Source organism: Notamacropus eugenii, chromosome 1, assembly GCF_028372415.1.
Source record: "Notamacropus eugenii isolate mMacEug1 chromosome 1, mMacEug1.pri_v2, whole genome shotgun sequence".
Classification (NCBI taxonomy): Eukaryota; Metazoa; Chordata; class Mammalia; order Diprotodontia; family Macropodidae; genus Notamacropus; species Notamacropus eugenii.
Genome location: NC_092872.1, coordinates 698,971,353 through 699,250,659, shown reverse-complemented (window position 1 = coordinate 699,250,659; position 279,307 = coordinate 698,971,353). Strand labels below are relative to the sequence as shown.

General features: G+C 40.9%; 3 protein-coding genes and 1 pseudogene across 8 annotated transcripts; 1 reads left to right on the top strand and 3 right to left on the bottom strand.

Moving 5' to 3' along the window:
* Positions 1 to 7,434: 7,434 nt before the first annotated feature.
* KIAA0513 (KIAA0513 ortholog) lies at positions 7,435 to 75,371 on the bottom strand. 4 transcript variants are annotated; one of them, XM_072636224.1, is made up of 13 exons: positions 75,149 to 75,371; positions 67,421 to 67,568; positions 34,190 to 34,670; positions 33,791 to 33,890; positions 33,519 to 33,592; positions 31,380 to 31,450; positions 28,680 to 28,887; positions 27,300 to 27,340; positions 26,591 to 26,669; positions 23,392 to 23,469; positions 14,860 to 14,940; positions 13,507 to 13,601; positions 7,435 to 11,923 (listed from the first exon to the last, which is right to left on the bottom strand). In XM_072636224.1, exons 3-13 carry the CDS (start codon positions 34,516 to 34,518, stop codon positions 11,874 to 11,876), a joined length of 1,206 nt encoding a protein of 401 aa, XP_072492325.1. In that variant the 5' UTR covers positions 34,519 to 34,670; positions 67,421 to 67,568; positions 75,149 to 75,371; the 3' UTR covers positions 7,435 to 11,873. The 4 variants fall into 4 exon arrangements, with proteins under 4 accessions (XP_072492325.1, XP_072492326.1, XP_072492327.1 ...); XM_072636225.1 differs by lacking the exon at positions 75,149 to 75,371 and adding an exon at positions 75,009 to 75,142; XM_072636226.1 differs by lacking the exon at positions 75,149 to 75,371 and adding an exon at positions 75,013 to 75,142.
* A 28,658-nt stretch (positions 75,372 to 104,029) lies between these two features.
* On the bottom strand, positions 104,030 to 104,887 carry LOC140519955 (kallikrein-14 pseudogene; annotated as a pseudogene).
* Positions 104,888 to 108,132: 3,245 nt separating this feature from the next.
* On the top strand, positions 108,133 to 155,592 carry ZDHHC7 (zDHHC palmitoyltransferase 7). 3 transcript variants are annotated; one of them, XM_072636223.1, is made up of 9 exons: positions 108,133 to 108,436; positions 121,583 to 121,663; positions 133,118 to 133,207; positions 136,594 to 136,925; positions 142,711 to 142,835; positions 146,006 to 146,102; positions 146,524 to 146,605; positions 149,579 to 149,709; positions 153,392 to 155,592. In XM_072636223.1, the coding sequence occupies exons 4-9, from the start codon at positions 136,611 to 136,613 to the stop codon at positions 153,566 to 153,568; spliced, it is 927 nt and encodes a 308-aa protein (XP_072492324.1). In that variant the 5' UTR covers positions 108,133 to 108,436; positions 121,583 to 121,663; positions 133,118 to 133,207; positions 136,594 to 136,610; the 3' UTR covers positions 153,569 to 155,592. The 3 variants fall into 3 exon arrangements, with proteins under 3 accessions (XP_072492324.1, XP_072492323.1, XP_072492322.1); XM_072636222.1 differs by lacking the exon at positions 133,118 to 133,207 and having other exon boundaries at positions 136,562 to 136,925; XM_072636221.1 differs by lacking the exon at positions 133,118 to 133,207 and having other exon boundaries at positions 108,134 to 108,436.
* Positions 155,593 to 160,548: 4,956 nt separating this feature from the next.
* Positions 160,549 to 229,165, bottom strand: LOC140521306 (hepatocyte nuclear factor 4-beta-like). The gene is made up of 10 exons (XM_072636220.1): positions 228,902 to 229,165; positions 211,945 to 212,146; positions 203,203 to 203,297; positions 193,227 to 193,333; positions 181,078 to 181,233; positions 176,620 to 176,707; positions 169,230 to 169,382; positions 165,995 to 166,228; positions 164,772 to 164,921; positions 160,549 to 164,007 (listed from the first exon to the last, which is right to left on the bottom strand). Exons 1-10 carry the CDS (start codon positions 229,017 to 229,019, stop codon positions 163,874 to 163,876), a joined length of 1,437 nt encoding a protein of 478 aa, XP_072492321.1. The 5' UTR covers positions 229,020 to 229,165; the 3' UTR covers positions 160,549 to 163,873.
* Between the last annotated feature and the right edge of the window lie 50,142 nt (positions 229,166 to 279,307).

Genomic DNA, 279,307 nt, shown 5'->3' with positions numbered 1-279,307 from the left:
TTGCATGTTATCCCACTGGAAATAATAATGATGATGGTGATGATGATGATGATAAAAATAGCTAACATTTGTCTCAAATACACTATGTACCAGGCACTGTTCTAGGCACTCTACAATTACCAGCTCCTGATAATAATAGCAACAATAATAATAGTAGCTAGCATTTATAAGGCATTTTAGAAATATGATCTCATTTTATTTGGGAACAGATAATAATAATCACTGATATTTATGTAGCCCTTATTATGTTCCAGGCATTGTGCTAAGTGCTTTATTATTATCTGATTTGATCCTCACAACAGCCCTGGGAGGTAGATACTATTACTATCCCCATTTTACAGACAAGGAAACTGAGGCATAAAGAGGTGAAGTGACTTGCTCAGGGTCACACAACTAGTAAGTGTTTGAACTAAGATCTTCCTGACTCTAGACTCAGTGCTCTATCCACCGTAGCCCCTGGCTGCCCGATTTTAATAATATTCACTGCTAAGAGGTACCTTTCCACCATACTGGGCATGATCCACTCTCCATCAGCTTTGTTTTTGTTATCATCTGTTGCTGTCGTTTTGAGACTGGATATTTCCATCACCCCCACAATGGAAGCTAAGCTCAGCAGGCACTCACTGGCCTCATCCAACTATTGATCTCATCTTGATTTTTCAACCTGCTATGCTTCTGATCTGGATAGGTTCACCACCCATTCTTGGGCAGGTGGCACTTTCTTCATCCTCCCAGAAGTTCAGCATATTTGTTTGAGATTTGGTGAGTACACAAGATCAGCTTAGCCCCTTGAACTATCCACCTCAGCCTCCCTGGATCATGGCCAGGGAATGTCACCACAGCCAGCTGTTGCTTCCTTTCAGAAGTTCAGTGTTTATTGTGGAGTGAAATATTTCTCAAGGGGCCCCTGTTCCATCCACTATATGTTATGTGAATAAAAGGTTAGTGGATTATTTCACTCAATATAAAAAATTATCCACTAGAACATGAGCTCTTCACAAGTAGGGATCACTTCCTTATTTGTACTTGTACACATAGTGCCTGGCACATAGTGGGCACTCTATAAGTACTTGTTGATTGATTTTATGTCCACATGGGTAACAGAGCAGCGAAGATGAACAGGCAAGCTGCCTAAGGCACATTATGCTAAGGGGTGGAATGAAAGGCACTCTATAATATCCCTTTTAATAAATGCCCAAATCTAATAATACATCTTAAATTGAATTTAATCTTTAAATCTAGAAAAGTCCAATCTCCAAGAGACTATAGAAGTATTAAGTTAGAGACCTTGGATTCAAACTCATGTCTTCTAATTTCATATCCCACCATACTATATCCCTATGTAACCCTGGGCAAGTAATTTCCCCTCCACAGGCTTCAGTTTTCTCCTTTGCAAAATGAGGAATTCAGACTTAGTTGGTCCCTCTCCAGCTCTTAATCTTTCAGTCTCTCTCCTTGGTTCATTGTGGAGCCTGGCAGAATTGGAGTAATTTCCTTCTTTAATAAACTCCCTTCTCCCTACCAAACTTTCAAGTGAGTAATAATCCATACCCCTTGGATAGCAGCACTGAGGATGGTTTCTAAATCAAAGGATTAATTTCCCTGCCGAGTACCAGAGCGTGCACAGAAAATACAGTAATGACCTTGGCTTTTCTCATGTCACCAAGCATCCTTTTGGATAATGACTCTGGATTCAGTCTCATGTCACCCTCACCCTCATCTGGTCCCCTCCCACATCAGTGGGAGGTAGATTAAGAATCTCTCTCAGCTCTGCTTCAGCAGGGGATGGAGATGATGGATATAAAGGCTTCTAATCAACACTAGAAAATCTGAGCACCTCTTGTTGTTTAGGCAGAGTCAGAGGAGAGGAGCTGGAAGTCCCCAAGACTACTCCAATTTATATGGCCAGTCAAGGTCATCCTCCATATCCTCCTCCTTCCACTCTACACTCAGGCAGAAGCAGAAATACAAGAAATAAATAAGGGAGGGGAAGAGAAGGGAAGTCTAGTGGTATGGGTTGGGTTCAAGAATTCAAATGAGACAAGAACCCGACTTATTCCTAACATGATAGAGCCTAACTAGCATCAGGTTTGAAGGCAGAGATCCTTGAATCTAACTACTGATGAAGGACCAAGCACAAGAGAGATGAGGATAGAACCAGCCTCAAGATGGCAGACTTGGAGACAGGTCCCATCTTAGACAGACACTGCTTGACCCTGGGCAAATCCCTCAGCATCTCAGTGCCTGAGGAGACTACAAATTGCATCTCAAAATGTAAGTTCCAGAGAAGGTATCTTCCCAGGTCATCTCACATCCCCTTCTTGGTCAAGTGGTTTCTCTTCTCTTTCCTTATCTGTAAAATGAAGAAGGTAAACAGATAGTTAACCTGTGTAAGCTTGGTTGAATCACTTAATATTGCTTATCTGTAAAAGGAGGGGGACCTCTGAGTTCTGCTTCAGCTCTAGGTCTGTGAGCCTATGAACAGACGACCTTTCAAGCTTTAACATTCTTGATATTTCAATCTCTAGATCATGGTTTCTTAATCTGGAGTGGGGGTGTCTATGGATAGAGTCGGAGGAGCATTTAGGGTTAGGGTTAGGGTTATTTTCATTCACCTCCATTTGAAATAAAGCTGGAATATAAACCCAAGCTGACTGATATCAGATCCAGTGTTATTTTCAGGATACCATGTACTAGACAGGTCTAAACCATATTATCGGACTGGAGCTGTTCCCTAAGGTCTCTAACGTTTTTTTAAAAAAGCTTCTCTTTTAGGAAATTTGACGGACTTTTATGTAAGAGTGCCAGATGCTACATTCCTGCGTAAGAGCACTTGTCCCATTTCTTTATTGGAAAGGCAGTGAAATTTTCTATCCCCTAGAACAGGACTCCCTAAATGGATGATTCATTATCTACCCACACAACAGCCCTGTGTTATTTTGAGGGAACAATCTCCCTCAAGTCTTTTTTTCAGGCTAAATATCTGTAGCTCCCTTAGCTGTCCTTGGAGGTCTGGTCTCCAGACTTCTCTCCTCTTGATCACCCTTCTGTTTTCAGTCATGCTCAATTCTTCATGTTCCCATTTGGGGTTTTCTTGGAGAGGATAGAATGGTTGCCATTTCCTTCTTCTACTTATTTCACATTCTTCCCTGCATATGTTCTAATTTTAGGAAACTAAGTGACACAATGGAAAGAGGGCTGGGAGACCTGAGTTCAAACTCAGCCTTAGACACTTGCTAGCTGGATGACCTCTATCTACTTCAGTTTTCTCATCTATAAAATATTAATAGCACCTACTTTCCAGGATTACAATGAGAATAAAATATTTGTAAAGAGCTTTGCAAACCCTGAAGCCTGAAATAATTGCTAGCTATTATTATTTTTTAATCAATATTTCTCTTAGATACAGTACCCAAAATTGAATATAATATTCTAATCGTAGTCTAAGTAGTGTAAAGCATACTGTAGTTTTCTGATATTTGGACATAAAAGAATAATACACTTGTTAAAGAATTTGTGGAAGTATTTCTTTTGATTTTAATTTTTATTACTATTTTTGTTTATTTCTGAATATGTCCATTCTCTTCTCCCACCCAGTGAGCCATTCATTGTGGCAAAGAGAGAAAAATTAAACAATTGAGCAAAATTAACTATTTCATACCCCTGGACCCCAGCTCGTCAAAGAAGGAAGGGAGGTACATCACATTTCTTTTAGAAATCAGACTTGGAAATTATAATTAAACACAATTGAATGGTTTTTTTTTTTTATGTTGGTGGTAGTCTTTCCATTTTATATCACCGTGGGTATTATTTTCCTTGTTCAGTTTACCTCCATTCTACATTGGTTCATATAAATCTTCCAAGTCTCCTCTGAATTTTTTAATATTCATCATTTCTTATTGCACTTTCTTATTCCATTGATTTCTTTAGCCATATGATGATGATGATAGCTAGTATTTATATAGCACCTTCTATGAGTCAGGCGCTGTGCTAACTGTTTTACAAAGATTATCTGATCCTCACAACAACCCTGAGAATAGGCATTATTATCTCCATGTTACAGTTGAGGAAACTGAGGTAAACAGAGGCTTTTAAGTGACTTGCCCAGGGTCATACAACTATTACATGCCAGAGGCTGGATTTGAACTCAAATCTTCCTGACTTGAGGTGCCATTATACCTCTTTTCCCAAATGATTTTTTTCTGCCACTCCAAAAATTCTGCTATCAATATTTTTGGCTTATATGGGACCTTCTCTTTTTCTGATCTCCTTGAGGCATATACTTAGCAGTGAGATATGTGGGTTATAGGATACAGATAGTTTAGTCACTTCTTTTCGGTAGTATGTTTCCCACCATTGGTTCTTTCTTTTCACAGGAAGGTGGGCCTTTGAGTCAGTTGTGGGATTTATTTTCTACCCTCAACCCTTGGAAAAACCAGATGTGTACTTTTATAGCCATTCCCCACCACGATTTTCTCCTGCCAGAGGCTGCCAGGACACACACTCTCCCAGAGCGTCCAAGTCCACAGCAATGGAAAGCTCATAGAATTTAGAGCTGTAAGAGCCCTTAGTGATCATCTTTATTAAATAGAGAGGAAACCTCATGCCATTGGAGATGGAAGAGACCTCAGTTCAATCTCTCAGAGGGAAACAGGCTCAGAGAGGTGACTTAGCCAAGGTAGCAGGACTGAAGTATTCTTTTTGTCAGGCCTGACTAGGCCTACATAAAATGAGGGAGTATGACCAATTTATCTCTAAGGACTCTTTGGACTCTAAATCCTATAACAATAACATTTCCAGTAACATTTCTAAGGACCTAATACTGTTTTTGTAGAACCAAATAGCATGAGGCAGGTTAAGCCTGTAGAACTATCCTCAACACACACACACACACACAATCACACCATTAGACTAAGATAGCACAGGTGTCTGACCCAGTTGAGAGAGTTACTTCCACTGAAGCAAATATTCTGAAAAAGTCACCCCCATGAACTACTGGTGTGACTGAAAGGCATGCAAATTTTTAGCAAGTCTTCAAATATCTCTACATTATGACCAAAAAAAAAAAATACATAGGCAAGTTCACTTTTTTAAAAATAATTTATTTCTGTTCCCTCCCTTTGACAGTCCAAGGTGCAATACAATTTTTTTCTTCACAACAGCTTGGATTCCAACACCACTTTACAGCTGTCCTTGAAACTGTCTCAGCTCCAAGAAGCAGCTTGCCACTACCCCCCAAAGAAACCCCACCACTCATTAGGACATACAGACTGGTGCAATGACAATCCAGACTTGGAGAGGCAATGTTTGGATGTGGTAATGACAAGGTTTCAGTTGAGCAAAGATAAATGCAAGAATGACTCAAGCAAAGAGTAAGGGAGAAGTGCACACAGAAGCACAAATCACCAAACACCTCAAAGAGAAATCACAATTATAACACAGATAGTGGAGAAAGCATTACCTATCACACAGGAGTTTTTGGAGCTTTTAAAAAATGAGACCCATGAAAAAGAGTTCCCCTTCCTAGTATCCCAAAATTTGTCAATTACTCTCATTTCATAAGGGATCCGGTCAAATGAATGCCAGGCACCATTCTTTTTCATCTTTCATTCATTCCAGCCAGAGAAGGTGGAAGACCTTAGAAATCATCTAAGTGGGTCTTAGAACTCACTGTGGGTTCTTACCATGGAGTCTTTGAACTTAGATGGAAAAGTTACCTTTTTTCAACATAACTCTTCCCTTTGCAGCCTTGTATATTTCATTTTATGCATTTAAAGAACATTATTCTCAAATGAGGTCCATAAGCTTCACCAGATGCCTAAGGGTTCAGAAAACAAAGGTTAAGAAGCCCTAATCCAGTCTAACCCCTTCATTTTATGGAAGAAACAGATGCTGGGGGAGAAGAAGACAGTGGCTCAAGATCAGATGGGTAGTGAGCATCAGAGATGGAACTGGGGACTCCTAGGAAACAGTAGACTCTACATTCAAACTCAGGTCCTTCCAAGTCAGTGATTTGTTACTGGTCCCTCCCCAGTACCCAATCTGAATCTATAGATCTGTCTTGCCTTTAAGAGGAGACTAGTTCAGTTGTTAATTACCATTCCACATTCTTCTATCTGGGACAGCCAGAATATTTTCTTCTCATTGCTGTGTTAAGATATTCATACTGGGTTCCTGTTAACTTGGCTGAACAGCCTTTAGAAGTTGTCATAGAGATAATTCAAATTGCAATCAAAGGTCAGAGGAAGTGGGATATGCAAGAGAGTTAGTGATTTCTTCCTTCATTAGGCAGAGATGTGATTAGACATCTATTAAAGCTGAGCAGGAGATTGTTTCATAAAGGCATAAATAAAAGGGGAAACCAGAACTGCTCAACAATTGACCTATTTTGTGACATTTTATACTCTTTCATTGTGTGAATGTTTGTCCAGGAAATCACAAAGACTTTTTTAGACAGTGCTATCTCGATATTGTAGGTGATAAAACTGGGTGGCTTTGGGCAAGCGATCAACGCTCAACTGGAGAGAAGACAGGTCAAGCTGGCATTCTATTAACCCATATTACATTAAGTTATCACTTGTGTATAATGGGACTCAAAATAACAGTAGTGAATGACCCCAGATTTCTTGAGTCAAGGATCCAATAGCATTCAATGTGGTTTTTATGTTGAGTGATTTCTTATTCTCATGCTCTGAAAATCACTCATCCATGGGTAACTTTCTGTGAACCTGAGTATGTATTTAATTAACAAGCACACTCAATTCCCAGTCACTCCAGGTAACAGAGGGTAGGCTCTGATTTATTATTTGTATTGCTGGAAGTCAGAGTCAGCCTTGGGACTGTGGGAAATTTGAACCTGGAAACTGAGTTAGTATAGAATTGGAGACATCTGCAGCCCCCAAAATGCCTCTAGGCCACATGGAACTGAGCTGGGAAGGAGGGACTTCTTCAAGACAATCGCTTAGGTTGGAAGTAAGACAAATATGGGAGCAGGAGGGTGGCTGGTGGAAGGTGACTGAAACATGGGGAGAAGGAAATTAAAAGCAGACAATGAAAAATCTAGACTTGTGTACTCTTCTTCCATCATATCAATTCTCCCTCACGATAATCCTGTGAGACAGGGCAGGCATTATCCTTGTTTTCACAGATTTAAAACAATACTGTTTCTGGCCTTTTATGACTAGTCTTGTTCTGGAATGGCTGGAATATTGGACAACTCCGCACACCTAGTTGTTTCTCTGAATCCAGCATGGATCAATGGATTATCAAATCTGGTAACAGTACTTTAGAATACCCAAGTGACTCTGGCCTTGTAAAAATCCTGAAAACAGATTCCTTCAATCCAAGGGGCTAGAGCATGTGAGACTAAGTTCTTATTTGGAATTTCAATTTGAAGAGGTGCAGTGTAAGGTTTCTGTAGGCTGGGACCATGTCTTTGCTTTTTTTTTTTTTTTTTAATTCTCAGCACCTAACACATTTCCAGACACACTCTAAGCCTTAAGTAAATGTTTGTCGATTGACTAAAAACCAGGAAGGCAGTCAAATACCTAAAACACACCCACCTAAATGACTAAGCCAGTTCAAAGGCCAGCCTACTGTTTCCTTTAACACTAAGTCTGGTAACGTCAACACTAAATGCAGAAACATTCCTGCCTTCCCCCCATCCCCAACTGTCTTTTTCTTAACTCTAGCCTCCTCCTATTCTTTTTAAAAAGAAAAACCCTGCTGCCAGCCACTTTAGCATTATCAGCAATGGCTTCTATGGATTGAGCTTAAGATACCTGGGAAAGCAACTGGACCATACTGATCTGATCAATAAAACAAGTCTGAAGGAAATCTTTAGGGGTAAACTCCACTTCAACAACCAATCACACAACACACTTATCCTACAATTTAAGTACAATACAAGTATATCCTACAATATATTTTTAAAAACCTCTTCTGAATAAGTTTGCCATTTGTAGATCGTTTTACTTTTTGGAAGAGCTGAATGTATTGGTTGAACCAAAGAACCCAAGGTCAGACAAGGGAAACCTCATACTGCCAGTCTCTGTATTGAGGTTTCTAAGCAGAAAGGGGCGAAGCCCTGAACTCTGAAGGCTATTCTTTCTTGCCCACAGAAAGGACTTTTCAGGTACTGCCAGATGCTTCTCACCTTGAGCCAAATGTTCCTGAGTTTTGTAACAATGGGATATCACTTCTGCTCATTCCACAACATATGTAGTCTACTTCTCTGCAAAATAACGTATTTGAAATCTGTGCACTTTTGTTTAAGAGGAACATCCCAGGAGAGGGTGACACTTTGGATCATCAGACTGTGTTCTGCCTAGGGGTGAGAGGCAGAATCAGAAGTTCTGTGTGACATTACGGGGGATGGAGGGATGCTAGGTAGGACAACGCAGTTCAGCACGTTCTGAGTTACACTCAGACTATTGTTTAGAAAAGCAGCAGAGTAATAAACAGCCATGCTCAAAGAAAGCTTAGTTCCCAGCAGTCAGAACAGCCTAGCTCAAACAAGCAGTCAGCAGAGGATTAGAGATTTTGAGCTAGGAGGGTCTTTAGAGGGACTTTAGGAAGACTCAGTTCAAATCCTGTACAAATTCCACCTCCCTCCCTGGCCTTTGGTGCTATCCAGAAGCATGGGCTCAATCAGGTAATGGATCATTCCCATCTAATGCTTTGTTTTACCCCAGCTTCTCAGAGTATGATTTATACCTAATAAGGATCTGAAAGAAGTGGCAGCCTCTTGGCAAACCTTCTCTTTTTCCTCTATCTTAAATCAGTTTTGAAAGATGTGCCTGGAAACATGCTAAGGTAAAGGAACTGGGAAACTTTATTAAAAGACAATGCAAAGGGAAGCAGGAAGGTGTCCAAAATCCATTCCTTTACATTCCCTACCCCCCTCCCCCCAACCTCTCCATTTTACTTGAGTTTCTATAGTCCTTGAAGGAGGCCTCAGGAGGGAAGGACAATAGGAGAGTCCAAGACCTGCCTTCAAATGTGCTTATGGACACAAAGCGTTCTTTGGAGGAGCATTTCAGAGCAAAGACCTCAGAAAGCCAAGGTATCACTACAATTAGCAATTCTTCGAAGGAAAACAGATCAAGACTCAGAAAATCTTAAAGGAGGAAGGGACATTGGGAATTATTTTTCACATGTCCATTTTATAGATGGAGATATTGTGCATAGAGTACAGGTGAGTTAAAGTTTCCAAAAGGATGAGGGGGAGGGCAAAGAACTGGTCACTTGTTGGGGATTCCTTACCATTGGTTACAAGGAGATTTTGGCTGCCATGGACTTGGTACTCTATCTAGGTCAAATCATAGGCAGGAGTGCCCATCGTGGTGGCCCCATCAATGAGGTTAGCTCAACACTATCACACATGGCTTTTTATATGGTGGCATCATTGAAAAGAAAGTTCATATGTCTCAAACCCCCATCCTCTAGATCCTAGAGGTGACCAGTCATATAAATTGTACATTCAGATCAGTCATGTTTTGTTTAATTCCCTTTCTTAGGGTCACCCAATGTCCAAAAGATACATCCTATTTATTGTTCATTCATTCTGTGCCATTTGTTTTGGGCTCACAAAGCCAAGAACGATGATCATTTTTAGATAATATAAGTTGAAAAAGTGTCTATCAGTCATTTTATCTACTACATTCACACAGAGGTATCCAGGGGTTGAAGTGGCTGGGGGAGGGGGTGTATATCACTGAAAGCTGCAAAGGGGGGTGATAATTGGTCAGCAAGGCTAAGCTGGAAAAGGGGAAGAAAGGAGAAAAGAACCCAGATATATTAAATTTTTAAAAAATTTCTATAGAGAATCCTCGCTGAAGCAGGGAAACAAGATGCATGAGGATAACTAGCTGTGTAACCAGGAAAAGACGAAAGTTGGTTCTAATTAGAAGTATTTATACTAGGAAAAGCAGAACAAGCTTTGGGGGAGCTTAATACCTTACATAGGAACAGCTAAGTGACTTTAAAAATAATAATACATTGTGCACCTTAGTCTGATCTGGTGTTCCTGGTGGAAACCAATGAGAAGCTGGAAGCCGGAAGCTAGAGCTTCCAAGGAATAAATATGGGACTCACTGGCGTTTGCAGAGAATTGAAGGAAATGATAAGACCCAAGCTGCTTGAGGTGATAAGCAGGACAGATGAGAAGCCAGGAAAGCTGCAGGGACCATTAACACTCTCTTCCTCCCCTCTCCTAACTCTGGGGAGCCTGAGGCTCTGTGATATGGATAAACACACTTAGCTCTGGCTTCATTTATGTGCCAACGAGAGCACTTACTTCTAAAATCAGCTCTTGACTTTCCCCATAGGTTAAATTTTGTAAGCAATAACTGGAATACTGTAAGAAAAAAACATTAAACATCTACAGTAATCAGGGTCACAATTTGTGAATCTGTTTCATACACACACTGGCTCAGATACAAAACTTTGCTCCACGGGGTCCTCTTAGGCGGTCTTCCTCCCCAAATCTGGCCAAGTTCCACCATAAGCTGTTTGTCCCTTAACCATCTCACACTGAGATCAATGTAACACTGAACAGTTTGATATTATATAACATATATAAATATGTGATATTATATATTTTTGAGGGGGAGGGGGAAAGGTGGTTGTGCCCAAAGAGGAAAATTGTGTGGATGTTTGGTCTCAAGAGGGGCAGCAGGCTTCAGATAACAGAAGAACAGACCTCCTCTTTTGCATCTCCTTCGAAGCAGGCAGCCAAAAGCTGCCCTCAATATGTCATGTACAAAAGAAAAGGGAACAGCTGACCCCGAAAGCTTCCAAGGCAGTCTGGCACAGACACATCTGTGTTGATAGGATTCATCTCAAATAAGTCCACACAAATCCTACTGTGCCCCCAGAGCACCGCCTCATTCACACATCTAACTATAATTCTCTTCTAACGCTAGCCCCAGGTCCAATTCTTGCTGCAGTCAGAAAGGAAAATTTTCTGTCCTTGTTTCTGCAGAACAGGAGGCTGTCCTTTCTTCTTGTGACTTGCCCATCCTTATTCAAAGGGAAGCAAAGGGGAGGAACGCGTGATAGGGTGTCATCTGCCTGGTCATGAAAGAATCAACATCTCTGGCCCTGAGGGAATGTAGTCTTTCATGTTAGTAGGAATCAGAGCTGCAGTACCCCAAACCTGTAGACTATAGATTTATCTTTGCAAAAGAGACATTGAGATAGAATGAAAAGACCAAGAGATCAGGACTCAACTCCTTGGATTCCTAGTTATATAACAAGTCCATATCCTTTCTCTGGGACCAGTTTCCCTACCTGAAAAATGTGGGATTGGGTTAGATGATCTCAAAGGACCCTTTTAATCTACTAATCTACATTGGAAGGTCCTTTCTACAACATTCTACTATCCTACAGCTACATGGACATGCATGAATTATACTCCCACCAAGTCCATTTCCCACCCCACCCCCAGCTCCCAGCATTCAACTGTACTGGTCCAATGGCCCCTCCCCCAATGCCTCATATCCGACAAATAGCAAGAGGCCTTCCAGACCCTGGGGCAAACAATCCTCCTTTCCTCTTTTTTGCCTTCACCTCTTACAGGGGATGCTTGGGTCTGTACAAATAGCTCATCAATTCTGCTTTCACCATAGAAACTGAGGAGTGTTTCTGGTGTCTGGCTATGGAACACACCCAAGGGAGGATGAGATGAGGGGAGAGGACAGGAGTTTTCTTCACTGTCTACTGGCAGATCAGGGCTCTGAGGTTGGTGGGACAGTCATGCAGGTTAATCGCAATGGTGCTAGAAGCTGGTTGTTGGTCCTGGGTGTTTGGAGAGGAGACTTTAACCCATACTCCTCCCTTGGTGGATGGTGAAGATTTGGCCTTCATCCGAGCTACTCAACAGCCATCTGCTCGATGTGGTCACTCAGGAGCTTGTATTGCTCTGGAAAAAATGAAGTTATTTCACATAGGAAACATCAGCTTATAGAAGAGCCTCAGTGTGTGTGTGTGTGTGTGTGTGTGTGTGTGTGTGTGTGTGTGTGTGTGTGTGTGTGTGTGTGTGAGTGTGTGTGTGTGTGTGTGTGTGCACGCGTGTGTATCTGTGTTGGAGTGGTTTCTCCAGGAAACAACAATGGTGATGGTGATATTCTGGGATAGAGACAAGGTACTTCTTTGTCATTAAATATACAGCAGGTGCTTAATGCCTAGAGAGTTAAATGAACTAGCTACTATCTTTGTTAGAACCATAGAAGTTCTCCAACCTGCAAATGGTTTATTAGAAAATTGGTTTTCATTTTTTCCATATTGTGTTGACTCTGATCATCAAAAAGTCTTTTTCATGATGGTTCTCATAGCAATTTAGGAACGGGGAGGAAATTTTCATGCAGAAAGCCAGAGGGGAGAGTTTTTGTGACAGTACGTGGGATCAGGGAGGGGTGGAATGGGTATGGAGACACATGGTAAGTGGAGGCTACTATTTGTAAATTAAAAAAAACTTTGACTGGCAAGTACAGCATCAGCAGGTCAGAGACTGTTTGGTAATTTGGTAACTGTATACCACCTGAACCAGATTAAAATATAATTGGGAAATATTTAACAAAATAAATAATCTACAATAAAATATATTTAATATTATATTTTAAAACCAAGTCAGTATGGATCTTCGGGGTTCCTTCTTATGATTTAGTGGCCCAGGATTTTATCTGAGTTTGACAACACTGATCTAGAGGTCCAACATTTAGCTACTAAGCATTCAACCTACAGTATTAAGTGACTTCTATGGTGAAAGCTAGAGGGCAGAGACAATCTTAAGTAAACTTCACTTTCCTCAGCACTCAGCCCAGTGCTCTGTTCACAGTAGGTTAGCAGATTAGTGGCATTGTGCCAGATCGCCAGGGAGGTACAAAGTATAGATGTTTAAATTTGGTCTGACAACACTTATTAAAATGCCTACTATGTCCATGCACTGTGCAAGACACTGAGGATACAAGTACAAAAAATGAAACAATCTCCATTCCCGATGAACATGGAGACAAGAAAATATATAAAAATGCAGAAAACTTAAATCTAAAAAGAATAAATATGACAAAGCTGTTATATGCAAGGCAGTTTGGGAAAGAGGACGATTAAGGAATCAAAAACTTCATGTTGAAGATGGTAACTATTCCAAGAACATGTTTCCCCTTCAAAAGGTGACAAATCTCTCTCCATAGAAATAAGACTTCGCAAGCTATCTTGGGGAGGGAGTGGAGATGGAGTGGGTAAGGAGGGAGAGGAAGGGGAAAACGTCTAAGATACCGAAGTGATTATAGAACACTGAAAACAAATAAAATAATTATTTAAAAAAAAAAAGAAATGAGACTCCCCAAAAGATGAGATCTCCACAACTCAAAGGAAAACAAAACCCAACAAATCAAGTCTTCTGGAAAACCAAGGAATATTTGTCCATGAATTTCCCACCTAAGCCCTCTATATGCTTTCTCAGCAGCAGCAGAGCCAAACCATGAACTTTCCATGCCCCCTCACCTTCATCCAGATTGCCAATCACCGCCTGTTTCTTCAGAAAGTCATTGCATAGCTTCTTGTTCAGTCCAAAAGCCAACATGTTGTGAGTAAATGTGCTGGAGGAAGGAAACCATGCATTATACCCTCTGGGATTCCTACCCACATCATTATACTGTTCCCCAGTGAGAAGCAAGATGAGCTCCAGTGTACTTGGATAGGCAGAACCTTTCTCTAAAGACCACATGACTCCCTTTCTGAATTCCATCTAGAGAAGTCCCTTCATCAATTAATGAAGTATTCCCAGGTTACTCCATTTCTCCTTCTTCCATCAGTTTCCTATGTCCTCAAAGGCTGTGCAAAGGGAATGCTAGTTCTAGCAGTTTCTGTCAAGCTGGAAAGACCTTGAAACCTTGTTCTCTGCCTTCTTTTTAATCAATCAGTAAACATTTATTAATCATCTACTATGTGCAAGGCACTGTGCTAAATGCTGGTGATACCAAAAGGTAGTTCCTGTCCTCAGGGAGCTCACAATCTAATCTATCTAAAAGCTGGCTTAATTAGGGTTAGAAACTCTCATCCCCTCAGGCTAAGCTAGTGAATTATGATTTGATAGAGGGAGGGTAACACAACCCACTGAGGTAAAGAGGGGTTGTGATTAGCATCAGGAGAGTTAATTCTGTCACCCAGAGTAATAAAGTCACAGATTAATGAAGTATATTACTAGTTTAGAGGATCATCATTAGTCTGGATCTAAGTAAGAGGGACTTTAGAGACCATCAATTCTAAGCCACTCATATTACAGATGAGGGTACTGAAACCTAGACATAAGTGACTTCTCCAAGTTCATACAGCTAGTAAATGTCCACAACTGGATTTGAACCTCAGACTTCCTGATCTAATACCCCACATTCTATTTTACTTCCTTATGTAGCCTCTCAAGGTTATCCAAAAGTTAATAAGGAAATGGCCTTATTCATAAAATCCTAGGACAGGGGTGGGGAACTGGCTGTCTCAAGGCCATGTGACCTTCTAGGTTCTTGGGTGCAGTATTTTGACTGAGTCCAAGTCTTACCAAACAAATTCTTTCATTGAAGGGATTTGTTCTGTAAAGTAGGGATACAAAGAGCCACACTTGAGGACCTACAGGGCCACATGTGGCCTCAAGGCCAGAGGTTCCCCACACCTGTCCTAGGTATTAAAGTTTGAATGGATCTTCCTTTAGCACCAGGAAGCAAAGTGAATTTCCCCATTAGATTGTGACTTCATTGAGAGCAGGAACTGTCTTTTGCCCTTTTTTTGGTATCTTCAGTGCTTAACATGTAGTAGGTGCTTTATATTGGCTCCCTGACCAAGTGCATCCCCAGGCTTTCTTACCCAAGCTGCCCAAAGGTAATGTTCTCATTGAATCGGAGGCTGTCATCACGTTCCTCTTGGGTCATGTGGCACCATTTCTCCCTGTAAGCACACGAGGCAAGAAGAGACCAGGTTTTTGGAGAATTTAACCCACAGACCCAACCACAGCCCCAGTAGCGCTTGCCGAAATTACACCTACCCTAACCTCCCTGCACCATCAAAAAAAGGAGGCCAGTTCTTTCCATGGGAGATCTTTTCACTTTACATTGAGTAAATGTGCACAGGAGGTCACTGTTAAATTTACAAGATCAACAGCATCCAAATGTAAAAGGGGCATTTTTATTTTGGGGGGCAAGTTATTTTATTGATGTGGGAGACTCCCAGCATGGAAATACCTACCACCCTTGTCTGTCACTTACAGTCTTAGACTTCAGATTTATAGACGCAAAATCTCTGATGGATAAAGTGAGTTGCCTGAGGTCACAAAGCTAGTATGTGTCAGACGGCTTTCCAATTTCAAGGCTAATCCATTGTCCTCTTATATTAATCATCATTTATAACAATCACAAATCAGCAGAGATGCTATATCATCTCTTCTTTTCCATTTATCCATTATTTAAGGGAAAGACAAGCTGGTGATGGTTTCTCTAGTTCATAGATGGGGAAACAGAGAAAAACCAATTGGACCAAGGACACACAACACAAAATCAGTTGAGATGGACACTGTTACAGGTTCTTGGATCCTGGATTTATGAATATTTACTGGGCTCCTCATGCTTCCTGTGCTTATAATAAATGCTACCCTGACCAGTTAAAAAGTAGGATTCACAGAGAGGCACATAGCCTATTACGTGCTGTAGCTTTCAGAGAAAACATGTCAGCTTAGGCAACTCCTGTCAGAAAGCTACAGGTTCCCCTAACTACAGACAGGGCTATCATGACTGCCTGTAATCTTCCTTTGACCTAGCAAAAGCATATGTGTCAGATTTTCAGTTCATTTTTCCTAGACTTGACTTCTGGCTAAGTCTTCCTGTGACCATACCAAACATGGGTGAGCCCAGATCCACACCCAATCAACTCTTCAAATGTTTGCCCTCTGCTTTACCTTTACCCTTCCTTCTTCCCCTCAACCTCAAAGGAGTCAAATAAACATTCTTTATTCTAAAGCCATCATAATATGTAGTCCAGCATAGCCTGGAGATGTGTTTAAGATGCTTCCACTATGGCGAGTATAATGTACGGAAAACTCCAACCAGGAAACTGAAGAAGTCTATATGTGCTTTTATAAGATACAACTTGATCTGAGTTTTCAAATGACATTCTCCCTCATATCTTTTCAAATCTTCTTGATGCTTTCTAGAGAAGGGTATCCAAGGTTGGGGGAGGTGGAATGGGAAGGGGATAGAAGAGCAGGAACAAAACATTTCTCCCAAAAGTCTCCCTACTATAGAGGCAAAGGGAGCTATTATATGATGAAGATAATTGACACTTATGTGGTGCTGTAAGATTACAACAATCACCTAGAGGGTGGATGGTATGATATTTACAAATGGAGAAACTGAGGCTCAGAGAGGTTAAGCTAGTTAGGGAATTCATGGACAAATATCCCTTGGCTCTCCTACCTGCTAGCTCAGGATTGTAAAGGGTAGAGCTGGGGCACAGACTCTGAACCTCTGACTCAAAAAATTCAATGTTCTTTTCAGTTTCCATGCTTTCTCCCCATTAATTACTAATATTAATCCCAAGCACTTGACTGGGGGAGGGGAGGAGAAAGGCCTTTTTTTTTAGTATGATAATTAATATTAGTAATGGTGATAATAATGGCTAGGCAATATACAGCCCTTTAACTATATTGTCTCATTTGATTCCCATAACAGCCCTGCGAGGTAGGTGCTATTATCATCTCTGTTTAACAGATGTGGAAACTGAGGCAGACAGCAGTTAAGTGATTAGATCAGGGTCACACAGCTAGTAAGTACTGCATTTGAACTCCGGTCCTTCTGACACCAAGGCCAACCCTCACTGTACAGCCCCGCTGAGCCACGTGTTTTTTTGATGTCAAAAGCCAAAAATCTTCATTTCTTAGCTTTGTCTCCCTTTGTCTATTGGAACATCACAATGCCAGATGGAAATGTGGCTCCAGTCTTCCTGGGCTTTACTCATTTGTCTTAATGAATAGCAAACACTGAGTGTCAGGACCAGAGACTTAAGGGCTCCCAGGGAAGGCTGCTGCCACACCAATGAGAACCACAGGTGCAGGCTTGGAGGAAGAGTGTGTTTCAACCCATGGGCTCCCCTGGAAAAATTAAGTTCTCAATGAATGAGTCAGACTAAGGAAGAGCTAAGATCAATATGAAAGGAAAAGGAGAGAAAAGATGGGAGTAAGGACCATGGAGGAGGGATGCAGGCAGAAGATGGAGAAACCAAAGGAGGAACAGGAGAATGAATGTACAATGCAGATCATCCTTTCCCTGGCTGCTGCTGGGGAGAGGGCTGTAACAAGTGAAGGCTCTACTACACGGAACACACCTCCCCATGAAACTGAACAATGTTGGGATGGGGGGTTGACTGAGAAGGTAGAGGAGTAGAGATAGATCCAATATTGTGGGGAAGGACACTTGTGGGAGTTGCCCAAAGCTGGCTGAAAGTTAATTCATAAGTAAAGATAATGCCATCAATTTTAAATTTTTAGAGACAACCCTTGAAGCACTCCTCTACCTAATCTGGCAGTGAGGTTAGGACCAGTATTTTTATCCCCATTTTGCAGATTAGGAAACTAAGACTCCAAAAAGGAAAGTGATTTGCCCAAGGTCAAATAGCTGATGAGTATAGGTGCTGGGTATCTCCTCACTTCTTTTCAAGAGGCTAGAAACAGGCTGTTGGGGTACTGACATTAGATTATGAAGGGGTGCCTCGCTGAGCCCTGTCCCATCAGCTTGTCCCAGTCAACTTTTGCCCCTCCTTCCCATAATATGGTACAAGAGTCCTAACTCCTACCTTGCAGCAGAACTACTGTCAGTCTAGATAATGGCTAAAGCTGGAGGTTGAATTCCTGAGACTAAAAATGACAGTGGCAGTAGATCGCTCAGAAGAGACATGATTTAGCTTTGTTTGGAGTCTCCCAGCAGAGAGAGCTGAAGACACTAAATGCCACTCCCTCCTCTGACACCTCTAACTTCTTTTGTCCAATACAGGAAAACTCAAGCAATTTGCTTTCTCGAAAGTAATAGATAATATAAAGGTGTCTTTATTCAAGGTAACTTACATCAGGTGACAATTCACATGAAAAAGTTGAAATTAAAAAAAATATATTCATCCGAATGCTGACCGGTGTCTGGTCATCAGATTTATAAAAAAATTGAGCCAGATGGCTGATCTACCATACATGATCGTAATCCAACCACACGTTTCTAAAGGGCTTTATAATGGTCCTTCCTCATAGCAATGTCATGAGTTACCTAGCTTATCATTATCCCCATTTTTACAGATGGAGAAACTGAACCTCCAGGAACTGAAGCGGCTAGCCCATGGTCACACAACTCATCGTATCCTAGCCAGGAGCCCAATCCCAGTCTCAAACCCAGGTCTCCTGATTCCAGCATTCTATCGTCCTTGACTATGAATGGAAAACCTAAATCACACTTGGAAGATTGAACAATCCAAATCCATTTAGAAGGAATCTCTAAAAATTTGACATTTTTAAATGTAGCATTTATTTCAGGCTGAAGATAGAATTATACATTGAAGATAAAGTTACCAAGTAACTCCACAAAGGATACTTCTCCCTCCTGCAGTCTGAACCCTAAAACAATGAAATTTCTGAGATGGTATTTCAAGTTCCAATGCTTTGATCTTGGGAGTTATCAGTGGCAGAAGGGATCACTAAGATCACATAGCCAAACGCGTTTTATAGATTGGGAAACTGAGGTCACACAGGAAGTCAGTGCCCATGGCTAGGTCTTTCGACTCTCAGCTGCTCTTTCCACTATAACACAGCTGCCCAATCAGAAAATGATCATTGCCTTTCAGAAATACAATTTTAAAAATATTTCCTGTACTTAGTGCAAGTTCAGTTTTGCCCTAGAGGCAAAATCATTTTCTCTGAGAGAACACTGCTAATTGTATGGAAGAAGTCAAGGAGAAAATGATTTGATTTACAGAAATTCAATTTAAAAGCCAGCTTTTCAGCAACAGTGGTAATCTGTAAAATGAGACCCCACCCGAGTCTGTACCAGAACAAAACCTTGTTTCGGGGGAGGCAGAGACAATTGCATTTCATTCCCCATATGGTTGATTTCTTAGGGGAGACAAATTCCATGAGGAAGGAATGAGGAAAAATTTTTTTTTCCTCTCAAAGGGGAAGGGGATACTTCAGGTTAATGGGTGGTGGAAGAGATTGTTTTTCTACCTTTGAAAAAAAGCACACACAAACTGTGTGTGTGTGTGTGTGTGTGTGTGTGTGTGTGTGTGTGTGTATACAGACATGTTATGTATATATACACACATTGCCATGTAGAATACCCTTGGGATGCTCAAATGCTTTGACAAAGGTTTTCCTAGCAAAAACAACTTGGAGAAGGAAGGATCCACCCTTCTTTCCTGTGGCTTTCACATGAGGCATGAGAAGGGCAGAAAGTTCTGCCCTCAAGTTTCTAGATCACTAAAATGTCAGTAAAAAAAAAAATCAGTTAAAAAAAAATATAGGATAAACCTGGACTTTGTCCTTCCCTCCTTGCTAGCTAGCCTCTATGGGTCTCAAGAAGCATGCCATAGTCATAAAATGGAATAACTAGATCGATTTTGATTATAATTTTTATAATCATAGTTTCTATAATCATGTCATAAAAGATAGCTCTCTTGGAGAAGGGGAGGGATAAAAAAAACAAAAATAACAATAATTAAAAAAAAATCAAACCAGAAAGGGATCCTTGCAGATCTAATCTAATCCTTTCATTTTACAGATGAGGAAGAATGGGGAAATGACTTACCCAAGGTTAGAACGATAGAAATTTTAAAAGTTTAGTTATAGGGATCTTTTTTTTTAACTGGGAGGGTCAGGTGGAAGGTCTTTTTTCATCTTATTGTCAATTATCCTGAAATTATCTTGTATTGACACATCTACTTATGTGTTGTATCACTTCCCCAACCCCAATGCAGTAGAACATAAGCTCTGGGAAGGGAGGGTATGGTTTTTGTCTTTGTAGCCAAAGACAGAGCTTAATAAATTCAATCCACTTCTTACCAATTCCAATTCCCCAAGCTTGAAGAGCTCTCAAACCCTGGTGACTTGATTTACCTCCCCTCCCCTCCAACCACAATGCTCTCCTCCATCTTTAACAATCACTCCCACCTCTTCCCCAATATCATTTTCACACCATGGGGTTAGGCAATGCCTTTGAGTCCATTAGCTGCAAGTTTAACAAGATAAAGATCATGACCTCAAAGGTGTATCACCACCAGTCAAGTAAAAGGGTCAAGGAGTCAAAGTCAAGGGTTCAAGGATCATAGAACCTTAGTGTTAGAAGAAAGCTTTAAAGGTAGAATGATAGAACAGGATGCGAACTTCCAAACAAACTAGTTACATCCCCTTAGAGATGAGGAGACAAAAGACTTGCCCTAAACACATTCTTAGTAAATGGCAGATATAGAATAGGGCAGGAAATACGTGTGGTTTGCTTCATGAGGGAGCTGACCACTCAAACAAGGAGTCCTGATGAAAACTGAGTTATTCAAAATGAGAGCAGCAGCAGGTGACCTCTCCCACTCCCAAATATCCTCCTCCAACTCAAATAGTCTCTCAAGAGTCCCAAACTAGCTATTCCACAGGGAGAGCTGAGTGGCATGGATGGAGGTGTGTGGGGGGAGGGATATCACAATATGTGGGTGAGGGGGAAATACCACGATGAATAACATACATGCATCCATTATGTCTTTGTAAATATTTTCCATCTCCTCACTGCCCAGCACAGGGCTCTGAATACAGTAGACACTTAATAAATGTTTGTGGTACTATTCTATTATCATAGGGTTAGGGATTATGATGCCCCCCTCCCCTTGCCCCCACTTCTCAACTACCGTTCAGTCCAGAGGCCAGATCTCACAGAACATGAAAAGAACTCAGTTCCCTGAGTTAAATGTTGTGCCACAGGGTGGGAGTTTGGGGGCACAGAACCTGAGGGCCACCGTCTCCAACTCCTCCATCCCCAGGATCTCCCACAAAGTAAGCCTTGCTGAGTATGAGTGGCTAGAAATCACCATCTGTTAGCCACTGTCCCAGTCTCCCCCAGTGACCCCTCTGCTACAGGAAGCAACCTCCTGACCTCCACCTGGGTCACAGTAGCTGAAAATGCACGTTTCCTCCCCCGCCCCACAGCCCACCCCCTTTATTTTGCCCTGAAAAGGACCTTTAATGAATCAGAAGTTACTATCAAATGGAACAAAGTCCCGGGGCACACACACCTCTTTTCCTCTTCCTCTCCAGCATTCCCTCTGGAGTGGCAGCAGAAACAGAGTCAACAAAGGGCACATGTTAAGATCATGCAAGAAAAATGGATGGAAAAAAAGAGAACAAGTAAAAGAATGAGTTATTATAGACAGAAGGACGGGGGAAAGAGAGAGAGAGAAGGATGAGAGAAGGAGGGAGTAGGAGGACAGGGAGAGAAAGAGGGCATGGAAAGACAGAGGGGGAGAGAGGGGAAAAGGGAAAGGGGGAGATAGAGAGAAAAAGTAGGGGGAGGGGGAAGAGGAGGGAGAGAAGAGGAAAGAGAGAGGTAGGGAGGGAAAGAGAGAAAGGAAAGGAGAGATAGGAAGAGAGAATATTTAAAAAAAACTTCTTTCCTGATAGCTGAACAATAAAGAGAAAAGCCCCACTTCTCCTTTAATTATCAAAACTTGTCCTCAACATTATTTCTGACATAACATGATAGTCATTTTTCTCCCAAATAGACTGCAGTGAAGTTTCCGGGTGCTCCCCCACCTTTTCTTCTTCCCCCGAACTTACCCCATCATGTTAAAGAAATGAAAGAACAAGATCAGCCAAAGTTAAAGGGCTTTGGGGTTGCCTCTGCCTTAACCCACTCCCATGCCAACCCTCCCCCTGCCCCAATGGTCCAATATGCAAAAGCTATGCTAACCAATTGCCTCTCCCTTTCTATCCTTGCCAGGGTCCTAGGTAATAGGGTCACCGTCCTGGAAGGGTTCATACAGACTATATCAGCCCAACAACTTCTTCTGTCCACCGGCATGCCCTTGGTGATACAAGCTTGTAAGGGTTAGAGGTAGGACTCAAACCCAGGTCTTCCTCATTTGAGAAATGAGGAAACTGAGGTTTTTGAGGAGAAGTAACTCATCCTAAGATCACGCAGCTTCCAAGTGGTAGAGCTTGGATTCAACCCCAAATTTCCTAACTTGGTAGCCCTTTCCACTACACCATACTAACCACCCAAGTAATAGTTGGGAGACAGCAAAGAGCTCTGTCTGTCAGACAGTTCTGCTAGGAAGACTGGTCTTGTTAAAGCAGGAAACATCAGCCTGGTCATGCCATGTAAGCCAAGCACTAATATTCCCTTTTCAGACCTTGAAATTGGCCTGTCCTCCCTGCAGATACTCACTTGGGGGAGCTACTCCTTAAGCTCTGGTCACCAGGTCAGGCTGGGGTGTCTTTCCTTAGGACAATAGAAGTTACAAGGATCCTCTACCCCAATGCCCTCGTTTTACAGAAGGGGAAAATGAGGCTCAGAAAATGAATGTAAATTGCTGTAGGTTACACAGCAAGTTGGCTGCCAAGTCAGGAGTAGAGAACCCAAGTGTCCAGTCTCTCAAGTTAGGACTCCTTCCACTATATCCTGCCTATCATTTTGCCACAGGACATCTTTGTGAAGGTGATGGCCATAAATCAGCTTTTGGAGGTCCACTTGCCCTCTTCCCTCATGGTATCCCCAGGAAGACAGAAGCAGTAACACCATGAAAAGTTCTCATGCCAGCTTCTTCCTACTGTAGGACACTGTTAAAACCAACCTTCTGTATGTAGACAAACAGAAAGAGGGAACCTCCCAAATTGCAAACTACTACTGGAGTTTTGGAAAGGCCTGTTAATGTTGCAAACCAAGGAGGAGCCAAGTCACACAATGGCAGCTGGGTTCCAACAGAGGTTAAGCCTCATGGTGGCATCTCCTCACAAGACAACAACCTACATAAACTCTATTGCAATGACCTCTCCTTTGGGTTCTGGGGTCTTAGTGAGACTTGACTAAAGTGGGTCCAGAGGGAGATGGGGAAGGAAGTTGACATTGTCATCCAGTGGTATGTTGAGATGTCTGGGAGAGTCCAGCCAAGTCCTCTAAGACCACCCTAGGCGAGAAAGCATACATGCAGGCTCTGGACAACCAACCTCTGCCCCCACAGCCCACCCCTTCTCAACTGTGTGTCCTTACAACACTCAGGGCAGTCTTCAGGACAGCAGACATAGAAGGTGGTAAAGAAGGGGTGGTGGGAGGAGTGGTCTCCCCACTTCCACAGAAGGATGAGGGGCCCATGGCCATCTTTAGCTCCTACCTGGTAGTAGGTGATCTCTTCCTTCTCTCACAGTGGACGGCATCAAAAAAAGCTGCATTCCAGAATCTCAGGGTGTGCCTAGAAGACACGAGAAACTTGTAAATGATCATTATCTCCCTGTACCTGTGTGATCTTCTGCCACATCAGTTATAAGAAATCCAAACTACAAATAAAATCCAAATGCCAGGTTAGGGCTCCAGGATCCTCTTCCTTAGAGAAATGCTGCTCTGGGGCTCAGTCCCAAAGCACCATCATTGTTATCAATCAATCAAGTATTGATTAAATGCCTTCTATTTGCCAGGTGATGTACTAGGCACTAGAGATATAGATACAAGGAATGTAAAAAGTACTACTCACATTAAATTTACATTCATAGTAGGGAGATAACAAACATTTCATAGGTGGTGCAATAGATAGAGTGCTACTAGGTCTGATGTCAGGAAGACCTGCGTTCAAATTTGACCTTGGACACTTACTAGCTCTCTGAGGGATCCTGGGCAAGTCACTTAATCTCTGTTTGTCTCAGTTTCCTCATCTATAAAATGGGGATAATCACAGTCCTTACCTCCTAGTGTTGATGTAAGGATTAAATGAGATAATATTTGTAAAGGGCTGGGCATAGCACCTAGCACATAATAGGCACTATATAAATGTTAGCTGTTATTAATTGTTATTATATGCATACATATGTATGTACACATAACATAAATATAGAGTGAATAAATATAAATCTGTACAAAATAGCAAAGTCCAAGGGAGTTTGGGAGGAGTACACTAACAGTGGAGAGGGGGCATGGATCAGGAAAGGCTTCATGGAGGAGAAAGTGTATTCCAAGCATAGGGGACAGTCAGCAGAAAGGCATGGAGATTGGGAAATGGAATATCATGGAGGAGGAACAGAGAGAAGGTCATTTTTTGAAGAGAAGGCCTGGATATGAGACAGCAAAACAGGTCGCTGGCAGTCATGGTTCCTACTTGCGGTCTACAATCTTGTGGGCAACCAAGAAGTTAGAGTTGGGCCAATATCTCGAAGCTGGAGTTTTTCAGCTGATAACAAAACCTTCACTCAAGCTGGAGTTGGTCTTTCAACAAACATCCTGTCTTCAAGGCCTGGTTCAAGTTTCATGGCCTTTGCTTTCTAACCACAATACATCATATTTTAAAGCACTAAAGGAAAGTTACAGTCAACTAACATTTATTAAGCACCTTCTGTGTACCAGGAAGCACCTTCTGTGTACTAGGAACTATGTTAAGAAGACATAAACCCCTCCTCCATTTCCTCTTTGGAGCATCCAATGGGAATTCTAAGGGATCTGGATGCACAGAGCATCGCTAACAGTGTTCCTAATTGTCTCTAACACTGACTATGGGCAAAATAATCCCTTAACTCCCCTGAGGTTCCATTTCCTTCTCTGTAAAAGAGAGATACGATTTGCCTTACCTGCATCACAGCATTGAGGTATAAACGCTTTGCAAGCTCTAAAGAAAGGGAGCTATGAATTATGAGCATTCTCCAGTGCAGGGGGTCAAGTATTGATGATGACTGATTGATTGATTGATTGATTGAAGTCCATTTGCCAAGGTGGAGACATAGGTCAGATATGGAGGCAGCCAGCTCCCTGAGAGCTAGAGGCAGAGGCTTACACTCAGATTCAGAGCCAAAGGGATCTTGGAAGCCCCTGGACCAATCCTCATTTTACTAATGAGGAAATAAGACCCTGAGGGGTTAAGTAACTGACCTGAAGTCACACAGGTTCTAAGGGGTAGATCAAGAGCCTCTGACTTCTTAAAGTTTTCCCCTTGGAAACACTAGAAATGGCATCCTGGGAGGGACCTATGATGTGGGCAGTTAAATGAGACTCAATGTGGGGAAAGGGGTTATTCTTGAAGAAACCAGAACAGGACACATGAATTGAAAATAGCTTGAGATACTAAAGCCTGGAATATCCCCTCCTCCCCTGAAACTTTTTTTCTCTCTACTTATCCAAGGTCTACTAAATCACCAAAGCTTGGCTCAAGTCCCCATGCCAGGCCTTTGCTAACCAACCCAACTTTCTCCATTCTGAATTCTGAACTCTTTCAGTCCTTACCACCTATATCATGCATCTAGCCAACTAGACTATAAGCTACTAGAATGACCATATCTTTGTACTCTTAGATCCCAGCATAGTGACTTCCATGGAGTCAATAATAAATTCCTGGCAAAGATGAGTAAGTTTAGTTCAAGAAGAGGTTGGCCATCAAGTGATATTTTAATGTTGTTCCATCATTGACAGAGAGGAGTTTCAGGATTTAATGATAGAAAAGACCTTAAAGATCCCCTAGTTCAATCCCATCTTTTTACAAAGGAGGAAACTGAGGCCTAGAAGGAAGAAATTTAAGATAGAATAGGTAGTAAGTGATGGTTCTGGGATATGAGCCCAGGTCCACTGAATCTAGACCCACAATGCAATCTGCTATGATGAAACACCCATAGGATAAAGTCATGGATTTTTGAAATACTAATGTATTGGACTAGTGAGTTCAAATAAGGCAAATTTACCCCAGAAGGATGAACAGCATTTCCTCTAATAATTCATTTCCTTCATAAAGTTATAGGCTTTAGAACTACAAGGGACTTCATCTAATCCAAGTCTCTCATTTTACTGATGAGGAAACTGAGGCCCAGAGAAATTAAGTGATTTACACATGGTCATACAACTCTCCAATCCAGGTCATTTTACTCCATATTCCATGATTTTTCTACTGCACCACACTCCCTCTAGCCATCAATCTTTACCTCAAGTATTTCTGCAGTGCAGGCACTGTCCTAGGCACTGGTTATTGGTACATATCAAGACACAAATAAAAATAAAAAGTAACTTCTCTCTAGAATCTTCCCAGGGAATATAACATATTATGCAGATTACAATTATAATTTGAGAAAGGAGAGAGCATGAAGGCCAGAGAGGAGGTGTAGTGTGTGTGAACAGAAAGCTTCCTATAGGAAGCTGCACATTCTGAAGGAAAGAATTCTTAAAGGTGTGGGAGCATTTCAGGCATGATGAGCCTGTACAAAAGTGTGCTGGTGGGAGATGGAATGGGTTGTGTCAGGGAGCAACAAGTAGTCCAGGGAAAGAAAAGACAGAGATCCCAGAGGTCACCTCCTTTCAACAGTGACCAGGCAGTATGGAAAAGTAGTCAGCCAGTCACTGCTTACCAGATAGGCTGCTGCTTCAGGTGAGTGTACAGATAGATCTTCTCCCCTTTCTTCTCTTCATCTGGGCTGTACATTGTCACTGCAGAAGCAGATAAAATAGTCCTAAGTGTGGTCTCTTATCATTTATCTTATCCACGTTGGCAATGGAGGTCTACCATGACTTCTTCCCCATCATTACTAGAAGGAAGTCTTCAACCACAACCAGTCTCATCCATCTGTGACTTAAGTTGTCTATCAGAAGATGTTATCTTCTGATATAGATGGCAATGACACTGCTACCCACTGACATTGACATTACCATTATCAGCAAAGCAACCATATGAAGGAGTTTTTCCAAGAAAGGTGAGGCACTAGGTTGATCTAACCATACTCTTTCCATTATCTTCTCTGTATCTAGTGATACATGGAGTTGGCAAAGCTGATCTAAATTCAAAACTATGGCCACCAAGAAGCAAGGGCAAAGGGCTATATAGTCCTCCAACACTCTCTGGCTTTTCTACTGAAATGTCCCTCCAGTGAAGAGCCAAGAGGGGGCTTCAGTGTCAGAGTCCATCATCGAATAGTAGCTCAGATTTACATAATGCTTTAAATACTTTTCACATGTTATCGAGTTTAATAAATTCTGGCAGCAAAGGGAGCTACTTGCCTGCCTCTGCCCTGGACTCTGGGATACTAAGAAAGAGAACTTACAGACGCAGGGACTTCTTACCAGTCTTCTGCTGCTTTTCCTTTGGTTTATCTTCATCTTCCCTAAGACAAAAGAAATCATGGTGACCATTAACTTCAAAAAAAGCCAGCCTGCTCCAAAAGATTAAACTTCCAACTGGCACCATTTTCTCCAATTCTCGAAAATATCAATTGATCGGTCTGAGTCATTTGATCCCCAAGGGTTTGAACCATCAGTAGTGAGAATGAAGCCAAGGGCTAAGATGCTTTTGGCATTAATAATCTTTTCTCCTAATGCCCTGTCAGCCGTGTGAGGGAGGATTTAAATTAGTTACATCCTCCGACTTCTAATATGTACTCCCTAGGAATCAACAGGTACATCCCCTAAAAAAGTTCTCTTAGAGTGATTCATCATCACTGAAACATTCAGCCCAAACATCATCATTCACAGATTTAGAGGTGGAAGGGACATCTAATCTAAAGCATCAGAGATTATAGATTTAGAGGTGGAAGGGATATTACAAGCCATCTCATTTTACAAATGAGAAAACTGAGGCTCAAGGTAGTTAAGTGACTTGCCCAGGTTCACACAGTTGGTAAGAGTCTGAGGCAGAATTTGAATTCAGGTCTTCCTGACTCTAAATCTAATGCTCTAGCCATTGAGCCACCTTAGTGCCTTCTTTGGACTTGTCTCCAGAATGCCATTAAATAGAAGTATGGATCCCAGGTTTGGAAGGTTTCCAGGAGATAGATTAGACAATATAACCATTAGAACTATCCTCAAATTGATATGGGTTACTTTAATGAGTAGTGAGTTCCCTATCCCTGGAGCTTGACTTCTAACTGAATCTCAGTTCTGCCTTGTCTGTTCAGAAATGGCTGGAGCTAGGTTTCCTCTGAACTTACTTCCAATTCTGTGATTCTGAGAATATTGGAGCAGAGGATTTTACCAAGGTCACATCTAAAATAAGATTGGAGCCTTGATTTCCTGACTCAGTCCATTCTTTCCACTGATCAGCGATTCTTAACTTGGGGTCTTTGAACTCTTGTTTCTAAAAAATATTTCAATAACTTTATTTCAACATAATTGGTTTCTTTTGTCATCCTAAAAATATTCTCCTGAGAAGGGATCCATAGGGAGAAAAGGGTCCATGACCCACATCAAGGTTAAAACCCCTGAGTTAGAGGGACAACACATTTCTTATGTCTAGAAACAAGGCTTGCCATGAACAGGTACTGGAGAACACCAATATGTAATGAGGATTCATCCCATCAGGCTGTGGATCAAGAACAAAGCATCCCACTGCTCTCCTCCACACTGCACACAAGAAACGAACAGCATCTTCTCTGAGGTTTGACAAACCCATGTGAATGAGTGTCCTCTAAATAAAGCCCACACACAGAAAACTCGGGCAATCCGTACTCATTTTTCTTGGCCAGTGGTCCCTTCAGCTTGGTTTCCAAGCCTCCGAAGAAGCCTTTCACATTTTCTGTTTTCGCAGATGTGTTCTTCAGGAGACGCTCTGCAATGTCCTTCTTTTCTGCTAGCCAGCTGTTAGCGGACTTGAGGTAAGAATCAATGCTACCGGCAGGTTTCTCCTTGGACTCCAGGGGCAGCAGGTGAGGCTTACCTACCAAAAAAACACAAAAACCCAAAACCCCTCACAGGTCCTCATTCTACCTAAGAGATTCCACAAATGCAAGAGGAGGAACTGAAAAAACCACCCAACTTCCATTTCACAAATGTTTCCAGAAGATTATAGTTTTGGGTAGCAGAAAGTTTCCTTCCCAAATTTTGCTGGCAGGAACAGTGAGACCAGAAGGATTTAGAGCTGGACAGTGCCCTTGTCCTGCCTTCTCATTTTTCAGGGGCTCAGATGCCCAGAAAGGGGGAGTGATTTGCTCAGGATTGCCCAACTGGTAAGTCACAGAAATGGGACATGGACCTAGGCTCCAACTGATTCCAAAAAAAGAGAACTCAGTAGCATAGAAACACAGGTATAGAAGTAAATGATAGGCCTTAGAGAATCATAAGATTGGGGAGTGGAAGGAACTGTAGACCTCATTCAGATTCAAGCTGTTCTATCCTAGGACCACAGAACAGGAATCTCCCATTCCATGGGACATGCAAGGATAATTTTTGATGTCCGGAAATTGGCCTCCACTTATTAGAATATTCCAAGAAGAAATAGGCTTGGGAAAGGTCGCACATTTGTGGCAAAGGGGATATTTTTTTCACTCCCTAAGCACTTCCATACCCTATAGTGAGTGGGTCTCACCTTCTCCTTCACCTCCCTCCCACCAGATAATCTTAAGATTTATTTCACAGAAAAGGCATATAACTCACTCATTGTTTACCATTCTTTATCCTGAAATGTCTCAGTATATTAATTACTTTCCCTTTAAAAAAAAAAAAACCTCAAAGATATATTTCCCTTCTCTGGACCATTAACTTTTTCTGTATCCCCGCCCCCCACCCCAGGAAATCAGTGATAATTAGATTATAGGTACTATACAATATTCATAGTAATCTTCTTTATGGCACCAAAATAATTGGAAACAAAGCAGATGCCTCTCAGTTGGGGAGTGGCTGAACAAATCATAGTTTATAAATATAATGAAATATTATTGTGCCATTAAAAGGAATGAGGCATCTAGATAATAGGAAAAATTTAAGGTAATTCAGAGTAAAGAAAGGAAAATCAAGGGACCAATCTACACAAAAACTATAATAATGTAAAGGAAAACAATGGTAACATGGTGATGATTCAGAGTAATTGCAATGAGCAGTCTTGATTTTAGTAGAGAGGTTGAGGACTGAGGGTGACGCATATGCTGTCAGAAGCGATTACTTTGGTGGCTAGGTTTTGCTGAAATTAATTTTTTTTTAATTAGGGAAGATTCAATGGATTCCTCATTCCTCTCTCTAGGTTATATTCCCGACTTCCTCCACTATGTCCCAGTTCTTCATCCTGAAGCCTCACTCCAGCCATAGACTTTTTTTTACCATTGGAAGTACCCACCATGCTCCAGTCTCTGATTTTGTATTGTTTCTCCCAGAATCTCCACTGAAGAAAACTACCCAAAAGTCAACCATGTCTTCAGTCTTTTCCAGGATATACTCCTACTCCCAACCTTCTTTATCCCTGCCTGGAATCTTCATCTTGTCCCCCTCCCAAGTTTCCTCTTCCCCCCATTACAGTCTAAGTTCTCTAAGGGTGAGAACTGTCTTTCTTTCTGCTTCTACTTGTATTCCAAGTGTTTAGCACAGTGACTGACTTTGTTTACAGGGATTGAGTCTTATCTAAGGCTCCTGCACACAGGGGATATTTGGGAAGGGACAATGGACCCAGATTGAACAATCATCCACCATACTTCTACTATATCCAACAATTCAAGCTGTGACAAATGGTGGGACCCAATTTGGGGCTCAGAGATTATGAGATCTGGTAACACAAATTCGCAGCTAGCCAAATATCCATATTGGGGAATGACCTAGAGCTAAGTATTAAGGTTATTGTATCTCTACTACATGGTTATAATAAACTCCTTGCAGGCAAGGACCACATCTTATTTTTGCATTCACCTCAAAGGAAGCATTTAGCAAGAGTCCTTGTCCTTGGTGGATGTTCAATAAGTGTGTAATGAACAAATATATCACTTGATTAGAATTATCAAGTCTAAAGGGAACTTAATGATCATCTAATCCAAATTTCTATCTGATGGATGAGAAGTTCGAGGCCCAGAGACAGGAGGCAACTTGTCCAGCCTCATACTGAGTGTGTTACTTAGATATCCAGGACTAGAAACCAGATCTCCTGACTATCAAATATTCTACAGCTATGAAAACAGATCTTTCAGGCGGCACTGCATACAGTGAAAGAATAGACTGAGTCAGGAGGTCAAGGTCCCAATCTTATTTTAGATGTGTCTTTGGTAAAATCATTTAACATTCTAGTAGAATATAAGCTCCCTGTGGGCAGGGATTATGATATTAAATTAAGTTCCTTGCACATGATACATGCTTAATGTTGCTTAAATTGGATGCACTGAAGCCATCATCAGCCCTCAGGACTCTCAATAATTGCTTGAATTCCAAAGAAAAGAAAATATGATGACTTACCAATGTAGTAGTATGTGAAACACATGGTCATTAGATTCTTTGCTGGTCCAAAGTCATCCATCTGATGACATCTAAAAGGAGAAAAAAGGAGATTGGTCAGTGAATTACTACGTTACTTTACCTTAATCGGGGAAGCCCACAACCCTCTGAAACATGCTTCTGTTAGCCCCCAAAGAGATTCTCTTAGCAAGCAGGCTCAGAAAAAGCCTCTGACATAATTAGGTGACTATTTCAAGGTTACACATAGATACAGAGGACCATCTCCAGAATACTTCATAGTATCATAGGGATAGAAGGAGGCTCAGTCCTAGTCCACCTTCGTCACTTTAGGAATGCAAAAAACTCTATCTCAGAGAGAAAATAACTTGCCAAAGGTCACATGGGTGGTAAGCAGGAGAAGCAGGCTCTGAACTCAAGAGTTGGCATGAGATGGCAAACAGGACACTAAACTTGGAATCAGAAGGACCTAGGTTCAAATTCTACCCAAGATGCTTAGTAGTTATAAGATCTTAGGCAAATCATCTAACTTCTCTTTGCCTCATTTTCCCCATTTGTAAAATATAGAAGTTGGAGTAGATGCTCTCTAAGGTTCCTTGCAGGTCTAAGTCTATGATCTCATGTTCCTAAATTAAACAAAGCTGTAAGGGGTGTCAGAGGTTCAATACAATAGCTTCATTTCACTAGTGAGGAAAGTAAAGCCCAGAAAGGGTGAGTACTTGCCCAAAGGTCACACAGTTAGTTAATTACTGAGATGGAACCAGAACCTAAATCTCCTAATTTCTAGGCTTTCCTTTTTACATACTCCCACCCCTGATCCATTCGACAAAATCCTGTTGGGGCGAAAGCCTCCTGCAGAGACTAATTGATACTGGTGAAGAAAGATTTATGCCTGTCTGAGGTCACCAAATAACACTTCCAAAGCATCCATTTGCTTGAAGGCTAGGCGGGTATCTGGTATAAAGCCCTTCACAACAGGAAATTGAGACAAATTCTAGGTCTTTGCTCAGGAAGAATGCAGCACAACAGCATGTAATCACTACTTAGCGTGAGTGCTTCTCATAGAAGAATTTACTCACACCCCAGCTGTTTCTACCCTGTGATTTCCACTGTCAGGTATAGATTTCTCATTCTGCTGCAGAGAAATGCTGATCTTGGCCATTCTGCTCAGGTAAATCTAGATGGATCAGAATAGCTGATGTTCCGTTGTGATTCCATTTGGGGTTTTATTGGCAGAGATCCTGGAGCAGTTTGCCATTTCCTTCACTGGCTCATTTTATAGATGAGGAAACTGAGGCAAACAGGGCTAAATACCTTGCCCAGTGTCACACAGTTAGTGAATGTTGGGGGTCAGATTTGAACTCAGGAAGATGAATGTTCTTGAATCCAGGCCTTCAGAACAATTGAACTGTTATTGGGGCAAAGGAGAGTTTATGGTGGGCTGTTTCATGGGTCTTATACCCCACCTACTTCCAAAAAGGGAGTTAATTTGAAGCTATTAGGAGAATTAAGGTAGACTGGCTAGTAAACAAGAAAAAAATGCATAAAACACACACACACACACACACACACACACACACACATACACACACACACACACACACACACACACACACACACACACACACAAACCACAGCTGAAATTGTGAAAGCTTCCTAGCTTAGGACAGGATTTCAAATTGAGGACAATTTGTGAAATAGTGAGAAAGAGGAATGCCCCACCAGAGTTCCTGATTTTATTTTATATTTGCATTTTTCTCCCAGAGATTTATTTTGGGTTGTGAACAGAGGAAGAGCAGTATTTTCAGTATCATGCTGTTTAGCATTTGGTGTCCCAAAAGTCTTAATGCAATGTTATGCCTTAAGAGCATTTTTAAAAAGGCACCAAGACTTTTGGGACACCCTGTGTACTTTATCAGAATTCTCCTTTTCTCATCCCATATAAACTACCATTGCCATCTTTAAGAAGAGCCACTTTAAGCGAAAGAGCCAGGACTAAAATCTTGGTCCCCAGATTCCCTTTCTCAGGATCTTTCCCCTTGATTTCCAGCTGCGGAGCTGGAGCCTCCTGACTTTTCACATAACCAGAGAGAGTAGCTGAGGGAAGGGGCATTGGATGAGCTCACCAGCCTCCCAACTTACTCAAACAGCACCACCGCGAAGGACTGCACCAGACGGTAGAAAGTCGGTTCTGAGACACACTTGGAATTGCAGCGCTGTCCGGGAAAAAGGCCAGAGAGAGGCAGGCAGAAATCAGTGTCCTCATGATAACCAGAGGGCCAGGCTGCTGAGCAGCTTGCCTTAAAAGATCATTATGAGATGATCTCCAGCAACATCGGCCCACGGCTCCCTCCTGCGGGTATGGGGCAGTCACGCTGAGCCCAAGGATCCTCCCCACTACCTCTGATCCTTACCTGTGCGCTCACGTAGCGGGCAAACCACTCCCGACCTTTCCCATTTTCACTGCTGCAAAACTCTCCAAACTTGGCTTTCTCTTCTTGGTCCAAGTCTTCTCTGAAAGAAGAAAAAGCAGATAAGTCAAGGTTGGTCTTATAATCCTCCCTACAAGAAGGAGGAGACCACCATTCCTGGATGCCACATTGTCGTACTCCCTGGAAATTTCATTGTGCAACCTTAACCAAAAAACAAAAGGATACAAGAGTATTCTTCCCCAGTTTACTAAGGGATAGAGAAATGAAGTGACTTAAACATTACAGTGATGGGGTGAGTTAGGAGCAGCACCGAGACTCCACCCCAGAATTACGGCCATTAATCCAGAATTCTATGCTGTCCCATAATATTAATCTTCTTACCCTCCAGAGAAGATCTTTTCAACATAGTTCCGCATAAATTCCCGGAGCCCCATAGCTTCCTCATCCTTGGCTGACTCCGTACTCTGATTGGAAGAGAAGGACTCATTGGACGAGGAGCGGTGATAATGGTCCCAGGTCGGATGAGTTGGGGATTCCCCCATATCATTCTCACTATCTGCTGACTCTGTGGTGTCACTCTCTGATGCCCCGTCACCAATGGAGCTGCTTCCATCCCTGGGTTTTGAAGGAGGTGACTCAGAAGGGGCCAGGGTGGATGGCTCACTGTCAAAGTCAATCAGAGATGCCACAGCAGCATCGGGGGCTTCCATGGCTCAGGCAGGATGCTGAGAGGACAACAGATGGACTTGTCAGGGGGGAGGGGACAATGACCATCAAGGAGGCACTCGAAGTACCAGAATCACCAGGGATATGCTGGCTACAAAGTGCAGGACTCACAGGACATCATGTTGTCCGAAGACATCTGGAAGAAGAACACGTAAATATACAAATTAAATCTATCTGCATCACTACTAGTAATACCTGCTTGACAGGAATTTCAGAATTCCAAGTTTAAAATTCACTCTAAGGAAAAGCAATCCCAGACATAGAATCTGAGGGTATGACAACACCATTCTCAATTGTATACATGGTAAACTCCAGGATTCCAGAATTTTCCAAGGGCACCCTTTGGATGTGCTAATCTCCTCCAGTGGGGACTCCAGACATCAGTTACAGGAAAAAACCATTGAGACAGACATAGAGTGGTGTAGACGGTGTGTAGTACACTAAGAAAAGACATCTCCAAAGAACTGGGTTTGAACTCTGGCCATAGTATTTTCTAGTTGTGTGACCTTGAGAAATTCATTTGACCCCTCTAAAGGTCTATTTCATCATTTATAAAAAAAATAACAATCACTACCTTCTTATAAGGATGCTGCTTGAGGGAGGACTTAGCAACTGCCTTAGCAAGGCAGTTAAGTACAGTGTGTAGAGTGTTGGACTTAGGAATCAGGAAGAAATGAGATAGAACCTTGCCTTAAACTCTTACTAGTTTTGTCACCTTGGACCAGTCACTTAACCTTCGTATGCCTCAGTTTCCTCATCCTGAAGACAATAATAATACCTATCTCACAGGATCTTGTCACCAACAAATGGTTGCTACTTCTCCTTGAGAAGGACATCCCTCTCTTCTTGTGCCCTTTATCTCATTCCTTTCCTTTCTCCTCAAGGACCCTGCCCTTTGAATCAACTCTAATCTCTTCCTATCTATTGGCTCCTTTCCTGCAGTTTATAAAAATGACCAAGTCCTCCTCTTCTTTTAAAAGACAAAAAACAAACAAATAAAAAACTCACTCCCATTCACTTGACCCTTAAGCTATCATCCTGCTAGTCTTTGAATTCACAACCAAACTTCTTAAAAAGAAAAATCCATCTACATTTGTTGTCTCCATTTCCTCTCTCTCACTTATCAACTTATTATAATCTGGCACCCACCCTCTCCACTCAAACGGAGACTGTTCTCCCCAAGGTCACCATTGAGTGCATAATGCCAACTCCAATAGGCTTTTCTCAGCATTCTTCTGCCATAACCCCTCTGCAGCTTATAACACTGTTCACCAGCTCTCCTTCTGGACACTTTTCCTTGGATTTTCATAACTCTGCTCTCCTAGTTTTCCTGTCTAATTTCTCATTTTCTCCTTTGCTGGATCAGCATCAATGTCTTACCCACCAGTAGCAGCTAGGTGGACCAGTGGATAGAGCATTGGCCTGAGTTCAAATTCAGTCTCTGGCACTAACTTTGGGCAAGCCACTTAATCTCTGCTTGCCTCAGCTTTTTCAGCTATTTAATGGGAATGATAATTCCCATTCACAGAATTGTTGTGAAGGTCAAATGAGATAATATTTGCAAAGCATTTGGCACAGTGCCTGGCACATAGGAAATGCTATGTTATTATTAAATTTGGGTATCCCCTATGACTTTCCACGGGCTGTCTCTCTCTCTCTACCTTCTCAAATGATCAGTTTCTATTGGTTCAATCATCTCTATGCAGATGGCTACCAAATCTACGTATTCAGACTTAACGTCTCTTCCGAATTCTACTCCCACCTCATCTTCACCAATCAATCAACAAGTATTTATCTAGCTTGCTATGTTTCATCATAGTATCACCATACTAAGTGATAGGGATACAAAAAAGGCACCAAATATCCACTGGATGTATCCAACTAGAGTAGGGAACTAGGCATCTCAAACTCAAAACAAGACATTCAAAACAAAATTGATTGGTTTCCCCAAAAAACTCACCCCTTTTCCTAACTTCCTTATTTTTATGGAGGGTGCCACCCTTCCTGTTTGCAGCCTTAGAATGATCATTTGACCTTCCCCTCTCCTTCCCTACCCATATTCAATCCATTGCCAGGCCTTGCCCATTCTTGCTGCAGTAACTCTTCAGTCCATCACCCTCTGTCCATCACAAGGCCACCACCCTACTAGTTCAAGCCTCCTAACTGATCTTGCTTCACATCTCTTTCCTCCCCAGTCCATCCGCCTCCCCGTTGACAAAGTGATACTCCCACATAATACAGAAATCTTCCATGCCACTTTCTTGTTCGTGATGCTCCAGTAACTGCCTATTGTTGGTAAGATATAAATGCCTTTGTTTGCAAAGAAGCTTTCTATGCCACTCTGTCTCCAACCTATCTTTCTAGACTTGACATTTTTCCTTCTCCATTTTTGCTGTTCAGTCATTTCAGTCGAGTCCAACTCTTCATCCTGCCTATTAGGAATTTTAAAATTAGGAATTTATGCTGGGAAAACTGGATAACAGTGTGGCGGAAATTAGGCATAGACCCATACCTGACACCGTACACAAGAATAAAGTCCAAATGGGTACATGATTTAGGTATAAAGATTGATACCATGAATAAACTGGAGAAGCAAGGAATAGTGTATTTATCAGATCTATGGAGAAGGGAAGAATTCTTTACTAAAGGAGAGATAGAAAGCATTATGAAATGCAAAATGGATAACTTTGATTACATTAAACTGAGAAGTTTTTGCACAACCAAACCCAATGCAACCAAAATCCGGAGGGATGTAGTAAATTGGGAAAGAATTTTTACAGCTAAGCTCAGGGATAAAGGCCTCATTTCTAGAATATATAGAGAACTGACCCAAATGTATAATCATACAAGTCATTCCCCAATTGATAAATGGTCAAAGGATATGAACAGGCAATTTTCAGAGGAAGAAATTAAAGCTATCTATAATCATATGAAAAAATGCTCTAAATCACTATTGGTTAGAGAGATGTAAATCAAAACAACTCTGAGGTACCACATCACACCTATCAGACTGGCTAACATGACAGAACAAGAAAATGATAAATGCTGGAGAGGATGTGGGAGAGTTGGAACACTAATTCATTGTTGGTGGAGCTGCGAGCTGATCCAACCATTCTGGAGAGCAATTTGGAACTATGCCCAAAGGGCTACAAAAATGTGCATACCCTTTGACCCAGCAATATCGCTACTAGGACTATATCCCCAAGAGATCATAAAAATGGGAAAGGGTCCCACATGTACAAAAATATTTATAGCAGCACTCTATGTAGTTGCCAAAAACTGGAAGTCAAGGGGATGTCCATCAATTGGGGAATGGCTGAATAAATTATGGTATATGAATGTAATGGAGTACTATTGTGCCATAAGAAATGATGAACAAGAAGACTTCAGAGAGGCCTGGAAGGACTTATATGACCTGATGCTGAGTGAAAGGAGCAGAACCAGGAGAACTTTATGCACAGCAACGACCACAGTGTGTGAGAGTTTTTTCTGGTAGACTTAGATTTTTGTAATAACACAAGAACTTCTTACAAAAAAAAAAAAATCCCAATGGTGGATCTCAAGGCAAAATGCCTTCCACACTCAGAGAGAGAAATATGGAAGTCACTCACATAATGTAGCAGATCATGTTTGTGTATGTGTATGTGTTTGTGTATCATGTTCTGATTTGTTATACGATTTCTTTCATTTATCTTAGTCTGACTACATAGCATGACTATAGTGAAAATATACTCAATAGGAAAGTATATGTAGAATCTATACAGAATTGTATGCAGTCGTGGGGAGGGAGGGGGGTAGTGGGGGGTAGGTGGGGGGGGGATAAAATCACAATTGTATGGCAGTGATTGTTAAACATTAAAAAATAAAAATTAAAAAAAAAAAGAATTATACTCAGCTTTTCAGGGTAAGCTATTCTTGAATCTAAATTTATGTCTCTTGCCTTTGGGAAAACTGCATTTCAATACCTTCCCTTTTTAATAGTTAAAGCTACCAAGGCTTATATATTGCAAAAAATTGTTCCTTGGTACACGAATTTTGAGGATGACATCCCTAGACATTTTGACTTTAGGATTTTGTTTGAGAGATGACTGGTAGAAGCTGGGTTGTTTTCCTCATTCAAACCACCATTGTAGCTGAAACTTGAATATGACATTTCATCTCCCATCTTGTACATTCTTATGGGCTGAAATGCAGTCCATTTCTGTCTCAAGCTCTCAGAATCTTAGCTTCTTTCAATGTTTTGTTCAGGAGAGGCTTCCGAGGGGAAGTCTTGATCTCTCCTCCCATCTCTTGTTAACTCCTCTCATATTACATTGCATTTACTTTCTGTTTATGTGTAGTGTCCTGTATTGATAATCCTTTTTTGTTTATTGTTGGTATGATTTCGCTTCTTCATGGGAAGATCTTCCCCACCCATGAATGAGCCTGCCCATTAAGGGGAATCTGATCAGGGAAGATTTGTAGGAAGGCCCACACCTTTTGTTAATGGGGCACTGGTTCTCAAGGGCTGTGATGCCCTCTGGCTCCAAAAACTGTATAAAGACTCTGAGGTTGAGGTTTAGTTTTTGGAATAATGTTTGTGTGCCAGATGAGACTCTGGGAAGCCACTAAGCAGCCCCAGCTTTGGAAACCCAGATCTTAGTGCTTCCCTCTCTGGTAACTGTATGTATGTATGTATGTATGTAATGGTCAGACATTTGGAAACCTATCTGTTGGTCTTTATTTCTCTTTCGTATTTTTCTCTTTCGGTGAATGATATATATTTATTAAAGTGATTTTTGGCCCCTCCAAAATAAAATAAAATAAAATAAAATAAAATAAAATAAAATAAAATAAAATTAGGAATTTAAAAAATTCCTTCTCCTTTATGAGGCAGCACAGCACCATTGAATATAAAGTCAGGGAGATCTGGATTCAAATTCACCTCTGAAATATAACTCAGAAAAGGCCATAGAAGATGATCCCAGAACTCAGTCTTCTAGCTAAAGGGATATTTCTTGGGCAACTTCAGCCTTATGAATGTTGAGAATAATCAGCTCAAGAGTTTGGAGATCAGATCTTCCAAGATAGATGAAAATTTCCTTACCTGGGTTCTTAGAAAATGAAGAGGATTTCCCATATGGTCCCTAAAGCTGAAGGAACAGTTAAGAGTTAAAGGCATGTAATGGAGGGGAGAAAAGAGGACATGGGCTGCAAGAGATTGAGACCTTCCTCCTCTTCCCCCTGCCACCCCTCCTCTCTACTAGCACAGTGAGTTATTTGGACAACATAGCACTAAAGGGCATTTGCCTTATAAGGAAAGTCTAATCTACAATATGATATCATAAATCTTTCAGAGGACTGTGTAAGACCTTGTAGGACAACTAGTGATTCACAGGAACATCAGCATGTTGCCCAAACAGTCAACATGAGTTCAGATCCCTTCTAAGAGAAGTTTATCGGCTACTAGGAGTATCTTATTAAATTTTTTTTGTATCTGCTTATGGACTTCTGTGAATCCTTTACATTTTCTGCAATTTATATGGGCTGAAATGGAAGGCTGTCCTCTACCTGATAAGTATTTGTTACCTTGAGCACTTATATTAGAACTTGTGCTGCCTGCATTTATGGTAATTTGAACACATGCAATATCTAAGGATAGTTTGGAGACTTTCCCAGAGCAAACACATCAAAAAGAGAAAATGGCTTTCTTAAGTCAGCTACCTCATGTTGAACCTGGTCTTAAGCTTAGCTTTTTAGTACCTTTCTCCCTCAAAGTGCCTTGTATTTACTTAGTATTGTATTTTATATTGACTTATCTGTGCATGTGGTCTCCCCATACCCTCAGTAAAACTTAATGATCTCAGTAGCAGAACTTTACTTTTGTCTTTGCATACCCATCACCTAAAATACCTTGTTATTATTCAGTCATCTTTCAGTCATATCTGACTCTGCGACTCCATTTGGGGTTTTCCTGGCAGAGATACTGGAGTGGATTGCCATTTTCTTCTCCGGTTCATTTTGCAAATGAGGAAACTGAGGCAAATAGGATTAAGTGACTTGCTCAGGGTCACACAGCTGGTAAATTTCTGAGGTCAGATTTGAATTCAGGAAGATGAGTCTTCCCGATTCAGGCCTGGAGCTCTATCCACTTTGTTACCCAGCTGCTTCTACCTTGCCTATAGATGATTAGTGCTTACTAAATGAACACAAAGACTTAGAGCTCAATGTCTCTACTGTAGAATAAGACAGCCATGTTCTTTCGTGGAGTGGAGAGCTAGGAAACACCAGGTCCTACTTATCTCTGTACCTATCTCCCCCTCCTAGAAAACCCAATGGGTCTGACCTACAGCAGGTCCGCAAAAGCTGGTAATCCAGCCTCCACCTTCAGACCATAACTCCAACATCTCCTCCCATGTCTGCCCCTCATTTTCCTCTTAAAAAGCACAAAAATCCCAAGGCAGACAAACTTTTCTTGGTTGCATTTATTAAGGTCCCATCTTAGATCCAAACAGTTATGACCATGAGCAAGGGAACTCCTCTGTCTGAGCTTCAATTATCCCTTCTATAAAAACTCAGTGGTCTCAAAGGTCCATTTTAGCCTTGCCATCCTACATTCTAAGGATCCTTTCTAGATGGCCTTGTTATTTCACCATATAGTTTGAATCTACAAACTCTCCCCTTGCTTCATCCCTTCCCAATGGGCAGGAAGGATTGAATCACAGGTCTATGTAATAATTCTGTTGCCATAGGATTCCTGTAGCAATGCCCTCTCAGCCTCATTTCCTGGTATTCTCCTCTCTTTTTTCCTCACCATAAACTACTGCAGGGCTCTCTAAATTGTGGCATCCTGGGTGGGAAATATTGCGTACCAGATTGCTTGGTATGCAATAGCTCAGCCACATCCCAAAGGAGGTTTGTTCATCAGAAACCAATCTGCTGTAACTCTGATTTTCTTACCACTACAGAGCAGCCTGAGTCCCACCTCCCCCTGTCACGGATGGCTTGCCCCAGAGAATCAGACTAAGGCATGATGATTGCTAAGGGAAGGATCGCCAATACTGATCACAGCCACAAGAGCAATGCTGAGCGATGACCCCACTCTGTTCTTTCGTGTTCTCGAGGACACAAAAGTATGTCCCTCAAAGGAACAAAGCATTTGCCTATGCTAAGCTGTACACGTAAATAACGCATATTTATCCTGCGCCTTGCAAAGAGTTCTTGGATGTTCCCAGAGGATTGGGGTAAAAACATGCTATCCCCTCCTGATGGAGAAGTCGCGGGATCAGATTGAAGAAAGAGACATTTGGGGGCATAACCACGATGTGGATTCATTTTTCTGGGCTATGTTTATTTGCTATAATAATAACAGATTATATACACAGAATAGAATATATGTATTTACATACATGCATACATATACACATATTGTTTTAAGGTTTATAAAGAGCTTCACCTAATGCTAGCCTCACAATAATTTGGATAAGTAGGTGCTATTATTAGCCACTTTTTACAGATAAGGAAACTGAGGCAAACACAGATTAAGTAGGCAGCTAGATGGTACAGTGGACAGAGAGCCCATTCTTGAGTTAGAAAGACTTGAATTCAAATCCAGTCTCAGACACTTAGTAGCTGTGTGGCCTCAGGCAAGTCAATTAGCCCTGTTTGCCTCAGTTTCCTAATCTGTCAAATGAGCTAGAGAAGGAAATTGAAAACTGCTCCATTGTCTTTGCCAAGAAAACCCCAAATTGGGTCACAAAAGAGTCAGGTGCAACTGAAATGACTGAACAACAACAACCCGACGTCAATGAAAAATAAAATAAAATAAAGCCATGAAAAAAATAAAGCAGAGGTTAAGTGACCTCTCCAAGGTCACTCACAGCTAGAGAGTTCTGGAGTTGAATATGAACTCAGGTCTTCCTAACCCCTGGCCCAATACTCTACATACTGCTCTATTTGGCTGCATCTTGATTTTTCCATAGGGAGGAGGTAATTGAGAATGAGGATAGGGATGGATATCAATAACACCAATCATGTATGAAACACTAAGTAAAACAAACCAAAAAAGGAGGGCAGTTCATAGGAGGAAAAATCTAGAGGTTTTAGGCGGCCAAACTCAATAAAAAGCCAACAATTGTTCATTAATACACAGACACAATCTTCTACTGCAGTTAGAGGACTACGCACGTCTAGAAATCTAAACCTTTGAATGTACAGAAGAACATTGAGAAGGAAGCACAACCAAGCAGGATGGCTTTAAGAATAAAGTTTGTGATTTATTACACACTTATTAAAAGATTTCATACAGCTTATGGGATTCGGTGAATCCTTTGTACTTTCTGCAGTTTATATGGACTGAAATGGGCATCTGTCCTCTACCTGATAAGTGTTTGTTACCTTGAGTGCTTATATTGGAACTTGCGTTACCCACATTTATGGAATTTAGACACAAGCAATATCTAAGCTGTATTGAATATACAGAAAGTCTTAGTGCAGTTTTAAGAGGTAGGTGCTGTTAGTATCCACATTTTATAGTTGAAGAAACCAAGTCAAATGGAAGTCCCAGGGACACACAGCTTAGGATCAGATTTGCACTCAGGTCCTCCTGATTCCAGGCCCAGAACTTTATCACTCTTCTATCAGCTGTGTCTTAATATAGGTATTTAATCAATATTTACTGACAACATCTGGTGTCACACAAACCAGGCTTGTTTTGGTTTGTTTTGTTTCCTATCAGTAAATGAATGGATTACTTTGATGTAAATAGAATGGTCTTGTGAAAAAAATGAATAATAACTGGATAATAGTTAACAAGCTTTTATTAAGTACCCACTATGTGCTGAGCACTGTGCTTTAAGTTTTGCAAAGCATGCTACACACATCTCATCTGAACTTCACAACAACCCCTGAGAAGAAGGAAAAAATGGATGTAATTATTCCCCTTTTAAAGAGATGGAAATTGAAACTTGAGAAGCTAAATGATTGATCCACGGTCACACTGCTAGTTAAGTCTCAAAGATGGGATTTCAGCTCTGGCCTTCTGAATTCCAAGGCCAAGATGCATTGTCTTCCCCCATCAGAATGGCGAAGGCCAGAGACTAGAAGTGCCCTCACTGCTTTTGTATCTGCATTTATTGTCCGACTGAATGAACTAGACTGTCCCTCAAACAGCCCTGTATTTGGAGTTGGAAAACCTGGATTCTAGTCCTGACTCAGAGGCCCAGTAGGATAGAGTAATCTGCTCTCATATAACTAGAAAGGGACAATTAATTTCCTTAATGGTGAAGATGGGGAGCGGGAGGAGATTTGAAGTGGAGGATCTCTAAGATCTTTGACATTCTGTGATTCTGTCAAATAGCTGCTCATCAGGGGCAGCTCTTTGTTGTGAGGAAAAAATGAAATAGTAATTGTAAAGCACTTCACAACCTTAAAGTCCCATAGTAATGTTCACTATAGCTAGATGGTGCAGTGGATAGAGCAAAGGGAAGCAGTCAGGAAGTCCTGCATTCAAATCCTACCTCAGATACTTCCTAGCTGTGTGACTCTAAGCAAGTCACTTAACCTCTGTTTGCCTCTGTTTTCTCTGCTGCAAAATGGACATAATGATAGTACTTACCTCCCAGGGTTGTCATGGGATTAAATGAGATAATATTTGTCAATCACTTCGCTGCCTTTCACACAGTAAGCATTATATAAATGTTAGGCATTGCTATCATCATCATCATCAGTTTTTTAAGTTGGCAATAACTTTAATATCCCAGATCTTTTTCCTCATGAACTGTCAAGCAGGTCTTCCCATTCTGCTCTCATTATGCATTATCTGTTTTTTAATCATTTATTTTCTGTCTGAATTCTGTCTGTTTTACGAGTTAGAGAAAGGCGCTCACTCCTTGACCCAGTAATCCCACTTTTAGGTCTATACCCTAAGGATGTTAGTGACAGGAAGAAAGGACCCATCTGTAGAAAAATACAGGTAACAACACTATTTCAAACAATCCCCCAAACTGGAAACAAATTATGTGCCCAGTGATAGAAGAATGTCTAAAAAAAATGGTGCAACAGGGTATTAATTACTGTGCTATAAGGAGCAGCACATATGAAAAATACAAAGAAAGACGTGAAAGAAGCTGTGAAAAAAAGCAGAAACTAAAAAGTAATCTCCAAAATGACTCCATTTACCCAATTGAAGATAACATCAAATTTCAGCAAAAATGGTAAATACGGTGGACGATACTGATGTCAAATGTCAAAGCTGTCAGTGTCGATACATCCACGTCAATGTCAATGCTGATATCCATGTCAAAGTTGAAGCCTGCAGTCTCTGTTTCTTTCATCAATAAGTAAATGACATAAGGAGATGATGGCATGTTCAGTAATTAAAGCCATATTTATTATTGGATTTGGGTGTTCTGTTTGCTCATACAATGATTGTTTTTGTTTGGGGAAAAGAATGAAAACAAATCAGTTTCATGTGCATGTGAGAAGTCTTGTGAAAGACCGTGAGGACATGTGTGACCTGAAAAGATGAGCCAGTTGTACAACAAAAATGAAAAATAGAAGACAGACAACCCAAGTGCTATAAAATATTAAAAGATATAGAAAGAGGGGCAGCTAGATGGCACAGCAGACAGAGCCCTGGCCCTGGAATCAGGACGACCCAAGTTCAAATCTGGGTTCATACACTTTACACTTACTAGCTGTGTGACCCTAAGCAAGTCAGGTAATCTCTATGGGAAAAAAAAGACATTAAGGATTTCAGTTCTTTAGGTGGGACCTCTTTTGGAGGATTTGTGAAGGAATTGATAAGAAACTCAGGAGGGCAAGAATTGCCTGGCACAGGAGTGGAGAAGCTGTGGCCCTCTAGGTCCTCAAGTGGGGCCCTTTGACTGGATCACAGAATAAATTCCCTTAATAAAAGGATTTGTTCTGTAAAACTTGGACTCAGTCAAAAATCCGTACTCAAGTCAAAAAAGTTGCAATCCTAATTCTGTCCTTTCCAGCTCTGACAGTTTCTGTTCTAAGATCCCCTCCAATTCTGTCATCCTATGCTCTAAGGTCACTTTCCTGTTCTGACATCCTATAGCTAAATGGGATCTGTTAGGCATGAGGGTACTGTTGTAGACCAATATTGTCACCCTCAAATAGAAATGGGGTCCCTAAACTATACATAAGGATCCCTGCTGGCTGCACATTGACTTAGAAAGCTACATGTAAACATTATCTATATTCCATTGTATTTTTACTTATTTTGTTTTATTCTGTAGCACTTGGGTAGTCCATTTTATATTTCTTATTCTCATTATAGGACTCGTTCATCCCCTCTTCTGGTCACATGTGTCCTTACTGTCTCTCACATACTTCTCACATGCAGATGAAATCAATTTATTTTTCATTGTTTAATTATTTCCCTTCCTTCAACAAGAATGAGAGAGGGTAATGCAAAGAAAGAACACTGGATTTAGAGTTGGAAGCCATGTGGCTGCACTCTGGCTTTGTTGCATACTATCTGAGTGATGTCAGGCAAATAATTTTCCCTTCTCTCTGAACCCAAGCTTCCTCTTCTATAAAATGGGGTGGTTGGAATAGAGCATGGGAACCTCCAGCGGTTACCTGGGACTCCTGGGATCTGGGAAGTCAAAACCATTCATAATAATATGAAGACTTTTTCATTTCTAATATTAATAGGTATAGCTCCCATAAACAAAGCTCTTTAAGGTCTTCCATAGATTTTAAGAATGTGTAAAGGAATTCTGAGATCAAAAGGTATCACTAGGTCATCTCTAAGGTCCTTCACTATCCTAAATCCTATGGACCTAGAATGGGGGTGCTTCCTGAAAGAAGGGGGAAATCTACAACCTAGGAAGCTCAACTCACCCTGTAGGAAAATGTACCATCAGGGACTTGAGCCAGAAAGGCTAATAATGTAAATTAAGAGAGGTTATAGAAAAACCTCATCAGCCTCCCCATGCCCACTCTTCCCCACATCCACCAAATGGTTCTTGTTCCAGAACTGCCTCCCAATCATGAGGAAAAATTACTTCCACTTTTCTCCTCCTGCATGCCACAAATAATTAGCATCAGCAGTGAAGCTGGCTGTTCCCGCGGCGCCCATAGGCATCTGTTAACACACTGATGCTCCCCCTGTAATTCTTCTCTGTGCCCTTTCAAACCTCACCCCCTCCCACTTCCCCTTTCCAGTCACAAGTGAAACCACAACATTAGTAACCCTGCCTGTGGGGTCCAGCTTGGGTTGAACATTTGCATAATGATGCTGCCAGATCCTTGTCCTAACCAGGATACTGCAGCCACCTTTCAGTTAGAGGCCATTAAAAGATGTAATTGAAAATACACCCTATGTTTTTCCCAGCTCTTTTGTTTGGAAACCACAAGAAGAGCTTTCATTTCAGTTTCTATCAGATGATGACTAGCTCAGCTCAGTAGTTCCTAACAAAAGAAACCTGCTTATTACTTTCTGCCCGGGTGATAATTGCCTTCGCTTCAGAAGTGGGGTGCTATGTGGCCGTTCTGGTCTGGGGCTGTGAAATGATTGTCATCCAAATGGCCACACTAAATGCAGCCCCTGTTAAATTGAAAATCCAACAAATTGAAAGGAATTCCGAGAAAACCCAAGAGGGTCTAGTTTACTAATGTGTTTGGAAAGGCAGATGCCAATCTGGCCTGAACATCTGCAAAGGAAGCTTTAGTGGGAGATACTGGGTCAAGGGTTCCATGACCTTCAACTGCCAAGGACCCCCAAACACAGGTGAGGGAATCAAAAGTTATAGTCAAGGAAATGACTGTCATTGAACTTATGACCACAGTCATTCTCATCCAAACCCTTAAGCATTTTCCATGGTTTCAACCCAACTTATCTTTATTATAACTTCCATGGGTGGGTTAGTTGCTGTACTGAGTGACCCCTTTGTCAGCACTTGGCTTGAAATGGTTAACCCCTCTATGATGAATAACTTCTGAAGGATTCATAATGTAGTGGAGGGGTACTGGAACATCATTTGGAGGAGCAGCTGAACGAATTATGGAATGAAAACAACAAGCTCTTACTGAGTTTGTAAGAAATGACAAGGGGGATGGTTTCTTAGAAACCTGGGAAAATCTCTGAACGGATGTATGCAAAGTGATGTCAGCAAAGCCAGAACAATTTATACAACAACTACGCTGAAAAGAAAAACCAGTTTTGAAAGACTGAAGAACTCTGATCAATGCAAAGATCATTCGTGAATCTGGAGGACCAAAAATGAAGTATGCTTCCTACCTTCTGTCTGTGAGGTGATGGACACAGGGTGCAGATCGAGACACATTTTAGGGTCTGGCCAATGTGGAAATTTAGATTTGTTCTCCCTGAATCTGCCCATTTGTTACGAGAATTTTCTTTTCTTCCCTCTCGCCCAAAGTAGGAGATGAGGAAGAAGGGAGGTAGGGATAGAGTAGTTTTAAAAAATTAAGGAAAAGGAAAGAAAGGAGAATCATTGAAGCATTTTTAAAATCACAGAAAAAAGGCTAGAAAAAAGCAGGATGGCTCTGAATGTTACAGATTAAATTTATTATATATTGAAAAAGAAAAACAAGCTGTACATCATAGGCATCTGTGGTTTGGTCCTTTTTGAAAATGCTATTTTATTTGGTATGTGCTAAGTTCAGAATAACAAAAAAAAAAGTTAAGGTGATATTTGAACTGATTTTTGAAGGAAACCATGGGTCTCAAGGTATCAAGGTGAGTGCAAAGAATCCCTTGGTTTGGGGCCAGAGGAGTCAGACAGGAGGCCCAGCTGTTTCCCACTACTTGCATGATTTTGGAAAAGTCCCATCACATACCTGGATCTCAATTTTCTTATCTCTGAAATAAGGGAATTAGACTTCGTTGTTCAATCCTTTTCAGTTATTTTTAATGCTTTGTGACACCACTTGGGGTTTTCTTGGCAGAGATATTCGAGTGGTTTAACATTTTCCTTCTCTGGTTCATTTGACAAATGAGGAAACTGAGGCAGAGTTAAGTGACTTGCCATGCGTTGCACAGTTAATAAGTGTCTGAAGTTAGATTTAAACTCATGAAGATGAGTCTTCCCTGATTCCTGGCCCAGTGTTCTATCCACTGGGCCACCTAGCTACCCCTTGGGGATTAGGGATGGGGAAGCTGAAGCCTCGAGGCCACGTGGCCCTCTAGGTCTTCAAGTGTAGCCCTTTGACTGAATCTAAACTTCACAGAACAAATTCCCTTAAAAAAAGGATTTGTTCTGTAAAACTTGGTTTCAGTCAAAAGGGCCTTTCCAGATTTGAATCCTGCTGTTATGAGTCTATAAACCACAAATGGTAGGTCCCTATTTGACTACAGGCTACATTTCCATTATCTCCCTGGCCAGGGCTCACTAATTACCCTCCCCCTACTGCTCCCAGCCAAGAGTTTTCAAATACAATCGCCACCGGCCTCCCATGTTTTACTCCTGCCATGGAAGATGAACGACTTGACAAACGTAACCAGATCCTATACCCATCGTGTTCCTGTCTTATTCCCAGAGGGGGATAAGATAGTTCTGAACGAAATGAATTGTAATAATACTGTGATGTCATTTGCTTTTCAATCAATCAACAAAAACTTGTTGACATCTACTAATTGTCTAACATTGTTGGAAGTTACATTAATAAGATATGGTCCTTGCCATCATGGGGATTCAACTTCTGGCTAGAGAGACAGTATATACAGGGGAATCATCTAAATAATAAGATACAATTAAGTTCAGTAAAGGGTAAGATCAGCCAGGGCTGGAGAGATTAATGAGAGGTTCAGTTAAGGCTCTATACAATAGTGGAAGGAAGGAGACCTGGCCTGGCAATTGGGAAACTTGAGTTTGAATCCATATACTTACTAGCCATATGATCTTGGGCAAGACAACTCTGGGTCTCAGTTTCTTCATCTGTAAAATGGGGATAATATTTGCATTCCTTATGGGCAAGTGTACAGGGTTCCCCTCTAATCTCTACTAAAAATCATAACTTGGAACCTTGTCCTCTAACTCAAGCACAAAACATGGACCATCAAGCAGTACAGCATCAGGGGGGAAAATCCTAGTCTTAACTTCAGATTCTGACACCCAATACTGGCCTTGAACAAGCCATTCAAAATCCCTAGACCTCATGTTCCTCCTCTACATATGAGATTGGGGCAGATGGGTGGTATAGTGACCTGGGCCTAAAGTCAGGAAGACCTGAATTCAAATACAGCCTCAGACACTTACTAGCTGTGTGACTCTGGGTGCAAGTCACTTAACCCTATTTGCCTCAGTTTCCTTATCTGTAAAATGAGTTGGAAAAGAAAATGGCAAACTACTCCAGTATCTCCATCAAGAAAACCCCAAATAAAATCACAGTTAGAAACGACTGAACCAACCAAACAACAACAAAAATTCTAGAAGGTTCACAGGTTTTTTTCCGTCCTAAACAGATGATTCTGGGCTCCCGGGTTCACTTTCTCTTAAAACCAACAGCCATAAACTATCCAAAAATGGCCTTTTTCACCTAATCATTGTTGACTTCCCTAAATTGTAATTCTCCCCACTTTGCTTATAAACAAAAATTATTTTTACATTATATGTCAGATGCAGAACATAAAATTCCAGAGTTCAATGGGATCTTAGAAATTACCTGGCCCATTCTCATCTGAAAAATTTCGATTATATAGTGAAATGAGTTAAAGACAAAAAAACCCCCAAAACCTAGTCCCTGCTCCGCTTACAAATGGTTGGGATCTAATTCTTTGAAATCCAGCTTCTCAGAAGTTGCCCCAACTCAGGATTGAACCACTCAAAAGGGACTTCACACGTGATCATAAGCATCTGGTTATTCATTCCTCATCCCACAATTTTTCTGTTTAGCATAGGGCACTCCTGAGAAAACCATCATGCCCTTTAGTTTAATAGCAATGAGGTGGAATCTGGCGACTGCTGCTTTTCATTAACTTACCCGACCCTGCTGAAGAACAGGGGCTGCTGTTATTATCATTCATAAAGAGAAGCCTGAAAAATTACCCAACTGTGAGGGTTTGCTCCCAAGCACAGGACTCCCGTGAGAGAGGAGGGGGAGGGGGAACTGTGCTTATAAACACAAAATTGTAGATTTGGACCTAGGAGGAGCATCAGGGGGCATCTAGGTGAGGGGTTAACTTTTTTTGTGTGGTCAGTCCTTTGGCAGTCTGGTGAAACCTAGGAACTCTTCCTCAGAATCATGTTTTTCATTACATAAAATGATAAAGGAAATCAAAATAGATTGAAATAATTATTAAAAATATAGTAAAATAAAATAGATAAAATATTATAATAAAATATAATAAAAGTTCATGAGGGGCAGCTAGCAAGGTGGTACAGTGGACAGAGTATCCATTGGTCTTGGAGTCAGGAGAACATGAGTTTAAATCCAACCTCAGACAGTAGCTGTGTGACCTTGGGCAAGTCATTTAACTCCTATTGCTTCCCAACCCCAAAGTTCATGAACCCCAGGTGAAAGCCCTTGAGGTGGTCTAACCCTATCATTTTATGGATGGGTAAGGTGAAGACCACAGTGGTCAGGTGAATTGTCCAGGGTCACATAGGTACGATGGGCCCAAACTCGGGTCCTTTGACTTTGAATCTGGTGTTCTTTGCATAACATCACACGGTTTCTTAAATAAGGACATGACTAACAGGTGAGGAGCAGCTGGACCCAACTGAAGTCTCAAGTGACTTGCCCTTCCATCCCCCTCTGGGGAGCTTGGAGGAGTGTAGCATGTGTTTATCCTCCTGGTATAGCCTTAATAAGAAAAGAGTCACATTCTCCCCCCAAATCCTATTTTTTTTGCTCCACTGTGTTTAAGTAAATGCCCACTATATTTGGTACTGAAGTTCATTAAGTTTTGTTTTTTGTTTTTTTTTTTAAAGAAGGGGGCTCTTGATTGATAATGAATTAGGACTGGCTCACTTACTCAGGAGCCAAACCTTAGCCTCAGAAAGTCCAAATCATCCTAGAGAGGGTACAAGGGACTTGCCCACAGTTTCCAGGGAAAGCAGATGCTATGGGAGCAAGGCAAGGTGATGGGGGTTGGGGCAAAGCTTCATTCAGTCTCTGATTTTGGTGCATCTGGGGCTCCACAAATGTCTAGTTTGGAATCCTGTGTTCAGAAGATGTCTGTATCCCTGAAAATTCATGGAGTCACAGAATCAGAAGTGGAAGAGATCACTGGAAGAGGCCTCTCCATTCACAGATGAGGAAACTGGGACAGAGAGAAGTAGCTTGCTCAAGGTCACACAGAGGAGACTTTGGACCCTCGTTCAACTGTACCACGATGGAGCTCTAGAGGCAAATAGGTGGCATAGTGGGCTTGGAGTGAGGAAGACCTGAGTTCAAATCCCATGATACTGGGTAAGTGTCATTTAACCTCTATCTGCTTCAGTTTCCCCAACTGTACAATGGAAGTAACAGCACCTACCTTCCATAATTGTTCTAAAGATTGTAGGAGATATTTGCAAAGGGGCTTAGCACAGTACCTAGCACACTTTACGCATTTAATACATGCTTATTTCATTTCTCCTTTCTTTTCAAGTCAAAGGCTTAAGGATAGCATTACATTCTTCTGTTGGCTCGTCGCTGTCTAGATGTTTAAAGCCAAGTCTCTTAACGAGGTCAAGGCTTTCCCCAACATGAACCTGTCTGGCAGCCTGGTATGATGGCAAGAGCAGGAAATCTGAATTGGAGAACCAGTTTTAACAATTACGCAGGTCCCTTAACCTGTGGTTCAGTGTCATCAGCTATAAACGGATAATAAAAATACTTCTATTGTTCATTTCTGCTTGAATAAGAATTAGGATTTACAGGGATCCTCTTGCTTGACTCTTCTGAATATGCATCTCACAGGGTTACCAGTCCCTTAGCAACCTTCGGAAAGGACCTTGGTTCCATGATTCTCAGTAGCCAGCTTTGTCCAATCTTGAAGACCTGCTTAAACCCTCTTCCCAGTCTCCTCCCACTGTGGATTTTCCTGCACTTCCAGTGCCTTAGAATAATAATTCATTTCTGACACTCTTCCTGCTCAGCAGGTTCTTGAGGTCGAGTCCAGGGAGAGAATGGTGTAACCCAACTGATTACTTCAACCTCCGAAGCCATAGGAAAGACAGCATCTTTGTGTTTCTCCCTAGTTAGACCATACAAGGTAAGGAGTGATGAGTATAGATCGTGGTTCAGACTATAATGCTGAAGTTGCACTGGTTTTATCTCTCATTGTTCTTGGAGGTGGCTTTCTAGAAAATAATGTAATCCTGGTGGAGGAGGGGAGAAGGAAGAAGGAAGCATCCTTTCCTACTTGGGTATAATAGCAGGGCAGAGTCCTCTACAGGTCCCACTTCCCATATGGAGTATGGACTCAGTCGGTTGCACCACTGACTTTCCTCTCCTTTTATGTTTCCTTTCCTCTAGTATTAACCTTTTAATATCAAAAAGTCCAGGAAGGCCTTCAGTAAGAAAGGTAAAGTCTACTGGAGCATCAGTGGTTACAATAACAGTAGCATGACTGCTTGGAACATAGAAAATGTTGTCGTTGGGGAGAGAGGCCCCTACAGAAAAGAAGATCCAACTTGTCAGCTTGACTGGAGAATGCCAGCACAAAGATGAAATCTAAAAGTCCAGACACAGGGTTCAAAAAAGCCTTAAGTGTTAATCTCCCAACTGATTCTACTGGATTCTGTTCTTTGATTCTGTGAGAATAAACTACCTTTGGTGCAAAAACAAAACCAAACCAAACCAAAAAGTCACTCCCCATTCCTTTAGTTGTAAGAGAAAAAAACAACATTGTAAATAGATAAGGCTAAAAAAGCAACCAGACCCGTGGTCTCTCTGTAATATGTGACCAAGGAGTTAATTTCTTCTCCCTGGGTGTCAATTTCCTCCCCTGCAGAAGGAGAGGATTGGGTTAGATGGTTTCTGAGGTGCTTTACAGTTCTAAATCCTAGGGTCCTATGTTTATCAGAAATGAACATAGTGTTGTTAGAGTTCATTATTCTCCTAAACTTGTAACAGCAGACTGAGAGCAAGGCTTGTTTTGCTTACCTTGAATAAGGAAACACATTCAGGGCTTTCACACAACTGAAATAATCACCATCTGGAAGCATTTTGCTTTAGGTCAGTTAGTATAAATCTGACTTCCTCTGATTTGCTATCAGTCATTCCTTTGCCTTCCCTATGCTGGGCATGTGTTAGGAGACTAAAGAATTACTAAGAGATCTGGACAAAGGGAAGGGGCAGACAGCTATAGGTAGACTCTAGTAGGGGTTCAGAAGATATCTGCAGATTGGTAGTGGGCATGCTAATGGAGGGGATGGCAAATGTAGACCTTCACCACTCTTCAGTCAATTGGATTCAAGAAAAATACTCATTTCAACAAAGTTCATCCTGAGAAAGAAGTAGATATTCAAGGCTAGAGAAGAACACATGGTAAAATTACCCCAAAGTTTGACAACCTGCAGAAGATTTATGGTTGAAAAATCTCAGGCAGCATCTAGTCAATTCCCCTTATTTTAGTCATGAGGCCAAAGAGATTAAGTGATTCGCTTAATGTCACACAGGCAAGTAAGAGACAGGGCCAGGCTTCAAACCCATGTCCCTTGATTTATAATCTAATGGTCTTTTTATTGTGCAGCACAGTCTACGGTCATTCCTTTTGCCATCATGTTAACTCTGTACATGCTCCTCATATCTCACCATAGAGTCACGGATTGGTAGAACCTTAGAAATCACCTAATGTGAGTGTTTTTACTCTGTGATTATCTCCAATTTATCCTGTAGATGGCATGTTTGAACCTAGTTGTTTGCCCTTTCTCTCCCCCAATAAACTGCTGAGTTCCTTGACAGTCAGGACTACCTTTCCATGTAGCCCCAGCACTTAGCAGGGTGCCTAGTAGGCACTCAATACTTGTACACTTGACCTAATTAAATGCCCTCATTTTATGGAGACCTAGAGAGGAAGACTGGCCTCAAAAACACGGAGGGACAGCCTGTGACTTGAACTCAGGTTTTCTGACCGCCATCCCAGTGTTATCCCTCCCCTACTTGCAGCTTCCAGACCAAGCAGGATGCATCATCAGCTAAATACGGTAATTCTCTTCTGATCTCTATCTACTCATTCCTGATACAGAAGATAGCAAGAATTAATCTCAGTTACATGTAAGTAGTCACTCAAAAAAAAAAAAAAGGTGACATTTAATATTTGTTATGTACCAACCCCTGCTCTAAGCACAAATACAGGCAGAAATACAATCCCTGTTCAAGGAGTTCACAGTCTACTGGGGAGATGGCATGCAAAACAGTCTGTACTAGCAAGCTGTATCCAGGATAAACTGGCAGTAATCAGAAGATAGACTAGAATTAAACACAGATGTGCATGTATTTGCCATATTGACAAGGAAAGATAAAACTAACTTTTTCAAAAAAAATAAGTGGCTTTACTGCTATCCATTCTGCTTGTCTCTGCCTTGTTTCCCTTAACCCACCACATTTCTGTAAATAAGAAGAGCAGAGTGAAGCAAGAGGGAAGTTACAAAAGAAAGAGGTTATTTGGGTACGCAAGTGAAAAGAAAGCGTCTAGAATAATATTTTAAAAAATATTTTAAAATGCTTCAGGACTCTGAGCGATGCAGGGACCAATCATGACTTCTTCCTCTTGCCAGGGAGGTGGTGGATTACAAGTGAGAATGAGGTATCCATTTTTGGATAGGATGATATGTCCATTTGTTTTCCTTGACAATAGTTCTTTACAAGAGAGGGTTCGATGGGAGTGGGAGAAGTCATTGGAACATGAAAATGATGTAGTCTCTTTTTTAAACCATCAATACAATTGAAATGGGGTGGTTCATTCCACTCCAAAAATAAATAACTGGACTTTTCCATTGAATCAATCCACCTCACTCCCAAAGAGAGGTCAGATATCATTACCTTTATCAAGTTAGAACATTTCTTTGATTGTAATATATAATCATAGGTGTAAACAATTCCTAGACACCTTTTCTGAATTCCATCAAAGACATAAACTAGGTGAAGAAAAACATCTTCAATCAGTCTGGAAGGAGGGAAATATTTCAAGCCACTACACAAAATGAGATGAGGTTTAACAGGTACTGTATTGATAATGGCTGAAGAAAACCAATCATGCCTTGTGGGGCTAAAATAAAAGCAAGCAATCAGTTTGGAATCTAGGATTTCCAGTATCAAGCCAACCTAATGATAAAGCAGCTTCAGAGAAGCCCCTGAGGACTGTCCCACCCTTGCCTTTTGACCAGAGAAAAATCTTCCAAATTTCCCAAGATCAAGAATTTGAATGTCTGCTTGTCAGAACGGTGGCGTCTAATCTCAGTGCTCAGACCCTCTACAATGGCCCCAACCCTTGGACCACGGTAAAGAGTTATATCGTTGTTCATCTGTCCAGTTGTATCTGACTCTTTGTGACTCCATCATAGTGCACCAGGCCCTTCTATCTTGCACTATCTCCCAGTCGACCCAAGCTCATGTTCATTGCTTCCATGACATTATCTATCCATCTCACTCTCTGCCATCCCCTATACCTCAGGGGAAATTCATAAGGACTTTGGGAAGAGAAAAAAAGGATTTTTATCCAACCAACAGCTGTGAATCACTCCTTTGCCACATGCACTCTTTGCATACTCTTTGCCCGCTTTCTCCTATGTACTTGTAAAAGGATTATGTCCCAGGCTTTTGGAGAGAATGATTGGGGAGATGCTTCACTCTACCACCTTAGGAAATATCCCTTCCTAAAAATTAATTTATATTAATTAAATGATTTCGAGGAGGAAAGCAACTAGTTAAATGATACTGGGGAACGTTACTTGGAGGTCCATGAGTGACAGTATTGGAAATGCTCAGGGTTGTCCCCAAGAACCCTCAGAAAAGTACTCAGCCCCTCTGGGGCCTCAGGTCACCAAAGGATGTGGAAATTGGTAAGTTGTTACCCTAAAAGGGCTAGTAAACAGGGGATTTTTTTGTTTTAAAGATTGTGGTTTTGCTCTTGACTATAGAGGAAGCAAGCTTAACTGCTCAGAATTCAAGCATTTCTACGTCAGAACCTGAGCAAAGGCATATATTTTGATTTTAGACTCTTCAAGAAAAAGAAAGGAGTCGAGGATAATACAGGTGATAATATTCCTACCCATCATTTAAAAAAAATGCTTGAACAGGCCTGGCCTGCCTCTCTCCTGCCATTTATCTGTCTCTATCAGGTTTAATTCCAGAGTTCATCCTATTTGGTTTCTTTTTTTTTCTTTTTTTGGAGGCAGTCTGGGTTAAATGACTTGCCCAAGGCCACACAGCTAGTAAGTGTCTGAGGGTAGATTTGAATTCAGATGCTCCTGACTCCACCTAGCTGGCCACCTAGCTGCCCCTTTGTTTGTTTGGTTTTTTTACCAACTTGAAAGAAGAAACAAGTCACCAGGTATTTACAGTGACTTCCTAAGAAACAACTTATCCAATAAGAAGAAACATCTCCATTTTAGAACAAGGTCATCTCTCCTCAACAGGCTATTATACTTCTGAAACAAAAGTAGAAGGATGGTATGAATGTCAGTAAAAAAAAAAAATCACTGCAAATAGGTGAAGGTCACATTCACCCACCAAACAAGATAAATACTGATTCATGGATACAATGGTAAAGCACTCCAGCATCTTTGCCAGGAAAACTCTAAGAGGGATCAAAGAATCAGACACGACTGAACAACAACATGGGAAATGAAAGAAGTCATCCTCTGAAGCTTGGTTCTTTGGATCCTAGCTAGTGGCAAAATTATGCTTCTATACCTGTATGGCTTGGACTAGGGGAAAATCTTTTCTCAAGTAATTTGATTTTCCTGTTTGCAAATCAGCCAGGGTCTACCAGGAGAGACCCAAGTTGAAACAAAAAGCTTCAAACCAGATGGACCTGCATTTTTCCAATCGGCTATCTATAGACACATCTATATAGAGATATATCTATATAGATATATCTATCTATCTGTAGACACATCTATATAGATATGTAGATAGATATATCGATAGATATATCGATAGATAGATAGATAGATAGATAGATAGATAGATAGATAGATAGATAGATAGGTAGGTAGGTAGGTAGGTAGGTAGGTAGGTAGGTAGGTAGGTAGGTAGGTAGGTAGGTAGGTGGGGTAGGTAGGTAGATAGGTAGATAGGTAGATAGATAGATAGATAGATAGATAGATAGATAGATAGATAGATAGATAGACAGATGATAGATAGATATATCTATAGATAGATAGATAGGTAGGTAGGTAGATAGATAGATAGATAGATAGATAGATAGATAGATAGATAGATAGATAGATAGGGAGGTAGGGAGGTAGCCATAGATAGATCGATCCAGGTTCTTGAGAAGGAGCAAGAGCATAGCCCCGGAAGGCAGAAGCTCTGGGTTCCAATGTCAATCCTTCCACTAGCTAGCTTTGCGATGTTGAGCCAGTGATTTCTCTTTGGGTTTCAGGCTACTCATATAAAAAAAGGAGAGGACTGGACCTTGAGGGTCTGCTAAATACTGTTCTTTCTGAAATTACTTTCATTTTCTCTAGTATGCATTCAGTTATTTATATGTTGTCTTCCCCACTGGAATATCCTTTAATAATCCGTTGTTCAGTCATTTTTCAGTCATGCCCAACTCTTCATGACCCCACTTGGGGTCTTCTCCGCAAAGATACTAGAGTGGCTTGCCATTTTCTTCTCTATCTCCTTTTACACATGAGGCAAACAGGGTTAGGTGATTTAAATGCTCAGTGTCACACAGCTGCTAAGTATCTGAGATTAGATTTGAACTCAAGATAAGTCTTTCTGACTCTAGGTCCGATTCTCTATCCACTTCACCACCTACCTGCCCTTTTTCTTAATAATAGCTAGCACTTATCTCACTTAATCCTCACAACAACACTGGGTGATAGGAGCGATTATTAACCCCATTTTGTAGATGAGGAAACTGAGACAGAGGTTAAATAACTTGCCCAGGGTCACATAGTTAGTAAAGTCAGGTTTTCCTGCCACCCAGTCCAGGACTCAATCTCTTGTGCCCCCTAGCTACCTTCAGAGCAGGACACATTTGGAGGGGTTTTGTTTCTGTTTTTGAGGGGGGAGTTGCTTTTCCTTGAATCCCTAATGATTTGCACAGTCCATGACACATATTAAACACTTAATAAATATCCGTTTACTGACTTCCAGTTTCAAGTTTCCATGATTAGAGAGGATCTCTGTTGAGCAGATTGGCCACACTATGCAGCTGGTAAGGAGCATCTCCATAAAGCCTTCTCTGACTACCACAGGCCCCAGTGATCTCCCTTGCCTCTAAACTCCTACAACACTGATTATCTGTTCCATGTCCTGATTTTTCTTTCCTAGGAACAGGGTTCCTCTAAACCCTTCTCTTCTACAGAAATGGAAAGCTTAACTCCTGAGGCAAGTTGTTATTCTTAGAGGTTTAAAAAGCCCTGTAGGACCCATGTTTCCTCAAATACCTACTCCCTGTGGTTTAACTGAACTCAGACCCAGAGAGATTCCCTAAGGGTTTACAGGTGTGAAAAATACCAATAACAAAAGCTCATTATAACATATTGGGGCATCTAGGTCTCACAGTGGACCGGGAGTGGAGAAGACCTGAGTTCAAAACCTGCCCCAGGCCCTTATTAGCTCCGTGACCCGGGGCAAGTCACTTAATCTGTTTTCTCATTTATCAAAATGGATACAGAACAACACTCACCTCCCAGGGTTGTTGGTGAAGATCAGACGAGATCATATTTGTCAAGTGCCTTGCAAACTTTAAAGAGCTATACAAAGGCTAGTTAATAATAATATATTTCAAAGCCCATCACTGCATTTCAGAGGAAACATTTTGTAAAATGGTAACTAGATTTTTTCCCCAAAAAACTTCCCATTTTGGTATTATTTCCAGATTTCCCAAACCGTACTGCTTCACGTAATATTTTCATGGATTTGGGGTCTGGTAGGAGCTCCTTGGATCAAAAATTATAAAGCAATTCAGAACCACCTTCTCAGGGAAAGAGAGACAGAGAGAGAGAGAGACTGGGGGGAGGGGGCATAGTAAACTTGGGGGGATGGGAAAAAATACTGTGCTTAAAGTTGAAATCCTTAGCTTAGGTCTATTCTCTGCTATTTACTAGCTACGTGAAAGTGGCTCAGACTCAGATTCAGCTTCTTCATTTGTAAAACAGAGATAATGCTATCTGTATTGCCCACCTCCACATGTCTCGAAGGACATAATATGCCTAAAGTGTCTTGTGACCATGAAGGGTCAATACAATGTTAACAATAGCAGCCATGATAAATAACACCAATGGGAAGATGCACTAAGAGTATAAATAGATGCATTTTACCAGTGATGACTGGTCCCCAATCCCCTCCAAACGATTTCTGCATTCATTTCACATATGTTTTTATTTGCTATACATATGAGGAGACTAAGTTCCCTGAGGGCAGGACATTTTTTGTGTGAGACTTGCACAGTACCTAGCACACAGTAGGAGCTTAATAAATAATAATAATTTAATTGATAAATCATTTATTAATAATTTATTTAATATTAATTTTATTATTTTAATTAAATTAATATTATTTAATAAATCCTTTCTGAATTCATTGGCTGAACGCAAGGAGGCAACCCAGTCAGACAGCAAGAAGGAAGGACACAAGATGGCAAGGCCAAGGGCTAGGAAACATTAAAAGAATGTAAAGGCTTCAGTTCACACTGATTGCTGTGCAGGAAATTTTACTGCATACAGCATAAGAATGTATGGGGAAAACTTACATCAATGAGTACAATATAGGACAATGCCTGGCACACAGTAAGTGCTTCATGAATGTCCATGAAAATGGGTTGAAGAGAAAATAATTATGCAGAGAACCAGACTGTAAATATCCAGAGATCATCCAATCAGATCTAGAGCAGAAAGGGACCTCATCAGTTGTCTAGTACAACTCCTTTTTACGGATGGTAAAACCGAGGTCCAAAGAAATGAAATTATTTTTTCAAGTCACACAAGTCACGTCAGAGCCAGGATTTGCACTTGGGTCCTCTGACTCTACTCTGAGAATCTGCCTCCTGTCTAGTCATACTGATCATGGAGAGGAAAATGGCAAAGGCGGGCTGGGCTGTTGGGAGTTCTGTTGGTTCATTTCCATTGAGGATTTCTAAAGAAAGGACAGAACAGATCAAGTGCTTCTGTTTGTTTGTGCACCAGGGACCCAATTAACCCAGGCGGAGCAGAATAAACCCTTTCCAAAGTATCTGAAGGCAAACACTCATTCATGTGGGTGAGGCGCCCGGGAGGTAACAGGATGACATGTACAGAGCCTGGTGTCTCTCTTCTGATGTTTAACCCTCAGTCTGTGGGGAGGGGCAAGCCTCAGAGAGGGAAATAAACCCAGATGCTGTTTATTTCTACCCAGAACCACCAGGTTCTCAGAAAGGTCACTTAGCGCCTGGAGGAAAAAATGGCAAGATGATTAAACTGACAAATATTGTGAAACCTAAAAAAAGATATGTGCTGCAGAGAACAGTCTGTGCACGAGCTGATTGCGCTGTCCAGTGACCACCTCCTTTTTCTAGTCAAACCTTTTACTGGCCAGTGCTACACTACAAGTCTGAGAACCCTGGATGCTGGAGCTGAGAAGCAGGTAGAGAACCTCCAATATCAGAGCTGGAGGAGGGTGTGTTAGAACATACCAGCATGCCTGGGACCAGAGCATATAGACTGCACTCTAAGGGAACCAAGCTGACCTATGACCCTAATCCCCTTCTCCACCCTAGAGACTGAGGTGGTCCAAGAGGAGGAGGATCATGCCTTCAATCCATTGGGGAATTTTGGATACTTGTGATTATACCTTTTGAGGTAAATATTCCTTTGTAAAAGTTTTTTTAAAAATGCTAAAACATTTCTTCAAGGTTTTAAAAACGTTTTTGTCACAAGAGTCCGCTGAATAAAAACAAAAACGCCCTGCCCTGAGGGAGGTTACATTCTCCTCAGACAAACGTATAGCAAACAAAAATGTATATGAAATGAATACAACTCTATAATTTTAAAAGTGGGGAAACTGAGCCTCAGAGAGGCAGTACTGTCTTGCCTAAGGAAGCTTTTAGCAGAGCTAAGACCAGAATCTAAGATTTCTGCATCCTGGGCTAATGATCCATTCCACCAGCCTTGACATAATCACGCAAAATAGAAAAAGAGTCTCTTATCCCCTGCTATGCCACATCCTGAAAATTCTCTCCTCCTCCTTGGCTGCCCCCCCTCCCTAAAATGGGCCAGGAACACATAATTTCTTCAACATTGTTGCTCATCCTTGTCCCTAAGGGAGACATTAGCTCCCAAATAAGAAAAAGCAGCTTTCTTGGCCCTAATCTACACTGAGTCAGTCACACACACACTTTCTCCCAGTTAGTTTCTTCCCTCTCTCTTGCTCCCTTATATTTCATTAGACCAGGTCTTATTGATTCTCCCTTCCTAACTTCCCTCACATCAGATCTTCTCCACTTGCTGGGCTACCAGTCATGGTTCTGTTCTCTATCACATCTCACCATTACATTATTATACCATACAGAATTATTATATCATATATACTATATAGCTTCATTGATCTAGGCAACTTTCAGAGTGGAAAAATCTCTAGCAATGCAGGTCGGCATTTTCTCCCTTAGGGGCACAGGGGGGATTTGAACCAGGTCTTCCTGGTTCCGAAATCAGTAATGTCCCTATTATAACTGGCCTCTCTGCTTTCATTGTCTTTACCAGTGGAACCATCTGTCACACGGCTGCCAAAAGCATCTTCCTAAGGCACAGAGCTGGCATTGTTTTTCCCTGGCTCAAAATACTTTCAACAACTCCCTGGTCTAAGTCTCAGTGCCATTTAGAGCTATTAAACTTTTAAAGCTTTAAGCTGAAACCTTTAAGGTATTAAACCTTAAACCAGCACTGGCACTTTTGGGACACCCTGTATTGACCAAGACACAAACTCATTAGCCTAGAATTTAAGGCCCTCGACAGCCTTATTTTCTATTACTCCCCTTGCAATCTCTAACAATTCTGGTCAAAGTGGACAACGAACTGTTTCCTGAACTCTGCCCTCCATCTCCTACCTCTGAGACACCCAGTCCCAATGCCAGGAATGCACTCCCTTTGCATCTCTGCCTCCCAGAATGCTTATCTTCCTCCTTCCAGGCTAAGGTATTATGGCCTCTGCGAAGTCTTCTCTGGTCTCTCCAGTTGTCTGAGCTCCTTCTCCCTCTGCAATTTATCTCACACTTGGCCTATCTGTGGACACATGTTTAGGGCAAAACTCCTCCTTTCGTAGTAGCATGTAAGCTGTAACCCCAGTGCCTAGCCAATGGGAGATGCTTAGAAGTGTTTGTTGAGTATAGGACTGCCTGGATTCAAGTGAATTAAGTATTTATTAAGTATCTACTATGTGCTAAGCACCAGAGATAAAAATAAAAAATGAAACAGTCCCTGCTTACATTCTATTTGGGGGAACAATATACATCAATATGAAATCTATGTAAAATCATTTTTGGTGGGAGGGCACAGATCTGATAAAAAGCATGGTTTATTAAAAATAAACATTCCAGAAGGCACCATAGAAGGACTGGGAGAGACACTAGACATGTGGGGCTGAAGCGAATAGGTGGGCTGGTCAGGAAGGTCTTTGACTTAGCCAACCACTAACTGAAACACAAGGCTCCTGAGCACAGTCATAGGGCAAGAGATTGTCGTGAATTTCACAAAGCAAAGGTACGGTTGATTTGATTATCATTCCCTGGGAAAGCAATGGAAAAAGGTAAGGTAGGAGTAGGGATGTGTCAGCAGAGCAGAAGCCCAGTCTCTGGTTCTGCTTGACTGTTAAGTGGGGTCCTGGGTCTAGGCATTTGAGGTATTTATTACAATAATGTCCCATCTTCTAAAGGCTATCTATCCTCTATACCACTGCCAGAACAATCTTTTAAAAACAATGTTTTAAGAAGTCACTTTCTTGTTCATGAATCTATGATGGTTCTGTATTACCTACTGGGTCAAATCCACACCACTCAACCTGACATTCAAGGCCTCTAGCCAAATACACCATCTTACTCTCTATTCTCCGGAATGGACCTTCTACTCTACCTAGACTTCTCTTCTAAGTGTCATTCTGAGTATGTCATACTAATGTTTTCACCAAAAACATTGTTTCCCTTCCTCTCTAGCTTTATGTAAACAATATGCTTTCTTAAATGCCCAAATCAAGACTTGCTTCTTTCAAGACTTGTCCAAGGAGTTTATGTAGATAGATGGATGGATAGATGGATGGATGGATGGGTGGGTGGATGGATGGATGGATAGATGGATGGATGGATGGATGGATGGATGGATGGATGGATGGATGGATGGATAGATGGATGGATGGATAGATAGATGGATGGATGGATGGATGGATGGATGAATAGATGGATAGATAGATGATAGATGGATGGATAGATAGATAGACAGATAGGGATAGAGACATAGATTTATATTTTCATACATACTGCTGTAAGCTGGTAATCCATTAAGAGCAAATTTAACAGACTGACCACGTTGAGGATGCAATGATTCTCTGTGGATGTCAAAAGAGCCAGAGAAAGACCTCAAATAAATTGACTTGTATCTCTATAAAGGATTCATGGAAACATATGGACAAGAATCAGACAGAATCAGAAGGCAAGGACAGATGAGTGGAAAATCTTCACTGATGGAGGCAGTACCTACATTGACATCGATTCATGATTTCACTTAAGGACATAATAACCAAAAAAAAGCAAAAATTTTAAAATATGATCATTGTACTTATGGGCTCCAATAGCCATATTGAGTTTAAAAGTAAACATATCATCTCTTTAAACAAATACCTGGGAACAAGGAGTGAGCATAGGCTCATTTATACTTATGTAAAAAGCAGCCAAAACAAATATATATACTTAAATAGCTTTAGAAAGCTTGCTTTAAGTGTATTGATTGCTGTCTTTACATCTCTTCTTTCCCTATGGGATTCTAACTTATGGCTTGAAATTGAAGCCAATTTTCCGGCTTAACCTCAAATATTTTAACTGAAAACCTCTCCCTGTTGGTCTGTTCTTTATTTGAGAGAGAGGAACAGCTCTTTTTAAGAGTGGTCTGATTATGAATATTCGTTATAAAGAGTTCTTATTTTTCTTTTATAATGGAGGAAATGGGGAGAGAGATAAAATAGATTTTTTGCTAATTGAAAAAAATTAAGTGTTGTCTGAGAGGATTCAAGAGAGGATGAGTAAGATATTGGCAGCAGGAAACTCACAGGCCTAGAATACACATGTATGGAAGATATCCAGTTGGATGTTTCTAAACCATTCCTTCATTAATTTTTCTTCAGTCCTTCTAGGATTCATTGTTTCATCAGCCTTGGTGCCCTCTCCTTCTTCACAAACTGAAACCTCTTTCCATCTTGGCGGTGGTTTTTCGAGGTATTATGGCTGCAAAGTTCATTACCCTGTAGATAGATATTCTAAAGATGAGCTTCTTCACCCTTGGTTCTCAGGCAACAAGACTGACTTTTACTGGAAATCTTTTTGACTTGACCCACCAGGCCCTACCAGAACAGGCAGTCCATTAACTTGGTCTGAGTGGCCAAGGTCATTACCTCCAAGCCACAGTGAGGTATCACAGGGTTTCAGCAGAGGTTGCTCAAGCATTAAGTGCATAAACTTGAAACTCTATAAAATGACCATAGAAAGTGAGACTGACTTCTATTAATAACAGTAAAACCTAAAGACTCTCAATTACTCCAAGTATCCTCATCAAAAACCATTTTTTCTTCTCTTGGATATGACTTACTACTGAGAAAGTTATCAATCCACAGGAAGTCAGATAATAATGGTCTTAGGCTGCAAGGATGGGAACCTGCAGCCTTGAGACCACATGTAGCCCTCTAAATCCTCAAGTGTGGTAGTCATGGCTCCAAATAACATAAATTAGTAGAAAGAGCTGATTTCAGCCAGCAAAAGCCTGGCCTCTAACATAGTAACTATGTGACCCTGGGGCAAATTTGTTAACTTTGAAGTACCCCAGGGAACTCTAAGATCATGAATTGCAGAGCATGTGAGCACATACACTGAATCAGAAGGGAGTATCCCAGTGGGAATTCCCTCCATAGATGCCTTTCATCCCTGCTATGGAGTATCAACAAAGAAACAAAACAAAACAATGCAAGTTTATTATTGTGCTTCACGGTTACTGAGCTAATACTCCAGAAGTTATTGTCCAACTAAACTTTTCATGCTCAGAATGGTCTATGTTTTCATTCATTTGCAAACTAAAAGTCATACGGACTATCTGTGCCCAGTCTGTGGTAGAGCATTCCGAGCTCGTATTGGTCTGATCAGCCACAGTCGGACACACTGAAACTTCACTTTATCATGGTGATATCATTTTGGTCCTCTTAGAAAACGAAGTACAACAACCAATATGGTACCCTAGCCAATCACTCAGTTCTAACCATAAAACATTGCTTTACAGATAGAGAATAGAGAGTACATCTGTGATTTCATTGTGGTCAGAAGCTCCTGGTGAGGAAATTCCCTGTACCAACGCAGGGTCAGTGCCCTTTCTGACACATACTGTATAGTCTTGGAGTTGCCTGGGGCACTAAGAAATTAAATAATTTGCCTAAGGTCAGACAATCTGGTTGTTGCTCACTTTCAGGATAGCTGCCTACCACTTGACACCACCTCCTGAAACTGAGGTTAATCCATATTTTCTCATGGAGTATATAAACTATATTGTACATAACACATACCCCATTCCAACCACCCAAATATAGTTGGAGTGAGCTATATGGTAAAGACTTAGGCAAAAAATGCTCCTTCCTTTCTAGTGACTAGGCAAGTTTCCATGCATATAAGCATAGAAGGCCATGAAAGCATTCCCTAGCAGAAGCTAAATGAATTAAATTCAACAGAATTTCAGGACTTATGTTCTAGTCATACTGCAAAGACAAAAACATAAATATAACATTGTCTACATTCTCTTAGTGGAAAGGCCTGGATAACATTTAAAGCTAAAAGGGACCTTGGGGCTTATCTGGTCCAACACCCTTGTTTAAAGATGTCATAACTGAAGTCAAGACAGGTCCTAAAGTAAGTGACAGAGCCAGGATGCAAACACAGGCCCTCTAACACCAAACCCAGTGCTCTTTCTAAAACATAACGCTATTTGCTCATTTCTTTACATTTTCCCAAAGCAATCTACCCACAGCTCTCTCTTTCTCTTTTTCCCTTTCTCTCCTTCACTCCCCATTGTTTTCTATCTCAGATCAAATGTATTTATGTATATAAATTCTCAAATCAAGTGGATGTATATAAATTCTCAAATCAAATGTATTTATGTATATAAATTCCCAAATCAAATGCATTTATGGATATAAATTCTCAAATTAAATATATTTACGTATATAAATATCTCCACAGAACCTAAGTGTCTTGAGAGTGAGAATGCTGTGGGCTTTTTGGCTAAATGTATCCAGCACCTAGCACAGTACCTGGCACACAGTAGGTGCTTAAATGCTTACAGAATTAATCAATAGTCCCTACCCTCGGAAAGCTCAGAGTCTAGTTGGGGAAGTCAATAGATCAAAAGTCTTGCTTTGTTTTTCTCAGCTTTATGGTTCTTGTTCATCTCATCAGACAGAGTGGAAAAAGTACTACCAACACCACTGCCACAACTGAAATAAAAAAATCCAACCAACTGCCACCCATCTGAGTCTAAGTAATTATAATGATCAAATCTGATTCCCAAGAAGAAATGAGAATACACCTACCTCCTTTCTTTGAAGAAATGGGGGGCTTTGGATGGAGAAGATGTGTAGACTCTTAACTGTTGGACTTGACCAATGTATGTTGGTTGTTCAGTCAAACTATCTTCTTCCGCTTCTTTCCTTTTTCTGCTTTGTTATCGGAGATGGTATTCTGAGTAGGAAAACATAGATAGGGAAATGAAGATGATGTCAGAACAAAAAATAACAAAAGCTAAGAAAAAATGTTGAGTCATCAGTATAATTTTCATCCCTGAGTTTTCAAGATGGTGTCTTGCTCCTTAACATTCCACATGGTCTGGCCACCCTATCTCAGATGAATTGAAATTGTGTAGTAATTTCCAAGATTGACTATTGGGTATTCTCTGGCAACCAAATTAGTTTGTGGTTACCTTTATAGTGGCTTAAATTAGCTTTGTCGTTCAGACAACAAGCATTTATTAAGAATTTGCTGTATACCAGGCACAGGGGCAAAAAGCAGACCCTGTCCTCAAGGAGGTCACATTCAGATGAGGGAGACAATGTACAAAAAAGGAAAATGCACGTAGAAAATATATACAGTAAAAATGGAAGGTGTCTTTTTAAAACTTCATTTCCATTTGGCCAATAGGCCTGAGGGTAACAGGGATCTAAATTTTGACCTGCTTCCTCCAGAACATTCCTAGACTGCATGCCATCTTGGAGAGGGATGGGGTAGGGAGAGGGAGAAAATTTAAGACTTGCAGAAGTGATTGTTGAAAACTGAAAACAAATTAATTTAATTTTTTAAAAAAAGAAAAAGAACAAAGACCAAAAAAGTGTGTCTTCTGTGAATATAACTGTGCCCACAATGCCTCCTTTATAAATGTGCTTAGACTGGTTCACATTGGGTCCACTTTACTATCATTCTTGTCCAGAAATCCACTAACTGGCTCTTTGACCCTGCCTCTCCCTAGCCCCCAGTTGCCTTTCTCCTAAAAAGTTGGATTAGAGCAGGAGTAAATCTGAGATTCATGAACCTGTGTGGTTTTTTTTTATATTTTGATAACTACATTTCATAATTGGTTTCCTTTCTAATCTGACCAAAATCCTAATAAAAGCATCGTGCTGAGAAGGGCTCTTCACCAAACTATGAAAGGTGTCAATGGCACAAAAAATGACAAAGAACTCCTAATTCAGGTGCAGTTAGGTGGCACAGAGTGCTTCTGACCCTAAAGTCAAGGAGAACCTGAGTTCAAATTCAGTATCAGATACCTGCTAGCTGTGTGACCCTGGGCAAGTCATTTAACCCCAACTGCCAAAAACAATCAGTTGAACAAGCAAACAAAAAAACCCATTGATCTAAATGGTCCCTCTTGTGGCCCCTTTCTAGATCCTAAATTGAAAGCTGAACCCTAAATCTGTGATACTGTGTTTCCGTATGTTATAATTATTTAACCTTTTCCAAAAATCACCAACCCTACATTAAATCTGAAGAACATCTGTCCCCTCTGTAATTTACACCAAAAAAGCTACTTTCTTCTTCTAGCTAGATCCCATTCCCGCCTCCCCAAACTACCTGGTGGGTCTTCATATTTAAACATTTCCCTTGTATACCAACCAGGGCTGCTTGTCATGGGGACAAACAGCTTGCTATCCCTTAGTAGGGCATCACTAGATCATAATACACCTGGCCTGGGAGCCAGGAAGACTCGGATTCCAGATCTACTTCTGAAACATGTTGACTGGGTAACCATGGGCAAGTCACTTGTGCTGTCAATGCTCTTGGCATTTCTAAGATTATAAACTGTAGAGAAAGTGTGCACCTGAATCTTTAGAAGAGATAGTGAAAACTCATTTCCATAGAACTCTTCAATCTCTCATGGCGCTAGACTGATGAGGAGCTGATTCAGTTATCTAGATAGGGCTTCTGAATAGAATCTGCTGGCTGGAGGAAGGGAACAGTGAGAAGAGAAGTATAGGAAGGGCAAGGAGGCCGGTTCACTGTTTTATTTAGCTCATGGTGTAGCAAAATGTGCACTGAGAGTCATGAGCCTGGGGGTCCAGTCTCAATTATATCATTTACAAGCCACTTCCATTCTTAGGTTCTCAGTTTCTTCATCTGTAAAATGGAGATAATACATTTTCTCAAGTGCTTTCAAAATTGGGGTTATTATTTTGTTGCTATTATTACTTTCCCCCATTTCTCCTTTGTTCTGCCTTTAAATTTGGCTTCCTAGAACTCCCTGTTTTACCAGGGATGTGGCAGAAAAAAAAACGTTAAGTATTAAATGGAAATCTGGCCATTATTCTTAGTATTTGGACTGGAGGAATACCATCTCAGGTCTGGCACTGCTTTCATCTGTCTTACGTTCTTTACATCTTGGGGTCCCACCCCATCTCTGTTCTGCTGGCTTAACAATCAGTGGGGCTCATTTATTCTTGGCATTCTCCCTGCACCAGCATTAGCTTCTCAATGGGCTCATTTCATCTACCAAGTAATGATCCCTTGAAAGCCTTTCTATTCTCTTAAAAAATTTTTTTCCAGCTCATTGGCCATTTTAACCACTGTTGAGTCATTTCATGAGTCACTGCTGGCTGTGGTACAGGGCCCAACAGAGCTTCCTCAAACCGCACCTGCCTGGAGCAAGGCTATTGCCAAGGAATATGGACCTCTAGGCTCTATGCCCATCAATTCACCAATCAAGGATGTTCAAGTGGGTTTATTTATTGAAAAACAAAAGGGAATGGTCTTGTTTTTCTCTCCTCTACCCTATTTATCTTCCTCCTTCAAGTCATCTCTCTTCTCCAATGAGTCATAAAGTAACAGAAATCTAGAGCTAGACAGGACTTTAGCCTCGACCACTCATCCTGGTTTCTTTAGAAGTTGCAGAGTATTCTATGAATCAGTTCTCCAACCCCCTGGGGATTGAAACAGTTTGGCTTATATAAGGTCTTCCCATCCTGCTTTGTAAGTACCTGCCCTGACACTTCTATCTCTGAATCATTTCCTCCTTTGGAGGAATAAATTATTCCAAGGACCAGAAACATTAACCCCAAATGTGCTGCTTTTCACATATAAAGATGACACTACTTATCCACCTATAATTTATGGTAGTGGGTCTAGGTTGTTATGAACCACCTACATTCTCAAGGTGCCCACCTTGTAACCAGTGGGTGGCATTTGCAACAGGGCTGAGTGTCAGGGGACAGTAAACAAGCTCTGGGAACCTGGTACAGAGGGTGAACTCCAGGAGGAGCAAGAGCCTCAGAAAGGAAATATGGAAGAGAAGCAAAGACAAGCTCTGCCAACCTCTCTATTATGTCAAAGGTCTGGGGCACCTAGGTGGTGAAGTAGATAGAATGCTGGGCTTGAAATCAGAAAGACTCATCTTCATGAATGCAAATCCAGCCTCAGATGATTATCAACTGTGTGACCCTGAGCAAGACACTTGATTCTGTTTGCCTTAGTTTCCTCATCTGTAAAATGAGAATCAGCAAACCATTCCAGTATCTTTGCCAAGAAAATCCCAAGTGGGTCCCAAAAAGTTGGACTGAAATGATTGAACAGAAAGAGAATTAGCAAAACTTCCTGCCTGATGATATGGGAGGGGAAGTGACAAAAGCCAGAACTCAGATGCTATATCTTCAAAAGAGTTTCCCTGGGAAAGTTTAGCTTCTCAAAGTTGTTAAGCTCTTTCCTCCAATCAAAGCATGTAGCAATGTCACTTTTTATATAGAAGCGGTTAGTTATTTCCAAGGCATGAGAAAGATAGTGAGTCTTCTGCCATCCTCAGTGAAGTGCTCCCTTTGCAAGCATGGCCTAAGCTGAGGCCCAAAGAGAAGAACTGATTAACCTTAAATCATACCGCAGAACCCAGCTCAGGCACCCTACAATCTTAATCCTAAATCACTACATGGCCAAGGCTGAAGACCTTTCAGGATCTCCATTTCCAAAGGGGCCAGACTAGATAACCTCCAGGATTTGTAGACCACAGAGCTCTACTTCTTATGAACCAATGTGCAATTTATGCACATTATTAATGGTGGCATTTGGGCTTATCAAAACCTCCCATTGCGCCCCCACCAGATATTTGTAGGGGGCCATGCACCATGCTCCTCCCTCTCAGTCCTTTCCTATCACTTCTTCCACCACTAAGAGGATACCATTCATCACCCTATTCCTTCTACACCTCCCCCAAAAAGCCCACCTTCTTTCCTGATAGGGCAGAGCTGGGTTTGAGAGACCCCAGCATTTTTTTTTTTTTGCAATGGTTGCTGTCCCTTGCATTAGAACAATTACAGCCTTAAAAAAAATTCCCTTACTAGCCAGTTTCCCCACCCCATACTAGCTATTGCATAAATCTTCCTTTCTTTTATGCAACCTCAGCTAAGTCTCTTGACTTTCAAAATGCAGCATCTCCAAACACCTATGCACATTGCATTCTTCCAGTGAATAACCAGCAGCCCCTAATATTTTCCTCACAGACAACATGGGAAATAAGACATAGGAAGATCCTTGGAAATCTCATTCTCCTTCCTTCTACATGAAGGAACTGAAACCCAGAAAATTTAACTGAATTGCCCAAGGTCACTAAAGGTGACATACATCCTTTCCCTGTCTCAGCCCCAACCCCACATCTATGGTCTGTGACTTCTATGTAAAACTCAACTTGTTTTTATTCCCAAGATCATGAATTTGGAGTGAAAGGATCTTAGAAGCTTAACTAGTCCAGCCACCTTATTTTACAAATTAAGAACTGAGGTACAGAGTGGTATATAGTGTTATAGGCATATATATATATATATGTTTTATATGTATGTTATATATATATATGAGAGAGAGAGAGAGAGAGAGAGAGAGAGAGAGAGAGAGAGAGAGAGAGAGAGAGTGAGAGAGAGAATAGAGGTATAGGTATAGGGTGGTTAAGTGATGTGCCCAAGATCACATAGTTAATTCTCCCCAGGCAGCATTCAAACCCAGGTCATTTCAAGTCTAGTACAGCTTTCACTGTCTCTTGGTACTCCCCATGGAGAAAACTTCCTTAAGTGAAGGCAGCATGCTATAGTAGGAGCTGACTTTGATGTTCAAATAAATACACAGAGGTTTATGTCCCAACCCTGTCACTTACAACCTGTGGTAACCTGAGGAAGTCATTTCTTCTTTTTGGAGGTCGGTTTTCTCATTGAGAAAATGGAAGGGATAGCTAGCTGTCTTCTGGCTCCAATAATCTTTGATCTCAAATGAAAACTGGAAAAGGTAAGTAAGAAGGCAGCACCTTCAGTTTCACAACCATCCTATTTCTCTCTAGGGTGGAGGACAAGAAAAACTCAGATGAGTTGGGCCAGAATTAAAATGCTCTAGGTTGCGTCACTGCTTCAGAAAGTCACCTAGACTGACTATTTGGAAATCTGGTTCACTTAAGCAAAATGGACTTCTCCCAACTCCACTTCCTTCTGAGTTTCTGAAATACTCACAAACAAATCTAATCAGTAGCAGTGGAAAGCAGAAGGCTGCCTTGAAGTAAAAGGAAGACTGCTGTGCTCCGGGGTTAGTAAGTTGGCCAGTGACTCAGGGAGGAGGGGAGCTCTGCCAGCTGGGAACTTGTATTATTATTTTTTAAAGACCTAAGACTCATATAGTACAATCAGTCCCTAATTAGCCCTCCCACACACAGATTCTTCACAGAAGGCCTGCACCTCCCCCATCAAATTCTGTTCCACACCCTCTTAAGGGGATGCTCTTTAAAGACCTCCCCCCAAGGGTGCCCAGGATGTGTGAATCGAGCAGTTTGCCCCAACTCTAATCCCTACTACTCCCTTTACAAAGGCCCTAAAATGAATTTCCCTGGAGCCTGCCTTCCATGTAATCCATAAAAACCCTACCCATGAGGGAGGGTCTTCTAGGTGGCTGTCTTTAAGTATTTGGAGGGTTGTCAGAAGGACTCAGTGTTGCATTCAAGGATGGAAATCCATAGAGGTAGATTTAGGCTTTATGTCAGTATAAAATTCCTAACAAAGCTGTACAAATGTAAACTAGCCTGCCCAAGAAGGTGGTAAGTTCTCCCTCCTTTATCCAAGCAGAAGGTACAAGACTACTGGACAAGTATACTATAATACGGGTTGCTTTTATTTTATTTCATGCCTTTCTTCGTATTCCCTGCACTTAGCACACAATAAACGCTTAGTAAACCCTACAGATCAGAGCCACTTGGTTTTTCAATGAAAAATATCACAGGCAACATTTTTCCTGAGGCAAAGACTTAGCAACACAAAAAAGGACACTAGTTCTAATTTTCTCCAAAGGGGAGGCACATACTCAAAGGCTGTCAGCAGCCATCAAACTTTGAATGGATAGGAGGAAGGGAAGACAGGGAGATCAGAACAGGAACTGAATTTTAGCGTTAAAGAAAAATAAAATTTGATTTTTATTAAATGTTTCCCTTTATTGGGCTGAATTCGGATGTAGTGTGTATAGCTCCAGTCTCCTGAACCTTCAGCCCTGCTTGGTGGGAAGTTCAGCCGGCGTAGGTCCGCAGCATGATCTAGAACAGCTGTGGCCCTGCCAGCTGTTGGCCTGCGTAGGGAACACTGACTCACCACAGCGACAAGCTTCCACGTCAGTGACAACTCCTCCTTCACCTGGGCCAGGAAAGAGGCGGGATTCTGTACCTGGTCTTGGCGCCGAGCACCAAGCTAAAGGGGGCTCAAGGATGATGATTCCACAGCAAAATCTCGTCGGGCTCTTTCTTGGCCCCCCCCCCCCCCCCCCCAATTTTCCCCTCTAGAATCCTGCAAACTTCGAGAAGCAAACCCAAAGCAGGAGAGAAATAAACCGCTCTGCTCCCGCTCCCAAAGGCGTCTGTCTGCCTTGGAAGCTGCTAGAGCGCAACCGGTAACAGCTGTCCCGGGGCCCTGGAGGAAGGAGATGAAGTCCATCCCTCGCAAGCCCTCAACTCAACTGAGGCAGGGCGGGGATTTGGGAGTAAAGCAGCCCGGCCCGGAGGAAACTTGAAAAGGGAAAAAAAAGGAAAAGACCCCCAGTGGCACTGGATGGAGCTTTGTAGACGGATTTCTTGCTGTGGGGGAACATAGAGCACCACAGGGCACAAGCCCATGATACCCCATTGCCCAGGCATTCTGCCCTTTTTCCTTGGTAGACCTGATGTCCCTTACCTCCTAACTCTCCCCTCATCCTAGACAGTCTGTGGGGAGGGGAGGGATCCTTTGCCATTTCTAATTCCCGCGTGGACCCAGGTTTTGCAGACACCCCCCTTATTCCCACAAACCCCTACAACCTTCTCCCTCAAAAACCCCCAGATCCTCCGGCTTCCTACAGCTTCTTGTGACCCCACAGAGCTCCCTGATCGCGCAGAGTTCCTACGGGGCCACATCATTTCTGATCGTCGTTCCCCTCAGGAACTACTGTAGCCCCCTCCCGCCATCCCAGCAGGACACCTAATGCCCCTCCACAACCCTCCAGAGACCTGTAAACCCTCCTGCTGCCTACGAAGCCCTAGGGCACCCCCAACTCCAAATGATTTCTCCCTACTCTAAGCCCAAACCCTGAAACCTGCTCCCCCATCTTCATGCATCCCGCATGAGACACCCCCCCCCCCCCCCCCCCCCCACCAACCTACGGCTGTCCGCAGCTGGACAGGTCCCTATTCCCGTCCCCCTCTGCACTGCGCTGCGCTGGCTCCAAGCCGAGGGAGCCGGGCAAAGCAGGTCATCTCCCCGTCTCGGGCCGCGGCGTCGGCGGCGAGCCAGTCTTACCGCGGCGGGCTGGCCCGGCAGGCTGCCTCTACTTCCCACGGCCGCTACAGTAGCAGCAGCCAGCTTCTGCCAATGCGCACCGCCCGCAAGCCCAGCTGTCAGTCCGCGGAGCCTTTCCGTACTGCGCAAGCGCCAAGGCTGAACCCCTTTTCGCAGGAAGCCAGCCTATGCAGGAAAGAAGGGGTGGGGAGGGAAGAGGGATGGTGGAGTAGTAAATGGTCTGGCATCACGTGATTGGGGGAGGTGCCAAGATTCGGAGGCTGGGCCTCACCTGCTGATGTGAACTCCCTGGGTCAAAGCTCCTTCTCTGGGTTATCGTTACTAACATTTTATACAAATGGATGCTATTTCTGCAACTCCTTTCACATCTGCCCTCTCTTTTCTGCTACCACCATAGCATAGTTTCTAATAAACATCGCTTAGATCACTACAGTGATCTGTACCCAGGGAAGAGTACCCAAGGGCACTGGCCTTGAAGTCTGGGACACGTGGTTCAAATTCTGCTAAAGGCATTTTCTAGCTGTGTGACCCTGGTCAAATGACTTCATCTCTTTTCCATTCAGATTCCTCATCTGCAAAATGAGGGGACTGGGCTTCTAAGATAGTCCTAAGTCTTTCTGCCTTCAATCTCCCCTTCGCAGTTCTCAGATTAATTTTCCTTACCTTACCTATCTACGAATCATTCATCTACTCCAATATCTTCACTGGCTCCCTACTGCATACCAAGTAAATTCTAACTACTTTGTGTGAGTTCCAAGACTTCTCCCCTTTCTTGTGCCACTCTACCTTTCCAGCCTTATTCTAGAGAACGCAGGTCCAGATTGAACCACACTCACCCCAACCTTGAAACAGAAATTGTGGTAAAATAATAAAAACACAATGCCTTTCTTCAGGATGACTTTTGTTTCTGGAATGCTCCAAGAGCTGGATCTCCTCCCTATGTTTACCTTTTGAAATGAGTCCAACTCAATACCACTTTCTCCAGGAAAACCGTCTTATCCCGCTTTCCTCTGGCTTTACCTCTCTGATACCTCCTCTGGGGTCTCTAGAGGGCAGATGCCAGGCCTAGTTCCCACTAGGGGTGGCTTCTCCCAACACTATTCCTCAGGAACACCCTCCTGACCCTTTGTGACCCCATTTGGGGTTTTCTTGGCCAAAACACAGGAGCAGTTTGCCATTTCCTTCTCCAGCTCATTTTACAGATGAGGAACTGAGGAAAACAGGATAAAGTGATTTGCCAAGGGTCACACAGCTAGTGTCTGAGGCCGGATTTGAATTCAGGAAGATGACTCTTTCTGACTCCAGGCCAAGTACTCTTTGCCACCTAGCTGCCCACTTATCAAACATGTACTATATGCCAACCAATGTGCTAGGCATTACAAATAAGATAAAATTGAAAGGCCCTTCTCTCAGGAAATTTGTTCTCTATGTGGAGAAACAACATGTACACAAATAAGTAAATATAAAATTAAATATAATGTGTGTGTTGGGGGGGCAGTTAGAAAAATACAGCTTCAACTAGGAGGCTATATTTAAGCTAAATCTTTAAGGAATTTAAGGATTCTAAGAGACAGAGCAGAGAGGCAATGAGAGACAGCTAGGACAAAGGCATGTCAGCAGCAGATAGAATGTCATGGGTGAAGATCAACAAATATGCCAACTTGGGCTGTAACAGAGAGGGCATAAAAGGGAGAAATGTCTGAACAAATCAGCTGGAGCCAGATTTCAAAGGGCTATAAATAGCAAACATGGTAGTTCATATTTGATTCTAGGGGCAACTGGGAGCTACTTGAGCTTTCTGAGCAGAGGAGTGACAAGGTCAGATATTTAGGAATGTCTTTGGCAGCTTTGTTGAGGATGGATTGACAAGAGAAGATACCAGAGGCAGTGAGACCAATGAATGACCTATTACACTAGCCTAGATGGGAAGTAATAAGGGCCTGAACTAGGGTTATGTTTGAATGATTGGAGATAAGAAGTCGAATGGATATTCCTCTCTAATGTATTTATTAAGTAATGGGGTGTATTCAAATTATCTAAATTGGTGTTTGATATGGCGACCACTATGACAACAGAGATAGAAGTCTTATCATGACTATGTATCTCCTAAACCTAAATAGAAGAGATTATATCATAAAAAAACTTACAGAATAGAAATACATTTCACAGCTATGAATACAGGGAGAATTCTGAACTAAATAAAGGAAAGAGATATTCATAAATGATGAGGCAAACAACTTGGAGTACATAAAATTAAAAAGGTTTTGCACACAAAATAAAAGTAGAATGAATAATTGCCACATGGTTGAAATCTTTGAATTAAAAATATCAGATAAAAGTATGATATCCCAAATATATAGGGATCTGACACAAATATATGAGATCGAGTCATTCCTCAAAGGATAATTTTCAGAAAAAAATAGAAATTATTAAAAATCATATTAAAAAATACTTCAAATCTCTACTAACAGAAGAAATACAAGCTAAGCAATACCAAGGCTTTACTTCTATAATACCTTCTTTGGGGTCTAGAGGACAGTTGACACTCTTATTTCCAAGGGTATCCTATGGGTGGTTTCTCCCAGTATTATTGCTCAGGACCCCCCACTAGTAAGCTTCCTATCGGTGGTCAACAAGTAGACAAAATTAGCTATTAGCAAAGGCATTTGTTAAGATGGCACAGTAGCTAAAAAACATTCTCCCTAATAAACCTGGAGTAGATATCTCCACCAAATATATCCAGGGTCCATGAGAAGAAATGGTAGTGAGGCACACATCTGACTGAGATAGCTCACACTTCCAGAACCACAGAACCGCTATGTTCTTTCTTTCCTTGTAGAATCCTCACAAAATTTGTATGAATTGATACAGAGCAAACTGAACAGACTCAAAAGAATGATTTATACAAGGACCACAATAACATAAAGGAAAACAATGCAAAAAAACTTCAGGATTCTGATGAATATAATGAATAATCTTAATTTTGAAGAACTGATAAGGAAAATCTCTCAGTAGAGGAGTGAATACTACAGAAATGGGTCATCTTCAATGTTCAATGAGATTACTTGTTGATTGGCTTTGTATAAATGTTTTCCTTACTCCAAGGGTTTAATGTTGGAGGGCTGCAAGTTAAAGTAAAATGAGGGTAGTCTGAAACAAAAGGTAACAATGAAACTTTTAAAAATAAATTAATGGGGTAGGCTGAGCTAATATAATAAAAATGACAGTTCTACCTAAATTAATTTATTCAGTGCCATACCAATCAAACTACCAAATAATTATTTTCTAGAGCTCAAAAAAATAATATCAAAATTCATCTGGAAGAACAAAAGATCCAGAATATCAAGGGAACTAATGAAAAGAAATGCTAGGGAAGGTGGCCTAACCCTACCAGATCTCAGATTGTATTATAAAGCAGCAATCATCAAAACCACTTGGTACTGGCTAATAAATAGAAGGGTAGACCAGTGGAATAGGTTAGATACACAAGACACTGTAGTCAATGAATATAGCAATCTACTGTTTGATGAACCCAAGGACCCCAGGTTCTGGGATAAGAACTCACTATTTGATGAAAATTTCTGGGAAAACTGGATAACAGTGTGGTGGAAACTGGGTATAGACCAATGCCTGACACTGTACTCAAGAATAAAGTCCAAATGGATACATAATCTATGTATAAAGATTGATGCTATAAATAAATTAGGGGAGCAAGGAAGAGCGTATTTGTCAGATTTATGGAGAATGGAGAAATTTATGACCACAAGACTTATAAAACATTATGAAGTGCAAAATGGATAATTTTTATTACATTAAACTGAAAAGCTTTTGCACAAACAAACCCAATGCAACCAAGATTAGGAAGGAAGCAGAAAACTGGGAAAGAATTTTGCAACTAGTGTCTGTGATAAATGCCTCATTTCTAAACTATATAGAGAACGGAGTCAAATTTACAAGAATACAAGTCATTCCCCAATTGATAAATGGTCAAAGGATATGAACAGGCAGTTATCAGAGGAAGAAATTAAAGTTATCTATAGTCATATGAAAATTCGCTCTAAATCACTATTGATTAGGAGATGCAAATCAAAACAACTCTGAGGTACCACATCACACCTATCAGACTGGCTAACATGACAAAACAGGAAGATGATAAATGTTGGAGAAGATATGGGAGATTTGGAACACTAATTTATTGTTGGTGGAGCTGTGAGCTGATCCAACCATTCTGGAGAGCAATTTGGAACTATGCTCAAAGGGCTACAAAAATATGCACACCCTTTGACCCAGCAATATCACTTCTGGGACTCTATCCCAAAAAGTTCATAGAAATGGGAAAGGGTCCCACATGTACCAAAATATTTATAGCAGCTCTCTTTGTGGTGGCCAAGAACTGGAAATCAAGGGGATGCCCATCAATTGGGGAATGGCTGAACAAGTTGTAGTATATGAATGTAATGGAATACTCTTGTGCTATAAGAAATGATGAACAGGAAAACTTCAGAGAGGCCTGAAAGGACTTATATGAACTGATGCTAAGTGAAAGGAGCAGAACCAGGAGAACTTTGAATACAACAACAACCACAGTGTGCAAGGAATTTTTCTGGTAAACTTAGCCCTTCACAGCAATGCAAGGACCTAAAAAATTCCCAATGGACTCTTGAGGCAAAATGCCTTCCACATCCAGTGAAAGAACTGTGGAATTGGATCACAGAATGAAGCATACCTTTTCCTCTTATGGTTTGTTTTGTTTTGTTTTATGGTTTCTCCCATTTATTTTAATTCTTCTATGCAACATGGCCAAGATCAAAATGTATTTAATAGGAATGTCTGTGTAGAACCTATATAAGATGGCACGCCATCTCAGGGAGGGAGTGGAGAAGGAGGGGGGAAAGAGGGGGAGGGAGAGGGAAAAATCCAAGATATGTGGAAGTGATTGTAGAAAACTGAAAACAAACAAAATAATGTATGTATTGGAAAAAAATAAAATAAGAGAAAAAATAAAATAAAACAAATTAATGAACTTAATGCATCCCCTATCCCAATCTTAGCCCAGGATTTAGCAACCTGGGCCATCTCTAGCTGTCCTGATGAATATCAGGTCACTGGACCCAGATGGCTCAGGAGAAGAAAGTGAGGTTGGTGACCTTGCACAGCCCTCCCTCACTCAAATCAAAGTCAACTGCACATCATGGCATCATCTTGATGTCATGGTCCTCTTTGAGAATGAAGGACAAACATAAAAACAAGCACACCATTATGTACCTAGTAGCTACATAATAAATATTTATTGATTTGAGATATTAATTTAAAAAAAACAATTACTTATCTCTTGCTTTAAGGGTCTCAAAGAGTTTTCTGCAAAGCTGCCATGTAAAGTAGGTTAGTAAAAGTATTCATTCCTCCATTTTACAGATAACAGAAACTAAAATTTAGAGAGGATAGTAATCTTGTAGGTCTTTTCCACATCTAAATCCTACTCTTCTAAATAACTTGTCCTTTACTACTTCCTCCTTCTGTGGATGTCTCACAGGACTTTGTTTTCTATTCTTCACCTTTTCTCTCTAAACTCTTGCCCTCACTGAATTTCATCTCTTCCTGTGGCTTCTGTTATCAACTCCATGTATAGATAATTCCCAAAGTCCATATGTTCAGGTCAAATTTCTCCTGTTAGCTCCATTCCCCATATTTCTAATAGCCAACTGGACCTGAATGCCTTTTAGCATTTCAAACCCATCATGTCTAAAATTTAGCTTAGCATGTTCCTCATTAAAAATTGGTAAATCCCCTTAACTTTGTCCATTTCTGTTGATGGCATCACCATCCTCCCAGATACTCAGTTTGGAAATCTTAAGAGTCATCTTTGATTCTCTCTTTTCTTTGCTGTCACATCCAATCATTTGACATGCCCTACCCATTTTATTTCCCCAGAATGAAGTAGTAGGAAGAGGAGGGGAGGGGGATTTATAATCAGATTACATGGGTCCAAATCCCACCTTTGCCACTTACTACTTACATGACTTTAAACAAGTCACTCAACTTCTCTAGACTTTATTGGTCTCATCTGTAAAATGAGATGAAACTAAATGACTGCTGAAATCCCTTCAAGCTTGGAACCTACTGATTTTTCCTATGAATTTTTTGATGACCGTTTGACCAGTTCAACCAACCTATTACCCAATAAACAGTTGTAATTGTTGTTCTCCAAGAGGACTAATGACGTCAGGAGGGTGATGTCTTGACTTGCTAGTGAACTGGATTTAAGTGAGGCTGGACTATGCAAAATCATCAAACTCACCCTTTCCTCCAGGGTCATCTGTGTCCAGTGGCAAGACATAGGTCAGGGCAATTGGAGAAGACCCTAGATGCAATGGGAGATCATGGCCTTTTTAAGTTCTTTCCCAGGTCTCAGTGATTTAAGGCTAGGTAAGAAATGAGGCAAATGGTGGCTTAGTTTGCCTACTCAAAAAAAAAAAAAAAACTGCTAGGAGAAGACACTCAAGGTTTCTGGCCAGAAAAGAACGACAAAATAAAACCTACAAAGAGCTAACTGGCTAACAGTTCACACACCATTCCATACCTATAGCTCCCCACTTTTTCAACAAATCAAGGTCAATTGTAAGTCATGTCATCATCTCCCTGATGTCATGGTCCTCTTCGAGAACCAAGGACAAACTACAATGACAATCAAAAAGGCTCCTAAAAACTCACAGGGGCCTTTCAGGGGCCTGTGATATGCCTGGGACTAAGTGTTCACAATTGTTTGTTAAAGAAGAATTTCCTGTTAAATTCAGTAAGAAGGGTCTTAGGCATCCCATTTCCTGATTGTTCCATGAAAACAAAAATTCCTCACTTGTCTAGTATAGTTTAAGTAGGAATAAATATTTTCTGCATATTTTCAGAATCATATCTGTATTATTTGTTAGAATTTAAGTCCTTTGAGGGGGGCAGCTAGGTGATACAGTGGATAGAGCACCAGTGCAAAAGTCAGGAGGGCCTGAGTTCAAATCTCACCTCAGACACTTGACACTCACTAGCTGTGTGACCTTGGACAAGTCACTTAACCCCAATTGCCTCTTCCTGGGTCATCTCCAGTCATCCTGATGAATATGTGGTCACTGGATTCAGATGGCTCTGGAGAAGAAATGAGGCTGGTGACCTGCGCAGCCCTCCCTCACTCAAAACAAAGTCAAGTGCAAGTCATGTCATTATTTCTCTGATGGCATGGTCTTCTTCATCAACGAAGTATGAACACACACACACACCCTTTGAGGGCAGGGGCTGGCTTTCTTTCTGAATGCATTAGTATTCCCAATGCTTAGCATAGTGCCAGGCACATAAGCAGGCAAAGACATCGATGAGGTAGTTTGATGAAAAGAACCCTGCACTGAGGACTAGGAAACCTAATTTTTTTTCTTTAATTTTTATTTATTTTAAGCTTAAATGCAAAACAAGGGGGGGAAAAAGAACATTTCCTTTTTATGCAATAGAACATAAAGAGATGTTTCAATATAAAATCATGAATTTCCATTTCAGACTGTTTACATTTAAAAAAAAAAGATTATGTAATAAAAACTACACATTGTTTTCAGTGCTACCCAGCTTTTCTGTGCTTCCTTCTAAGTTTTTTGTTTTTTTTTTTGGTTTTCTGCTGTGCACTTTTTTTTCTCTCTTGCCCTACCCCACCCTAGAAAAGGCTAAAATTAAACATAAATATACATACACTTATACTCACACACACACACACACTAATATTTCTCCAATTATTTAAATCTAACTTGATTTGTGTAAAGACTATCTTATAATTATGTTCTTGTAGATTCTGGGTCTGTTTTGGCAGGTATACTCTCAGGTATTTTATACTTTCTATAGTTAGTTATTTTAAATGGGTTTTGTTGATGATATATAAAAATGCTGATGACTCATGTGGGTTTATTTCACATCCTACTAAATTTGCTAAAATTATGAATTGTTGCAACTAACTTTTTTAGTTGAATCTTTAGGATTTTCCAACTATATCATACTGTCTGCAAAAAGAAATAGTTTATTACCTCATTTCCCATTCTGATTCCTTCAAGTTCTTTTTCTTCTCTTATTGCTACTGATAACATTTATAAAATAGTATTCAATAATATTGGTGACACATAGTGTAGTTTCTGTTTATCTCTTTAATTAAATCTATTTTAGTTTTAACTTTGAGATCATGATTGCTACCCTTGCTTTTTTTTCACATCAGTTGAAGCATAGTAATCCTCCTACTCTTTATTTTAATTCTATGTGCATCTCCCATTTTTAATTGTATTTCTTGTAAACAAAATATTGTTGGATTCTGATTTTTAATCCATTTGGCCATCTGTTTCTCCTTTTATGAGTAAATCCACCCCATTCACATTCAAAGTTATAATTACTAGTTGTGTATGTCCCTCCATCCTGTTTTTCCTCACTCTCCTTCTCACTGTTTACCCTATCCATCCTTCTTCACCTAATTTACTTCTATTTTGCCTTCCTATTCTTTAATCTACTCAGCCCTTTAACAGTCCCTCCCTTATCCTCCTCCCAACCCTTCTAATTCTTTTTTTATAAATTATTTTTAGTTTTCAACATTCACTTCCATAAGTTTAAACTTTCTCTACCACCCTCTCCTTCCCCTTTCCACAGACAACATGTAATCCGATATAGGCTCTACCTATATATTCTTATTAAACATATTTTCACATTAGTCATGTTGTATAGAAGAGTTAGAATGAATTAAAATCATGAAAAAGAAAAAAACAACAAAAAAAGAGCAAATAGTATGCTTCAATCTGCATTCAGACTCCATATTTCTTTCTCTGGATGTGGATGGCATTTTCCATTGTGAGTGTTTTGGAATTGTTTAGGTTCTTGAATTGCTGAGAAGAGCTAAGTCTATCAAAGTCAGTCATCTCTCAATGTGGCTGTTACTGTACACAATGTTCTGGTTCTGCTCACTTCACTCAGCATCAGTTCATGTAAGTCTTTTCAGGTTTTTCTGAAGTCCACCTCATTTCTTATAGCACAATAGTACTCCATTACATTCATATACCACAACTTGTTCAGCAGTTCCCCAGTTGATGGGCAGCCCCTCAATTTTCAATTCTTGGCCACCACAAAAAGAGCTGCTATAAATATCTTTGTACATGTGGTACAATGTGGGTCTTTTTCCCATTTTTATGATCTCTTTGGGATACAGTCCTAGAAATGGTATTACTGGGTCAAAGGGTATGCATATTTTTGTAGCCTTTTGGGCATAGTTCCAAACTGCTTTCCAGAATGATTGGATCAGCTTATAGCTCTACCAATAATGATTTAGTGTTTCAATTTTCTCACATCTTCTCCAACATTTATCATTTTCCTGTTTTGTCATGTTAGCCAATCCGATGGATGTGATCTCAGAGTTTTGATTTGCCTCTCTCTAATCAATAGTGATTTAGAGCATTTTTTCATATGACTATAGATAGCTTTAATTTCTTCCTCTGAAAACTGCTTGTTCATATCCTTTCACTATATATCAATTCAATTTTCTTTCTAATTCTTAATCTGTATACACTTTTATAAATCCCTCCTTTTTCCTATCCCCTCTTCCTCTTATTTCCTTATAAATTTAGAAGACTTTTATACCCTTCTTAACCCAGTTCCTAAGACAGTAAGGTTCTAGTCCTTCCAGTCCTCTACTCCCACTTGCTTCTTCTATAGTAGTTCTTCCTTTCATGTCTTCTTTGTATGATATAATTGTTGCTTTTTACCTCTCCCTGCCTGGTTTTATTTTTTAGAATCAGCCCAACATACTCAGTTCATTCCAAGCCTTTCTTGCAAACTACCCAAACTAATGATGACACTCTTAAGAGTACTGATAACATTTTCACATATAAGAAACAGTTTGACCTTATTAAGTCTCTTATAATTGATCTTTAATGTTTACCTTATGTTTCTCCTGAATCTTATATGTTAAATTTTTCATTGAGTTCAAGTCTACTTATCACACACACCTGAAAGTCTCTCAGTTCATTGAATATACCCTTTTTTCATTCAGGGATAATCGACTTTGCTGGGCAAATTATTTTTGTTCACAACCTCAGCTTTTTTGCTCTTTGAAATATTATGTTCCAAGACTTACGGTCTTTCAACGTAGAAGCCATTAGGTTTTATGTGATCCTGATTGTAGCTCCATGACATTTAAATTGTTTTTTCTTGTTTCTTGTAGTATTTTCTCCCTAATCTGGGTACTTTGAAACAGAAAAATGAGTCTTCATCCTGGGATCTCTTTTAGGTTGTATTTGGTAGATTTTTTCTATTTCTACTTTATGGTCTTGTTCTAAAATTTCAAAGTAATTTTCCTTGCAATAATGAGTCTTGTATCAAGACTCAGTTTTTGGTTGTAACTTTCAGGTAGTCCAACAATTCTTACATTGTCTCTCCTTGTTCTGTTCTCCAGATCAGGTTTCTCCCCCCCTTCCCCCCCACATAGGATGTTTCACATTTTCTCCTTTTTTCTTCATTCTTTTCATTTTGCTTTATTATTTCTTGGTGTCATAACATCATTAACTTCCTCTTGCCCAGTTCTAGTTTTCTGCCTTAAGTTTTTGGATCTCTTTTTCCAATTAGTTGACTTTCTTTTCAAAATTTTCTTAATTTTCTTGGATTGCTCTGTTTTTCCTCTAATTTTTCCTCAGTCTCTCTTATTTTATTTTTGAAGTCCTTTTTAAGTTCCTTCAAGAATTCCTTTTGGGCTTGCTACCATTCGACATTTCTCTTTGAATTAGGAGTAGCTTTTGGAACCCAGACCTTCTCTGTGCCCATAATAGCTGTTTATGGTCAGGTTCTTTTTCCTTTGCTTACTCATTTTTATTTTTATTTCATTTTATTTTATTTTTAGCAGCTTAATATTGTAATCGTCTCTAGTTCTGGGATGTGGGGAATGGTACCCCAGGCTTCGGATCATTCTTACACTTATTTTCTAAGCTCTGTCCAGGGACCAACCTCAAGCACTCCTCTCCACACCTAAGCCATGGCTAGGGCCAGCCAACCTGTCCTACAAACCTGCCCTAGAACAAAATTAGAGACTTCACTCTTCTGCAAGTGCCCACATCCAGTAGGGTTCTCGCCTCTCTGTTATTGCACTCAACTCTCATTGAACAGAAAGGGTCTTTCCTGAGATCCTCTCAAGTTGTCTTAGGAGGACTACTGATTTACCCCAACTTTTATTTATTTCTGCCACTCTACTTTGACTCTAAAGAGATGATCTGTCTTTTTTGTGGGGAAAATTTGAAGAAATTGGAATTTTCTGACCTGTTATACCATCTTCCCAGAATCTTCTCCTAGGAGACCTAAATTCTAATCCTGACCCACTCATCTGATGTGTGGCCTTGGAAGGAAGGAAGCAAGGGTTTATATAGTACCTACTATGTGCCAGGCACTGTGCCACATGCTTAATAAATATCATATCATTTGATTTTCATACCAACCCTGGGAGAGAGGTGCTCTGTGGGCAAATCACTTCTTAGTGTGTTTCAGTTCCTGCATCTCTGTATATGACATCATTATGGGCTGCTATAATCAGTGCTCTTCAGTGATTCATTCAGGTCTACCTCTCCTATATCACCACCCAACACTGAAGGGTATACTTGGGTAACTACCAACCTTCTTAGTTCTGAAAATAGCTGAGTCAACTAGCCCCTTAGCTATGTATGCCCCTTTTGGTGACTATGTTGTTGTCTCTATAAGGTATGAGTTGGTGTTTCCACCAATCCTGCTAGTTCCTCACTCCATCCCATTACAGGAATTTCTTTAAAGACCTGGCAAGGATGTACTTACATATAGGTTTTAATGAACATAGTAAAAAACCATCCAATTACATTAGCATCAATGTCCTTAGCAAGCATAAATCCCCAGCCCCCCACCTTTCTTCTAATTCCTTATCAGTTTCCTGTTGACAGGCAAGCCAGAAACCCCAGGAGTTGATTACCCCACTCTGTTTGCTCTCCGAAGGTAGCTCAATCAACTCCTGTGACTTCCTGTTTCCTCTAAGATCAAATACAAACCCTCCCAATCCACTTCTCCAGACATAGTTTATATTACTCCCTTCCTCAAACTCTTGGCCATACTGACTTTGTTGAGATTCCTCACACATAGTGTTTCATCTCCTACGTCTAGGACTTTATACAGGATTGTGTCCCATGCCTGGGATGCTCTCTGCCTCTTTTAGTCCCTAACTTCCTTCCAAACTGATTTCTAGTGCTACCTTCTACATGAGACCTTTCCTGACCCACCCAGCTGCTAGCGCCTACCAGAAAAATTACATTTATTTTATATTTACTTGTGTAGGTATGTATTGTTTCCATCATTATCATCATAACTAGCACCTACTATGTGTCAGGCATTGTACTAAGTGCTTTATAATCATTATCTTATTTGATCTCACAACAGCCCTGGGAGATAAGTGCTAATATTCTCCCCAAGAGGTTAAGCAACTTACCCAAGGTCACATAGTTAGTAAGTTTCTGAGGCCAGATATGAACTCAGGTCTTCCTGACTGCAAGTCCAATGCTTAACTACTATACCTCCTAGCTGCTAATAAGGATGTAAGTTCTCAAATACAGGAACTCTTTTAGTTTTGAAATTAGCACAGTGCCTTGGATATAGGAGGCACTTATAAATACTGGTTTCTAGATTCCTTGTATCTCTATTGCTTTGATACCAGACAGAACTGTGGGATTCCCCATCCCCAAAGGATGCAGACTGACTGGGTAATCATAAATCCCCCCCACCAAAGGCAGCCCAAGAGTGACAAAGTAACAGCTGATGAACACAGGTCTCCATTTGAGTACTCTCACTAAGGGGAGGAAGAGACCCTACGGTAGCCTTGCTCCTCAGGGAAGAGAATGGAAGGAGTATGATATGGGGGAAAGAGCCTTGAATTGGGTGTCAGAAGATGAGTTTCTAAAGGAAGTGGGGCCACTCATTAGTAGGGTGACTTCAGTTATATTCCTTAACTGCTCTTCAAAGTGAAAAGTTAAAGTCTCATAGACTTATTGTGAGGCTTGAAAGTTACAATGCTAAGTGCTGATGTTACAAAGAATGGCAAATGCTGTCCTTGCACTCAGGGTGGTCACATTCTAAATGGAAATACTCAGGCAAAGAGTTTTACATCCTAGATTTATAGAGATATGAGAAGATACCTCCAATCTATCCCTTCACTGAGGTAGAAGATCTACAAGTGTTAAACTTCGCACATTTTCAGACTTTTTCAATGTATCAATCAGTTGAGCTGATTTTTCTTTCTGTCTTAAAAAATACTATTTGTCATATAGGATGACCATCTTGAAGAGGGAGGGGGAAGGACACTTGGGACAACTATGCTGATGAAAGAAACAGGAAAATATTAATTACAAACTTCTTTTAAAAAGATATACTAAATATTGTACAAAAGGAAGGTAATATCAAAGGGAAGACACTGGCTGGGGCTGTGGTGGAGGAGATCAGGTATTTCATAGTTAACAAATAGCAAATTTGGTATTTGAACTTGGGCCTTCTGCTTTCCAACTCAATACTCTTTCCATTAAATCACAAGAAGGTGAAGAGATATATTTGAAAATATAATGGTGAAGTATTAGAATGGGAAAATATGCTTTAAAAAACCCTAGCAAACTTTAAGTAATGAAATATATAGAATATTTCCTGTTTGTATATTTTAATATTTGTATTTGTCGATGATTAAATTTATAATAATTAAATGCTTCTCAAAATCTGCTACCCATATAGCACCTCATCAACCCCAAACCCAAAGATCAAGGCAAACTCAGATCATTCAAATAAATCCAAACACTTCACTCTTATATCATCTCAGCCCTTTGAAATTTCTATGATTTTGTGAAGTTTAAAATAATAGTCTAATCAGGGCATTTTTTTAATTCTAGAAAAACATTAGGATATGCAATGTAGGAACATAAAGAGGATGAAAATAAGAAAACATGGTGACATCTCTCCTCAAAGTCAAAACTGACTAGGCTATCAAGTTCTTTATGGTACTGCTTGGCCCGGGTCAATTTCTCAAGGTTTGTCCATCTGAAGAGTCGCAGGAGCGCCTCCTGGTGGTGACATACAGGGATTGTTTTTTCACAACTGCTCTCGTAACTAAACTGGTTTCTAAGATCCTTTTAAGGAGACAGGAATTTTTCTTCTTTTTTTCTGGAAAGCGTTGCAGTAAAGAAGGAAATACACTTCAATTCTCTATGCTCCAGGACTTTAAAACAACAGCAAACCTTTACTGAGTAAAAAAAAGTGTCTATTCATAAACATTTATTAATTGTCTCCTATGTGAAAGGAACTGAGCTAGACATTGGGAACATAGCTAGGGCCCCCTTAGTGTGAACAAAGAATCCTCTGAAGTGTCACATTATTGTGAGTCACATTTCATATTTCCATAGGCTGGGACCAATTACCATATTTTACATAACAATAACTTTAAATAGTGCAAATTTGAATGCAAGCAACCACTTCAAGGGATTCATTATTCACACTAATCAGGGTGCAGCTGAACAAAGAAAAAACAAAAAAATTGTCCCTTTTGTAATGAAGCATATATGTGAATGGGGGAAAGCTAATGCAGCATTTAAACAGATAAATATAATCCAACTGAGGAAAGAAAGAGCTTTAATAGTTCAAAGAATCAGAAAAGTCTTCCCTGAGTTAACCTTTGAAGAAAGTGTAGAACTTTTGAAGACAGAGTGTATTCTAGACTTGTAGGATAGCTTATGACAAGAAGGGAAAAAGGAAATGGAATACCGGGGATGTTGGTTCTGGGGAGTTTTGCCCCTTGGGCAAAAGGGAATTTTCCTTTCGTTATTCTGATCTAATGAAAAGTTTTGCCATTTCATCTATGGTTCCTTCCTTCCAAATTCATTTCTGGTGCTAACTTCTATGTGAGACCTTTCCTGACCCACCCCAGCTGTTAGTGCCTACCAGAAAAATTAGAGTGTACAGAATGTACTATATGTAGTCATATTTCTGTAACTGATGACTCCAAACACCTGACATTGGACATCAGAGATTCCAGAATCTTACAAGATCCATGCTGTCTATGTAGAGTTTATTCAGGACCATATAAAGAATACTTTTAAATGTTTGAAATCAAACCAAGGCTACCTGTCCTAGTTTACAAGAATCCATTGGAGATTTTCTTAAGAACTGTACACTATAATTTGGTAGCAATTTGTTTTTACTGATGCAAACCCTTTCATCAATCCAGGCATCTTTTATTCAAAGAACCAATCTATAATTGTGTTAAAGGGATATTGTATACCCTGTTAGAGAGCTGTTGTGGCTATGGCTACCTAATTATTGACTAACTGGTGCTCAGCAGAGAGTCTAGTCTCTCATCTGAGACTATTGAGTAGGGACCCATAATCTGTGTAATAATAATATTGGAGGGATCTTTATGCCATGCTGTGGATTCTTTGGGAGGGCACAGTGTATTGATCAAAACAGGCCAGAAGGAAGGTGGTTTGTTCAGTGTTCCTTGTGAATTTCCTGGAACAGTACTCCTCTGACTTCTCCTGCCAGGATATGCCCTTAGCTCCTACTGATTGGAAAATTACACTCTGCATCTTGAATCTGCCTAGGCTTTGATAGGACAGCTTTGAAGCTCATCTTGTCTGTTTCCAGACTTTCCCATCATTCCCTAGCATCTCTAGCCATTCCAGCATGAATGTATCTCCCTAATCCCTCTCCAGCCCCCATTTTTTATATTGTCTTTTCCCATTAGAGGGGCATTTAAGTGACCCAGTGGATAGAGAACAGTGCCTAGTATCAGGAAGACATCATTCTGAGTTCAAATCTAGTTGCAGACACTTACTAGCTCTGTGACTTTGGGAAAGTCACTTCACTCTGTTTGCTTCAGTTTTCTCACCTATATAAAATGAACTCTAGAAGGAAATGACAAACTACTTCAGGATCTTTGCCAAGAAAACCCCATAAGGGGTTCGACATGGCTGAACAAAATATTCCATTAGCATGTAAATTTCTTGAGGGCAGGGGCTTCCTTGCATGTTTTCATTTGTAGCTCTGACAGGGGTACAGGCTTTGGAAACCTCCTGGAATTCTCCTTGAATCTTCCCACTTGATCTGACATTCACCAGAGGCTAAAGACCCCTCAACTGGCCTTTCATTATCTATGTCCAATTCTCTCTTACCTTTAACCTACCTCAGGCCTTCATTATCTATTACTTCTGGATGGTCTCAGGCTAATTCCCACCCCTGATCCTATCAAAACCACATTCTCTTGGTTCTTGGCCTCTGACCCTCTGGTTGCCCAAGTCTACTGATCATTCCCATCAAGATCCTCACTACACTCCTCCTCCAATCACCTTAGACTACTTGGCCAACCCTAGATCCCTCCTAGTCTTTCTGTGTATAACATCCATAAAGGTACTCAGATTCACTCTGGAATTACTAATGCTAGATTCCTTAAGAGTCTAACCAATACTGAGATTCCTTAAGAGACTGACCAATATGGCAGATTCTGACTGAAAGAAGGCTTGGGTAGAATTCATTCAGACAGAAACTCCCTGTCATTATTTAGGGGCCATAGAACCCCTAAACCTCAACAACCCCAGTGTTTAGCATCTTACAAATACTAAGTGCTTAATGTAGTTCTATCTTTTTATCAGGAATTCCAAGATTCTGGAAGAGATAACTGGGAAGAGGGGAACTTTGAAATCTTACCAACCCCTTATATCCCACTACTACTGATCAGACATTGAAGAGTGAATTTCAAGTTATTGGTTTCAAATGACAGCTGAAGGTAGGGGAACCTTCGCTTTCTGCCCCAAAGCCCTTGTCCTGGAGCTGTGAGGTGCCATCAATGTAACATTTAGTAAGTGCTAGGCACTCTGCTAAGTGCTAGGGAATACCAAGAAAAACAAAGACAGAGATGAGGACCAAGAGTAAGGATAAGGTTTTGATTAAGTAACCAATCAAGTCATCTGCTCCACTTTAATTAAGTGATAACATGTGCTAGTACCTTAGCTAGGTGAACACAATCAAGCTCAATTAAAGACTTCAGTTTCAATCAGTCAGTCAGAGGCTTTAGATTAAGCGTGAGAAGACCTTGGAACCATAGTGATGTTGCATCTGAGTACAATTCTCAGATTAGCTGGAGTAAATCAGTCATACCCTAGAGGTCACTTACAAAACATCAAACTAGGATATAACTGGTATTATCCCAGAGATTGGAATAAGTATGGTGTTCTAGTACTCCTGAGGAAAAATCCCTTGGAATGGAAAGAAAGGCATCAGTCTAGGTCTCCTTCTTGCCTATCCCCCTTCTGCTAGAGGAGAAGTCTGTGAGCTTAGGGTCCAGAGGATACTGGATTTCCTATATTCCCATCAGTGCCCGCATGGCATCTCTGGATCAGCTGATGGTAGCATCTTCATTGGGGATAAAAGGTACACTAGACGTACATTAATGACTCTACAAGAAGGCCAGCAAAGAAGCTACATAATCCTTAGGAGTAGCTTCTTGAATACTCCAAGAATGGGAAAAAAGGAGATCTAGCAACTGGGAACGGAGAGGTATATTTTTGCCATATATATTCTCTAACTGTGGGTCCATTTCCCCCTGGACACTATATGTACTGGTGAGAATGTGTGTCATAGACTTTGGGGGGGAGGATATTTTATAACAACTGCTCTTACTGTATCACCCTTATGAATATTACTTTATAAAAGTGAATTGAGTCTGTCTGACTAAATGATAAATTGAGAATCATAGTGGAAAGCACAACAATAGAAGCTCATGAATTCGACAGCATTAGAAAGACACCCTTAACCTCTCAAGGGTTACCCTAGAGCCCTGGGAGAAATGTTGTCACCATACTCTGGGGACCAGACATCATCAGTACAAGGGAGAGAAGGGGTAGTACTTTTGGAGCATATATCACCCTATCTACAAATTAGAGGATTTTGCTTCAACTTGTACTCTTATTGACAAATTACAGGACTATGTACAGAGTTCATTCCCAAATGTAGATGGACAACAACTCAATGACACTAGCTGGATACTCTCAGTCAGAAATGGGTAGCACTAGCATGAGTTCAGCATATATTGCTGGCCAGTGAAGATCCTTGTGGAGTGCAGATGTCCTATCCTCTATGCCACATCTGTCTGAATCCACAATGATACCCATGGGGGAAATAAAGGCATTCCACAGAGGGACTGACACAAAGGCATTCAGAAAGTGCAAGAGAGAATCTGGAATGTCTTCTGGAAAGCAGGTATACATAACCAAGAACCAGATCAGATGACTTGCCCCAGTAGTCAAGGTATTGTAGGATAAATATTTTTCTGTCAAGACCCAAACCTTTCCTTGTTCAAGATCATTCACAGTCATAGTGTTTTCATCTATCTATCCATCCATCTATCTATCTATCTATCTATCTATCTATCTATCTATCTGTCTGTCTGTCTGTCTGTCTGTCTGTCTGTCTGTCTGTCTTTAGTTTTTAACATTCACTTTTATAAGATTTAGAATTCTAAGTTTTCCCTGCTCCTTCCCCTCATATCTTTCCAAGACTGTTTACAATCTGATATAGGCTACACATGTACAAAAATATTCAACATTTTCACATTAGTCATGTTGTGAAAGAAGAATCAGAACAAAAGGGGAGAAACATGAGAAAGAAAAAACAAAAAAGAGAAAACAATATGCTTCAATCCACATTCAACCTCCATAGTTCTTTCTCTGGATGTGGACAGCATTTTCCATCATAAGTCTTTTGAAATTGGTGTACATCACTGCATTGCTGAGAACTAAGTCTCTCAAGGCCAGTCCACTGCACAAGGTTGCTGTTAACTGTGTACAGTGTTCTCCTGGTTCTGCTCACTTCACTCATCAGTTCATGTAGGTCTTTCTTGGTCTTTCTGAAATCTGTCTGTTCATCATTTCTTATGGAACAATAGTATTCCATTATATATGAGCATTATATATGCTCGTATACCACATCTTGTTCAGCCATTCCCCAACTGATTGGGCATCCCCTCAATTTCCAATTCTTTGTCACCACAAAAAGAACTGCTATAAATATTTTTGTACATGTGGGTCCTTTACCTTTAGTCATAGTGTTTTAATCACACCTCAGTCTAGTGAACATATGGAAGATTCTGAGACCTGAGTAGAAGGTTCAGTGGAGTCAGCATATGATATTTCTAATGTATGAAACAATTCCCTCTCCCCTCCCATCATGTATTTGTGGGTGATGCTCAATTCCTGGTTTCTTGTGAGTGGTTTGGAGCAGCTGCTACATGGTATAAGCACCAACAGGTAGTGTTTGAAGTCTGAACAACACCAGCTTAAGCAAACTGAGTGCACAGGCTTTATATTTCCTAACACCTCTGAACCTCTGTAGCTACCTAACCTTCTCTGTCTGACATTCCATTCTAGGGGGATGGATTAATTCACAAAAAACAAAAATCATAATTCTCTTTGGTTCCTATTGCCTCCACCCATTTGGAGTTCCCAGTGTTTTTTTTACCTCCACTTATTAGCATTTTACTTTTTCCAATTATATGTGAAGATAGTCTTCAACATTCAATTTTATAAGATTTTGAATTTTGAAATTCCAAATTTTTTTCTCGTTCCCTCTTTTCCCCCTTCCCAAGAAGCATGCTGTCTGATGTAGGCTATGTGTGTACAATCCTATTAGGAATATTTGCACACTGGTCATGTTGCAAAGAAAGAATTAGAACAGAAGGGAGAAAGAAAAAAAAGAAAATAGCATGCTGCAATCAGCATTCAGATTCCATAGTTCTTTCTGTGGATGAGGATAGCATTTTCTATCGTGAGTCTCTGACTGTCGAAGTTGGTTATCTCACAATGTTGCAGTTACTGTGTACAGTGTTCTTTCAGTTCTACTCACCTCATTCAGCATTAGTTCATGTAGGTCTTCCCAGGTTTTTCTGAAATCTACCTGCTCATCATTTCTTATAGGACAATAATATTCCATTATATTCATATGCCCCAATTTGTTCAGATGGGTATCCCTTCAATTTCCAATTCTTTGCCACCACAAAAAGAACTGCTACAAGTATTTTTGTACCTGTGGGTCCTTTCCCCCTTTTTACGATTTCTTTGGAATATAGAAGTGGTATTGCTAGATTAAAGGGTATGCATAGTTTGATTGTCCTTTGGACATAGTTCCAAATTGCTCTCCAGAGTGGTTGGATCAGTTCACATGGAATTCTTTCCCTTCTCAGAGAAGCCCCAAAGAACTAACTCACTTGCATAAAATATAAATGCATTTATTAAAGCAAAATTTTAGAAGTAATATGTAATTGTGTTAAGATTGCTTCTGGTAGAATGTGAATTTCTAGTTCCTCACCATCTTCTCTTCTATCCCCTGCCCTTTTGTTCTTGTGGCGAGGAGAGAGGCACCCAAAGGCTGTTCTGGTACAGGAGTGTTATTAACATTGATCTCCAAAGTCAAAAGCAGCTCACCCACTCAGGCCACACCATTATCTTCTTTGCTGGTGGCAGTTATTGATCCCAACTTCTAGCCATCTGCCATGCAAATCTGATGACATAGTTTGATACAATATCAAGCTGTTTCATGCTCAAGCAGAATGCCTTTGGAAAGGCCCTTCCTTCCCCTGCCCAGTTTTTTCTACCTTACAACATCTGTATAGCAGGTGTGTACTGGAAACCAGAAAGTCCATCACAAAGTCCTATGTGGCTCTTTAAAATGCAGTCCTGAGTCTTTGGTCACCAAGAGAGACCACTGACCATCAATTTATTGATTATTTGCTAGCCTAATTAATAAATTGATTATTAACTACACAGAAAAATGTTACTCTGCCAGCTTCTCCTTATGGTAGTAAGGTTGTTCCAATTCTACACTTACATATCTCCATCTCTGTTTGGCTCCTAAGAGCTGGAAAATGTGTGTGTGTGTGTGTGTCTGTGTGTGTGTGAGTGTGTGTGAAACCAGATACAGATGTTGAGGAAGAATGCTCCTTCAGCAGCAGTTACACATTTAATGTCACCAAGAACAGGCTTTACCCTGTACCCGTTGATACTTGTATGGGAGATTTACATGGGAGATGTGGGCAGACTTGTAACCATTCCATCCTTCAACTGAGAGAGCAGTGGAAGGGGTCCTATCAGTTAACTAAAGGCTCAGCTCAGAAGAGTTTAATTCAATTTAATTTAACAGGCATTTATCAAGTACCAGGTACCATAGTTCTTCAAAAAAGAACAAGGAATGGCCTGATATTCAAGTGCATTGTCAAGAACTCCAGTCATTGGATAGAATTCTATCACTAATTCTTAGCGTCCAAGGAAAACACAAGATGGTAGACTGGTGAATAACTGCAATATAATACAACACAACAGCACAACACAACACAATACTGCAAACATTTATTAAGTGCCCATTATGTTTCAGGAACTCTGTTAAGGGCTGGGGATACAAATTTAAAGGACAGTCCCTGCCCTTTAGGAAACTATCATCCAGTAGAAGAAGATAACACACAAAAGGAAACTAAAAATGATGGGGGAGAAAAAAAGAGGGTGCCCAGCACGGGGTCATGATGATTATGGATTCAAATCCAAGGAGTACAGCTAGTAGGAAACTACTCCATACCGAATAGGTGAAATATAAGGTCATTTTTCAGTCTATGGAAAAGCCTAGAGAGTAGTTGGGGCCCTGCAAAGACGACGTATCTCAACTCTCTGGTGTCCATAAAGGAGTTGGTTGGACTTCTAGGTAAATAGAATTTACTTGGGATCAGTGGAGAGTAAGGGAAACAAGCTGTATGGAAGACTCACACTCCTGGTGTAATGAATCTAATGCACCTGGTGCCCTAGAGGAGGGCCCCATGGTGAGGATCTATCTCAGAACCTGGAAGAAAAAGAAAGTGAAGGTTGGTATCCTCTGGAGGGTTAGGGGAGGGAGGGAGGAAGAGAGACAGAGACAGAGACAGGGAAAGAGGAGACACACACACACACACACACACACACACACACACACACACACACACACACACACAGAAATGGTTAGAGAGCTAGAAAGGCAGATCACCCTCAGAGTGGAGGTATCTCTAAGGGTGGGAAATGAAGTCCAGAGGGTGTTAAACTGGGAATAAAGCCTCTTATGAAATGGTGCTCTGATTCACCAATCAGAAGAGCAGGATCCTTCCAGGACTTCCATGCGCTAGGCGGGGCTTCTTTTTAGACAATGGAGGATCCCTTAATCCTGATGCCATTCCTTTTCTGCTTAATTCTCTAGCCATGGAATTCCTGAGATGCTCTTTAGAGTCTGATTTATTAGATGCTAGAGACAGTGGGGCTCAGTCTGAGATATCTACAAGCTTGAGGTTTGAAATACCAAGAAAGCAAAATGAAAGTGCCAGGACTATCTGACCAGTGACTAACCTGGCATATGATGCCCCAGGGTAAGAGGGCATCATAAATAGAAACATGTCACAAACAACTCATGCATGTCACTAAGATGCTGTCTACTAGTAAAATATATAACGCTATCTATGTAAGTCCAATATGTGATATTATGCATTATAAATGACCTCCCTGCTTGGTCTAGTAATATAATTTTGTTATGTTAGGCTTGTAACTTATACATATGCCCTCTGTATATTACATAGCATGCATAAAATAAGTAAATTCTACAGAGAATTTCTATTCCCTTCTACAAGTAAATTAGTGGATATTTGTTGTGCACCAGGTATAATTTGCAGTAATTAAACATTTTTTATTGAGAGAAGAATATAATAGAGGCTGGTAGCTGGATGTAGCAGCAGGCGTTCAGGGCAAATATTGTCTTCTCTACCCTCTCAATTGTAGGCCAGTTTGAGAAGTTTTTGCACAACCAAACCCAATGCAACCAAAATCCGGAGGGATGTAGTAAATTGGGAAAGAATTTTTACAGCTAAGCTCGGGGATAAAGGCCTCATTTCTAGAATATATAGAGAACTGACCCAAATGTATAATCATACAAGTCATTCCCCAATTGATAAATGGTCAAAGGATATGAACAGGCAATTTTCAGAGGAAGAAATTAAAGCTATCTATAATCATATGAAAAAATGCTCTAAATCACTATTGGTTAGAGAGATGCAAATCAAAACAACTCTGAGGTACCACATCACACCTATAAGATTGGCAAACATGACAGAACAAGAAAATGATAAATGCTGGAGAGGATGTGGGAAAGTTGGAACACTAATTCATTGTTGGTGGAGCTGCGAGCGCATCCAACCATTCTGGAGAGCAATTTGGAACTATGCCCAAAGGGCTACAAAAATGTGCATACCCTTTGACCCAGCAATATCGCTACTAGGACTATATCCCCAAGAGATCATAAAAATGGGAAAGGGTCCCACATGTACAAAAATATTTATAGCAGCACTCTATGTAGTTGCCAAAAACTGGAAGTCAAGGGGATGTCCATCAATTGGGGAATGGCTGAATAAATTATGGTATATGAATGTAATGGAGTACTATTGTGCCATAAGAAATGATGAACAAGAAGACTTCAGAGAGGCCTGGAAGGACTTATATGACCTGATGCTGAGTGAAAGGAGCAGAACCAGGAGAACTTTATGCACAGCAACGACCACAGTGTGTGAGAGTTTTTTCTGGTAGACTTAGATTTTTGTAATAACACAAGAACTTCTTACCAAAAAAAAAAAAAAAAATCCCAATGGAGGATCTCAAGGCAAAATGCCTGCCACACTCAGAGAGAGAAATATGGAAGTCACTCACATATTGTAGCAGATCATGTTTGTGTATGTGTATGTGTTTGTGTATCATGTTCTGATTTGTTATACAATTTCTTTCATTTATCTTAGTCTGACTACATAGCATGACTATAGTGAAAATATACTCAATAGGAAAGTATATGTAGAATCTATACAGAATTGTATGCAATCGTGGGGAGGGAGGGGGGGAGTGGGGGGTAGGTGGGGGGGATAAAATCACAATTGTATGGCAGTGATTGTTAAACATTACAAAATAAAAAAAAAAATTGTAGGCCAGTTTTCTTCCGCATTTCTGCCAGTGGGTCCCTTTCCACCTTACAACCTTGTGTAAGTGTGCGTGTGTGCGTGTGTGTGACCACACCCACTTCACTTGCTTGGAATTTCCAGCCCTTCCCTTGGGATATAAAAGCCTTTTTGGTGATAGTGGCAGGTGGTGAACTAGAGCCTTATCCTCCACAATGTCAAACTCTTCTTAGTTGATTCAGACAACTGAGCCCCAGAACTGAGAACCTGGAAGCCTGTGGTAACTAAGCAGCGGAGGGAACTATCTCCTAATGCCATGTATTTTCACTCCAATCCTAAGCTAAAACTACAACCATGGTGCCTCTCACAATCAACTTCCTGGTCCTTTAGCCTAGATAGGAACCCTGAACTAGATGGCACAGACTTGGTATAATATGCACAGAGTACTTGTAGAAAATGAGATTTGGTTAAAGGGTAAACAGAAGAATACAGGATGCCTAATAACCCCCCTAACCTGGAGCAACTCCACCTTTCCAGCCTGATCCCATTCCTCTGTTTATTGTGTTTTACTCCCTGACCTTTTCCCAGTGAATAGTCAGTTGTTGGAAATAGCTACCCTACAGATCATAGACTTAAGGACATTGACATAGGAACTCTGGGGCCATTGAGTCATGTTACAGGTAAAGTGAGTCTCAGAGGGTCAAGTGACTTACCCAAGGTCATAGCTAGCAAGTGTCTGAGGCAGGATTAGAAGCCAGGTCTTCCTCCTGGAAGCTTTCCCTGATTCATCATCAGTAAGGGAGGGGTGAGAGAAGGGAATGAATATTTAATATAGCACCTATTATAGGTGCTATTCTATTCCAGCTGAGATTTACAAGGTAGGGGGACCATTGCTCATACAAAAGCTGACTGAAATTTCCCAGGTTATATGGCAAGAGGAGGTTATGCCCCAGGAGTTCAAGGATGCCTCCATTGTCCATGTCTATAAGGGTAAAGGGAATAGATTGTCCTGTGACAATCGCAGGGGGATCTCTCTCTTAGGCAAAATTCTTGCTACAGTCCTCCTTAATAGGCTGATCCTTCACCTGGATGTTGGGCATATACTTGAGAGCCAGTGTGGATTCAAAAAAGGCCAAAGAACAGTTGATATGGTATTTGCTGCCTGATAACTTCAGGAGAAATGCCAGAGCAGAACAGAGGTCTGTACACAATGTTTGTGGATCTGACCAAGGCCTTTGACACTGTTAGTCATGAGGGCTTATGGAAAGTTATGTCAAAATTTGGTTGCCTGGAGAAGTTCTTCAGTATTGTACATCAATTTCATGATGGCATGTTTGCCTGGGTCCTGGATAATGGGCAAAGCTCTCGTGCCTTCCCAGTCACCAATGGAGAGAAACAGGGCTGTGAGCTTGCTTTTTAGTATGATGTTTTCAGTCATGTTGACAAATGCTTTCAATGAGGATGAACATGGCATCAAGGTCAACTGCCATGCTGATGGTAAGTTCTTCAATTTGAAAAGGTTACAAGCCAAGACCAAAGTGGAGGGAGTGTTGGCGCATGATTTTCTGTTTGCACATGATTGTGCACTCAGTACAGCCTCTGAAGCTGAGATGCACAAAGTACAGATCAATTCTCTGCTGCCTGTGCTAATTTTGTCCTAATAACACCAAAAAAACACAGGTGTTCCATCAGCCACCACCACACCATCCATACATGGAACCATCAATTACAGCAAGTGGAGAAGTTTTGAATGCTGTGGATAAGTTCACTTATGTACTTTCTAAGGATGTACACATTGACAATGAGGTTGATGCATGCATTGCCAGAGCTAACTCAGTGTTTGGGAGGCTCTGAAGAAAGGTTTGGGAGAGAAGAGGTATTAGACTGACTATCAAACTGAAGATCTACAGAGCCGTTGTGCTGACCTCATTGTTATATGCTTGTGAAACACTGACAGCCTACCAGCACCATGCCTGAAAATGGAATCACTTCCATTTGAACTGTCTTAGGATTCTGAGAATCACCTAGCAGGATAAGTTACCAGACACTGAAAGTCCTTGCTTGAGCTGAACTGCCAAGTATTCAAACTATACTTCAGAGAGTGTAACTCCGATGGGCTGGCCATGTTGTTTGAATATAAAATATACGCTTGCCAAAAAGACTGTTTGGAGAATTTGCATGAGGCAGGCGATCACATGGTGGTCAGAAGAAGGGATACAAAAACATTCTCAAGAACTTTGGATTTGACTGTGCAACATGGGAGACATTGCCACAGGACCACTCAGCATGGTGTGCCCACATCAGAAAGGGTGCTGTGCTCTTTGAGCAAAGCAGAATTGAGACAGCACAAAGTAAACATAGGCTCCCCACCTTTTTTTTTTCCAATCGGTTTAAAGCGACTTTCCCAGGGTCACACAACTAGTGTCTGAGGCTAGATTTGAACTGAGGTCCTGCTGACTCCAGTGTTGGTGCTCTATCCACTGTGCCACCTAGCTGCCCCTATGCTAAGCACTTTTTACAAATATCTGATTTGATTCTGATAACAATACCTGGAATTAAGTGCTATTATTATGCCTGTTTTATCATTAAGGAAACAGGAAAACATAGAGGTGAAATGAGTTGCATAGGGTCACATAGCTTAATGAGTGTCTAAGTCCATATTTGAACTCAGTCTTCCTGACTCCAGGTCCAGCATTCTATCCACTGAACCAGCTAGCTGACCATAAGACCTTTCTCCCTTGAACCTCATACATGATGTCCCAAAAGTCTTAGAGCATGTTTAGGCTACTAAAGCTTACTAAAGAATTATGATAGTGTCCCAAAAGAATTAACATGGTAGAAGCCTTAGCAGAGTGTATAGAATTACAACAAAAGTCTTAAGGCATCCATCATATATTGTTTGTGCTTCACAGGAAGCACAAACTCCATGAAGGTAGGAAAGCATCTTCTCTAAACTCTTCTTCTCTCTCACTTCCTAGTATGATACTCTGAAGACCACAGATGTTGGTTGTACTTGGTTCTTGAAAGAATGAACTTTTGTTGCCTGACCCCTAGTACTAAGAGGAGACTCAGGAGGTTCCCACATCGCAGTCTCTGGTGGGTAATGTTACCCACTGGCATCTGATATTTGAGAGATAGGAGTTCTCCAGCAATTTATTTTGGGAGGGAAGGAGGATAGAAGGAAGAGAGAAGAATGGGAGGGAACAAGGAAGGGAGAGGGGGAGGAAGAGAGAAAAGAAAGGAGGAAGGGAGGGAGGGTGGAAGAAAAGAAGGAGGGAAAGAAAGGAGAAAAGTAATAAAGAAGTGAGGGAAGAAAGAAAAGAGGAAGAAAGAGAGGAAGGGAGGAGGAAGGAAGCAAAGAAATAAGCATTTATTTAGTGCCTGCTATGTGCCAGGCACTGTTCTAAGCCCTTTATAAATACTTTCTCATTTGATTCTCACAACAACTACCTTGGGAATAGGTTCTATTTTTAGCTCCCATTTTACAGTTGAGAAAACTGAGGCACAGAGAAGTTAAGTGACAGAATCCTAGAATCATGGATTCAGAGCTGGAAGGAACCCCCAGGGTCATCAAGCCCAAACTTCTTATTGTACAGATGAAGAAGCTGAGTCCCATAGAAATGAAATATCTTGTCCAAGATCACACAGCTAGGAACTATCTAAGGCAAGGTTTCAAATCAGGTCTTCCTGATGCCAAGCCCAGTGCATTATTTGCTATGTCATTATGACAATCATTAGGTGCAAACTATAGTGTGAAGACGGCTCTTTCTTACCTAGTTCTTCTGCTTTCCTCGCCCTCAATCAAATATTGATCATGGAAAGCAGAACAAACACAGAGGGAAAGGAGGGAGGCAGGAAGGCAGATGCCTAGTAAATATGCAGCTCTGCCCAGGCCAGGCCATTGTCGATGGTGCTAGAGCAGCTTTGCCCTTTGACTGGGGGCAGCTACAGCCCAGGCAGGCAGGGAAAGGGGAGGAGGCATCTGAAATCTGTTCCATTGTCTTTGTGGCAGCTGCCCCCAGAGCTGGATCCTCTCTTGGTACAGGACTTGCCTGAGGGCTCGTACTGTACCCAGGGGATGAGAAGTTCTCCAGTCACAGTCGCTGGGAGGTCCAGGTTTCCACTTATGGCTGTTCAGCTTTTATCTTTTTGCGTTTTAATAGGGCAGAGACCAGAGCTTGAGAACAGAAATCAGAATAAAGGGTCTGAACTAGGTTTATTGTTTCTGCAGAATCTCAGTGAAAGTTTGCTTTCTCTTAAAATTGGGCCTGTCTCAAAAAATTCTGGTGACCCTGTTTGAGAGGGTCCCCTATGAAAGGGAGGAAGGAAAAGGGGAATATATGGATATGGATATATATATATATTTTTTTTTTCCACAAAGGAAGTCCCCTAGGTTTTACTAATCTAAGACTGTTGGGGGAGGGGTGACCAAGAGGGACCTGCTAAAGTTACCTATTACTCTGGATACCTGAATAAGGCAGTGGGTTCATGAAAGGGGCTGGGGTACCTGGGAAGTTGGGGGTAGATCTATGCTAGACCCCAGATCAGGGAAAGAACACTAGTCTTGAATCCAGCCATTGCATCCTAGTTATGTGACATTGGGTCACTTTAATTCTTAGTTTCCCCATTTGTAAAAATTCAAATATTCAAATTCAAAAATTCAAATATTAGAAATTCTTTCTAAAAGGTGCTTTTCAGATCTGCTATTTCAGGGTCTAAAGTCTTTTCCATCTCTAAATTCTTTTGATTTCCTCTCCATGCATTCAACTCCAGACTAGAAATGAGTCTAGGAAACTTAAGTCCTCCAGAGGCCCATGATTGGGAAGTGCTGTTCTTAGGGGAGGGGGAGGTCAGCTTCGTGGATCAGAAGGATCACTGGCCTGGATTCCTTTGCAGGGTGTGGGGCTGTAGTTCCTGGCCACCTGTCCCGGAGGGCAAGACTGGGGACTGGTAGGACTGGGCAATGTTCCTGGGAGTGTGGGGGGAGCTTGTAAATTCTTCTGCATTTCATTTGGGATCCAGGTCTTGGTAACAGCACAGGTTGGTTTAACCATCAGGAAACCTGTGGAGAGTAAAATGTTCCCCAGGCTCTGCAGGGCCCCATTGCACACCAAGGGGTCTCTGGAGTCACCCAGGCACGAGTCATTTCTACCTTTCTTGACCCTAGCCCAGACCCTGTCCAGAGTGATAGTTCTTTGATAGGCATTTTTGTATTTTCTTCTGATATGATACCAATATTTATGCACTGGAGGGTGCTGGGATATTTGGCAAAAGGCCTGGACATGGGACCCCAGCTGGACACCAGGCAGATTTTGCTGAAAGTGGCATGGTCTTTTGCCTGCTGAATGGGGTGAACCTGGGGGGTGGGGGGAGGTGTCAGCTTCATTGGCTTCTCCAGGTAGAGCAGCATGAGGTTGCTGGTCCTGGAGTTGTACAAGGGTTAAGGGTACCCGGCGCTCCACCCTGAGTGATTGCTGCCAGGGCTCCAGGTGCTTGATATTGTGTTTTCCCAAGACCACTTGACGGTTCCAGTGGGCACAGTGAGCTGCCATGAGGACCCACCAATTGGACAGCAAGACACTCCCACAGTGGAAATTCTGACTGATGAACTGCATAGCCTGCCAGGGCTGGGAGTGGGGAATGCACATTTGACCACCAAAGATCTTTTCCTCATTCCTCTTGGTGCTGGCATTGAGCCACAGAAGGATTTAATAATCTTACTTTAATTAAACAACGAGAAAGATATATAAGTAGAGAGAAGTGAGTATCCAACAAAGAATCTGATAGACAGGGTTCCAACTATCTCAACACAATGATAGCTACATAATCAATAGACCAGGGAGCACCAATATCTGGGTTCCTAACTGGGGGGTCCCCTTAACAATGGCTACCCAGAGTCTCATCTGGCCAAATCACAAAGACCTCAGGTGAACATTCTTCCCATGAGTGAGCTCCAAAATAAAATACCAGCCTCCCAGTATACATGATTTTCAACCAATAGGCTCAGAGCCAGAAGGCATCACAACCCATGTGACTCAGTACCTAAAGGTGTGAAAGCCTATGTGACTTGGCATGGAATGTATCACATCTGTGAACTGGGCTGGAGTTAGACATCCATGATTGAAATACCTGTGTACCTTCAGACCTTGGAACACAGCCCCTGTTCCAAGGAAAAAAGGGAACACGTGAGGTCACATAGGGGTATAAATGGACAGGGAAGATCTTAACCCTTCACTGTTCAACACTGCTTTACTTAAATCTAATTAATGAGCAAATGAAGACATCACTCCTTGAAGTCACTGGTCCTTCTTGAAAACAAAGGATGAACAAACATAGTCATTAGGCATTTGTTTGACATCCCCTTATTAGACCTAAATTCCATGATAATAAAGACAATATTTTCTCAACCTGGAAACACTTATTTGAAATGATACAATGTGAAATGAGCAGAATCAAGAGAACATTGTACACAGTAACAGTAATCCTTTATAATGATTAATTGTGAATGACTTAGCTTTTCTCAGTAATACAATAATCCAAAACAATTCTGAAGGACTTATGATGAAAAATGGCATCCATCTCCAGCAAAAGAACTGATGGAGTATGAATTCAGATGGAAGCACAGGTTTTTTTTTTACTTTATTTTTCTTGTCCCGCCCTTTTTTTTTCAATATGGCTAATATGGAAATGTTGAATGTGATCTCACATACATAATTGATATCACATTTCTTGCCTTTTTAATGGGTGGGAGAGCATGGGAAGGAAGCAGAGAATTCAGAACCCCCCAAAATTTTAAAAAATGAATAAGAAAATAATAAATTTAAAATAAAACAAAATTTAAAAAGACTATTTTCTATCCCCCCATTTAATACTATTTTTTTCTCAATTACATGTAAAAATAGTTTTCAACATTCACTTTTATAAAATTTTGAGTTCCAAAATTTTTTCTCCCTCCCTCCTTTCCGCCCTCTCCAAGACAGCAAGCTGTATATAGGCTATATATGTACAATCATATTAAACATATTTCTACATTAGTCATGTTTGAAAAAAGAATCAGAACAAAAGGGAAAAACCATGAGAAAGAAAAAAAAAGAAAATAGTATTCAATCTGCATTCAGATCATGAGTCAAAAAAGACAGTATTTTCTCTAAACTATTTTGTATCTGCTCTTGTTATCTCTTTCCTCTCCATCTGTCCTCACAATGACAGTCTTTACTATGCTTCCTACATGATTCTCCATCTCCCATCTCTGGGAGATGCCTTACTACTGGCCATCCCCTACACCTGTGATACTCTCCTTCCTTATCTCTACCTCTGCGCCTTCCTAGTTCCCTTCCAGGCTGACCTCAAATCTCACATTCCACATGAGACCTTCCTCTCTTGGATTACCTTCTGTCTGCTCCATTTAGATCTTATATGAATATTCTTATTTTCTATGTTGACATGCCTGTTAGAACGTGAGCTCCTTAAGAAAGCCGATCATGTATCCACAAGACTTGGCACTTAGTGAGTGAAACATCCAACCTTAAAAGTGCTCCTTCAGGGACAATATACCTTAGACCCCCAAATAAATATTTGTTGAGTTGAACTGAGGAGTGTTAATACTGAAAGGACCCTTAGAATTTAGTCCTAACCCCAGCATTTTACAAAAGAGAAAAGGAAGACCGGTGATTTTTCAGAAAAAGAAATGGGAGGCTTGAATCATAAAATGAGATAACGGTCTGTTTTTATTTCTATTGCTACTCTGCAGTCTTAAATATTTTAATGGCTGATTTAATGATGATTTTCCTCCAGGGCTTTTCAGCAAAGGAAGCAATTAAAGATCCTAATTGATGATAATAAGCATGTATATGCTCATTAAACACATATAGGTACAAAAGATCTACATATTACCTAATTAGAGAGACTATACCACATAAACTATACTCCCATGTAATCCCAGGTAAGGAATGTAGTTCGGAAGTGGGTTTTCTTTTGCTTCCACCTGTCATCTTGGGGACAGGTCGATTTCAGGTGCAGGGTTGCAGGTTTATCTTGGCAGAAGATGTTTGTAAATTTCAGAGCCCCCAGTTAATTAAGCTGGACACTGGCTTCCTGCGAGGCTGCAGGTGGGGGGCTGGGGGTACCCTCCTCTGCCTTCAGGGGTACAGTCTCTTACTTAATTCAACAGGTCAAGCATTCGCAGTTTCATTAGCCTGGGTTTTCCCTCCACCAACAATGATTTAAAATCCCTTCCTGCACTGCTGGAATCTCCTTAATTGTTGCTGTGGTCAAAAAATAAAAATCAGGGTATCCTTCTCCCTGGACTTAGCTAAATCCTTGCTCCTTATTCCCTTTAAATAGAATTGTTCCTCCTTCCCCCCATCCTGAATTTGAAGGCAGAGGAGCTGAGTTCAAGTGTTCCTTTTGGGACCTGTGTGATCTCCCCTCTCGTGGCCTCAGTTTCCCTATATGTAAAATGAAGGATGATCTCTTGGCTTAAGTAGGCACGCTCTTCATTCATCCTTTGGAAGAATTCCAATCCCTCCTATTTTTGCGAGGCCCTTCCAACCAAGCCCTTCTTCTCTTTACAGGACAGGAGGGGAAGCTGCGTTTCGGAGAAGGGAAGGGATTCTCCCCAGGGGGCAGCCGCGGGAGGATTCCCCGCCCCCGCCCAAGAGCGCTCCGAAGTCACACTCGCCAAACGTCAGAGTTTGGATGGAGCGGCGACCCGTAGTTCCTTTTCGAGGAATGCAGCGAGGAATTTCTTCTCCAGGCGGAAACGTGCTATTGGCTAACGGATTGTCCCCACCCCCGGAAACGTTCCTCTTCACTAGCTGAAGTTAATTTGGCCCCGCCCGCCCTATGCCTCACGCTCTCCATCCCTTCTCCCCTCCCCAGCCTCTTCCGGAAGTCGAATAACGGCTTCCCCAGAATGCCGCACATGCGCCGTCCCTCCACGAGATCACTTCCGGGAGCTTCGCTCGGCCAGCCGAGCCCTGGGCGGCGGGGACGCCTGTGAGGCGCCGGCTGCCGCGTCGTCCTCGGTGCGGGAGAGAACCGCGAACGAGCCGGAGCGAGCCCGGGCACGAGGGAGCCTGCGCGCGCCGGCGGCCCCGCCTCCTCCTCCCGGCGCCCGCGGCCGGGTCATGAGCTCGGCCGCATGATGTGCGCCCGCCCGCCTCGGCTGCCGCCGCCGTCGCCGCCCGCAGGCCCGGAGGAGCCGCCGCGCCGGGCGGACCCCCGGGGCTCCCACCCAGCCCGGCCCGGGGACCCGGGTGAGTGGCCGGCCGCCCCCCCTCGCGCTGCCCTCCCTTCTCCGCCTCGTGCCCCTCCCCGTCCTTCCTCTCATCCCTGTTATCTTCCTCTCCCTTTTTCTGGTTTCCTTTGCATTTTCTTTCGTGCTTTTAAAAACCTGGTTCTGAGAAAAGGTCCCTAGAAGACGTTCGCTCCCTCTCCCTCCCTCCTTCTCTCTCCCTCCTTCTCTCTCCCTCCTTCTCTCTCCCTCCTTCTCTCTGTCTCTGTCTTCTCTCTCTCTCTCTCTCCTTCTCTCCCCCCTCTCTCCCTCCCTCCCTCTCTCCCTCTCTCCCCCTCTCTCTTCCTCTCCCTCTCTCTCCCTTCCTCTCTTTCTCCCTCCCTTCTTCTCTCTGTCTCTGTCTTCTCTCTCTCCCTCTCTCCCTCCCCCTTCTGTCTCTCTCTCCCTCCCTCTTTCTATCTCTCTCCCTCTCCCTCCTCTCTAACTGTCTCTGTCTTCTCTCTCTCCCTCCCTCTTTCTCTCTCTCTCCCCCTCTCCCTCCTCTCTGTCTTGTCTTCTCTCTCTCTCCCTCCCTCTTTCTCTCTCTCTCCCCCTCTCCCTCCTCTCTGTCTTGTCTTCTCTCTCTCTCCCTCCCTCCCTCCCCCCCTCTCTCTTTCTCTCTCCCTCCCTCTCTCTCTCTCCCCCCCTCCTCTCTCTCTTTCTCTCTGTCTCTCCCTCCCCTTTCTGTCTCTCTCCCCCGCTCCTGCCTTCTCAGTTTACTTTCTCTGTTGCTCTCCAAGGGTTGGCCTTCTGATGGAGGAGCTCTTTCCACTCTTAAGTTCTGCCGTCCTTCACTCTTAGCTGCCTCTCTTCCTGCAGCCCTTCTTAATTTCCTTTAATCTCTGCCACTTTCCCATGTGTAACTCGACTCTTTTCACTCCGGTCTTTGTATCTTTGAGACTCCACCTCCCTCCCTTGCTGCACCAGTTGCCAAATCCCCATTTTTTTTCTTTTATCTTCCACTTTTCCACTTTCCTTTCCCCACAAAGCCACGTTTTTGCTTATTGTTTCTGGTGTGAATTTTTTTTTCTGAATTTGATATCGTGCTGTGGGATTTAGAAGCAGGAAAGGACCAGCCAGTTCAGAGGTTCTTAACCCTCCTTTGTGTTTGCGGACCCTTTGGGCAGTCTGGTGAACCTTACTAACCCCTTCTCAGAGTAAAGTTTTTAAAAACAAAAAATAAAATTCAAAGGAAACCAATTGTATTAAAATACAGTTATATCTTTTAAAAAGTTTACAAGATCCCAGATTTGTTTTAGTCAGACCTTTTTTATTTGATGGATAAGGAAATTGGAGCTTTAGAGGGGCCCAAGATCAGCCAGGAGAAAGTAATAGAACTGAGATTGACTCTTAAGGCCACCTCTTTTTGCTGTTGGATTTAGTAAATAAAATATTTTACTTTTTTCTTTTCATGGAAAATATTGGCATTAGTTTAAAAAAAAAAAACCACGATAGGGAAGGACCGGTAGATTTTTGGATTGTAACTCAGATTGAACTTTTTCCAGGTAGCCTTGCCTTGTTCTCTCTTTCTGCAGATGATGAATGATTTTACCCCTCAGAACCTCCCATCATTTTTGTAATTTCTTTAATGCACTTAGCTATCCTACATCGTATTACATATCTGTGTTGTTGGTGTCTATTTGACTGTGAAGAGTGCAGTGAGTGCATAGTAATAGGGTCATAACCTCATAAATCTAATGCTAAAAGAGATCTCAGGGCCATGTGCTCCATGCTTTTACTGTGGAGGAAGCTGATGTTAAGGAAGGTTGAGACTTGCCTGAGGTCTAAGAAGTAGAAAGAATCAAGGTTGGACTTGATACCAGGATATTGTGTTATGAAAATCAGTTGAGGTAATGTATGTAAAGAGGGTGCAGTCATATCTTATCAAAACTTTATCTTTTCCAACAACCAACCAGTACCCTTTTTTGACCTTGGGCAAACCTTCCTGTATATAAACCTTAGTTTTCCTCATCTGTAAGATGAGGGGTTTGGATTAAATGATTTCTAAGGTATTTCCAGCTTTAACATTCTGTGCCTGGGAAATCCAGTCCACCTGGAGTTTTTACATTTTTACTGTCTGTAGTCAGTGCTCTTCTTATTACCTTGAAGGTGGTTTTGGTGTTCTCAAGTCCTTGAACACCACCCCTTTCTCTAGGAGGTACTCTACAAAATGGGTGTGGGTTCTTATTGCCATATGTGGAGCCATTGGAGAGACCTGGAATAAAACCAGTTTGTTTTTATGTTGTTAAATGGTGAGTAAGAAATTGTTGGTGTTTGTAATTTTCCATTTCAGGTTAGACTACCGTTTATTCAGAACTCATTTGTATTTTTGATTTGCAACAAGCTTTAGTAAAAACTTTCACTAAACCTTTCTGATTATAAATCTTTGCTTATAGTTGTAGACATTCTTCTAAAGTGCTTGCCCAGAATCTTAGATGCATAGTAATAATTCATAACATTTTAGAACTATGAAGTTTTAGCAGATGATCTGTTCCAATCCCTCTCATTTTACAGAGAAGTTCGTTAAAGTAATTTACTTTGTGGTAGTGATAGAGCTTGAACTAAAATAAAATGTAGTACACCTGACTCCAGATCCAGTGCTCTTGCTAATATACCACACTGTCCAATCAAGATGTAGTAATCCTTGTATGATAACTTAGTAATAGACCATACGGTTAATATGAAATCCCTTTGAACTGGATTTAGATCCAAAGAATAGTCATTAATGATTTTGAGACACCATGGTATAGTGAAGGGAGCACCACAATAGCCAATTTTGGATGGAAATGTCTGAATCTGCAGTTTTCTCCATAGGCTGGAATGTTGAGGATGAATATAAGTAAATTGAAATTTAATAGAGATAAATATAAAGTCTTAGGTTGAGGATTAAAAAAATCTAGTTCACTAAATATAAAACAGAGGAGAAAAGGCTAGGTAGCAGTCTACTTGGAAGATCTTGGAGCTTTAATTTACATCAGATTCAGGAAGAGTTAACAGTGTTTCTTGGCTGCCAATTACAAGATACATAGTGTCCAAAAACTAGAGCGGGCTAAGTCCCACTGTATTTTTCCCTGGTTAGATAACATCTCTGTTGTTGAATTTAGTTGCAAAATTTTGAGCAGGACATTGATAAGCTGAAGAGAATCAAGAGGAAGGTGAAGACAGTGGTGAGGAGTCCTGCCATCATTTGAAGGAGCTGGAAAAGTGTTCACTTTGGAAAAGAGGAAATTTAGTGGAGTCTGATAGTTATCAAGTATTTGAATACATCGTGTGGAGACCTGTCAGATCTGGAGCACCAGGTTCGGTTTTGTTTAGGCAAGCAGGGCAGAGAAGATTGGCAGAAAGGAAAAGTTTCTTAGTAGGGATGTCCCAGAGTAGAATAGCCACCCTGATAGCCACCGATGCTCCTTCTAACACTAAGATTATGTGAGAATTAATTCATAGTATCTCATCTATAAAATGGGGTTAATAATAGTAACATCAACCATACAGGGTTATTTTGAGAATCAAATGGGATAGCATGTAAAAAGTGCTTTGTAACCCTTAAAAGTGATATAAAAATGTTAGCTGTTATTATTTAGGGATAAGATTACATTGGTATAGGAAACTTCTGGATTGAGGAAACTCCCTCTACCAATGCAGGTCAGCATCTTCTTTGCAATTTAGAGTCTCAGAGAAAGAGAATAGAGAGCTCAAGCAACTGGCCCAGTGTCATACTATTATGTATCACAGGTGGGACATGAATCCAGGTCTTACAGGTTTTGAGGCTGGCCCTCTATTCATACTTACAAGGAAGTCAAACTCAAATAGAAAAGGGGGCCACTAATCTGTACTTGAGGATCCCTATGGAGCCCGTATTAATTTAATTTTAAAATGTAATGTGTCTTTTCTTGTATGTTTATTTTGTTAAATATTTCCCAGTTGTATTTTAATCTAGTTTAGGCTGTATTGTGTTATGTGCTGCACGTGGTTGGGGGCCACGTTTAACCTCTGCACCACACCACACTACTTTTCTTCTGTTATCATTATTGTTGTTATTAATAGTGTCCTTGAAACCAGTGAGATTTGTTTTTCATCTAAAATTTACAGAATTAGTTGGTCTCTAATAATCAGCTAAAGAGTGATCTTTAAAACTAATTTCAGAGCAGGACAAAATTGGAAGACTTTTGAAGTATAAACCAGTGTGGTAATTTAGAAGACCATTTCAGACCTGCATACCAGTCTTCCCTTCAAAATGAAAGATACCATGGAAGGCCTTTTAAAAACAGATTTAATTTTTCTGTAGCGCAGAATGTCAATAAAGGTAGAATTCATTTTCTTTATTTTTTTTTTTTAGTTTGCAGTTCAAATTGCAGTTATTTTTAAAAATAACAACTGGAATCATGTATATGGATGTCTGTAAACTCTTAATTGATGCCAGTAAGCCCACATGAGCGCTCTCCTACTATCTCATTTGATGAGGGAAGTGAAAAGAATGCTGTAATCAGAGGATGTGGGTTCAGATTTCAGCTCTACCACTTTTACTGCCTCTTGACTTTGGATAAGTCCTTTTGTGGTCCTTGTTTCCTCATTTGTTTTGGATTAGATGACCTCTAGATTCCCTTCTGGCTCCAAATATGTGATCCAGTAACCCTGTGAGGTTCACAGGACAAGTGAAAATGCCATTTAAAGGGGACCTATAATCCTTATTTTTAGAGATGAGGAAATGGAAAGTCAGAGACTTGCTCAGAGTTAGTGACAGAGGTAGAACTAGCACCTAGATTTTGAGATTACTAATTAATGTTCTTTACAGACAACCATGCAATTTTTTTCTAGTCTCATTTCCCTCTTCTCCAAAGTGAACCCAACATTCTAATCAGCTTGTAATACGCCTTGTCTTAAAACATATTTTCTCTATTTTTTTGCTCATGCAGTTCTCTCTGCCCAGAGGACTCAGTCTTGAGTTCAGTTCAGGATCCAGCTCCATTGTCACCTTCTCCCCAAGTGGTTTTCTTGATACCAATCTACCTTGGGAAAAACTGACCTCACCATTTTTGCCCTTCATATAAGCATTTAACTTTGTACTAGTCATATGGTACTTTGATATATTGTTATGTGTTGAATATCTCATGTACAATTTTGTGTCCTTCAGACAGCTTGGCATATGCCCTTTCACAGACACTATATACCTAAATTTGATGATTTGTAATATTATTATGGACATTCCTTTCCACTCCTTCAAATGAATATCCATCCGTGCTTCATTCAAATCATTAAACATCTGTTGAGCACCTTCGATGTGAAAAGCATTGTGCCTCCAGGTTTTGGGAATACGGAGACAAAAAAGACCACACATTCCTGACTTCAGTGAGCTTAACTTTTAATTGAATTCACAACACATGTAAGTAATTTCAAGATATTTTGAGGAGGGGTGATTAGGCAGTTAGGGTAATCCACTATTAGTTAGGATGATAGGGAAGACAGAAGCTCTATCCAATGTGCTGGAGTTCTTCCTGTAGGTATTTTAGTACTTTAGAGATACCAGGGCTCAGTTGTAACTCCATGCTCTCTCTCTCTGTGATCAACCTGCTTTGTTTTTTGGACTTCAGTTTCCTTGATACTTAGCATTTTAGTCTGTTTTATCTATGCAGAGTCATTCTTGATCCACTTTATAGTTGTTTTTTCAAGGACACTATTGAATATCCTTCAATATTTACTGAACAAATTTAGGAGGGTACAGCCTTGTTTTAGTCTCCTTTATGTCAATTTAAAGGTATATAAAGGGAGAAATGAACCACTTTCTCCCATCAGACTTTTATAGTATTATTTTTGTGGAAGTTCTTTGAGTTTTCACAGCTCTTAGAGGAGACTCTCCTGGATGAATCTAAATTAAAGTACCTTATGAAGCCAGATACTGTGAACATTTGTTCTCTGTGGCATTTGCTATCTCAGTCCCTCCATTAACATAGATATAATTGAGAGTGTAGTATATTTGGATTTGAAATCCTTGTGCTACTTATTTGAATATGGGTGGGTGTGTTTCTCTGTAAATTTACTTCAAGCAAAATAAAGAAACCTTCTCTGGAAGATCTGGAAAAGTCTAGCTTAATTGTCATGGGACCTGGTAGTTGGGGAGAGAGTCTGGCTCCTGGGTGCAAGTGGTGGTTGGGGGAGGGCTTTTTTCACTTGTAAATTTAAGATCTTTTTACTCTGCTGACTATTGCATCTGCTTTTCTTGTATGATTGTGTCTTCAGTTTTAAGAACTAAAGTAAAAATGTTGCCCTGTAGCCTGCTAATGTATATGAACATTATATGTGAAATTTTTCCTCTCATTCAAAATATAAGTATCTCCTCAGTCTCCCTAAACTCACTATCTCTTTGATTTACAACTTGCATAAGGGAATTCCAAGATAATGAAGTGTTTTGATTTAAAAGATCTTTCTTGAAGTTGAAAGCCGTATTTTGATATTGATAATAAACACTGTCGATAATATGTTGGTATAAAATTGAGAAGTTGACTGCAGTTGGCATGATAAATTAATATTGTGCCTTATTCTTAAACATTCTTTAGATCCTATAATTGGAGAGGAAAATAGTGGATTTTGTTTACAGTAGATAATTGCTATGCTTTTAAGAACAAACTAAATATTTCATGATTGCAAATAGATGGAAAGAATGTTTAAAGAACATAATTGCTGCAAATGCACTTTAGTAGATTATCTGAAAGTTAAATCCTTGTTAGCCCTGGTTTCCTTCAACTTGGCTCAAATGTCAACTTCTGAGGCCTTTCATGATTTCCCCAGCTATTTAGTATCTCTCTCAAACTATTGCCTCCTATTTGTTGTTGTTTGTGCATATACGCAGAAGTACCTTCTCCCATTAAGGGAAATGTCAACTCTTAAAAGGCAAGGAGACAGTTTCAAGGTGGTTTCATTTTTGCCTTACTGTCAGCCTGTGCCTAGCACAGTGTTGCACCTAGAAGATGTTTAGTAAACTTAATTGCTGGGGGCGGAGCCAAGATGGCGGAGTAGAAAGACGCACATACACATAGCTCTGAACCCACAACCCATAGAATGGCTACAGGGAAGTAACTCACGGCGAATTCCGCACCCAGAGGCCACGGAACATTGGAGCGAGGGAGATTTCTGTTCCAGAGAGACCTGCAAACCTCTCCAGGGGGGTCCTTCGCGCTGCGGACTGGGCGCCGGGACTGGGAGCTGAGTGCAGCCCTGCCGCGGCACCGAGAGGAAAAGATCCGAGCAGGCTTCACAGACCGGATCTCCAGCGGCCACGCGGGTCCCTCCACCCACAGAGGGATCTGCAAACCTCTCGCAAAAGGTCCGTCGCGCTGCAGACACAAAGCCCAGCCCAGACCTGCTGCGGCCACAGCTGCGGCACCGAGAGAAAGAGATCCGAGCAGGCTTCAGGGTCGGGATCTCCAGCGGCCGCACAAGTCCCTCCACCCACAGGTGACAGGGGTGGGTGAGAGAGTCTCTTTGGCGGGTCGAGAGGGGAGTGGGGTGCCCCCATAATTCAGGCCCCCCCGGGAGGTAGAAGCTGAGAAGCGGCTGCAGACAGGGGCTCCCCAAGCGGGGCGGGAGCCTGAATCCATTGTGGAAGGTCTGTGCATAAACTCCCTGAGGGAACTGAGCCTGAGAGGTGGCCCTGCCCCGACCTCAGCACCAGAACATAATCTCATACTGAATAGCAGCCCTGCCCCCGCCAAAAGCCCTGAGGCTGGAAGCAGCATTTGAATCTCAGACCCCAAACGCTGGCTGGGAAGATCAGGAGGCGAGGTGGGTGTGAGGAGAATATTCAGAGGTCAAGTCACTGGCTGGGAAAATGCCCAGAAAAGGGAAAAGAAATAAGACTATAGAAGGTTACTTTCTTGGCGAACAGGCATTTCCTCCCTTCCTTTCTGATGAGGAAGAACAATGCTTACCATCAGGCAAAGACACAGAAATCAAGGCTTCTGTGTCCCAGCCCACCCAATGGGCTCAGGCCATGGAAGAGCTCAAAAAGAATTTTGAAAATCAAGTTAGAGAGGTGGAGGAAAAGCTGGGAAGAGAAATGAGAGACATGAAGTCAAAGCATGAACAGCAGATCAGCTCCCTGCTAAGGGAGACCCAAAAAAATGTTGAAGAAATTAACACCTTGAAAACTAGCCTAACTCAATTGGCAAAAGAGGTTCAAAAAGCCAATGAGGAGAAGAATGCTTTCAAAAGCAGAATTAGCCAAATGGAAAAGGAGATTCAAAAGCTCACTGAAGAAAATAGTTCTTTCAAAATTAGAATGGCACAGATGGAGGCTAATGACTTTATGCAAAACCAAGAAATCACAGAACAAAGAGAGAAGAATGGAAAAATGGAAGATAATGTGAAATATCTCATTGGAAAAACAACAGACCTGGAAAATAGATCCAGGAGAGACAATTTAAAAATTATGGGACTACCTGAAAGCCATGATCAAAAGAAGAGCCTAGACATCATCTTTCATGAAATTATCAAGGAAAACTGCCCTGAGATTCTAGAACCAGAGGGCAAAATAAATACTCAAGGAATCCACAGAACACCGCATGAAAGAGATCCAAAAAGAGAAACTCCTAGGAACATTGTGGCCAAATTCCAGAGTTCCCAGGTCAAGGAGAAAATACTGCAGGCAGCTAGAAAGAAACAATTCAAGTATTGTGGAAATACAATCAGGATAACACAAGATCTAGCAGCCTCTACATTAAGGGATAGAAGGGCATGGAATAGGATAATCCAGAAGTCAAAGGAACTAGGACTAAAACCAAGAATCACCTACCCAGCAAAACTGACTATAATACTTCAGGGGAAAAAATGGTCTTTCAATGAAATAGAGGATTTTCAAGTATTCTTGATGAAAAGACCAGAGCTGAAAAGAAAATTTGACTTTCAAACACAAGAATGAAGAGAACCATGAAAAGGTGAACAGCAAAGTGAAGTCATAAGGGACTTACTAAAGCTGAACTGTTTACATTCCTACATGGAAAGACAATATTTGTAACTCTTGGAACATTTCAGTATCTGGGTACTGGGTGGGATTACACATGCACACACGCTCACATACATAGAGACAGAGTGCACAGAGTGAATTGAATAGGATGGGATCATATCTTAAAAAAAAAATGAAATCAAGCAGTGAGAGAGAAATATATTGGGAGGAGAAAGGGAGAAATGGAATGGGGCAAATTATCTCTCATAAAAGAGGCAATCAAAAGACTCATTAGTGGAGGGATAAAGAGGGGAGGTGAGAGAAAAACATGAAGTCTACTCTTATCACATTCCACTAAAGGAAGAATAAAATGCACACTCATTTTGGTAGGAAAACCTATCTCACAATACAGGAAAGTGGGGGATAAGGGGACAAGCAGGGTGGGGGGGATGATAGAAGGGAGGGCATGAGGAGGAGAGTGCAATTCGAGGTCGACACTCATGGGGAGGGATAGGATCAAAAGAGAATAGAAGTAAGGGGGGACAGGATAGGATGGAGGGAAATATAGTTAGTCCTATACAACACAACGATTATGGAAGTCATTTGCAAAACTACACAGATATGGCCTATATTGAATTGCTTGCCTTCCAAAGGGAAGGGGTGGGGAGGGAGGGAGGAAGAGAAGTTGGAACTCAAAGTGTTAGGATCAACTGTCGAGTAGTGTTCTTGCCACTAGGAAATAAGAAATACAGGTAAAGGGGTATAGAAAGCTATCTGCCCCTACAGGACAAAAGAGAAGATGGAGACAAGGGCAGAGAGGGATGATAGAAGAGAGAGCAGATTGGTCATAGGGGCAATTAGAATGCTTGGTGTTTGGGGGGGGAGGGGATAAAAGGGGAGAAAATTTGTAACCCAAAATTTTGTGAAAATGAATGTTAAAAGTTAAATAAATAAATTTAATAATAGAAAAAAAAAAAACTTAATTGCTTGATCAGTAGTCAGCTTCTCTTCCTTAGGCAGGCAAAAAGGCCCAAGAATTTTTTTTTTTTTAACAGGTAGTCAGTATTCATGTGAATGGTGAGGACCGTACTTTAACCCAAGCTTTCATTCAGTTCACATCCCCTGTCTCTAAAATATAGAGCCTATCATAACAAGTGTTTTAAAAATAATTGTCTAATGGAATTTATTACCTACTTTGTGCAACACATTGCAGGTGCTAAAATGCCAAAATCCAGGTCAGCCACTTTTGTACATGTAATAATAATAATAAGCTATTAATTATACCTTGGATTTTTATAGCACCTTTGCCCCAAAAGAGCCTGGAGCACTTTTACCTATTATCTAATTTGTTTTAGTATTATTCTTCAATGTTAATGTTCTTTTTTTCACTGCCAAAGAAAGCAAGAAATGGAGGGAGAGCCTCAGTAACTTAGTTGAAGTCCCAGCTAAAGTGGATATTCAGTTCTAGGTTGTTCCTGACTAAAAGCATCATTGTTCTGTCCAAAGTCCTATTTAAACAAGCCAAGCTAAGCATCAAAATTGCTACATTGTATTTATATCTTATTAGAATGGAAATTTATTGCTAGTGTCCTAAAGGGTTTCACATTATTTTGTTTTATAATTCTTTTTTATAATTTTGGGGAAATATTAGAGTAAAACATACTCTATCCTCAGATATGAGACAGAAGCTAAGTACTGGAAACAGAAAAAAATGAGTCAGTCCATCCTCTTGAGCAGCTCATATTCTAGTTGGGTAAGACAACACAAAAGGAGGGATGGTTCAGTATCATGATAGACGGGAAGACCAGGCAGTATTTAAGATTTATCAGCACAGTTAGCTCTAAGACCCTAAGGCTCTTGGGGAAGAGTGGCTATGAGGATAGTACCTGGCCAAGTGAGTAATCAGTCCAAGGGTCATAGTGGATAGGGCTCTGGGATATTCTTGGTAGAGGTGGGGGTTGTGGGATAGAGGTCATTATTCTGGTGAGAATGGGATACCAGTGCCATATGGGAACTGAGTAATATGGGTTAAGCTAGGGAAGAGGAAGGTCTATGGTTCCTCACCATGTGGCCTTAGAGCTCTGAATTTATGATCTAAGGAATAGTCCATATTTTTCTGTAAATATATTTTTGTGTTCACTTGTGTCCTTGAACATCATTAATCCAAAAAGATGGTTACCATAGGAATTACAACTGGTAGGTACCTTAAAACTCACCTAGTTTAATGCCCTGATTTTACAGATGAGAAATTTGAGACAGAGAAGGTAAATCAGTCAACCAAGAATTTATGAAGGACCTATTCTGTGCCAGTTGCTGTATTGGGTTCTGGGGAAGACAAAGACATAAACCCAACAGTTCCTGCTTTTAAGAAGCTTATATTTTGTGCAGTTAGACCACATGTACATGTATATTAAAGATAATATGTTTTATATATGCATATATATTAATATATGCAATATACATCTGTATTCCTATAGGAATGTATTTCATATATGTGAAGTATGTATTTCCATATGAATATACATACATATCTTTAATATACACATACATGTCTAGTCCAACAAAATGTAGGCTTTTTGAGGGCAGGGACTGTTGGATTTATGTCTTTGTCAATACATATTTTGTTTTACCCCAAATGGATTTTTATACTTAAATATCATTATTGATTATCCAACCCCTTTTTTCATGATCCAGTGGCCCATGAGTTTAGTGAACTTGGGAATGCAGTGCTTGAAGATTTGGTTTGGTAAATCCTTGTGGATGATGTGATTTTTTTTCCTTTTTGAGAGGAAATTTATGTAGCAGATTTTCATTCTGTACAAGAACTAGAGATGATAGTGGATATATTTAAGAAAAACTGATTTACCTATGATCTTCCATTAAAATGTGATAGAAATTATGCACAATCCTAACAGGATAGGGTTATTCTAATTATGAGTAGCACCTTTTCCTCATTTAAAATTTTTCTGAATGTTAAAAGAAAGGACTAAATATTTACAGAATCGCAAATAACTGTCTCCTCGTTTAGGACATTTTCACTGACTGTCTCCTAAACCTGCAGTGTTCTCACCCCTCATCTCTGCCTCCTCACTTCCCTGATTTCAAGTCCCAGCTAAAATTCTATCAAATTCAAGAAGTCTTCCCATATGCCCTTTAATGTTAGTGCCTTCTTTGTGTGTTTATCTCCAGTTTATCCTGCAAACAGCTTGTTTTTTTGTAGTTGTCATGTATTGCTTATCAGAGCTTCATGAGGACAGGGTTTGGCTTTTGTTTTGCTCTGTATCCCCAGCTCCTAGCATAATGCCTGGCACATAATTGATGCTTAATGAATGTTTATTGACTGACTAACATTAATGCCATCTAGCATAGAGCACTTTTAGGCTTGCAGAGCATTTGACTTATATTAACTCCTTTGGTCCTCACAGCAACCCTCAGTTAGGTGTATTAGCCCCACTTTGGAGATGAAGAACTGAGGCACAGAGAGGTTAAGGGACTGGCCCAGGGTGTCACTCCTAGTGACTCTCTGAGGGGCAGTGTCTGACACTGACCTGCCTCTAGTCAAGTTGGAAGAGAATGTAGAGAGAACTTTTAATCCCATTCCCACCAGAATGAGAAACCTTTCTACCACATAGTCAATAATTGGTTATCTAGTCTTTTTTTCAAAGACCGGTAGTGGAGGGGAACTCTTCCTGCTGTGCCCCATTTCACTGTGGGATAGCTCGTCTTTTTCCTATTCTATCAGGCCTGAGACTGTCTGTCTGTAACTTCCACCCGCTGCTTCTAGTGATCCTTTCTGAGACGGAGCAAAGAAGGCTCATTCTTATTCCACTTGATAGCTCTTAACTGTATAGTTCTGCAATATGTGCTTCAAATGCTGAGTAGGCTAATTATAGTCACCACCAGGGGGGAAAAACCATTGTGAAAGCAGCAAGTATGCTACCATAGAAAGTGTGTTAGATTTCAGTCAGAGAACTGACTTTGAAATGCTGGGTCTGTTACAACCTATGTGTTCTTAGGCACTCAAAACTTTAGTTTTCTCATCTGTAAAATGAGGAATTTGGATTAAATTGCTTTTAAGGTCCTTTAAGTTCTACATATATTATCCTGAAAAATAATTTATATTTTTTCTGTCAGTAGATTTTTGTGTTTGTATCCTTGACCATCACTTTACTAATTGGATTTTTCCTTTTTCAGATCCTATCATATGTGACAATATGCACCTTAGCCTGAAGAAAAGGCACAATGTCCAAGTAACATTAAAAAGAAGTCTGTGAGGTAAATTTTTAAGTCACTTTGTGGATGTAATCTGTCATTTTTCTTTTTTTTTTGGAAAAGTAGAAATTTATTTAAGTAGGTCCAGTTGTTACTTTAAAGTTAAGACGACTTGCCAGGTGTGGTGGTACATGACTGCAGAGGCTGAGCATGTCAGTTGAGTTAGAGAGTTCAGAGTTATAAAAGAGCTGAAGCTGATGGTGTCAGCATAAGGACTGACCTCATTGGAGTGAGCCCTGGGACTAAGAGGACCATCAGGCTGCCCAGGGAGGGGAGAACCAGCCCAGATTACAAAATGGAACAGGTTAAAGCTTCTGTCCTGACCAGTATTTGGATTAGGCCCTTGAGTGGTCGTTATATGTACAGGCTGGGCTAGACAGAGAAACACAGCTTCAAGTAAATAAATACAGTTAAGAAAACCAGATCATCTCATACAGTCAGTGTAATGGTAAAATCTTTTCTGAGGGAAAACCAGCTTGCCTTGATTTGTCTCGTCCCTTTGAGAAATAGTGTCTAAAAGCAGCCTACTGTCAAAGTAAACATCTGTGACAGGTTTTGATACAATGTACTGTCATTTACGTATCTTGATATAATGTGTTTTTGTGATTCTTGCCAAATTCTGGTTCACTTTCTTTTATTCTGTAGTCCTAGTCTTACAGCGACTGACTAGGAGCTGACAGTTGAACAGAGGAAGATTGTGGTTTCTCAATGATTCTTTTTTTCAAATGGGAGAAGCATTTTGAAGCATATTTCTTAAAAACATTATCCTTTACATTTTATATAGGAAAATCATAAATTTTGTTTGTTTGTTTGTTAGGAGAGGTTAAGGAGTGAAGAACAAACAGGGTCTAGATCTCTTAGATCCTACTCTAGTGGACCTTCTTTCTTGCTGTACCTTTTTGATTTTGTATTAGCCGGGAACTAAAATCCTTTTTTGTATGGAGAGTTGTGTTTGAATTCAGTTCCTATAGAGGGATTTTCAAAACTGAGCATAAATGAAAAGAGAATATTTGTTTCAGATATTCTTAGCTAGTTGTTGTCAGCATCCTTTTAGTTCTCCATTTTTCATCAGTGGCTCTGCTTGATTTTGACTCCATGAATCATCATGTCCTAGCAGGGCGGGGGGGTACCCCTGCTAGTGTTCCCTCCACTTTTCAGCTTTCCTTTGTGAATAGTCTTCCCCCATTAGACAGTGAACTTCTTGAGGGCAGAGACTGTCTTTTACCTCTTTTGTATCTTTGCTTGTCTCTGTACCTGGCACATAATAGAAGCTAAATAAATATTTATTCAGTTGGTCTGAATTAGCTTCTTGTTTTGTCTCCTTGGAACTGTAGCTTATCTTAAATAGTGTTACCCATTTTACAGACCTCGGAGGCCATCTAGTCCACCTTGTTCCTTTACAGCATCCCTAACTAGCTGACATAGAGCTTCTGTTTGATGACATCCATGAGAGGAGAATAAAGGTAGGACCTTGTGGAGCAGCCCACTCCACTTTTGAAAAGCCCTGATTGTGGACATTTTTCTTAGGTGAAGCTAAAAAAATCCATCTTCAGTGGCTGTCTTGCTGACATCTTTTGAATGCCACTTAAATCTTTGGTCACTAGATGTCCAAGCTTTTGTTTCATTATATTCCATAGGATAGAATTCCATTCCAAAGAATATATTCCATATTCAGTAAATGGAGCCCAAAGAATATAATGGTTCCATAGTCAGTAAATGGAACCCACTGGGACCCCTAAGCAGGCAGGGACTGTGCATTCCTGATCTTCAGTTCATCTATTTATAACCCATTATCTACAGTAAATAATCTTTTTGTGGATCACCCCCCTCCCCTCCCACCCAACCTCCCCTCTTGTCTGGTTCCTTTATATTTGAAAGTCATTACTCAGACTAAAACGCGTAGAGAGAGGAGAGCTAGCTTAAGGTGTCACTGAACTCTTTTCAGCATTAAAGCTGCATTTACTCTTGAGGTCCTGTCACCTCTATGTCTTAGATATTCCAACTACCTTCACAAGATAGCCTGCTTGCCAGAAACTCAACTTCTTGTACTGGTTTCCTTATCTGTAAAATGTGGAAATTGGATTAAGTGATTTCTAAGGTCTTTTTTAGCTGTAGGATTCAGTGAGTTGGATTAAAATAAAAATATTAGCCAGTATCACAGTATAAATATTATACACACAGATACACACGTGTATACACAGACACATAAAATGCAAATATAAAATCTTTTGCCTTTCAAGTTTGGTATGTTGTAAAGATCATTAGATTTGCCATCAGAAGATGGTTCAAATCCAGGCTCTGCTATTTTCTACCTGTGTGGTTTTGGGTAAGTCATTTAAAACTCTGGGTCTGAAGTAGTAAAATGAAAGTATTGGACTACATGACTTCTATGGGTCCTTCCAGCTCTAAATATATGTTCTAATATGATAATTGTAATTGAAAATATTTAGTCTCTAAAAAATGTTTCTTGAGTAATGGAAACTTGTTAGTGTTGATATTCTGAGAAGTGGGTGCTATAATGGCAACAGCTAGCATGAATTGGGAATGGAGTTGAAATTTTGCTAAACCTCAGTCTTAAGAAATCAGGCTGTTACTTTTAAAATAGAGAAATGGTGATTAGCCTTCTTGATTGCTATCATAATGCCTTCAAATTTTTCTCAGAAATGAACTCTAATTAGTATGAAATCAATAGCAATTTTGATATTAAGACTAATTCTAGGTTTTCATGTTAATTCTTCAATGGGCATAGTATTTTAGTAGCACATCTTTTATAAATTCTCATCAACTATCCTTAGGTTAGAGTCTGGGCAATGGAATTATTTCTTTACTTTTTCCCTCCTCCCTTTGTCCGGTTGCTTTTGCTGAAGTAGTACACTGACTCAGCAGATTGCTACGATAGCTTGTTATGTTTTTTCCATGTAGTGAAGAAACTTGTGTAACTTTGATCTTGTTTTACACATAAGTTGCTCTCTTGAAAATTCTGAATAATTTTGGATATTGAATCATTTTCTCATTGACTTTTGTTATAATTTCAGAAAGATGTTCTTATAAGAATATTGGCCCTAAGACATATAACCATACTGTGGTATTTCCATCAAGGAATGTTCTTTTTTATCTTTTGTCTTTTGAATTTTCCTCACATAAACTCTAAAATTTAATTCAGTATTTATTAGGCACCCAGTATGTATAAGGCAACTGTAGGATGTTAATTAAAATGAGTCAGTCCATATGATATTTGTACATGTGTTTAAAGACACATCTATTAAAGTATGCCAATTGGTAGTTTCTATTTTTGGGGGGAGCTTTCACAGTATTCGTTATACATAAATGATTGTATAGTCAGAGGACTTGGATTCAGATCCTGACTCTTGCATTTAACAAACCTTTGTGACCTTGGGTAAGTTATTATTTTCTTTGGGCATCAGTTTCCTTTTCTAAAAATGGAGTCTGCCCACATCTTCCCCTGTGCTGGTTAGAGTGAATGCCTGCTTCATAATGAAAAACACTATTTCCAGTACTGGATGCAAGTCATGTCATCATTTCTCTGATGTCATGGTCTTCTTTGATAATGAAAGATGAACACAGACTGTGAAGGATGAACACAGACTGTGAGTAGACCAAGCTGCCTGAATAGGGACCCAGCTAGCTGGGTAACCCAGTTCATCCTCTCCCTTCTGTCTCCTTCTCCCCTTCCTTTGGGGCTTTGAGGTTTACTGCCTGGATGCCCATCCTTCCTTCCCACCCTCCTTCCCTTTCCTTCCTCCCTTCCCTTCCCATTCCCAAAACCTTAAACCCAGTGCATTCTGAAGCTCATGGGCTGGACAACAATAACAATAGGTCCCTGGCCAAACTCCATTTAATGACTGGCTTACAGTGATTTATCACTAGTAACAGTTTCTGTTGCTTTAGTTATTTTTCTTTTGTTTATTAAAAGAGCCATTCCCTCACTACTGGGTATTACCTCCCCCTAAGTGAGTACCTGAAAAGGCTAGTCTAAAAAGGCCAAGGTCTCCCATTGCATCCTGGTCCACCTCCAGTCATCCTGATGAATATCTGGTCACTGGACCCAGATGGCTCAGAGGGAGAAAGTGAGGCTAGTGTCCTTGCACAGTCCTTCCTCACTCAAAACAAAATCAAGTGCAAGTCATGTTGTCATTTCTCTGATGTCATGGTCTTCGAAAACGAAGGACGACACAGACTTTTTCTCTCATATCCCTGGATCTACTGGTTGCTGTGGGGGAAGTCTTAATATTGCCTGCACCCTACTGCCGTTTCTAGCATTCTCTCTCATCTTCATTAAACAGCCTCTCCTCCTTTGAGGTTTAAGCTGTCCAAATATATCATGCAATCTGGATCCTGGTGGTTAATCCTCGACCTCCAGGACATTCTTCCTTCCTCAGTGAGTTTGATACTTTACTCACCATTTTTCTGTCCTCCTCATCTTAGGACATTTCAGCATGTGTATCACTGCTCCCTCAACTAACCCTGACTTCTCAGTTCTCAGTTCCTCATTCTGCTCACTTCCCATGACTTTCTTCTCTACTCTGACTCAGTTACACACAGGGATGGACATATTTTTAATCTTGTCACACCTTTGTGTTCTGCTTCCTTGTTAATGAACTCTGATGTTACTTTTTTCTGATATCTTTTAACATTTCATCTTTCCTAATGTCTGGTGATCCCTAGCTCTGGTTTTTGTTCTCGTGGTGACCTTCATTCCCTCCACCCCTCAGTTCTTTCCCAAGGTTTTCACCCCTATACTGTCGACACTCTCTTCTCTTTCCTACCTTGACCACTTGGTGAACCAGTTCAACTCTATAGTATCCTCTGCTGTCAAATCTTTTGTCTATTTGTTCCATCAGTGATTATAATCTTTCCAAATCCCAACCCTGGGTTACTCTTGTAATCTACTTTTGCTACAGTTACATGCTGTCAAACAGAACTAGAGAAAATTGTGAAACTGCTGATTGGGTTCACTACAAATTTATACTGCATTATATCAATTGGGCTCTTACTATAGCAAGGAAAGTTTTTTCTATCCCACTTACCCCAGTGATTTTTCCTCCCTCAGACTTCCCACCTTCCTTCCCACCTTTACACCTGAGGACCTCATCACATCCTTTACTGAAAAAAAAAAAATCAAACCTTTCACTGAGAACTTCCTTTTCCCTGTTTATCTCACATCCTTCAGACACCTTTCTCCTCGATCTCCTTTACTTCAGTCTTGGATGAAGAATTGGCAGATCTTCTGCATGTATTCTTGATCCTCTACCTTCTTGAGTTCTCCAATAAGTTGCCCCCACTGTCATCTTCATTCTCTTGTCTTCAGTCTCATGCTGTACTCCTTCCCCTGCCTACCAAATAACCATTTGGTCCTATCATTCCAGCCAGCCCTCCTCTCTTTGTTCTTCCCCTTCGTGACTAAACTCCTTAAGAAAGTTCTCCACACTCAGTGCCTTTACTTCGTTTTTTCTCATTCTCTTTTAAACCCTCTGCAGTATGTTTTCTAGTCCCATCATTCTACTGTTTTCTACAAAGCTACTAGTGCTTTCTTAATAACCAGAGCTGATGGCCTTTTCTCAGTCTTCATCCTTCTTCACCTTCTTCACCATCTGACATGGTCAGTCACCTTTTGGATACTCTATCTCATTAGGTTTTTATGACTGCTCTCCTGCTCTTATCTCAAGTCACTCCTTCTTAGAACCTTTCCCATAGTGATAGCTAACATTTACTGTCAGGCACTGAAGTGCGAAAAGTTTTGCCAAATCTTATGTCATTTTATCCTCACAACAACCCTGCAGTGAAGTTACTCTTAGCCCCATTTTGCAGATGAGTAAATTGAGGCAAATGGGTGAAGTGTCTTGCCCACCGAATAAGTGTCTGAGACTGAATTTGAGCTCACACTCTGTCCACTGGCCTGCCTTGTCTTCCTGAGTGACTTTAATCAATGCTTCCTGGTGATTTGACTGATGTCTCTGAGTTACTTGGCTGGTTCTTCATCTCTGTTCCATTCACTGACCACGAGGTCGTCTTCCTCTGCACTGTCTGACTTGGTGATTTCATCAGTTCCCACAGATGTAGTGATCTTTATGCAGTTAATTTCCAGGTTCATGTTATTGCTGTTCAGTTGTTGCAGTCATGTCTGACTCTTCCTGATCCCTAAGTGGTTTTCTTGGCAAAGGTACGTGAGTGGTTTGCCATTTCCTTCTCCAGCTCATTTTACAGTTGGAAACTGAGGCAAACAGGGTTAAATGACTTGTCCAGTCGTGTCTGAAACCAGATTTGAACTCAGTTCTTTCTGACTCCAGGCTTCATACACTATCCATTGCTCCACCTCGCTGCCCCTAAAGCTTAATCAGTACTTGTTTATAAAACCAGTAAGACTCAATAAAAAGAAAGAAATTCCATTTAAAATTACTATAGAACATATAAAATACTTGGGAATTAACCTTCTAAGACACAAAAACTGTATACTTATTACTAGAATGAACTTTACAGAAATAATTGGGAAAATATTAATTGCTCAAGGGTAGGATAGAAAAACGAGTATAGTAAAAATGATAGTTCTCCCTAAATTTATTTACTACTTACTCAATGCTATGCTCATTAAACTAACAAATAATTTATAAAACTAGCAAAAAAAATAATAAAATTCATGTGGAAGCAGGAGTGCTAAGTTTCAAATTCTGTTGCAGAACATTTAATTCTCAAAAGAATTTGGTATTAGTTAAAAAATAAATATCAGTCAATAGAATAAATTAAGGACATGACATAATAGAAGCAAATATGTTTAGTACCCCAAAATTTGATAAGCACAAAAACAGCTACTAGGATAAGGACTCACTATTTAACAAAAACTGCTTGGAAAATTGGACAGCAGTATGAAAGAAATTAGATGTAGACCAATACCTCATGCCTTGTACCAAGAGAGCTTCAAATGGGTGAGTGTTCTGGATAGAAAAGGTCGTATAAACAAATTAGAGAAACATGGAAAAAATTGCCTTTCAATCTCCGAATAGGAGAAAAACTCATGACCAAACAAAGGGTAGAGGGGGTCACAGAAGATGAAATCGATTAATTTTGATTACTTAAAATTGAGTTTTTTCGCAAACCCTGTCTAAGATTAAAAGCCAAAATGACTGACAAAAAAAAAACTTTTGCAGCAGGCTTCTCTGACAGAGGTCTGATTTCCAAGCTACGTAAAGAACTGATTCAAATTTATAAGAAAAAGAACCATTCCCCAGCTGATAAGTGGTCTGAGTATATGAACTGGTTGGTAATTCTCAAAGGTAGAAATCCAGAAATCTATATCTGCGAAAGAAATTTTAAAAAAGAAAAATTACTGCATGGAAAAAAGTTCTAAATGGCCACTAATTAGAGAAATGCAAATTAAAGTAATTTTTGGAGTAGATTTTGTGATTCTGAGATTTCATTTCTCACCAGAGTGACAAGATGACATGCAGAAAAAAGAAAATGATAACTGTTTGAAGGGGCTATGGAAAAACAGATATATTGATACACTTTTGATAGACTGTGGACAGGTACAGCCATTCTGGAAAGTAATTTGGAATTATGTTCAAAAGAGATCAGAAAAAAGAAGAAAACATCCCATATATGCAAAAATACACATATTGGCTCTTCTTGTGGTGACAGAATTTGAAAGTTAAGGGGATACCTATCAGTAGAGGAATGTCTGAATAAGTGTTGGCATATGAATGTGATGGAATACTATGAAAATAAGGAAAAAGAGGAAGGGGTTTCTTTTCATGTAGGAAGAGTTTTTTGGAAACCTTCGTTAGCTGCATTATTGCCATTAGGCAGTGTCATCATCCCCTGGCACTACTCTGTTCTACTCTGACTTTTTTTCTTTTTTACATTTGTAAACTTTCCCTTTGAATTTTCCTATTTCTTGCCATTCAGCAGTTTTACATATATAAATCACATCATAAAATTCTACAATTTAGAGCCAGAAGGGGCTTTTTCAATCATCTGGTTCACTCTCTTCATTTTACAGATAAGGTTGTGAGTAGCAGAACTGGAGTTTGCAACTAAGTTCTTTGATTCCAAATCTGATGTTCTTCCCATGACTCTATAGCATTAAGGACAGGTTTTATCTTTAAAGTTGAGTATTGAATGGTGCAGGGACAGGTTAAATACCTGTTTTAAAAGCTGCTGTGTTGTGTGGTTTTCTATATTTTTAGAGGATAAAAGGTATTAACTACTGAGTTGTACTACAATTGTTCAGCAGCATCATATTTAGATTTTAGGGAGCTGTTTGTGTGTAACCCTTTAATCTGTTTAGAATTTAATCTCCTTTTTCTGTCCCCATAACCCTGCTCTCTAAGTTTCATGTAAATTTATTTCCTATTGAGTTTTTAATTCTTATTTGCCTCAGTTCTTACCACTTTTTTTACTTCTAAATTCTTTTCTTTTTTCTTTGATTTGTTCTGTGACAAGGCTGGGTTTTTTTGTGCTTTTTTGTACATCCTGTAATCTGAGCTTAAAATTCTCTTTCCTGTTTTTGAGAATTCCCTTTCCATTTTCCCTTTGCTCTCAAGGTTTTTTTAATTTATATTAAATGCTTTTATCTTAAAATTTAAAAAAATTATTGATAACTTTAAAAATTGGGGGGGTTTACATTTAGTTCTGAATAATTTTTTATTCAACATCCATTTCTTGTAACAATTTTTTTTTAAAAAGGAAGAAAGCTAATTGAGCAAAACCAATCAAAATAGATCATAAAGGTCATCTAATCTAAAGCCCTTATTTTACAGATAGAATTGAGTCCAACAGAGGAGTTAGGTGACTTGCCCAGGGACCACTCAGGAAGTATTCCGAGACAGAATTGGAACCCGTGTTTGCCCACCTCCGAGTGCAGCACTCTCTCCATCCCACTGTGCTAACGTGTCCTGTATTTCACACTTTTGTTCCCCACTTCTTCAAAGAAAGGGGATGAATTTTCTTTGTTCTTTTCCAGGGCCAAGCTTGGTTTTTACAGTTATTTAGTTATTTTTTACAGTTATTTCCTTTTTGTTGTTATTCCTATTTACATGTTGGATTAATTGTGTATTTTGTTTTTCTACTTATGCTCACTTCACTCTGTATCAGCCCATAGAATTCTCATTTATGGTTTCTTATAGCACAGTAATGTTGTTTTAATTCCTGTATTGGCGTTTGTTTATTCCTCAGTCATTGCTCGCCTAATTTGTTTCCAGTTCTTTATTACCATAAAGTCTACAATGAATATTTTAGTGTATGTGGACCTTTCTTTTTCAGTCTTTAATCTATTGGGATATATGCCTAAGAGTAGGATTTCTGGGATCAGAGGGTATAGGCATTTCAAAATGATTTCCAGAATGGTAGAACTTCATAGCTTCACTAAGCGTATTTAGTGTGCCTGTCTTTTTGCATCCCCTCCAATATTTGCATACTTCTTAGTGATTTGGAGTATTCTTTTATTAACACAGATTTTATTGATATCTTTTGGTTTTTTACATCACCAGCATTTCTCCCAGTATCCTTTTCCCCTTCCCAGAGAGCCATCCCATATAACAAATAATATTTTTAAAGGAAAAGAAAAAGAGGAAGAAGAGAAGAAAAGCAGTCTGAAAATATATGTGGAGTACCACACCCATGGACTTCCCACCTTTGCAAGAAGTGGGGTGAAGGGTATCTTCTTGTTTCTCTTATTTGGAGCAATAATAATTGTTCTTTGTGATTTTGCAGTATTCACTTTTTTTTGCAGTGTTCACTCTTAATTTTTTATCATTTTTTTCCTTTACATTGCTGTAGTCATTGCGTTTTTTTCTTGACTGCTTCCTTCACTTTATGTCAATTCATGTAGGTCTGTATGTCTTTGTATTTCTCATATTTGTCATTTCTTACAGCACTGTAACATTCTGTTACATTCGTGTAGCACAATGTGTTTAGCAGTTCCTCAATTGATGGACATTTACTTTATTTCCAGTTTTTTTTGTTACCACAAAGTGCTGCTATAAATATTTTAGTGTTTATGGGGACGTTCTTCTTGTTTATGAACTCTGGGGAATAATAAATAAGCCAAGTAGTGGAATGTCCAGGTCAAAGAATATGGACATTTTAGACACTTTTTTTTTACTAATTTCAAATTGTTTTCTAGAGTGATTGTGCTGATTTATAGCTTTACCTGTTTATACTAGTGTACTTGTCTTCCCACAATCTTTTCAAAACATTGACCGTTTCAATCTTTGCTAATTTTCTGAGTCTCAGGTAAAATCTCAGGATTGTTTCGATTTGCGTTTCTCTTATTATTAATGTACTACAACAATCTTTCATATGGTGGTTAGTAGTTTCTAATGCAATTGAGAACTCTTTTTCCATATCCTTTGATTACTTTCCATTGGAGAATGGCCCTTAATCTGATCACTATAGAAATAGTTCATGCAAAGATTTTTTTCCCTCAGCTAACAGCTTCCCTTATCCTAGTGCATAAGTCTTTTTTATTTGTCTTAATCAGATTTCCTTTATAGAGCCTGATAAGCATCTTGGGAAAAGGAGATTAACAAAACCTAAATAAAATCTTCCTTTCTTACTGGGCGTGCATCTGGATAGTTCTCTGGATAGCTGCTGAAGCTGTAGTGAGGGAGACAAATCCCACCTCAGACACTTACTAGGTGTGTGACACTGGGCAAATTGCTTTACCTTTGTTTCAGTTTGCACACATGTAAAATGAGGATGATGTTAATAGCACTTACCTTCCAGGGTCGTGAGAATAAAATGAGACAATATATGTAAAAGTTCATTGCAAACCGTAAAGTGCTATTATGAATATTAGCTATTATTAATAGCAGTAGCAGCTTCATTTCTTGGCTTCTTGCTTACCTATATAACTTTTTGTTATTTATGTTTTATGGTAAATGATAAATAGGAGAAAAAATCTAGCACTAAATTGTTTTGTCTTTCATGGAAAGATTTTAGAGCATTTTCAAAACCTTTTATTAGAACTGAAATATACTCTTAGATGAAATAATTTATTTTCCTTTAGCAGAGTGAAAGGGAGTCAGGTTGTTTCTTCTCTAGTATGCGAAGTGACAAGTATATTACCAAAGCCTAATTCCTACAGTTAATTGCCTGGCTGGTACTCTAATCTCCTTCTCTGTGCTGCTACTAAAGAGAGTTAATTTTTCCTTGTCCATGAAGTGGCAGGAAATTTGGCAAGAAGGTAAATTATTTAGACCACTAGTTTTCTATAGAATCCTCTCCATACTCTTTGAATGTTGAGTTGTACAGGAGGTATATATTAATATTGATCAGTCACGTAAGATTGTTCTTACCCATGGACAGCTAAAATAAATAAATATCTTCAGAAAGTTGATATTAAAAACATTTTTAGATTTGCAGAAATAAAATGTACTGAAAATAATGCTCATACTTGATCACCTCCAAAGTTCATCTTGTGTAATGTTTTGTTGCCAACAGATGCCTCAAGAGACATAAACATCCTGCTTTTAGAAAATATGAAAAAATATTTCTGAGTGATGATGGTATAATTGATTTTTTAACATTGAGGTAAACTTTAAATGATTACTGTATATAAAGTAGTATACTAAGTGGCAAAGAATGTAAAATTAAAACAAGCAGTTTATAGTTTATTGGGGCAACAACATAGAGATCTAGACAACTGTAATACAAAATTATAAATATATAGATAGTGGCACAGAGTGACGAGGCAGAGATTGGTGGGGGGTGTGGGTGGGGTTGCCAGAAACCATGATCAAATAGCAGCAAAATGGGACATTGCAATGGAAGCAAGGACAGGGCAAGAAAACAAGGATGGCTCAGGAGCAGCGCAGGGGGCAAAGCAATTCATTTCAAAATTGGGTAGGAGTGTAGCTTCACTTGATGAAATGGATTTGTTTCTATAAATTTGTTGAAAGGTGTTTATCTCTGAAATGTACTGTATATTCTCACTGACTTCCATTTTAATTCCTAAAGTCTCTGGGAAAAAAATGTTAACCCCAGTTAGGAAATTCTGTTTGTAGATTCTGGTAGATTTGCTGGTATACCTGGCATAGTGTTGCACATCAGTACATGTATTTCTTGAATTCAAGAGGCATTGCTAGATTTTAGACGTAGGTCTCCTGATTCTAAATCCACTGTTTTTTTGCTGTCGCCATATGTAGTTGGATTTCTCCCATGATACTGTCTATCACAACAGAAAGGGATAGATTGTTTCTCCCTTTCACTCGTCCCATTCCAAGCCAAACTTAATGGATTGGAATTCATTGTGGAGACCTTTGTTGCTATTATTTAATGTATGTATTGCTAAAGAGGGGCAAAGTAGAAAAACCTTGGCCCAAACTGAAGGTAGGAATGAGGAGAAGACATTAGCAAAAATGTAGGCAAACTTTTTTCTTGAGTAATTATGTGGACTGAGTAAGGTATTTCCCTTTCTGGGTCTTGGAAAATAGGATATAACATTTTAAAAATTACTTCTTTAATTTTTCTTTTTTTTCTTTTCTTTCTGTGAATTCATTAATGTAAAGAACTTTGTGGCATGGACACATCCTCCATGATACAGATCTGGCAGTTGTGGTTCATCTATAATTAATAATCTTAGAGTTAATTGAGATCCAAAGAGACAAAATAACTTGCCCTGAGGTCCCATAGCTAGTATGCTTCAGACGCAGGACCCAACCCAGGTTGTCTGACTTTAAAAGGGCCAATTCTCTGTTTACTATGCCACACTTTTCCATGAAGTGATATCAGAGTTGAAGAATAGGGATGGGATTCCATTGTTTTAGGCTACTCCCTTGTTAGGAAATCTTCTCCTCTAATACTCTGTGATTTTATAGTCCCACCTGGCTCAGAGTGAATGTAAATAGTGTGTGTTTCTCTTTTGGCCAGCCATCCTGAGGGACTTCCCCTCCCACTTTGATTTTTTTTTTTAATTTTATTTTCATTAAAGGGGTCATCCCTTGACTCTCTTCTTAAAGACCCCTATTCACTGAATGGGCATTGCCTTACTTAGAGTGAGAGCCTGAGAAGATCCTGACCATCTCCAGTCATCCTAATGAATATCTGGCCACTCGACCCAGAAGATAGGTTGGTGACCTGCACAGTCCTCCCTCACTCAAATCAAAGTCAACTGCAAATCATATCATCATCTCCCTGATGTCATGGTCCTCTTTAAGAACGAAGGACAAACACAACAAGGGTAATGAGAGATTAAGTGACATTTTTCAGGGTCACACAGGCAGTTTGTCAGAGACGTACTTGAAGACTCAATGTCAAGTCTTTTTGGCTCCAATTCACTATACTATTCTACATCTCACCTCAAAATGAAAAGGACAGATTATAGAAAACATAATATACTTACTAAGAGTTGAAGGGAATGGAGGGTCCACCTCTATGTCAGAGTTAATAAATATGGAGAAGAGCAACTGTCTGCTGTAGTGCTCAGAGTAGCTTCCAGGCCCAGTTCTGACACTCTTTGTTTTGTGGTCTTGGGCAACTCACTTAGCCCTTCTGAGCCTTTGTTTCCTTGTCTGTGTGTGGGATGGCTCAGGTCCCTACATAAATCAATTACTCAGAGGCCTCTCAAAGTGATGACAGAAAAGAGATTTATTCGATTCTTGAGAAGCAGGGCTCACCTGTAGGAGTAGGAAAGCTGAAGACAAAGAAAAGGCAGTGATTTATATAGACTCTAACGCAAGTCCCTCCCCCCCACTGACCATTATTCTCATTAGCTGAGAATATGATCTTACATTCTAGACACGAAATCTAACCAATCCCTTTTAAAATGAAGACATTGAAGAATTAGGTAAACTTTATCCAATCATTGAGACCCTAATGTACTACACAGTTTTATATCCTTATATGGAATTATTCTGTTCTAAAAATATAGTAACCTTGAGCCTCTCAGTCTTACCTCACCCCTGGGAGAAGAATTACAATCTGAGAAGTCTTCACTAAACCTATCCCACTCATCTGTAAAATGGACAGGGATACTTGTACTTATGGTTTCAGAATGTGATTTTAATGAAAACCCTTTGCAGAACTTAAAGGCTGAGATTTCCTTTTTTTTGTCTTTGTATATCAGTGCCTTTTGCAGTTTCTAGCATGTAGTAGAAGCTTAATAAATGCTTGAAGTAACTTGGTTTGTCACCAGTGCCAGATTGCCTAAGGTTAATACAATGGAATGTAATCTAGAAATCCTGTAATCATAAATTAAGAAGGGGAGGGAATGTTAGAGATCATCTAGTCCAACCTCCTCATTTGACAGATGAAAAACTTAGGTGCAGGGAGGTTAAGAAACTTGGCCCAAGGTCATCCAGAGGCCAGGTTTACCTTCTTGAGCTTCAATTTCTTCATTAGTCAGATGAGGGGTTGGACTGGAGAGCTTTTAAAACTGTCCTTCAGAAGTATCTTCCTAAGGTCATGTAGACTGCAGAACCAGCAGGACTTCACACTCTAAATCCTGCATTCTGTTCACTAACACTCTAGATAATTTGAAGTCCTTGATTTGGAGTTTAAAAAAATAATCCTTAGAATTACAGGAAAAAGAAGTTGTATATGGCTAAATTAGAGTTATAATAATGTGACATGGCATTTGCAAAGATGCTGTTGTGGTCTTAATGGAATAATAATGTCCCAGAAAGGGGGGCGTGGAGGTGGTGGCAAAAGTCTCACTGTACTTGGTCCTGATCCTAGCACCTCTGAAGTACCATATCAAAACCATTGGAATTCAGAGCAGAAGTAATTAGACATATTTTTGGTTCTTTGGCATTTACTTTTCAAACCTAAATTACATTTTGAAATGACCATGGAAAAAATTCATTTTATATGTTATATTCAGGATTGCATATGTTCTAACACGATGGACAGTTCTATTGTTTAATGATTTTTATGTTGTGTTTACAGATACATAAACATTGCCTTTCTCCTGTCATCAGGGTAAGCCCAGGAAATCATGCAGTCATCAGGGCACAGGTTCCGTGATGTGGAACATCATCCTCTTCTTGGTGAAAATGAGAATTATGATTCTTCATCCTCATCCTCATCTGAAGCTGACACAGCAGACAGGATTTGGTTCATCCGGGATGGCTGTGGTATGGTCTGCGCTGTCATGACGTGGCTTCTAGTTGTCTATGCAGACTTTGTTGTGACTTTTGTCATGTTGCTGCCTTCCAAAGACTTTTGGTACTCTATCATCAACGGTGTTGTTTTTAACTGCTTGGCAATTCTAGCCCTGTCATCTCATCTGAGAACTATGCTAACTGACCCTGTGAGTATATTATTGTTCTATTAATATTTTCTCTTGTGCTACATTTAGTATGCAATAATCATTTGATTTTTATTTATACGAATTTCCTCAATGCACGGCATTTTAATTGTATTAGAATGGAAAAAGAGAATTGTTCCTTAAAGGTAAGAGTCTTCACATTTTGGTGGGAATAATATTAACCTGAAACTAGCAGTCTGGGCACAATTTTGTCAAGTCGCTTTCCTTTATAAAATCGGATTTGGACTAGATAATCTTTATAAAGTTCCTTTTTTTTTTCTTAGAAAGTTCTGATTGTATAAATTGAGTGTGAATAGGGTTGCAGTGTTGTATTGATGTGTGAAGTCTTTTACCACCTCTTCTGTTCCCTTTTTTGGCTGTGATTTTTGTCCTTGTGCTTTTGAATTACTTGGAGTATAACTGTACTGTAAAGGGAGGGGGAGGGAGAAAATAAGCATTTATTAAGTGTCTGTAATGTACCAGACACTGTGCCACAGGTTTTGCAACAACCCTGCAACTGTTATTTTCTCCATTTTTTTATAGTTGAGAAAACTGAGACAAACAGAGGCTAAGTGACTTGCCCAGAGTCACAGAGCTAGTAAGTGTCTGCGTCTGAACCTGAACTGAGATTTTGCTTACTCCAGGCCCAGTGCTCATCCATTGTGTCACCTAGCTGTCTCTATAAACACATCTTCTAAGAGATGGAAAACCATATACAGAATATCCTTTCGAAAGGTGCTAAGAGGAGAGATGAGCTGAATTGTAACTTAGTTCTTCATAATTTTCTTTTAGTTGTGTCATTAAGTATCATTTACCTTTCAACAATGCTCTTTACTCAAAGTTATAGCTTCATTCTAGGTCATCCTTCACAAATCTCAAAAACACAAAAGATTGGAGAGCTTCAGGAGAAGTGAACTTTTCTCCACTGGATTTTAACATTTTTTTTTTATTTGTCAGTGTACTACAGAGAGGCGTTGTAGTGTATAATAGAATGGATTTCATTTGTGTTCTGAGCTCTGCTGTGGCCTTGTTCTAGCCTTCTTCACCTGCTACCAACTCCCCAAATCTGAAGTTGGTGTACTGGCTGTGGTTTTGGTAGCAGGGACTTGAGAATTTTTAGTCCCTAACATTTTGAATAAGGGACAAAGAGTGAGTAAAGTTTGAGTCAGTGATGGAGCAGTGTATTAAAAACACTCTTCTCTAAAAGTCACCAGGAATCTCAGCCATTTAGAACCTAGTTAATAACCCAGAAGTGAGTGAAAAGGGTCACTAAGTGTCTGAAATAGTCCATTGCCTGTGGTTCTCTCCATAGCAGAATACTTGGATACTGTTGGTATTATTTTGTGTATCATTATTAATGCACGTGATTGAGCACCCTTCATGTGCGTAGGTCATTGTGTTATGCAGAGAGATAAAAGACAAACTCTTTCTCTTAGGACCTAATATTTTAGTTGGTTAGATAGATGTATGCATCAATGCAGATTAGTAAGTAAATCCTAGAAGTTATTTGAGGTCCATCGAGGTTAAGTGATCTTCTGGGTTTGTAAAGCTGTCTAGTGCTAGAGGTGAGAATTAAAGCCCTCATCTTTGCTCCTACATTCTCTGTGCATTAGAAGATGTTACTGTTATAGGGAGCTCCTGCTCAGTGTCACATGAGTGCCACACCCAAGTGGAATACTACAGCTCATTCAGGGCCAGTGGAGTTAGAGTCTGGTCATGGGAAAATCCTTCGGCTTCTTAGAGCCTTAATTTCCCCATCTGGAAAACAGAGATAATAATACTAATTTAGAAGGTTTGTTGTGAGAAAAATGCTTTGTAAACCTTTAAAATACCATGTAAATGTATGCTGTCTTTAGTTATAACTAGTTTGGTTGCCTGGTTTCCCAGCCTGGAATAGGTCAGAAGTAATACGTTGATAGGAAAATTTAGAACAAAATAAAAATAGCAGACCCAGGCAACTGTAAAAATCCACTAGTCTAGGGATTATTTGATACAATGAATAGTCAGTAAACATTAAGCACCTGTTTTGCGCCAGGCATTGTGCTAAGCACTAGAGATACAAATGTGAAAAAAAAAGATAGTCCTTTGCCTCAAGGAGCTTACAGGGAATTGGGGAAAACAGTACCTACAAGGCCAAAAAGTAGGGCAGGTGCCTGCTGGGAGCCCCAAGTACTACTGCAGTGGGGACAACAATGAGATGTCCTTCAGTGGGGGCCTGGGAGGGTATGGCTTCACCCTTCAGTCACAAACAGCCCTGCATATCTGAGTGACCCCTGGGCCTCTTTGCCTTGTGGAACAGAATCAGGTAACCAGTGTCATATTGAAACTCTCTAGTGTTCATAAGACATATTAAAATTTGCAAAGTGTTTTTACATAAAGTACATCACTTAATCCTCACAACAACCCTAGAAGATAGGTGCTACAATTATTACCCTTTTATAGCAAAGGAAACTGAGACTGAGAGTATGTGATCTACTGCGGGGGACAGAGCTAGCACGTATCAAAGGTAGAGTACAAGCTCAGATCTTCTGGACAAATGACCTTTGCTCTTGACTCTGCCCCAAACTGTCCCTCAACATGATGATGACCGTGTGTGATGAGGAAAAGTGTAATGTGATTAATATACTCTGTTGAAGAAGGCAGAAGAGAATCCTTCTGTAATGGAGTCAGAATGGCTGGGTACACAGCTGTTTGACCAAGTCTCTTCATTCTTCCCTGACTGTAGGACAGATATTCGAGCCTCCATAATGGGAGGGTTTTTATGAGGGGCTCACATAAGATCGCATATGTAAAAATGCTAGATTAATGTGAGCAACAATTTGTTGTCTAAAAGGTTCCGTCTTTGCTACTTATGCTGGGTCAGTGAGATGTTCCTGAAGTTTCTGGGGGGTTATTTCTGAACCTATTAGGGATGTTTCAGTCTGTGGAACATGATACGTGAAGTTAGACATGTAGGCATCCGATATAAGGGTTATTGTTTGAATAGATTACTCGGGGTGGTTCTGCTTGTTTAGCAAATTTGTCCCATCTTGTTTGTATCTTTGGGGACCCAAAACATTGCAAAAAGTCAGCAGAAAACTAACCTATGTTTCTCTGAGTAGCTAGAGCCATGCTGTGGGGGAACTATTATCTTTGAGCATTTCATTCCTAAGATTTAGCATTCTGCCTGAGGTAAAAAATAAAGAAATAAATGAAATTGAATCCATGAAGAAATTGGGGAAAAATTATTTTCTAGTACTTTAATAATTCAAGCTCAAGATTTTCTGTGATCTGGTCGTTAAGCTTAATTGCTTCCCTGGAGATGGATATGGTTAAGGGTACCTTTAGTAAGGAGGCAGGTAGGTGACTCAGTGGATAGAATGCTAGGCCTGGAATCAGGAAGACCAGAGTTCAAATTTGATCTGAGATATTTACTGACTCTGTGACCCTGGGCAAGTCTCTTAACCTCTGTTTGTCTTAATCCACTGGAGAAAGAAGTGACAAACCATTCCTGTATCTTTGCGAAGAAAACCCCATGGACAGTATTGGTGTGCTGTGGTCCATGGGATCATGAAGAGTTGGAAACAACTGAGTGAACAACAATGCCTTTAGTAAACACATATTTAGTAAACATATATATAAGTAAATTTGTGTTTTTTAGTATATATGTCAACTTCAGAAATATTCATTTTTTTTCTATACTAAACTGCATTCTAGTTGCAAAAATGAAGGTGTTTGGTAACACTTGGAAATCTTGGTCCATTCAATTCCTATTATAAAACTGGGTATTCACACCACTTTCTTGTGTGGTTATATGCAAAATGATTAGAAGTTATAAAATAATATACCTTTAGTTGATACAGATATTTAGTAAGCACCAGCTGTATGCTAGGTACTAGCAAAGAACTGGATTGGTGAGTTAATAAGTTAATTCAAATTTGCAAAATCAAAGGGTTAACTCCAACTATTTTGGTTAGCTACAGTGAGAAGTGTGACCTTGGTCAAAAGATCTGACTTCTCTGTGTTTTATCTTCTTCACTTACAAAATAAGGGGATTTGACTGAATGATGGTCTCCAAGATATTTACCGCTATGCTCCTCTGATCATAACTTGTCTTAAGGATTGAAATTGATCAGAATATGTTTTAGAAATATATGCATTCCCACTAAATTTAAAGTCCTGACTGTCTCTTCCGGCCTGTTATCATCCTTTATAGCTTTCCTATCACTATCTCTAACATTATCATATTCTTGGTATATCAGATTTATGAATTCTTCCAATTCTCCCCCTTTGAAGTATCTCAAATTTTCCCTTTCCTGTTCATTTCCAAAGCTACCACTTTATACTTTCATCATCTGGAGTTCGCACTATAAGAGGGTCTTAGATGTTATTATTTAACAAAGTCATTTATTTGACAAATATTTGCAGGGATCCTTCTCTATGTGAAGTGTTCTTTGGGATACATACAGAGTCAGAGTTCCTGGCTTTAGGGAGTATACAATCTTACTGAATCTCACTAATTGGATCTCCTTAACTCTTTGAGGTCCCTCCTGGAAAATCAGTCTCAAATAGTTTTTTAATCATATTATACCATTCCCTTACTTAAAGAAATAAATGTTTTAATACTTCAGTGTATCTGTAATTTGATCAGCATAGGTAGATCTTTCTCTCCTCAGTGTGGATTCCAGCCCATTCACGCCATCTGACTCTGTATGATTTTTGTCCATGTTCACACTAATAAATTTTCCTCAGAAGACCTACCTAATATGTTAGGTGTTTTTCCTGAATTCTTTTTACAGTTTGATAGTACCAGTATATCATTTGGGCTCTTTAGCCAATTCCTTTGTTGGATACAAGATGCCCTCAAATTATGGTTGCTTTATTCATGAACTGGTTCTGATAGTGTCTTGTATTCTGCCTCAGTTCAGTTTAGGATTCTGACCTTTTCTACTTTTGCTTCTTATTAGTGCTCCCTTCTAACCCCAGATCTAGCACTTTTTCCATTGTAACACACTCGAGTTTTTTTTTTTCTTTAATATTGGGTGGAAGGGGGGTTTTTTTTGAGCCATTTTTCTTCTCTGGGTTTTTTATGTGTATTCTGTTTGTTGAGGGCACAGAAGAACCTTCTTTTTACTGATCTTTTCAGTCCAACATTCTTTGGTCAGTTTTCTGAGGTAAATGTATGTTATTAGTTTAAAAAAAGGGGGGAAAAAAGAATGACAAAGTCATTTAAAGTAGAGGAAACAGTATAAGCAAAGATACAGTTGAAACAAGCAAGGTGTCTATGGAATACAGCAAAAAGGATTTGGGTAACTAGAACAAAGGGAACTTGACTTGGGAACAATTGAATGTGTTTCAAGATAGATTAAGCTAGACATGTATATGGATTTTAGAATGTAAGCTAAAATAATTTAAGGTAAGTGTTCACAACTGTTCTGATTTGTACTTGGTACTAAACTGTATATGAACAGTATTTACCAGTATATTTTTCATTCAGATAGGTTGGGGAGTTGGGAATTTATTATTTCTAATTATAAACTGCTGTTAAGTTGGAATACCTTAAGGTTAGATGTTAACCTAGCTTGTACTACAGGTTTGGTTAAGCCTAGAAAATAACTGAGATTCTACACTTGTCTTGAGAAGGGTTTGAACTCAGTTAAATGTCATGGAACCTCTTCACAGAAATCTTTGTATAGTGTCCTTTGTGGAAGTGGCAGAGGCTGTGTTCATATAGAATCCCTGTTCAGAAGCAAGCTAGTCCACGAGGACACATTTTTTGAATGTTCTTCTCTGACTTCTCACCCTGTAGGGGGCGGTACCCAAAGGCAATGCAACTAAAGAGTACATGGAGAGCCTGCAGCTAAAGCCTGGTGAGGTGATCTACAAGTGTCCCAAATGTTGCTGTGTCAAGCCCGAGCGTGCACACCACTGCAGGTAGAAGCTCATAGGGGCTTGTGGGGTGTTTATCAGCAGCCTTGGCACTGAAGTATACTTTTTGCCCTTAAAAACGTCAACTCAAACTCTGATTAGGCCACCAAAGCACTCTCTAGAAGAGACTGTTTCTTTGAAAAAGACCTAGAATACAAAAACTCAAAGACAGTGCCATTTAGATTTTTAGAATTTTATTCAAGAATATGTTAATTTACTCAGAAATAATTCATAAATTTTAGTGTTGAGATTTCATAGTATATTCATCAGATGTAACTAATAACTAAAGTGGTATTAAAGTAATTCATACAGATCACACTGAACTTTCTGGGTTCATGGAGGTAAGTAGTGGCTCAGATCCTCCCCATAGCTAGTTCTCTTAGGCTTTGCAGTGCCAGGTTATGATGAAGTTATTGGGGGAGGAACCAGAAACCGTGAAAGGAATTGGAGCAGACTTGCACTTAACTTCAGTTCTCCACAACTAATATTAATCTGCTTAAACTTCATCTGGGCAGCAAGGGAAATGGGGAGCAAGGTAGTGAGATTTGTATTGAGGAGACCTGAGTTCCAATTCTGCCTTGCTAGCTATGTGCCCTGGAGCAAGGCATTTCACCTTTGAGCTTTAGTTTCTTTATCTGTGAAATGTGATTAATAAAACTAACCCTGAACCTCTTTAAAGGGTTGTTGTAAAGAAAGTGCTTTATTGACCATAAAAGAGAAGTGAACTTTGAGGAACTTGTGAGATGGTAATGCCGAGACTTTGGGCAAATCGCTGTTGCCCCCTGGGTCTGTTTCTTCATTTGTAAAAGGAAGAGGTTGAACTCGATGATCTCTAACATTTCTCTTATGGACACTTCATCGTTGTTATTATTATACGCTGAATGCTCTTGGGAAGGTTGGTCATCCATGCTCAGCTAACTAACCTGACCGTATCCAGTCCCGTCACTCAACCGAAACTGCTGTCTCTAAAGTTTCTGATTGGTGTCTCATTGACAGCTCCAGTGACATCCTTCTGACTTCTGGAGGGTTTCACACTGTCAGCCACCCTCTTTTCCTGGGAACTTTTTCCTCTCAGACTTTCCTATCACTGCTCTCTCTTGGTTCCCTCATTGCTCCCTGTCTGCTCCCTCTTAGTCTCCTTTGTTGGGTGATTGTTCAAGTCTGATCACGTGATTTGAACTCTCCTCCCAGTCCTTGTGTGGGGCCCCTTCTCTTTCTGCACCCTTGATGATAGCATCATGGGTTCAGTCATCCATCTGTATGGAGATGGCTGTCAGATTGGTTATTTAGCCTTCCTCTCCTCCTCTCTGCCACGTTCCCATGCTGCCAACTACCTGTCATATATTACACGTCCAGAACACCCCCATGCTTGGTCCTCTTTTTAACTTTGCTATTTCTTTCTAGAGCACCACAACTCTTCCAGTGTGCCAAGTTCTCCACACTGGTGCCATCTACTCCCACTGCTCCCACAGTCCTGTCTCAGATCACTTGCGATGTGGAGCTGCTTCTGCTGCCACATGTCTTGGGCCATCACTGTGGCTCAGCCCCACAGTCCCTCTCCCTTGGAATATTGTGGGAGCCTTTTAATTGGCTTCTTTTCTGTCTTCAATCCATCCTCCACCCAGCTGTCAAAGAATCATTTTAACTCAAATTTGGCTGTTACATTCCTCTTGCTCGACTAGCTCCAGTGGCTGCTTGTTGTTGCTTTGGTCAAGTACCAAGCTTCTGTTGTGCATTTTCACAGTCTGGCTCCAGTCTGCCTGTGCAGATTTATGAAACATTCCTCCCTTTCACAGGGATTATATAAGTGAGTGTCTTACTGGCTTTCTTGTTCCTTTTGCAGGATATCCCATCTATTGTGTCTGTTCCTTTGCCCAGGCTACTGTCTTCTGTACTCCCTTCTCACCTGCCTCTTAGAACACCCTGGCTTTGGGGCAACTAGGTGGCACAGTGGAGAGAGCAGCAGCCCTGGAGTCAGAAGGATCTGAGTTCAGATCTCAGACTTGCCTCAGACTAGCTATGTGACCCTAAAAGAATACCCTGGCTTCTTTCAAAGAACAACTCAAATATGCTTCCACACAAGGCCTTTCCTGATAATCTCATCTATTATTGATTGAGTTTTCTTTTGATAGGTATATATGAATCTTCAGTTCTTTTTGTGCCCAGAGGAGCTCTTTTCCTTAAGTAGAAACAGCAGTCCTCCTTGGAGACAGCAGACTTATATTTTTAAGTTCAGGTTCAGGCTGCAGTGTGACTCTGGGCCAGATTCCCTCTTTCAGTCTTGATTTCCTCAGTACAAAAAATTGGGGATAAAAATATTGGTACTGTTTTACCTTCCAGGGTGGTTGTGGGCAAATGACCTTGCAAAGATTCTCTGTCTTTGTCAGCTTTTAAAAGACTCATCATAATTATTTATGTGCACCTTTGTCTTTCCTCTGTAGTCTAAGTGAAAAGGGAAGGTGAGGAGCCATAGGATAAAAGCTTTGTTTTCCAGTTGTTGTGGAAGACTAGAAACCCCCAAAGAGTGAAGGGCTTGCTACAGGAACAGGGAAGGTGGGAAGAAGTGTTTTGAGACTTGATTCTAGTCTGCAGTGGTTACCAGGAGAGAAAGAAATCTTGGTTCGAAGCTTTGGGTAGGAGCAGTGACCACTCAAGAGGTGATTCTTGGGATCCTCTGAAGAAAAAGACTGGCTCCCAACAGAATGCTGTCCTGTCACTTTCGATCATTTGGAGACCCTGACTTCACATGACTGCACCTCAGACCCCTCTTCCCCATCAGAAATTGTTCAGGATGTTAGTAAGGCTGGTAAAGCAGCTGTCTCTAAAGCTTTGTCTGTGGACGTCTTCTTGTTGCTGTGAGAGCTTTGGGGGCTGTGTGAAAATGCAAGGCTGGAGTGAAGGACATGTTTCCCTGCAGAAACACTGTTTTAAAATGGTGTGATTAGATTCTTATTACTTTAGGTCTGTGACCTGACCTGGGAACCTCCATGGGGAACACTGTTTTTGCTCTGAAGTTTTTTAAACATAACCCATTTTGTAGATTGCAGAATTAATGTAATTGTTGACATTTCAATTTAATTTCCTTTTCTTTATTTTCTCTGCCCTTTTGTTTAAGTTATGTTATTTTGATAGTCTTTCATGCTAAAATATTAAAAACAAAAAACTTCATTTTCTAGTATTTGTAAGCGATGTATTCGGAAGATGGATCACCATTGCCCGTGGGTGAACAATTGTGTGGGAGAAAAAAATCAGAGGTTTTTTGTGCTCTTTACCGTGAGTAAAAATTAAATTTTGGTGTTTTATGGTGATTGTCAAACTCTTTTGACTGTAAATTTGCTTTTGGGAAGCATGTTTCTCCTAGGATTGAGGCAGTTCCTCCAGCTCTCCATCCCAGTGAGGCACAAATTGTAGCAATTGTGTGACTGCTAGTTATGTACAGCATGTATTCTCTCTAGGCCTGGGCCATAATGGTCTCTGTCATAGGTCAGAAATGTTTACCCTCTGCTGTTCTCCCTAGAAGAATTTTTCCAATGTGACCTTGGAGTGCTAATAAATATCACACTATTTAATTTCAAGGATTTAAAATTTTTTAACTTTTTATCACTGTGTGCTTAGTACATTAATTTTACTTGACAGTTTGTGTTCACAAGGGATCACAACCTTACAATTCTCTCCTCCCTTTTCTCTCATCCAGATGTATATAGCCTTGTCTTCAGCTCATGCTTTGATCCTGTGTGGATTTCAGTTTTTTTCCTGTGTCCGAGGGCAATGGACTGGTAAGCATGTAGTTGGATATATAAAAATTGTTTGTAGAAATACAGAAATAGCATTACCATACTATTGCATGAGCAAAGAAACAAAATATTATACTCAGTGGCAAACACTGCACATAGGTTTTGGGAGAACAGCTTTTGTTGTCACTTTGAATGCTTTTCTAGGATGAGATTGTCTTTACATTATGACACCAAGATTTTCTGTCTCTAGTACCACAATGAAGCCATATAACCAGTTTTCCCTTACAATTATATATATATATTTGGCTCTTTGAAGGGTTATATAATTTGTTTGTTGCAGGTACTGTGTCTAGATAGAAATTGGTATTATTTTCTGCCACCTACCAAAAATTTCTCCCTTTTTTCTCAGTTGATTTGTTTAAAAAAATTGTTATGCTCTTTACACTGCAGACATGAAGGTCTGTCCTACTTGAATAAAATTTATTTTTCTCACCCTCTTCCTCTTGCTTTCCTTAGCCAAGTACTTTTTGGTTAAGCATGTGAGTGTGTGAGAGCATATGTACAGTGTGAATAGTGAGAGCATGGGCCTAATCTTGCTAAAGTGGTTGGAGGTCTCTGTCCCCTCAGGTCCAGCTACCTTGGGTTTGTCATAGCTGTACACTGCACCTCTCACTGTGCTTAGGCGATTCTCCTGTTATGTCCAGTGATTGCTTACAAAGGGCCTGATCAATACAAATTTATGGTTGTTACTGGGGAAAAAAAACCCTCAAGAGCATTTATCTGGTAATGTATGTGTATTCAGTGTGAATCCCCATTTGTTGAAGTTGACTGCTGTCATTAGATGCCAGTAGTGATATAATTACTACTTTGAAAGAACTGCCTCCGAGGATAGAGTGTGAGGTGTCTTACTGACTTGGTTTAGGGACATATTTTAGATTTTATGTAAGCTCCAAGTGGTAGCATCATTGATTAGGATGACCTTCCAAGTGAATGCAAAACATTACCAGCCCACACTATTTTTTTTTAACCCAATTAACTTCACTAATAGGAGAGATAGCAAAATAAATGTGACAATCATTTCTTTTACTTAATGGCAACATTTTTGTTTCTTTTTGAGAGCAAGAGACTTAGGAAATTCATTTTCCTTCTTTGGAGTAAGACGACACTAAACCATTTTTAGAAAGATGGCTGTGTTGTTTTTGTTCTAAAAATTTCAAGAGAAGGACATTTAGTTTTTCTTAAAGCCTACCCTAAGCATTTTACTGTAGAGAAGGGAGAAATTTTATGACACAGTAGATAAGTGACATACAGTCATATCTGTTAGAAGAGAGTGCTAACAATCAAAAAATCATTTATATTTGGCTTGACTTTGATGTCCTGGATATTTATAACACTTATAAAAAAAGTCACATAATAAATAGCTCAACAAAGGAAGAATTGGAAAATAGTCTAGCTTTCTCATCCTGTCCCCTTCTTCCTTAGCTCTGGTGGAGATTCATAGTATTAACCTCTCAGACAGTGTTAGAAATGCCAGCTTGAACAGCATTCCCTTCCCTGTGTCAGCTCACTGTATGTCTGGTTTAGCTCTTCCCCAGTTGAGTTAAGGGGTTAGGATTGGTAATTCTGATTTTGTTTAAAAGGCCTTTCCTGGTGGATGAATCAGGGTGGGGAGAGGAGAGACACCTCCAAGTTACTGAACTGAAATGCTGTCCAAGGATGCAGTGGTCTCCTCCGCTCTCTCAAACCTTTCCTTCGGGCTTCTGCTGAATTGCAGGCCGCATGCAGTTAGTCAACAGAGGAGGTGAGAGCTAACTGTAGGTAGAGGTGAAAAATGCAGCCTGGGCACCAGGAAACAATACTTCTAGGCTGGAACTATGAGAAAGTTCTGAATGTGCAGACAGTTCTTAATATGAGTAGCAACAAGAAAGTACTGGACTTTTATTTTGCAAGTTTTTTCATTTAGAGCCTAAGTGTGGAAGAACATTAGTGTCTAGTCCCTTCTTTTAAGCTGAATGAGATTGAGAAGCAAAAAGATTAGTTTGTTCGGTACATAAAATTAGGCATATGTCATGTGTATCTATAGTTACAGTGGTGTATATATTATGTGTAATATGTGGTACATAACATATATATGATATAGTTATAGAGAAAAATCATTTTGTTTAAAAGGACTAGGCATATAAGAAAAATAACTTCATTTTAATAAACTCGAATAGTTTAGAATGTGAGCCAACATATCCATATTTGCTTAGAGTGAGCTCTAAACCACTTATTTCCTTGGTAGCCCAATGAGGGCCACCTTGAATTAATTACCAGTTGAATTAAGATTGCCTGGTTATGCTATGTATGCCATTTTCTCCATTTTTGAGAGAAAACATAAAAATTATGTTGTCGTTCAAAACTGATGATGTATTCAACTACAAATGGGTTTGCCTGTTTGTAACGAGGCGTATTTGTATTGTGCAAAAAGAGACACATCTTGTCGTAGTTATTTCTCTTTGGGAATGAGACAGGCTAGCTTTGCTCAAATACAAATATTGTGTAGTAGTCATGGCTTCACTGTGGAAAGGTGAAAGTTGTTTACTTTTTTGTACTTTCTTGGAGGGTAAATTACTTTGATTTTTAAATTTCCTACACAGTTTAAAAATAACATAATTTCTGTTATAGTATAAAACAAGTAGTACAAAAAAATCCCAGCTTATTTTTTTTTAACAATTTGTAAAAACCAAGCCATTTCCCATCAAATCAGATTGACAGTGAAACCATTGACTAGGAAACAGAATTGTCAGGCATCCTTTGTACTGATTGTAGGTGTGGCCTAGCCAGGCCTCAGAGACACCCAAGTAGAAACCTTGTTTCTCTGAGTGGCCCTGGTTTGTCCTTCTGCCAGATGAATATCGTCCTTCCTGTACTATCAGGAGCATAGAATTTCTATAAGTGAGCTTTTTGTTCACAGTGACACCATTGGGAACTGTGCTCTGTTCTCATGGATGATTCTCTTGGCCTTTTCCACAGAATGCAGTGACTTTTCTCCACCTGTAACTGTAATCCTGCTGATCTTCTTGTGCCTTGAGGGTCTTCTGTTTCTCACTTTCACCGCAGTCATGTTTGGCACTCAGATCCACTCAATATGCAACGATGAAACGGTAGGGTCGCTGTTTTGCTTTCTGTGATGTTCTCAGAGATGTTGGTTTTAGGGGTCGTCAGACCGTTGGTTCATATACCAGAGAGGGGTTAGTCCAGCCCACTCAGGCCCTACTGTTTAAATGACTGTCCAGTGTTAGATAGAAAACAAATGTCAGAGGGAATGTTTGAACCCTTGTCAACAGACTCCTCCAGAGCTGGTGTGTTTTCTTAAATTTATGTTTTTTGAAAAAAATTCCAAACTTAAGATATCCCAAACAAAATTAGCATTTCCTCATTCAAAATTGGATAGAAAAAAGATTCTGTGTGAAATTATAAAGCTCTGTTACTACATATAGGTTGCTTTTCCTGTTAAGTATATAATAAATTCATTATGTAATTTTCAAAGCTATCCTGCTTGGCTTTGTTTACTTCTTTTCTCTTCTATATGTTTTTTAAAATGCTTCCATGACTCTTTATTTTTTTTTCTTTTTGGGGGACAAATCTATCACAAGTCCCCATCCTTCTATCGTTTCTTCTCTGTTCTAATCTCTTTCACTCCCCCCCAGGGTCTCCCTCACCCCAAATTTGTGGAGAAAAAAATAAAAATAAAATACTTTCAACAAATTTGCATAATCAAATAAAACAAATTCCCATATTGACCAAGTCCAAAAATTTCTATCTCATTCTGTCCCTTGAGTCCATTACATTTCTTTCAGGAGAGGGTAGCAACCTAGTTGATCATTGGATTCATCAGAGCTCTTATGTATTTGTTTTGTTTTTTAAACATTGTCTGCTGATTCTGCTCACCCTCTGCATCTGTTCTTGCTAGTCTGTTCCAGATTTCTCTAAGAATTTATGTAATTTATGGTGGCGCAACATTATTCCATTATATTCACGTGCTGTAATTGTTCAGCTGAGACCATCTGCTCCTTCAGGTGATGCTCTACCCAGACCATCCCTGACCTGGGAGTTTTTCCTTTCTGTGACTGTGTTACTTATAAGCTTTCCTCTCCCATTCCTCTCACTTACTACTACATCTTATCTTTGCACCTTTCACCTTAAATGTTCATAAGTCCTTTCAGAATATCTCTGTGGAGCAACATGGAAAGAAGCTATGGGGATGGAAAGTCCAAGGGACCAAGACTGGGTATTTTGTTGTCCCTTTTCCCCTCTATTTGCTGCCAGCTTAGGCCAGCTTGGAGAGGTTGTAGCAGTTTCTGAATGTGGCAGCAGCCTCCATAATTAATATTTTCCTACAAAGTCAGAATCTGTATCCAGCTCCATTGTGAGTGCAGCTTTTTGGAATCTGACCTTTGTAGCTTTGAGTTACTTTTGTTCTCTTCCCAACCTTTTATTGTCAATCACAAGAAACTTTAGGTGGTGCTTCTGTTCAGCAGCCAGAGTTGCCTACTTTTCTATTACGGTTTTATTTTTCTTAGGTGTTTTTCTTCTAATACATGTTTCAATTAGCTCTTTCGTTTTCAGGAGAAAAAGTAGTGTGTTTGAGTGTCTTTTAAGATTACAGGTGTTTCTCTGTGCCAGGACCATACTTCCAAGGGACAGGTATGCTTTGGCCACCTTCTGCACCCAGTTCATACAATGTTAGTAAATGAGGAATTCCACTGGAATTTGCTGGATTTTCGGTGTTTCTTTCCACTTTGCCCTTTTCCTTCTCTCCTGGATAAGCAATAGCTTCTAGGGGACCTTGCCATCTATAGGGAACCCCTTTTCTGGTTGGACTTTGTTCCCAGATGTCATCTGTGACAGTGGCAAACAACTTTTGGCAAATATACATCTTCTCATTTACACCTTGCCAGCGATTAATATTCCTGAAGGTGGTCAAACAAAGTTATTTCAGTTGTCATATTTTTTAAGGCATCAAGAATAGTTTTTCATAGTTTTTCATAGTTACGTGGAAAATACTTTGTTGGATGAGAGCTTTTAGGTAGAATTTTGCTCTACTGAATCAAGTACTTTTTTTATACTCAACTTACAAGCACAGAATGAACTGGTATTCTCTACTTTTTTCAATCAGTTGTATGCTGGTGAAAATGTGGCTACTGTGGAATATCACTTGCAAAAGACTTTCTGTTCCTTACTAATATTTTTATAAACATGCCCTCCACTGTGTGTGCAGATTATTTTCCTAAACATTTTACGTTACTTAGTATGACCTACAGTGCTTAAAAAAAGAAGATAAATAATGCTATACAGAAAGAAAACTGCATTATAAAGAAGGTTGCGTTGTGCTGAGTACTTTTTCAGAGAAATGTATATAGACACAGCACGCTCTTGTCTCATGTTTGTATTCTTGGAAAGTGAGTCCTTGTGCAGCAGAGCTTCAAATAAATTGTGTGTGTGTCCTCATCTTCCAGAACATGTTTAAAATTGTTGGTGGGAACTGTCAAATGAGTACGTAACATCAATGAGAATTGAAGCCTAGGTTTCTTTAAATATCCCTCCATTAGCAGAGCAGGGATGCTACCTTTACTACAAAGATGACTTTTTGGAGACAGGTTACTGTTGAGCATGTTACAGTGAAGTTCCTCAGAACAGAAAGCAAGCCCAGTCCCAAAAAGTGTTTTTATTTTATCGTTCTTTTAAGGAAAAGGACCTGATTGTGTGCTGTTTTGTAGTGCCAACTGAGGAGAATTGAAATGATTATCTTTCCCCCTAAATCTCGAGTCTAAACTTCTCTACTTCTCTTGAAGGCCCCATAACTCTTCCATTGTCTCAGGTGCATAATATTGGTAGCATCCTCCACTCTTTACTCTCTCTGTCCCCACCCATCCATTCTGTTATCAGACCTTGCCCTTTCAACCATCACGACATTTCTTATATTTGCCACCTTCTCTTCACTCGCACAGCTACCACCCCTCCCCTCGGTTCTTGCCATCATGTCCTGCTTGGCCTCCCTACCTCACGTCTCTCACCACTCTAGTTTGTCCTTCAGTGTACATATGACCATGTACCCCTACTCGATCAACTTCACTGGCTTCCTAGTGCCTTAGAATAGAACATAAACTGTTTAGCTTTAAAGCCCTGAACAACCTGGCTCCAGCCTATTTTGATGGGAATTTGCTTGACATTCCTTCTGCTCTACCATTCAGCCAAATGGGCCTTCTCTCTGTTCCTCTGTTCCTAATGACACCTATCTCTTACCTTGTGCCTTTCTGTTGGCCATTTCCTGTGCCTGGAATGCACTCCCTCCCTCCGCTCATCCTCCTCAACCTTCTTTTTTGTAAGATGTAGCTCAGACACCATTTTCTATATGAAGTCTTTCCTGATAGCCCTAATTGTTCATGCTTTCTTTCCCATAGTACTTATTAGTACTTCGTGTGTACTCTTTTTATGCAGGTATACATATATGCATGCTGTTAATTTTATATTTATGCCATATATGTGTGTATATATGCATATACAAACACACATATATACACATATATGCACATATATGCATATACAAACACACAAAGCATATATATGTGTGTGTATATACACATTATATATATGTAATAATGTATATATACATTATTTATATGTCACCTTTAAGCATCTGATATTGTATCAGAAACAAAAGTATATTTTAACTTGATTTATTTTAGTAGTTGTAAAAAATGAGCTCATTTAACTCTTCTCTGAATTTCCATTTAGTGATGAAGTCTATTGTCAAGCAGTAATGTTATCATTATTTGTGCACAGGAGATTGAAAGACTGAAAAGTGAAAAGCCAACTTGGGAACGAAGGCTCCGATGGGAAGGGATGAAGTCTGTTTTTGGGGGCCAGCCTTCAATTCTTTGGATGAATCCTTTTGCAGGATTTCGAATCAGGAGATTCCTACTGAAGTCAAAGAGAGGTGGTCCAGAATTTTCTGTGTGAGATCCACTTTCCCATACTGGAACTTGCAGATGCACTCTAGGATATTTATTTGGGGTTTGAAAGCCTAGCGACATATAATCTGTGACCAATGGGGACTGAACCAACACAAACCAGTTGCTTGTAGCAAGCAGAATTTTATACATTTATAGTCACGGAGATCACAAATTTTCCAAAATGTTAACTGGATGCTGTAATGACTTTTCAGCTGTACCACTAATGAAAGGCATGTGGCCACACTAAAGAAGCCAAATGTCATTATTCTACTGTGAGATTATGATTTTTGTTAAATCTTTTTCATTTGATCAAATGTTGTTTGGGGTATTACATATGCTATTTTATTAAAAATCCTGTGTACTGAGCTGCATTTGTCAATCATGGAAAAAAAAATCCCCAGTGGACAAGAATTCTCAAGCCAGTAGCATCAGGGAGTTTCTGTTTACCATGTAATCCATTCCGTTATTGCTTTTCCTGTATCTTTAACGCTACAGGAACCCTTTCTTATAGATACATTTTAGTCTTTCATTTTTATTCTGTCTTATAATTAAGTTGCAAAAAATCTGTGTGCACTGAGCGGCATAGGTAAATGTCAGGTACACTCATTAATTTTTTCCCCCCATTTATCATTGCTTACTTCCTTTTCCCCTCACTGCCCAACCCCAGGACAAAGTGTTTTCTTGTTCCTAGCAGCAAGTTTAATATATGTAAGTTTTTCCTTTTTTAAAAAATTAAAATTTTTATTTTTAATGGCAAGCTATTTTTAAAAACCTATGTTCAGGGAAGAGGAAAAAGCTGCTATGATATCCTCCTTTGGGACTAACTTTGAATGTATTGCCAATTGGACAGTCTACAGATCCAAAGAACAATCAGTTGTCTCTCCTCCCCCTTCCCTTTTTAAGATCTTGTGTGGGTTTAATTATTTTAAAATTTTGAGAGCCTAAAGGAGCTGGAACTGTTTTTTTCAGCCAAATTAACATTATCTGGGTGAATGTCACTCTTGGTGAAGAGTCAAGCCTCATGTTAGAAAACCTTAATTTGTGTGCATCTCAATGCTGCATTGTTAGTCTGCTCAAGGAGGAGATCATATGACCCCACAGTAAAGGCCGACCAGTGTGCATTTGACCACAACTTTAAAGAAATAATTTGTAGAGCATCAGCTCTTCTTCTTGTGGCTTTGGTGCAGAAGAGAGCACAGCACACATTTGTAACTCTCCTAGAAAGAAACAGAAACAAAACTGAACTACCAGAATGCCTAGAGCTAGATGGGGGACTGTCCTTAATGCTGTTTTTTTCCTCACACTACCTTTGATGAGAACCAGGTGTGTAGCGGAGAATTCTGCCTGAGCAGTGAACAGCTCCTTTAAGAGGAGTGGGATGGGATGGGATGGGATGGGATGGGATGGGTGGGGAGGGGGGGATATTGCCTTAAACTCACCTGGCTTGTGTATATTTTGTCAGAAGCATCTAGAAGCAATTTATAACACGCTAAGAGGTCTTCCTTATTTAAATTGATCTCCCACACTAAACATTTTGGTATTTTCCTGCTGGACACAATGCCTTTCTGTTTATTTGTGAAGATCTTCAAAGAACACGTTATTCTAACCTTATACTAGTATAGATGGAATTCATCGAGAGATCAGCCCAGGGCACAAAAGCCAAATGAACAAACGCAATTCATTGGTGTAAGATCACCACAAACATGCATAGGAAATTGATGAAGAGCAGCCAGAAAAGCAAAGATTTAGATTGTGGTATGATCGACAATGGAGGCAAGTTCCAAAAGAATATTTTTTTTGCACATCTGTTGGGAGCATATATTAGGCTTCATCATGAGGCTTTTGAAATGATATAGTCTGTTGGTTGAAGATTATTAAGAGTTTGAATCCTGTGAGACTTAACAAGTTATGTGTGTGAAATCAGGTCTTCTTGGCTTTTTCAACCCCTTTCATTGTAATTTTTATATAAAATAAAGCCATTCATTGACATTTCTCAAAGTTGGTAATTAAATGATATCGGGTCTCATTGGATTTAGTCTCTTTCTTTCCTTGCCTCATTGAGTTTTCTTTTTGAAGGAAGTCTATGACATTTACTAACACAATTTTCAGGCCCTGTGGAATAATTCTGATATCCAAGCTTAATTTGCCAAAGAGTGTTTGACTGTTGAAGAGTTCCAGTTTCTTGTAAATTCAACTCTCGAATGTGTTTGTGATCCCAGGACTTATCTGAAGGTGGAGCTACATTCACTCCAGACAGCTCTCTTTAAAATAAAGCAGCAGAGTATAGCTGACAAGTCATCACTGACCAGCAGGAGAATTTATCTTCTGTCTGCTTTCTCCTTCAGCACAAAACTCTGAGGCCATCTAACTTGGGGGCAGATAGTCCTGTGCACCACAAGCCTGTATTCTAGCATGATGTCCTAATGCTTACCAGTCATGGAGAACAGACTTAAATTGTTCTGTTTGTAAGGATGTACATGTTATATTTTGAATGGATTTCTGTTCAAAATGGTTAAAACAAACACATGATTTTCATTTAAGTGCTCTGAGGAGATGACTTAAATTAGCTGAAAAAAAATCTCTTGAAGTTTTTCCACTTCATTAGCAATGAGGTATTTTCCATTAATATTAGCAGCTTCTTGGCTTGTAACTGCAGTTACATCCATGCCAGATAATTGTAGAATCATTGTAAATACGGCATCACTACATGCAGGAAAATAACCCTGGGGGTGTATTTTAAAAAACAGGGTTGTGGAAATGATATGTGTTTCATGACAGTTGATTGGTGACTATATGTGCATCTGTGCATTTTTACTCTTTCCCTTTGTTAAAGCTGAATCTAATTTACACTCAGGATTCTTTAAGAGTGGGACCTCTTGCAGCGCATGAACATGCCTCACATTTATGAGACACCTTCTGTGTGCCTAGTCTTCTGTTGGGCACTGTTTGTAGACTGTTTGTAGATTTCAGTGAAGAGGGTGAACTTCTCTGTCTTGTAGGACATATTACTAGTCAGTATTGTTAACCTGAAAACTTTGTTAAAGAAAAGGCAACAGGCTGAATGCATACATTTTATGATTTAATTAATTAATCAATTCCCTATTAAAGAAAACGGTAACATAATGCATTATGGAGCCAGAAATGTTCTGGCTACCCAGTGCAGAAATCTTCTGGCTTATATACATTTTGCCGTGAGAAAGGAACTCTCCTAGTTGAACAAATAAGACAAGACAATTAACAAAGTAATGTTGGTCAGGCCTTGGGATTCCAGCTGGGTAAACATATGTCTCGGTGATAAAGAAGGAAATCCCACCACTAGTAAGTGGCAGGCTTCCTGCCCTAAACAGATAACTGACATAGGAAGGGGTAAACAAAGTTCAATAGAAATTACGACCTAAGATGTCTATATTTTCTTTACCATTAATATGCCATAACATAGTATATGTCTATAAATATTAAGATATGGAAAACGTCCCATTATTCAAGATAGTGTCTTAGGTTAAAGGTCTCTTAAGGAATGTAGAGTCAGCCTTGGCTGGCTTTGTTGACATAGGAGAGGCATTCTCTGAGTTTGCTTCAGAGAGAATAAAGAGATTATTCCAAAATTTTATATTAAACATTATCAGTATATATGTAAGTACTTCATAAATGCTTGTCGATGTGTAAATGAAAACCAGCAGGCTGGTGTGTGTAGTGGTGTATTGGCGTTCCAGCAGAGAATGCCAGCTCCAGAGGAGAATGGCATTAGCTATCTCCTTGACCAGTGAGGACAAAGTTTCTTGTTAGCTAGAAATAAAGAATTGTCTTCTATAGTTTGAGTTACATAGTAACTTAAAGTCTGTTTTACAACAGAACAGGTTTCGTTCAGTGTAATGATTCCTTTGGTCAATTAGGGTCAAATACTAATTAAGTAGTTGGCTTAGTCAAATATATTTCATCTTGTGGCTATTTTTAGAAGGTTTAGGCTGATGTGTAAATATGTTCCTGACGCAGTCAGCCAGTGTTATTGAAGCCCCTGAACACTGAAAGGCATCTTCTAAATTAAACCTTTAATGGTCTACAACACTAACGTGCACACTGGCTGTATTTGTTGAATGATGATAGATGTCTTACCCAAGGGTGAGAAGTTGGTGTGATGTTGAATTTACACACGCTTACTTTTTATAAACCTATTTAACAGAAGAAAAATGTGCTCTAGACAAGTGAGACTGTTGGTTTTATTGACTTAAAAGTCATACCCCGACTCGGGGAAAACAATGACTTAACTTGTCCCCCATTATAGCCATCTATAATGAATAAATAATTATCACACTAATTGGACCATCCCAGCCCTTTTAGGCCGGGCCCACCTAGCGTTTTCCTGAAACCTAAAGGTCGCTGGGTGGGGAAAATTTGGACAATAGAATATAGGAAACCTGATGTGAATTACCTCAGGGTGTGTGAAATGTGAAGTGTCCCCCCAGAAGGCATGATTATAAGGTGTAAATGTCCCTGCCAGCTGCCCTCTTCCTTGGGAGTCCTGACAGATTTCAGAGTGGGGGACATGGTAGTGCTGATAACCTTGGAGAGGTTGACACAATAAAGCTTTAAGATTTATATAGAACTTCTTCTATGCCAAGTGATGGGGAAGAGGGGGTGATCTGTGTCAGAATTCGAAGTTGTCCTGAGCTAATGCAGATGAGCATTGTGGGAGAAACCCACCTAAGCATTTATTGTGTCTGTAAAAAGCAGTCAGCAGTGGGAAGAGGGCTGGATTTGGATTCAGGATTGAGGTTCAGATTCTGGTTTAAACACTTGCTATTGGTTTAGCCTTTGGCAATTCATTTCCTCCTATGGGCCTCTGTTCTCCCTTTGTAAAACGAGGGAATTAAACTGTACCCTCCAGCTCTAAATCTATGGTTCTATGAGTTTCTTCAACTTGCCTGTGTAAGGACAAGAGATAGGAAAAGATAGTATTTGGGAGGTTGCTTCAAAATAGGCCTACATTATTATTATTATTATTATTTTTACTTATAACAAATTCAGCTGAGAGACCAATTCATATGACAGGACTCTGGCAAAAATTCCAGTAAGATTTTATGCTGCATTCTTTTCTTTTAACATCTGTCTTCATCCAAAGCTCTCTGATGTCTTATTTTGGTGTAGAGGTGGCTTTGGGTTCCCTAAGGCTTTGCCAGTGGGGCATCATCTATTGCTAGTGCTATCAAACTGGAGACGCTTTGAGCGAGCCAGGCACTAGAAGGCTGTGCCAGGGCCAGCCTAGTTAAGTGCAGAAGATCAGTAACCAAGTAATAAACAATATTTGACATGGTAATCCATGAAAAACTATCAAGGTACTGATCTTAGTAGAGAAAGTTCCCACACTGACAAAACCACAATCCTTTGACATACTGAAAAAATAAGTTTTATGGATGATGAACTGGAGATAAAAGATAATTTAGATCCATTGTTTTGCAGACTTTAAGGGCTATTTCAGTGTGAGCTGCTTTTATTTGCTGAAGGATAGACATGGTGACTGGCTCATAGGTGCTTAATAAATACTCGTTATTTGAATTGCCTTCAATACCAGTGCGTTTGTAACAGGATTGATTTTTCCACCCTGACTAAAGATTCTGGGACCTATTTGACCTAACAGGCATCCCATCTTTGATCAGAGATATAGGATAGTTGTGTATTTATACAAGAGTAGGTGACAGCAGTAAGTCTTACTTTCCTGGGACTGGCTGAGGTAAAAAAGATTTGCTGTCAACTGACTATCACCAGTTTACTTGGTAATGCTCTCTTTTACCCCTCATCCCTCTCCCCAGTTCTCTGTCTTAATAGCCAACCACACGTGACAACATTAAAGTCTTGTAGGTCACCAACATCATTTGCTAAGAGAATCATTAGCAATGGAATCCAGAAGCAGCTTCTAGGCCACCCTAGCACATGAAAATGAGAATTTGGGTTATGATTCTCTCTAGATCAAATAAGATAATATTTGTACAGTGCTTAGCATGGTCCCTAGCATGTACTAGTCACTTAATAAATGCTTTGTTTCCTTGCATCTAGTGATAGCAAATGAAACTTTAAAGAGTCAGAATCCCCTGAGCAAAATTTCCCTTTCACTAATAGAAGAGTCAAATATAAATTTTGTATTGTGTCATGGTCTTGTATTTTATTTGGAAAAAGAAACCCAGAAATTGTAAAGACAAGCAAATTCAAAAATGTTGCCTACAATACTCTTGCATGCATGGAGCTCTGCAGCTACTTGCCTCCTAGAAACTCTGCAAAAGAGTCAATAGTCAGTAAATAATTGTCTTTGAGAGAATTAGGGGGAAACGAATTAACTGTGGCATCACACTGATAAGGAAGGGATCTGGTAAAAACTACACTTTTTGGGCTTCACTAATTTTCATCTTGTATTACATCTCATTATTTTGATCTGAGTGTTTGGTAAGCAGAGTTGTAATGGGCAGGGGGCCACTGGAACCTCTTCCTAGGGTGCTAAATCGAAGGGAAGGCCTCTGCCTTATACTGTGTAGTACATTCCTGCTCTTCTCCCCCTCCTCCCCCTGGCCCCATCCAGTATTCACACCCCTTTATTGGTCCTAGATCATCCTGAGAATCCTCTTGTTGTCATAGACCTCTTCTGGTCTACCCTTTGCTCCCTTGCCAGTACAACTGCAACTGGGGAAAATTACTTATTTCATCACACTGGATTTGGAGACCTGTAGGGTGTCTGGAATCAGTGAAAATGGCATTTCCCTTCTCAGCAGTGTCACTCAGGATTTTTGCCCCTTCCCTCAAATATCTATTCGTGGTTGTGATGAACCAATGTAATTTGTGAGAAGCACAAAAAAGATTCTGAATTATTGACATGGATTCCATTTCCTGATCTGCCAAATCAATCTGGAAAAAAAAAAAGTCTTCCACCTAAAATCACTTCTCTGCCTTGCAGGATATTGAAGATTCTTCAGTTAATGCCTGAAAAAAATGACTCCTAAGTTCAAGAGAAAATTGTGATCTGATTATTGCATGATTATAGTTAAGCTCATTTTCTATTATATTGATCACTGGCCATTTAAGTAATGATTCCAGGTCCTTCTGTTAAGGCTAACATAATTGCAAAAATCAACAGTTAAATTCTTAGGGCCGTGATAACAAGCCACACACGTTGCAATAATGACATTTTCATGCTGTAGGCTAACCTCAGCAGACAGAAATATCACTTGGCTTTCTAGATTTTTTGAGCATTAATACTGTACATAGAAAATTGTTCAGGGGTTCCAGATATGCAGCTTATGCAGGTGGGAACATGGATCAGATATTTTTTTCTGTTCCTACTGTGCAGTATGTATATATATATATATATATATATATATATATATATATATATATATATATATATACACACACACACACACATATATATATACGTATATATAATATATATACATACACATATACATATATGTATATTTGTAAAATATGTGTGTATTTTAAAAATCTAAACATGCATATTTATAATCAGGTTTTTTAAAAAGACAGCTATAAAAAGAACATCAGTAATGAGACATTTTCACAACTCTTGACTAATGTGAAAATAACTGCATTAATTATATTGCTCATCTATAAGGTGTGACTGTGAAGTCACAGGACACATGTTTTTTTAACAGATTACACATTAACAGAATTTACACATCCAAAGGTATAATGTTTTCCTCTTCAAGGCAGTCACCATGGAAAGCTATACTTGTGCTGAAGATTTTAAAATATGTGTGCAAGGCCTCTTTGAGAGTGACCTTCAAGAGCCAGTCTCTTTATTTTGATTTGAGTTCTTTTATATATCACCCCTCGTTGTTTTACACAAATGGTTGCATCCAGTTTGATCCCTTCCTAAAGTCTGCCGATATGGTCCAGAATGACTCTGCTGTTTCCAAACTCAGATCCACTGTCATTGATCAGAAATTTGTCATCCCTGAGAATAAAAGAATGATTTTGGCTCTAAAGGTAATTTTGAGAGTAAGTGCCCTGAGCAAGAAATAGTTCTGTCAGTAGCTTCCCATGAATGAATGGGGATAACACTGGTTTGCACATTCAATTTCTGTCTGTTTGAATTTCAGTCTCATTATTGTCACACTTCATCTGTGTCAGGCAAAAAGGCCCTTGTGAATTGAAGCTTGATTCAAGTACTCAGCCATTGAGAAAAGCTGGTTTAGTAGAAGCCTGGGAGATTAGAAGGTCCAAAGAGGGGAATGGAGGTAGGAGTGGGGTGGTTAGAATGCAGAGAGGTTTCATGACTTCATATTAATAGCAGATATTCACCTCACACCTTGTCCCTTTATATACATAATCTTCTTTGATCCTTCTCACAACCTGGCAAGGTGGGAACTGCCACTTCTCCCCATTTTACAGATAGGGTCAAAGAGGTTCAGTGACTCCCTTATGGTCACACAGCTGGCGTTATACCACTCTGTAATGGACATACTTTTGTGTCTTATCAGAACCAAACCAAAATTTCCCAGCAATAACCAATTATTCCTGTTTTAAGGTAGTGGTGTAACCTGGTTGAGGCAGGAAAATATGTGATCTTTTATAGACATTGAATTGGAATACTTTGAGAAGATGGGCTAAGATGTGACTGGCAAGAAGGAGGAAACAAGGAAAGGAGATCTGGAAGGTTATGTAAAAATCAGTCCAGGGATCAGCACAGTAACTTGCACATAGTATGCACTTAGTGGATGTTTCTGGAACTGAATGAAAGATGGCTGGACCCTTAAAATTAGCAGGTGGATACCTGAATGTTGGGATTGGAAGCTCAAATCCGTGTGGATGGTCTCGGGCGGGTAAAAGTGGGACTTCTAAATCTTAGAGTCTTACGAGGCCCTCCATGAACAGCGGGGGTTCGAGAAGGTCAGACTGAGCTAGCTCGGCTAGCTCGGGTATTTCCGCCTCTCCCTGGGAGATACGTGATGGGTGGAGTCTCCCTGCCCTCGAGATTGTCCCAGATTGGAGCACACCTAGTTACCTAACAGCACAGTATTGAGATGCAAACTGTGGGGCTGAAGGTTAAGTAGGATTGAGGAAGCCTGAAAGCTCTCTCTTAGCACGTGTGGAGCCAAATAAGATAGTAGGGCTCCGCTTCTTTTCTTTCCTCTCTCCCCTCCCCCTCTCTCCCCGCTTGTACTTCTACTTCCAATCCCTTAAGCTTAGCCTCCTTAGGAAATCTCCCCCTCTTCCTCCTAAGGAAGACCCCCCTGCATTTGTAACCCAAACCCTGTAATAAAGCTCAACCTCTGTTCGACTCTGGAACGTCCTTTCTCTCATACGTGCATCCGGCGTGGCCAGCCGAAGACCTCGGAGGTGAGGTAGGAAAGACTCGGGTAGCCCAATACAGGCCTCTAGGTCTGGCAGTTGGCGCCCGAACAGGGACTGGGAGCATAGATAATCCTGGGTGCTTTTGGGGTACACCCGGAAGGGGCTGTGAAAGAAGCGAGTCCCGAATCCTAGATTCAGAAGGAGAGAAAGGGGAGAGAAGCTTCCCAAACCCCTGGGAAAAGGGCGGAGATGGGGAATCTATTGCCAGTAATAAAGCCAGAGGAACAGGAGGTCTGGGCTGAGAAACTTCACAGGGAATGCAGGAAGGCGGGGGTCACAATAGAGTTAGATGACCTCCGAGAATTTTGTAAAAGGATTTGGAAAGTTTCTCCTTGGCTCAAGCAGGCAGGAATATCAAGAGAAAAATGGGGAGCGGTCGGAGAGCAAATGACTGCTTACGAGCAACAATACCCTGGGGAGCTGGAGGATTTAGATTTCCTGATATTCGGTGTAATTAAAAGCCTGCTGGAAGGGCCGGAGAGGCCAGGGCGGGATTGGAACCTGAGTATACCCCCTCTGCCCAATTTGCAAATGGGCTGTTTTTTAAAAATACACTCAATGTGTGTTCTCTGTACGAGGTTAGTGTTCTGCCTCCAGGTCTAAGCTGAGGACATAAATTAGTTGGATCCATATTGCCTTGTGTTTTGCTAATAGAAGCCAAAGGTTTCAATCCTCCCAAATGGAGTTAGGGAATTTTTCAGTTCTGTTGGACAGCTGTTGGAGGTATTTACTTTAAAGTGCCCCAAAGTGTAGCCATCTTATATTTTCAAGAGGGAAAGAGGCCTTGGAGAATCAATCCTGGTACTAACTGAATAGCCAGCTGGATGTGACCATTTGAATCCCCAGTCCCTGAAATCCGGGTTGGCAGTCATGGTGGCTCACATCTGGAAAGGTAAGGAGATTGGCTTGCAGATGACTTCCTAGGGGACTTAAGTCTCTTCATTTTCATGGCTTATAAAATCTCTTGCTTAGGTACGATGGCCTGGGGCAGTATTTGAATGGGCATCTCAGATCCTCTGGCAGGGTCCAATGTGTAGTCTTCATTCCCAGGGCTTGTAGGAGAAGAGACAGATGTGTCTGGAGATGCTGAGCAGGGAAAAAAAGATGTTAATTCAGATTTTTCTCTGCCAGTTAAAATGTAAACTTTGAAAACTCAGAGCCGAATAAGCTTTTTGACCAGAATTCACACTTATGACCTGTTAGTTAAATTGGCTGACAAGTCTGACAGCCCAAAATACTTACTGATCAAAGTTGGATTCCAGTAATTTTTAACACCCCCACCCCACCCCCAAATATACAGATAAATAGAAAAGTTGATTCAAAGAAGGAAGATTTTCTTTCAAAGTCCAGTAATTAACCTTTTTTGGGTCATGATTCCCTTTGTCAGATGGTGAAACCTATGGACCCCTTCTGGGAATAAAGTTTTTAAATGAAGTAGGATTATAGCACAAAGAAAACCAATTATATTGAAAAGTATGTTTTTTAAAGTTCACGGACTCCAGGTAAACAATATTTTGACATTCAAGTATTTCCTGATACTCCCAGCATCTGTATCTCAGTCCTACTTGCTTCTAGCAAGCTGTTAGATGGGCCTTGCTAATGTGTGGCCATGAGTTTTTGCATTTAATAGATGCCTCCATCTTTAAGTTCCCTGTCAGATCCAAAAGCACCTCTAAGGTGGAATTTCAGGTACTATGACAAATGGCAAGGCTGAGACTTGGGAACAGGGACCCCTTAAAGCACAGCATAGGGACAGCTGTGCCCTCCACATACTCAAAGCCCAGTTCTTCTGATTGCCCTTCTGTTTTTTTTTCTAACTTTAGCTTAACAACCTGATTTGGTGTCCTCACCATGACCTTCTGTAAAAGAGCAGCTCTGGCCTGACCCGGGTGTAGCCTGGATCACCGAACTGAGGGCATTGGGAAGGATGTGGCCTGTGACTGGCTCCAGGTTTAAGCTGGGCATCCCAGAATGATACTGGGGCATCTCTGTGGTGTTCCCTGTACGCAAGCACAAAGGGGAGAGTTTGAGTCAAGGCTGCAGCTAGGTATAGTACATAGTTTGTACTCACTGTTACGGTGGATGACATGAGGGAGGAGGGATGTATCTGGAAATAAAGGGTGATGTGAAAATAAAAGAACAATGAAAATATAAAAGGAAAGGCAGAAAGAAATGTCAAAAAATGGGGGAAAATGAGAAGAAATAAAAAAGCTAATCCTTCCCCTTCCCTCCAGTTTCTGAGTATCCAAAGGTAGAGTGAATGACAAAGCCCTAGACAAAACTGGAATTTTCCTTCAAACACTTACTACTTGGGGGAGTTGGGCAAGTCTCAGATTCAGTTTCATTATCTGTACAATGGGGATAATACTTCAGAGTATGAGGCTCAAATGAAAGAATGTAGGTAATCAGATATTAAAGCTATTAACATCAGTTAATTGTTGTTGTATCAGTTTTTGTTATCCATCAGGTCTATACCCTAACTCCACCACACCTGCCACTCAATTCCATCCCTTATCCTGTGACCCTAATTCTAGTATCTGTCTGGTCCACGGTGTCTTCAACTCCCTGCTTCCTCTCTGTTCTAAGTGTGCCCAGCTTACCCTGACCTACCCTCTTTCCATTCCAGCCTCTGGCTGTCTGGACCTCACCATTGTCCATATCCCCTATATCTCCTCCCCCACCCCCAATTCTGTTATAGCAAACATCTATATAGCAGTTTGAAGTCTGCAAAGCCTTTGGCACATGTCTCATATAATCCTCAAAACGATACTTAAGTATGCGCTAATATTCTTCCAATTTTTCACATGAGGGAACTGAGTCACAGGTTAAGTGACTTGTCAGGGGTCACAGAAGTAGAAAGTGTCTGAGATGGGATTTGAACCCGGGCCTGAGTGACTCCAAGTCTAGCGCCCTATCCACTGTATCACCTCCAGCCCCTCCACGAGGTGCTCTCCGTGGGAACTGAGCCCGTGGTCTGGGTGTAGCTGACTGTCAGGCTTGGCTGGGTTGCCATGGTAGCAAGAGGCCAGGACCAGGAGGGGTTGGGGCTGGGGCTGGGCGGGGCCTCGCCCACCTAGGAGCATTTCCTGCAGCAGGCTGTCGATGCGAGCCATGCCGAAGAGTTTCACGAACTGGATCTGCTCAATCATCTGCCAGGTGATGCTCTGCAGCGGGGGCAGGAGGAGCAGGAGGTCGCTGAAGCGGCCCCGCGAGTCGTACTGCCGGTCCGTGACGTAGTCCTCCAGGTTCACCTGCACCTGGAAGCGCATTCGTTTCACCTTGCCAGGGTCGCTCAGGCCTTTGCAGTCTGGGAGAGGGAGAGAGAGTGCAGAGGGCGCAACGTCAGCCCCCCGAGGCGTCGCGCTCCCCTGCCCAGGCGGGGGACCACGTCGCGGAATCGTAGAAAGTTCACCTCGGCTCACTGACACGTTCCCCAACCTGTTGTCACCCTTGCAGCCTCCCTGACTTCATTCCTGGGCTGAATCAGACTTGGCACCAATCACTGAGCCTTCTCGGTGCTGGGCACTGAAGGACATAAATGCAAAAGGCAACGATCGTTGCTTAAAATTCTGGGCTCCGGATTAGGAACGTCCAGGGCTGCCGCAGCCTTTTTTTAATATGCAGCACAAAGACATCTCCAGGGCCCCTGCAATGCAGAAGGGGAGGGGAAGGGGAGGAAGGACTGGGAGGGGAAGGGAGGGAAGGAAAGAAAAAGTCGGGAGAAAAAAGCTAAGACAGAAGGAATAAAAGGAAGGAATGAAAATAAGAGGAAAAAGGAAGGAAGGGAAAAAGGTAGGAAAGGAGGATGGGAGGGTGAAAAGGAAAAAAGGAATGAAGAAAGGCAGGGAGGGAGGGAGGAAGGCGCTGTGCTAAGTGCTTTACAAATATTATTATATCTGATCTTCACAATAACCCAGGGAGGAAGGTGCTAGTGTTCTCCCCGTTTTACAGTTGAGGAAACTGAGGCAGAGAGGTTTAAGTGACTAGCCCAGGGTCGGGCAACTAGTAAGTATCTGAGGCTGGATTTAAACTCAAGTCTGCCTGACTCCATTTACTATGCCACATTAGCAGAGACCATTAAATAAAGCCTCTATAGGAGGCATTCTTAACCGGAGACTTAACTTAAAAAATGTGATGTGTATTTCAGTATAACTTGTTTCCTTTGGAATGTGTGTAGTTTATGAATTTACAAACATTTTGCAAAGGAGCCCAGTCAGCCAATGAAGGTTGGAATTCCTCTAGAATGAGGCCATTGACAAGGCATGGTTCCTGGCTTTATTCTCCCCACCTTTAGCACTTTCCTGTGTGTACCAGTAGTCTGAGGCATTCACACTCGGCAGCTGGGTATCTTCTAAACGTTTGAGGGGTTTAGCTGAGATGGTGAGAATGAGTACAAAAGCTAGTCCTTTTGGTTGATCCAGAGGCCTCCAATTTTAATCAAGAAGAACCAAGGTCAAACTGCCTCAGACTCTGTAGCTGTGTGATCCTGGTGAGTGACACACTTCAGCCTGTTTGCCTCAGTTTCCTCATCTGTCAAGTGAGCTGGAGAAGAAAATGGCAAACCCTTTCAGTCTCTTTGCCAAGAAAACCCCAAATGGGGTCACGAAAAGTCAGACATGGCTGAACAACAACATTGAGGAAGGGGTCCAGTGTCTAGAGGACCAGCTTTAGTGTCCTAAGAAACCTCTCTAAGACTGTAAGTTTACAGTGTCTCCATCCAAGGGTTCTATAAATTGATGAAATTATAAGATCCGAGCTTCAGATCTAGAAGAAATACTGAGGGCCATCAAGTCTAAACCCTTTCATTTTATGCATGAGGAGAGCTTAAGAATCTTGCCCGGGGTTTCTGAGGGGCACCCAGAGATCAAATGACTCTCCCAGGGTCACAGAGTAGTGTGTGAGATACGAGTTAGAGGCAAGACTCAAATCCAGGTCTTTCCGGTGCTAAAGCTGATGCTCTAGACGCTGGACCTCTCCTCAGTGTTGTTGTTCAGCAGTGTCCGACTTTTCGTGACCCCATTTGGGGTTTTCTTGGCAAAGAGACTGAAAGGGTTTGCCATTTTCTTCTTCAGCTCATTTGACAGATGAGGAAACTGAGGCATACAGGCTGAAGTGACTTGCTCACCAGGATCACACAGCTAGTAAGTGTCTGAGGCCAGATTTGAGCTCAGGAAGACGAGTCTTCCTGACTCCAGGCCCAGCATTCTATCCAGTAAGTCACCTAGCTGCCCTCAATAAACCTCTTCCTCAAAAAAAAATCTTTAAGCCCCCACCCCTATCCCCACTTTCTTCGATTTGGAAGGGACTTTCAAGGTTATCTAGGCCACTCACCTACCTAATGGATGATCCCACCCAGGGGCTGGTTACCCTATCACACTCAACAGTGTTTCCTGCTGGCAGACTGCCTCCCTGTAACTTCCCCACAGTGGTGGCCACAGGGCCCAAGTGAAATGAGCCAAATCTCTCTTCCCACATTATACACCTATCAGGTTTTTGAAGATAGCTCTCTGGCTGATTTTTGCTGTCTGGCTGATTTTTTTTTCCCGCATGGTTTCAAGTTCCCTTACCATCACTGCACCAAAGCAGAGACATGGAGCTGCTGGAATTGGTTGTTCTCAGGGGGAGAACCTTGTCAATCTTAAAGATCCCCAAACCCTTCAGCTGGGTGGTGCAGTGGATAGAGACATGGATCTGGAGTCAGGAAGAGCTAAGTTCAAACTTGGCCTCAGACATTCACTAGCAGTGGGACCCTGGGCAAGTCATCTGCTAGTCTCAGTTTCCTTCTCTGTAAAATGTGGATCAAAACAGGCACCTCCCTCTCAAGGCTGTTGTATCAAGTAAAATAATATTTGTAAAGTGCTTAGCAGGGTCTGGCGCATAGTAGGTGCTTAACAAATGCTTGTTCCTTCCACTTCTCCTTTCTGTTGTGTGGCCAAAAGCATGGCTTGAGTACTTATTATATGCCATGCACTGTCTTAAGCCTGCTTGGGTGGGCAGCAACATCCATGTGTACAAAGGATTTGCCGTCAATTTTATACCAGAATGCTTTCCTTTTTCCTTCTCCCCACATTTTTTTCTTCCTTTGGCTGGCTTCTCTTCCCTATTACCTTGACCCATTCCTATCCTTTCCTTCTTCTCTCCCTCCTTCCTTCCTTCTTCCCTTCCTCCCCACTTCCCTTCTTTTCTTCCTTTCCTTCTTTCCTCTCTTCCTTTCTTTCTTTCCTTCCCTCTTTCCTTCCTTCTTTCTTTCTGTCTCTCATTTCCATGCAAAGCCAAAGTCAGAGACTAGTGACTTTTAATTCTCTTACCTGGATCAAAGAATATAATAGCTTTAAGACAAGCATATTCATTGTCATCAATCTGGATTTCTCTCAAGGGTTTGACCAGCTCGTCCAGGATTCTTATAGCAACTCGAGCGATTTCCAGTTCTGGGCAATGCATAGGAATAATGAAGTCATTCCCTAGGGAGGAGTGAGAACAGCTGTATCATCTGCAGGCTATAGAATCATCTGCGTTGGATTCTGTCCACGGGACACCTGACATAAAAGCCTATATACAGAGAATGGAACACAAGAAACTGACCTTGAGTGTATCTACAAGTAGATACACTAAATCTCTTCCAGACTGGGTCTGGGAGAGAACCCATTATCCCAAGGATAATGAACTTATAAGAAAATGACCCCTTGACCAAGATCCTTTTTGAATAAACAGACCTTTTGGCATTTAAGTAATGATCATTTGGTACCGAAATGTATCATTTTCTTCTACTAGGAATTTTTTTAAAAAGCATATGATTCTGAGCGGGCCTAGGCTTCCTCCCACTGCCATAGGGATCTAGTTCACACAAAAGGTGAAGCACTCCTTGCCTAGTTAATTGTCTCTGCCCACCTCCTTAAAGTGAAGAGGGGCTATGTTTAGACCTTAAAGAGGCATGAACAAGGTCAGGCTGCCTCCTTTGAATCAGCTGTAGGGTTTAGAATAAGTGAAAAAAGGCCTTGATCATTTTAATGCCTTTGAAATGTGGAAGAGAAGCATGAAACGAGCGACCCAAAACCAGGAAAGGAAGGAGGAAGCCCCCAAGGGGGAGGGTGTCCTCTCTTCTCCCTCTCGAGTCTCTGTCTCAGGAGAAAAGACCACTGGATGCCAATACCCGGCTCCCCTCAGCAGGCAGGGTTCCCACCACCAAAGCTCTGAGGAGTCTGGAGGTGTGAGTGCATCCTGGGTCATCCCCAGTCATCCTGATGAATATCTGGTCACTTAATTCAGATGGCTCTGGAGAAGAAGTGAGACTGGTGACCTGTACAGCCCTTCCTCACTCACAACAAAGTCAAGTGCAAGTCATGTCATCATTTCTCTGATGGCATGATCTTCTTCGACAACGAAGGATGAACACAATTTGGTACTAAAGCCTACTCTGGGATAGCCAGCTACTCCCTTTGGGTCCTTTTCATTCTCTTGTGGGTACATCCCCTCCTCTCCATACCTCTCATGATCTGGTCTTCTCTCCTACCAAACCCTACTCTCAGGAAAGGTACAGATAGATTCACTCATCTTAAAATAATGATAGTTAATCAATCTTAAAATTCAATTAAAATCTCAATCAAATTAATCCAATCAAAAATCTCTAAAACCTGTGGGACTGATTCACTTGTTAATCAGATCCAGTCTTCTGATGGAAATTTGCATTTTAACATCTGACTGAAGGCATAATATAAGGCAGCTCCAGGCCTGGAGTCAGGAAGACCTGAGTTCAAATTCAGCCTTAGACACTTACTAGCTGTGTGATGCTGGGCAAGTCACTTAACCCTGTTTGCCTCAGTTTCCCCATCTGCCAAATGAGCTGGAGAAGAAAATGGTAAACCACTCTAGTATCTTTGCCAAGAAAACCCTAAGAGAGCCATAGAGAGTCAGACAGAACGGAGTAATGACAACCAAAAGAACTCAGAATTACTAGGAACGTAGTACTGTAGAGGTCAAGTTTCAAGTGAAAATTAGATGGCCTAAAGAGGTATTTGGGGGCAAGTGGTCAGGACTGGTAATTCCATTGCAGTACAATTCAGGTAGCTGCCTCTTTCACTTATGATTAAGTCAGACTCTCTGTAATACTGATAAGGAAAGAGCTCACATTTAACAAGTACATTTTGGTTTCCTTTAAGTCCTAACCAAAATCCATCTTCTACAAGCTTTTCCCAACCCCTCTTAATTCTAGTGCTTTCCCAAAGTTAATTATTTCCTATCTATCTTGTGTATAGCTTGTTTGTTGTTTCTCCCATTGAAGGCAGGGACTGTCTTTTCCCTCTATTTTGTAACCCCCAGGATTTAGCATAGAGCCTGGCACCTAGTTGTTCTGACTCTTTGTGACCCCATTTTTGGGGTTTTCTTGGCAAAGTTACTGGAATGGTTTGCCATGTCCTCCGGTATGTCCCCATTTTACAGATGAAGGACTGAGGCAAATAGGGGTTAAGTGACTTGCCCAAGGTCACACAGCTAGTTAGTGTCTGAGGCCGTATTTGAACATCCCGATTCTAGCCCGGGTGCTCTATCCACAAAACACCCAACTGACCTCAACACATAGTGCCTAGCATATAGCAGGTGCTTAATAAATAATTATTGATTGATTAGTAGAATCAGTCTAGGTGGGGAAAACCCTACTTGAACCATGTAATAACTCTTCCAGACAGCAGGTGGTGCTGTAGGATATGCTCTGCTAATCTGATGAAATTTGGTGAATGGTTGGAATATTTTAGTTTTCTCTTTTATTACAGTCTATGCTTTTCCCCTCCTTGTTGTGCTGTGCAATTCAATTCAGCACCAAAAAAACTCAAGAAAATCTCTTAAAGCCCGGGAAACTGACTTGTTTATTAAGTAAATGTCATGTTGGTTTCTCATAAATGCCTCCTTATACACAGAGACACAGTAGTAGGCAGCTATTAACAGATTTCACCAAAATTCACTAAGTACTGACTAGATCCTTAGCATTAGAATGGGCTTTGCCAGGGAGCCCCAGGATTCCATTCTACCCCTACTATCTCTCCTCTCAGCTCCTATGGTCACCATTCTAGGATGACCCCTCTCACTTCTAGACATAATCTCCTGGTCAAATTCCCTTCCTCTAGCTCCTCCCCACTTCAATCCATTATCCTGCAGTTACCTCTTAGAGCATGGGTCTGAGCAGGTTCCCCCCTCTTCAAGAAGTTTCGAAAACTGTCTACTGCCCACAGGATAAAAAGCTTGATTGATATTTAAAACCCCTCCCAATCTAATGTCAGACTTTCTAGGTTGATGTCACATTATTCTCCCTGGTGTATTTTGTGGTCCTGCTGAAATGGCCCAATGGCCCAGTCCATAGCATTGCATCTTCTCACTTTCCCTCTTTACACAGTCTGTATTTCTACCTCTTAGAATCCCTAGTTCCCATTCTCAAAGGGTTATAAAAATGTGCATACCCTTTGACCCAGCAATACCACTTCTAGGGCTGTATCCCAAAGAGATCATAAAAATGGGAAAAGGACCCACATGTACCAAAATATTTATAGCAGCTCTTTTTGTGGTGGCCAAGAACTGGAAATCTAGGGGATGCCCATCAATGGGGAAATGGCTGGACAAGCTGTGGTATATGAATGTAATGGAATACTATTGTGCTATAAGAAATGATGAACAGGGAAACTTCAGAAAAACCTGAAAAGATTTATATGAACTGATTCTCAGTGAAATGAGCAGAACCAGAACATTATACACAGAAAAAGCCACAGTGGGTGAGGACTGTATCTGATAAACTTAGCCCTTTACAGCAGTGCAAGGACCTAAAACATTTCCAAAGGACTCATGATGCAAAATGCCATCCACATCCAGAGAAAGAACTATGGTGTCAGAACACAGAATGAAGCAGACTGTTTTCTCTTTTGTTATGTTTTGTTTTTTTCTCATGATTTCTCCAATTCATTTTAATTCTTCTATGCAAAATGATTAATGTGAAAATGTGTTTAATAAGAATGTATGTGTAGAACCCATATAAGATTGCATGCCATCGTGGGAAAGGAGGGAGAGGGAGGGAGAAAAAATTTAGAACTTGTGGAAGTGATTGCTGAAAACTGAAAACAAATAAATTAATTATATAAAATAGAATTCCTAGTTCCCTTGAAGTGTCTGTCCAAATGCCACCTCCTACAACATGAGGCTTTTCCTTATTTACCTCATAGTTCCTTTATACGATCCCTGTAAAAACAAATACTTTGCATTTACTTATCTTGTATATATCACACATTGTCTTTAATGCCTATGATTCTGTGCATGTTGTGTTTTACAATGCAATTTCTTTCCAGTATAATGCACCTCAAAGTATAAAGCATCTGGGCTGTTTTGTGGTTGGTTTTTGCACCTTCATTATATGCACAATATATAATAAATGCACGGATCAGGAAATACAGGGTAATTTGAGGAAGAAGAGGGCTTTGACAACTGGGAAGACTTCATGGAATCGGTAGCATCTGAAAGATGATAAAAACTCTTATAGAATCACAGAATCTCTGGGTTGGAAGGACCTAAGAGGCTATCAATTCAACCCTTCTTGAAGAAGAATCTCTGTATGGCAAACTAAACAAGGAGGCATCCAGCATTTGCATGAAGGGAAATGAAAGAATTATTTCTCTCTTATGTTAATAACCAAGTATAGAATTAGGACAAAGATTTTTCCCCCTTTCTACTTCCTCATTCAGAAATCAGCCCCTGTAGTTTATTCAGGCAGCTTTTGAAGTGCAGGGCTGATAATGAGAGTTGGAAAACTCAGATCTGTTCAAGAGGTAAAGAAACTTTAGTTTAGGAAGAATTCCAGCCCATTGTGTTTTGCTCAGACAGGACTGGGAAAATGTGGATTCTCCCTTTTGTCTAGATTACCCTAGACAGGGTGATATGGGTATAGATAAGTCTCTTTGATCAAGACTGAGTGATCAGAGTCACGTCCCCCAGATTCTCCTTAGAATTAGCCCACCTCTCATTATAATATTCATGCTCTCATTAATTGTTAAATAATCAGAGTTGATTGTCACCCTCAGAAACACTCACTCTTCCAAGGGCATATAAGTGTTGAGTAAGTTCCATGAGGGATCTTTGGTGTTTAGGAGTGTCACTGACCCTTTAAATTAGTGTATATATATTTATGTTAGCATGATTAATAAAATGACTGATTACCCAGAAACTAGGTCTCTCCAACTCTTTATATGTCACAAAGGTCTCCAAGTTAGGAGGGAGCCCACTCCCTCCTGGAACAGACCAGTCCACTTTTGCATAGCAATGACATTTTTCCTTAGATGAAGTTTATTTGGGGGGGGGGGAGGGGCACAAGACAATCTGGGTTAAATGACTTGCTCTGGGTCACACAGCTAGGTAAGTGTCAAGTGTCTGAGGCTGGATTTGAACTCAGGTCCTCCTGACTCCAGCTTTTATCCACGGTGCCACCTAACTGCCCCTAGATGAAATTGTAATTTGCTTCTTTTCACTGCTTCTACTTATTCCCCTTCTGCTTGTTCACCTTCTACACTTTGAGGTCAACCAGAGTAAATCTCTCTTCTAAAGGAAAGTTCATCAAACGCTTGAAGTTGACCTTAGAAGCATGATGCGAGAGCTAGAAGGAAGCTCAGGAGCTTTTACATCCGATCCCTCATTTTTTAGATGAAGAAACAGACACTCAGGCAGTTAACTTACTTGCCCAAAGTCACAAAGGTAGTCAGCATCAGAGGCAGGTTTTGAACTCACTTTACCAGGCTATTGTTACTCTCTCCATGCAGCCATTATGGCCCCCCAAATGTTCTCTCCTTTCAGCTAAACATTCCCCCTTTCTTTCAAGTAATCCATGATGGCATGATCTCATGGCTCTTCCCCATCCCTGTCAACCTTCTCTGTACATTTTGGCTGAAATATTGAGTCCAGAATGAAGTCCAATACTCCTTTTGTAGGAAGAATGGAGCAGAACTGGCCCCTCCCTAGTCCTGGACACTGGATGCTGCTTTGCTTAATGCACTCTAAGAATGCAGTAACTGTTGTATCACTCTTGACTTATGATGAGCTTGCAGTCCATTAAAATCTCCTAGCTCTCTTTGGAGATGATCCTCCTAATTCTGAGAGGTAGAGAGGAGGAAGAAATATATTCCAGTCAGAGGGTATGACTTATGAATTCTAAGTACTCCCTTCTCCAGTAGAAGAAGAAACTTGGGCTTAGAGGAAGTGACTTGCCTAAGGTCACTCAGGGCCGAAGAGCTAGTATTCAAACCCAGGTCTTTTGGCTACAAATCCAGTGTTCTTTCCATACTATCCTGTTTTCTTTCAAAAGAGAGGTAGCATGATGTACTAGAACGAGAATTATACTTGGAGTGAAGAGATTTAAAGTTTTCCACCTGGTTCAAAGAAATCAAGGTCAGAAGTAGAAGATGGGGAAGGCCTGATTAGGTAATAGTTTGAAGACAATCTGGAGATTTTAACAGTCTGAAAACTCAATATCAGTCAAGAGAATGATAGTACAAAATGTTAATGCAATCTTAGGAGGCTTTAAAGAATAAGGAGATGGTCCTACCATCTTTTGTCCTGGTCAGCCCATAGCTGCAATATTGTGTTCCGTTCTGGGCATCAAAGTTTAGGAAGGAAATTGGTAAACAGGAGAGTGTTTAGAGGTGGTAACAAAGCTGGTAGAGGGTCTTGAGTCTATACCATGCAAAGATTGTTTGAAGGAACTGTGGCAGCATGGCATAAGGCAAAGACCACTAAAATGGGGCCTGTATTTGAACCCTGGCTGTGCCTCTTGATACTTGTGGGGTTAGACTAGTTGACCTCTAAGGTCCTTCTTAGCTTCAGAACGATGATCCTATGATCTATGGTTAGTGTGGAAAAGAGAAAATTTAGAGAAATGGGAGAAAAGAGAAATGGGAGCTATCTTGAAGTATTCGAATGGCTAATAAATGGAGGAAGGAATTGACGGGTTCTGTTTGGCCCTAAAAGAGGAAACCAGAGCCCTGGGTGAAAGTTACAAAAAGACAAATTTAGGCTCAATGTCAGGGAAAACTTCCTAGCAATTAGAGCTATCCAAAAATGGAACAGGCTGCTTTGGGATGTAATGGGTTCTCCTTTCCTTGAATTTTTCAAGCGAAGGCTAAATGACCACTTGTCAAATGTATTTGTAGTAGGGGTTCTTATTTGGGGTGTAGGTTGGACTGTGGTCCTTTCCAAGTCTCAAATTTGGGGATTCTGTGACTCTCAACATACACACACGCATGAAAGCACGCACACACACACACATGCACACACACCCCTCTAGTCATATCTGTCACTGTATCTTCAGTTATCTCACCCACCAGAAATACCTTATTCCCTTTTCTCTTTCAACTGGAGTTCTCTTTCCCCCCCACCCCCCCACCCCCATTCATCAAGGCCTAAGTTGGGTCCCATTTCTCCTCCAAGTATCTTGTCCTCACTACTCCAAACTATAACACTTATCTACAGCACTTCCAGACTGTAACACTGGCCTGGCTACTCCTAACTGTATCACCGGCCTTATCTACTGGTTTCTCCTAACCACAAATCCATGACCAGACTAAATAGCTCTCATTTCAGTACTGGAGGTGGTGGTGCTGCTCAAGGCTAGTAAAGGACTTACAGTGGAAGTTGGCTCAGAGGAAGAGAAGGGAATCCTGGAATGTTTATTCTTTTTACCTAAAAGCAGGAAATCCGTGTAGGGAATAGATCGTTTGGCAACTCCAAGAAGAAGATGTTCTCCAGCATGGGCTCTTAATAATGCCACCTGCAAGCCACAAGAAAAGAGCTGGTTACCTTTGAGATTTAGGCCAGTCCCCTTGTTTTGTAGATGGGGAAACTGAGGCTAAGAGGAAAGATCAAAGAAATAAGGACATTGATTTGGTCAGATTTTAACTTCTTAATCAGTCTTACAGTGTTAATCAATTTGCTCTCATTTATAGGAATCCAAGGTCTAGGAAAAGGAAGTAACTTCTTTATTTTCATACAGTTTTAGGCAGGTGCAGGACTAGAAGCCAGGGTGCTTTCCCCATTTTTTTCTCCCTTCTGCCTCTCCTTTAGCTAGGATTCCTTCAGAGCTGGAATGAGACTGTCCTGTTAAGCCCTTTCATTTTACAGGTAAAAAGCCAAGGCTTAGACAGGGGACTTGACTTGTTTAAGGTCACATAGTTCAGAGGAGGGCTAGGACCAGAACCCAAGGATTCTTGTACAGTATTCTTTTTTTTTTTTTTGAGGGGGTAAGGCAAGGCAATTGGGGTTAAGTGACTTGCCCAAGGTCACATCAAGCGTCTGAGGCTGGATTTGAACTCAGGTCCTCCTGACTCCAGGGCTGGTCCTCTTTTCACTATGCCACCTAACTCCCCTCCCCAACCCCCTCCAAGTATTCTTTTTAGCTTTTAAAGAGTTTTATTTTTGATGTTATAATCATTTCCCAATATCACTTCTCCTCCTTCACCTACATTCAGTTCTCTAAAGAAAAAGCGGAAAGAATCCAATAAAGCTCAAGAAAAAGGAGTCATGTCTAATCGCACTGGCACTACCTGTGCACCTGTAAGATTCTTTCTCTCCTTTCAGAGGACAGGAGGGAAATGTGCTTCATCATCTTTTATCTGGGACCAAGGTAGAACAGTGAAAGTGAATAAAGGGTACTCAAGGCTTAGCACAGTAGTGGCATACAGTAAACACTTACTAAATGCTTGTTGACTTGCCTCGACTAAATTTGAGTTTGGTAGCATATTCCTGTTGGCTGTTGTTTACATTATCATAGACATTATGCATTACATACACATTCTAATATTACATATTATAGATATTATTCTCTTGGTTCCATTTTCTGCGTTCCATATTAGTTAATACAAGTCTTCTCTTGGCAGCCAAGTGGCGAGCATGAGGCCTGAAGTCAGGAAGCTCTGAGTTCCAATTTGGCATCAGACGCTTACTAGTTGTGCAACCTTGGCAAATCATTTCATCTCTGTTTTCCTTAGTTTTCTCATCTGTAAAAATGGGGGTGATAATAGCACCTCCCTCCAAGGGTTGTTGTGACAATCAAATGAGAAAATAAATGTATTCAGCACCGTGTCTGGTTCATAGTAAGCACTACATACATGCTCGTTGTACCGTTATTATGCCCCCTAAATTTATACTTTTCCATTATTTCTCTTGAAATTCAACACCTTTTATTTCCACTTTCCCCATGAAATTTGTTATTTAGTTTAGTTCTAGAAAATAACTCTTTGGAATTTTAATTGGTGTAGCACTGAACCTGTAAACTAGTTCAAATAATATTGTCATTTTTATTATATTGATTCAGCCCAACCACAAACAATGACTAATTATTTGTTTTTCTTTATTGCTGTAAAGAATGATTTATTTTTGAATTTCCACAAATCCTATATGTGTCTTAGTAGTTTCAATTCAGATATTTTATGTAGTTGTTTTGAATGGTATATCTCTGTCATTTTCTCCTGGTTTTTTTCAGTGTGATTGGGATTTCTGATTTTTTTAAATAGACTTATTTCATATTCTGCTTCTTTGCTGAAGCTGGTGTGTTTCTTCACTGATTCTCTGGGGTTTCCTGCACTTCTTTCTTTTATCACATATCCCATTACACACCGTTGCATTACACACTGGCCATTCCCTGTGTCAGGAATGTACTCCTTCCTCACTTCCAACTCAGAGAATCCCTCTCTTCATTCAAAATGTCACTTTTACTATATGCATTCACCTCTATTGCCCCTACCCTGGTGCAGGCCCCCACCACCTCATTTACGGCATCTCCCTGCCCCTCAGCTGTCAGACTGATCTTCCTAAGGCAAGTCTGACCATGTCACCCCTACTCAATAAACTCCAGTGGCAGGAGCCTCTAGGATCAAATATAAAATATTGTTCATTGATCAGGTCCCTCTCTCTCTCTCACTGTCTCTCTCTCACACACACACACAGCGACACTAAAATATAGCCACACTCCAAGGAACCACATACTCAAAACTCCACACATTCACACAAAGTAAGCCTCGAGGACACAAGCCTACAGTTGCTCACCTAGATACCCCACCACCACCACCCCTTTCTGATCTTGGTACATATCACACATACACAGGCTTTACCTCATCTCCATCCTTCCCTCCCTGCATGTACTCTGCAATCCAGTGACACTGGCTTCCTTGGCTTTTTCTCAAAGAACACTCCATCTCTCCTTTCCAAGTATTTTTTCCAGCTGTCCTCAATGCCTGGAATGCTCTCCTTCTTCATCTCCTCCTCCTGGCTTTCGTTGAAGCCTTTCCCCAATCTCTCTAATTCTAGTGCTTTCCCTTGGTTGCAAATTTCCCATTTAACCCTGTATATAGCTGGTCCATAAATGTTCACATATTGTCTCCCCATTGAGCTCCTTGAAGACAGGGACTGACTTTTGCCTCTTTTGGTCTTCCCAGTGCATAGCATGATGCCTGGCACACATTAGGTGCTTCATAAGTGCTTATTGACACCTTCTATATGATGCCTTTCCTAATCCCTCCTCAATTGCTAGTTCCCTCCCTCTGTAACTACCCTGTATTTATTCTCTTTCTATTCATCCTATTTATGCATATATTTGCATATGTGTGTATGTATTTATGATCTCCTCCATTAAAATAGAAGTTCCTCAGAAGTAGGAAATAGTTCTTTCTTTATTTTGATTTTATTTCATTTATTTAAATTTATTTATATTTCTATCTGTAGTATCTGGCATAAACATATTTGGCACTCAATAAATAATTGATTGATAAATGATCAAAGCATTTGTAAATAGGGTTAATTTTATCTTCTCTTTATTGATATTCATACCTTTAATTTCCCTTTTTATTACTACGAAGGGTTGGGAAAGATGATTTGAGAGAAATTATCAGTGTTGGAGGGGCTTTAGGAAGCCAAGCATATTAATGCATTAGCAGTGGGACTGCAAATTGGTCCGACCATTCTGAAAAGTAATTTTTAGCTTTTAGTCGATATCCTTTGACCTAGAGGTACCATAGCTAAGCACATGCCCCAAGGAAGCCAAAGACAGAAGAAATATCCCATTTATATATCATAACATGAGACTTCTAGTTACTGTACTAATTTCACCCTTATTTCTTCTTTTAATTCTTCTGTTGGTCTTCTCAACTGTTCTAGAGCTTCTTACAGTTGCTGCGTTGTTCTTTCTGGTGGCCTGGAGAAATGGATCAGAGAACTTTGCCCTTTAGGGATTTTTCTATACTCTTTCTTTCTTGTACCTGATCAATGTAATGGCTCCTTTTTGCAACCATTTGCTCATTTCTCCTACTTTGTCAATCACTGTGTTAAGTTTTTTTTTTGTTTTTTGTTTTTTTCGGGTAATGCCCCTCCTTTTAATTGTAAGTTTTAATCACAAGTAATTGCAACCTTTTAATTGTAAGTTTCTTTCCTTTTCTCTGTTAGTTATAGTAGGCACGGGCCTAGCATCATTGATTTCTTATTTTTTCTATGTTGTTGTTGAGTCACTTCAGTTTTGTCTAATTCTTCATGACTACATTTGGGGTTTTCTTGGCAAAGATACTAGAGTGGTTTGCCATTTTCTTCTCATTTTACAGATGAAGAAACTGAGGCAAACAGAGTGAAGTGACTTGTCATGAGTCACATAGATAGGAAGTGTCTGCGACTGGATTTGAACTCAGGAAAATGAATCTCCCTGGGCACTCTATCCACTGTGCCACCTAGCTGACTCATTTTTTTAGCTATTATTTCTGTGCAGGGCATAAGATTAGGGTACTTGGGGAAGGTTAAACCGAGGTCTAAGTGTTAACAGGTAACTGTCTTTCCACTCATTTTTCATCTCTACCTTGGGCCTGGAGTGCTGCACAGGGCTGTCTATGATTTCAAGGGAAGGAGCAAACATTTATCAAGCACTTCCTGTATACCAGGGACTTTACAAATATCATCTCATTTGATCCTCATAACAACCCTGAGTAGTAAGCACTATTATAATTCTCATTTTACAGATGAGGAAACTGAGGCTCAGAGAAACTATAGAACTTTGCCTTTCTGGCCCCTGCCCAACTGGAGATGTTGTAAAGGATCTCTGGTGAGGGGGATGTAGGAAAGCAGGTCGTCATCCTGTTGAGTTAATACTCTTATTGTCACTACCTGGTCATCCAGGGGGAGCTCCCAGAACACCGGGATGTATTTGGCCCATTCAACCAGAATCAACAGCTGCTGCTTCATGGACTCGCACACGTCACTGATGGTGGCCACCTTTTTCGGGGCCACATCGGTTCCACTGGCAGGATTTATGGAGGAGTGCTGCAAAGCAAAGGAGAGAGGCAAAGGCTGTTATGTAGCCAGCTGTCCTGAAGAGGGAGCTTAAAGCCAGCGAAGTCCTTGTACCAGCCAGATGAGGACAAGTTTTGATTTTAAAGGAAAATAGAGAATGAAACCATTATCAGAGAAGCAGGAACCTTAGAGATTTTCTAGGTCAGGGATTCTTAACTCGGGATCCATGATCTTGTTTGTTTGTTTTCAAATATTTTGATATGTATATGCCAACGGTTTCCTTTATAATCCTATGCGTTTTTATTTTATGCATGTAAAGATATGATTCTGAGAGAGGGTTCCCAGGCTTCCCCAGACTGCCAAAGCTAGGCCATGACACAACAAAAGCTTAAAAACTTCCGGACTGGGCCAAGCCTCCCATTTTACATATGGGAAAACTGAGGCTTCCACACACACACCATCTTGCAGGCTTGAGAGAAATAGTTACTTGCTAGTTGTATTATACATTGTTGCTAATACATTTCTCCCCAGACATCAAAGTTTAACTCATATGCCATAAATGGAGAGTGGAAAAAGATGTCAGAGATCATTACAGATAAGGAAACTGAGGCCAAGAAAGACTAAATGATTTGCTGAAAGTTATATAAGTAGGACCATGAAAGGACACACGAACATGCTCTTTATCAATAATAAGTCTAGGACCAAAACACAGCAGCAGTGGGAAAAGATCGGCTGGGTTAACAGAGAACATACAGAATTGGGACTTAGGAGACCTGAATTCTAGTTTCTCATGTTGCTTCTGCCTGACTAAGTCTTGGCTTCTCTCTGAGCTTTAGTTTCTTATTCTGTAAAATGTGGGAGCTGGATTGAATGACTTAAGGGCACAAAAAACCATGTTCTACGGGTTCTGTTGCTTTCTCTATTCTGTGTCCACTCTGGGTGTTTGTTTCTTTTTGTGTCTCTTTGTCCCTCTGTGTACCTCTCTTTCTGTCTCTCTGTCTCTCTGGGGATCTACTCTGTTTCTCTTTGTGTCTCTATCTCTGTATCTCTGTCCCTCTGTGTACCTCTATCTATGTCTCTATCCCTCTCTGTCTCTGTGTGTCTATCCCTCTCTCTCTCTCTCTCTGTCCTTCTGGGTGTCTACTCTGTTTTACTTTGTGTCTCTTTCTCTGTGTCTCTGTCCCTCTGTGTACTTCTGTCTCTGTGTCTCTGTGTCTATCCCTTTCTGTCTCTCTCTCTCTCGGTGTCTACTCCATTTCTCTGTGTGTCTCTATCTCTGTATATCTGTCTCTCTGTGTACTTCTGTCTCTCTCTCTGTCTCTCTCTATCTCTCTGTCTCTGTCTCTCTGTCTCTCTCTCTCTGTCTCTGTCTCTCTCTGTCTCTCTCTGTCTCTCTGTCTCTCTGTCTCTCTCTCTGTCTCTCTCTCTCTCTCTCTCAGTGTCTACTCTATTTCTCTGGATGTCTCTGTCTCTGTATCTCTGCCCTCTGTGTGAGTATCTCTCTGTGTCTCTGTCTCTATCCTTTTCTGTCTCTCTGTCTCTGTGCGTGTGTCCAATCTTTGGCTGGAGGACCAGAGCCCATGTAATACAAGCAGACAATTACTACTTGAAAGAGCTCTGAAGGCCATTCATTTGTGGTCAGCAGCCTGGCCACTCTGTGCTCTGGGGAAGCCGTACAAGCCGAACAGAGCCAATCCCCCCTCAAGCCGCAGGCAGACCTCCCAGATCAACTTGTGGTCCTCCTGTAAAACAAGGGGGAATGGGAAAGAGCTTAGGCCTCTAGCCCCTCACTGCCAAAGAACCAATTTGTTGGGGTTTTCCAGTGAGTTGACTAGGCACAATCATTAGACAGGGTCTTTGTGAGTCTCTCTCTATTTTGTGTATACATTTGGTGCATCTAGCCACCCAGAGATGCACACCAAGGCAAACCTTCAACTTCTGGATGGCACTGAAAGGAATTAGCAAAGAACACAGTAAAATAATGAGCCATTTAAGGCTCACAAAATGCTTGCCCCTCAGTACTTCAACAATGTTAATAATAACCATTATTATTCCCATTTTACACAAGGGGAAACTGAGGGTCTAAGAAATAAAACAACATGCCCAGGGTCACACAAAGTTTTAGAACTAGGATTCAAACTCCGATGTCTCCTGATTTCAAATCCCAGTACACCTTCCTTTAAATCATGCTGATGATAATCTACCAACTGCTTCATAATGAGACTGTCACCTATTTCCTGAACCTGGACCTGGAATTCCTTGGACCAACATTACCCATTGGTGGAGCAAGTGTCATGTGTGTGATGTATAGGGTGAGGAAGGTCCAAGGTTCTGGACTCTCTCTTGGGGATCCACAGGATTACAATTACACCACACTGACTAAAATTCAACCATTAGAGAGTCATTCCTTTGGGCATTTATATCTCAAATTTGCTTATTTCAGCAGAAAATGCCACTCAGTAAATAAATTTGTTATTGGCTATTTACCATCAGATATGAGGGAGTTTATTACTCTACTCCACCTGAGGGTAGGGCCCTGAGGGAATGGAAATTTTTGTGGGTAATCAGGATATGGAGAGTAACGTTTGAGCACTTGGCTCTCTCTTAATCTGTCTCAGACACAGATTCCAATTGACTGACCCAATTGGAATGCCATATTCTAGGGTTCGGGGCAGCTAGGGGCTGGGACACAGTGCCTGGAGTGAGAGGGATCTGATTACAGAAAGACAACGTCAGAGAGGGTGATAGCATGATGCAGGGAAAAGAAAGCTGGAGTCAGTGTCTGCATAAGAACACCGTTCTGACGTTTACTACCTTATGACCCTGGACAAGTCATTCTATTTCCATTGGCCTCAGTTTCCTCATCTGTAAAACAAGGATAGTATAATACTATAGTAGTATAAATAGGGATATTTATAATGTATATTATATACTATCATATTACATAATATCATGTATAATAATATAATAGTATATATAGAGATAGATAATTCTTGGTCTAGCTCCCATTTTGTAAATCTTAAAATGCTATAGACATGTGAGTTTTTATTATTGCAAAATGGAGCCAGAGAGCAGTAGAAGGCTCTAACAATGTTAGCAATTACACCTCTTTTAGGCAATTACACACTGTTTTGTATGTGAGTTGTTTATGTGTATGTCATGTCCCCCCACTAGACTGGGCAGGGTAAAGGTCTTACCTGAACCTTTCTATCTCATTCAACACCTCTTGGAGGTCCCTGTGTACATTCTGTGGGCACTTGGTGAATGCTCATTGGATTGAATTGAAAACCTGACTCTGGTGTTTAAACTTCATCCTATTGGTTGGTATGTTAATAGCTTTATGTCCTCAGAGTCGTGTGTCAATTCAATTCAATCCAACAAATACTTGTTCAATGCCTACTCTAGGCCAGGCATTATTCTAGGCACTGAGTATACAAAGACAGAAATGAATCAGTTCCCTGCCTTCAAGGAGGTTAGACTCTTCTAGGGTTGGGATGAGGGATGGAGATATAACAGATATACATGTTAGTAAATACAAAGGAGCTCCAAAAGGGAGAGTAGGTCAATAACTTGGAAGATCAGGAAAGGCCTGCTATAAGAGTGGGCTCAGGAATGGTTCTTTGAAGAAAGCCAAGGAATCTGAGCAGGGAGGGGAAGGAATGGATGCATTCCAGACATGGAACATCAGGATATGGAGCTCAGAGGTGGAAGGTTGTATATGGGAGATAGCTGGTAGTCAGTTTTATTGTGATGACAAATATGTAAATGGGTATAACATGAAATATGCCAGTAAAGATGGTAATGTGGAAGGCAGATTTGACAGTTATGGACAGGATGAGTTAGGGAGCCTAGGTGGCACAGTGGATAGAGCACCAAGCCTGAAGTCAGGAAGACTCATCTTCATGAGTTCAAATCTGGCCTCAGACACTTGTGTAACTCTGGGCAAGTCACTTAACCTTTTTTGCCTTAGTTTTCTCACCTATAAAATGAAGAAAATGGCAAACCACTCCAGTATCTCTGCCAATAAAACCCGCAATGGGGTCATGAAGTCATCACTGAAATGACTGGACAACAGCAAAAACAGGACGAGTTGGAGATAGAAGACACTGGAGGCTGAGAAGGTAATTGGAAACTATTTAGTGGTTCATGAGAAGGATGATGATGGTTTGAAGCTGGAAGTGATAGGGCCATCTGAACTAAGAGGCTGTGTGAGTGGAGGATTGTTGTGAATGCAGGATTGACCAGATTTGGCACCTGATTGGGGGTTGAGGAAGAACAAAGAGTTGAGTGTAACTTTAAGGTTGTGAACCTCAGAAATTGGAAGGATAGTGGTACCATTAGCAGAAACTTCAAATTTTGAATTTTGAAGGGAAATATAATGAGTTCTGTTTTGGACAGGTTGAGTTTGAGATGCCTTGGGGGACACGTCCAAAGGAGATGTCTAGCAAGCTATGGGACTAGAGTTTGGGAAAAAGACGAAGGCTAGAGTTATAGACACAGGAGTCATCTGCATAGAGATAACTGAGTCCATTTGAGTTGATAAGATTTCCAAAGGAGATTGTGTAGAATGAAAGAGGAAAGAACCTTGGGGATGCCCACCTTAACTGGGCAAGAGGATGATGATGATACAGCAAAGGAGACTAATAAGGAATAGCCAGATAGGTAAGGAGAACTACGAGTAGCCAAGGGAGGAGAGAGTGTCCAGGAGAAGGGTATAATCAAGTATCCAAAACCTCAGAGAAGTCGACAAAGATGAGGGCTAAGAAAAGGTCTAAAGTAGGTAGGAGATGTTGGTAGCCTACGATAGAGAGAGATTTTAGCTGAGTTGTGGGGCCAGAAGTCAAATTGCAAGAGATTGAAGAGGGAATGGGAGGTGAGAAAAGTATAGACAATTTTTCTTGGAAGTTTGACTAAGATAGGGAGAAGAGATATAGGATCTTAGCTTGAGGGAATGGAAAAGCAAAGTGAGTTTTTTTAATTAAATTTTTAGGATGAGGGTGACTTGAGCAATTTTTGGCAGGTGACTGGGGAGGATCCAATAACTAAAGAAAGATTAAAAATGAGTTAAAAAGAGAGAATTGTAGAGACAGTAAGTTCCTAGAGACAGCAAGAAAGGATGGGGTCAAAGGAACAAAGCAAAGAGAAGACTCCTACCTTTATCAGAGCCTGGAGCAGAGAAGAGAGTGAGGATAATGAAGCATTTAGAGGGATGAAACTGGAAGTGAAGAAGCGGTTCAGAACCAACAGATGCCCTTTATTTTCTCAGTAAAGCAAAAGCTGACAGCCTTTCCTGAAAGGAAGAGAGGGGAAATGGTTTAGGAGGTCTGAGGAGAGAGGAGGATATTTGGAATAGCCACAGTGGAGAATGTGATAGAGAACCAATCAAGGAATAAGAAAAGATTTCTGAGCAGTGGTGAGGGTCCAGCTGAAATTAGATAACAGATTTGTTGTGCGTTCAATCACCATGGCTGCACGATTTTTTCTACGAACATTCAGCAGCAGATGAGTGGGGATGGAGGGGCTCATTCAGAGGACTGCAGTAGCTGCTACCACAGACACAGGTCATTTCACTGGGTGTTACTGTATCTAGACTCAACATCCTTCTAAAAGACTGACCAGAAGGTCCCTAACACCACTTTCTCACCATGGAAACCTGTTCTAAGTGCCTTCATTCAAAGTAAGGTACAAGGGATTGAAAACAGATAAGGCTGGGCTCCCTTTCAGGGAGGGTTGGCATTTTTACATGGATCAAAGACTTACTGGAGTCAGGAACTTCTAAAAAATTTTAATACTGTATTTCAATATAATTGATTCCCCATATCATTCTCTATGCTTTACCTTATACATTTAAAACCTTATTCTGCGAGGAGGGGTCCATTGGTGTCATCAGACTGCCAATGGAATGTAAGTCTCAGAAAGATTAAGAACCCCATCATAGTGTCCAGAACTAGAGGGAAGATGTCTCACTGTACACTTCTCTGTTCAGACCACTTCTGGAGTATTAGGCTTTGTTTTGGACTTTGCATTTTAGGAGGGATATTGAAAAGCTGGAGGCAACCCCAAAATGGAACCCAGACAGGATGGTATGGCATCTTGAGAACTTGGATGGAAGAATCTGGGATATTTAGGGTGGAGAAGAGAATAATTGGGTGAGCTGATGGTAGGAGGGGGGTGAACAAAGTTGTCTTCACACACTTAATAAGTGACCATCATAAGCAAAAGACTTGTTCTTCTTGGTCCCAGTGGGAGGAACTGGGTGGAAGCTGCAGAGGCAGATCTAGACTTGGGATAAGAGGAAACTTTCTAACAGTCAGAGCTATCTAAAAATGAAATGAGTTGGCTCAGAAGGTAGGCAGGTCCCCCTCCCTGGAGGTCCGGAAGTAAAGGCCAAATAGTCACTCAGAGATTTTGTAGAGGAGAGTTCTTCTCAGGAATGGATTGGACCAGAGGACTTTTGAGGAACCTCCTAATACCGAGTTTCAGAAAAATTCTTGAGTTAAGCAATGAAACTCAGACTGCAGAATTCTAGGCATCAGTCAAGGACAGGAGTGAACTTGGTGCATCTGAATACACCTTTACGTAAGGCAGACGCAAGATCCTGGAGACAGGTTTACTCCTGCTGCTCTCAGAGATGATAACATACTTTAAATTTTCCTTTCAACTGGGGCCAAGCTGATGTCAGAAACAGACAAAACAGTTAGCCTCAGGTGTCATTGAAACTCATCCTAATCCACTGGCTGGCTTTTCATGGTGCCACATACCAAATACCTAAGAGATCACACCCCAGGCTCCAGCGCTTTGGTCATCTTGACTTGGGTCAGGCTTTCCCTGCCCTTACCTAGCAAGTTTGACCAATTCCCTTGGAATCACCAGAAAGTGCTCCCAACTCCTGAGCAGAGAGGATGGTCTTTCCCAGGGCCAAGGAGTAGAGAGGGTAGCTCCCACATAATAATAAGAAGAAATCATAAAATAATGATGATGGTAATAATGATAAAAGAAGAAGCCTTGATATAGTGATTTACAAATTATGTTTCATTTTATCCTTACAACAATTTTGGGAAGTAGGTGATATTGTTATCCCATCCTCCAGCTGGGGAAACTGAGGCAGAGGCTAAATGACTTGCCCAAGTTCACATCACACAGCTATGACGTGTCTGAGGCCACATTTGAACTCAGGTCTTTTTGACCCTAACTACTTTGCTCCGTGTTCCTGAAGAAGGGTCATCTAGACTCCACTTCAAGACCTTCAGTAATAAGAAACTTACTCCTCTGGGGCATCTCCTGGTGCTTGTCCTTACTTTGTGCCTTGGCTGGTCCTTATGCAACTTTCCCCAGTTGTTCCAAGTCTGCCTGCTGGGGCCAAGCAGAATAAGTTGAATCCCTCTTTCCATGTGATAGCTCATTGTTTACTTGAAGAGGGATTACACTGCCAGCCTGTCAGCGCAGCTTCCTGCATAACAACAGCTTTGGCTGTGGGAGGTATTTGCCAACTTTTATCATGTCACTTCTCTGGTGGGGGATCAGGGCAGCCAGGCTGATGAGCCCTATTAATTTCTCTACTCCCTTGCATCCTGGCAACATCTTTCCAGATGTTTTGCTCCCCAAAGGAAGGAGAGAGAGAGAGAGAGAGAGAGAGAGAGAGAGAGAGAGAGAGAGAGAGAGAGAGAGAGGTTACAAGGTATATCAGGCATAACAACACCAAAGTTATCTAAACGTAGAGGCATCTCATAATCACTTTTATCCAAAAGTGAGCTGAGAATGAGGAGGAAAACAAAAAGACTTTTGAGCAACCAGAATGGTTGTCATGAAGTGCTCACCTCCAGGCTCATGCATTTTGCTTTATAGGAAAGCTCTACCAGCCCCACTGAGAGCTATTCATTCTTAATTTACACACAGTTGTAACAAACTTGTGTATCTTGTTTCCCTACCAACAATAAATTGGAAAAGGCAAATCAGAAGTGGGAGCGAGTGTAACAGGTGACGATGCTGACAAGAGAGACCAATGATAGGCAGAAAGACTGGAATTCAAACCACCTCAGTTTAAACTCTAGCCTTGTCATTTGCTACCTTCGTGTTTTTGGGTAAATCACTTCCCCTCACTCAGGATATCTAGGGGCCCTCGCAGTTCTGACTTCCTCTTTTCTAAAGGGCCTTTCTAGCTCTGTCATCCTATGAGTCTGTAAAAGCTGAGCCGCCTAGAACATTCTTTGAATATTTTGAATGGCTGAGTTTTCAGGAGCAGGAAGCAATAAGAACCCTGCCTCCCACTTGGGCAGCAGTTAAGGCTTTACACACAACAATCCACTGTGGTCAGTGCAACCGACATGATTTTTTCCATTTTATAGAAGAAGAAATTGGCACTAGGAGAGGTTAGATGCATTTCTTAGCTCTGCATAATCAAAGTTCTTCAGGGACCATCTAACCAACTCCCACATTTTACAGTTGAGGAAACAGGTCCACAGATACTATGATTTGCCTCAAGTCACACATATTGTCTGTCAGAGGTCAAATTTGAACCCAGGCCCTCTGACTCCAGGACCAATGCTCACTCTACCATATCATGTGGCCTCGTACAGGGTTAGTTAATAACAGAACTGTGATTGGAATGCAGGATCCAGCCCTCCTGTCACTGTTCAACACTGCCCAGTAAAGGGGCTGGATCCAAGATGCACTAGGAGGGCTGACCCTGCTTTGTTTTGGTCACTACTGTTTTCATGTTGATAGTTAAGTTGGGCTTGGTTTTTATTGTTTCTTTTTTTCCCTAAGTCTAATTTTAAAAAATAAGAATAAAGCCAGTCCCTTCCTTCTAGTTTGGTCATAGGAGTACAAATATTTACAAGCCTTTTCCCAGAAAATATTCTTCCCTATGATTGATAGACAAATGGATTTGGAAAGAGCTACTCTTTGTGTCTATTACCATTGTAGTGGGGGGGGGGGGCGGTGTTTTGAATGCCTTTACTTCCCTTTTCCTTTTTCCTCTGTCCATTAGTCATACAAGATAAAACCCAAATTTTATAGAAGAAAACTGAGGCCCAGATATGGAAAAATCACTTTTCCGTGGTCACCCAGCTTAGCTTAGAACTGGAACCCAGGTCTTTTCCCTTCTGGTCCCATGTGTTCTCTCCATTAGACTATGCTGGCTCATTCACTTCCTACTTGGCTGTTTAGCTTGGAGGCTACAGGCCCTTTTCTGTGAAGCAGCATCGACAGATTTATTGGAAATGTGAAATTCCATGTGTTTTTGGTCTCTGGTTACACTGTGACTTCCAAAAAAATGCCTTCGGTTGGTGGTGACCTTGGTGATTTGGTGCCCTGGCTGTCCCCATTTCACAACAGCAACTACTGAGCGATTTATTGGTCAGAGCCTGTCCTTGGCAGGGTTTAGCGAATTTTGCCTCTGTCCTTCGATCCAAATGGTGTGGGAGCAGTTTACAAATCTCCACCCCAACCTCACCCCCAAAACTCAGCCTCAGTGGAACAACCCCAGAAACAAGGAACAGCGTGGCTGTGTGGCTAGTCAAATTGACACCCATAATCAAGAGAGGAAAAGATCCTGCAGAATCTATCCCTTCAGGAATCAGCTCAGAAAAAAGTGACATTTGAGCTGAGATTGATGGTGGTTTCAGGAAAGAGACCAAGCTAGTCAGCAACTGCCAGACGGCCTGGTTTTTATTTTTTATTTTTTTCGACAGCTGCCTTAGACAGGATTCTCTGTTCATGGTGGGGCAGGGATCAGTCGTGTCTGGACTTCCCTGCCTGTTTTGGTCATCTTGCACATCTCCCTAGGGGATGTGGGGAGGGGTGGTGGGCAGCAAGAGGACCAGAGGACCACACATTGCCTCTCTGCTGGTGGAGGTAGCTTTGGGGAGTAGCTCCAGATGCTGGCCAAGTTGCTACAAACTTGGGTTCCCTCTTAGGGGGGCTGATTGTCCTGTCCTCTTCTCATCTCTCCCATCCCAACTTCATCATGGGTGGCTCTGATGATTTTGGTGGGAGGCAGACTTTCTCTGGCTTCTCTTCTGTGTTTCTGGAGGGGCTGGGGACTGGGAGAGAGTACACTGGTGATAGATTTGAAATGAGCCGGGCTATTCATAAGCTTCACCAGAGTCACTCTCTGTAATTGTGATTCCTGTGTGGTGGTTCACACTATCTAGCCCTAAAATTCTATGATCTTAATCATTTTTTGACTCCTTAGTTGTCTCCCAGATCCCCAGGCTTCATTAATAAATTACATGAAGCAACCTACAGAAAGCATTTTTGAAACTTCAAACTATGATGAATTAGAAAAAGCCCTGAACTGGTCTCTGATACCCTTGTGGTCTTAGGCAAATCATTTCACTTTTCCAAGCAGTGGCCTCCTCCTCTGTAAAATGTGGTTATTTGACTAGATGGGTTAGTAAGTAAATGTTAGAAGGATCAATGTAAAGTGATATGCTTGGGTCCAAAAAATCAGCTGCAGGAATAAAAGGTGAGGGTGACAGTGAGACAGCAGTTTGTCCGAAAAAATCTCAAGAGGGCTCAGGAGATTGTGAGCTCAAAAATAATTGGTAATGGGCTATGGGAGTCAAACTAGCTAATGGGGTATAGGGTGGTGTCTAGGCAGAGGGAGGAGATGGTAGTGTTGGAATATGCTCCAGGCAGATCACATCTGCATTACTGTTTTCAATTCTAGGCACCATACTTTAGGAAGATGAGTAGCTTTAGAAAGCATTCAGAAGGGATACAACCAAGATGGCAAAGGTCAGTGAGATCAGGTCATATTAGGAATTGCTGAAAGATCTGGGGTATTTAGCCTGAAGAAGAAAAGGAGGGTGGGGCACCTGGACATGATGATTGTCTTCAACTATCTGAAGGATGATCATATGAAGACAACACTGGACTTAGAACTCGGAGCAGTGGGTGGAAATTGCACCTGTATTTCTGCTTAATGTAGGATGGGGTTCCTCAAGAGATAGTTGATGTCTTCAAGCAAAAGTTTGATGGCCACTTGTCAGAAATGTTGAGGGTGGAAGGAGATTCTAGTATGAGTATGGGGTGAAATTGGTGGCCTGTGAGGTCTTTTCCTAATTGGACATTCTCCGATCCCATCCATTCCAAACAAATATTGGGTTCCCCTAGTGCCATGTAAATGTTAGATATAAGAATAAGAAAAACAGGGGTGGTAATCCTTGCCCTTTCACTGTTCTTGTGAGAGTCAGAAGAGGTTTCAGATGTGAAAGTGTCTTATAGAAAAAAATATAAGACCCATTCAAAATGGGGACTGAACTGAAGGACAGAGAATGTAACTCCCTATGGGATGGAGAAGGAAACAGGAAAATTCCCAGGGGTGTGCTAGTAAATGTTAAACAACCAAGTCTCTGAAAAAAATGTATATGTGACATATTTTAAAGTTTAGTCTATATTATTATTTTCTCCATCACTTTCTTAAATCTATACAATCAACAAAACAATAAATTGAACTTTGATTTGGGAGTTAGCCAATTTCCAAGGTGTAAACACTCACACTGAATATTTAGCAATCTAGTCTCAAGAGTCAGTTTGAATTGACTCCATTGTGCCCCTGGAAACACCTCTCCTGTGTGTCTTATGAGATCCTCCAGTTTATCACCTATCTTGAAATGAAAAATGTGAGGTAACTTCTGATAACCCTAGTCCCTGAGGGGACTCTCCTCCTTACATGGCCTCAGACTCAATGAAGAGTCCATGATGGATGCTAAATTGAGGCTATGACATTGGTACCCTTCCTTTGGAGAAACCTACAAAAACCTTAGAACCTCAGAATCCAGAATCTAAGAGAATAGGTGGTTCCTTCCTTCTCCTCCTCTTTCCCTCCTTCCTTCTCTTTCCCTCCTTCCTCCTCTTTCCCTCCTTCCTCCTCTTTCCCTCCTTCCTCCTCTTTCCCTCCTTCCTCCTCTTCCCCTCCTTCCTTCTCTTCTTTCTCCTTTTCTCTCTCCTCCACCTTAACAACTACCAAATTTGAAATCCAAGATTGAGAAGCAGTGATAATCAGAGCACTCTCCTACCTGAGTTGCCATCACTTCAGCCTGGGTCAGGATGGCAATTGACAGGGACCCGCTGTCTTCATAACTGTTCCTGCGAATACTTATCCGATCTCGCTCGTTCTGTACAGCTTTGAGAAGGAAATACACACAGTCAACTGAGCATAAGCTGGGCTCATGTCAAATCATTCCTGATCCATGACGTCTGCCCAGTTGTTGATTGAATCCATCAAACAGATAACCAACCAACTCACTACCATCAATCCATTGAGTAGTGACCATGTGCTAGCATTGAGGCTCTGGAAGGGATACAAAGAAATACAGGAAAAGATACCTGCCCCAAAGGAGGTGATAGTCTGGCTGGAGAGACCTTAGACAAGTGGCTTCTCTTCTCCTTGTCTCAGTTTCCTCATTTGTCCAAAAGGAAAGTCAGACTAAATGATCAGTAAATTCCCTTTCATGAGCTTTAAACTTCTGATTTCATTGTATAACTTGAGCAAAAAGGTCATAGATGTAGCATGGCAAGGGACCTTAGAGGTCCAACCCTTTAATTTTATAGATGAAGCCAAGAGAATTGACTTGCTCGTGGTTATGTATTTAGTAAGGGCCAAATCCAAGACTCAAAGTCAAGCCATATGGTGAAAAATCCAGAGCTCTTTATGGTGCACACACACACCAGGTGGCATAAGGCATGACGATGATGATGATAAATTCATGTTTCTATAGAGACTCATGGTTAAAGCACCTGTCTCACAACAACCCCGTGAAGTAGGGAGAACAAGTGTAATTTTATCTTCATTTTTCAGATGATAAAATAGGAGTTTTATTTAGCTTAATAAACTTAATTTAGCTTAAATGTATACAATGCCCAGACTCCAACCTTTTAATATCCCTTCTAGCCCTAAATCTGTGTTTCCATCCTCCTATATCTCATTGGATCCTCGCAACAGTCTTGTGAAGGAAAGCATTAGAGGTTTCATCCCCAGCTAAGTAGTGCAGTGGATAGATTGCTGAGACTGCAGTTTATGAAGACCTTAGTTCAAATCTAGCCTCAGATACTTACTAGAAGTGTGACTCTGGGCCAGTCCCTTAACAGAGGGACTGCCTCTATTTCCTCATTTGTAAAATGAGGATAATAATAGCATTTCCTTCCCACAGTTGTTGTGAGGATCAAATGAGTTAATATTTGTTAAAGAGATTAGCATAGTGCCTAGCAAATAATAAGCCTTACAGATAAGTAAACTAAAACTAAAACAGGTTAAGTGGACTTGCCCATCATCACAAAGTAAATACCAGAGGCAGTTTCAGAACCCAGATCTCTCCCAGTTCCAAGTCCAAGACGTTTTCCTCCCTAACCATATTGTCTTAGAACGTCAAGACTCAGTAAAGTTAAGTGATTTGCTGACGACACACAATTTGTAATTAGGGCCAACCCTTAAATCCAGATCTTCTGACTACAGTCTCCTCCCACTCCATCATAGTACCAAGTCAAGCAGTTAAACATTATAAGAATCAAAGGAAGGAGAGTTAGGGTGGTCAGTGAGGGCTTTGCCAAGGAGGGAGAAGTTTGGGTTGGGTCCTGAAGGGCAGTTCAAATGGAGAATTGGCCAATACTAATTGTGATTGCATGCCAATTGACTTTATCAGTCAATCAGGGTGGGTGTTGATCATGGCTGGCTATAATCAAGTGATGATAAAGCATTATTAATATTTCTTTAAAAGACAACATCTCAAACTTTCCCAACTTATCTCAGGTTTCTGAACTGTTTATATGGCATATACTCCGATAAGGTTAATTGCCACTATGGAGTTGCTTCAAGAAGATTTTCTCAAGGTGATTTTTTCCCCCCATGATCTCTACAGTTTCCTTAGAAGTCAGGCTAAGGCCTGAACAAAGTTGTTAATGATTCACCTGCCACGAAAAACAAGCAAATTTTGCGTCCTCTAATGCTACAATATTTATTATGTTCCTAAGTAGAGCAGAGGTTAGCCCTCACTCCAATCTTGGCATGGCGGTTGAAGGTTTATCTCCCTCTTAAATGAGACTAAGCAAAACTCCGCCCCTGGCATCGCACCTGACATTTTCATGTTCCCATCTCCATGTCATGTATTGTGGGGAAGTTTGCTAAAGGACTGACTGGTTCATCTTATTTCTCAACAGTCTTCCCAAAGAATGATCCCTCAAACTCAACTCCACTATAACTGAACTCAACATCTAACCTGGTTCAGCTAAGTCCTAGCTGTGAGATTTGTGGGGGAGGAATCACTCCTGTCTGGGCCACAGTTTTCACCTCTATAAAATGAAGGGGTTGAGAAATCTCTATGGTGCCCTCCCCCCAACTCTATGATCCTTTGATCTTCCCTCCAAAACATGTCCTTTCTGCTTTCCTTGTTATTTATAAATGGTACTACTATTTTTAGCTTAAGTGGTCATCTTTAACCTTCTCTCCTTTATCACCTCCCTAGACTGCATCACTAAGCTCAGATGATTCTCCCCTCCTGCATCCATTTCCTAAGTAGAGCAGAGGTTAGCCCTCACTCCAATCTTGGCATCTCAGTTGCATTGTTTTCTTCTGTCCACTCCCTCCACCATCCCTCTCATTCTCATACTCTTGGACTATAGCCAAAGCCTCCTAACTGGAACCAGCGCCTCTAGTCTCTGTCTCATCCATTCTTGGCACTGCCATTCTATTTAAATCACCACTTTAATTTTGTTCAAAACGTTCTAATGGCTCCCCATTGCCTTTGGGATGAAATTTGAGTTCTTTAACATGCCGTAAATGTTTTTTTACAATCTGGATCCAGTCTTTCAGCCTTATGTCCTAAGTACTTTTCTGCACAAACCCTCTGTTCCATCAAGGCTAGTCATGTGCTGTTTATATAAGAGGCATCAAGCTTTCCTTCCCACTTTTCCTGTTTTGCTTACACCATTCTCCATACCTAGAATTACTTTCCCACTCCCATCTCTTCCTGATGAAATTCAATTAATTTGGGGGACTGAACATGAGTCCTCCTCCCTTTCCTAGCCACACCAATCCTTTCTGTCTCCTTTGAGCTCCCACCTACACCTCAGTTTGGCACTTAATTATTAAACAAGGCAAAATATGGTATTGTTGTGTTTCTCTTGTTAGTTTCTTGAGAGAAGAGATTGGGTATTACATTCCAACATCATCAACCAACATTAATCGAGTGCCTATTTAATTGATTGCCTCAAACATTTATTAAGTCCCTACTATGGTCTAGGCATTGGGGATTCAGAGGGAGAAATGAACTAGTCTCGATCCTCAAGGAATTTACATTCCTCTGAGAGATACACATGTACTGGGAAGTTATATGTAATATCATCCCTGGCCTCATGGGTCTTACAATCTAGAGGAAAAAAGGTCCTCAATGATCCACACCTGAGAAACACTGTAAATAAGACAATTTCAGGGGAAAATGTACATATTCATTAGAGAAAAAAACACTTTATATCTTACTTTACTGAGCTCAATGCAAGACTCAAATCCAAGTTTTGGTTTTTTTTAAAGTCTTTTAATTATAAGTCTATTGATCTTCCTCATGTAATGCTCTGGCTTGTATACTCTGAAGGGTATTGACATAAAGTCTTACAAAGTATTTCCCCATATTTGTTATATGAATAAATAATAATAAACGTTTATAGAGTACTAATTATGCCAGATATTATCTCATTTGATCCTCACAGCAACCCTGGGAGGTATTATATCCCCCATTTTACAGATAAGGAAGCTGAGGCAAACAGAGCAAAAATGTCTTGTCTAGGGTCACACACCTGCTACGTAGCTGAGGTTAAATTCAGACTCAGGTCTTCCTGATGTCAGGCTAAGTGCTCTGTTCACTGAACCACTCAGCTTCCTCTGGGAGCCCTACGTTATGTAAGGTTGACATGGACACGAATCACACGGGATGAGAAAACAAGGAGGAATGATTATGAGTGCCAACCGAGGGAATGCCAACCTGATAAGGGTAGTGATATATTCAAGTCAATCCCAAACTTTCCAGCTCTCTGCCAGCCTGATGATCTATTACTATTTTTCCTTGTACACCCTAGAGGGTCCCTTATGGACTCTTTAATAGATAAAGGCAAAGGTAATGCAGAGGACAGGGCTAAGCCTCAAAAGAGTAATAGATGTCACTCTATGTGTGTGGTTAGAAATGGTTATTAGGACAGCTAGGTAGCACAGTGCCCAACCTTGAGACCCTTTCTTAGCTGTGTGACCCTGGGCAAATCACTTCACCTTGTTTGCCTCAGTTTCCTCATTTGTCAAATGAGCTGGAGAAGGAAATGACAAAACCACTCCAGTATCTCTGCCAAGAAAACCCCAAATGGGGTCACAATTGAAAAAGGAGTCAACAACCACAAATTAGGGGCAATCCCCTTAGAGGGTCCAATGAACTCAGCCTCATCATCTTCAAGTACCAAACTCCCTCAGCACCAAACTATGCACATGGCCATGGGGCATGGCAGACAAGCATTTCCTTATCTCCAGGTTGGCAGAAGGGCTGACAGAGCACATTTGTGGGTGCCCTTGGTTATACTGAGATACTAAGAACTAGAAGATTTCAAAAGAAGTTGCTAGGAGACAAGGAACAAGCTGAGCTGGCTTATTAATACTGGAGGGATGAGTTTGAAATAAGAGAATGTTGGCTCAAATCTTGGTTCTAAGGCTGAGTATCTTATCATCTGCAACTAGCTCCCTACCATGGGTCAATTGCTTAAGATCACTGGGCCTTAGTTTTTCTCATCTGTAAAATGAAGAGATCCAGGTGATATCAGAGTGCTTTCCAACCCTAAATCTGTGTATCTATGATCAAGTGACCCCCAGAAGTGAATCCTGGCTCTGTCCCTTCCTGACTGTGACTGCCTCGGGGAAATCACTCCATCTCTGAACTTTATTTTCCTTGTCTATAAAATGGAGATGATTATATTGCTTGCTTTTTCTACTGATGTGGATAAAATGATGTCCTAAGGGTTAATATTAAGGCTTACTTTCCCAGGCCCCCTGAGTGGGGTTTGAGGTTCATTCTGTAGCCCATTCTGTAACTTAAGATCCTGTCACTTGAGGGTGTCTCAATGCCCTTTCCCCCTTATCTTGAAATGTCATACAACTTGTACCAAAAGAGTTGTTTTTGTCCCCTTTATCCTGTGTTTTCTGTGCCTTCATTCATCTTCTTCATCCTGTCATGACAATTGTTCCTTATCTTACAAGCAACGATCTTCCTCATCTTGTTTGTACTTATCCTGTCCCTAGATCTCCAACCCCCATAAGAAACCCTAAAAATTGCATCATCATCCTGAACCTCTCTATATAAGTATAGCTCCCACAAATATTGGAGTCTCATTTAGCTCTTTTGCTTTTTCACATAAAAGAAAAAGCTCCCATTGGCTAAATTTTTTTCACGCCTGAACCTGCTCTACCAACTCTGACCTCAGAACTACCTCATAAGTCTGTTATCAAGAAAATACTTTGTAAACCTTCAAGTGCTATAGAAATAGGAGTTACCCTGGAGTGTTAGACTGTAAACTACACAAAACACACTTAGTAAGGGTTAAGAAAAGAGAAAGAGGAATGAATGTTGGAGGCCTCAGGATAGGCTTCCCAAAGGATGCTGGGCTTGAGTTAGGACTTGAAAGATGGGGCAAGAATTGCATAAGGGTGGAGCAGGAAGAAAAGACAGTGGGGTACAAGGAGCCAAATCAAACCGTTCAGGGGAAAGGGAAGTAAAGCATGTCTCTCTAACTCTACGCAAGCTGCTTATAGACAGAGAAATCAAGGAGTGGAGTGGGGACAGCTATGGGGACAGGGATTCAGTCATGGTCCAGTCAGACTATGGCAGAAAAAGGTCCTCTATTCTCAGTTGGCTGTGCCTGACACTAGGGGTGGCCTTACACATTGACTAAGCAGATGGGTCTATCTCTTTGGAGTGAGCTCAAGGTTATCTCCAGCCTGATGAGGCCCAAATCTCTGTTTTAGTTATTCCTTAATTTGACTATAACCTCTAGTTCTTCTGTCTCATTGTCTTAACTCATACTTCACCTCTACTTAACCCATTCACCATCATCTCCAATTATTCTACTTCTCCCAGCTCTCCTAGGTATGTTTTCTTATCTGTGTATGGATTATAAGCCTGCCACAGAATATAAATTGCTTGAGATCAGGGGCCACTTTATTATGTTACTGTATTCCTAGAATCTACCAGAGGGACTGACATACAAATGCCCATGGCCTCTACCAGAAAACAAAGTCCCCTCTTCCATAAACAGAGATGAGGCTTTAACTGAAGCTGGTGTATGGTATGGTCGTTGTCCTTTGTTCTCAAAGAGGACCAAAATGACATCTCTATGATAAAGTCAAGCTTCAGTGTGTCTGACTGTGGCTGATCAGACCAATACAAGCTCAGAATGCTCTACCACAGATAGAACATTTAGGGTGGAAGCTACTCTCTGGGAAAGGTATCACTGGTTTAAATTCACCCAGAAACAGAAAGAATTGATATTTGGGATTTTTTTTTGGTTTAGGGAATAGGGAGAGAGAGTGAGTTGGAAAGAGAGAGAGAGAAAGAAATAGAGAGAGAGAGAAAGAGACATATATATATATATATGGAGAGAGAGAGAGAGAGAGAGAGAGAGAGAGAGAGAGAGATATGCTAAGGGAGGGGGTAAAATCAGGGGGGAAGAGGATTCTGGGAACCTCAGTCTTGGTCTCCGTGACCACTTTGTTGTGGCTCAGCCCTGTCTGGGACTCTGAGGCAGTTGGAACTGCTGAATGCCCATTTACTGTGGCCCGCTGATGAGGCTGTACTTGCCTGTGGCCTTGCCATGAGGCACCAGTCAGGAAACACCAACCTAAGCAGCTTTTCTTTCCAGGCCAACATTCTCTTGTTCCCACTGCCACATTTGCTATTTTTCCACAGCCCACATATTTCTCAGCTGCCTGCTCCTCCTCCCTTCCTAGCCTCAAAAAATTCCCCCAGGACCCTCACTGATTGTTCCCCAAACAGTGGGTTTGACATGACACACTAATGAGTCATGAAGACCAAAGCCCCCTTATCTTTCCTCTCCTTCATTATCATCTTTTCATGGCACTATCATTGGGTGAGTCTCCCACGCTTCAAGCCCTGAGCTATACTTCTCCTATATCTTTCACATTCCAATTGCCAAGTTGGGTGGATTCTTTCTCTGCAACGTCTTTCCCATCTACACCTTCCTTTTAACATGACCCAAATTCAGGGCCTTATCATCTTGCGCCTGGACTATTAAAATAGCCTTTGGTCTCAACCCCTTCCAAACCAATCCAAGAAGAGCACTGGTTCATGGAATCAGAGGACCTGGTTTCAAATCCCACCTCTGATCCTTGCTAGCTATGTGACCTTGGCCAAGTCCCTTAACCATGCTGAGTCTCAGTTTCCACATCTGTAAAATGAGCAGGAAGTGGACTCATTGACCTCTGGGGTCCTTTAAAGCTCTAGATCTAGGATAATGTCAATGTTAAGACAATAAATATTTATTAAGTACTATATGTAAGACCACTATGCTAGGAACTGAGGATGCCACAACAAAATGAGAAAAAAAGAATCCATCTTGCACATCACCACCAAGTTAAACTTCTTGAAATGTGGCTCTTTCCAAAGTTCTCAAAGAGTGTTAATGTGTCTCCATGACTTTCAAATCCAACCCTAGACACACTTACTATCTGTGTGACCCTGGACAGTCAGTTCACTTCTGTTTGCCTCAGTTTCCTCATCTGAAAAAGGATAATAATGACACCTATCTCTCAGGGTTGTCATGAGGACCAAGTGAGCTAATAATTGTAAAGTGCTTTGCAAACCTTAAAGCACCTTAAAAATACTGTTATTATTATTAACTATATAAATTTGTGATTGTTGTTGAACCATTTTTCAGTTGTGTCTGACTCTTTGTGACCCCATTTGGAGTTTTCTTGGCAAAGATACTGGAAGGGTTTGCCATTTCCTTCTCCAGCTCATTTTACAGATGAGGAAACTGAAGCAAACAGGTCACATAGTAAGTATCTGAGGCCAGATTTGAACTTGAGTCTTCCTAACTCCAGGCCCAGCACTCTGTTCACTGTGCCACCTAGCTGCCCAAGTATATAAGTTACCAACTCTTGGACCCTGCCATTCCAGATTCTCTGTAGCCTGATCCCAACAACATTTCCTGCCACCCCCTATAAGGCCTTCAACCAGTCAGATTACTAAACCTCCAGCATGTGTTCCATGTGCCCCTCCTCCTATGCCTTGATCAATTCTCTCCCTGTATTTATGTCTTCTCCTCCTTTGAGGCCCAGGTCATCTCTCCATGTACTCTCTGACACCTTCACAGATCCCCTCTCTCACTTTCTGAGGCTCTTACTTGGCTCTGCTCATACACTGATTTGTTCTATCAGATATTTTATCAGTGGTTGGATCATAGAGCTAAAGAGAGCCCAAGAACTTAGTCTAACAAAACCCTCTCATTTCTCCCAAGAAGGAAACTAATTTGTTCATGGTCAGAGCTGAGATTCAAACCTAGATCCTCTGACTGACTAATCCTTTCCTATACATACATCAACAGGGAGTTGATCAATCAATTAATCAATCAACTGTCTGTGTTCGTCCTTCGTTTTTGAAGAAGGCCATGACGTCAGAGAGATGATGACATGACTTGCACTTGACTTTATTTTGAGTGAGGGAGGGCTGTGCAAGGAATCAGTCAATAAGCATCCGTTAAATACCTACTAAGTGCTGGGTGTACAAAAACAAACAAAAATAATAATAGTTACTATTTTCATAATACTTTTAGGTCTGCAAAGTACCTAATAAATATAATCTTATTTGATCCTCACAACAACCCCGAAAGGTAGGTGCTATTATTATCTCCATTTTACAGATGAGGAAACTGAGGCACAAAGTGGTTAGGTGATTTGCCCAGCCAGAAAGCATTTTGGTGAGTCTGGATTTGACCTCAGATCTTCCTGACTCTGGACTCTATCCACTGCCCTCTGGAAGTTTATGATCTATCAGCTTGATGAACTGACAGGTAATAAATTTTGCTTGAGACTTTGGATTGCATCCTCCTGTGGAAGGTGTGGACCTAACTACAGACAAGTGGTTGAAAGGACCGAGGTGTAACAACTGAGATGCTCAGCAGTGTCTCAGAGGACATCTCCTTAAGTCTCATCCACTGAGGATCAATTCATTGCCTTGGGTTATTATGGGTTGGAGCTACCACTTTGGGCAGGAGCTACAGAACTGGAGAGGTTTAGTTATAGAGGCAACTCTCATCTCAGAGACGATTTGGATGGAGCACCCCTTGAATACTTAATTGCCATAGTTGATAGAGAGTGGATTTCTGCCATTATACTTACTGCCTGGGTGAGCTTGGGCAGGCTAATTTTTCAGTGACCCATACAATTCTTTAAAACCGTAAGTTGAAGAGAAATTGCCAACTTGTATTAGTAGAGAGGATTTCTCTACCTGGGAGTTTCCTGTACAGATGACATCGCAGGTTTGGTATAAAAAGAAAAATCAGAACTTGGGGTTCTGGGCTATGGGTTATGTGTCCTGTTTCCCCTAATTGTGTTCTTGCAGGCAGGGAGTTAATCATCTCTAGTGTGGCAGGGACCCATAGCACCTCAAAATCATGAGCACATTAAGAATGGGGATTATTCTGCACCTCTGACTTCACTGGTTTAGGGAACTCTCAAGTGAGGAAATTCCATTTACCAATGCAGATTGCCACCTTGCTCAGCAATTCATAGACTTCAAAAATTGTCTGGAGTGCTGAGGGGTTAGATAACTTGCTCAAGGTAACATAACCAGTGTGTGGCAGAGGCAAGATTTGCACCCAGGTCTTCCTGGCTCTGAGGCTGGATCTCGAGACCCACTAGGTGTTTAAATATTAGGTAAACTATGAATTACAAGGGAAATTTTAGCAGCATTAGGATCTTGGACAATGGAAAGAACAGAAATTTGGACCCACCTTCTTTCTTCATTCCTGCTCTAAAACATTTCCTCAATCGACAATACCTGCATTGATTCCTCTTGTCTTTGTCAATTACACATTGTCTGTTAAACCTGAAGGGAAAGAGGAGGAGAAAGTTATTGATTTTTTCTGAGGGAGCTTTTCCAGGTGGGGTAACCTGTTTTCTGAGATCCCTTTCCTCACAACCACAGTTATTGGGAAGCTTGCCTGGTTACTGGGGTCAGAGACTTTAGATTCCCATTGCCCAGAGACTTATAATTGCTATTAATTATTCCCATTTTATAAATAAGAAAATTGAGACAGGCACAGGTTTTTGAACTTGGGTCTTCCAAATTCTAAGTCCTATGCTCTTTCTACTGGGTTCTAAGAGTACATTTCCTTTATGTTGTATACACTTGTAATTCAATTGAATTCAACCATCATTTATTGAGTGCTTACTATTTTCAAAAGAATCAACATGGCGCACCAGATGAAATGACAGACTTCAAGTCAAGAAGACTCAAGTTCTGGTCATGTCTTTGATACATAGTAGCTGTGGGACCATGGGCAAGCCCCACCTTCTCTGAGCCTCATACAACTCTCTAAGACTATAGGACTTACCCTTGACAAGACCAAGATATATTGACACACTGTGCTAAGTACTGGAGGGGGAGGAGGTGGGACCTAAAGAGACCCACACTACTCTCAGGGGTCTTAACATTCTACTGGGGGTGTGTGCTTGTGTGCTGGAACACGTGTGCATATGCATGTGTGTGCATACATGCACATTTAAACAGATAAACACATACATGATAATTTGAGGAGGGAGAGAACCCTAGTGAACAAAGGATTTTGGTAGGTGATGGTGTTGAGTTGGATCTGAAAGAAGCTAAGGATTTTAAGTAGTAAGTGTGAATCCTTTTCAGGAACTGTAGGGTGGTCAAAGGAGAATAAGACAGAAGTGATGTGGAGTGAACCCTAGACCCAGAGTCAAGAGTTCTGAGTTCAAGTCCTGGTTCTGATGTTGACTTGTATGATCTTAGACTGGTCACTTCCTTCACTGAGTCCCTGTTTCTTTCTCTTTCAAATGAAGCTGGACCTACAATATGCCAGACATTAGGTGTCCAAAGGCAAAAGTGATAGTCCTTGTTCTCAAGGAGATCACATTCTTTTGGAGTCGCTTTGAGGGGGAAATAAATGTGTCAATACATTTATTATATTATATATATGTATATTATACTATTATAGAATTATATTATATTGTATATTATAAACTCTATTCAAGGTCAAAAAAATCTTAGAAGGGTGGGAGGCAAGAAAGGCCTTAGAGAAGGTGTTACTTGAACTGAGTATTAAAGGAAACTAAGGTTTCTAAAAGTAAGGAGGGAGGGTATTCCAGGCATGAGGGATAGTGAATGCAAAGACATTGAGGTGGGAGATGGGGGAATACATAAGGAATTGTTAAGAAAGCCAATTTGGCTGGACTGTGGGGTATGATAAAGTGAATGTTATGTTATGCAAAAGGAAAGATCAACTCAGATTGGGAAGAACTTTGAATGTCCAAATAGAGATGTTTATATTTTATCCTAGAAGAGTCATTACAACTTATTGAGCAGGCAGCCAGGTAGGCAAGTAGATAGGGCACTGAGCCTGGCATGGGGAAGACCTGATTTCAAATCCTGACTTAAACACTTCCTTGATGTGTGATATTGAACAAATCACTTTTGTGACTCCGTTTCCTCATCTGTACAATGGAGATAATAATAGATCTACCTCCCACCCTTTGAATTGTGGTGCCAGAGAATACTTTAGAGAGTGCCTTGGACAGCAAGGACATAAAAACAGACAATATTTAAAGAAATTAATTCAGGCTACTCACTGGAAAGACAAATACTGAAACCAAACTTAAATACTTTGGCCACATGATGAAAAGATAGAACTCATTGGAAAAGACCTCAATGTTGGGCAAGACTGAAGGCAAATGGAGAAGGGGACGGCAGAGGATTAGGTGATAGATAGTGTCATAGATGCAACAAATAATGAGCATGGTTAGACTTCCAGGAAATAGTGGAGGACAGATAATGGAGGAATTGGTGTACTATGGTCCATGGGGTCATGAAGGTTGGACATAACTGAATGAATGAAGAACCAGCCTCCCAGAGTTGTTGAGAGGATAAAATGAGATAATATTTGTAAATTACCGTGTCTTAGATCATCATATGAATATGATGATGATGATGATTGATGATGTGGTGACATGGTCAGACCTGTGCTTTAGGAAAATCACTGGCAGTTGTGAGGACAATGAATTAAAAAAGGGGACAGACTTAAGATAGGGAGACCACTTAAGAGACTCTTTCCATATAGCAAGCCCAGGCAAGAGGTGATGAGTACCTGAACCAGACTGATGGCTGTGTGAGTGTACGTAGAAGGGGATGAGTGTGAGAGATGCTACAGAGGTAAAATGGTCAAGATTTGGTGAATGATTAGAAATATGGAAAGAAGAAGAGAGAGGAGGCAAGTATGACACCAAGCATGTGAACCAGGAAGAATGGTGATGTTCCCAATAGTAACATAGAGGTTAAGAAGAGACGTTCATTCTTTAAAATGGGGGAGGGGAAGGCATTGACTCTACAGACTCTGACTTTGGTATGAGGTAGAACCTAAAAGAGCAGCTTATGGGGGCAACTCTGGAAACCATGAAAGAGTCACCATATGCAAAATTTGCCTCCAGAAGCAAAACAATCCCAAAATACATGACAGTATTCCTTTGTCTTGATTATATTCAAGAAATTATTTATTTCCAAGTAACAAAACTTTCTTTTCTGTCCCTGGCTATATTCTTCATACTGCAATAGACATGTAAAGCAAAGTTGACCATGTTCAAAATGCAGACGTATGCCAACAGTCTGCAAAACGGAGAGCCCTCTGCTAGTTCTGACCACATTAAGAATGGCACCGTTGTATGCCAGGAACTCCCAGGACCTATTAGAAATAAATGATGTTATACCTTCAGCATGGTTAGAGGACTGTTCTCAGTTTCATAAAGACCTGTGTTCAAATTTTACCTCTAACACATATGGGTAGTGAGACCCTGGGCAAGAAACTTAACCTCTCAGTGCCCCCAGCCAGCCCTCTAAACTGCAGGCAAGGTGCTGGTTTACATTAGAAAAGGTGGTTTCTACACTGATGAAATCACATATCAAGACCCTCCCCCAAATGTCTGCATCATTTCTCTGTCTTGCTAAGGTTACTCAGGATGATGGCTTTTATTAATGGTTTGTTATCTGATAAATAACCTCCAAAATTATGCCCAACCTGAAATGTCCAAGAGGAGATCTCTGATCCAACATATATTTATTATCAGAAGATCACAGGGTTGGAACTAGAAGGGACATCAGAGGCCATCTAATTTTTTATATTTATCCAGCCCCCTTATTTTATAGAGTAGGAAACAAAGATTCAAAGAGGCATATCCAGCCCCAGTCTCTACCCTGAGTTTCAGATCCACTTTTGGTCTACTCAACTAAATCTACTGGATATTTCAAATTGGAAATCCCAGAAACATCTTAAACTCAACATGTCTAAAATGAAACTGATCAACTTCTCCCCTACCCAAACCCTTCCTTTCTTCTAAATTTCCTTATTACTATTGAAGGCAATCACCATTCTTCCAACACCCCAGATCCCCAACTTCAGTGCTATCCTGGACTTCTCATAATCCCTCACCCCTCATCTTCAGTCAGTTGCCAAATCTTGCTGTTTATACCTTCACAATATCCTATCTTTTTTTTGTCACTTTCACAGCTACCACGTTAGTTTAAGCCACCATCCTTGTCCTTGGGCTTCCTGTCTCAAGTCTCTCCCCAGTTCAGTCCTTTCCATACTCTGCTGTCTAATAATTTACCTAAAGAATAGCTCTCATCATTCTACTCCCTTACTCAGTCAACTCCATTGGTTTCCTATTATCTCCATAATAAACTGTAATCTCCTCTAACTAGATTTTGAAGTATTACACAATGAGGCCCCTACATATTTATTTTTTCCAGCTTCATTGGTCATTATTCTCCTTCTTGGACTCTGTGATCCAGACAAATCCTGATCATCATACACAACCCTAATCCCCCACCTCTAAGCCTTTGCACTAGCTTTCCTACATGCCCAGAATTCCTTCATTCTGTTCACTTTATACAGTTTATCTTTCCTTTTCAAGCTTCCCTTCCAGCTTAAGCACCATTTTCTGTATGAAGCCTTTCCTATTCTCCTCAATTGCTGATGCCATCTCTCCCAAACTATCTTGTGTTAAGCTATTTTGTTTATATCTGTATTAACTTTGTTTCTATGCTATATGTATGTATATATACATTACACACACACATGCACACACACACATATGTCTCCCTCATTAGAATGTCAGTTCCTTGTGAGTAGGGATTGTTTCATTCTTTATACATGTATCCCCTAGCAGAGTATCTGCTAGGGCACACAGTAGGTGCTTAATAATTGTTGATTGATTGCCCACAGTCATACAAGTGGTAAATTATCAGAGGTAGAATTTGATGCTAGTTTTTTCTGACTCTGAGTTCCATACTTATCCACTACATCATGCTGCTTGTTAAATACTTACTATGTGCTACGGGCTAGGGTCACAAAGACAAAATGAATGACAGTCCTTTCCCACAACAAACTTACATTATATTGAAGTGATACCATTTTTAGTTGGGTCCAACTCTTTGTGACCCCTTTTGGGGTTTTCTTGACAAAGATATTGGAGTGGTTTGCCATTTCCTTCTCTAGCTCATTTTATAGGTGAGGAAACTGAGACAAACAGGGTTAAGTGACTTGCCCAAGGTCACATAGCTAGTAAGTATCTGAGGCCAGATTTGAACCCAAGTCTTCAGACTCTAGGCCTGGCACTCTATCCACTATGCCAGTGAATAGCCTGATTTAATTCCTTTAAGTATTGATTGATTTGATCTCCTTGCTCTTAAAACTCTTCCCCAAACAATTGTAAAGTGTTAGTTGTTTGGTGCTCAGCTTTCTTTATAATCCAACTCTCACAGCTATACATCGCTACTGGAAAAACCATAACTTTGACTATATGGACCTTTGTCAGCAAGGTGATGTCTCTGCTTTTTAGTATGCTGTCCAGATTTGCCATAGCTTTCCTTGGACGGAACAAGTGTGTTTTAATTTCATGTCTACGGTCTCCATCTGCAGTAATCTTTGAACCTAAGAATATAAAATCTGACACTGCTTCCTTTTCTCCTCCCTCAATTTGCCAGGAAGTGATGGGACCACTTGCCAAGATCCTAGTTGGTTTTTTTTAATGTTTAGCTTCAAGCCAGCTTTTATATTCTCCTATTTTACTTTTAACAAGAGGTTCCTTAATTCCTCTTTATTTTCTGATGTCAGAGTGATTTCATCTGCATATTTAAGATTGTTGATCTTTCTCCCAGAAACCTTAATTCCAGCTTTTGATTCACTCAGCCTGGCATTTCACATGATGTGCTCTGCATGTAAGTTAAATAAATAGGGAGACAACGTACAGCCTTGCCATACTTGTTTCTCAAGCTTAAACCAATCAGTTTGTTCCATGTTCAGTTCTTGACCCACATACAAGTTCCTCAGGAGACAAATAAGATGATCCGGTACTCCCATCTCTTTAAGGACTTGCCACATTTTGTTGTGATGCACACAGTCAAAGGCTTTAGTGTGGTCAATGAAGCAGAAGTAGATGTTTTTTTCTGGAATTCCCTTGCTTTCTCCATAATCCAGAAAATGTTGGCAATTTGGTCTCTAGTTCCTCTGCCTCTTTGAAAACCAGCCTGTTCTTCTGGTAGTTTTCAGTTCAAATAATGTGGAAGCCTGGCTTGCAAGATCTTAAGCATAACTTTGCTGGAATGTGAAATGAGTGCAATTGTTTGGTGATTTGAATATTCTTTGATGTTGCCCTTCTTTAGGAGTGGGGCATAAACTGATCCTTTGAACCACTTTTGTGTTTTCCAAATTTGCTGGCATATTGAGTGCAGCACTTTGAGAACATAATCTTTAAGGTTTTAAATAGCTCAGTTGGGATTCCTCCTTCCCTCCACCCCACTAGCCTTGTTGTTAGCAATGCTTCCTAGGATTTACTCGACATTCATGTGCCACAATTTGTTTAGCTGTAGGATTTGTGTGTTAGTAGCTAGTAGTGTATTGAGGTGTCCACAACAAATTCGAAGATCCATAAATAAGTTTTCTACTTAGGGAGGCAGTGAAATATGAAGAGGGCAATGACTCTGAGGTCAGAGGATTCCTGCCCCTTACTACCTATGTGACTTTATATATCATTTAGCCTCTCTGGGTATCAAATTTTTCATCTATAAAATAAAGATATTGGACTCTGAAGTTCTTTTTAGCTTTAGTTCTATGATCCTATGAACTAGACTGGGCAAGTAGGACCTGTTATTTACTATTTTTCTGTCCTCTACAATACTTAGCACAGAGCATGTTGACTTAATAGCTGTTGGTTGATTGATTAAAATAAATCATGGTTAGATTTATTTACAAAGCCATCCAGATGACTTCTCTGGGTTCTTAGCTTGTTCTGAATTGGATAAGGAAACCTAAACCCCTGGCATTAAGTAAGTGAGTCCAGACATGTCACCAACTGTTTCATTCATCCATCTTCTCATTCACTTCTTCTACAAGCACTATTGGGGCACCTGATGTGTGCCAGTATGCTATGGGAATATAAAGAAGGATAAAACATGGTTCTCACCTTTAAGTAGCCTACAGTTAGCAGGCACAGACAAAAATTATCAATTTACTCTGGGCAACATATCCTTGCCATTATAGGTTGGCAAGCCAGTCTAGTTGAAACAGAAAGGCCACTTGAAGGAAAGACTATCATGTGCCAAGCATATCAGATGCCCATCACAACCTTGACAACTATCTCTTCTCAAATCCTAATGGACCCTGAAACCCAGAGCCTTGGGACTAGTAGTGTCCCTCCAAATCACCAGACCTATTTCTAGCCCAATTCCGCAGTCATCATTGATGGGAGAAATCATTGTGGAGAAGGGCCCATCTTCCTCATCAGTACCAGAAGCAACTACTATCCATCTGTCCCCAACAGGCAAATAAGCAGAGGAGCCCTGGGAGTGGCAGCACACCATTAATGCCCATTCCTGTGGCCCCAGACCACCAATCCTTCTTCCAGATCAGCCCTCATGACCATCACCTAGGGAAGAAACTTTTGTAGAGAGGGGGTCAGCTGTGCCTGCTCACTGCCAACTTAACTGTCACTCATGTGGCAGGCAAGCCAGGCAAGCTGAAGCAGCTGGGCACATTCAAGGGGAGATAGGAGGCAGTACATGCTAGGCATGTCCAACAGCCATCACCACCTTGACCACCAACTCCCCTTCGACCCTGATGGAGACAGTCTAGGACTTGAGCCCAGGAGCCTTGTAAATGACAATACTTCCAGTCCAGTGCCCATTATCAACATCCTGGGAAGCAATCTCTATGGCAACGTAGCCTAGCAACTGCTGCAGATATTCCAGCCTCAGCTACCAAAGATCCAAAAAGGAGAATTCTTGCCCCACCTCCTCTCCAAGTCCTTGCATTGTCAAATGGCTCAACAGCAGAAACTGATATCATTTTTATCAGTGAAAATGACATTGAAGAAGAGCCATTACCATCTGCCTTGTCCCTGCAGTCTAAGGACCATGAGACTTTTCCATCTGACTTGCAGCGGAAACCTTCCATGTATATTATCTCCTTCATCAAAAATGTGAGCTACTTGAGACCAAGGATTGTCTTATTTTTCAATTTGTATCCCCAGCTCTTAGTACACTCTTTTGTACATAGTAAGTGCTTTGTTCATGCATTCATTCATGAATGGACAAACTCTTTGGTTTCTGTGGCACTATGAACCCAGCCCAAATAGTTAAGCAAACTCTTTGGTTAGTCCTGTTTCCTAAAGGAGGAAACAGATTGTTTGTTAAGAAAAGTCATTCTTCAAGGCAAACCTGTGATTCATCTTGCCAGTCCCCTCCTGCCTGGTCAGCTAGACAGAGGAGTTTACATTTCACTACAAAGCCAATAGGGAGATAATTGATTGAGCAGGGGACTCATATGATGAGGGCTGTGAATAAGGAAAACTGGTAGCAGTGCATGAGATGGATTGGAGTGGGGAGAAATCTGAGGCGGGGAGACTGATTAGAAAGCAGCTATCACAACTGAAGAGGGAGATAACAAAAGCCTGAAGAAAAATGGGAGCTATGTAAGCTGAGAGAAGGGATAGCATGTGAAGGCAGAAATGACAAATTTTGGTAACTGATTGTAGAGAACTGGAAGTGTGGGAGATGGGGGAGGGGGAAATTGTAGGTAGTAGATTTTAACACGTCAGTCAGCAAGCATTTATTAAGTACTTACTATGGGCCAGACACTGTATTAAGAGCTGGGAATTCAAAGAAAGGCAAATGTGTGGTCCTTGCCCTCAGAAATGTTAATTTTAGTTGTTTAGAATTTTAATTTTAGTTATTTCATAGTTCACTTATAATTTAATTTTGGTTATTTTATAGGTCATCTTAATTTTAGTTATTTAGTAAATTTAATTTTAGTTCAATTAAAGGAAGAACTTGCTATCAGGATTATAAAGTTGTTTCAAAAGAGGCTAGAAAACTGTCTGCCTGCACAGCTCCTGTACCTGTGGGATCAGATAGCTTCTGAGATCCTTTACAACTTGAAGAGCCATGATGTTATTATTAGTACCTGCAAGAATAAACGTGGTTCTTGCGGACACTCCTGCGGAAGAATCCTTTGCACCCATCACAGCTGGACGCACCGTAGTGTTTGCCTGTAGCACGATCCCCACAGATGGAACAGAGGGAATTAATTCCATTAGTCACCAAGCTGGCCTGGTTGGATTCTGGTGATGTGGCCTCTGGGGGACCTAGGCCTGAGTCTTTGTGTCCTTTAAAATGAATAAGGAGGAAGAAGAAAGAGGAGAAAATAAAATTCAGATAACAGCAGCTTTATCTTTAGGTCCTGTTTACCCACTTAGGCTTTGTTCCTTATAAATAACACTGCCTCTCTTCTCCTATTCCAGTTAACTCTTCAAAGAAGTAACCTTAGAATCCTGGAGTTTCCTGAGAGTAAACTCCAAAAGTTAATGCAGCTTGTGCATGCTGGTAAATCATCTTTTCAACACAGAGACCTGATTGAACTACTAGCCTTCTCCCAAACCTTCAATGGCTCCCTATTGTAACAAGAATTAAGTCCAATTGTACATCATGACTAAGTTATAATATTATAAATTGTTTATGTTCAGATAGCTTTGTCATGGTACTGAATCTTGACTCTTCTCAGGCCCTCTTTTTTTTCTTTGGGCTTAGTTGGTTCCCTCACTTGCATTCACTTTGATAGGTAGGGATAGTGTCCTAGAAGGTTGATTACTCTACTACAACTCCCAGGATGCTAGGGGTAATCCAAGTGTGTATGCAGAGAGGAAACATTTCTGCTTCTAATAGCTGCTGAACCCTCATTGATGTAGCCCCCATTTGGATAAAATCAGTCACAGTGACACCATTTCTCTTAAACATGAAACATTTACTTAACAATAAGGCAAAAGCAGAAATTATCACAACCTTTACCCAATGGGAGATAAGAGCAGAAATAATCATAACATTTACTCAATAGAAGGTAAGAACAGGAATAATTAAGACATAAAAGTATACTCGGAAACCTGGATCATACTCTCTCATCATTGCACACAGTGTCCATGGGAGGGCTGGTTCATAAATTTACAGATATCTAACAGGGAGGTAGTGAATAGGTAAACCCATTTGCCAGGGGGCAATTTACAAGTCTGGATTGTGGTACTTGATCTTTTATGATTCATCAGAGAACAATTTGTACCTAGTGTTGCCTGCTAGGCAAATCTGTTCCTCTGCTGTTAACTCCCTGAGTAAAACTGATTTTCTGCAGTTCTTAGGCTGCTGAATAGGTAAAAAACCAAAACAAAATAAGAACTCTTTTAGCACACAGCCACCCTTGGCAGAGTGCTGAGAAAATCTTATGCTTTTTCTGAGCAAGAGTTTCTCCCTCTCAAGTTATAGTAGCAACTGGGCCATCCAGCCTTTTTTCCAGTCATTTTTTTCCAATAGCAGGAAATTCTCCTTTGTCCAATCAGGTTTTAGAAAAAAAAGGCTTCTTCTTATAGCAAGATAGATTCAAAACCTGTCCTTCCTGTTCTGTTTCTTCCTCTCAAACTGTCAAGGGCAGTAGAAGGTCACAGACCCTCTGGAGAGGTTTCCCTCTCTGGATGCCTCCTGTTCTCAGTCCCTTCTCCTCTCCTTACTCTACTTACTCATCTATAAAATGGAGTTAGTGGTAGAGGCAACCTTGATTTATCTCTTCCTTTGGTGATTATGATTTGCATACTCATCTCTGAGAGTTCTGAAGAGCCCAATGGTCTAGTACCACATGTGGTCACAGACATGCTGACACTAATAGGATTTTCTATTGCCCAACAGGCTCAGTGTGTCCCCTGCACAGTGACCTCTGGGCTTCTGTGACAGAAGAGTCAGTCAGTGCCTGCTATAGCATGAGAAAGAAGCAGAGAAGCCTGGCTTCTCTCCCTTAAGGGTTAAACCTTTTTTTTCTTTTTATTTACAGACCAGCAGTCTTAGAAAGTTCCCTATATGGCAATGGTCAGGGGCTCCTCTGCCTGGGCATAAGAGAGTCTGGAGCCTTCTCCCAAAAAGTGAAAAGTTCAGTTTCTTACTTGTTCCACTGACTGACTGTCCCAGTGGACTGACCTGACCTGTTGTCTGGGTGCCGCCTTGGGCAGACCCTCTGTTGGCATGGAGGCTTCTGTTCTAATAAAGCACAGATAAATGTCCATTCAGGAAAAACAGCCCAGCTCTTGTGGCTCAAAGAAACCTGCCAACCAAACTGTGCCACAAAAACTCACTTTTCTTCTCCCACAAAAATGGGGAAAAGCCAAAATTCACAGCTTTAATTTTAGCTCCCAAATTGCCTGCACACCTCTCCCAATTGCCGGGAACTGGAGAGATGTGGTCCAACATCTGGTAAAGGTGATGGCAGGGAGGCTTCCACTGGCCTGAATGGTCTTTAAAGAACCCACCCAAGCAGAGGGCTCTTCAGTCTCTGTTGCTTTAACAATTCAATTAAACAAATACTTTTTTATTAAACGACTCTAGACGGTGTGCCATAGTGGAGAGGTGGAGTAGGGAAGACCTGAGTTCAAGTTCTGCCAATAACTCATACTGACTGCAGCCCCCTCGGCAAGTCATTTTGTCTTTTGGTTCTGTAGGTAAGTCTCCAAAACTAATCTGCCAGGGATCAATACTAACTTGTATTGATCAAGGGAGTTTCTTCATCCGCAAGTTCCCTATAATGAAATAGTCCTGGGAGAGTACCTTTCCCAGCTTATTTGTACAAGGCAAAGAGGTGGCCAAAGATTGATAAGTCAAGAGCTGGTCCCTGAGTTAAAGATGCGGTTCAGCTCATCCCTCTGATGCACACTGGCTCGGTGACCATGGGCAAGTTTCTTAACTTCCTACTTCTCTAGGTAACTTTCTAAGACAGGTGCCACTTATCTGCCACAGGGACAAGAGTTTCCTCATCAGGAGTTCCCTCCATGCTGGGAATCACTGATTCAGTCTTCTATGCCTGCTCCCAATGGCCTCCATTTGGGAGATGAATTCAGGCTGACTACTCTTCATCCCCCCTCCTCGCTGAGCTTCTCACTCCCAGGAGTTGGACATCTTGACTCACTTGCCTTCCTATGCCACAACTTCCCTTTTTTCAGGCTCCCTTTTATGTGTTGGCTCCAAGAAGGCAGGGATTACCTTCCTTTTGGCTTATATCCCTGGTGCTTAGCACAGAGACTGGCATACAGTGAGTGCCTAATAAATGCATGTTGCCTACCCATGAGGCACTGTGCTTGGTGCAGGAGCTACAGAGATGAGCAAGGTCTAGTGGTGGCTTAGTATTGGAGATTCCTGGTCCAAATCTCAGCCTGCTTTGACCTTGGATAAATTATTTCTCTTCTGTAGGCCTGAGTTACCAATGAGGGGATTAAATGAGATGAATTCTAAGATCCCTTCTGGTTCTGCCATTCTTTGATTTTATAACATAGTCCTTATCTTTAAGAAGCTTACAATCTGACAGGCAGCCACATAAGCATGCTGTTTGTCCAATCACAATAGTGAAAAATATACCTCTCTGTTCCTTCACCAATTAAATTCAACAAATACTTATTAAGCTATCATATTAACCCCAGTGGTAGATATCAGGTCAGTCAGTCAGCCAATAAGCATTTAAGTCCCTCTCATATACTAGACACTGTGTTAAGCACTGAGGGATGCAAAGAAAGACCCAAGATGATTCCTCCCTTGAGGAGTTCACAGTCTAATGGGGGCACACAATATTCATAACTGGGAAGACAAAGATGAAAAATAATTACAAGATATTCCACTGTACTGGAGGGAAAATGACATGCATATGCATTAAGTATGGTACAAAGTAAAAGATAATGTAGGCAAAGGAGAGATAAAAAAATCTGAGGAGGGAGAGAACACTTTCATTTCCATGTGTGGGTATTTGCGTGGTGGTGACAGGCAATGCTTCCTAGAGGAAGTGGCACCTGGCTTGGACCTTGAAGGAAGAAGAGTTCTATAAGAGTGAGTATATTCTAGGCATGGATAATGTCTCGCATAAACTTAGGATACGACAGGATGAGTTTGACTGGAACAAAGCTGAAAAGGTAGTTTAGACCAAAATCTTGAAGGACTTAAAAAAACAGGCTAAGGAGTTTATATTTTATTTATTCTTTAGAGGAAAAAAAAATGATCCTTTAAGAAAAAGGGAGCCAGTGAAGGTTCAGCAGTCATAGAGCTGAAGAGGCCCTTAGGAGCCATCTAGTTCAACATCTCCATTTTATAGATCAGAAACCTGAGACCCAGTGAGGTTAAGTGATTGACTCTAGATCTCATAACTAGTAAATGTCAGGCCTAGACTCAGGTCTCCTTACTCCTATCCCAGGGCTCTTTCCATGGTGCTCCTTAACCCTTTTCTTACCCAAAGTTAGAGAATTTTCCTGTGGGAATGCATTGCCAATTGTATCATTCAAATGGAGGAGAAATGAAGATTTGTCCAAGACCCAGTTTTTCTGGACTACATCTAGGTCATGGAATGAGGGTTACCTGCATGTAACTGTTGCCAGCTGTTTTTCCTAGAAGAGGATTCCATTTAAAATGCAAAGCCCTACCCAGATTGTTTCCCCAGTCTCCCATTGCTTTCCGTTCCTTCAAAGACACTCTGTCAAACAGAAGCCGCAGGGTGGGGGAGGGGTCATTGGGGGTAGAGGTGGCCTGACCTTAACTTCAAAACAAAATCTATTAGGAAATTTCCAAGAGAGACCCTTCTTTTCCCTCCCCTTTAGCCATCCCCTCCTCCAACCTGCCTGAAATCCAAAGCCAAACAGTGCTTGGCCCAGAGAGGAGAGTCAGACTTTAAGCTCAAAGAATGTTGTTTTCCTAGCCAAACCCAAAGGGCCCAGAGAGCAGGGGATGCTAGACAAAGGGAACTTGGTTTCAAATTTTATTTTGGCTTGTGAAATGTAGGCTGTCATCACAAACCTGGGGAAGCGCTTTAAAATGCTGACTTACTTTGATAATGGCCATTTAAATGCTCTCTTGAAAGATGGTTTCACCCCTTCTTCCCCCTTAAACAAGAGCTGGTTCCTGCCACTTTGAAAGTTCTTTGAGTAGCACAGGATTTCTGCTGGGGTAATTGGGTCAAGGGTTTTGAAACAGGTATGCTCCTACCAGGTCTGAGCAAACAGAATGAATCTTGGCTGCTCTTTTGTGTGGCAAGTGGTCTCCCCAAATATGGCAGCTTTTTGAAATATACACTGAAGTAAGATGTATGGTTTGAAAAACCAAGCCTGTTTCATTTATAGCACTGCTCCTTTAAAAGTGAAAAGACACATGCTGAAGACTAGGCTTTTCTACTTATTGGATAAGTCTGTTGAGATGTGGGAGTGGAATACAGTTCTACTTCTCACTGGTTTAGTGCCTGAGCCCCCATTAGTGTGCTTCCTATTTACACAAAGTCAGTCACATTGACACCATTGACCCTTAAACATGCAACATTTACTTAACGATAAGACAAAGACTTATCATAACCTTTACCCAATAGAGGGTAGGAACAAGAATAATCACAACATTTACTCAAGAGAAGGAAAAAGCAGGATTAATCAAAATATAACAGTGCAGCCATAAGCCTAGGTGACACTCTCTCACCAATGCACACAAAGACCTTTGTGACCCTCTGGTCCAATTCCATCATTTTGTAGATGAGGAAACTGAGACCCAGGGAGGGGAAGGCACTTTCCCAAGGTCACATGTAGCAAGTGGCAGAATTGATATTTGACTTCACACCCTCTGATTCTAAACCTCATCTAAACATCATACCACTAGTCCAAGTTCAAAGAAGTAGTGAGGAGAATTGGCATTAGAATCCAGGTCTCCTGATACCACATTAAGTTCTCCATCCACTCTGCCTCTCAGTTGGCTTCTCTGAGACCCTGAGCAAATCACATCTCTCTGAGCTTCTATTTGTTAAAAGTAAAAATGGAAATAATAATCCCTGTTCTCTTTGTTTCATAGAACTGACCCAAGAATCAAATGAGGTAATGGTCATAGAGATATTTTGTAAGCATTCTAAGTGCTTTCAAGATACTATACAAATATGTTTTCCTAGAGTGCTTTGTCTGGGTTTGTCTTTTTACCCTATGATATTCTATCCCACACTACACTTATATGGGTAAAAGTCATATCCTCTCCTATTAGACTATAAAGCTCCTAGAAAGCAGGGACTATATAATTTTTTTATCATTACATCTTTAGCACACAGCATGGTGTCTTATGCAAAGTAAGCACCTATTAAAAGTTTGTTAAACTAAATTGAACCAACAACTTTTCTTCTCCCAGGACCTCTCTTTAGGGAAAATTGGAATTAATATACTGTGTGAACAATCCTATGCCAGGAAGGGTGTATATAGGAACCCAAGGCTATTTCTAAGGTATTCCAACTGGGGCAAATAATACAAATACCTTTCTAACATTTGTATCCAAGGGAATTTGGTTAAAATTTTTAAAAATGTTAGATCTAAAAGAACCCTTAGTTCAACTTCCCCTCATTTCATAGAGGGTAGAACTGAGTTCTAGAAATAATCTGCCTAAAGTTTTTATAGGAAATTAACATCAGAGCCTAGCTGGAACAGGTATCTTGACTTCAAATTTGGTCTGTTTTCCATTATTCCACACAGCTTTCTCAGTTCTGACTTAATCATTTTGTTAAGAGCCAGCCCTGAAGGAATAGAATGTATGCTCCTAAAATTACTTCTCTTAATAGTTTACCCAGTTAAGTTGGGGAGTCAGCTGAGATCAGGCAGCTGTGATCAAAACCCAGTAATTTATTTTGGGTAAGGTCACTAGATGTCACACATTTGACATGAGATAGGGATTTTGATAGCCAGTTCCTCTTTGGGGATCTCTCCTCCCCTCTGCTTTCAGTTTCACACTGGAACTCATTCCACACAAAGACAAAATGTGGAAGCCAGGAAAGCCCTTAGTGATCGTCTAGTTCAATCTTCTCAACTTACAGATGAGAAAGCCAGAATAAAGTGATTTAGGGCAGCTTGGTGACACAGAGGATAGAGTGCCAGGCCTGGAGTCAGGAAGACCTGAGCTTAAATCTGGTCTCAGAAACCAGATGTGTGGCTCTGGGCAAATCATTTAATCCTGTTTGCCTCAGTTTCCTCAGCTGTGAAATAAACTGAAGAAAGGAATGGCTAAACAATTCCAGTGTCTTTGCCAAAACAAACAAACAAACAAAAAACCAAAATTGGATCATGAAGAGTTGGAAACACCTGAACACCACCACTGCTGTTCTCTTTTCCCCTGTTTTCTTTCTCCCTACCATTTCTTCTCCTTTCTCCCTATTCTCTGAAAGTCCCATTTCCTTGACAAATTAATCCTGAAAAGTTCTTTACTCGTGGTACAGGGAATTGAATTGTTGAACTTGGGAGTCTAAATGCTGATAGCTAGCATTTGTATATAGCACTTTAAGATTTCCGGAACAATTTATTATTACTATCTCATTTTATTTTCACAACAACTCTACTGTTTTTTACAAATGAAGAGACTGAGGCTGATAGAAATTAGATGACATGCCCAGACTCACACAGCTGGAAAGAGTTTGGATTTGAATCCAAATCTTCCTGAGGCCAGATCTAGTGCTGATCCACTTATCCACCTAGCCTCTGTTCAAGTCCAGGGACATTCCTCTGCAAATTGTGAGACTCTCAGCAAGTCCCACCATCTACCTGAAACTGAACTTCCTCCTTGTAAAAATAACACTTTCACTCCCTCATCAGATTGTTTTAATGGAAATAGTTTGCAAAATGCAAAGCTAACTAGAAATGGGCCTGATCCCATGATCACTGGGGCTGGTCCTTCAACCTGTCCCATCTCCCTCCATCAGCCTCCTGTACCCACCATTTTCTTTTTTAATGTAAAATACCCAGTTTCGTTATTTAAATTCTTCAAAGACATAAAACGATTCTAACAGTCATCATTTTGAGAATTCCATCCCCGTCTCTCAAAATCTCAGGAGAAAGATAAGCGGATGTACCATTTGGGTTTTTGAGACCTATTTGTTACAACAGCTTGAAATTCTAAAATTCATTTTTTAGATGAATGAATGTAGGGAAAATAAAAGCTTATAAGAAGCGACTAGGTAGTACAGTAGGTGCTGGATAGGGAGTCAGGAAGACAAGTTCAAATTCTGCCTCAGACACTTACTTACAGGTTGTTTGACCTCCCCTAACCCTGATTCCTTATCTGTAAAATGGGGATAATAATAGCACTTCTTCACCTACTTCCTAGGGTTGTTGTGAGGATCAAATGAAATCATATGTATATATATTATGAAAATGGGTACACACACACACATATACGTATATATGTATACACATTATGAAATAACCCTTGGAGATATGTAATCTGCGCATGTCTGCATGGAGTTCTGCAAATCTTAAGGTGCTATATAAATATTAGCTATTTGTTACTTTGCATTTCTTATCTGTACACAGGATAGAATGGAAGCTTTTTGGGCAGTGTTTCATTTTCGTCTTTGTATCACTAGCACCCAGCACAGTACCTGGAAAATAGGAGGAGCCTGTAAATACTTGCCACTTGATTAATTATGTTAATGTTGGTCAGTGGAACAGTCTACCTATCTTTACTGTGATGTATCCCTTGGCCTAATGGAAAGGGAAGTACCAGGGAAGTGTACTTTTCAAGATTTGCCCCTGTGCTTCTCTCTACCTCCTCCTACCAAAGCTGGAAGAGCAGGGGGACCTTGGGTGCAAAGGGAGAGCTAGTCAGAAGATCAAAACCTGATTTAAGCTAGAATAATCACACAATTCTAAAAGTTAATTTTAAAAGAAATTTGAAAGCCAATGGAATCCCAAGCTCTTCCTTGGGAAGAAGGCTCAGACAACCTGTGTAACTCAGGGAGCTCACCCTGCTCTCTTGTAGATCCCCTGTCCTTAATGACCTAAGCATCAGCGTATCCAGTCTGGAACACTGACCTGGCAGTTGTTCCATCTGAGGACTAGCCTGGATAGGTCTGACGCTGACCATGTTACCACAGGGCAAATCACTTCCACTCTCTGAGCCCCAGCTCCCTCATCTATAAAATGGAGTCAGTGAGTCCTGCCTTCCTGCTTCCCAGGGATGTTGTTGGGATCCCATTCAATAAACATTTATTGAGTGCCTGCTATATACAAGGCAAACAAAGATAAAATGAGATCATGAATGGTCTCATTATAAAGGGCTCTATGAGATACCATAGCCAGAAAGATTATCTAGAGTTCTTACCCCATTTTGTGTTATGGACCCCTTTGGTGGTCTGGTGAAGCTTATGGACCCCTTCTCAAAAGAGCATTTTTATAAATACATAGAATGACAAAGAAAATCAATTATATTGAAATACAGTTCTCATCATGTTTTTAAAAACAAGTTCTTGAGCCTCAGGTTTAAAAAACCTTAATCTATTCTATCCCAACTCTTTCATTTTACAAAGGAGGAAGCAGAGCTAGAGAGGGGAAGTTACTTGTCTAAGGTCATACAACTCCAGTGCAGCAGAGACCATATATCCTGACTCCATACTGGAAAGGTGAAGGAGATTAGACAATATTGTTGACTGAAGGAGACCTTCATGGCTTTATAGCAGATCCCCATAAAATGGCCCTGCCTCTATCCACTTATAGTTCTTCTGTTTGCAAACAGAACCAGTGCTGTGGCCTCACTTAAAATATCAAATGATGTAATTATAGGGTTCTTGAAAGTTACTTACAATGTTGAATATTAAGGGGCAAGAGATCTGGCTTCCATGTTCTGACTCCCCTTTCTATTATACCAGTCCATTAACCAGTCAATAATAAACATTAATGAAGCACTTACTATGAGACACTGGCACAGGACCGCTCAGTATGGCATGTCCACATCAGAGAGGGTGCTGTGCTCTATGAGCAAAGCAGAACTGAAACAGCACAAAGGAAACATAAGATGTGCAGATTTGGAGTATCCCCCACAAATGTTCACACGGACTATCCGGGCCCAATCTGTGGTAGAGCATTCAGCACTCATCTTGGTCTGCTTAGCCACAGTGGGACACATTGAAACTTAACTTTATGATGGTGATGTCATTATGATCCTCTTCGAGAACAAAGGACAACAACCAACCAACTGTGTACCAGGCAATGTGCCAAGCACCAGGGCTACAAAGAAAAGCCAAAGACTTAAGGATGAACTAACAGTGCAGGCTTCAGTCAGACGGCAGAGAGAGGTTAACTTGTGGGGATCCTTACTAGTATACAGCTTGTTAGTGAGAGAGCCCAGACCTTAATGCAACTTTTGGACTCCTAATCCGAGTCTTTTCCTCTACCCTTTTCCCCAGAAGATGGTCCTTTGGTCTGCTTGCCACATCTAGGTCCTCTACTTCGTGCTCCCCTTTCCCATCCCCCAAAAGGGGAATTTGCAAGTAGAGAACTCACCTCACGTCCGTGCTCTGGGAAGACTGAACTACCTTTGTCACCTTTGGGAAGTCACTCTTCTTTTCATTCCCCTCTTCTGTGAACCAAGAGGGCTGGACTAGATCAGAGTCTGATCCCAATGTTGTCCAACCAAATTAAAATATAATTAGGAAATATTTAACCAAATAAATTAAAAACATAATAGAACACAGATAATGTTAATATGTGTTTTTCTAAGTCAATATGAGACCACAGGGATATTTATGTAAAACTTAGTGACCCTGTTCCTACTTAATCCCTGCTTGAGTTTGACACCACTGAACTCTGTTGTGTCTAAGGTCCCTTCCAGGGCTGACATTCCATGAAAAGCTAATGATGCTCTGCAAGGTCCCAGGAAACATTGTTCTGGCTTTTACAGGGGCAATTACAAAGTGGCTACATACCGCAGATGCCAGCACATCTGGATGAGGAGCCCAGAGTACAGCTAATCATCTAGAGATCTGGACCAGAGAATGTCAAACAGCTGGCCACTCAGTTGCATTCCCTACATCTCCTTGCATCTCCCCTGGGTGACATCTGGCCCTGTATCTACTGATTCAGCTGGTGACCTCTCAATGGGTGAAGAGGGGGGAGGAGGGAGCTGGTGGCCACAGAGGATTTAAGGAATGTCAGGCAGTCCTAAGACCCTGGCAGTGGGACCCATGGAAAGTTCTTTTTTTAAAATGTTAGACAAAGATTTACTTTGACTGAAGGGAGACCTTCATGGCTTTATAGCAGATCCCCATAAAATGGCCCTGCCTCTATCCACTTATAGTACTTGTGTTTGCAAACAGAACCAGTGCTGTGGCCTCACTTAAAATATCAAATGATGTAATTACAGGGTTCTTGGAAGTTACTTATAATTAGGTGGATTATAGGTTATGCCAGCCAGGAGTTCTAAAGAGCCATTACTGGGGGGTGGCTATGAAGGAGGGTTACAGGCTCTCCCGTTTTAAAGGTAGGAGACATGGAGAGGGAGGAGAAATATTTGTCCAGTCATGGTTTATCCATATTGGTATGAGTTGGGGACTCAGTTTTCCAACCTAAGTGAATTTTCAAGAGAGCTGTAGCTTACCCTCTTAAAATGCTTTCTTTTAAAACAGTCACTTTCTATGGAATTCTATCAAAAATATACCTCATTTTCTTCTTGAATGGAGGACTGAAATCTCCTCTGAAGTGGCAACTCAGGCACTGAACATATTTTCTTAACGTCTCATCATTGAGAATGATTATACTGCATAGTAATACAGCTCTAAACTGCTGCCTCCTGGTGGTACCCCCATTAGGTGGTGGTTGTTGCTTTTAACACAAGACCTGTTAGCATCAGACCTTCAGTTAAAGTCAAGAAGGCCTGGAGTCCCTGGTGTCAGGAATAAAGAGCATGAGCTTTATGACAACTGTTTTGAGTGAACCCTCCTAGACTTCCTTGTCCCTGGAGGGTTGGGGTTGCCCAAATATGACCATATAGAGTAGAAAACATCTGAAGACGGTCCTTCATTGCTTTAACCAGATCCCTGCTAAAGTGACCTTGTCTCTATCCACACCTATTCATTCATCTTAGTGCTTCAGGTATCCAGCCTCTGAAAATTTAAAGAAGGGAAACGAGGACAATCCTAACTGACAGAAATGGTGACAGCAAAATCCAACCTCAAATTACACAGAGGGTCAATACGATCACCGTGAACTGATTGATGGGAAATATTATCTCTCCCTGCTTTACCAAAAAGGAACCAAGGCAGAGTCTGTCTAAATGACTCCATGTAGCTTTTGATAGCTCCAATACGTCAGTTCATCATTGGGATTTCTCCCAGTTCCCATCTACTCATTGTTAAGGAACCAGCACGATGATGCCTGGTTTTCGCTTTTATTTTGTTTGCTTTTTCTCCTTCCTCCTACGGAGAAATAGAATAGGATTTCAAGCAGCAAAGGACCTTAGAGATCAGTTATTCAACCTCTTCATTTTACAATGGAAAAAACTGAAGAACAGAAGGGTTTCATGACTTGCTGAAGGTCATACAAATGATCAAGTAATTTACCTCTAGATTGCCTTACTCCAAATTCAATTTTTTTCAATTACTTTTTTTCCATTAACAAGTCTTTGCTAATCTTTTCTTCCCACCTCCCTCCCCTATTGAAAAGGAAATGAAAAAGACAAAACTTGTGTAACAAATATACGTAGTTCAACTACTGATGGTCTTTTAGTAAGCAAGATCATACTCTGGGGGCAGTGGATAAACTGAGCACATCAAGATTATAGAGTCATAGATCTAGAATGGAAAGAGACATACATCATCTAGTACAACTTTTGATGGAGGGTCTGCAGAGATGAAGTGACAAGTAGTAAGTAACAGGGGCACAATTCCAACCCAATTCAATTTAATAAATATTTCAAGCCTCTGACTTCAGGTCTAATGGTCTTTTCAGTAAACCATGTTGACTGGAGTCACAAGGTAGGTCCAGAAACTCGGAAAGTCATTGTTAGAAGGTATGGCACTCAGGGGCAGGCTAGAATGTTGGTAGAAAATCTCAGCATTGTTAGAAAGGGTCCCAAACTGGAAGTTCAAAGAGCTGAGTCTGAATCTCAGTTCTGCCTCTAATTACCTGTGTAACCTTGGAAAAGTCAAGTCCCCTGCTCTGGGCTTCCATTTCCTCATCTGTAAAATGAGGCAGTTGGGCTACACAGGACATCCTCTCAGGTCCTTTCCTGCTCTGTTATTCTATGAATCTACCATTGTAACCTCCAGACCACGTGGCCCTTGCCATCTGTCCAACTGATGGACTAACTCTTAGAACTTCTGGTCCTTGCCATCTGCCCTGTAGCTGAACTCTCATCTGTGTTGTCTCTCCTAATTGCAATGTCAAGTCCTTGAGAACAGAGGTTGTCCCAACTTTTTTGTTTGTTTTCCCCCTCTGCTTAACACATAGTAAGTACTTAATAAATGGTTTTCCAGTCATTTATTCAATCAGAGGACAGGTAGAGACCCATATTGTGCCTTGATTCATGATGCTCCTGCATTTCCTTCTTTCATCTTTTCACCTATTCAAATCCTATCTAGCCTTCAAAGCTCAACTGTGATCCTACTCCCTGGGTGAAGTCTTCCCAAGCTCACTCTCCCCAAAAATGTTCTTCCCTTGTTTCTGAATTCTGTTTCTTGCTTCCTCCTGCTTGGAATCTTCTCTCTGTTTCCTGTATCCTTAGCTAAATTCTACCTGTCATTCAAAGCCAAAATTGTCCATGAAGTCATTTAACGACTCCCTTCTCAAACCTTTGGGAACACTGATTATCTATAATATTGATTTGATGTTGAGCTTTTGCTTTGTAGTGTATCAGTTCTATCTCCTTGACCAATTAGGAGGTAATGGAAGGAACAGTGAATATGGAGTCACAAGACTTGGATTTGAATCCAAACCAAGTGGTTTCTGCACCATTTAAGGTCTTCAAAAAAGCAGAGGCTGGATGACTGTTCACTTGCTGAGTGCAGTAGGCTAACACCAATTGGGCATCCATGCTAAGTCTAGCACCAATATGGTGATTCTCTGGGAATGGGAGCCATCAGTCTGCCTTAGAAGTGGTGAACTAGCCCAGGTTGGAAATGGAGCAGGTCGAAAATCTCATGTTGATCCATGGAGAGACTGGGTTCACAATAGGCTGCTCTACTTCTAGCCTACATGAGATAGGAGATCCAGTCTCAAAAAGGAAGATGCTAGGTGGCACGACCCTGACCCTAGAGTCAGGAAGACCTCAGTTTAAATCCAGCCTCAGATACACGCTAGCTGTGTGACCTTGGACAAGTCACTTAGCCCCCAGAAACAACAAAAAAAGAATATGATAGGAGAAACTTCTGCTTGAGTACAGGTTGAACTAGACAGCCTCCAAGGTCCCATCTAATTCTGAGTTTCTATAATTTTGTGGCATGACCTAGAGTCAAGTCCTGACTCCATTATGGCACTGATGGTGCCACCCTGGGTAAATCATTTAATGGTCAGTGCCCCAGGCAGCTCTCTATAGTAAGTGAGGGATGGGTTACTCTTGTGTTTGTGGAAGCCGCTTCCACCCTGGGAGTGTCTTGAACCAGTGAAATCATAGTTCTAGAACCAAGATCATCAAACCAAAATTACCTATTGGGTCCTGGACAAGTCAACTCCCTGTTCTGGATCTCAGTTTTCCCACATATAAAACAAAGGGTTTAAATCCAATTAGTCATGCACATATATGTATGTGTGTGTATATATAACATATATATATAAACAGACATACATACTCATGTATACTATGTTCCAGACACTTTGCTAAGCCCTGGGAATGCAAAACACAATCCCTACCCCCAAGGAATTCCTAATTAACTGAATTATATATTATACTCAATTTGAGTGTCTGTGTATACACACACATATATACATATGTGTGTATTTGTGTGCACAGATATATGTTTTGTATATTTGTATATGTTACATATACATAAATGTGTTTCTACCTTATGTACACATATATACACCTAGCTAGAATTGGGTACGGTGTGTGTGTACATATAGCACATAACCATACATACATATACGTACATATGTATATGCACGTGTGTGTGCTCATTTCTAGCTCTAAATCTTCAGACCCTTCTCAGAGGTGTCCAGTACTTAACACAGGAGGCTCTCAAAGTATGTTTACTGAGAAAGGTGATGATGCTAAAGAGTGAATCTCTGGGGCACAAGGTGAGCCTTTTCTCCCTTGTACAACAACACCCCGTGCTTGTAAACAGAGTGCAGTAACTTTCCCTCCCACCCTGGAGCCCCTAGGCATTCTCCCTCCACTCCACAAGCCAAGGTACCCCCATGGTGCAGGGCATGCCGCTCCGGGGTGCTGTCTCCACACACCACTCACAACTTTTGTGGAGGGACACTACTCTGGAATTGAAATTTTTTTTAAATAACCTTCTCCCCCTCTGCCCCCCGCCAAGTTTTGCAGAGGGATCTTAGCCCAAGACAAACACATCTCCAAACAGCTAGCTTCTGTGAGAGCCAAGTTACTTATTAACAAGAGCACAAATAGGTCAACATTGACCTAGATTGCATATGCCTTTAGAATTGAGGTCCTGTCAATTTCAGGCCCTTCCCCTTTAACTCCCCACCACCTCTGCCCCCCAGGGAAAGCAGGAATCAAATGTTCTATTGAACTGAAGGTATACTCTGTGCACTTACTCAAAACAACCCCCCTTTTCTGCAAATGTCATAGTAACCCATAAGAAGCAGAGCCCAGAAGGCAGAAAGATGGTCATTTGGTAACAACAATATTTTGTATTTGCTACAGTAAATAGACTATGAATCATATAATGTCTGAAACCTTTGAGAATAGTTCCTTCAGTCTTCCCTCCCATTCCCACCCCATTATACATATGAAAAAACTGAGACCCAGAAAGGGAAGTAAGTGCCTTGTCTAATGCCACATAGTGTGGGTGGCAGATCAGGAACTAGAAGAGGATTTTTTAATAACCCCACTCCCAGTCCCACTGAGCTTTCTGGGGGCATCCTTTCATCGAATAACAAAAAAAGGGGAAAGTGATAGTTTTCTACCTGACTGGCACAAAACGAGAATATCAATTACTTAAAGCCTCAGTTTCTCCCTCAATATGCCTTTTCTGAGAGTCCTCATGGGTCAGGGTTCTAGCCTCCGATTCACCGACTTTGTAAATAACAAATACATTATTATTTGTGCCCCAGAAGGCTCTCAAGAAAAGTTGACGTGACTAGTAAAAGGAGGCAGTCATTTACCAAATACATTGCTCAAACAACATCTTTTTGTGATTCTTTTCTTTTTTTCTGTCACTACAAATTTCTGTCTACTCCGTGATCAGTACTGCTAAAAGTCATTATTATGAATTAAGCTTTCAAGAAACATAATTATAAAACCTCCTATTTCTATCACACTTTGAAGTCTACAAAGTACTTTTCCTACCATCCCATGAAGTAGAGACTATAAGATATTTTTATTTTCATCTTACAAATGAGGAAACTGAGGTTCAGAGAGGTGATTCAAACTTTTAGAGTCATAGATTTTAGAGTGGAGAAGAAATAGAGATGATCTAATCCAACTTCTCTCATATTAAAGATGAGGAAACTGAGACCCAGAAATGCTATCAGGCTTTTACAGTCATTGGACGGTAAGGAGCAGAATGGGAATTTTGAAGCCAAATTCTCTGATTATACATCTGGGGCTGACAAAAAGTTAGAAAGTCCTTTAATGCAGGAAGGGTTCCATTATACATACATATTATACACATATCATATATATATATACACACACACACATATTATATACACACACATATTATATATACACACATATACATACAAACATACACACACACACATATATATATATATGAAACATACACACCCATACATTACATATATCAGCCAAGAGTTCTCTCTTGGAGAGACTCACAAACTCCTTAGGGAAATGGACCAATTAAAAATACACATTCATTGTCTCAAGTACTGCTATTGTGTTCAAGAGGGCACTACTTAGAGCAAAAACCAGAGAAAACTTAGCCGGTCACTCACCTGAGTTGGTGGGGAGCACTCGCAGGTTCTCAAACTCTAACATCGTGTAAGAAGAGTCCAGGGACACGCTACTATAATCTGGCATATCCATATCCATTATGGTTTCATGAAGTTTCATGATCACCTGTCGAGAGTCTGGGCTGAGGCTGCAACAGGCAGGTGTCAATCACAGCTAATGTCTAGTCAGAGGAAAACGCCGGCCTTAGGCCTCCCAAATGACAAATCATTATCTAGCTCCCTCCCTTCCTCTGGCCTGGCCTCCCCTCCCCTCCTAGAAAGAGACCAGAGGGAAGACAAGCCTGATTGTTTCTCTTTCCATCTTCCTAGCATATTCTACCTGAGTATTGGTGTCTCCTTGGGATTATGTGATGGTGATAAGTAAGTCAACTTGGGCTGTATCCTTGGTTCAATACAATGCCCTTTATGACTAAGCCCTAAAGGAACAGCCCTTGACCCCACAGTGTGTGGGCAGACAAACCTTGCCTTTCTCTCTTCCGCCAGAGCATCCTCCTGGGTAGCCAAGTAGGTGGGTGCTGGGGGAAGAACCAGAGGGGGCAACATTGGTTTTTATTTCTGTATACCCTGGGATTTTGACTTTCTTCCCACTGAATCTGTCAATGAGCTTTATCATAAGTAGAATCAGAAGTTAAATTATTTCACTGACGTTGTGAAGGTTTTAAAATGCTGGTCCATATCCTTATGTGACAATACTGTTGATAGGCTAATAAAAGTATAATTCCTAGATGGATATGATAGAGCCTTTCCCCCTTCAAACAGTGCATGGTCACATCTGTGCATGGTCACATGAAAGGTCATAGAATATTTTTTTGAAAAATCCACAAGAAGCTAAGTAGTCAGAGCTACAAGGGACTTCAGCGATCATTTACTCTGATCTCTCTTTCTCTCACTCTTTCTCTCGCTCTTCTCTCTCTCTCTTCTCTCTCTCTCTCTCTCTCTCTCTCTCTCTCTCTCTCTCTCTCTCTCTCTCTCTCTCTCTCTCTCTCTCTCTCTCTCTCTCTCTCTCTCTCTCCTTCACTCTCTCCTCTCTCTGTGGTATCTCTCTCTCTAATTATCTGTCTGTAGCTAGGTGGCACAGTGGATAGAGCACAAGGTTTAGAACCAAGAAGACTTTTCTTCCTGAGTTTGAATTTTGCTTCAGACACTTCTAGCTGTGTGACCCAGGGCAAATCACGTCACCCTGTTTATCTCAGTTTTCTCATTTGCAAAATGAACTGGAGAAGGAAACAGCAAACCACTCCTATATTTTTTGTCAAGAAAACCCCCCAAAATGGGATCATGAAGAGTCAGACATGACTGATATGACAGAACAACAATACATTTCAGAGAGAAGATTCAAACCCTCTTATTGGTCTTGGCTGCTCTGCTCCCCTGACTCCAAATGTATAGAATGGTACATGCAAATCTTCAACTTGGAGTACTCTATATCTACGTATAGATGCATATAAATATGTACACACATCTATATATGTATCTATATCTATCTGTACACAGCTAGGAAGTATTTGAGGCTGGGTTGGAAGTCAGGTCTTCCTGACTCCATGCCCAACATTCCATCCACCATGTCACCTAGCTGCACTGGGAACACAATCAGTGCTAAAAAAAAAAAAATGCTTGTAATTCGGTTAATTTTATACAGTATCTATCCCCTCTCCCTTCCAGAGACCCAAGTAGCCAACAACCTGTGAAATGGGTGCTACTGTTACTCTTATTTTATAGCCGAAGAAACTAAGCCTTGAGAGATGTTAACCACGATTACATTGTAGCTAGTCAGGTGTGTGAAGCAGGATTTGGACTCAGGACTTTCTGACTGGGAGTCTAGCATTCTGCACCATCTAACTGCTTTAACTGATGAATGGCAGAACAGGTAAATGACAAGCAAGTGACAGAGGCTGGATTTTAACCCATGTCTTCTGCCTGGAAGTTGTGGGTTTCTACAAACACAATTGCTGGGGATTGAACACATGACTTTGTTTCCAGTGACACAGTGTTCTAGGCCCCCATCAATATCAGTTTCCACAGAGCCAAGTCCCAGTTCTGGTTCTGCCATGAATAATTCAGAAGCTCCCTTGGTGAGATAAGAATTTATGCTCTGGACTTTGCCCCAATGCTTCCAGCAGTACCAACCCCATTCACCTCAGTATCTGATCTGGAACCCTGACGTCACTAGGACAATACTTGCTGCTTCATATCGACTGGTCCCATTTCTGAGAGTACCTAAGGAAAGCTGACACAGGACCACAGGATGTAGTAACCCATCTTCATGACCTTGACATACCAGAGGAGAGGGAAACCATTGCTTGTATTTATGCCATATCATGACATGCAGACAGGAAAGGTTGTCAGCAAGATAGGGCCACCAGGGAAAAATTAATTGATAGACTCTAGACTTCTTGTCATCTCCCATCCAGCTTGTATCTTTCTTGCATGTATATAGTTGTTAACAAGTTGTCTTCCTCATTAAGATATGAATTCTTTGATAGCAAGGACTGTTTTTGGGGGGAGGTCTCTCTTTGTAACCCCAAAGCTTAGCACAGTGCCTGGTATGTAGTGGACACTAATAAAGACTTGTTGACTGACGAAGGGATTGGGTGTGGGTGTAGAAAAGGTGGATTCATTAATGGGACAAACACTAGCTATAGATTCTAAGAACCTGGCTTTAAATTTGCATTTTGCTATTTCCAATGTGGGTCCTTGGCTGAGTTTTGTCTCTGGGCCTCAATTCCCTCCCACATAAAATGAATGAGGGGGTGGGACTGGGAAGAACTAGAAATCAGGAGTGGGGAACCTGAGGCCTCAAGGCCACATATGACCCCCTAGATTCTCAAGTGTAGCCCTTTGACTGAATCCAAGCTTCACAGAATAATACCTTTGATAAAAGGATTTGTTCTGTAAAACTTGGATTCAGTCAAAAGGCCTCACCCAAAGACCTAGAAGGCCACATGTGACCTCAAGGCCTCAGGTTCCCCACCCCCTGTCTAGTCCCTAGATCGTCTTGAAGGTCCCTTCCAGTCCTAGCTTCCAAAAACCCATTAAACCCAAATGACCAAGCTGTTGGCATCCTAATCACCAAATTATGCCAGTCAGTTGGTCAGAAAACATTTATTAAGCACCTACTGATTGCCAGGTACTGGGCTAAGTGCTGGCGATATAAAGAGGCAAGGTAAGTCCCTGCCCTTAAGAAACTCCCAGAAAATGGTGGGTAGATGTGCTACAATGTTCAAAGAAGGTAGATACCCTCTTCTTTCACTAATTTTAGAGATCTTCCAAGAAGGGGGGTCATAGTCCAAACTTGTGATTTCATTGGTGTAGGGAACTCTCAGTGAGCAAAAGTCCTCCACTGATGCACATCAGCTCCTGTTTTATAACTTAGAGCATTAGAACACCGAGAAATTAAATGACTTGCCCGGGGTCACATAATTGGTATATATCAGAGGCAGGGTTTCAACCCAGATTTTCTGAACTCTGAGGTCAACTGTCTATCCACTAGGCTATATTGTTTCTTAGGAGAAGAAGCTAGAGAAGAATAATAACCCAATAGGGAAAATATTAAGATGGCACATGAGAAATTAAGGGAAGCACATTCTTGGGAATTGAATGATGGGGATTGGAAGGGAGTTTTGGTTGATCCCTCTTACCTCATCCCTGTCCTTATAATTCTCAGATGTTGGGCCTCATGTAGATATGACCACATCTGACTGAACCAAAACTGTTCTTCCTCCCTCCTCTCCCTCCCTTCTTTCCTCCCTTCCTTCCTTCTTTTCTTCCTTCCTTCCTTTCTTCCTGTCTTCCTTCCTTCCTTCCTTCTTTCCTTCCTTCCTTTCTTTCCTTATTTTACCCAAGTTATCAGTACAGTGGATACTCATGGGCTCAATCTCAATATTGACCAGCAAAGAAGTATGAATGTGTTAGGTCACTTGAGGTCACAGATTAATCCAGAAGAAGTAGTGAAAAGAGCAACAGAAGGTTCCCTGTGGGAGGAACATTGGATTTCGAGTCAGAAAATGTGGATCTGAATCTTTGCTCTGACACCTACCTACTGGTTGTATAAACTTGGGCAGGTTATTTAGCCTTTTATTCACAAGTTTCCTCATCTGTTAAATGGAGGAGCTGAACTAGATCGGGTCATCAAAGTCCATTCCAGAGCTGGATCCCATGAACAAAAATATCTCTGTTTGTGAAAGGTGAGTTTGGTCAATGGCTAAGAACAATCTGTGATTTTCCATTTATGTCCTAAAATGGCTTTCTCTACAAGAAGACAACCCCTTTTCTACCAGTGGCTTTGGAGAGCTGAAGTGTTCCATGCTCCAAGTGCCCTGAGTGCCATCTTGGTCCCTGGTGTTTCACTAGATTCTTGGAATTCAAGCATTTCCATTGAGAGGGCTCTGAGGGACTCAACTGCATGAATGTGTTGGTCCTTATGGAGGGCTGGTTGGGAAATGTGGATGAACTTTGTTCCTTAGTGACACCCCCAGTTTTGTGAAAGATAAGGTGGTCAGACCATTAAGGCTGTAAATGATAACTGTATAAAAGTAGGCACACCCTGCTCCAGTGTCAATATCATAAACTTTACTTGTCACCAGGAATAATGAGAAATATGTAACTGATATTTGGGTGGGGAAGTAAATTTCCCTCTCACGCTTCACCACACTTGCCTAAAATGTTTGCTCTAATATATATCTAGTCTTTTTGGAAAAAAAATATTTTCAACAGTATGAACCATCCTTGGTTTGCGAAATTCAAATGTTATTTGGTTTACAATTACTGTTGGCTTCTCTCAGATGTACTCTTCCTTCAAAATACCTTATTTTTGGCCAGTCATGGTGGTACATGCTTGTCATCCCTGCTAATAGGGAGGCTGGGGCTGGTGGATCACTTGAGCTCAGGGGTACTGAGTTTCAGTGGGTTAAGTTGATTGATGTCCATATGAAGTCAAACAATAATACAGAAATCCCCCAAGAGCAAGGGCCTAAGGAGGGTGGAATCAACTCAGACTGGAAAAACAGGTCCATATTCCTGTGCTTTTCAGTATTGAGATTGAGCCCATGAATGGTCACTGTACTTCTAGCTGGGTAAAATAGAGAAAGGAAGAAAAAGAGAAAGAAAGCAAGAGAGACAGAAAGAAGAGAGAGAGAGAGAGAGAGAGAGAGAGAGAGAAAGAAAGGAAGAAAGAAAGAATGAAAGAAGGAAAGAAAGGAAGGAAGAAAAGGAGGAAGGGAGGGAGGAGGGAAGGAAGGGAGAGGAAAAAGGAACAAAGGAAGGGAAGGAGGGTGGGAGGAAGAAAGAAAAGAGAAAAAGAAAGAAAGAGAAGAGAGGAAGGATGAAAGGAAGTAAGGAAGGGAGGGAGGGAGAGAAGTAAGAAGGGAGGGAATAAAGTAAAGAAGGAAGGATTGAAGAAAAGAGATGAAAAAAGGGTTTGTTTTCATCTTTTTTCCCCATTTCCACTAAATAACCTGTTGATTGATTGACTATAGGAGCTCCAAGGTTTTTGTCTTTGGACCTCTATTCTGTTGGATTGAAATATTCAACATTTCATCATTGGTTTGGATGAAGGCGAAGAAGCAATCCTTACCAAATTTTCAAATTACACAAATTTCAGAGGATTATCTAAAAGATTGTATGATGAGGTAAGAATACATGAACTCAATTAGATAGAATTATAGGACAAATTCAATGAGATTTAATATGGATAAAAGTAAGGTCCTATGTTTGGGTTCAAGCAATTAATTTCACAAGTGGAAGATGGGTGATTGGTGACTGTACCTTGTGAACATTGTGTGTGATGTTAATCTTGAGAAGGAAAGAAGGAAGACAGAAGGCATTTAATAAGTAAGCACCTATGAGCCAAATGCTTTACGAATATGAACTCACTTGATCTTTATGACAGCCTTGGGAGGTAGGTGCAGTCATTATCTCCACTTTACTGTTGAGGAAACTGAGGCAAGCAGAAGTTAAGTGACTTGCCCAAGGTCACACAGCTAGTAAGTACCTGAGGCTGGATTTGAACTCAGCACCCCAGGCCCAGCACTCTACTCATTGCCCTGTCCAGCTGCAGGAAGAAACCTGTAGGACATGATCATTGCCTCTAAGTTTTTGCAGAGCTCTCATCTGGAAGAAACATTTGACTCATTCTGTTTGGTGTAAGGAGTCTGGAAAGGAAGGAGGGGACCAGGTATCATATGATCATAGACAGAGAATCAGGTGAGGTTGTAAAAAGGAGTTACCTACAGACAAATGTAAGTTTGATTTAAAGAAAACTTTACAATGTTTAGAAACATCCCAAAGTAGAAGGGGCTGTCTTGGGACGTACTATAATATATATATATATATATAATCCCTTGCTTGCAAAAGGTGGCTTGTGACCCACTTGTTGGGGTCACCCAGATACAGGTAGGTGACATGGTAGGTAGAACACTGAACCTGGAGTCAGGAAAACCTGAGTTCAAACCCTGCCTCAGGTACATACTAGCTATGTGACTCAGCAAGATTTTTAACTTATGTTTGCCTTAGTTTCCTCATTTGTAAAATGGAGGTAATATTACCTATGTCCCAGAGTTGTTGTAAGGATCAGATGAGATCATATTTGTAAGGAGCTTTCAAACCTTAAAGTGCCATACATTGTGGTTTGCCCTTCATTCTTGAAGAGGACCATGATGACTTGCAAGTGAATTGGATTTAAATGAGGCAGGGCTGTGCAAAGTCGCCAGCCTCACTTTCTCCTCTGCCGCTGTCTTGGTCTAGTGGGCAGAGATAGATCAGGAGGACTGGAAATGGCCCTCAAAGCACCATATAAATGCTATCAAGAAAGAAGATTGTAGAAAGGGTTCTTGGGTAGTTACAGTTTGGACAGCGAGGTTTCTTCCACTTAGCGAACAAGTATTCATTCAGCTTCTACTTTATGGCAGACGCTGCGCTGAGTCATAAATACAAAGAAAGGCAAAAATGTGGCCCCTGCCTTTGAGGAGCTCACATTGTAATGGAGGGAGGAGGAGACAACATGCAAGATATTGTACATACAACATATATGCAGTCTAAAGGCAAGTAATCTCAGAGGGATGGCACTGGATGGGGAGGGGAGACCCTGAAAGGCCTCCTGCAGAAGGGAGGAATTGAACTGAGTTTTGAAGGAAGCCAGGGAAGCCAGGAGGTAAAGGTGAGGAGGAAGAAGTTTCCAGAAATGGGGAGCAGCCAGTACAAAAATACTGATGAATAATAATCACAGCAATAACTAACATTTATAAAGTACTTACTATGTGTCAGGCGATCTCACTATGTCTCATGACAACTCTGGGAGGTGGATGCTTTTCTTATCCCCATTTTACAAATGAAGAAACTGAGGCAAACAGAGATTAAGTGACTTGCCTTAGGTCATACGGCTAGTTAGTATCTGAACCTGCATTTGAATTCAGATCTTTCTCACTCTAGGTTCAGCACTCTATCCAGTAGGAGATGGAATGTCATATGCAAAGAACAGCAAGGTATGACTGAATCATAGAGCATGTACAGGGGAGAGAAGTGGAAAAAGTGGGAAGGTCTAGGTTGTGAAGGGCTTTGAAAGCCAAATAGGATTTTGCATTCAATCCTAGAGGTAATAGGGATTGTTGTTTCTACTTCAGAGAGGACCCTGATGCCAAGAAGGTGATGCTATGACATGCAATTGAATTGGATTTAAGTGAAGGAGAGCTGTGCCAACTCACCAGCCTCACTCTCTCCTGCAGAGCCTGTGGGGGAAAGAAGAAGGGACATGGTCAGATCTACTTTTTTGGAAAAATCACTTTGGCAACTAAGTGGGGGTTGGATTGGGGTGGAGAGAAATTGAGAAAATAGACCAGCTCGAAATTTATTTGCATGAGGAGTGTTGTAATGAGGACAGGCACCAGGCAGGTGACTGTGAGAGCGGAGAAAGGGGGATGTAAAGGAGAGGTATTGCTTTGGTAACAGATTAGATATGGGGGGGAGGGTGAAAGGGAGGAGTAAAGAAGATACTCAAGGTGGGAGGCTGAGTAGGAAGCTGGTAGTGACCTGGTGAAGAGGGAAGTTCTAAAGAGGGGAAAGGATAGGAGGAGGGAGAAAGATAAAGCATTCAGAGCATGGTGGTGCCATCCATAGCAATGGGAATGTTAAAGGAAGCTATCTCAAGGGAGAAGGGGATATTTCTGCTTTTGAACATGCTGAGTTTGCAGTGACAAGATGACGTCCAAATGGAGATGATAATTTCCATGTATATGATGCTGTGAAGTCTGGGATATGCAGCAGGTAGTTTGAAGTATACACTAGAACTAGGAAAAGATAAAATCTGAAAATTGAGACTGCAATCATTCTCATGGTAGAGAGAATAGAGGAGGATCATTTTGCAAACCATGAAAGTTTATGGAGAGAAGAGGGCCTGGAAGAGCATCTAAAGGTAGGAAGCAGAAAGAGAAGCCAGTAACAGAAAAGAGGAGTAAATCAGAGAGGTAGGGGGAGTGGGACTTGTGGAAGGAGTGTCCAGTGCCATGGATGGCAAGTGTGAAATCAAATAAAGGACTCAGTGAGGATAAACATTGGATAAGATGCCTCGTGTGACCTTTGAGAGTGCCATCCCCAAAGAAGAGCCATCAGAGTTCCAGAGTTCAGGAGGGAAGAGAGTTATAAGGTTGGCAAGGGTAAAGAATACATTGGCACAGAAACTGGCATTGAAAAGAGTGTACAGCACAAGGGGCCGTCCAAGCCACGGACTTACAAGATGGGGGAGACCTCTGTGTGAGTGAAGGACCCTTTGTGACAGGAGGGGGACCTAATGATGCTCCAGAGATAAGATAATAAGCACAGGAGAAAAGTGGAGTAGCTAGCGGATCAGGATGGGGGAGGAGGGGAGTAGCTGGGCAGAATGGACACCAGGCTCCCTCCCTAGGCAAGCTATGGCAAGAATGGAGGAGAAAAGGGTTAGGTTTGGGCTGGGGAGTGGGGAGGGTGTGGACAAGAGAGAAATTTTTTTCCTTTTACAATTTTATCAAAGGACAGTGCTGGAGAGGAGCCCTTTATCTGTTTCATTTATTTTTGAAAATCTTCCTCAAACAGACAGCATGAGGATATTGGGTAATAGTGCATATTGGTAAATGTTTCACAATCAGCTCTCCAAAACAGAATGTACACAGGACATACTTTTAAAGTTAATTTGCATTATTAACATTTTCTCCAACACTTTCTTAAATCTACAGTCAACAGAACAAAATAAGCCCTAATCTGTCTTATCTGTTGATTTCCAAGGTATGAATACACTGAAAACTTAACCATCAACTCTTTTCAAAAGTTTCATTTCATTTTTTTGGTGAAAACCTTTTCTATATTAGCCATGTTGCAAAAAGAAACAAGAAAAATAAAGTGAAAAAATATGTTTCAATCTGCACTCAGTTCATTAGTTCTATCTCTGGAAGTAGCTAGAATTTTTCATCATGATTTCTTTGGAATTGTCTTGGATCATTGTAAACAATCAATTCTTGAGCCAGCTCCAGCTGCTTCTGATGAGGCTGGATAATTGCTCTCTCTCTCTCTCTCTCTCTCTCTCTCTCTCTCTCTCTCTCTCTCTCTCTCTCTCTCTCTCTCTCTCTCTCTCTCTCTCTCCCTCTCCCCCTCCCCTGTCTCTCCCTATTTCTGTCTCCTCTGTCTCTCTTTATGTTTGTGTCTCCATATTTCTGTGTCTGTCTTTCTCTCTGTCTGCCTGCCTCTTGTCTCTTTCCTGAAATGTTACAGTGTTGAGGCTGGACATTTATTACATACTCTTCATCCTTTTGTATTTCTGAGTGAGACTAAATTGTAGAAAAAATACCCATCAGCCTTGGTAGAGGGCATTTTCTTACCCACAGTTCCTAACCCCAATGATCTATCTCAGGTTTGGGCCAATCTATATAGTGAGAGATTTGAAAGACCAGAAAAGAAGCCACGATACCCGAGATTCACCTGCTTGACCCATCATTTCAGGGCTTGAAAGAGGAAAATGTGCCATGGGTGGGTTGGAAGGAAGATCTGCTCCCTCCCACCACTCTCATTTTTCAAGACCCTCAAAGCCCTTTCTTCTCCAAGACTCCAGACACATTCAGAGGAGGCTGAAGTAGCAGAACTCTTGGTGTTTGTTTGGGAAATATTTTCTGTGCTTACAAGGTTCTGATCTTGGCCCAGGGGGTAGAGAAGCGCAAATAAGAAAGGATCCTTCTCCTCCAGGAACATGGAGTCTATAAGAGAAGACAGAACGAACCCACTGGAAAAGCGACGGACTCCAATATGTGTTGCTAAGCGGGACAGATAATGAGAGATAAGAGGAGTCGGGAAATAGCTTTTCTTTGGAAAACATATTTTCAATTTAGCAAATATTCTCATTAAATACTTTCAGTGGACAAGACACTGTGCTATGTTCTGGGGATACAAAAAAGAAAAGGAAGCAATTCCTGACCTCAGTGGGATTATATTCTGGGTGACAGGAGGGAATGTGACATATACATTGGTTATTAAATACAACATAATTTGAGGACCGAGAGAGTGCTAACATTTGGGGTAGGGGGGAGCAAGTCATGAAAGGGTTGGTGTAGATAGAAGGTGGCATCTGAAACGAGACTTGAAAAAAGCCAAGGATTTTAAGAGATGGAAATGAAGAGAGAGTGCATTGGGACCTAGAGGGCAGACGGTACAAAGGCATGGAGAGAGGGAATGGTAGGTTTGAAAAAGAGCTAATAGTCCGTCTGGGTGTGTGAAGGGAGGTTACAGGAAGTTGGTTATGTGTATCAGTAGGAGTACAAGCTGCTTGCCCAAGAGGACATTAGGGAAAAGACAGACTGAGAATGGGAAGAATGGTTAAATCTTTGGCTCTGCTTCTAGCTAACTATGGGAACCTTGGGTGAGTCACTTCAACTCTCTTTGGAATTGCCTCAGTTTCTTCATCTGTAAAACAGACTAGAGAAGGAAATGGCAAACCACTCCCAAATAGAGTCATGAAGTATCAGGTACAACTGAAAATGACTGAACAACCAAATGGCCATAATAACACATGCTTTCTTATCTCAAAGGTTGTTGGGAGGAAAGTACTTTGAAAATTCAAAGATGCTATAGAAACCTAACCTTTTTGTGTGTTTATTTTTACCATGATTTATGTGTATATGTGTTAGTGTAATAGCAATACAACAGCATGCCACCTCTGAATATCTGTTCTCCAGATATTTGCTGCCTTGAATTCTCTGTTTTGTGTTGGCTCTGTCTTCTTCACCTTGATTTTAGAAGTGAAGTGGTGTACCAGATGTGCCTTTTAAAATCGTCTGTCTTTTCCCATTTTCCCCTTGACTGTTTGCTGCTGTTCAGAGACAGTAAGCCAGTAAGGAATCACTCACCGGGCCAGCAACAGAACAGCTGCCAGGTCATGCTCTTTAAGCCAAGAACCCCAGGCCCTTGGCAACAAATTCAAGTCACACAGGTGCCCTGGGATTTCATTGGTGGCCTTAGTAACAGGTGTGGGCTTTACGGGTGCCCTTTGGATTCAGAGTAGCCTAGAACAGTTTTGAGAGCTATAGTGGGCAGCCAGCTATGCCATGTAATTTCAAGAAGGCTGCCAACTTTGTTGCTCAAGGAAATCATCCTGATTAAAAAAAAGAAAATTATCCCGATACAATCATAATGATGATAACAAATATTATCCTGATCTTGATACCAGAAATTCTACCAAGTTTCATCTGACGTCCATACTAGATTTTCATTTTTATTAAAGGTTCAAATCCATAAATGGGTCGTTACTAGTAATTATTAGTCATTAATGACTCATGAGTCACTGATGGATCAGAGGGGAAAGACAGCATGAAGGTATTGAGTAATGGCATATATTGGTAAATGTTTCACAATCAGCTCTGAAAAAGGATGTACACAAGACATACTTTTAAGGTTAATTTGCATTATTAACATTTTCTCCAACACTTTCTTAAATCTACAAACAGAACAAATTAAGTCCTAATCTGTCTTATTTATTGATTTCCAAGGTGTAAATACACTGAAAATTTAAAAATCAGCTCTTTTAAAAAATTTGATGTTGCAAAAACAAAAGCAAGAAAAATAGAGAAAGTGAAAAAATATGCTTCAGTCTGCACTCAGAGTTCATCAGTTCTCTCTGTGGAAGTAGCTAGAATTTTTCATCATGAGTTCTTTGGAATTGTCTTGGACCATTGTAAACAATCAGCTCTTGAGCCAGTTCCAGCTGCCTCTGGCATACTCCTAACATGGCGATTGAGGTTAAGAGAGAAGGAGAAGAAAAGGCACTGAAGGGAGAAAAGAGCATAGGCCAGGGGTGCCAGAGGTAAATTCTGCCTAGAAGTTGTGCAACACATGGAGTGTTAGACTAGGAAACAGGAAGCTCTGAGTTAAAATCTATTCCCCTTCTCCTGACAGTTATAAGTGACATTTTGACCTTTTCAAGCTTCAGTTTCCTCATCTGTAAAATGGGGTTAATAATAGTACTCACCTCCTAGGACTGTTGTGAGGGTCAAATGAGGTGATACATACTGTGCTTTGCAAACCTTAAGGTACTCTGTAAAGGCTAGCTCTTAGTCCTTTATCATCTTGCCCAGAATTGGTCCTTAAACACCCCAGTATACGTAAGATCACATTAGAACTCTGAGTTCTCAGTACAGTTGGCACTGTTTCTGTTCCTTTGGGGATGCCCAGATGGTAGTTCATTTGCCTAAGCTGATTGGTTATTGGTTACCATTGATAGATAGATCCAAGTTACCATTGATCCCCCCTCTTTAACTGTGTTATTTTGATGTTAGGAAAACATAGTTTTAATAAAAATTACCTCAATGAAAATGTGTTCTATTATATTTTTTTTGAAAGAAACATAGTATAGGGGAAAGACCATAAGCCAAGAAGTCAGAAAACTTGAGCTGAAGTGTTGCTCACTAGCTATGTGACCTTGGGCTGGTCACTTTCCCTCAGGGGGACTTTGTTTCCTCTCTTGTAAAGTGATGTATTCAGTAGTAGAAGCAACGTGGTACAGTGGTTGGAGTATTAGGCTTGGAGGAAAGAAAACCTGAGTTCAAATCCTACCTGTGGTGTTTACTAGCTGTTCAAATTTGGGCTTGTCACTTAATCTCTCTCAGCCTCAGTTTCCTCATGTGTAAAAATAAGGAATCTGGGGGCAGCTAGTTGGTGCAATGGACAAAGCACTGGCCTTGGAGTCAGGAGGACCCGAGTTCAAATTTGGCCTCAGACACTCGATAGCTGTGTGACCCTGGGCAAGACACTTAAGTCCTATTGCTAAAAATAAATGAAGGAATGAAGGAATGAATGAATAAGTGAGGGATATGAACTCGGTCTCAAATATTCCAGCTCTAAATTGACAGTGGTGACTAGGTTATAGAAAGTAGCATAACATTTAGAATAGGAAAGGAGTTTAAGGTTCATCTGCTCTAGCCATCTCATTTCACAGATGAGGAAAATAGGCACAGAAAGTGAAATGCCATACTCAAATTATACAGATAGGTGGATTATATATGTATATATGTATGTATGTATACACACACATACGTGTGTATACACACACATATACATACTACGTGTATATATATATACATACATATGTATATATATAATGTATATTGATTATACAGAGGGTAGAATCTGGATTGGAATTCTGAGGCCCCTTGAAGCCATACTGTTCTGTGATTGGATGTTTTCATTTTCAGGTCAGTCAATGAGGATTAATTAAGAATTTAGCATGTGCCAGGCACTGGAAAATATATCCATAAAGTCCCTGCCTTCCAGTTCTAATGGGCTCTAAGCCAAAATATAAAAGGAAGATGAATAGGGATGGGTAGAGTTGAAGGTCTTGGGGGGAGAGGATCAATGAAGACACGGAACGCCTAGGCACCATCCTTAAAATGGAGGCCCTGGAAGGAACTGGGCAGTCAGGGGGAGAGGCTATAGTGGAGCAGGTGGGGTGCTTCCAACGTGTGAAGCCCAGGGCTACAAGGAACTTCCAGAGTGAAGAGTTCTCAGAGGGCATTTTCAGAACACAAAGTCATTTTTTAACTTCTTTTGTCTCCCCCAAAATCACTGGTCATGGAGTAGCTGTCTGGTAAATATACAAGCATTGAAAGAAGTAATGGCATTGGGGAAACCATGACTAGGGAATAATGCTTTCACAGATGGATGATATCAAACACCTTCAGCCGGCAGGTGGCGCTGCAAGCTCTCACTTTTTCTGCAGGTGGTGATTTCTAAGTTTACTTGCATAGATTCTTTCCATTTTCAGAGGGTCACAAGATTCAGAATTGAGAGGGATCTTCGGGTTGATATAGTGGTGCCCTTCATTTTAAAGATAAGAAAACCAAGGTCCAGAGAGATGAAGTGACTTACCCAAGGTCACCTAGGCAGCAACAGAAGAATTTAAACTGAGATCATCTCGTCATCTCGTTCAGTCCCTTAGCTCAATAGTTCTTAGTTCTAATTCCTTTCTCCCTTCCTTATTTCTCTTTTTCTATGTTATGGTGTGTTATTCTATCAGGCAGTTCTGCACTATTAAAAAAAAATCCCTGAACCCTATGTATCCATATGATTAACTAAATCTGCTAACTGATTTTTGGAGGAGCTCTCCTTAATAATACTAAAATTATAACTGCTACTAATAAATATGATCACTGACATTTGTCTCTAGCAACCTACTATGTGCCAGGCACAATGTGAAGCACTATGCTAATCATAGTAAGCATTTATGTATCACCTACTGTGTGCCAGGCACAATGTGAAGCACTATGCTAATCATAGTAAGCATTTATGTATCACCTACTGTGTGCCAAGCACAATGTGAAGCATTATTCTAATCATAGTAAGCATTTATGTATCACCTACTGTGTGCCAGGCACAATGTGAAGCATTATGCTAATCATAGTAAGCATTTATGTATCACCTACTGTGTGCCAAGCACAATGTGAAGCAGTATGCTAATCATAGTAAGCATTTATGTATCACGTACTGTGTGCCAGGCACAATGTGAAGCACTATGCTAATCATAGTAAGCATTTATGTATCACCTACTGTGTGCCAGGCACAATGTGAAGCATTATGCTAATCATAGTAAGCATTTATGTATCACCTACTGTGTGCCAAGCACAATGTGAAGCAGTATGCTAATCATAGTAAGCATTTATGTATCACGTACTGTGTGCCAGGCACAATGTGAAGCACTATGCTAATCATAGTAAGCATTTATGTATCACCTACTGTGTGCCAGGCACAATGTGAAGCATTATGCTAATCATAGTAAGCATTTATGTATCACCTACTGTGTGCCAGGCACAATGTGAAGCATTATGCTAATCATAGTAAGCATTTATGTATCACCTACTGTGTGCCAAGCACAATGTGAAGCGCTATGCTAATAATAGTAAGCATTTATGTATCACCTACTGTGTGCCAGGTACTGGGGTAAGCACTTTACAAATATTATCTCATTTGGTCCTCACAAAAACTCTGAGAAATAGGTGCTATTATTATCCCCATTTTACAGATGAGGAAACTGAGGTAGACTGAGGTTAAATGAGTTGCTTAGGGTCACACAGTAAGTGTCTGAGGATGGATTGGAGTCAGATATTCCTGACTCCAGACCCTGTCAACTCTATCTGCTGTGCTGTCCAGCTTACCCCTCTGTATTACTTATTCACAGATTTGGGAGTTTTGTTTCCCCTAGGGGCATAAGTGCCTTACATACCAGCCAAGCACCCATATTCAGGCATGGGAATACATAATAAATCCAGCTGGTATGATTCATGTAGGCAGTTGGATCTGATCAATACTTCTATAGGAAAATAGGGAAATTTTTTTCCCCTGGACAAAATACAGTATCGGATTTAGGAGGGTTTGGCCCTGGTAGACATACATAATAAAAATATGGCCAGGTGGATTAAGGACTACTTTGTTTAACTTTTTTTGGTTTTTGACTGGAATTCATTTGCAAGCTAAGCTGGAGAGGAGCTTGGAAATTTCTGACCTTAAGTCAGATAGTCATTTAGATCATATTTCAGCTTAGAGTTCAACTGATAGATTTAGCATAAGGGCCCTCTACCTAGTTTTTTTTCAAAATCTTTAGCTAGGTGGTTCATAGTTATCATAGCTCTGGATTTAAAAAAAAAATGTCAGCCTGCCCTCATCAGGGAGAAATTTTCTTTGTTAGTCAACAAACATTATTGGGTACTAACCATGTGCCTACTAGGCATTGTGCTAAGTACTGGAGTTTGAAATAAGGGCAAAAGCATGGTCTATGTCCACTAGGAATTCACATTCAGATGGAGAAGACAACTTACAAATAATTATGTGTGTCCAAGATATATACAGAGTAGAGCAAAAGTAATTTCAGAAAGAAGGAACCAACAGTGGGGGCAACCAGGAAAGCAAGCAGAAGATGAGATTTTAATTATCTTGGAGAAAACCAGGAAAGCCTGAAGAGACAGCAGGCAAGATGGTTAACAAAAAGCTCTGAAGAGATGAGTAGATTGATGCTGAGAGACTGCCACAAGAGCAACAAATATGGAACAGGTGAAGCAATATTAAGAAGAGATGATATGCCTGACAGAGGGCAAAGAAAATAATGGGAAAATATCACCAAAGCACTTCAACTGCCCTCCAACCTCGCAGGTAGGAGTTTCATTGTTCCCACAAATTCCCTAAACATATATTCCCTCCATAGTTGCCATCCATATGTGTTCCTTGGCCATATGGCATTTCTGGTGTATACCTCAGCCTATATTCCCTGGCCATATATGTTCCCTCTATATGTGCTCTCCATAGATGCTCCTTGTTCACAAGTATTCTTTATGTGTGTGCTCCTCCACACATGTTTCCTATGTGTGTTCTCTCTTCCCATGGATGATACAGGTATTTGTGGGAGAATATCTCCCAGATCAATGGAGAAGAAATTCCGTTACTACTTTCATTCTATATACTATTTCAGTAATTGCTTTGCTTTGAATTAAATGTATTCTTTGATTAGCAAAAGGAAACACACCAGTGGAGGCTCATGAGCCATGGTTTTGATTGGATGAATACTTGCTGAATACTTCAAACTTGGGATAGTTTTTCAGAAGGCCCCACCTATGAAAAGAGAGCTCCCTAAGTCCTACACTTATTTTCCTAATTCTGGTGCAGACTGTGTATAGGCTCTGACCTCAGAAAAATCCCCAACTAACTATTCTTTCCATTTGACTCACTCTATTGACTCTCACTATAGGTGAGTCTGTTTAGTTCTGGAGATCCCAGACTGCTTCCTAAAATCTGTTTCTCCTAAATACCCTCATAGAAATGCTAACAAAATTAGCCATGACTGACACATCAGCTATTGCATGAGACACCAGAAAAAAAATCTTTCGTGGTCAACCCAGGGGACCACCTGTCCTCTGTTCTACCTCCTCCCTCCATTGTCTCTGTAGTGCTCACCATACATATACATGGACCATAGACCTATAGTGCCTGCCCACCAGGGGTCATAATCATCCCTGGGTTCTTCCCTTCTTTTCATAAAGTAACACATCCCCTGAAGGGGCCCAGGAAAGGCCAATAATAATGTTTGCCCCAGGGAACGCCAGAACACCTGAGTGTTCTACTTCACTCTCTTTGCACAACTATGATACATAACAAGGGAGCAAGCTGAAGACATTTGGGGAGAAGTGGGACCATTTCAGGTCATGTGGGTTCCTGAAAATCCACCTTAGCCTGCCACTTTCCCTTAACCTAGACTGAAAGATGTTTTTTCCACTCGGTATTTTTGCCCACGGGTCAAAAATCCTCCTACCAGGTTCTATTTCTACGTTTACCAAAAGTTTTAAAAGACATTTCTTTCAGACCTTTTTATTCTAAACTACAAGGCACTAGAAGGTAAAAATACGCAGAGAGGCCAGCGAGTCCTGGCCCAGCAGCAGAGTCGGTTACATATTTGCAGGAGAGCAGCGGTGGATTGTATATTCAAAAATGAAAATCTGACAAGGGCCAAGGCTTCGTCACCAAGTCTCAGAGTTACAATGAAAGTCCTATCATAAAATCCGAAGGCATCAATGTTACTCAACCCGCCCTCAGTCCTCTCCAATTGGTTTTGGCGAACGACTGTGGCATTAAATTAAGTACATTCTTTTTTAACCAAGGTAGGGAATGAAGATGGAATTAAAATACGATCAAGACAAAGCCTATATTTTTGGTGGCTCCATCTCTGCCAAGTCTGTCAAGTTCAACCTCACATAATTCCTCCTTTGCCGGCTCTTGTTGTTTCCAACATCTTTCCTGCGGCCGTTCCCTTTGGCTTCCTGTTAATGAGAGGTGAGGGGCAGCCTGCGGGATGGAAATCACTTACACATGGCAGGTAAAGGGGCTGTCAGAGCAAAGTGAGCTAAAATAGGATCAGGGAGAATTCGAACCAAACCAGAGCCCAGTGGAAGGCACTTATTCAAGTGGACACGCAGAATAGAATTCCAAAAGTGGCGCTTTTTTTTTAGTGCAAAAACTGAGTAAGCAGTGGGGAGGAAGCATGCCTCCAGGCTTTTTTGAGCTACAGAACTTTTTTTTTTTTAATAGAAATGTCAATCAGGTTTAAAAAGAAGACACCAATGGAGGGGGCCGTGGTGGGGAACAAGTATTCGTTGAGGCTAGATTTGGGGATTCAAGGCTGTTGACATGGCTACTACAAATCTGTCAGATGGATGGGTCAGCTCCCATATAGCTCCAGGAAGGCCACCAGAGCCTCAATAGTATTGAATGCTTACTCCCATCCTCTCCTTCACCTGGCTTCACCCATCAATTTAGTTCTTGAATGCAGTCAGGAGACTGGGAAGGAAGTGAAATGAATCAGTGATGGCTTACCGATTCAATAAGAGAAAAAAGTCATTAACTCGCGGGCTACAAAATTTTAGAACTATATTTCTTTTTATTTGTTCACTGGACAAGTATTATTTTATTCTTCCCCTCTCATTATGTTAAAACAATTTTTAACATTAGAAAAAACTTTTAAGTTCCAAATTCTGTCCTTTCCTCCCTCCTACCCCCAGGAAACAATCAGATATAGGTCATACGTGTGCAATCATGTAAAACATTTTCATATTAGTCATTTTGCACAAGAAGATTAGAAAGACAGACAGAAAGAAGGAAAGAAAAAAAGGAAGGAAGAGAGAGAAGGAAGGAAAGAAAGAAGGAAGGAAGGAAGGAAGGAAGGAAGGAAGGAAGGAAGGAAGGAAGGAAGGAAGGAAGGAAGGAAGGAAAAAGAAAGTGAAAAATAGTAATCTTCAGTCTGTATTCAGACAATATCAGTTCTTTCTCTGGAGGCTGATAGCATATTTCATTATGGGTCTTTTGGGATTGTCTTGGATCATTGTATTGTTGAAAATAGCTGTCATTCACCATTCTTCACTGAAAAATATTGATGTTACTGTGTACAATGTTCTCCTGGTTCTGCTCACTTCACTTGGCATCAGTTCATGTAAGTCTTTCCAGGTTTTTCTGAAATCATCCTACTTTTGACAAGTATTTATTAAGTATTACTACATGCTAGGACCTGGGAATAAAGACATAAAAATGAGATACTTCTTGCCTCAGGTTGTTTACATGAGGGAAAACACACATAAACATATAACCAGATTCAAAGCAAATACCATATTCTAACCTAGATCTCAGATCCCACAATCCCACGTATAATGTAATTTCTTGGCAGAGGGTATGTCAGGGGTGAGGGGATCAGGAAAGGTCTCATAAAGGAGGATGGCATTTGGCATCTGAGCTGAACTTTGAAAGGAGCTAAGGGCAGAGGTAAGAAGAGAGAGCCAGCATTCCAGGCATGGAGAAAAACCAAAGCAAAAGCCAGAAGCAGAGATGGAATGTTATGTGTAAAGAACAGCAAGACGACCAGTTTGTCTGGAACACAGAGTGTACAAAGGGGGGGCGGGGAATGTTGTGCAATCAGCTGGGAAAAATAGACTGGAACCAGATTGTGAAGGGATTTTTAATGTTCCAACAGAAGAGTTTGAATTTTATTGAAAAGGAAAGAGGAAACCATTGAGATTTTTTGGGGGGAGGGTGACATGGAGTGGCCTGATCAGATCTACATTTTAGAAAAATCAATTTGGTAGCTTTGTGGAGGATGGACTAGAAAGGAAGGAGACTCACTTAAGGGACTACATCAATAATCCAGGGACAAGGGGACGAGGGTCTGCTGTTGTTGGTTTTCCTTCATTTTTGAAGAGGACCAATGACATCATGGGGTGATGTGTGAATTGGATTTAAGTGAGGCAGAACTGGGCAAAGTCATCAGCCTCACTCTGTCTTCCTGAGTCATCAAAGTCCAGCAGTAGGACAAGAGTCAGGGTGGTGGTTGGCCCAGGATGCAGTGGATGACCTTGGCATTTTTGATGTCTTACCATGTTCTAAGAATGCCAGTCCTGACCTATATCTGGTTACTAGACTCTGATGACTCTGGAGGAGAGAGTGAGGCTGATGACTTTGCCCAGTTCTGCCTCACTTAAATCCAATTCACTTACAAGTCAAGACATCATCCTCCTGATATCATTGGTCTTCTTTGAGAATGGAGCACAGACAATGACAAACAAGCAGTCCACAGCACCTGCTTCATTGCCTTCATGGCTCTTGGAACAAGTTGTTCTCATTTGCCCATTCTACTTGAGGTAGACACCCCCCTAAATCACCAATGGGTTTGAGGCCTGTTGGTTACCTTCATCCTGGTTTAACCACCTGCCCAGATGGTTTAATGGGTGTGGCTGTAGCACAATAGCTTCTTGGAGTCACACTGTAGAGGTGAGTGCCAGGTAGACACCAAAGACAGATGAATAAGCCCCAACAGCAGAAGTGTTCATCCTTCTTGAACATTCCATATGACTCTCCTCTAGTGTGGTGGCCCTGTGAATGGAAAGGAGAGGTAAACATATTTTTGTGGAGGTAAACAACACTCAGCAATTGATTAGATGGTATAAAATGTAGTATGAGAGAGTAAAGATTGGAAGATCACTCCCAAGTTTCATATCTGGGTTACTGGAAGGATGAAGGACTCCCTCAATAGAAGTAAGGAAATTAGGAAAAAGGGTGAGTTTGGGGGAGAAAGTTCTATTTTAATTTATTCTATCAAAGTTCTATTTCAATAATGAGTTCTGTTTTAGACATGTTAAGTTTGACACATCTGTGGGATAGGTGGGTGGAGATGTCTCCAGGCATTTGGACACAGAGGTCTAGAGCTCAGGAGAAAGAATGAGTTGGCTATGTCCCTATAGCTACAAGTCCCTGTGAGGATCTTTCGTCCCCACCTTGCTAGTGTCTGAGAGTGAAGGGAGGGTAAAAGCAACATTTTTGTAAGATGGGCTAAATAAAACCCCAAAGCCACAGCAGCTTGCTCTCAGGGGTGGGCTGAGCCATCTCCAGCTGACCAGAGAGAATCAATTGTTACGTTTTCATTGTGAGCATGTATTTACATGCTGGACAGTAAAGACCAGAGTCTGATTTATTGTTCTGTTGATTGTCTAGACTTAGAAGGTGATATAATTAGACATAAGAAGGTTAATGATGCCGATTAAATTAATAATGGTAATATTAAATGAAATGTTAATAATATTAAAAATTAAATGTTAAGAATGAAGATTAATCTATTCATTCCCCCTCTCCCCACCACCACCCAAAGAGTTGGTCATTAAATATTTACCAGCATCCTCCTGGCTTAATTTCCAGAAACCGCTGATTTAAATTTATATAAAATATTTATTATGCACTCTGGAAAATACTGAATAGACACTTAAATACAACGTCTTTAAACTTAAGCAGCAAATTAGAAAGGCTACAAGAGGTTTCACTGGCAACCACAAAGAGAGACAATACTAGTAAAGGAGACAGAAAAATTAGAAAGAAGAATGCAGAAAGCCTAGTCAGGACCCATTCAGTTCAGGGGCAAAGAGTCTCATGCCCCTCTGTAGACCTGAAGGTGTCATCACATTATGTTGCTCAAAGTCCATTTGCATTGCACTCTACTCATTAGTGGAAATTGTACTCATCTATGAGCCTTACTTATATAGGGAAAAGACTCTGGAATTGGAATCAGAGGATCTGAGTTCGAACTCTACCTCTGACTCATGTATGGTTATCTGTGTGACCTCAAGCAAGTCATTTCCCCATTTGGGGGTCTTGATTTTCTCATTGTTAACATAGAAGTCCCTTCTAGGTCCATATCTCTGATCAAAGGACCATGTCATACAGCTAATAAGTGTCTAGAGAAGTATTTGGACCTAGAACTTCCTGCAGCTACAGGGCTCTCTCCACTCTAGCACACTACCTCAGTCCTTTCTAGTTTTAAATATTATTGTCCTAGAGACCAGAACTCTAACTAAGGTGAGGCAATCAGATCCCTAACTTGGAGGGAGTACCTGACAACTCTGGTACACCTCTCACAATGAGGATATTGACCTTATCATCTACTTACCAAGAATAATTCATGAAAATTGTTGTCCTTCATTTTCTAAGAAAACCAATGACATCATGGGGTGACATATTGACTTGTATGTGAATTAGATTTAAGTGAAGCAAAGTTATTGGCCTCATCTCTCTTCATGAGTCATAGAAATTAGTGGTGAGACAAAAGTCAGGATGACTGGCAATGGCCCATATGCATTGGATGACCTTGGTGTCTTTGATGTCTGACCAAGCTCTAAGTGCTCCAGAGTGCCTGCTTCAGCTGCTGCCATGGCTGTTAAGACAAATTGTTCTCATCTGCCCATTCTGCCGGGGAAGCTAGATAGCACAATGGTTAGACTACAGACACATCTTCCAGAATTCAAGTCTGGCCTCAGACATTTACTAGCTCTGTGACCCTGTATGCCTCAGTTATTCATCTGTTAAGGGAAAAAATGAATTGGAGAAGTATAAATAGTAAATAATTAACAGTGAAAAGGGACAAAGATTATGAGAGATTAGGGAAGGCTTACAGCAAAAGATGGGATTTTGGTTGGAACTTACAAGAAGCTGGGGAGATTAGTAGTTCAAGCAGAAGAGAGACAGCATTCAAGGCATGGGGGATAGACAGACAGTGGAAATGCCTGGAGTCAGGAAATGGAATGATGGGAGCCAGGAACAACAAGGAGGAACATGCTGGAATCAAGAACACAGCCCAAATGTCCCTTCTGATTCCATGACTCTCTGTCTTTCATGGGGCATTAAAACAAATGGTGATTTAATACTCTGTGAAGGAGATGTTATAGGACTACAAAGCATGACATTCTGTAGTCACTGAAAAATTCAATCTACAGGGAAAAATACCCCAAGCTTAGAAACAGAGTGTCTTGTTCATGGAACAGTCAGAAGGCCTGTTTCGCTGAATCAAAAAGTAAATGTTGGGGAGCTAGGGGTAAGAAGAATGGAGATGTACAGTAGGCTATTGAAGGGCTCTGGATGTGAAAGAGAGGACTTTGTATTTGCTTCTTGAGGAGCAATAAGAAGACCTTGCAGTTTGTTGGATAAGGGGGCAACATGACCAGACCTATACTTTAGGAAGATCACTTTATAAAAAAGAGGGAACGCATGGCAAATAACCTCAATGTTTTCTATAAAATATGAGGCAGTGTTCTCAGATGCTATAGTGGGGTTCCAGGGGATAATGGAAGGTTTGAGGAGGGATGAAGAGGCTTGGAAGAGCTGTGGAGCTGTGGAGAGAGTGAGATAGGGAGTTGATAAGGAAGGTATCGTAAGATTGCCTAACAGCAGTGAGGGCCTATCTGAGGTTGCATAACATAAATTTGTAGTGAACGCATTCAGAACAATTACGTGATTTTTCTTCATTTTCATTCAAGAGCACATGTGTAGGAGTGAAGGTAGCAAATGGTGGGAAGGATCCAAGGCTGAAGCTTGACTGGGAATAATCAGTGATAATGAAAAGTGGGATAAGAGATTCAAGAAAGGAGGTCAGTGTAGAGTTGAATTGGTTCACCATGGAGCCTAGATGGGGAAAAGAGTGGTTAGTGCAGAGGAGATGACCTTGAGAGAATGGAGGGGACAAGGGGCTGGCAGTCACAATGCAGATGAAGAGCAGGGTTTTCTAAGGCAAGGGAGAGAAGGAGTAAAAAAAAAGTCAACAGATTATGGCCAGAGAAGGAGATTTCAGAATTCTTGAAAATAGAGCTGGCACATTTGTGGGTCATAGAAAGATCAATGTTATGATGAGGTGGATGAGATGAACTGGAGGAGTAGGTTATAGGAAGTAATTAGCTCCCCTCTTGTCCCACAATTGATAGTGGGGCTTGGCCCCAGCTACCCTAGATGCAAAAATTTCTGGTTACTACTCTGCTATCATAGAAAGAGGCTATCATAGGAAAGCATCACTGGTAATGGCAAGAACACTGGTCTTTGAGTCAGAAGTCCAAGTTCTAACATTTCCTAGCAGTGGGACCCTTTACCATTCTAAGTCCCAGTAACTTTAAATGCAAAATAGACTCTGAATAATCTTTGTGTACCTTGACTCATGGAGTTATTACCAAATGAACAAACATTTATTAAGTGCCTTCTGTGTGCCAGATGCTGAATTAATTGTTTCAGATATAAAGAAAGGCACAAAGACGGTCTAATGTGGGAGAAAACATCAAAACAACTGTATGCCGACAAGATATACAGGGTGCTGCGAAAAGTCTTAGTGCAGTTTCAAGTTCCTGAAATTGAAATGTGCAATAAGACTTTTTGGCACACCCTGTATACAGGGTAAATTAGAGATAAATTAGGGGTAATCTCAAAGGGAAGGTACTAAGATTACGCAGAACTGGGAAAGACTTCTTGCAGAAGGTAGAGCTTTCACTGAGACTTGAAGGAAGCCAGACATTGGAGAGGAGGAGAGAAAGAGTTTCTGGCATGGGGGATAGACAGACGGTGGAAATGCCTGGAGTCAGGAAATGGAATGATGGGAGCCAGGAACAACAAGGAGGAACATGCTGGAATCAAGAACACAGCCCAAATGTCCCTTCTGATTCCATGACTCTCTGTCTTTCATGGGGCATTAAAACAAATGGTGATTTAATACTCTGTGAAGGAGATGTTATAGGACTACAAAGCATGACATTCTGTAGTCACTGAAAAGTTCAATTTACAGGGTAGTGGAGAGATGTATGAGGTATAGAAATATGTTGTAGCATATGATCAAGAGTGAATTGTGTCCTACAAGATGATACCATATCAAGGATAAGAAAGGAAGTGGTTAAATGGGGGCAAATCATTTTGATCAAATTTCTTTGATAAGGGGTTGGTATCTGAGACATAGAAGCTGTACATATATACACATATGTGTATACACGTATACAACATATATGTGTTATATATTACACAATATATGCTGCCCATGCCATATATTACGCATGTAATATATAGGGAGCAGCTAGGTGGCGCCATAGTGCACAGAGTGCTGGGCCTGGAAGACTCACTTTCCTGAGTTCAAATCCAGCCTCAGACACTTACTAGCTGTGTGACCCTGGGCAAGTAAGTCACTTTACCCTATTTGCCTCAGTTTCCTCATTGGTAAAATGATCTGGAGAAGGAAATGGCAGACTCCTCCAAGTATCTTTGTTAAGAAAACCCCAAATGAGATCATGAGGAGTCAGACATGACTGAAACAACTAAACGGCAACACATAATATATAGACTTAATACTCATTCCCCAATTATTGCTGTCTGTTCTTTGTTCACAAAGAGGACCAATGACAGCAAAGTTACCAGCCTAACTCTCCCCTCTGGAGCCACACTGGTGCAGTGACAAGATATAGATCAGGACAACTGAAGATGGCCCTGCCACTCCCCAGTAGGTAAATGGTCAAAGAATATGAATAAAGTTCTCCAAAGAATTGCAGCATATTCACATACAAAAAATGCTCCAGATCCCTAATAGTAAGAGAAATGCAAATAAAAACAACCTTGAGATTTCACTTCATATCCTGAAAAGCGGCTAAAATAACCAAAAATGGCAATAGTCAACGTTGGAAGGGTTATAGAATTATAGGCACACTCATACATTGTTGATGGAGCTGTGAACTGGTACAATCATCTTGGAAAGCAATTTGGAATTTTGCAAATAAAGTGACTAAAATATTCATACCCTTGAACCAGAGACTCCATTACTGGGCTTTTATCTCAAGGAAGTCATCGATAAGAAAAAACTTATCATATACAACAAAATCTTTATAGCAGCACTTTCTGTGATAGCAAAGAATTGGAAACAAAGCAGAGGTTCCTCAATGGGGGAATGACTAAACAAAGTGTGGTACGTGAAGGAGATAGTATGTAACTGTGATAAAAGAAATGATGTGTGTGATGAATCTAGAGAAGCCTGGAAAGATCTTTATGAACGGATGGAGAATGAAATCACTAGAACTAAGAAAACAACATACACTATGACTACAATGATATAAAGAGAAAGAATGATTACACACTGAAATGGGAAAAGTAAATGGAACAAAGATCAGGCAGGACTCACACGAAGAGATGCGAGGAGACCCCCTCAGCCTAAGCCTTCATCGTGGTGAGAGGTCCACAGGTGGTACACATTACATAGGTTTTCAGGTTTTTTTCCTGTCTAAAAAAATACTATTTGTCCTATGGGATGGCTTCCTGGGAGGGGGAGGGAGAGAGACACTTGGGATAACTATGATAATGAAAGAAATAAAAGACTTCAGTTTAAATATATTCAAAGAAATATATACCAAAGTGATTGGTCTAGACCAGGGGGACCAGGGGAACCTGAGGCTCAGAGGCCACATGTGGCCCTCTAGGTCCTCAAGTGCAGCCCTTTGATTGAATCCAAACTTCACAGAACAAATTTGTTTAAAGGGCCACACTTGAGGCTGCAGGTTCCCCACCCCTGGAAGATGCATGATTTCATCAGTGTAGAGAGAACAAAGGAAAACTCCCTTCTCTTCTGCAGAATAGGGCGTCATCTCTAATTTGTAGGCTTAGAGAGTTCTCCAGGACACCATGAGGTTACGTGACTGATCCAGAGTTTCATAGCCAGTGTGTGACAGAGACAGGGCTTGAGTCCATATCTTCTTGTCTCCAAGGCTAACCTTGTACTATCACTCTACTCCTGCACTTCTCCAAAGAAATATCCGACTGAAAAAGCTGGCAATGTCATGCGAGTAAAAGCTAACAAGTGAAACAGCCTAAGTGTTTCATTGGTACCCATGTAAAGTTAGGAGGGACAGAGGATAGTACCCAACATGTTGGGTGGACCCCTTGTGGAGAATTATGAGAAGAGGGACAAAAATTGTCCAGAAGGAAAAGATATGGAAAGATGGAAGGCAATGATCCATTAAGGGACCCTCCATAGAGAAGAAAGAATAATTTATTTGTCATGGCTTCAAAAAACAGGACTAGGACCAAGAAGGGAAAGACCTCAATCTAAAAAAGAGTACTATCTGTAGAGTCAAAAGACCTGAGTGCAAATGCTGCCTCTGATGTTTATTACCTGTGTGATTTTATGTGTTACTTAAACTCCCTGGGCCTCAGTTTCCCCATTTCTAAAATGAGGTGGGGGAGTGAGTTGAACTAGATATGAACTTGGATCCTATGATCCTAAGAAAATTCTAATTATTAGAGTTGTCTAAAAACAGCATGAATTACCTTCTGAAATAGTGAACTTACCACCAATGGAGCTTTTGGGAATGTAGAAAAGCAGAAAGAGCCCTGGAGTTGGAGTCAGAAGACCTGCCTCATTTCACCAGGTTGTTGTGAGGAAGAAATAAAAGTTATTTTCAGTAGATGAGATCCATGTTTTGGGGAAGAGTTAAGGTAGATGACCTTGGAGCTATGTTTCAACTCAAAGATTATTTGATTTAATATAGTGTCATGGAAAGACCAAGCTCCCCTAGAGTGTGGGCCCTTACAAAAGAAGACCAACTGATCTAAAAGATCCTGAACCAGTAGTCAGGCAATAGTGCTTTGAATAAATGAAAGAGGAACCATGGTTATCGACCAGAAACCAGAAGCAACAGTTCCATCACCTTCTTCCTCAGCTCATGACATCTCTTGAGATCTCCTGGTTTCCCACCCCCTCAAAAGACCCCAAGTCATCTTAGTGTTTGTTAGTATAAGAAGCCAAATAAATATTCTCTTTGAGAATGGAGGCACATGTTTGCTAATGGACATCTGGAATCAGTTATCCTTTCTCAGTCTTCATGGGTTGATATCAGAATTGCAGCAACATTATCCTTGTCTGATGATGTCCAAGGGGAGGGGAGGGATTTAAAGAAAGGGAATGTCTTTGCAGAATGAAAGCAATCACTATCCGAGGAACTTTGTTGCATGACTAACCCCTGAACACAAAAACAAGAGCTCATAAGCAGAATTAGATTTCCGTAAGCCACATTTGATGGTTGGGCCAAGATCTGAAAAGCATACCAAGTTGAGGGGCTAGCCGAACATTCAGTTGGACAGTGAGAAATTCAGGCAATCACTCAATTCAATCCAAACCAACAAACTTAAAAAAAATCACCTACTATGTGTAAGGCCCCATGCGAGATGCTAGGTATTATAATGGATGCTTGATTGTACAAAGACAGATATCCAAATATTGAGAAACACAGCCCTAGGACCTCTCTATTTTGTCCTGGCTCTGGCTTCCTTCTTTGGAAACGTGGATGTCTGAATTAAATGTTTTTCTTTGACATGCTTTGATGTTGTATAAATTCGGCTTTGAAAAGAGGGATGAGGTAAGAGAAAAGAGGAAGAGACTACCTTTGGAAGTTTCACTCAGTACTAGCTGCTGTCAGATTCTCAGAGCTTCCTTCTGAGTGGAATAATGACATAAGTCAATGGAGCAGAGCAAAGGGGAAAAGAGAAAGATGACAAAAACATAATGAAATTCTCTGTGATCTCCCTGATGCCATGTCAATTAGCAGTGACTATTTACTCCAGGAACTTCAGCTTTTGTAACACAGAACTGTCCCTACCAGGGGCCATCATCACCCTTCCTCCAAGGCCTGAGGAAGCTGGAGCCAAGTATCCTCCCTCTCCACAGGCTCATCAATACCCTGAGCACCTTCCACCCAAGCTAGGATCAGGAGAAGGATGTAGGAGTAGAAATGGCTGGTATCTCCTGAATCTTTAAACCTCCAGGCTAAAGGATGCCATTGGTACTTGGGCACAGGTGGGCAAAAAGCTGGATTACTCCACTATCAAACAACACATTTGAATGGGGCTTTGGCTATATATTAACATGTCCATCCTGGCTCCAGTACAGCCCAGAGCCTCCTTCTCAGTTGAAAGGAGACTCAGACTGGTTTGAGATCCAGGACCAGAGGACCCAAAGAGTAACCTCCCCTCACTGCTGGATGGTGGGGCTGGGCAGGAATAGTATCTACTTAGCATTGGAGAATGAAGCTGCCATGACTCCCACTTCCCTTCTCCTCCATTAAAAGTCCTGGTCCTTTTTCCTTTAAGGAGAACATCTGAAAGAAAAGATAGGTACTTTGGATTATGACCCTTCTATCCACTCCACAAGTGTCTAGGCCACCATATGTTTCTTTTAGCTAACCTCCCCCTATATACTGTACAAAAGAATGTATAGACATTTTGCCGCTTAATCTGGATAGGATTGGGTCTTCAACAACTGCAGTCTTCTGTCGATACCAATTCTTTGCATCTTAGTGGAGGATTGTGGCCTTTTTACACTCCTTACCTGGAGCTGGCCACATAAACCACCATCAGCTTGAAGGGGGAGAGATAGGTGTTCCTTCTTGTGTGTGGTCAAAAATGGTGGTGAAGGATGAGAGCCACAAAGGATATCAGATCTCCATTCTGCAGCCCCTCACCAGAGCCATTGGAACTGTCATGTTCTGTCTAATCAACATCTAGTTAGTAAGAATAATTAATTGTCTTTGGAAAATATCAGATAAGCCTGTTTTACTTAATACCACCATCATTCCTTTGAACAACTAAGCATGCTTTTCCTGACTCTTGTCCCAGGAATAAATTTAACAACTATAACTACTGATGGATCCAAGGGACTGGATATTGCATTCTCTCTCAATAGACTAAGATTACTCTCTGCTCAAGACCTATGTGTGTTGTCAGTGGGTTCAGTCCTGGTAGAGCCTAGTGTCTAATGAGAAGAGTTAAGATCATGTTTTATCATAGTCTGGTTCTTTACAGCTCAACTCTGTACCCTTAAGGAAAATAATTTAAAGTTTAGATTTGACTCATTTCTAGGGTCTCCCTAAGGTAAAAGGAGTAGGAAGGTACTCAGTGTTCAATATAAATTAGGTATAGGGTAGCTATTTATTTCCTTCACACAAAAGAAATGTATCCATTAACAAAGACTAAAAATAAGCTTTAGCAGTAACGTAATTATTTTTATATTCTCTTGGAAAGTTGTTTGAAACATCAAGACATGATGTAGTTTGCAGACTTACAAAATAGGTATGTTATATCACCTCAGCTCTACGTTGTCCAAACATTTCCAATCAAGTCATGTCTTTTGGTAAGATTGTCTAGAGTTTGAATGCCTCCCTGTGCTAGTGATCGTTCTCTATGACATAGAAACCCTCGCCCTCTTCCATTGGTCAGCTCTGACCAAGGACCCAGAATCTCCAAACCTTTAGAACATACAAAATTGCCTCCAAGACTAGATATACCCATCTGTTCAGTCACCTATATAGAGGGAAGGCAATATTCAGAGGAAAAGGCGGCTGGGGCCAGAAGACTCTGGCTGGCTCTGCTTGCCTAGCAAAGCCCTTGCTCTATTTAGGAGTAGACTCCCTGCCGCTGGGGCAGGGCCAGATGTGGGGGGAAAGGCACCTCCTCCTCCTACCTCTCCTGGGAGAGATTCAAATAACCTAACATTTGAGAAGGAGAAAGACCAAGGGCCGGAGACTCCCTTTTAAAGGTCTGTTGAGTCAGCAGCCTTCCCTGCTTAGTAACCAATAAGCAGATTCCTTTAGCATCTCAAAGTATCTCAGGGCTAAGCCCCACTTGTCCCTGGAAGTTGTCAGAAGAGCTCTGGCATCCACTTTCACTATAGGCCCACCCCCACACTTGTGATATCCAAGCTCTAATATGCAAAAATTCTTTGTGTCCATTTACAGTTAATCAGAAGACTTAGGTCTAGAAAACTGACTTCAAGGAAATTTATTTAAAAACTTATTTTCAGACAAAGCTGTACGCATTCCTACTTTCAATTCAGCTTCACAAATACCCATTCATAGAAGCAGTGCATGTGGATAGAATATCGGACCTGGAGTCAGGAAGACCTGAGTTCAAGTCCAACTTTAGACACTTACTAGCTGTGTGAACCTGGGCAAGTCTATCTGCCTCAGTTTCCTCACCTGTAAAATGGTGGTAGTAATACTACCTACCTCCCAAGATTGTTGTGAGGATTAAATGAAAGATATTTATAAAGTACATAGCACAATGCCTGGCTCATAGAGTAGGTGGTATATAAATGTTTGCTTTCTTCGTTTTCTGCACAGTTTATTTTCTTCTAAAGCATTTTCTTGATACTGTGTAAACCCGTTGTGGGGATCCCTACAGACCCATATTGACTGTGAAAACTATGTATTAACGTTACCTGTGTTCTATTGTATTTTTATTTATTTTGCTAAATATTTTCCAATTTTAATTGTATCTGGTTGAGTTTCACTCTGGGAGTGTTGTGGGCCTTGATACTGTTGGTACAGATCATTTCTGAAAAAATAGTTTGTAAACTTCTATTTAGTATAAACCAGTGGCTAGAGTGAGGTAGTCTGTCACTACTGTTTTTTACTTCTTTACTTTGTGTATTGGACCCCATTGGCAAGAGTCCAGTGAAGTCGAGACCCCTTCTCACACTCACGTTTTTAAATTCATGAAACAAAATACATAGAATTGCCAAGGAAACCAATGATACTGAACTAGAGTTACCAAAATATTAAAAAAACAAATTCATTGGCCTGTTCCATCCTCCTGTTCCTTGGGAGGGTCTGTGAGACTCTAAGTTAAGAACTTCTGTCTGGGAGGATCAAGGTTTGGGGTTAGAGTCAGGAAGTCTTGGGTTTAAATCTCACCTAAGATACTTGCTAGCTGTGGGTTCCTAAGCAAGTCACTCCCAGTCTCTGAGATTCTGTTTCTTCTTTTGTAAAACTGGGATAACAATAGCTTTAATATCTACTTCCCAGGGTTGCTGTGAATTTCGAAAGGGATAATGTGTGTAAAGCACTTTACAAACCTTAAAACAATTTAAAAAGTACAGCTATTATTGTTACTTATTGTCACTATTATTATTATTATACTGGAAAATCTACTTATTCCTCAACAAATTTTTCCACTGAATTTTGCTTTCAGGTTTCTATGACTGCTGCTTTTGAACCAGACTTGTAATTCACTGAGTATCAGGAACTGCCAGGAAGGGATCTCTGCCACCAATACATGTCTCAATACCTGCCCTCAACTTAGAGAATTAGGGAGTTGCCTGGAGTGGGTGACAAAGGAAACGACTTGCCTAGACTCACAAAACCATTTTGGGAAAAAGGTTGGACTTGAACTCTGATCTACCTATGTGGAAGCCTACTCTCTACCCACTGTGTCATCCTGCCTCTCAGAAACCAGTCAGGTTCTTAACAATATAAAAAAAAATGAATTTGGTTTTAGAATCCCAGAATTAGGAAAAGAATAATAAATACCCATTTCTAATTTAACCTTCAGACCTGGAGAGATCAGGGATGCTTTGTTCTTTATGAAATGGATTCTTTGGACCAGTGTCAAAACTAGGTTTTTCCAAGACTGGAGCTAGGAAACTGGCCCACATCTTAAAGGTCACTAAGTTCATTTCCAAAGCCAAGAATAAACGTTAGAGCTGGGAGGGGCTACAAAGAGCATGCACTGTAGCGCAGCCTTCTCATTTGTAGATGAGGAGACTGAGGCCCCTAGAGAGAAAGTGGAAATGTAGTCAGGCATAGTGAAAGGAACATCGAGATTTCCCCTTAGACTTGATCTTTATTAGCAAGTTATTTCTTTTAGAATTTCTTTGACTCCTCCCTCTTTGTCACAAATTCAACAGATATTTCATTAAAGTACCTACTATATGCCAGAAATTATTCTAGGTGCTAGGGATATAGAGACAAAATGAAATAAAGGAAACCTGCCTCTGATCTCCAGAGCCTTACATTCTTCTGGGGGAACATACAGCCTGTGCACAGAGAAGTTAATATGTAGGAATCTGAGAAAATCAAAGGCGCTAACAATTGGGAGTGTTCATAACTGACATGAAATCAGATAACAAGGTGTTGAGCCCTTACCATTTTATTCCTACAAATTCTGTGTCTGTCCCTTGGGTCTTACTCCATAGAATCATAGATTTAAAGTTGGAAGGAATCTCAGAGATCATTGAATCCCATGCTCATTTTATAGATGAATTAGTCAATAAGCCTCTATTAAGCTCCTACTACATACCAGGCACTGTGCTAAATGCTAGGGATACAAAGAAAGGCAAAAGACAGTTCCTACCCTATGATTAATTGAGGGAGATAACATGCAAACTGAGGCAGAAGGAGGTTATGTGACTAGCTCAGAGACACACAGAGCTAGTAATGTCTGAAGTAGAACTTGAACCCAATCTTTCTTGTTGCCAAGCAGTGTTCTCTGTACTAGACTATGCTTCCACTTGGGCAGGTAGGTGGCATAATGGATAGAGTGTCAGGCCTGGAGTCAGGAAGACTCATCTTTGTGAGTTCAGATGCAGCCTCAGACACTTACCAGCTGTGTGACTGTAGACAAGTCACTTAATCCTGTTTGCCTCAGTTTCCTTATCTGTAAAATGAGCCAGAGAAGGAAATGCTAAACCATTCTAGTATCTTTGCCAAGAAAACCCTGAATGGGTTCATAGAATCGGATATGATTGAACAGCAACACACTTCTACTGCCACCTCATCACTTCTTGCCTTAACTATCTCAACTGCTTCCTCACCAATATCCTCCATTTTCTGTCTCTCACCCTTCTAACTTCTCCAACACAACATGTACTGATCTGACTATTGCATCCTACTTATCAAAAGATTTTCATAAGTAAACATTCCTGAAGAAAATCTGAACTCCTTACCCAGCATTCAAGGCAGGTCTCTACCAGCCTCTCCACTGTATCTCACCCTGTTCCCCAATAGAGAGTAAGCAGAGCATAGTGGACAGAATACTGACTAGGGAGATCAAGGTTTACATCTTCCCTCTACTCTGACACTTGTTGGATATGTATGACTTACCTGAATCTCATAGAAATCTCTAATATATATTTCTAAGTTATACATAGGTTTTAATCTACCTCTAGGAAGGGAAGTACAATTGATGCGGTCACAGATCCTTAAGTAATGACTCCTTGACCTATGCTTGATACTGTAGACAAACCAAACCATTCACCATTCCCTAAAAACATCCAGTTCTTTCCTTCCTCTGAACCTTTGCTCACACCATCCCTGGTACCTGGAATACCCTCTCTCTGCATTGCCCATCAGATTTAAAAATTTATCCTCCCCTGGAGGGGGAGCAATTCCAGTAACAGCCTCTAAGCATTTTGTGCATCAGCATCGCTCTGAAAAGACCTTTAGAAGAAGCCAACTTCCATCTCCGGAAGGCAGCTTCACCTTATCTGTCTAGTGAAGAAGTAAAATTAAGGAGTGTCCAGAGAGTCAGTATCTCAGAGCACAGGGCAGGGGGAGGCAGGGGGAGAAACCTCATTTCTGGGGTGGATCATTTATTCAACAATAGCCAGATGAGGCTAGCTGGCTCCTGAGCCAGACCAAATGAATCAGCAAATGAACAGCTGGAACTTGGGAAGCCTTTCTATTTGGCTTGAGAGAGGTTTGACCTCCTGAGATGGATGGGCCGGAGGGGCTTTGTTTAAATGGATCTCTTTCAAGGATCTGACCTGGGCACAGAGCCATAAGAAGGAACAGAGGGACACACAAACCTTCACTGGTTTCAGGCTCTGTCTGCATAACCGCAATGGCCCTTGGCAGAATCGTGAAAAAGGAAACTGCTTGTTTGCTTGTCAGGCTTCCCAGTTCTGGGCCCCGGACTCTTGAAGGCCCCACCCGTCACATCAGGAGTGCATGTGCATGCATCCTCCTCTGGATCTCCCCAAACCTCTAAAAGTTGTCACGGATTGACACCTGGTCTATTTTGCCCTTAAGAAATTGGACAGCTCTCTGTCCCCTGGAACATAACTTTAAAGACCAACTCAAACCTTCTGCATAGGATCACAGTATTTGAATTGGAAAGGGCCTTAGAAACCATCTAATGCAATCCTCATTTTACAAATGAGGAAATCAAGGCCTAGGAGAGGAGGCAATTTGCTCACGGTTACACAAAGGCTAAGTTGAAGGTCTCTTCTGATTAAACCGAAGGCTCTCCATCACATTTGAGAGCATTCTCCAGAGATCTAACAAGAATGTAGGACCATGCATTTAGTGTTGGGAGGGGATCTTAGAGGCAATTTAATCTAACTTCCTCATTTTAGAGATGGAGAAACTGAGATACAGAGAAGTTAAGTGACTGTTTTTTTTCTCTGATATTGATCTGCACTCCATGCTGTACTCTTTGATCTGCTTCTTCTCCCCTATCCCCACCCCAACCCCTGGTGCTGCCTAGGCTTTCTCTAGCTTTCTAAATCCTCTGGTTTTCTGAATGGCAAAGGCATTTGAAGTCCTCTTTCTGGCTTGAGTCCTTCTAAGCCCTATAGGATCAGCCTTTAAGGAGTCATTCCTTCCAAAAAGTCCTTTACCAAAGACTGTATTCAAGTCATCCCCTAGAAGCTAGGCTTAAGAAGCCAGATTCTATCTCAATGCCTCATGGTCCTCTCCCTAATTCTCCCATTTCCTCCCTGGGTAGCAGCCGTTCTCAGAGAAGATTCCTAAGTTACTCCCCACATGGTGAAGTCTAGGGCATTGGACAAGGGTAATAAAAAAATGATTATAGGCAGGAAGAGAAACTTTGTTCTCTAAAACCTTCCCTAATCCCACTAATTCCCCAACACATTTTGTTCTCCAACTTTAGAAATCACTTTTCATGCAGTGGAGGGGATTAAAGCTGTCTGTGTTAACCCCCAGTGGTTTCTTCAGGGCAAAGATTTTTGCCTTAGCTTAATTATTTATTTTCCTCAGTGATTTGAGATGTTCACCAATGTTCCTTAATATATACTTGACAAAGGAATGCACAGATGGGAAAGGAACCAGTATTCATTAAGTACCTACTATGTGCCAGGAGTTGTGCTAAGTGCTTTACAAATACTGTCTCATTTGATGGATGAATGCATCCACAGATGAATGAACAGCTTGGAGTATTCCCCTCCCGATGGCACTGGTATTGTAATAGAAAGTAAAATCAAAGAAATAGCTAACATGGCAGAGAATATAGAATGCTGAGCCTGGATTTAGGAAGACCTAAATTCAAATCCAACCTCAGGTACTTATTAACTGTGTGACCCTGGGCAAGTCAGTTAATTTCTTTCTGCCTCAATTTCCTCAATTGTAAAATGGAGATTTATAATAGTACCTCCATCCCAGGATAGTTATGAAGATTAAACGATATAATTTTTGAAAAGTACTTAGTATAGTGCCCGGCATGTAGGAGGCACTTTATTAATGTTTGTTTCCTTCCTTTCCTCCCTCCCTCCCTTCCTTCCTCTCTTGCTTCCCCCTCTTCCTTCCTCCCTTCCTCCCTCCCTCCGTCCATCCCTTCCTTCCTCCCTCCCTCCCTTCCTTCCTTCCTGCCTTCCTCTCTTCCTCCCTTCCTTCCTTTGAATTAGAGGTATCTTCTAGCAGATAGAGGAAGATTTAATAATGACTTTTAAATAGTCTTCAACTCCACTGACTCATAAGGACACTTTGTACATAACACTGAAAGAAATTATCATTGTTGTAGGAAGTCATCTCTCCTGTGACATCCTGGAGACATAGCCTAAGGCCCCTATCATGGTGGCTGATGGAAATCCCTGGGGCCTTTCTTCCCTCAACAAATGGCATTATGAAGAAAAAAAACAACCCTTCATTGTGGGACCTTCTAGGGCAGGGTTTGACTTCCCCTTCTCCTCTGCTCCAGTTACTACTAGGGGAGGGGAGGAATTGGAACCTCGGGCTCTGTCTACACCCAAGCCAAACATCCAAATGGGAAAAGCTAGAGACAAACATCCAGATGTTTGCTATTGAAGAACTGTAATAACCGGATGAGCCGCTGAAATTTAAATTGTCATCTGGTTCTTTTGGCATCATGTAGGTGCAGCTGAGATACAATTACACATTCTACCCTCATTGATTCAGCTGTATAATGGCAGATATTTACATAGTCCTTTCAAGTTTGCAAAGCAGCTCACTTACATTAACTCATTTAAAACCTACAACCACCCTGTGAGGGAGACGCTATTGTTATCTTCATTGCACGGATGAGGAGACAGACTTAGAAAGGGTACATGATTTGTTCAGTCACATGTAGTTGTTTGTGGTTCATTTTGGACGAGGACCAATGACATCACAGGGTGATGTCTTGACTCGTGAGTGAATTGGATCTAAGTGTGGCAGAGTTACACAAAGTCAACAGCCTCACTCTTTCTTCCAGAGTCATCAAAGTCCACTGGCAAGAAAAAAGTCAGAATGACTGGCAATGGCTCAGGATGCAGTGGATGACCTTGGCACTTTCAGTGACCAACCACATTTTCAATGCTTCACAGCACCTGCTTCAACTGCCTTCATGGCCCTTGGAACAAATTATTCTCCTCCACCCATTCCACTGGAGGAATTCTTCAGTAGAGTCACACAGCTAGTAAGTGTCGGAGGCTGGATGTAAACTCCAGCATTCTATCTGCTATGCCACAGTCTAAATGGGCCCAATCTGAATGGGAATGTTACAGTGAGGTCTTCAGTGACAGGACAACAAATAGCCATATTCTCTTTTTCATTCGAGTTGTTACCAAACTGGTCTCTTGTACTCACTCTATGATCCCTCCTCTCCTAGATCTCACTGTTTTCAGAATCATCTCCCCAGTGCACATCTCCAGTCACGTTACTCCCTTGTTCAAATGTCTTCAACATCTCCCCATTACCTGCTCAATAAGGTTAAATTCCCTACTCTGGAATTCAAAATATCCCTTTCTCTATCTTCACAGTTTTATATTATGTCATTCCCTCTCAAACAATCTTTATTCCAATGACTCTAGTTTACTGTTCCATGAATCTTAATGGTAATAATAGTAATAAATAACATTTATATAGTGCCTTAAGTATAAGATTTCATTTTATCCTCACAAAAAACCTAGAAGGTAGGGGTTATTATTATTTTTATTGACAGATGAGGAAATTGAGGCAGGCAAAAATCAAGCAATTTATCCAGGGTAACTTATCTAGTAAGTGTCTGAGGCAGGATTCAGACTCAAGTCTTCCTGACTCCAGTACTCTACCCACTACACTGAGAGGATTAATCCCACCTTCTTCTACTTGATACCTTTGTTCAAATTCCCCCAGGGCCTGGAATGTTCTTCCTTCTCAATTGTCTCTGAGAATTCTTCTTTTGCTCATGCACAATGTCTCATATATATTGATACTGGGATCTCCTCACTGTGGGTACTCTCTCCATCAGTACAGATGGCAAATCAGCAATGTCTTTTAATCCTGTGTAATTCTTATTCCTCTATATACTCCAAAGAGGAGACACCTCATGTATCAGAGGTCCCCCTTGAGGTCTTTTTGCATATCCAGGGTACCAACAAAACACTCAAGCTATCAATGTGCTGTCTTGAGCTCTCACCATATGATTATCCCCCTTTCCTTTCTGATCATGCATTTCATTTTTAAAATAATATTTTATTTTTTCCTCAATTTACATGTGAAAACAGTTTTTAACTTTTGTTTTTTTAAAAAAAATTTATTTCCAATTCTCTCCTTTTTTCCCCTGTCCCTCCCTGAGATGACAAGTGAGCTAAGTTATATATGTGCAATCATGTAAAACATATTCCCATATTAGTCATTTTGTTGAAGAAAACTGAAAGAAGGAAGGAAGGAAGGCAGGAAGGAAGGAAGGAAGGAAGGAAGAAGGAAAGAAAAAAGGAAGGAAGAAGGAAAGAAAAAGGAAGGAAGAAAGGGAAAATATTATGCTTTAGTTTGCATTCCAACACCATCAGTTCTTTCTCTGGAGACAGAGATGGAGCATTTTTCATCAAGAGTCCTCTGAAATTGTCTTGGAGCAATGTATTGCTGAGAATAGCTGAGTGGTTCACAGTTGATCATCATACAATATTGCTGTTACTGTGTACAACGTTCTGCTTGCTTCACTCTGTATCAGTTCATGTAAGTTTCCCCAGGCTTTTCTGAAATCATCCTGCTTGTCATTTCTTATAGCACAGTAGTATTCCATAATCATACATTTCTTCAATCATATCCCAATTGATTGTAAGCTCCCTGAGAACACAGATTATTTGTTTTTGGCTTTATATTCTAGTATAGTCCTTGATACACAGTCAGTACTTAATAAATGTTCATGAATTTGTAACCCTGGCCAGAGAGGAATGCTATAGAAATATCAGACAGGAAGGAAAGGAACAAGTCATTATTAAGTGCCTGCCATGTGCCAGACACTATTCAAAAAACTTTACAAGTATTGGAAATATAAAAATATTTGGAAATAGCTTATAGATTGCCCTAGAATTTGCCACTTTGGTAATACTTTTAGAACTTAACTTTGAAGATTTCTGGAAAGAATATGATGGAAAAGACTTATCCGTGTTGGGCCATGTGGGACAAAGCAGCAAACACTCAAAACAGATGCCCAACTCAACCTTGCCCCACCCTACCCACTATGCGTCTTCCCATATGGTTCAAGATGAATGATTCTTTTTATTTCCTCTTCCTTGGAAGACTCTAAAGTCAAGTTCTAAAGGCATGACCAAAATAGGGAACACTGGGACAGCGTTTGTACTCTATTTCCAGTTTGATGTCAATACTCTTCCAATGGAGAGTCTGAGGTGGGAGGTCCCACAGCTACAAATTGATTGATTGCTATCTTTTGTAACATGGTTGAATGTAAGTCATCCTTAGAAATATGTTATGGCTTCTTGCCCTTTGCCCTGCTGTCCTTTGAGTAGTGGTATGCTTAAGCTTTCACAGTTGTTGTTGTTGTATAAGACAAACTAAAATTAGTACCATGTCTGGACAAACATTAGATCATTGGTGCAAAATGATGATCTTAGGTTTCTATAGGGGACTCTGGGTTTTGGATGTGCTTTATTCTCAGCATGGCAAGGAAACAGAGTATTCTCTGTGAAGCAGTAGTCAGTTTGTGATTATATTAGTTACTTTCCACAACAGTCAAAGAATACACTATCTATGTTACATAAACTGTCTACACAAACGGTACATTCCAGCATCCCTGAAAAGATAAAAATTTGGGAGGATACTTGGACAGCGGTTACTTGAACTTTCTGCAAGAATGTGATAATAGCAAGAAGGCTCAATATTCTCCTAAGGGGGGAACAACAGTGAAGACAGGGCAAGAGCCTCTCACTAACAGTCAGTCAGTGAATAAACATTTATTAAGTGCCTTCTATGTACCAGGCATTGTGCTAAGTACTGGGGATAAAAAAAGACAAAAGACAGTGCCTGCTCTTAAGGAATTCACAGTCTAACAGGGGAGTTAGCAAGCAAACAAATTCATATAAATAAGCTATATGGGATAAATAGGAAATATTTTTTAAAAGGAAGGCACTAGAATTAAGAGAGGTTTGAAAAGGCTTTCTCTAGAAGATGGGATTTTAGTTGGGACTTAAAGGAATCCAGGGAAGTCAGTAGGTAGAAATGAGGAGGGAGACCATTCCAGACATGGAAGACAGGCTGAGAAAATATCTACAGCGAGAGATGGACTGTCTTGTTAGTGAGACCACCAGGAGGTTAGCTAGGGATGGTAAGCAGCCTGTGAAACTGACACTGAAATGTCAAGTACCTCACAATTGGCAAGTTAAGAAGCTTCTCAGTACAGTATTCATACCTCTGTGAAGGAACCATTTGAATGCCAGTTTCATGCCATGGAAATTTTATAGCAATACAATATAGAGAAACAGAAGAGACCTTTATTTTATCATATGGTCTGAACAAAGAGAGCTGACCATGGAATCCAAGGGCCTGGGTTCAAATTCCATCTGTGACACCTGTGTGACCTTGGGTAAGTCCCATAAAATCCCTAACCCTCGGTTGCCTTAAATGGCAAATGAGGGAATTAAACCAAACTCTGAGGTCTCTTCTGGCTCTAGGTCTGTAAGCCCATGATTTTCTGAAGGCTTCTTGCTTCATAGTGAGGGAACGCCGGGAAAAAATAGAGAAACAATAGTGCCACCAAGCTGATGTCCATTTTCTTTATACCTGAGAAAGAGAGAGGGGAGAGAGAGAGAGAGAGAGAGAGAGAGAGAGAGAGAGAGAGAGAGAGAGAGAGAGAGAGAGAGAGAGAGAGAGAGAAACCCCTAAGGATCCTTGCTGAATATGAAAAGCTTACTTTAAAGGCCAGTGAAGGCAGAAGAACTGGGATGCTTCACTTTCATTCCACTAAGCAAAGGGTTGCAGGATGAAGGTTGCTAGTCGCAAACCCACTGAGGTTGGAGAAGGAAAAAAAGATGGATCAAAATTCCTGCAGACAGTGAAGTTTACAAGAAGAAAAGGGAGGCAAGAGTGAGAGATATCAGAGCCAGACAAAACCAGTTTCAACTAATTCCAAAACATGTTTTTAAATGCCAGCCACTGAGAACAAAGAGAACCTCCCTTCTCTTCATCCACTCAGACTTAAGGAAAATCTGTTTAGAAGCAGAACAGTGGGCAGAACCCCTTCTCCTGGAAAAACATAGGGTCATGGGACCAGGGATCACAGCATCCTGATGCAAAAAAAAAAAACCCAAGCAAGTGAAAACACACACATACAAGAAGAAAAGAAGCAAAGCTGGATCCTATTACCATTATGGACTAGATGAACAAATGAAGATTTTGTTTGGCCAAAAGTCCTCCAAACCAGGGAAAACGGTGGTAGAGTCAGGTACAAGGGTTGCCTCAGACCCGAAAGAACTGAAGCTGGACCCAGCCAGAGATCATACCTAGGTCTTTGCCTCCTGGGCTGCAGAACTTCATACAATAGTGAATGGACTGAAGACCCTGGGCAAGTCACTTAACCTCTATCTACCTCAGTTTTCTCATCTGTTTACTGGGGATAATAATAGTACCCACCTCTCAGGGTTGTTGTGAGGATCAAATGAGATAATATTGGTAAAACAATTAGCTACATGCTAGCTATAATAATAATAACAATTATTATTAAAATCTATTATCTAATAATGGCAATAATTATATTATGAGCATTTATTGTTGTAATTAGTATTGTTGCTTATTATTAGACAGTAGATGTCAAATGATGATCACATTTTAGCCGTTTTCATGAAAGACATTTGCAAAATATGCCTCTACATTCTACATAGGGCATAGGTCCCTGTAGACTAGGTGAGATATATTTTTACTTTGTGGTCTATAGAGAAGTAAGCTTGAAATTCTCTAGGTAGCTGGAGAAGGCAGACACCATGGCTCTGGTGTATTCCAGACCAGGTGATAATTCCAGATTTGGTGCAATGAATTGTTCAGACCCTGAGTATTCAGATAATAAAAGCAGATCCCCAAACACCCAGGTAAAAAGACAAAAAGCAAACCACAGGGAAGTAAAAAAAGGTAGAAGGTATTGGCAAGGAGATTAAGTTTCATGAGAGGGGAATTCCCTGGGATCTCAGAAGCTCCCTGCCAACCTCCTTAAACACTTTTGTATCCACTTTGCTCAAACGTTCTACAGCTGGGTCTTAGAGTAATCCACCCAGAGACAAAGTTAACTAAAATTATTCCAGATCTTCTCCAGAGAGTCTTAGCTTAAACCAATGTTGGTTGGTGTTACAGATGTATAGGGACTAACTCAAGCTTCTCCAGTTCTACTAATGTCCTGGCCCACAACATGATGAATATCTCCATTGTGTTATCACTGACTGAGACTGACTCTGGGCTGTTAAAGGATTAGCAGAAAACTGAGGACTGAGGGTTGGCACAATACTTGGCCACATTAGAGTTCATGTCTCCTATGTGGAAGGTCACAGGATGAGAGAAGCCCATGGTAACAGGGAGCATTGAAGAAGTACTGTCTCTTCTAGAGTGGATCTAGAAAATCTAGACTTTTGTGGCTCCCTCATACCTGAGGAATGAAAGCATCACAAGAAAGGTGTGTTCTCTCCACATGACCAGGATATAAGGCATGCCCATGGGCCACTCTTCAAATCCAACTCAATGGCTCCCAACGATTTTGGCAGCAACCTTACAAAATTTCCCTTTCAGAGATGGAAGACCTTGGAAGTCATCCAAAAGAATTCTTATTCAATGGCATCATCTTGGAGTCCCATAGTCAGAGGCCTGCAGGAGACAGCTCAAATTGGCTTGTGAGAGCTGGTTATTAAATTCCCAGTGTGAGCATTTACACTTTAGAAATCAGCAAACTAAAAGTCATGGCTTGATTTATTATTTTGTTAATTCTATAGGCTTGGTAAAGTGATGAAGAAAATGTTAATAATGTTATAAATAATAACTATATAATTAAAAGTGTGTCATGCATACTTCCTCCATCCCACCCCCCAGAGAACTAGTTGTTAAATATTTACCAGCATATCACCATCTCTCCTGGGTAGCTAGATGGTCCAATGGATAGAGCGCTGGACTTGGAATCAGAAAGACTCATCTTCCTGAATTCAAATCTGCTCTCGGACCCTTACTAGCTGTGTGAGCCTGAGTGAGTCACTTAATCCTGTTTGACCCAGTTCCTCATCTATAAAATGAGGTGGAGAAAGAAATAGCAAACCATTTCAGTGTCTATGCCAAGAAAACCTCAAAATGGAATTGACCAAATGACCACAAGAACTTCATATATTCCCTATACCTCACCCATAGTAATAGTAAGGAAGAAGAACGAGACAATCCTAATGTATGCTGACTCTTAGACTTTGACAAAGAAAATTAAGGTGGACTGGTATACCATGTCAGGAGTTGAAGAATACTTGTATTCTTTGCTGGGCAGCCAGTGGTTTTCAGCCTTTTGTCTCTTTACCATAGTGTCTGGCACATAGTAGGTGCTTAATAGATGTTGATTGAGTGAGTGATCTGTACAGAAGGTAATATCAGTTTTCTAGTGCAGAAGAAGACAAAGAGAGGACAGCCGGGTTGGAACATCTTCCCCAAGGAATCTTGAGGCATGAGATACTTTTTCAATGTCTTATGGAGAAAGTGATCATAAATATGAAAAACCTTCAGATGCTGGTATTCCTTGATGATGTTCTTATCTTTGTAAAGACAATGGAAAACAATGAAGTTCTTTGAAGACGTCTTGGTGTGAATGGAACACGCAAGGTGATTGCACATATACTCCATGCATACTCATGAGGCCATAACAAGTTGTTGGAAAAGTGAGCAACTTGCCAATTTATAGCCTAGACCTAGGGAATGGTAAGGGTCCTAACAAGGGAATTCATCAAAACCACTATCATCTGTTGAGAAGCTAATTTGACTTCCTAGTGAGCAGACAGAAAGAAATAATGGAAAATCAGTTAGGTGGGCTTAGAATGGCCATATCCCAAATTGCAAAGAGACTTGTCTGAACTAGAGAAGAATTTGGAAGATGCCAATTTAGATGTAGAAGAAAAAGAGTGATGGTCTGCACTAGAGGGTTGCAGAAATTGACTGAATCTGTCTGGACTTCTCTGTTTAGATGGGGGAAAGAGGAGCCTGAATTCAGAGGCAGCCCCTTTTCTGTCTTGTACTCCAATTTTGGAGGCTCTTATGGAATAGAGAGAAGAATGCCCAGAGCCTGAAGAAAGCAGTAATCAGTCTGGACCATGCACAAGCTCAGGACTGGGGCTGTGGGCTGGTAGGTCTAGGAATGTTCATGATAAACCTGACCTACATATAAACTCAAAGGAATGCAGAAAAAAGTGCCAAGATTATTCAACCAGTGGTCAAGATTATTTGTGATGTTTAGGGCGTGGAATCTTAAACATTTTTGTGTCCTGGACCCCTTTAGCAGTTGGGTGAATCCTATAGACCCTTCTCAGAACAGTTTTTAAATAATTAAAGGAAATGCTTATTTTCAGTTAGATGTTAGTAAAAATAAAAATGTAATTTTTCCCATTTGATTTTACCAACTCCCTGAAATCTTTCCATGGGTGTCCAGGTTAGGAATGTCTTCTTTAGGAGCAGTGGTTGTCCATTTAGTTGGATAACAGCCATCATTGGAGTACTTGTAAACAATACTTTTATACAACCACAACGTATGTTACTAGACTGTTGCATATGACTATGTTTTGCTATGCAGAATAATTTCCTTGTTGTATTATGCTTTTTTGATGTATATGCTGGTAAGTAGTATTATGTGTGAACTTTTGCTATTTCTCATGCTTTGTGTTTTTGCATGTGACTTATATTTTCGGTAACTATATATACAATGCTGTCATGTATTGCATAAGACTTTGTCTAATATAGGTGATGTTGCCATATAAGCTCTTGCTTATGAGCCATGTACTATGTTGTATGTATGTCGCTAATTATATGAAATTCTACTATGAATTCTGTGTATTAGGTACCCACATATGTACTATACAGTTGAAATGACTATGTTCTGTGATATATCAAATTATGTTGTATGCTTATCTATAGCATGGTGTACCATATTTAATTTGCAGGGGCTGCAAATTCTTTGTTGGAGAAGTGAGTATGTAAGAAGCTATTGTACAGAAATCAGGAGTTTGTGTTTTTATTACTAGTAGACATTTAAAATAAAAGCAGGAATGTGGGTCAGGGTGTTGAGGACAATGCAAAAGCCTCATATTGTAATAAAATCATAATTAAATGAGAAGGCTGTAAGCTAACAAGCCAGGGTCAAACTATAGTTAAAGCTTGATCATCTTCCTGCTACCAGGAAAGTAGAGTGATAAAATGAACCAAATGCTTTTTGTTCTAAGAACGTAAGAGGAAAAGTAAAGCTGTTAGAGATTTTGCAACTATTCAGACCTCATTAGAAATCCTTGTAATTATATATTAGGTCATTTTTTTAAAAACCCACCACAGAGATCTTTCTCCTTCCTTTGGATAAACATACTGTCCTAATTTGTAACTTTTCTATATACATGTAAAACTAGAGATGCCACCCAGGATCTTCTTGGAAAGGTTTAAACACCTCTAGTGTCCCTGTTATTCAGGATTCTTGGGCAATGTAGGAACTCTGTGAAAGTTAAGAATGCTCATTGCAATTGCTTGAAATATTAGTTAATTTGTGCCTCTAATAGAACTGAACCCAGAACCCAAAACACACTAATGATTTTGTTTTATTTGCTTAGTTTTTGTTCTTCCTTAGATTCAGTTGAAGTCCAATCTGGAGAGGTCCTTGGGAAGGAAGTAGGATTTTGCAGCTCTAAGTTCCAAGCAACTAACTTTGGGTTGTTTGTTTGTTTTACCAGATGTTCCTGAAGTGGGTCTTGTTAACATAGGATCTCCATATGAAGTTAGTAGAAAAGTTATAAAGAAGCTCTAACCCTAAATCATGTAATTGTCTGGGAAAATAGACTTTGAACAATTACTATACAGTGTCAGTCAAAAGAAAGGACTCGATATTAACCTGGGCGGGGGCACTCTGCTTTTACTGAGTCATAGTAGCTCATATTTTTGGCTATTGCTGAAAAAAATCTCAATCAATTCTTGTCAAGAAGAGGTTTTCTAGGCACTACACCTGATTATTAAGGGGTAGAGACTATAGATATCATTGAAGGACTGAAAACTAGAATAAGGTATCAGAGAGAAGCTTCACTCTACCAGTAAACATGCCCAGTGGACACAAAATGATGCCAAGCAGAGAGTGGAGAGGAAATACCCAGCAGAGATTAAATACTCATTTGAGAGCAAAAATGTAACGCTCAGCATGGTGCTGTCATCACTGGCAGTTCCAGTGTCAGCATATGTGAATTGTCCCAGCCACACATGTATCCTGGCTATATGTGTCCCTATATATGTGCAGTCAGTACATATATTCTGGCCACCCACCTTCCTGTTATATGTGCCTTCCATATATTTTCTTTTGTTGTAACTGTTCCTTGCATATGTGCCCTTCCCAAAGAAGGCTGCCTCCAGACTTCCTATACCATGCTCTAGCTTTTCATCTTAAAGCCTCACTCCAGCTCTAGAATTCACACATTGGAGGTACTCTCTACCCCCTTGCAGCCTCTCCCTCTTATTGGATGGTTCCTCTCAGAACCCCCATTTAAGGAAGGCACCCATACCTGCCATGTCCTAGTCCTCTCCAGGCTACACTATAGAATCTCTCTATGCCAAATACTTTTCCTCCCCCTTCCACCTTTTTAGTTTCCTTTTATGTGTCTTTCCTTGTTAGAAAGTAAACTCCTTGAGCACAGGGATAGTCTTTCTGCTCGTATTTCTGTTTTTAGCACTTAGCACTGTTCCTGGCACATAATAAGCACTTAATAAATACTGACTATGTGCTCCATTTGTGCATTAATAATCTTTTTTTTGTTATTTAATTTGAAATACTGAAATAATTAAATGCCTTTTGTTTCGATCTCTGGTTGGTGGTAAAAGATAATTATAGTATGTGTAACAACCCATAGAGTATCTTGAACTTGGGGCAATTTTTCTGGCTACTCATGTATTGAGAGGGAGTGGTCCAGATCTTACACAAAGACACCATGAAAGGTAATTTCTGCCCTCAGGAGCTTACATTCTATTGGAGGGATGCAATGGCTACATAGATAAATGAATAGAAAGTATTTGGATTCCTCCAATGGTGAAAACCATAGCCAGACAGATTTTTGGCTCAAGCAAGAATTTTCTAATAACTGAAGTTAAGAATGGAGAAGGGTGACTTGGTTAATAGTAGGTTTCCATTACTGGAGGATTTTATCAGAAGCTGGGTGACCATTGGCTTGGAATGATGTAGAGGAGATTTCCTGCAATGGACAAAAACGTTGACCAGTTCTATTACTCTTATGAGTTCCCTTTGATGGGTTGGCTGAGATTCATAGGATCATCAGCTTAGAACTTGAAAGGACATGAGACAAGGGGCTGTTCCATCTCTTTCCTTCTCCTTTGGAGCTCCCCTGAATGGGGCTCATTCCATAGATTAATGCTAACCCAGGGAGCTGTTCACACCTTGGAAGACAGGAGTCCTCTCTTGATCTGGGCTGATTCTTTTGGCAAAGATAGTAGGAGTTTTCACCAGAAAAGCAAAAGCTTGATTTCTGCTGGAACATTAGCTCCGCAAGTTTACTTGTGATTTTTATTGCTGCGGTTTTTATGTTTGGCTTCCTGCACTTCTGGATTTTTGCTTGGATGTTCTCCTTCTACTATAAACACGCTGAGGACTGAAAGTACATTTCCTCCTAGAGATAAGACACAAAGAACTGCCTTCAGCGTCTGCATCATGCTCTCTTCGCTTACTAATCATTCCAAGTCCCTTCAGAGTTCTATGTTTGTTCATGTGTGAGACAAGTGCTGTGTGACTTGGTAAAAATAATTCATGCAACCTAGCTGAGCCTCAGTTTCCCCCTCCGGAAAGAGAAGGGATCATAGATCTAGAGAAGAGACCTTAGGGGTCCTCTAGTTCAACCCGAACACCTATTTTACAGATGGGGGAACTGAGGTCCAGGAAAGTTAAGTGTCTTGCTCACCGTCACACAGGTAGCAAGCTTCAGAAGCAGAATTTGAAACCATATACTCTGAATACAAAAATACTACTCATTCCATCATTCCATGATAATTCACCACTTCTGAATCTATAATCTACAATCTATAACCCTAAGAAGAGTTAAAAAAAAAAAACAAAACAAAACTGGTGAGTGATGTTTTGTCAAGTGAATGAAGGGCACCTTCCTTTTTTTTTTTTAATTTTAGTAAATAAGTTACCAATAAAATGTTTGGTTTCTTTGCTCCTTAGCACTAGTAAGAACAAAAGACCACAGATAGGATTCCTTAAAGTGCCTCTAATAGCCTATCCAGTGTCATGTCATCATTTCTCTGATGGTGTGGTCTTCTTCGGCAACGAAGGACGAACACAACAACAGCTTCTTAAGAATTTAATTAGGTGTCTGCAGGGGAGCCCCTAGGACCAAAAGAGTGTCGCCCCCTGTTGGTTGGTTGGTTTAAGGAACAGTACAGGTGACAGGTATGATTGAAGTCCTTGCCTTCCTGGAGACAACTCCTCCTTTTCTTCCCAAATCCTTTTCATGGACTGTTGGAGTCAGAAGAGACCTTTGAAAGAAAAACTATCTAATAGCCTTTTCTGTATAATAGACCCTTTTGGCAATCCGCTGAAATCTGGGAAGCACTTAGAATGATATCTCCAAGGGCATTAAAATAAAATATGGGAGATGAGAAAGATAACCAGAATCAAACTTTAAAAACACAATGACACATCCATAGATCCCCTTGTGGTCTGTGGGCCTCAAGTTAGGAATCCTTGGTCTAGTCCAGCTTTTTCATTTTATAGGAAAGGAGCCTGAAATGGGATTTAATTTGTCCAGTGTCACAGAGATTTGTCAGTGTCAGAGCCAAGGCTAGAAGCCCTGTCTTTGGAATCCCTGTCCAGGGCTATTTTCAAATGGAATCTCCAGGATTTTTTTCAGAAACAGGATAGGAACATCCCACTTGTATGTAAAGGACATCCCAAGGAGTCATACTGAGGCTGCTTCAGCTCCAGGAAAGCTGTGAAAAAAAGCTCAGGGAGCCTCGCTTCTCCTTTCTTCCCCCTTTCCTAAGCACCTCTCCATAGTCTCTCCTCTTGACCCCCCCATTTAAACTGACTTGGGAGATGGAATGGGGGGACAGGACAGATTCAAGTATGACATCATTTGCACCTTAGTGTTAATGGCTGTCACAGTGATTGTCTTCCAGGGAGATCTATAGTGCAAGCCTCCTCTCTAGCTTTGTAATAAAATTAGCCATTTGTGTGACAGGAATGTCAAGCATCAGCCTAGGCTCTCATCCACATTCTGAAGCCTTATTTTCTCATCTGTCAAAAAGAGGAAGTTGGTGGACTGGTCTCCAATTTCCCTTCCAATTCTAATTAATTTTAGAATTTTGTGAGTCTATGAGCTTTGACAACAACGACAAACCCTCTCTTCCTGTAACCCCTCAGCTGTTCCACTTTAGCTTTGGATCAATCACCAAATAAGCATTTATTAAGCACCAACTGTTTGCAAGGCTGTGGACTGACCACAGTGGGGAAAACAAAAGTGAATGACTAATGGATGCTCATAAGGGTTCCTGCCTGTTGTCCTGAAAGGGGCTTACAATCTAATTGGGAAGACAAGACAGTTTA

What these genes read in the sequence shown, in the direction of transcription:
- LOC140521306 (XM_072636220.1), bottom strand. Translation starts at nt 229,019, where the DNA reads ATGAAACTTCATGAAACCATAATGGATATGGATATGCCAGATTATAGT. An exon ending in CTGAAGTGATGGCAACTCAG is followed by an intron (nt 181,234 to 193,226) that starts GTAGGAGAGTGC and finishes TTTGCTTTGCAG; the next exon opens with CACTCCTCCATAAATCCTGC. An exon ending in TATTATATTCTTTGATCCAG is followed by an intron (nt 166,229 to 169,229) that starts GTAAGAGAATTA and finishes TCCCTCTCCCAG; the next exon opens with ACTGCAAAGGCCTGAGCGAC.
- KIAA0513 (XM_072636224.1), bottom strand. Translation starts at nt 34,518, where the DNA reads ATGGAAGCCCCCGATGCTGCTGTGGCATCTCTGATTGACTTTGACAGT. An exon ending in CCCGCTACGTGAGCGCACAG is followed by an intron (nt 33,593 to 33,790) that starts GTAAGGATCAGA and finishes TTTCCCGGACAG; the next exon opens with CGCTGCAATTCCAAGTGTGT. An exon ending in CCACTGGCCAAGAAAAATGA is followed by an intron (nt 27,341 to 28,679) that starts GTACGGATTGCC and finishes CTTTTGTCTTAG; the next exon opens with GGAAGATGAAGATAAACCAA.
- ZDHHC7 (XM_072636222.1), top strand. Translation starts at nt 136,611, where the DNA reads ATGCAGTCATCAGGGCACAGGTTCCGTGATGTGGAACATCATCCTCTT. An exon ending in GAGCGTGCACACCACTGCAG is followed by an intron (nt 142,836 to 146,005) that starts GTAGAAGCTCAT and finishes TTCATTTTCTAG; the next exon opens with TATTTGTAAGCGATGTATTC. An exon ending in TGTCCGAGGGCAATGGACTG is followed by an intron (nt 146,606 to 149,578) that starts GTAAGCATGTAG and finishes CCTTTTCCACAG; the next exon opens with AATGCAGTGACTTTTCTCCA.